This window comes from Myotis daubentonii, chromosome 3 (genome assembly GCF_963259705.1).
Source record: "Myotis daubentonii chromosome 3, mMyoDau2.1, whole genome shotgun sequence".
NCBI lineage: Eukaryota > Metazoa > Chordata > Mammalia > Chiroptera > Vespertilionidae > Myotis > Myotis daubentonii.
In genome coordinates, this window is record NC_081842.1 from 71,581,477 (window position 1) to 71,869,834 (window position 288,358).

The following is a 288,358-nucleotide window of genomic DNA, read 5'->3' on the forward strand; positions in this document are numbered from 1 at the left end:
GAAATGGTGTTAGTTTTTGTCCATTGAGTATGATGTTGGCTGTGGGCCTGTCGTATATGGCTTTTATTATGTTGAGGTATGATCCTTCTACTCCCACCTTGCTGAGAGTTTTTATCAAAAATGGGTGTTGAATTTTGTCAAATGCTTTTTCTGCATCAATTGATATGACCATGTGGTTTTTTTCTTTCAATTTGTTTATGTGATGTATCACGTTTATTGATTTGCGGATATTGTACCATCCTTGCATCCCTGGGATAAATCCTACTTGGTCATGATGTATGATCTTTCTGATGTACTGCTGGATCCGATTTGCTAAGATTTTGTTGAGGATTTTGGCATCTATGTTAATGAGGGATATTGGCCTGTAATTCTCTTTCATTGTGTTGTCTTTACCTGGTTTTGGTATTAGGGTGATGCTGGCTTCATAGAATGAGCTTGGAAGTGTTCCTTCCTCTTGAATTTTTTGTAGTAGTCTGAGGAGGATAGGTTTTAGTTCTTCCTTGAATGTTTGGTAAAACTCCCCTGTGAAGCCGTCTGGTCCTGGGCTTTTGTTTGATGGAAGCTTTTTGATGACTGCTTCAATTTCTTCCATAGTTATTGGCCTGTTGAGATTTTTAGATTCTTCCTGATTGAGTTTTGGAATGTTGTATTTTTCTAGGAATTTGTCCATTTCCTCCATGTTGTCTAGTTTGTTGGAGTAGAGCTGTCCATATTATTTTTTAACAATCATTTGTATTTCTGTGGGGTCTGTTGTTATTTCGCCTCTATCATTTCTGATTTTGTTTATTTGGGTCCTCTCTCTTTGCTTCTTGGTGAGTCTGGCTAGAGGTTTGTCAATTTTGTTTATCCTTTCAAAGAACCAGCTCTTGGTTTCATTGATTTTCTGTATTTTTTTTTTTGTCTCTATGTCATTTATTTCTGCTCTAATCTTTATTATCTCCTTCCTTCTGCTCACTCTGGGGTTTTCTTGTTGCTGTCTTTCTAATTCTTTGAGTTGTAGAGTTAGATGATTTACTACCATTTTTTCTTGTTTTTTGAGATAGGCCTGTAGAGCTATAAACTTCCCTCTCAGGACTGCTTTCATTGTGTCCCATAGGTTTTGGATTGTTGTGTTTTCATTGTCATTAGTTTCCAGGATGTTTTTAATTTCTTCTTTTATTTCATTGGTAACCCAATCAATATTTAATAGCATGCTATTCAGCTTCCAGGTGTTTGAGTATTTTGGGTTGTTTTTATTGTAGTTTATTTCTAATATTATGTCATTGTGGTCTGCGAAGATGCTTTTTATGATTTCAATATTCTTGAATTTGGGGATACTTTGCTTGTGACCCAATATGTGGTCTATTTTTGAATATGTGTTATGAGCACTTGAGTAGATGTATATTCCATGGCATTGGGGTGAAGTGTTCTGAAGATGTCTATTAAGTCCATCTGATCTAGTGAGTCATTTAGGATTGCTGTATCTTTGCTGATTGTTTGTCTAGAGGACTTATCCAGTGCTGTCAGTGGTGTATTAAAGTCCCCTACTATGATTGTATTGTTGTCAATCTCTCCTTTGATATCTTCCAGGAGTTTTTTTTATGAATTTGGGTGCTCCTGCATTGGGTGCATATATGTTTACCAGGGTTATATCTTCTTGTTGTATTGATCCCTTTAGTATTATGAAGTGGCCTTCCTTATCTCTTGTTATGGCCTTCACTTTGAGGTCTATTTTGTCCGATATAAGTATTGCTACCCCAGCTTTCTTTTCCTTTCCATTTGCCTGAAAGATATTTTTCCATCCCTTCACTTTCAGTCTGTGTGCGTCCCTTCTAATGAGGTGGGTCTCTTGTAGACAGCAGATGTATGGGTCATGTTTTTTTAACCATTCAGCCACTCGATATCTTTTGGTTGGAGCATTTAGTCCGTTTACATTTAAAGTTATTATTGAAAGGTACTTGTTTGTAGCCATTTCTTTTTTGTGTGGCTGTTTTCTTTCTGAGCTTTTTATTTCTTCTTTTTACACAAGTCCCTTTAGCATTTCTTGCATTGCTGGCTTGGTGGTGATAAACTCCCTTAGTCTTTTTTTGTCTGTGAAGCTTCTTATTTCCCCTTCAATTTTGAATGATAGCCTTGCTGGATAGAGTATTCTTGGATTCAGTCCTTTGCTTTGCATCACTTTGTAAATTTCTGTCCATTCTTTTCTGGCCTGATGTGTTTCTGTTGAGAAGTCATTTGATAATCTAATGGGAGATCCCTTGTATGTAACTTTCCGTCTCTCTCTTGCAGCTTGTAAGATTCTCTCTTTGTCCTGAACATTTTCCATGGTAATTATGATGTGTCTTGGTGTGGGTCTTTTCGGGTTCACCTTGTTTGGGACTCTCTGGGCTTGTGTGACTTTTTTCTTCCCCACCTCAGGGAAGTTTTCTGATATTATTTCTTCGAGTAGGTTTTCTAATCCTTGTTCCTCTTTCTGTTGTTCTGGCACCCCTATTATTCGTATGTTGTTTCGTTTCATGTTGTCCCAAAGCTCCCTTAGGCTCTCCTCCTGTCTTTTAATTTTTTTCTCCAATTGCAGTACAGTTTGGGTGTGTTTTGCTTCCTTGTCTTCTAATTCACTAATTCGGTCCTCCGCTTCTCCTAGTCTACTGTTGATACTTTCTTTTTTTTTAATATATTTTTTATTGATGTTTTACAGAGAGGAAGGGAGAGAGATAGAGAGCTAGAAACATCGATGAGAGAGAAACATCGATCAGCTGCCTCCTGCACATCTCCCACTGGGGATATGCCCGCAACCCAGGTACATGCCCTTGACCCGAATCGAACCTGGGACCTTTCAGTCCGCAGGCCGACGCTCTATCCACTGAGCCAAACTGGTTTCGGCAACTGTTGATACTTTCAATGGTGTTTTTTATTGCAGCTATATCACTCTTCATTTCTTCTTGGGTCTTACTTAAGTTGTTGATTTTTTCATCTGTTTCTTCTAGCTTCTTGCATATGTTATTGATTTTTTCCTCCATCCAGTTTATGAACTCTAGGACCCTTATTCTGAATTCTTTTTCAGTCATGTTGCATGCCTCTGTATCACTTAGCTGCTTTTCTGGCGAGTCCTCTTTTTCTTTCCTTTCGGGGTTTCTTTGTCTACCCATGTTTGATCTCACTGACATATCTAGATGTCGAGTCGTTCAGTGGCTGCTCCCTTAGTGGCAGTGACTCCTTGGGCTGTGGTTGCTCTTCGGGCGGTTGCGGTAGCAGCTGCTTCTCAGTTGGCAGCAGCTCCTCTGGTGGGTGCTGTTCACAGCTGTGGTAGCTCTTCTGGCTGGTAGGGGGAGGTTTCACGTACAGCTGCTGTTCCTCAGACAGAGGGTGTGGTGCTCAGGAGGCTGCTGTTGTTTGGATCTGCTGCGTTGATTTAAAGGCACAAAATCTATATCACTATTTTTAAGCTAAAATATATATCTCCATTCTATCATTCCCAATAGAGCTGCTTGTCACCTAAATCAATGCATGATAGTAATAGAGAACCCCAGCTTTCCCATTAACTTATGTTAAGAATTCTTCCTCACATACCAGCAATAAGAAGCACATTTCTTACAGGTGTTCAAACTGACCAGGGAATCAGTATCTGGGCGATATTTTGAATGACAGATTTCTAGTCTACAGAAACCATAAAATTAACCTTAAGAGAGGAAGACATTGAAGCTACCAGTGTATCATGTATTATAAATCTATATGCCGGTTACTTTTATTTATGTGTGTGCCTTCTGAATTTCAGAAAACAAAACTTTTTCACATTTGTGCAGCAGAAACACAATGTAGACCATTTGGGAAGACATTGGTTATCTAGTAAGCCATATGTATCTAGCTAAATAAATACTTTCTTACTTAAGTTAGAGGAATTGTTATTTTCCTTTTGGGCAGGTACCATATAGAAGACATGTTACCACATTATCTACAAGGGAAAGAATATGTTAGTGCTAAGACTTGGATCTAAGCCTTTAGTAATGGAATAAAGATAGAAGAGAAAGGCCCTGATTATGAGTAGAAACTCTATTCAGGCCCTACATAGATGAAAAAAAACAACAACAAGATAACAAGTCTATGACTCTACAGTGACAGTGCTTGTCTGAGCAATGAATGACTTATGATATAATGTGAGAGATTCTAAGAAAGCTTCCTTCAAATGTTCTTATTCTTCCTGCCTCAAATACCATCACCAGATTAATTTGGAGAGTGAAGGTTACCAGAAATCTCTGAGCCTTCTAATTTACACACACACACACACACACACACACACACACACACACACGAGTGGTTCCATTTTGCTTCCCATTATACAATACAGTGTTGTTTGTATAATGGGAAGCAAAATATAATCTAAGGTGGAAAATTAACTAAGCAAAGGTAAGTCAGTCATGGAACTCAACCTTGGAGGGGGGAAGTAGAAGGAAGAAGAAAAAGAGTTTGTTCTACTAGAAAGATCTACCTGGGAGAGGGCACCATAGCTGAGGAGTAAATGGTAGAAATAGTAGGATATGAGGATATGTTTGTGTAGGTGTCAGGAGAGAAAGGCTTAAAAGAAAGGGATGAGAGGTTGACGACTGCCTGAGATGGGAGTGCTTAGATAACAAAGGTTGGTTTCCTCCCACCATAGGCTGAGAGTTGGTTTTCAAGAAAAATTATTATGAGTGGGGCTTAGGGGTTTCACTAATTATGTAAAATCTTGAGAGAAGAGATTTATGTAGCCCTAATTGGCATATGGTTGGCAGGATTAGGACAGATAAGCAGCAGAATTCACAAGTGAGAGACACAATGTACCACTTAATTATATGCTTGTCTTCTGTAAGCAACTAGTACCAGAGGTTTATTATAACTAGGATAAGTACAGTTTGTGTAAATCAATCGCCACATCTAGTGGTGAGTAACTCATTAATTGTTATTGCTTGGGTAAAATTTCAGACTTCCAGAGAAAACACATATTGGTAAACTGCCTTGGGTGTGGTTTCCTCTAAATAGACTCATTACCTTTAAGAGTACGTTCGAGCCCAATAGCTGTTTTAATTATATAAAAAAGCACACATATAATTTATGAAGACACTTTAAAAATTTACTGATGTAACAGATTTCCTGAGTTATTAAAACTATTTTGCTCTCAGTAGTAGCTAGTTCCTAGTTTTCCCATCGTTTCCCCACCCATTGAATAAATGAAGTTGTTTCTTAGATTTGAGTCTGAAAACTGACTTATTTGAATCCTTGGGGAGAACATAATGTTTAAAATTAAACTTTTGTGAAAGCAAATTTAAACTAAATTCAAAAAATATTTTTTATATAGAAATCCAAAGTTTGGTCCTAGAACTTTACCAAAAGTTGATGTGCCATGTCTCTATTCTGTCACAAAAAAATACACACAGAGATATTATTCTTATAGCGTAGGACATTGTTCTTCAAATGATGTGATTGAGGCATGTGTTGTCTCCTCCTAAACACAGTTTTTATTGCTTAAGTACCTGTCTTTCTTATACTGGGAAGAACTGGAAAGTAGGTTTGGGTCTGAGGGCATCATCCCTGAGGGTTGTCACTGGGGGAAGAGAGTTGTGTGTCATTTCTGGTCTTAGATCTCCCATAGACATTGTCCCTTCTCCTCTATCTCATCATGTGCCTTCCTGGACATCAGGCCAGTGCCATCTGCCCATAGATCCCTCTCTTCTAGGCTGTTATATTAGAAGTAAACTTTAACCATCATTGGCTCATTTCCTCCAAAGACTCAAAAGTGTAGGGGTATCATTGTTTAAATATTTCATGTCACCCAATAAATCAAAACATTTTTCTGGCTGGGACACAATGACAATACAAAGTCACTTTGAATTCATGATACATTTTTTAGGAGAAACATAATCATGTTTGGAAATTTTAACATTGGCTTCCTTTTTATGGGGGGAAATTATTAGAACTTTCATAAGAAAGAATTCTCATCAATTATGTGACAGCTGACTTACTTTTTCTTCAGATTTTGTGTATACATATTAATAATTATAACTGTAAGTTGAAGATGTACAGAGGATTTGAGAAGGCCCCGATAATCTACCAGCCATTGCTGGGTCCTGTCTTCAGTTAACACACATTATTTCTGTTGTAATAAATGTCTTTTGTTATTAAATAATTCTCTTTTATTGAAATGACAGGTAGTTGGAGTTGTTATTTTACCTTTTTCCAAACCCTTAAGAAAAAAATCAAGCCACATGGTCTGTGGGGACAGGATATATGTAAATCACTAAAACCAGAACACAATCCCTTAGGATGTAGAGAGGAATTAGAAGTGGGAATTACTGTTTATGATTAGGCTTTTCTCTACTGAGTAAAGACTTCCACAGACACTCCACTTCTCTGAACAAAGATTAGTTCATGACTAGGGGTATAATTTGAGGGATTATGAGAAAATCCTTTCTTTCAATGTTCTTACGTTTCCTGGCTCAAATTCTTCCACTAGTTTAATTTGGATGGGTCTAGAAATCTCTGAGCTCTCTAATTAAAGGCACACATATACTTTGAGCCTTATCAAGCAGTGTTATATATATAATGGGAAAGGTAATGGAACTTAAGGTGAAAAAAAACATCACAAAGGTAACTTTTATTTGTGTCACTATTTATTCTGTCAACCATGGAGTCAAGCCCTAGAGGGAAGATGGGAAAGGAAAGATGTGTACAAGCATGAACTTCCTGAGAGAAGGTACTCCAAGGAGTAGACAATGAAAAATATGAGACAGAAAGGATGTGTTTGGGAGAAAAGGACTGGGTTAGTCAAGGTACAGTTAGTGCTGTGAGATCTGTTTGAGACTGGATGTGCATAATGAAAGTACCTTAGATGAAAAGAGTGGGTTTCCTCAATATACAAGCGGAAGGAAATTATCTGTGGGCAATGCTCTGATGAGTGAGGCTCACATGAGGATATATGAAGAAAAGAAAGTGATCAAAGAAGTCTGTGAAGTCCGTAAGTAGCATTTGGACAGGCGAGAAGTGGCATTCACAGTGAGGAGAGAGACTGATGGAAGCTTAGTCTATGCTCACCTCAAGTAGACATCTACTGACCAAGGTTTAAAGCGATACAAACTGGAAGGTGTGAGAAAATTCAACACTGCGGTAGTCAATATATTACTTAACTAATCATCCAAACAACATTTATGCCTGATAAACTCCCAGTGCAGGTGTAGTGACAATATAGCCTTAGAGCCAAGTGATCATCTCTCAGCTTTGAGTTTCAAAACTGGCCTCTTTGAGTCTGACTGGTTGTACAAAACACTTAGTCACAAAAACCCCCAGGATGGAGGAAGAAATAAACTGCCCTTTAAAATATGAAGTACTTGCCCTAACCGGTTTGACTCAGTAGATAGAGCATCGGCCTGCAGACTAAAGGGTCCCAGGTCGATTCCGGTTAAGGGCATGTACCTTGGTTGCGGGCACATCCCCAGTAGTTGTGCAGGAGGCAGCTGATCAATATTTCTCTCTCATTGATGTTTCTAACTCTCTATCTCTCCCTTCATCTCTGTAAAAAATTAATAAAATATATTTTTAAAAATATAAATAAAAGATGAAGTACTTAACAGGGAAATCATGGGATCCAGCTATAGAATAGCACAATTTTTCACCTATGATGTAGGTAATATGAGGGGCATGAAAGTCTGGCCAAAACACCAAGGACATTAGAATCCTCCGAAGGTGAGATGGGATCTTTTTGAAAGAATCTTGCTCTTAACTGCATGGGCACTTTGAGGTGCCTCTTGAACCCTGGACTCAAAGAGGGCTGGTTATTTGGTAGGGTAGATATTTGAGATCATTTATATTTGGAGGGTACAATTTGAAGATGACCGTGTGATGAGACAGCAGTCTGCTTTAACTTAGTAGATAAGAGCATTGGCCTGTGGACTGAAGGGTCACTATTCCATCTTTTTGTATGGCTGAGTTGTATTCCATTGTGTATATATGTACCACATCTCCTTTATGCAGTCCTCTATTGCAGGGCACTTTGGCTGTTTCCATGTCTTGGCCACCATGAATAATGCTGCAATGAACATAGGGGGCATATATCTTTGTGTATAAATGACTTCGAGTTTTTCGAGTATATACCTAGGAGTGGGGTTGTTGGGTCATATGGTAGCTCTATGCTTAATTTTTTGAGGAATCGCCAGACTGCTTTCCATAGTGGTTGTACCAGTCTACAGTCTCACCAGCAGTGAATGAGTGTTCCCTTTTCCCCACAACCTCTCCAACACTTGTTATTATCTGACTTGAGAGCCCAGAATTAACACTGATCATCCACACTGCTGAAGAAGCACCGGCCACTCTCACACAGTCCCAGGTATTTTATCTGGCGACAATCTCAGTGGTGTGATTCAGATAGGAAATTAGAGTGCTACCCACAGGAAATTCTCTGGTCATAGTTTATTATGTTTGCTTTGGGTAGTTTTCAGGGGTGGTATTTTTTTCCCCACAGGAAAAGCAATTGTGATTAGCAGGGTTGTTTTTAACACCTTATTGGTGGTTTTAGTTTTCTCTTTCCTCCTTCTTAGGGAATGTAACATCCTTTGGAGGTTTAAATGTAGGTCTACAGTGTTAGAAGAAAATTGGATTTGCTTTATAGTGTTGGTTACAGTAGAAAAAAATGTTATTTTCCTTTAGATCAAGCTGTCTTGTTAGTGACTAAAAAGGGACAGGGGATTTTAAAAGATCAATTGCCCTCCAAGGAGAAATCTATAGATTTTTTTAAAAATATATTTTATTGATTTTCTACAGAGAGGAAGAGAGAGGGATAGAGAGTTAGAAACATCGATGAGCGAGAAACATCGATCAGCTGCCTCCTGCACGCCCCCCACTGGGGATGTGCCTGCAGCCAAGGTGCATGCCCTTGATCAGAATCGAACCTGGGACCCTTGAGTTCACAGGCCGACACTCTATCCACTGAGCCAAACAGGTTAGGGCAGAAATCTATAGATTTTAATGTTGAATTTTTTAAATCACCAAATGAAGCTCAGACCAAGTTGAGCACACTCTACATCACCAGTGGCTGTTAAAGAAATGCCTCAGCATTTGGGAAGAAAGCCCATTTCCCTTAAAATTCAAGCTAAACTAATGGCACAAAACAACTTCCTAATGTTCTGATTAAAACGAACGCATAAAAATTCTGAAATTCGATAACTGGAAATGTGACTGATTTTTGATATTTTAAAAAACAACTTTCTAGGAGATGTGTGGGGGGGTTTCAAGCTGGAAAGGGTAAGAACTGTGGCAGAGCAGTCAGCATGGACACGCCCTCCTCCAAGCAAGTACTTCCTGAAGGTCGCTGGCCTGGCAATACCACGTTAGGCACCACGGAGTGAAGAACCAACAGAGTATGGCGTGATTCCTTCCTGGAAGTGCTAAACTTCTGCCTGCAGAGCTACCACCAACCCAAGCACAGTAATTAAAGTGGAGAATAAAGAGCAAATAGCAAATAAAAGCCATCATTTGGGTTCAGATCTGAGGCGACATAGATTACAGGAGATAATGATAGATTCACAAGAGGGCAAAATACCTGAGTTCTGATCTTGACTCTAATTCGTTTTCACCTTTGAAGAAGTTACTTGAACTCCCGGGGCTTCTGGTCCCCGTAGTAGAGGCATAAAATGTGGAGATAAAACATGAGCACGCCTTAGGAAAGCAAATGTAGTTGTCCTGCCAGCTGTCAGGTGACTCGGCTTCTTTTCAGATATACAGCAAGAGATCCATGGGTGGCTCTGTCTGTCTTAGAATCCCAAAGGAAAATGGACTTTCTGAGTCAAAGAACAAAGTAAATCTGTTCCTGTCTAAGAGTTTCCTGTCTTATGGAGAAGAATAATTTTGAGTGACTATAGATATTTTTCTTTGTCTGTTTTTGAAATTTTCTACAGTGATCAACTGTGATCAATCATTGACTTTACCACATGAAAGAGTGGTTGTGTTTATGAGAAATAGTTTACATAAGGTGATTGATATGAAGTCTCTCCCATAGCAGGTTCCCAATTAACAGGAGCTCTTATTATTGTCTCATCAACTGGGTAAACTTATGGGCCCAGGTGCCCAGGACTCATGTGATGATTAAAGATGGGGTTTATCCTTCTACTTTCAGTACCTTGATTTCTCTTTTAAAACAGTTTTCAAAGTATTTGTAAAAGATTTACCAATTATTGATGAAAAGATAAATGGTCCCTGTGACTCTCAAAGGAAATCAGAAATCAGAGCTTTGTGTCTTTCTGACTTTTTTTTTTCTTTTACTGTGGGGTTATAGGCAAACAAATGAGATGAAATATCATTTGCCTTAGTGACCTAGAAATAACTCTTTTCTTCTCTGTGTTTTTTTTCTTCATGTTTCTTTGCTCAGAATCACTATCAAATACTTCTCTATAGCCAATTAAACAGCAAACCCCTAAGTGTTAGGAAAAAGTGTGAAATTTGAAAGTTATTTTCCCTAGTTAATCTTAGAATTTTAATCAAGAAAGCTAAGAAACCACATGTTTCTATGTGATGTGTGAACCACATAATAGAATAAAAAGTTGACGCTAGTGATATTTAACAAAGCCAGTAAGTCATAGGTCACCACCCCTTTGCCTTGAGCTGAACTTATTTAATGATCTAAAGATAAATTAAAAAATCATCACAAGATGGCAGCATAGGTAAACACCTGAAATTGCTGCCTCACACAACCAATTCAAAACTACAACTAAAAGACAAAACAGACATCATCCAGAACCACAGGAAGGCTGGCTGAGTGGAAATTCTACAACTAGAAGGAAAGAGAAAAGCACACTGAGACACAGAGGAGGTGCGGAAATTAAGTGCAGAGGTACGGAGGCGCGTGGAAAGGGCTGGCAACTGAGGACATGATTGTATTTTTCAATGCAGAGGGAGACACAAGCTCCCGACTGCTCTGAACTCCAGTTCTGGGCGAGTCTCTGGGAACCCAGACTCATACGGGGAGAAACTGGACTGTCTGGCATCGGGTGGAAAGGGCAGCTTTCTCTCAGAGGTGTTTGCAGTGATTACCCTGGGACACTGACGGGCCTCTTAGGGCAGGGCTGAGGATCTGCCATAGCTTTTTGCTCCACCCTGTTGATTCCCTGAGACCCCGCCCCACCCAAGCTGTGTGCAGAGGCTTTGCATATGAATGGCCTGACCCCTTGCAATCTAAAATTACCTACAAACTGTAGCTGGGTCAGAGAGGCCGAGAACATCCAAAAGAAGGCCCAGGGCCCCAAAGCAGCTTGCATTGCTTCACAGCTGGGCCTCATCTGGACACCTCCAAACCCCAAACAAAAAAGAGGAGTCTGCAGATCTCTCCGTAGCTCTTGCTGGGTAGCCTCAGGCAGAGGTTAAATTAGCACCTCCTTAGAGATTCAAGAGCCAGTGTACCCAGTGGTCAGAGTGGGACCATCCAGATTATAACTCATCAGAACCATAAGGGACAGAGACTCAGTGAGCACCAAAGCCCAACTGAAGCAAGTCTTACCCCATAAGGGTGTCTCCAGCACAGAAGTTCTTCCACTGTTGACACAGCTAATACTCACAGACAATTGGCCTGGAGGTCAATTCCTCCCAGTGATACCTACAACAATCAAGGCTTAACTACAAGACTGTGCACAAAGCCCACAAAGGGGTGTACCAAGAGTGTCCACCTCAGGTAATTAGGGAGGCTGAGCCACTGGGCCCTATAGGACACCTAGCACAGAAAGCCACTCTATCAACACAGGGAAGCAGCCAAAATGCGGAGACAAAGAAACATGTCACAAATGACAGAAATGGAGGAAAGCAAACTACAGGGTATAGAGTTCAAAACCATGTTTATAAGGTTTTTCAAGAACTTTCTAGAAAATGCCAATAAATTTAGTGAGACCCTCGATAAATCTAGTGAGACCCTCAAGGATATGAGAAAGGACCAACTAGAAATTAAGCATACACTGACTGAAATAAAGAATAATATACAGAGATCCAACAGCAGACTAGAGAATCGCAAGAATCAAGTCAAAGATTTGAAATACGAAGAAGCAAAAAACACCCAACCTGAAAAGAAAAAAGAATCCAAAAATATAAAGATAGTGTAAGAAGCCTCTGGGACAACTTCAAGTGTACCAACATCCGAATTATGGGGGTGCCAGAAGAAGAGAGAGAGCAAGAGAGGGCAAGAAATATCCAAAGTGATGAATAGCAAAAACCTACAACCAAGATTACTTTACCCAGCAAAGCTATCATTCAGAATTGAAGGTCAGATAAAGGGCTTCACAGATAAGAAAATGCTAAAGGAGTTCATCACCACCAAACCAGTATTATATGAAATGCTGAAAGATATCCTTTAAGAAGAGGAAGAAGAAGAAAAAGGTAAAGATAAAAATTATGAACAACAAATACACATCTATCAACAAGTAAATCTAAAAATCAAGTGAATAAATAATCTGATGAACAGAATAAACTGGTGAATGTAATAGAATCAGGGGCATAGAAAGTGAGTGGACTGACAATTCTCTGGGAAAAGGGGTGTGGGGGGGCGCAGGAAGAGACTGGACAAAAGTTGTACACCTATGTATGAGGACAGTGAGGGGGGCGGGTAAGGGCAGAAGGTAGGGTGGTAACCAGGTGGAGGGGAGCTATGGGGGGAAAAAAGAGGAACAACTGTAATAATATGAACAATAAAGATTTAATTTAAAAAATCATCGCTGTATTCATTAAGAATTATTAAGAAGGCTTGACTCTGTCCCTTGATTATTTAAGCTTTCAAATAATTGGATTATTCCCTACCTCACTGATGCTCTTTCCCTCAATTCATTCTATACCTCCCTTTCTTTCTCCTAGCTCCTTTCTCTCTTCTCCTAACCTGCCCTACACTTGAGCTTGCTTCTATCTCTGAGATCCACATGAGCAAGGGTCAGATGAGCACTGCTATATGGGTTACTCATTCATCATTCTTCACATTTGGAGCAGACTCAGTCCTACTCTGTAGAGTCTAAAAATAGTTTATTACTATTATTATTTTTCTGGGGAAAGTTAATTTTTATTTGTCAACAAAAGAGCTAAATTGTGCTCCAAAATGCCAGGAGCTAAATTATACATCTCCCCTGGGCCCTTCCACACAGAGGTCTGAATCCACCAGTTGCCTTTTTAAAAAACCCCACTATTTGCGGGCACTGTTCTAACCTCTGGCCAGGCTTTCACTGATTTACCCACAACCCAAGGGGTAGGAACTATCATTTTTTAAAAATAATTCTTTATTGTTGGAAGTATTACATATGTTCCCTTTCTTCCCCCATTGACACCCCCTCGCGCACCCCCATCCCTTGCCTTCACCACCCTATTGTCTGTGATCATGAGTACAGCATAGGGAATATAGTCAATTATCTCTCTCTATATAAAAGGCTCATATGCTAAGTGTCTGACTGTCCAGTAATAACATCACATAGCAACATCTGGCTTCCTCTCCCTAGCGACTAGCCTCCTTGGAGTTTCTTCAGCCCAGGAACACGACTTACTTTATAGCCAGGTGCAAACATTTCATACTTTAACCAAATGTCTGTGAAGTGTTTTCCCATGCCTCATCTCATTTGATCCTCACAGGAGTCCTGGATTAGGTAAATAGGAGACTCGATGGAATCCTATTTTCTTTTCATTAGCAGGAAAACAGAGATTTAGAGAGGTTAGAAACTTGACCCAACTGAAAAAAAGTAAGAAATGGTGGACCTTGAAAATGACTTCAGGTTTTCTCACTGCGCAGAATATAATCAAACACTTCTGCAGTTACTGGTGAATATTTTACCGTTTGTTTTCCCCGTGTGATCTAAAATAATAATCTGCTTCATGTTGATATTTACTGCTGTGTTGCTGACAGATACCTGAAAGAGAAGTTGGGGTGCTTCACTGGGCTGGTAAAAGTTTAGCTACATCAGAAAGCAGGTCTAATTAAGCAAGTTTATTCTATATCTATAAAAGGCTAAGTTAACTTGCACATACGTGCTACATATAAAGATCTTACTGGTGCCAATCGCACACATGTGTTTTGATCTGTCATTGTCGATGGTGAATTTGGTTGACACTTCTATTATAGAGAAAGGGAGAATAGCAATATTAAAACATTTTTTCTAATTAATTTTCTTTTAATGTGCATGAATTCGTGCACTGGGCCACTAGTATTGTAATAACTATGTATGGTATCAGATGGGTACTAGACGTATGAGGGTGATCACTTGGTAAGTTATATGGACCTCTAAACACTATGTTGTATACCTGAAACTAATATAATATCACATGCCAACTATAATTGAAAAATTAAAAAATAAAATAAGAAGGTATTTTCTTGAGCAGTGGGAAGCCTATGAGTTATAGAGTGTGCAAATCTGTCCCCAGGTTACTGGCACTGTGATCATTTCTGAGGGTGGGATCCCAGTTTGTGGGTCTCAGAACCTTGATGTCCTCATCTAAAAATGGATCAAATAATAACCTGCCATCATCACAGAAATGTCAGGAGGCTCACATATTTGTGAAAGTGACTTACAAACGTTGAAAGTTTTATAAAAGTTATCTTTTTAAATAAGGTGGGTCTTTGTTAGGTATAACATCTTAAGAAGTTCATGGAGAAATGTTATAAGTCTCCCACAAATTTCACAAATATTTAGAAGATATATTGCTTTCAATTTTACTTTATTTGTATTTACATAACCAATTATTTCTAGGATGTTCTAAATTTAATTACAATTTTACTTCACATGAGCAGCTAAGAATATTTAACAGATTTGATTTCATCCATCAATGAGAGAGTTTTTGTGAGCTTCATTTTGTTTAACCCTTTGGGCTCTAGCGTTAGCACTGCTGATGTAGCACTCTACAGGTTCAAGGCCGGACACAGAAAGCAAGCGGCGGGTACAGCTGCTGAGAGTAGCAGTCTGGTCTCAGCAAAGCTGGCATCACGGTGACATTGTTCACTTCGCTGACCTGCAGGCGCTGCTCCTCTGTGACAACACTGTAGCATAGCAGAAGGAACGTGGCCTTCCAGTCACATTACCTGGCTTCAAGTTTTAGATGAGTCTTTTCTCTTTAGCTCTCTTATCTTTAAGATGGAGATAATCATTCCTCCAGCATATTTGAGGACTAAGTAATGTGAAGAATGTTAGGTCACAATATTGAAACTTAGAGATTTTTTTAAAGCTGCCTGTCTTCCTCCTCCACCTTTAGGTTGATGCTCAGGTGTCTCCAGGTGAGTCCCCAGTCACCTCAAACCCAAGCTGGCACCAAGCTCAATTGCTGCATGCCCCCCATTTAGAAGGATCCTGCTGCACAAGACAATTTTCTAGACATGGTGCTAATTGCTTGGCTGTATGCTATGCAGAGAAGTGAATACAAATCAGTGTCTGGATGAATGCCTGCTCATTGAATATACACCTATTTATCACACAATGGCAATGGCAATTTTTCCCGAAAGAAATGTTTCTCATTTACATATATGTGGCTGATGCATGTAGTGGGTTTTATAAATAAATCATTATGACATCACCACCAAAAAAATGCCCTCTAGCCATATTAAAAAGAGCCCATGGCAAGGGGCTTATCAAATTGAATAGAAAGGCCATAAAACCATCAGTTCATGTCACATAAAACTGATATATTATGTGATAATGCTTCAAGTAGAACCCAGGATCCCATTCATCACATAGGCTGCTCCTCTGCTAGATTCTGAGCTGTATGTTAATGAAACCTTCATGCTCCACTCACGATGCAGATTGCAGTCTCCAATCAGCACTTGGGGACTTACACAGCAGAAAATGTTCCAGTTGAACATATGTTTTGCTCACTAATGAACTTTCCTGGGAGAAGGTTCCATCAGGACAAAGATCACACAGCTTCTTGAGGATACAGTGTCCTCACTTGTAAAAAAAGGTCAGACTAAATCCATGGTTCTCAATAAGAAAAGTGCACCCGACTTATTTGATCAATATATAAAAAGCACGGGGTTGGGCCCACATCCCAGAGCAGGACCTGGGAACCCTCAGCTTTAGAAGATCCCTGGGTGATTCGGATGCTCACCTGGTTTGAGCCTTTTTACTCAAAGTGTCATCCCAGGACTAACAGCACCAGCATCTGCTAGGAGCTTATTAGAAATGCAGAATCAGGATCTGAATTTTAACAAGATCCCAGGTGATTCAATGCACATTAAGATTTGAGCAGCATTAGAACAGTGTTTCGTAGCCTTGAACCCATATTAACATCTCTTGGGAAGCTTTTAAATATCCCACTGAGCAGTGTGCCACAGACTCAAATCAAAACCTCTCGGAGTACGGTATTATTGACAATATTCTCTGTGCTGTACTTTACATCCCCATGACTGTTTTTATAATTGGCAATGTGTGCTTCTTACTACCTTCAGCTTTTCCCACCTGTCCCTGAAATTCCCTCCCTTCTGGCAGTCTCCCTTCTGGCAGCCAACAATCAAACTGTTTTGATTGTTTATTCATTTTGTTCTTTATATTCCATGTACAAGTGAAATCATATGGTATTTGTCTTCATCTGACTTATTTCACTTAGCATAATACCCTCTAGGTCAGTGATGGCGAACCTTTTGAGCTTGGCATGTCAGCATTTGGAAAACCCTAACTTAACTCTGGTGCCGTGTCACATATAGAAATTTTTTGATATTTGCAACCATAGTAAAAAAAAGATTTATATTTTTGATATTTATTTTATATATTTAAATGCTATTTAACAAAGAAAAGTCAACCAAAACAATGAGTTCGTGTGTAACCTCTGACACGCTTGTCATAGGTTCGCCATCACTGGTGTAGTCCTATGAGGTAGAAGTCCTCTATTAGTGGAAGTGCTTGAGTAGAGGACAGATAACCTGTGTCAGCTTATCAGATTCTTTACTGCAAGAATTCTATTATATATTGAGAATCTGGAAATTGGGAGGGCTTGTTAGCAGTAGATGCTTAAGACAGACTAGATAACACCTTGGAAGTGGCAGATATCATTCAAAGACTATATCAGGTAGATCATATTCCTCAGTTTAAAAGAAATTTTAAGCATGAACAACTACAAATAAAAATATTGCAGTGATTGTTGGATGGACTCTGGGTGATTTATTTTCTTCTTTGTGCCATTCTCATTATGTAGTTTTTGCCTTAATTTTTATTAAAATACTAGAGGCCTGGTGCACAAAATTTGTGCGTGGGTGGATGGGGGGGGGGTGTCCCTCATCCCAGCCTGCACCCTCTTGCAATTTGGGACTCCTTGGGGGATGTTCGACTGCCAATTTAGACCTGATCAGTCCTAAACTGGCAGTTGGACATCCCTCTTGCAATCCGGGACTGCTGGCTCCTAACTGCTCGCCTGCCTTTTTGATCACCCCTAACCACTCTGCCTGCCTGCCTGATTGCCCCTAACCCAGCCATGGGCAAACTATGGCCCGCGGGCCGGATCCGGCCCATTTGAAATGAATAAAACTAAAAAAAAAAAAAAAGACCATACCCTTTTATGTAATGATGTTTACTTTGAATTTATATTAGTTCACACAAACACACCATCCATGCTTTCGTTCCGGCCCTCCGGTCCAGTTTAAGAACCCACTGTGGCCCTTGAGTCAAAAAGTTTGCCCACCCCTGTCCTAACCACTCGCCTACCTGCCTAATCACTCCAAACCACTCTGCCTGCCTGTCTGATCTCCCCTAAGCCCTCTGCTTGCCTTCCTGATCACCCATAACCACTCACCTGCCTGCCTGATCACCCCTAACTGCTCGCCTGCTTGCCTGATCGCCCCTAATTGCCTCTGCCTCGGCCTTCGCCCACCATGGTGGCCAGCTCTGCTTCGGCCCCCACTGCTGTGGCTTCATCCAGAAGGTCATCCAGAAGGATGTCCAGAATGACATCTGGAAGGAAATTTGGCTGTCCGGTCTAATTAGCATATTATGCTTGTTTTATTATAGTCTAAAGGCCCGGTGCACGAATTCATGCAACAGTGGGGTTTCTCAGACTGGCCTGCAGGATCAGGCCGAAACCGGCTCTCTGACATCCTCCAAGGGGTCTCAGATTGCAAAAGGGTGCAGGCCAGGCTGAGGGAACCAACCGGTGTACAGTCAGGGCCAGGGAGGGACACAGGAGGTTGGCTAGCCAGGAGGGACCATAGGAGGGCTCCAGGGCGTGTCTGGCCTGTTTTGCTCAGTACCGATTGGCCAGACCCCAGCAGCAAGCTAACTTACAGTTGGAGAATCTTCCCCCTGGTGGTCACTGCACATCATAGCAACAGGTTGGCTGGTCGACTGTCTGCCTTCTGGTGATCAGTACACGTCATAGCGAGCAGTTGGGTGGCCTTAGCATATCATTAGCAAATTATGCTTTGATTGGTGGAACGGCCGACTGAACGACTGGACACTTAGCATACTAGGCTTTTATTATATAAAACTACAGGCCCGGTGCACAAAAATTTGTGCACTCGGGGGGAAGGGGGGGGTCCCTCAGCCTGGCCTGTGCCCTCTCGCAGTCTGGGACCCCTCGGGAGATAACGACCTGCTGGCTTAGGCCTGCTCCCAGGTGGCAGAGGGCAGGCCCAATCCCTAGGTGCAGCCCCTGGTCGGGCTCAGAGCAGAGCCGATTGGGGAATTGGGGCGCCTTCCCCTGTCATGCACAGAGCAGGGCGGATTGGGAGGTTGCGATGCCACCCCCAGTCACGCTCAGGGTAGGGCCGATTGGGGGGTTGGGGCACCGCCCCCTGTCACACTCAAGGCAGGGTCGATGGGGAGGTTGTGGTGCCACCCCCTGTCACGCACAGAGCAGGGCCAATCCGGGGGTTGGGGCGCTGCCCCCTGTCACGCACAGAGCAGGGCCCATCAGGGGGTTGAGGAGCTCCCCCCTGTCACTCAGAGAGTAGGGCGATAGGGGAGTTGGGGCACCGCCCCCTGTCACCCACAGAGCAGGGCTGATCAGGGGGTTGGGGTGCCGCCACTCTCACACTCAGGGCAGGGACGATGGGGAGATTATGGCTCTACCCTATCACACCAGAGCAGGGCCCCTGGGGGGGGGGGGTTGGGGCGCCACACCCTGTCACACACAGAGCCGCAGGGTGATCAGAGGTTGGGGAGCTCCCCTGTATCAGGCACAGAGCAGGGCTGATCAGGGGGTTGGGGCACCTTCCCCTGTCACGAACAGAGCAGGGCGGATAGGGAGGTTGTGGCCCCGCCCCCTGTCACACACAGAGCCACAGGGTGATCAGGGGGTTTGGGCGCTGCCCCCTGTCACGTTGATCCCGGTGCTGGGAGGCATATTACCCTTTTACTATATAGGATAGAGGCCTGGTGCATGGGTGGGGCTGGCTGGTTTGTCCTGAAGGGTGTCCTGGATCAGGGTGTGGGTCCCCACTGGGGTGCCTGGCCAGCCTGGGTGAGGGGATGATGGCTGTTTGCAGCTGGTCACACACCCTTCAGGGTGGGTATCCCCACTGGGGTGCCTGGCCAGCCTGGGTGAGGGGCTGAGGGCTGTTTGCAGCTGGTCACACACCCTTCAGGGTGGGGGTCCCCACTGGGGTGCCTGGCCAGTCTGGGTGAGGGGCTGAAGGCTGTTTTCAGGCTGTCAGGTGACGGAAGCTCCCAACCGCTCCTTTTTTTCTTTTTTCTTTTTTAATTCTGGGCCAGCTTTAGCTCTGAGGCTCCAGCTCTTAGGCCTCCGCTGCTGAAAGTAGGTAATCAAAACAATGTATAACTCCAGCTCTGAGATCCCAGCTCGCTGAAAGCTGGTTTCTGGGGTTTTGTTTACCTTCTATATTTGTTACAATGTTTTTTAAACTGCAGGCTCAGAGGCCTGCAGCGGCAGGCGGGGAACGTTGGTTTCCTCCGTCACTGAAGCAAGCAAGCCTCATGTTAGTTTCAAGCTGCCTGGTTGCCGGCCACCATCTTGGCTGACAGTTAATTTGCATATCTCCCTGATTAGCCAATGGGAAGGGTAGTGGTCGTACGCCAATTACTATGTTTCTCTTTTATTAGATTAGATGACATAATCACTGTAAAATACATACACCTTATGTATACAGTTCAAGATACATATAATATTATATAAATTCCTGACGTCTCAAGCACATCCTCAAACATGTCCTTTCCATCAGACATTAGTTTACCTTTTTTGAACTTTATTTAAAGGGAATAATATAGTATGTACTCATTTTTTGTATGTATTCCTTCAAAATTACATGATTTATCCATATTGTTGTGGGGAGAAGTAGTCCTTTCTTTTTCATTACTTTGTAGTACTCCATTGTAAGAATCTACAACTATTTACCCATTCTCTTGTTGATAAGGTTATTTCCAGTTCAGAGTTATGAATATTGTTATGAACACTCCTGTACATGTCTTTGGTATACATGTGTACACAACATATTGTGTCTATTACTAGAATAACGCTGGATTGTAAAGTCAGCCTATTCTTAGCTTTGTAAGCCTTACAAATCAGTTTTCCAGTGATTAGGTCAATTTACATTCTTACAAGCAAACTCAATTTGGTGGTTTTGTAAGATCTTGTCTACTCAGGCCTTGGCAGACACCTGCTTGTCAAGCAGTTGATGAGAAATCTGAGTAAACTGTCAAAACAGTTTTTAAAGAAAGAAGTGTTCATAAACCTTAATAAATTATACCTTGGTTTCATTTTCATTCTTCATCACAATTTTTAGTATTTCTATTTTGGTTCATGGAAACCCGGAAAAATTAAGCTAATTTGTTTTGAAAGTCTTATCAAGTTTTATCATATGGACTCTAAAACTTTATTTCTAGGGATCCAACCAAGTCCTTTTAGACCAGCAGTTCTCAACCTGTGGGTCGTGATCTCTTTGGTGGTCGAATGACCCTTTATCAGGGGTCGCCTAAGACCATCGTGCATATCAGATATTTACATTATGATTCATAACAGCAGCATTACAGTTATGAAGTAGCACCGAAAATAATTTTATGGTTGGGTCACAACATGAGGAACTGTATTTAAAGGACCAGAAGGTTGAGAACCACTGTTTTAGACCAATTTTATTATGTGCTCAGGAAAAATTAGCAGACCCAGAAAAAGGCTAACTGACTGGGAATTATTATAATAGTGGCAAGCCCAACCATTTGCACTATCAATGAGATCATTATCCAGGTATTACTGAAATTTCCACATAGAGAATAGAAAGTCATGTACAGATTATGAATAGAAAAACAACTCTCTAAGGCAGGGGTCCTCAAACTTTTTAAACAGGGGGCCAGTTCACTGTCCCTCAGACCGTTGGAGGGTCAGACTATAGTTTAAAAAAAAAACAAACTATGAATAAATTCCTATGCACACTGCACACATCTTATTTTGAATTAAAAACAAAACGGGAACAAATACAATATTTGCATGTGGCCCGCGGGCTGTAGTTTGAGGACCCCTGCTCTACAGAGCACATGTTTTTCAAGCCATTGTACTTGCTGAGAATGGCTACTCTGTCCTCTTAAGTAAATTCCATTTGGTTCACAAGGCCCATTTACTCAACAAATACAGGGGTGGGCAACAGTAGGCACCCACCTACTGTCATTATGTAAAAGATAAATGTAAGTAAGGATACAAAATCTATACTAATAAAAGGGTAATATGCTAATCAGACTGGGTCAGCTGGACATCTTCCAGTCGTCCGGTCTTCCTTACAAACAAAGCCATGGTGGTGGGGGCTGAGGCAGAGGTGGTTAGGGGCAATCAGTCTGGCAGGGGAGGGCAATTAGGGGAAATCAGGCAGGCAGGCAGAGGGGTTAGGGGTGATCAGCCAGGCAGCCAGAGTGGTTAGGGGCAATCAGGCAGGCAGGCAGGTGAGTGGTTAGGAGCCAGTGGTCCCAGATTGTGAGAGAGATCCCAGATTGGAGAGGATGCAGGCCGGGCTGAGAGACCCCTTCCCCCACCCCCACCCTCATGCATGGATTTCATGCACTGGGCCTCTAGTAATAATAAAAGATAAACAATACAAATGCATAATACAATTAATAAATAATAATACAAGAATAAACTCTGTTTCATGTACTCACAACTGTAAACCTAGTTTTGCCTATATTTATTGAATATCTACTTTGTGCCAGATAATGTTTTAGGCAATGGGTAGACAATGGTAAACAGATATACAAGGTGAATTGTAAAAAAGATAATAAATGAGTAAACAACTGATTTTCTGATAGCAAATGGTATATGTGGTGGGGAAGAGGTCTATTACATCATAGTCAGGAAGAGCTACCCCGAGGTCACATTTGAGCAGAGGACTGAAAAAAGAGAATGAAGCATGTGGTCTAAAAGAATGTTCCAAGGAAAGAGTACCTAAGGTAGGATCTTGATTGTCAGCAAGATCCAGTTCCATTCCTCCAGTTTCAGGCAGAGCTCTGATTCCTTAAGCTTGCAATGACCAAATTCTTTTAACAGCACTTGCCTGTGTAATTAATTTGGCCCTGAATGTATGTTGCATTATAATGTTAGCTGTCCACTTAAGACTGAGCTCCTTCAGGCTAGGGACCTTTGTCTATGCTACTTGATATACCCAAAGCCCCACGTAGTACTCTCCTGTAACAAGCATTCAGTAAACACAATGATCATTATGGTATAATGATTTGTGTTATTGTCATGCCTGCAAGGATCATATCAACTTTATTTTTTCTATCACCATTTATCCCCTGTATACCCTCTTCCACCTTCCCCACCAGACTGTTGTCCATCTCCATGAGTTTTTTTTTTTTTTTTTGCTCAATCTCTCCACCTGCTCCAACACCTCTAGAGCTGTCTGCCTGTTCTCTCTGAGTCTATTTCTATTTTGCTTGGTAGTTGTTTATTCATTAAATTCCACAAATGAGTGAAACGACATGTACTTGTCTTTCTCTAACTGGCTTCTTTCACTTACTGTAATGCTCTCCAGGTCCATCCATGCTCTCGCAAAGGGTAAAGATGGGCAGAGGAGTGTGAGAGGTTCTGGCTATTTTAAAAAATAGATCCAATAACTGTATGTATGTGGATTTGGAACTTATTAGATTTATTTTGTCATGAACTGATTGTTAGAGTCACCAAAGAAGGTATGCATGAGGCCAAAAGTAGTAAAGAATTACATATGTAATAGATAATCTGGAAACCAGATGGGCTGAGCCCACAAGTAGCACCAGCACCCAGAGATAGGGAGTCAGAGATTTTAAAGGACTCTAGGAAGGCTTTTTCAGCAGGGAATTCTCTGAGCTGGTCCAGATTCTGGGCAAGTCCAGAGGGGAAAGTTACTGGTCAGAGCAAATGAAATGTGGTCTAAGCAAAAGGGAATGTTGATTAGGAAATGATCTAAAAGTCAGTTTCCCAGCTGATTATTGGATCAGACCTAACACTGAAAATGTTGTAAATATGTTCAAAATTTATTAAAATAATTCACTCTTCTTAATTGAAATTACAAATAAAATACTTCACCTTTAATTCTTGAGGAATGACTTTTGCCTCAGGCCTTTAGAATTAAGTCTTACACTAAAAGAATGCAAACTTCATAGCTGCTGTTCGTAATCAGTCTTTCCTTTTGTCGTATAATAGTATTTCAAGAGAGAAGCCAAAGGGCCTTGATACCAGTTTACTACACTGCTGCTATTTTCCCAGAGCTGAGATAGCACACTGAGAGAGGTTTTAAACTGTGGAAGTGTGTTACATGATACTAATAGTGGTTGTAAAATTTCATAGTTTAAGAAAATGATGTAAACCTGAAGACATGTTCTAAATGAACACCAATATGATGTTAGTAATTAAAAAGGTGAAACACCTACACTTCTCCTTTTAAAAATATTGATCAAATAACCATCAACCTTAGAATAAGAATACTGTAATTTTGGCTTTGAATTGAATAATCTCTTCCTGTAATTAGATTACTCTAAACTTCTTTTACTTCCACATTTATCCAAAGAAACAACATGGTGATTTAAAAGTAGTCAGTTTTTTCTTTTTTTAAGCAATATGGTGCTATGGAGAGAAAACACTAATTTTGATGTTGGGAATCTCAGAATCATCGCCCTACTACTCAATAGTTGGGTGACCTTGGACAAATTACTTCCTCAGTATTCTTGTCTCTCAAATGGAGATGATATCATTCCTATACACCTTCAAAATTTTCAGTCTCCTGGATTATTGCCAGTTATTCAACTTTGCTTGGTAGTATTAAGGATTATTAAAGTTCATGTAGTTCAAATAGTTCAATCAAATGTTTTAAGAGTGTGACATTTTATGCAATAAATTTACTACTCAAGATTCTGGGACCATGTGAAACTGGAAGTAGGACGGATGGTTATGATCTCTCCCTTCATCCTACTACAGCAGTTAAAGAAAAAAACTTTTAAGAATTTTATCAGAGTAAACTCAAACAGGTCAGATGATTAATGGAAGGCTTGCTATTTTGGAAACAAAGAATAATATATTTGTTTAACAATAATAATTGTGAGGCAAGTAGCTTCTCTCATTTTACAGAAAAGGATTTGGTTGAGAAAAGTTAAGCAATTTGTTTACAACACACCACATATCAGAGATGGATTTCAAAAATTTAAACCTAGGTTTGCGTGAGAAAACCACTTTCTACTGTACCAATGATTTCAAATTTTGGCATACTTCAGAATACATAGGGTGCTAATTCCAAATGCAGATCCCCAGATAGCCTTTGGGAACATGCATATTTATAAATACACCGTGTAAATGTGGCCCAGGATGCCTATTTACAGACAAGAGCCTATTGGCTCTGAAAACTGCCTACTCAAAAAAATCAGAAATCATTAAAACAAATTAGTATTCATTTGTTACTTGTAAATGATTTGACAGAGAGAGAGAGAGAGAGAGAGAGAGAGAGAGAGAGAGAGAGAGAGAGAAAGAGAGATGTGAGAGGGAAACATTGATTGGCTGCCTCCCAGGGGACTGTGTATGTGCCCTGACTGGGAATCAAAGCCTCGACCCTTCTGTGCCCAGGATGATGCTCCAAACAACTGAGCCACACCAACCAGGGCTCATTTGTTTGCTCTGGCTATAAACCAGAACATTCCTCAGTTACTGTAGTCCTAGAATTCTTACCCAAGGGCTATGTGATAAGGCATTACAGGAACATTTTATAAATGCTGAGTATTCTTGTTAAATTTGAATCTAATAAAAAATAAGCCTACCTTTCCTGAATTAACCATCTATAATAATAAAAGTGTAATATGCTAATTAGACTGGATGTCCTTCTGTATGACCTTCCGGATGAAGCCAGGGCTGCGAGGGAAGCCCAGGTCTCGGGTGCCTAAACTGGCAGTCAGACATCCCTCTGACAATCCAGGACCACTGGCTCCTAACTGCTCACCTACCTGCCTGCCTGATTGCCCCTAACTGGCCCCGCTGCCAGCCTAATCACCCCCAACTGCCTCTGCTTGTCGACCTGATGGCCCCCAACCGCCCCCCCGCTGCCAACCTGGTCACCCCCAACAGCCCCTCTCTACCAGCCTGGTCGCCCTTCACTGGCCCCCTGCTGGCCTGGTCACTCCCAAATACCCTCCCCCCCCCGCTGGTCTGGTCGCCCCTCACAGCCTTGCTGCCCCCGCCACCCCCCTTGTTGGCCTGGTTGCCGCCAACTGCACCCTCTCTAATCTGGGACCCCTGCCAGTCTGGTCACCCCACACAGCCTGCAGTTTGGTTGTTTGGTCGTCCCTCACTAACCCTGAAAATAAGGATAGACTAGAGGACCATTAAGGACCTACAAGCTCTAACATTCAATATCCAAGACATTCTTGTCATTTTACAAGTCTAGAAGACTTAAAACTGCCTTCTTCTTAGATCTTTTCCTATCTTTTCTCATAACAGAAGAAAAAGTTTAAGCACAATTAAACAGAAATAGACTTTAAAATAGAGCTTTAAAGTAGTTTCAGTATACATTTAAACAGATTCACAAAAATAAAATGTGTTTAAGAAATATTTATTCTTTCTCACGTGAAAATGAAATTGCAATTGTAAACATAAACTAAGAAACATTTGTTTTACAAGATAATTTGCTACATTACCATGACCTTGAAATTTAGATAAGAAAATTATTAAAGGCTCTACAAGTTCTGAATTTTGCAATTCTGATACACTCTTGGCATTTTACATGTCTAGATGACTGCCTTCATTTTTGGATTTTTCCTTTGCATTTTACAGTCTGTTCTCATTACAGAAGAAAACAGCATATCATTACAGAAAGAAGTTTAAATAGAGATCTGAAGTAACTTCAAGATACACATTTACACTGAAATATTCAAAAGAACACTTGCTGAGTCAGGAACACATGTACAGTCTCTATTTCACTAATTATGGAAAAATATGAATCAAGTGATATTTGTCTTACAAAGTAACTGATTTATTCTAATTTTGTAACTGGAGACATGTAAACATACAGCATTTACACAATATGGTTTTGATTCTAAGAATACAAGCTCTCAGTGACAAGCTTTAGATATGCAACTTAACCCAGTGGGTATCAAGTTTGTCACAAGAAGCAACTATACACAAACAGTGCCCCACACCCCCTGCATCAGAAAGAGAAATTAGATACTTAAGGCAGAAAAACAATATTCCTACAAAGCATAAATGATTAAGGCATAAGACCATATTTACAACAAATGGATATAAGATCTCAATTATTCAACTGAGCAAGTGAGTTAATTCACACATTAACTCCTTTTCTTACTACTTCCTTATTTCTGATTCAGGGAATATTTATGCTGCACCTACTGGGCAAGACACTGGGAACACAAAGAAGGGTCCGACATGGTCCCAATGGTGTACTGTGTTTAACCACCAGCTCTTGAGAGGAGAAGCATGTGATTAGAGCATTTGCCAATTTCTATGGGGTAAACACTCCCACTACAGACAAATTTCAAGTTACCAACAATTTGACAATTGGCTCACAAAATTCCTGAAACTTTAACAATCATCTCTCACAAGCCATTGTAAGACAGTTCCAACACACCACTGTATGGTCCACAAGTAGCTCATAACTTCTTCATGGGTACATATGTTAGAGAATAAAAAAGAATAGGGAAGATAGAGATAAAATTTAAATAATTATATTTTTGTAAGCAGTTTCAAAAATTAAAACACTAAAATCTGTGCAAATTTCCTACTTCTCATTTTAATATTCCAGTTTTTCTCTTGCTTAAATTTATTTCAGGAAATTAAAATGAAGTATAATGAGGGAAAGTAAAGTATGAGTGGAATAAGGGAAGAAAAATGACAAGAAAAGACATCCTGAGATATATGCTAAGTAACCATGTTCATGTAGAAGAAAATACCTACTAAGATAAGATCAAATGTAAAATTCCATCGTCTTTAACCCCTTCCATTCAGTTCACAGTCCTGAAGATTTGTCCTGTCCTCTTTGGCTGCAGCTTTGATCAGATTAGTTCGCTTCTTTTGTACAAAACTGAGGAGTGTACTGCTTCACACTGTAAGCTCAAAACAAAAGGCAAAACTAAATTGTGGAGTCTAAAAACTCCCTTTGCATAGTCCCTTGTATCAGATCTTAGACAACTGCCGGCTGGAGTGACCAGGAAAGTCTTCTCGTAGCAAAACATGGAGCCTGCAGGTTGGGCATGTCCCCTGCTGCATTAACCAAGGTCTAATGCACTACGGAGCAAAAAGATTCATGTTAGTCCCTCAGATTTAGCCTAGCAGAGGCAGCTATCCTATATAATAAAAGCCCAGCAACCCAAATGGCAGAATGACCAGAGACCAGAACAACTGCAGTCCCTTGCCCAGGCTGGCCCCACCCCCCAGCAGGGACTCCCCATCCTGATTGGGGGCATGGCCGGCCTGCAAACCACCTGTGCTTCTTTGCCCTGGCTGGCCCCGCCTCCCAGTGGGGACCCCCACCCCTATTGGAGGGCATGACCAGCACGCAAAACACCTGCGGCCCTTTGCCCTAGTCAGCCCCGCCCCCCAGCGGGGACCCCCACCCGGATCGGGGCCCTCATCAGGGCAGGCCAGCTGGTCCCCACCTGAGCACCGGGCCTCTGTCCTATATAATAAAGAGCTAATATGCAAATGGTCATCAAGCCCTCATGCCAGGGCCAGGGGACCTGAGGCCGTGCCCCCCACCTTGTGGGGCTTGATGAGGGTGGAGCCGGCTGGGGCTGGGTCTCGCGTGATTTCAAGGTGCACATGGGTGGGCAGGGACTTGACTCTGGGTCCCTCAGTGCGCACCAGACTCTGACAGGAGGGAGATTTTCATATACATTTTACTAATTTTCTTTCATCTCTGACACTTCTATTATAGAGAAAGGGCAAATAGCAATATTAAAATATTTCTTCTAAATAATTCCCTTTTAATGTGCATGAATTTCGTGCTCCAGGCCACTAGTAGAAATATAAAACCCTACCCCCGCCACCACTCCAACCCAACCTACCAACGGCTCCTGAAACCACAAAATTAGACCACTGATTCAGGCTAGCAATTCAAACTGTAAAGCCTCATTCACACGTGAGGAATTCGCACCTTTCTCCTTCCCCTTGGACTCCGAGGCTCAGAGGAGGCATGCACAGTATAGAGCTCAAATGAAAGCTCAGAAAAGTCACCCTTTTGGGGTCTCGTGGCGCATCCAGGCAGACAAACTAATCACCAAAAGCCAAGCACCAGACTCTGTCCCTTCCTCATCCTGCGGCCTCAGCTCCAGACAGGCACTCCCTGTGGCAGGATATAAGGAGAGCACTTTCTCAAATCTTCACAAAGACAGGAATGCTCAGGAGGCCAAGATAATAGAAACCTAAGGACCCAAATGCTGGGGCCTGTGCCGCCAGGGCCCGCTTAGCACAAGGCCAATAGGAGCTCAGACCAAGTTCTGGTTCAATTCCTAACCTGTTCGAGACCTGCCATCCTGGGGAGTGCTGGGGTGTGTAATCACGGGGAGCACTCTGGAGGCAGAGGGCCCACCCCAACCCCTGGGCCCAAGGGGCTCACTGCCTATGCACCCTTCCCCCAGGCACTCAGCACAGCTGTGCTAGCAAAGCCCCTTTGCTGGGGGCGGGATCACAGGGGGCAAGTCGGGGGAGGGGTGGCCGGCCCTCAGCCTCCACTGCAGCTATTTGCACATATGTAATTAGCTCTAATTATTCCGGGCTTTCAGTTCGCCAACTATGGGCCTGGGAGCTGTGTCTGGAGTGAACTTGCCCAGGGAGCCACTGCTCCACTGAATGAGCCCTCTTACCAGGCTGGGAAGCTCTATCCCAGCCCACAGCACCCTGTGTCCTGTATCTGTCGCACCTTGTGTCATGTGTCTGTCTCTCCCAGTGCATCACTCTCCCTGTTCCTTGCTCTCTGATCCTGTTTACTCATTCCCCATGTCTGCCTGGGTCCATGTCTGCCTGGGTCTTATGTCTCTGTCTCTCATTGGATCTCTGCCGTGGAGAACACTCCTGCCACCCCTGTAAAGGAACACACACCAGCAGCATCTGCCTTTTCAATAAAAAACGACAAGCTGGAAACAGAGTGAATTGGAAAGCATTAACTTTAAAACAATCCATGTGTCTGCAAATGCGTTCCAAATGGCAGCACTTTGGCAGGGGTGCCAGGGGCGGGGCGGATTTGCCACATGTTCTGGAGTCTCAGACACCTTGCTATGGACCCCTCCCACTAGCCACCTGGGATGGCAGGGTCTGGGGAAGTGACTTAGTCTATACTCACCCTCTCGGACCCCCACCTGACTCCCTAGATCCTTTCCTCTGTTCTGGCATCTGCTGGTCCCTCTTACTCCCCCAGTACCTCCAAACCTTTCTATGCTGACCCCAATTCTCCTTCTGTACCAGCCCTCTCCCACCCACACAGATTTCACCCTCTCCCTCCTTCACCCCCAAGTCTGCTACCCCATACTTCTTCCTGCCCTGCCCTCCCCTGCCCCACCACCATTCTGCCCTCCTGTTCCAGACCACCCAGAAGCCCTGGCTCTAGGAGAAATGGTTAGAACAAAGCTTTCCTTGGCCAGAAGAGACTCTCCAGGGAGCTGCATGCAGAAAGGTGTTCCTAGTCCTGTACCTGCAACTACTCTTTCCTGCCAGATGCCAATCAGAAATTGTGTCTCTGGAGACAGAGGGTAGCAGAAGTAGGTTGCTGCCCTTTGAAGCCCCTCATCAGGAGGAAACTCTCCCCCTCACCCCCAAAAGATCACCCTGCTGCCTCTCTTATCACTTTCAGCAACTCTCCTTTGCCCATTTCCCTGGAAGTGGAAGGATTGAAGCACATCTCTATATATAAAAGAGTAATATACAAATTGACCGAACGGCGGAACAACCAGAATGACTGCTCGACCAGTCACTATGAGGTGCACTGACCACCTCCTGGTCCCTCCCCCAGCCTGGCAGACTCCAATTCCCCAATGGTGAATGGGGAACTGGGGAAGGGTGGTGGCAGAGGGCAGGGCCGGCTGCCAGCAGCTGGGTATGATGGCCCTGATCACAGGCCAGGCCTAGGGACTGTACCCACGCACAAATTTCATGTGCCAGGCCTATAGTCTATAATAATATAAGGGTAATATGCTAATTAGACCAGATGTCATTTCAGATGTCCTTTTGGACTAAGCTGGGGCCGGAGCGAAGCCCGGGTTCTGGGTGCCTGCCGGCGCAGCCGGAGGAAAAAAACACCTACTCTTGCAGGAATTTCGTGCATCGGGCCTCTAGTTAATCTATATATCAGGATTGTCAACCAACATGTTTGTCAGTAGGTCTTAAAGCCTTATCTGGTGGATTGCCAAGTCAACTGCTGAAATGAAGGCATCTTCTCTATGGTTTGCTGAATAATATAGCTGGTAATAAAACACCTTTCATACAATTTATTCTACTAGGATCCTTCCCCTAACCTCAAATATTCAGGACTAGAGGCCCAGTGCACAAATTTGTGCACGGGTGGGGTCTGGCCCACCCCAATTGGCGTGTGGGGGGCAGATTGGGGGCAGAGCCCACTGGGGGGTGCAGGGGCCTTGGGCGGTTGGTGGGCTGGCTCTGCCCCTGGTCAAACTCTGGTGGAACTCCGGGTTAAGGGGAAAATTTGGATATTACCCTTTTATTATATAGGATGATTAGCAGTTCTTCCTTCCTAACAAAAAGGTTGAGGAATGTAGAGGGCCCCTGGGAAGGCACATGGGCATTTCTTTAATAAATTGTCAGCTGATACCACGGTGGTAGGCAGAGTCATGTCCTGGATAAGCATTTTGCCAAAAAGGCAGAAGTGTTCTCAGCTTGACCTTCATTTCTGCCCAGGTGCCTGGGAGTGGGTTTTATTATGTAAATCCAGCCAAATACCAGGAATGAATAGGACTCAGGCCGACCCAGAACTGACATTACAAGAATGCAAATAATCTCCTTTGTCTTGACCTTTGGTGAATCTTCCTTGTACTGGGGGTATAAAATAAACACGCTCTTTCAGTGCTGGGTCTCTGTCTCTCCATCAGAAGAGGACAGCGGTCCCACCTGGTCCCAGCTTTTTTCTTCCATCTTTGTGTCTGTCTCTTTCTTTCATTTTCTCAATCCCCAGCCGCCCCTACTCAAAGAACTGGACCACTCTCTAGCCGCGCTGGACGTGGAAAAGAGAGACCCCTCCATAGAGGAAAGCTTCTATAGTTTTTTCCCTAATTTATTATAGATCGTCCTCATTTATAACCTAGAAAAACATCATAACTAAACATACAAAAGTCACCAACACCTTGTGTCAAGTGCTTATGGTGTTTTGAAGTTAAAATCCCTAGATGATGGAATACTTTTCAGATTGCTTTTTCTTTGGTGACAATGGTAGTACATTTGGCTATGAACTATCTGTTAAGTCATTTGCTTGAAAATTAATTCTGCAAACATTTTTTTTACCTGTAATCTGGATGAATTACCTACTTTCTATTCAATGGGTTATGGCAAAGAATAAAGTAAATTAAACGTTTTATGAAACATTTAATTTCTAAATGAATGTGACTTTTAAAACTTTAGATAGCAAAGTGAGGTGGCTAAGTATCTGTCTTTGAGATCTTTTAGGGTTAGCCATTCTGTGTATATCTCTTCATATCAGAGCAGATGCAAATATAATTCTATAGCATGTATCACATATCTTTGAAATGATGCTTTACAGATATGGCTTCAATGAGCTGGCTATTGTTCACTTCCCTGAAAAGTCTTTTTATACAAGATTAACTTTTCCAGTGTCAAATTACATCTCTGCAACAGAAGACTTGGGTTATAAACTGTCTATCAATAGCATTTGCACAGCAGTAACACCAGAAGTTATCGATATGAATGCCAAGAATCAACAAAAGTTATGCTTGCCTCACATTTTTCTAACATCAAAACTCAAGCTTAAGCATCTTCAAAAACAAATACCGGAGCCTGATCACACTACTAAGGTAAGTCTTATGCATTATAACAGTAGAGGCCATCATTAGTGTGGACAAAGGACACTATGTTATTTATAGCACATCAAGGTGAAGTTGCATGCTGCTAAATTGTCACGGAATTGCCATGTCAATCAACATTCTTTCCAGTTCTATTCAAGTGACTGCCTACTCTCTACCATCATGTCACCTTCTCCTGTAAAGTATATGGAGATCTGAGAAAGCACAGTGCAATCTGTAGCCGAGGAAACAGGTGTATTTCTGTGTGGTACCCAAAAGCCCAGCACTATATCCACTCAAGAAACAGCAGTGGATGCATATGATTTCAAATAAGGCAGTATAAATCTCCCTTAGTTGATTAATGGTAAACATTAAAAGGATTAGTTTACCTGAGAGTGAAATTTGTGAGCGCAAGGCAAAACTGAGAGGTTTTCTGGAGAGAGATTCTCGTGACAGATCACACAAGGCTCATCTTCCTCTCCCTCATCATCCTAGGGGAAATACACGTAAGATATATTCAGCTCAATTCTTTCTCCCAAATTAAATTTATAATCAGCAGTCTCAATCTCACCAAATTATTGGCTCCTTCCCACGTGACAGGACCTTGTGAACTGAGAGGCCTCCAGGCTGGTTTTGGGGGCTGGGCAGCATTGGACTGTGGTGGAGGATGGCTATGTGAAACACAACTACCACTTGGGGCTGATTTTCCTTGACTCTGAAAAGAAAAATATTACACCGATGTTTTTTAGACTTGTTCTAAAACAGGAAGATGAACAGAACAGCACAGAATGTGATATAGTAAGAATTAGCAAAAGGATAAAGGTCAATCAGATTCATGATAAATCTTGAAACAAAATGTTGGCAATATTACTTATATACTGAGAATTAGGTAAAACAAAAATAACTATATGTATTCTTTTAATTTAAATAAATGTTTGCAGAAAATTTGGGGGAAAATGCCTCCATTAGAATCATTCAAATTGACCTAGAATAAATTTCAAAAAGGTCAGTTTATTCTAGAATGATCTGAAAGTATTTCAAAAAGACTTCCCATGCCATTTGTCCGGCTGAAATTAAGTTTTTTATTAAGAGAGGATTTAATACAATTACAGATTATTGATTTTTCCAAATATGTTATGGTTTTAATTAAGACAGCTAACTACTGGAGATGAGGGCCTGAGGGGGCTTAAGATGGAAACTGGATGAGCACAACAAGACACAGTACTGAGAAAAATAGGAGAGATACGGTCCCATTAAGGAGACTGCAGTGTTCTGTGGTCAGGAGGGATCTTAACGGGATAGAACTCTTCTTTGAGGAGTGAGAAATTGAAGTTCCACATCAGGCACCCCAACCCTTACATGAACAGGATAGATGAGCCCCCAAACAAGCTTTGAAAACCTACAGGGAATATATCTAGGACAACTATAAAATTGCGTAGAAAAGAAATTCTGCCCTTAAAGGCTCATGCACAGACTCACTCAATCTGGAATCCAGGGAAAAACACCAGATGAAAAGGACATTGACCAGTGATTTTCAACCGTTTTCATATCATGGCACACATAAACTAATAGCTGCGGTACAGCTACACAATGGAATACTATGCCGCTATAAAAAAGAAGGAACTTTCACCATTTGCAACAGCATGGATGGAACTGGAGAGCATTATGCTAAGCGAAATAAACCAGTTGGAGAAAGATAAATATCACATGATCTCACTCATATGCGGGATATAATGATCAATATAATATGATGAACAAGAATAGATACAGAGAGTAATGGTGGGGGGGGGGTTAGAGAGCCACCATATTAGCATAACCAATGGACACAGACACTGGAGCAGTGGGGGCCTGCCTGGGGTGGGAATGGCTCGCGTGGGGGGGGGGGGGTCAATTGGGGAAAAAGGAGACATATGTAAAACTTTAGACAATAAAAAAAAAATTTGAAGCATACCAAAAATATATTTTTCTTAAAAAATCTGAGATAAAAATAGGTATACTTTTGATTCATTCATACCGAATGGCTATTGTTTCCTGATATTTTTTATTTGACAGTCTAAGGGAAAAGAGTTCAGTGCCCTGACTAAATAGGAATGCAAGTGTTAAAAATTCTTATGGCACACCAGTTGAAAATTGCTGACATAGACCATAGTTGAAAGGGACGCATTTACTATTATTGAAATGCCTGCCAAAGAAGCAGGAGGCAGCAGGGACTCTCTGTAACACTGGCGGCAGCCATTTCTGCCATCTAATTCTGCTGTGCTGATGCTAGTACTATTAGACACCATTTAAAAATTCTCCCTCTAGCCTCGTAACACCAGTGGAACACTCTGATGAAAGCCCACACACCCCTACAGCTCAGTCTTGCTACCTAGCCTGTCCCACTTATACATGCCAGTAGCAATGGTGGCCCATCACAATAGAAGGGTGCACACAGCCCAATAGGGGACACCCATGGAGCACCTGGCTCTGGTGGCCAGAGGAGATTACTCTTCTGGGCCCCACAGAACATCACCAACATAAGGCACTTCATCAATACTGGAAGATATAGATGACCTACCTAATACATAAAAACAAACACAGAGAATTAGGTAAAATGAGAAAACAGAGGAATATGTTCCAAACTAGAGAACAAGATAAAACCTAGTAAAAGAACTAAATGAAATGAAGATAAGCAAAGGTCATAAAGATGCTCACAAAACTTGAGAGAAAAATTAATGAATACCATGAGAACTTCAATAAAGAAATAGAAAATGTAAGAAGTGCCAATCAGAGCTAAAGAATACAATAAACTGCAATGAAAAATACACAGGGGAAACAAAAGAGTAGATGACATAAAAGAACAGATCAGCAATCTGGAAAATAAAGTAGTGGAAGTTACCCAAGTTTAATAAGAACAAAAATAAGAAAAAAATTTGTTTCAAATGAGAATAATGTATGGGACCTCAGGGACAACATCAAGCACACTAACATTTGTATTATAGAGGTCCAAGATGGAGATAAGAGAAAGGGGAAGAAAACTTCTTTGAAGAAATAACAGCTGAAAACTTCCCAAACCTGAGAAAGGAAACAGACATCTAGGTCAGGAAAGCACAAAGTCCCAAACTAGATGAACCCAAAGAGGTCCACAACAAGACATTATAATCACAATGTCAATAATTATAGATAAAGAGAGAATCTGAAGAGCAAGTAGCATTAAATAAGGAAATTCCTGTAAGACTATCAGCTAATTTTTAAGCAGAAACTTTGCAAGGCAGAAAGAAAAGACACAATATACTCAAAGTGCTAAACGCAAAAAAACCTACGTCCAAGAATACTCTACCTGGCAAGGATAACACTCAAAATTAAAGGAGAGATAAAGAGTTTCCTAAATAAGCAAAAGCTAATACAGTTCATCACCACTAAATCAGCCATACAAGAAATGTTGAAGAGCGACTTCCTTAAGTAGAAAGTGAAAAAGTGGTAACTAGACATAAAAAAAATATATGAATGAGAAAGATCCAAGATGGCAGCTAATTAGGGGAAGTTACACTCAGCTTCGACCAGGATCAAACTGGAATTATAATTAAATTATCCCATATAATAGAGTTAATATGCACATTGACCGTCACACCCTCACACAAGATGGCCAACAGGGGAGGGCAGTTGGGGGCGACCAGGCTGGCAGGAGAGGGCAGTTGAGGGTGACCAGGCTGGCAGGGGAGGGCAGTTGGGGGCGATTGGGCTGGGAGGGGAGTGGTTAGGGGCAATCAGACAGGTGAGCAGTTGGGAGCCAAAGGGTCCCAGATTGGAGAGAGTACAGGCTGGGCTGAGGGACAACCCCCCTAGTGCACCAATTTCATGCACTGGGCCTCTAGTAGAACAATAAATTTGAATAATCAACTGAAGACTAGTTGAACAAAAGTCTTATAACTAAGACCATACAGAAGAAGAGTGGAGATGTGAAAAAAAATGTACCTAGTGGTTGAGAATCCAAAAAAGTATCTCAGCTGCAAAGGTTCACCTTGAAGAGCAGAGGGTATCAACTCCATGGCAGGCTCCCAGGCTGGAGAACCAGAACAGGAAATAGGAGCCCATATCACATCTGGCTGTGAAAATCAGTGGGGATTCCAACTGCCAGGGACAGACAGGAGTCTGCTAGAAACCCAGGTGCCCTCTTAAAGGGCCAACACACAAAATCACATTTATGGGTACTCACCCTAGATCTAGCAGAGAGATGGCAGCTCTGAGAGAATTTGAGTCATATAAGGAGAGACTGGGTTATGTGACTTCAGGGAGAAGGCTAAAGTTGTAGCTACCATTGTCCCTGTGCTGAAACCCTCTTCCACATTGTCCACAGACAGCATTTTCATGGCTAGAGCACTCCCCTCTATATGGCATAGATTGGCCTGGGGAGACCCAGTAGCCCCACCCTCCCAATTCCCTGTGGACTCACCCTGCCAAACTGACATACTGTTGAGGAATCAGCCAGCTGCAGGCAGCCTGGGCCTGCTACAGTTTTTCTTGAAAGGCTATGAAGGAGGTCCAGAAGTTTCAGGGCATGTCAGAGATGCATGGGAGAGATGAAGTTATATGACTCTGGGGCAAAGTCATTGCCTCCCACCTCCTCCTTCACACACCCGGACTAGCAACAGTGATCCTGTGAAAAGCCTCCTGCCACAAAGCCAAATCCTGTTATTATAGCCTGATGAAATCTGTTGGCCTCACCCTTATGACTCCCTGAGATCATACTGCCCCGCAACAAAGATATGCAGGTCCCAGATGGGTGGCAACTGACCTGAACCACCTGGTGTTCGTTGTAAGACACAGCACTGACATGAAGATTGAATCTGTACCAACCTGGCGAACACCACTTACCCCTACCTAGTGATTCAGACCCTGCCTCATGCAACTCATGTACCGCCAGAGGTGCTTTCAATGGCTGAGCCAAACTGGCAGTGGAAGACGGAGCCAGATCTCAGGGTGTGTTGGGCCTTCTGTTAACCTGCCCGAGATTCAGTTCTGGTGGAAGCTGGCCTTGGCACACAAGCTGGCCCCACAATGTGTATCCAGGACCAGCAGAGGCAGCTACCAGCTGTGGTTCACCTTATAGCTCCTAACAGGTAGCGCATAAAATCAGTGACTTTTACAAAACATTCAAAGAACTAACACCTGTCCTCTCAAACTATTCCAAACAATTCAGAAGGAGGGAAGACTCCCCAGCTCATTTTATGAGGCCAGCATTATCCTAATTCCAAAAGCAAATAAAGACACTCTCAAGTAATAAAACTATTAGGCTGATATCCCTGATGAACATCAATGCAAAAATCCTCAAAATATTAGCAAACTGAATTCTGCAATATGTTAAAAAAATCATACAACATAATCAAGTGGGATTTATTCACCTAACAAACTGCAGCTGGATCAGAGAGACCCAGAACATCCAAAAGAAGACCCTAGGCCCCAAAGCAGCTTGCACTGCTTCACAGCGGGGCCTCATCTCAACACCTCCAAACCCCAAACAAAGAAGAGGAATCTGTAGATCTCTCTGTAGCTAAATTAGCACCTCCTTAGAGATCCAAAAGCCAGTGTACCCAGTGGTCAGAGTGGGACCATCCAGATTACAACGCCTCAGAACCATAAGGGACACACTCAGGGGGGCAGACTCAGTGAGCACCAAAGCCCCACTGAAGCAAGTCTTGCCCCAGAAGGGTGTCTCCAGCACAGAAGTTCTCCCACTGCAGACACAGCTGATTCTCACAGCCAATTGGCCTGGAGGTCAATTCCTCCCAGTGATACCTACAATAATCAAGGCTTAACTACAATAAGACTGTGCACAAAGCCCCCAGAGGGGGGCACCAAGAGTGTCCACCTCAGGTAATTGGGGAGGCTGAGCCACTGGGCCCTATATGACACCTAGTACAGAAAGCCACTCTATCGACACAGCAAAGCATAAAAAAATGCGGAGACAAAGAAACAGGACACAAATAACAGAAATGGAGAAAAGCAAACTACTGGATATAGAGTTCAAAACCACGGTTATAAGGTTTTTCAAGAATTTTCTAGAAACTGCTGATAAATTTAGTGAGACCCTTGATAAATCTAGTGAGACCCTCAAGGATATGAGAAAGGACCAACTAGAAATTAAGCATACACTGACTGAAATAAAGAATAATATACAGAGATTCAACAGCAGACAAGAGGATCCCAGGATTCAAGTCAAAGATTTGAAATACAAAGAAGCAAAAAACACCCAACCTGAAAAGAAAAAAGAATCCAAAAATATAAAGATAGTGTAAGGAGCCTCTGGGACAACTCAAGTGTACCAACATCCGAATTATAGGGGTGTCAGAAGAAGAGAGAGAGCAAGATATTGAAAAACCTACTTGAAGAAATAATGACAGAAAATTTCCCCTACCTGGTGAAAGAAATAGATTTACAAGTCCAGGAAGTGCAGAGAACCCCAAACAAAAGGAATCCAAAGAGGACCACACCAAGACACATCATAATTAAAATGCCAAGAGCAAGAGACAAAGAGAGAATCTTAAAAGCAGCAAGAGAAAAATAGTTAGTTACCTACAAGGGAGTACCCATATGATTTTCAGCTGATTTTTCAATAGAAATTATGCAGGCCAGAGGGTGTAACAAGAAATATTCAAAGTGATGAATAGCAAGAACCTACAACCAAGATTACTTTATCCAGCAAAGCTATCATTCAGAATTGAAGGTCAGATAAAGAACTTCAAAGATAAGAAAATGCTAAAGGAGTTCATCACCGCCAAACCAGTATTATATGAAATGCTGAAAGGTATCCTTTAAGAAGAAGAAGAAGAAAAAGGTAAAGATAAAAATTATGAACAACAAATACATATCTATCAACAAGTGAATCTAAAAATCAAGTGAATAAATAATCTGATGAAGAGAATAAACTGGTGAATATAATAGAATCAGGGGCATAGAAAGGGAGTGGACTAACAACTCTCAAGGGGAAAGGAGTGTGGGGGGTGTGGGAAGAGACTGGAAAAAAAATCGTACACCTATGGATGAGGACTGAGTGGGGGGGTAAGGGAAGAAGGTGGGGGGGGAACTATTGGGGGAAATAAGAGGAACAACTGTAATAATCTGAACAATAAAGATTTAATTTAAAAAATATGTGCAAATGAATTAATGTGATATACCATATTTACAAAATAAAGGATAAAAATATGATTATATAAAATAGATGCAGAAAAAGGATTTGATAAAATCCAGCTCTGGTTTATAATAAAATATTTGAGCAAACTGGGAACAGAGGGAACATACCTCAACATAAAGGCCATATATCACAAAGCCACAGCTAACATCATACTCAATGGCAAAAACTAAAAGCATTTCCCTTAAGATCAAGAACAAGACAGGGATGTCCACTTTGACCACTCTTATTCAACATAGTACTGTAAGTCTTAGCCACAGTAATCAGATAAGAAAAGGAAATAAAATACATCAAAAATAGAAATAGAAGTAAAACTAATTATTTGAAGATAACAGGATACTGTATATAGAGAACTCTAAAGATTCCACTAAAGAACTAGTAGAAATTATAAGTGAATTCAGTACAGTCGCAGGATACAAAATACATTTTCAGAAATTGGTTTCATTTTTATACTCCAATGATGAACTATCAGAAGATGAAATTAAGAAAACAATTCATTTATAATTGCATCAAAAATATAAAGTATCTAAGAATAAATTTAAATATGGAGGTAAAAGACATGTATATATTTGGAAAATTACAAGACACTGAAGAAAAAAATTGAAAAAAGATATAATAAATGGATGTATATATCATGTCATTGATAGGAAGAATTAACATCATTAAAATGTTCATTATACCCAAAGCAATCTATATCAATCTATATATTTAATGCAATTCCTATCAAAACACTGATGGCATTTTTTACATAGTAGAATAAATAATCACAAAATGTATGTGGACCCACAAAGACCCTGAATAACCATAGCAATCTTAAGAAAGAAGAACCACGTTTGAGGTATCACACTGCCTATTATCAAACTATACTATAATACCACAGTAATAAAAACAGCATGGTACTGGCATATAAACACATATAGATCAATGGAACAGAATAGGGAGCCCGGAAATAAACCCACATGTATATGGTCAATTAATATATAACAAAAAAGGCAAGAACATATAATGGAATAAAGATAATCCTATCTAATAAAAGAGAAAAATGGTAATTGGCGTACGAGCTACCCTTTTCATTGGCTAATCAGGGCTATATGCAAATTAACTGTCAACTAAGATTGGCAGTTAACTGCCAACAAGATGGTGGTTAATTTGCATATGTAGGCACAATGCAGGGAGGTGAAAGGGAAAGCAGGAAGAAGCCCCCTGCCACTGACAGTGATCGGAAACCCAGGGGGGAGCTAAGAGCTGGGGGGCAGGGCAAAGGCGGCCCTGGGGCCGCCTTTGCCCTGCCCCCCAGCCATGATCGGAGAATCAGGCGCCTTTTCCGCCCTGGCCAGTGATAGCAGGAAGTAGGGGTGGAGCCAGCGATGGGAGCTGGGCACGGTCGAAGCTGGCAGTCCCGGGAGCTAGGGGTCCCTTTCCTGGGCCTAAAGCGAAGCCCACGATCGCGGGGCCGCTGCAGCTGCAGGTCCCCGCTGCCCGGGCCGGACGCCTAGGCCAGAGGCGTTAGGCCTGGGCAGGGGCGGAGCCTGCAACCGCGGGGAGCTGGGGGTCCCCTGCCCAGGCCTGACACCTCTGCCGGAGGCCTCAGGCCTGGTCAAGGGGCTGATCCGGTGATTGGTGATTGGAGGGTGATGAGGGTCAACTCCTCTGGCCGAGGCATCAGGCCTGGGTGGGGGGCGGAGCCGGGGATTGGGGGGATATGATGGTCCTTGCCCAGGCCTGAAGCCTGGGTCAGAGGTGTCAGGCTTGGGCGGGGGGTGGAGCAAGCGATCAGAGGGAGATGGGGGTCCCCTGCCCAGGCATGATTCCTGGGCCAGAGGCCTCAGGCCTGGGCGGGGGCCAGAGCCAGTGATCAGGGGGAGATGGAGGTCCCCTGTCCAAGCCTGACACCTCTGGCGGAGGCGTCAGGCCTGGGCAAGGGGCCGATCAGGCGATCGGAGGGTGATGGGGGTCTACGCCTCTGGCTGAGGCATCAGGCCTGGGCTGGGGGCAGAACCAGTGATGGGGGGAAATGAGGGTTCCCTGCCCAGGCCTGACGCCGCTGTCAGAGGCGTCAGGCCTGGGCAAGGGGCCGATCCTGCGATTGGAGGGTGATGGGGGTCAACGCCTGAGGGCTCCCAGTATGTGAGAGGGGGCAGGCTGGGCTGAGGGACACTCCCCCCCACACACACACACACCCAGTGCACGAATTTCGTGCACCAGGTCCCTAGTTTATTCAATAAAAGGTGTTGGGAAAATTGGACATATGCATACAAAAAAATTTAAACTACCCCACTTTTGCATTCCATATATAAGAATAAACTCTAATGTAACACTCAAAACTATAAAACTCCTAGAAGAAAATGTAAATCAACAAACAGGTGTTGGCGAGGATGTGAAGAAAGGGAACCTTCATGTACTGTTGGTGGGAATGCAGACTGGTGTAACTACTATGAAAAACATTATTGAGTTTCTTCAAAAAATTAAAAATGGAATTGCCTTATGACCCAGTGATTCCACTTCTGGAAATTACAATAGTCAAGATATGGACAAAGCCCAAGTCCCCATAAATAGTTGAGTGTATAAAAATAACATGATATATATACACAATAGAATATTACTTGGCCATAAAAAAGAATAAAATCTTACCATTTGTGACAGCAGGGCAAACCTTAGAGGGTATTATGCTAAGTGACATAAGTTAGAGAAACACAAATACCATATGATTTCATGTACAAGTGGAATGTAAAGAGCAAAATAAATGAACAAACAAAACAGAAAAAGACTTGTAGATACCGAGATCACACTGATGGTTGCCAGTGGGAAGTGGGTAGGGAAACTGGGTGAAAAAGGTGAAGGGAATAAGAAGTATAAATTGGTAGTCACAAAATAGTCATGGGGATACAATGTACAGCACAGGGAGTAGTGTCAATAATCTTGTGTGGTGCCAAGTGGATAACTGAAATATAGGGGCATCACTTTGTAAAGTATACAATTATCTAACTGCTATATTGTACACCTGAAACTAATACAAAATAATATTGAATGTAAACTATAATTGAAAAACTTCTAAAAAGAGAAAATATATGAATGAAAAATATATCACTAGTAAAAGCAGATAAACAGTAAAGGTAGTGGATTAATCACATATAAAGTTAGTATAAAGGCCAAGAGACAAAAGTAGTAAAATAATCTATATCTACAAGAATTACTTAAGAGATAAACGAAATGAAAATACATAAACTATGACAGCAAATGCATATAATGTGGGTGCAGAGGTACAAACATGGTTCTTTTTAAATGCATTCAAACATGAGTTGCCATCAAGTTAAAATACTGCTATACATATGTATATTCTTCTTTATGAACCTCATGGTAACCCAAACCCAAAAACCTATGATACACAAAAATTAAGAAAAAGGAATCCAAACAGAACATAAAAAAAGTAATCAATCACACAGGAAGAGGCAATAATTACATACTTACCAATAATTATTTTAAATTTAAATGAAAAGTATGCTCCAACTAAAGGCATATGATGATGGATAAAAAATCAAGACCCATATATATGCCACCTGCAATAGACTTACTTCACATCTAAGTCACACAAACAATAAGTGAAGACATAAAAAAATATATTCCATGCAAATTAAAATAAAAAGAAATCTGGAGCAACAATATTTATATCAGACAAGACATACTTTAAAACAAAGATTGTGATAAGAGACAAAGAATTGAATTTATCTTAAATTATTTTAATAAAACTAAAATTATATAAAGCATCTTTTCTGACTATAAAGGTTTGAAACTAGAAATCAATTACAAGAAATATGAAAAACACAAACATGTAGAAGCCAAACAACATACTACTAAACAACCAATGGATCAATGAAGAAGTCAAAGAGAAAATTTTAAAAAACATATTGAAACAAATGAAAATAAAAACATAATGATCCAAAATGTATGGCTATAGCAAAAACAGTTCAAAGAAGGAGATTTATGGTGTAATATAGGCCTACCATAAGGAACAAGAAAAATCTCAAATAATCTAACTTTACACCTAAAGGGAACCAGAAAAAGAAGAACAATCAAAACGAAATTAGTAGTAAGGAGAAAATAATAAAAATCAGAGTGGAAATAAAATAGAGTCTAAAAAAAACAATAGAAGAGATGATGGAAACTAAGAACTAGTTATTAAACCTTTAATCAGACTCATTCAGAAAAAAGAGGTCCCAAATAAATAAAAGCAGAAATGAAAGAGAAATTACTACTGAAATACAAAGTATCATAAGCTATTACTAAAAACATTATATGCCAACAAATTGAACAACACAGAAAGAATAAATCTCTAAAAACATGCAATCTTCCAAGATTAAATCATGAGGAAATAGAAATCTAAACAGAATAGTTCCTAATAATCTACAATGATAAAAGCGTAATATGCTAATTAGACTGGACATCCTATTGGACAACCTTCTGGACGAAGCAGGGGCTGTGAGGGAAGCCTGGGTCCTCAGTGCCTACTGGTGGCTGAAGGCAAGCCTGGGTCCTGGGTGCCTGCTGGCAGCTGGAGGCAAGCCTGGGTCCTGGGTGCAAGAGGAAAGCCGGTGCTGGCAGCCAGGGGAAGAAAGGCCCACTCGTGCACGAATTTCGTGCATCGGGCCTCAAGTCTATATCATCTACTTATATAAAAACCATGGGTGATGTTCATCATGACCACAACCGCCACACACAAGCGGAAGGAAGTCAGTCCTGCAGGGGTTGTCTTGGCAATGGCTGCACCCTCCCCCGAGCTGTTTCCCAGAGCTGTTTCCTATAAGGGCGGGTCTGAGGCAGAAACCCACCCTCAAGTGTGGAGGCAGATCTTTCTAAAGTGTGCCCTGAGCCAGCACGGCCAGGGGTGAACCTGAGTGGGGGTGGCTGAAAGGCTTAGAAAAGACAGACGAAACAATGAAAGCTGGGTCTCGCTGGGAAGCTGCTTCTCTGAGAGACAGCAACCATGCCCACAGCCATGCCTTTATTTTATAGCAGATGCTACGAGGCAAAGGAAGGGAGTGACCAAAATGTTTACAACATTCTCCTGGGTTTCAATCCTACTCAACTACATGCACCTGAACTCTATCAAGCCTACATCACTCAGGCATGTGGGTCCACGTGTTCAGACCATAGATCAGGGGTGGGCAAACTTTTTGACTCGAGGGCCACAATGGGTTCTTAAACTGGACCGGAGGGCCGGAACAAAAGCATGGATGGAGTGTTTGTGTGAACTAATATAAATTCAAAGTAAACATCATTACATAAAAGGGTACGGTCTTTTTTTTTTAGTTTTATTCATTTCAAACGGGCCGATCCGGCCCACGGGCCGTAGTTTGCCCACGGCTGCCATAGATTCATGCTTACAACTACAGCTGTTGGCTATAATTGTGCTGGGAGGACCCTGGCCTCAAGGCTGGGACTTGCACGTGGCAATGAGAGGACTGTGCCCTCTCATTAGTCCAAGGCTTGAACCTGTCCAAAACAGTTTTAATTCTGTTTCTTTGTTACTGATGTTGTGGCCCCACCCCATAACAAAGAAACAATTTCTGGAGGATGAGGCCCAGGAATCGGGATTTTAAAAAGATTCCCAGGTGATTCTAATGTGCAGCCAAGGTTGAGAACCACTGCAATAGATAATATTAAAAATATATCTAAAAGTGCAATTCTTTGTCCAAAAAATGTGCATGTTCAAAAATTAAATGAAGAAAATTTGGATATACTCAAAGATTTCCACACATATTTGAGTGATGATTCCATTGATTCCACAGATGATGCTGAAAAGGAAAATTTTCCCATCGAATTTCTTAAGTTTAGTATTAATCCTTCGGGAATGCCGTGTCATGAATTAAAATTGAAAGTGGGTGCAATCATCATGCTATTGAGAAATCTCAATAGTAAATGGGGTCTTTGTAATGGTACCAGATTGATTATCAAAAGATTATGACCTATCATTATCGAAGCTGAAGTATTAACAGGATCTGCAGAGGGAGAGGCTGTTCTGATTCCAAGAATTAATTTGTCCCCATCTGACAATGGGCTCCCATTTAAATTGATTCAACGACGGTTTCCCCTGATGCCAGCATTTGTGATGACTATTAATAAATCACAAGGACAAACTCTAGACAAAGTAGGCATGTTCCTACCTGAACCCGTTTTTGCACATGGTCAGTTATATGTTGCTTTCTCTCGAGTTTGAAGAGCACGTGACGTTACAGTTAAAGTTCTAAGTACTTCATCACAAGGGAAATTAGTCAAGCACTCTTAGTGTTTTCACTCTTAATGTGGTGTACAGGGAGATATTAGAATATGTTTAATCACTTTATCAGTCATTGTTTGCATCACTGTTGTTTTTATATCATGTTTTTGTTGTTTTTATATCATGCCTCTGTTGTTATATCCTTTTGTTACTGTTTATTTATTAATAAATTTATATATGATTTTCATATATATTTTACTAATTTCCTTTCATCTCTCACATTTCTATTATAGAGAAAGGGCAAACAGCAATATTAAAATATCTCTGCTAATTAATTCCCTTTTTTAAAAAAAGTATTTTACTGGTTTTTACAGAGAGGAAGGGAGAGGGATAGAGAGTTAGAAACATCGATGAGAGAGAAACATCGATCAGCTGCATCCTGCACATTCCCCACTGGGGATGTGGCCACAACCAAGGTACATGCTCTTGACTGAAATCGAACCTGGAACACTTGAGTCTGCAGGCAGATGCTCTATCCACTGAGCCAAACCGGTTAGGGCAATTAATTCCTTTTTAATGTGCACGAATTTCGTGCACCGGGCTACTAATCTATAAAATAAAAGCCTAAGCTACCCTTACAGCAGAACAACTAGAACAACCGGTTGCTATGATGTGCACTGACCACTAGGGGGCAGATGCTCAACGCAGGAGCTGCCCCTGGTAGTCAGTATCCTCCCACAGGGGGAGCGCTGCTCAGCCAAAAACCGGCTCACAGCTGGAGAGCGCAGAGGCAGTGACAGGAACCTCTCCTGCCTGCGTGGCAACACTAAGGAGCAGCAAGCCGAGAGGTAAGGAGCAGCGAGCAGGCAGGCGGTAAGGAGCGAGGGGTCCTGGAATCCAAGAGGGATGTCCACCTGGCTGTCTTAGGCCTGCTCCCCGTGGGCCTAAGCTGACAGTCGAGAAGCGGGCCTAAGCCAACAGTTGGACATCACCCAAGGGGTCCTGGACTGTGAGAAGGCTCAGGCTGGGCTGAGGGGTCCCCCCCCCACCACAGTGCACTAATTTTGTGCACCGGGCCTCTAGTGAATAAATAATGAAAAAAACTCCCAACAAACACAAGTCCAGGATCAAACAACTTCACAGGTGAATTCTAACAAATATGTGAAGAAAAGTTAATAGCTATCCTTCTCAAACTATTCCAAAAAGTGGAAGAGAAAGAAACACTTCCAAACTCATTGTTCAAGGCTAATATTAACAAGACAATGACACTAACAAAAAAATCCATAGGCCAATATCCTTGATGAACACAGGTGCAAAAATCCGCAATAAAATATTATTAAACCTCATTCAACAATACAACAATTAAAAGGATCATACACCATGAGGATATTCCAGGGATGCAAGGATGGCTCCATATCCACAAATCCATTAATGTGATATACCACATTAACAAAATAACTAAATATTACATGATCAACTCAAGAGATGTAGCAAAAGCCTTTGATGAAATTAAACATTCATTTATGATAAACAATCTTAAAGTGTGTATAGAGTGAATATGCCTCAACATAATAAAGGCCATATATGATAAACATATAGCTAACATCATACTCAACAGTGAAAATATGAAAGTTTTTCCTCTAAAATAAGGAACAAGAAAAGTATGCCCCATCTTCCCACTTTTATTCAGCACAGAACTGGAATTCCTAACCACAGCAATCAGAAAAGAAAAATATATGAAAGGCATCCAATTTGGAAAGAAAAATTAAAATTCACTGTTTTTAGATGATATATTATATTTAGAAAATGGCTCACCACAAACTATTAGAACAGTGGTTTTCAATCTGTGGGTCGCGACCCCTTTGGGGGTCAAACAACCCTTTCACAGGGGTCGCCTAAATACATCCTGCATATCAGATATTTACATTACGATTCATAACAGTACCAAAATTACAGTTATGAAGTAGCAATGAAAATAATTTTATGGTTGGGGGTCACCACAACATGAGGAACTGTATTAAAGGGTCACGGCATTAGGAAGGTTGAGAACCACTGTATTAGAACAAATAAATTCAGTAACTTTGCAGGACACAAAATTAATATACAGAAATCTGTTGCATTCCTATACACTAAAAACAAACTATCAAAAGAAGAAATTATAAAAACAATTCCACCAAAAAGAATAAAATACCTAGAAATAAATTTAACCAAGGAGTGAAACAACTATATACTCTGAAAACAGTAAGACACTGATAAAAGAAATTGAAGATGACACAAATAAATGGAAAGATATATAATGTTCATGAATTGGAAGATTTAATATTATTACAATGTCCATACTTCCCAAAGCAATCTGCAGAGTCAATGTAATCCCTATCAAAGTACCAATGGGATTTTTCACAGAACAAAAACAAATCACAGAATTCTAGAACAAATAATCCAAAAATCTGTACAGAGCAGCAAACGACCCCAAATAGTCAAAGCAATCTTGAGAAAGAACAACAAAACTGAAAGTATCACACACTCTGATTTCAAATTATATTCCAAAGCTTCAGTAATCAAAACAGTAGGGTACTGGCAAAAATAGGAACACAGATCAATGGAAGAGAAGAAGAGAGCACCCAGAAATAAACTCATGCTTATATGACAAAGAAGGCAAGAATATACAATGGGAAAAACAGTCTTTTCAATGAATGGTGTTGAAAAAAATGGACAGATACATGCAAAAAAAATGACAGGACCACTTTCTCACACCATATACAAAAATAAACTAAAAATAGATTAAAGGCTAGCATGTAAGAACTGAAGCCATAAAACTCCTAGAGAAAAAACACAGGTAGTAAACCTTTGACAACGCTCTTAGGAATATTTTTATGGATCTGTCTCTTCAGGTAAGGGCAACAAAAGAATAAACAAATGAGATTACATCAAACTAAAAACTTTTGCAGCACAGTGAACGAAACCATCAACAAAACAAAAAGACAACCTACTGAATGGCAGAGGATATTTGCAAAGAGTGTATTTCACAAGGGGTTAATATCCAAAGTATATAAAGAGCCCATATAATACACTATCAAAAAAACAATTCAATTAAAAATAGGGAGAGGGTGCCCTAGCCAGTGTGGCTAAATGTTAAAGTGTCAGCCCATGGACAAAAGGGTCATAGGTTCAATTCCTGATCAAGAGTATGTGCCTGTATTGTGCGTTTGATCCCTGGCCCCAGTCGTGGTGGGGTGTGTCCAGGAGGCAACCAAGTGATGTGTCTCACATCGATGTTCTTCTCTCTCTCTCTCTCACTATCTTTCTCACTCCCGCCCACCATCCCTCCTCCTACCCTCTCTCCCTTCCACTCGCTCTTAAAAAAAAATTAATAGAAAAAAATATCCTTGGGTAACAATAACAGCAGCAATAACAACAACAACAACAAAATAGGCAGGGGACCTAAATAGACATTTTTCCAAAAAAGACATACAAAAGGCCAATAGACATGGAAAGATATCAATATCACTAATCATCAGGTAAATATAATCAAAACTACAATGGGCTATCACTTCACACCTGTCAAAATGGCTTATAAAAAAGACAACCAATAACAATTGTTGGCAGGGATGCGGAGAAAAGGGAACCCTTGTGAAGTGTTGGTGGAAATGTTAACTGTTGCAACCACTATAGAAAACAATATGGAGGTTCTCTAAAGAATTAAAAATAGAATAACCATCTGATCTCTGATCCAGAAATTCTACTTCTGGGTATTATTGGAAGAAAACAAAAACACTAATTTGAAAAAATTTATGCACCCCTATGTTCACTGCAAAATTATTTACAATAGCCAAGATACAGTAGCAAACTAAATGTCCACTGAATGATAAATGGATAAAGATGTGGTGTATATACATACACACATACATACACATATAATGGGATATCAGTCATAAAGAAGAATGAAATCTTGCCATTTGAGACAACATGGATGTTTTTCTAAGTGAAATACGTCTGAGAGATAAAGACAAATATTTCACTTATATATGGTATCCAAAATGTAATATAAACAAACAAACAAAACAAAACAGATTCATAGATACAAAAGAACTGATGGTTGCTGGAGAAAGTAGGGGAAATGAGCAAATAGGTGAAGGGGATTAGATTTAAGTTATGGTGATATAATATACAGCATATAAAATATAATTAATAAAATTGCAAATTTTTGTATGGTGACAGATGGTTACTAGACTTAACATGGTGATCATTTTGTAAGATATTTAAATGTACACCTATAACTAATATAATATTGTTAAGTCACCTATTATTTTAAAACAACAAAAATAAAAAGCCTTTAAGATGTAGAGCAGAAGTAAAAACAACTTTGAATTCAAGACTCCCAACCTTCATGTTTTTAACTACATATTAAAGTTACCTTAAACTACATGACAGTAAAGTACCTCCCCAAAAAATGACCTTGATGATATTCAAAGAGACTTATTACATAGAAATATGCTTTTTCTAATAAACACTGGGAGGGGCAGCAGAGATGCACTATAAAGGGGCATGAGGAAATTATTGTGGATGATAGGTATACTCATTATCTTGATTAAGGAGATGATTTTATGGTAATATGTCAAAATTTATCACACTGTACACTTTAAATATATGCAGTTAGTAAAGTTCCAATTATGCCTCAATAACAATATAAATTTATATATATTTAAAAAACCAGCTAACTACTATAGTAAAGGGCAGAGAGATATGGGGCATTTATATATATATATATATATATATATATATATATATATATATATATATATATTTTTTTTTTTTTGTTTGTTTGTTTGTTTGTTTGTTTGTTTGTTTGTTTGTTTGTTTCTTTTCTTTTCTTTTCTTTTTTTTTTTTTTACCTGAGATCTCTTGGGCTCAATAAATTGAGAAATCTTGTAAACAATGTCATCAAATGTCAGACCAGGTAAGGAGTTCCCATGAGCATCTTTCACTTTTCGTAAGAAATCTGTAAGCTCCTTTCTGGAATAAAGGAAAGAGCAATGGTGATTTCCTTACTGTGCTGAGGATGTGCTCCCCAAACAAAATATAAAATCCTAGTGTATGATCTTTGATCTAAAAAGTGATCACAAGTACATCTACATTTATCTTAAACCATAATGAAAAGCCCTAATGTTTTATTAAGATACTAAATGTGTTAAGACACTAAAAATATATTTTAACTGTTTTTGAAAGGTCACTGTGTGAAATTTGTTATCTACTTATTTATGTACTGAACTCTTTATATCACATCTCTCAAATATCTCTTGCTGGGACTAAATATTCTTTTTTTTAACCATGTAACCATTGGTCTTTCTCTCCTTTATCACTCTGAACAGTTTCACTTTTGTAAAACTCAGACACAGTAAATAAATATTAAATGGAATAGGAAAGCAAAGATTAAAACACTAATTTTTTTAAAACCCTAGGAATATTTTAATTGATAAGTTCTTTTTCAATTCTTATAGTCTACTGACCCAAAGTCTGCACATAAATTTTTGGTACAATAATAACAATTATATTACAATTCTATTATCTATTCATGGTAGTATTTATAAAAACATAATCTACCCTGAAGCATAACAGTATGTACATAAAATAAAAGTAAAAATACTGGTGAAACTAGAATTATTTCCTTGGATATGACAGTAAAGAGAAAAGAAACTTCATTTCTTGAGAGGTGGAATTAATTATCTTTCTACTAAAGTCAGAATTGTGAAAAGAACAGTAAAGTTATGATTTCTTGCATTTAACTCTGTTGCCTAATAAAGAAACTGTAAGGACCCTCAATGAAATTAAGAAAATAGGAAAGCAAAATCTGATCAAGTTTGGGTTTAAATGGCATACTATCAACTTAAAATTCACATTGGAAATAGGTTTTAAGATAATTATTGAAGCCGGTGGCATTAAAATTGGATAAGTTTACAACTAGTTGCACTTTCAGTAAATGAGCAAAGCTAAATTTAAAAATGCATTCTCTCATGACTTATCACTAATAACTTCAGTGAAGAGGTTTAGCATTTATACCGAACACAATTCCTTCCTGATACATTTCATTTTCCTTACCAAGCCCCTGGTAAGGAAATATCTGTAATGTGTGTATGTGTATGTGATATGTTTCTCTGAAATACTTCATTGCTGTAATTATGACTACAGACTGTAAAGTATGATCTGTACTCACTAGGAAATATAAACTAAGGTACCTGCTCTGTTGTGGAAAGGCAGTTTTCAATCTATCTATAATCCTCTCCCAATTCATCATGGGAGGATCACTTCCCAGACCTGCACTAGGAGACACAGCCTCTCCCACAGGCGCCGGCACAGTCCAGGCTAGGCCAGACATCTGTAAGGAACACAGAGTTATAAACTATCAGCTTCAATTATTAGGAAGTAATTCCATGCCAACATATTTCAATACTTCAGAAAATGGATATAATAAAGAAGAGGAATACTGATATGCTTGTACCCTTTTTAGTTTTTTCTTAACAATATTTCTAATTGTTTATATTACCCTTATTTTAAAAATGGGACATAATAGTCTCAGTAATTACAAACATGTACAGAAATACATATAGGGTGTTTATTTCTATAGGTACAGAAAAAGGTCTGTAAGTTAAAAAGCAATCTGTAAATAGTGATTATTTCCTAGGATTCAATTGCAGGGCAATTTTACTTTCTGCTTTGTGTATTTCTTCATCATATACCAGAGGCTCGATGCACAGAATTCGTGCAAGGGGCTCAGCCCTCACAGTCGCGGTGGCTTGCCTTGGCCCTTGCAACCATGGCCGGCAGCTTGCCTCGGCTTCGTCGTCTGGAAAGTCATTTGGCTGTCTGGTCTAATTAGCATATTATGCTCTTATTATTATAGATTTTGTATATATTTGTGTATTTCTATATTATTTGCTGTTTTATGATTAGCATTTACTACTTTTATAATTAGAAAAATAATAAAATTGAATTTTCAAACAACTAAGTAAAGATGAGAATACTACTAGAAATGTCTACCCAATGTCTCATGAATGTTACAAAGGTGGTATGAAAATTGTAGTGACATCCCTTGAGCCATGAAAACATAGAACAAAATTTTTCCCATATTTTATGGTAGTTCCTTATTAGAACCATTAAGATTCTAATTAATATCAAGTGAATATTTTTGGAGTACTACTCTGATTGCTATGATAATAATAAACATGGCATCTTTTACCTAAAGTCCTACAGGTTATTACTCACAAAAACTAACAACTATTAAGAGCCATTAGTATAACTCATACAAAGCCTAGTGAGATGAGAGAAGGAGCAGGATACTAATCAGAAATTGGAGTTTGCCTCAGTATCAAGCTTTTTCCCGACAATAAGAACGTAATTTTATTAGAAGGTTGAGGTAATTTAATGTTTTTTCAATAAAATTTTACCATAGTTCCTTATAGAATGGTGCAGGAACAAACCACATGAGTAACACTGTGAAATCATGGTGATAAAAAGATGTGGTACTTAATTAACATATTTGTTTAGAGAGAGGCAGCCTAAACAAAAATAAGCAGAGTCCCTTGGACTATATATTTCAAAGGGAGACTGTTAGCCACATGTAGGTACAAAAAAGCTGACTAGAATATACTTATGGGAAAGTCTAAATTAGAAAATTTTTCATTAATTATATTTAACACTAGAGGCCCGATGCACGAAATTCATGCAAGACTAGGCCTTCCTTCCCCCAGCTGCCAGCACCAACTTCCCTCTGGCACCCGGGACCTGGGCTTCCCTCACAGTCCCAGCTTTGTCCAGAAGGTCATCTGGAAGGACGTCCAGAAGGATGTCCGGTCTAATTAGCATTTTATGCTTTTCTATACTAATAAAAGTCTATGTCATCGTCACACCCTCATGCCGTCATGCCATAACAATCCATCACCAGGAGGCTGCATGTGTAGCGGGTATTGTGTGGGTGAGCGGGGACATGACGTTGCATGTGCAACGCTGAGGTGGGTCCCGTGGTGATGCCAGGGGTACTGTAGCTCATGTGGCAATGCCAGGGGCGGAAGCCCTGGCTCTGGCCTACCTATTTGGGGCAATCCATCGAGGAGCCCCAGATGGGTGGGTGGTGTCTACCACTTTGGGGAGATCGATCGCGGGGCTCTCACACTGTGAGAGGGCACAGGCAAGCCTGGGGAACCCCCCCTGAGTACATGAATTTTGTGCACCGGGCCTCTAGTATTATCATCTTCTAGGAAAACATTTTTCTTTTAATAAAAATGTTTACCTTAACCAATATTATAACTAATAACTCTATTCACTTTAAATTTTTCTATTGTGTCTTTACATTAGAATAAGGCTTATCTAGCCATTAATAGCTAGAAAAGATTTATAACTTTACAGAATAATACGTTCCAAGGTGATGCTATTTATATTGTCTGTCTGGAGATAAACAGTGTCCTACTGAATATATACATGTGTGTGTTTAAATTTTTTCTTTAGCTTTATAGCATAATTTAGTTTGTTGTAACTTGGCTTCTTTGCTTTTCAACCTACACATCAATCATGCTAAATATAAATTATCTATTAAAATATCAATCTACATGACATTGGTGCCTGCTATTGAAGCAAAGAGTAACTGTAAAAATTCTCTACTATGAAAATATACTTATCTTTGTATCCATAAACAAAGCTAATATCAGTTAATGAAATAAATATGCAATGTCCTTAGCAGTGATCATATTTATTCAATTATCATTCAGTTATCGCCACCACCAGCAGCATCATCATCACCATTTATCACATAAATGAAAAAAGAGAAGATGGACATTCATTCTGGAAGTCCACTGTCATGATAAAGAACTAGTTAATATCTATTCCACCAAGAAAAGCTTTGTACCAGGGGGCGTCTAGGTTGGCCAGGTGCAGAGATGGCTCCATGACAAATGGCAGGCATTTGAGGAACAGTGAATACGGGTCTAAAGAAAGATTCTTTCACAAGGGGTCTTCCCAAGAACTGCTGCATCTAAAATAGAAACAGTAAAAAATAAAAACATCTATTCATATGAGCAATGATCAACATTCAGAGAGCAATGTTTGGGGAAAGGACTGATTTAAAATCTAGTTACAAAGCACAAGAGAAATAATGGTATCATAAAATTATTTAAACATATGAATAGGCTATAGCAGAGGGTAGTGAAATATACTAAAGAACATTGAGAGAGAGAGAGAGAAGAAAACAGAGTTCTATTCCCACTTCTCTCCATCTAGCTGCATAATTTTGAATGCCAAGTTACTAATTCCTATCTAATAAAGAGGTAACATGCAAACTGACCATCACTCCAACACACAAGATGGCCACCCCCATGTGGTCAAAGATGGCCAGCAGGGGAGGGCAGTTGGGGGCGACCAGGCCTGCAGGGGAGGGTAGTTGGGGGCGACCAGGTCTGCAGGGGAAGGCAGTTGGGGGGGGGGCCCAGGCCAGCAGGGGAGGGCAGTTAGGGGCAATCAGGCTGGCAGGGGAGGGCAGTTGGAGGCGACCAGGCCAACAGGGGAGGCAGTTGGGGGCAATCGAGCCAGCAAGGGAGCAGTTAGGCATTGATCAGGCTGGCAGGGGAGTGGTTAGGGGGCGATCAGGCTGGCAGGCAGAAACAGTTAGGGGCAATTAGGCAGGCAGGCAGGCGAGTGGTTGAGAGCCAGTAGGTCCTGGATTGTGAGAGGGACGTCCGACTGCCCATTTAGGCCCAGTAGGATCGGGCCTAAGCGGGCAGTTGGACATCCCTCGAGGGGTCCCAGACTGGAGAGGGTGCAGGCTGGGCTGAGGGACACACCCTCCCGCCGTGCACTAATTTCGTGCATCAGGCCTCTAGTCTATAAAATAAGAGAGTTGGATTAGGTGATCTTTGAGGTCCTCTCCCAAAAGGAATATTATAGAACTATTCAAAGGAGCTCCTCCATGAGTACTGTCCTTGTTGATGAGCAATACTGACACTCAAATTCCATGAAAGAATCAAAGTTGTCTATAGATAATATTACTTTTGCTATTCTGTATTGGAGAGACCTTGTAACACCTGATGGAATGCTGACTTTATGTTTAGCTCTATCCAAGAACAGTAGCAAGTTAAACTGGGGTGTGCCTGGAGGATAATAACTTGAAGACATGCTTATGTGTGTCTGCAATGACTTGAAGACATGCTTATGAGTGTTACTGCACTTCCCACAGAGTTGTGGAAAGCAAGCTATTCTTCGTATCTACCAAAAAGATGAATAGATTATTGGCTGGACCACAGAAAAGGACAGATTTACTGAGCATCTATATGTTCCAAGTCTAATACAGGCATAAAGTAGGAGTTCAACTATTTGTTGAATTAAAAAATTGAGTATCAGTATAGCTCTTAAGTAATTATCCTAAAACCAATAGGTAAAAGGTTAATGAGGAACTTATTGGATTGCTTTTTAAAAATAAGGGTTGTAAAAGTAAGGGTAATTATAACTAAACTGGAAATATTGTCAAGCGAGGTAAGAAAAATAAATTTTGAGACAACTGGGGTAATACAAAATTCAACTGGATATTATCCTATCTAATAAAAGAGAAAAATGGTAATTGGCGTACGACGATACCCTTTTCATTGGCTAATCAGGGCTATATGCAAATTAACTGCCAACTAAGATTGGCAGTTAACTGCCAACAAGATGGCGGTTAATTTGCATATGTAGGCACAATGCAGGGAGGCGAAAGGGAAAGCAGGAAGAAGCCCCCTGCCACTGACAGTGATCGGAAACCCAGGGGGGAGCTAAGAGCTGGGGGGCAGGGCAAAGGCGGCCCTGGGGCCGCCTTTGCCCTGCCCCCCAGCCATGATCGGAGAATCAGGCGCCTTTGCCGCCCTGGCCAGTGATAGCAGGAAGTAGGGGTGGAGCCAGCGATGGGAGCTGGACATGGTCGAAGCTGGCAGTCCCAGGAGCTAGGGGTCCCTTGCCTGGGCCTAAAGCGGAGCCCACGATCGCGGGGCCGCTGCAGCTGTGGGTCCCCGCTGCCCAGGCCGGACACCTCTGCCGGAGGCCTCAGGCCTGGTCAAGGGGCCGATCCGGTGATTGGTGATCGGAGGGTGATGAGGGTCAACTCCTCTGGCCGAGGCATCAGGCCTGGGTGGGGGGTGGAGCCGGGGATTGGGGGGATATGATGGTCCCCTTGCCCAGGCCTGAAGCCTGGGTCAGAGGCGTCAGGCTTGGGCGGGGGGTGGAGCAAGCAATCAGAGGGAGATGGGGGTCCCCTGCCCAGGCATGATTCCTGGGCCAGAGGCCTCAGGCCTGGGCGGGGGCCAGAGCCAGTGATCAGGGGGAGATGGGGGTCCCCTGTCCAAGCCTGACACCTCTGTCAGAGGCGTCAGGCCTGGGCAAGGGGCCGATCAGGCGATCGGAGGGTGATGGGGGTCAATGCCTGAGGGCTCCCAGTATGTGAGAGGGGGCAGGCTGGGCTGAGGGACACTCCCCCACACACACACCCAGTGCACGAATTTCGTGCACCGGGCCCCTAGTCTATAATAATAAAAGCATAATATGCTAATTAGACTGGACATCCTTCCAGACGACCTTCCAGATGAAGCCAGGGCTGTGAGGGAAGCCCGGGTCCTGGGTGCCTGCCGGCAGCCAGAGGCAAGCCCAGGTCCCGGGTGCTTACTGGTGGCTGGAGGGAAGCCCAGATCCCTGGTGCTGGCGGCTGGGGAAGGATGGCCTACTCTTGCACAAATTTCGTGCATTGGGCCTCTAGTTAAAAATAATTTACAATTCTTAAACAGAAAATGGTGTTATGATAATACCCAATAATATGAGTCCTCAATCTTTTAGGAATACATACTAAATTATATATGGATGATGTTACATGATATTTAAAGGTTTACTTTAAAATATTCCAGTGGGGAGGAAGAAAGAGATGACATGAAACAAGAATAACAAAATGTTGATAATGTTGAAGTTGGTTCTTGGGTTCACAGAGGCTCATTATATTATTCTATTTTCATACATATTTTATATTTTCATAATATAAAGTTTTTAAATAATGAACAAATGGTGGGTACTAAGTTTAACAGTCCTGCTCTCTTTGAGGACAACTATTACATAACACTACTTTGAGGATTAGATAGCTGAGATACAAACATAAAAATATAATGAAACACATTAAAAAAATAATGGGCTAAATTGGAACAGTGCCCAATATGTGTTACTTCCTGTAGAATTACAGTGAATCTTTGGGGTTTCTCTTTCATTTATGTAACACATTCCTTATCAGGGTAGTTGGGTATGATGGTGCTCTAAGCCAAAGATAATAATGTCCATAATATAGTACATCTATAAAAAGCAGATTGACCAAAATATAAAAGGCAATACTATCATTATAAACAAAATCCAGAGTGTGTGTCATATATACTTTTAGCTTTGGATTTATTTTTGAAACACAGTGAAAATCCAAATAATTTATGTAATTTTTAAATTCTTTAATTTATTCAACTATTTATTGAAATAACATTTCAAAGCTTTCCTACAAGCAGAAGTGCTGACATCAAAAGTGATATGCCCCTAAATTCTCATACCTTTTTTCTTTTCCTATCCCCAGATCTGTTATGATAATAAAAATTATCACCTAATGATTCTGTTCTAAAAGGTATTTTGGAAAGCTGTATGTGTTTCTTGGGTTATGGCACTATGTTTCCCCAAAGGATAACATACATAGTATAGTATAGATATTAGTATATCTGATTAAGACTCACTGATTCTACAACAAGCAGGGAAGGGGCATAAAATGGAAGGTGTCCTTCCTATTAAAGGTAGAATAGAAGATAAAATTTAAGGAAAAGAAAGTCCAAAGTAGAAGTAGAGGGGTGAAATAAGCCTGCTAGGGTATTAGGCTGAAGTGTTTCAGTCATCTAGGGTTAACTGGAAAGCAATGGAAATTCTGAGCACTCATCAGTTTTCTCCCATGATGTAGAGGAGTGACAAGATGCAAGATGAGTGAAAATATACTACCTCTTTAGATATCAAATGCATCACCAAAATCCAGTGATACAATATAGGTATGTGACCTCAGGTGAGCCAGGCAACTAGTTTTATCATCTTACGATGATATAGCAGAAATAGACATAATTTACAAATGATATGCACATTATGTGCCTCTCCATTTTGAATACACAATAAACAAACTGCATAGTCAGTGTTTTATAGCCCTTACCATTTTATCACGATGAAGATGGGAATTTTTCAAAACGTAGTATTTCTTACCAGTATCTCAGGACTGGGTGGTGGGGGAGGAAGCTGGATTGGAGGCAAGGTACTCAAGGCAAATCCTTGCTTCACCTGGTTAATTTGTTCATTGTATTGTGTCTAGTAGAAAAAGAGAAACACTATTTTAAAGCAAAGTCAACTTCAAAAAAATAGCATATAAAAATACTTAATGCCCTAACCGGTTTGGCTCAGTGGATAGAGCGTCACCCTGCGGACTCAAGGGTCCCAGGTTCGATTCCGGTCAAGGGCATATACCTTGGTTGCGGGCACATCCCAGTGGGGGGCGTGCAGGAGGCAGCTGATTGATGTTTCTCTCTCATCGATGTTTCTAACTCTCTATCCCTCTCCTTTCCTCTCTGTAAAAAATCAATAAAATATATTTTAAAAAAAATACTTAATGCGTTTTGAATAATACAGCAAAAAAGAGTGATTCTCAATCTATTGTCAAAAATATATAAAAACAATTTCTGACATAAAAACAGTTCTATAGAACATCATCCCTGAATATAAATAGTTGTTTTTAGAAGTTGTTGATTGACAAGATACAAAGACACATAATTCATAGATTCCTGAGATAACTCTTCCATGTTTCCATAATTTTGAGCCCCAAACTTGGAACCACTTATCTATCTAATAAAAGAGAAACATGGTAATTAGTGTCACTCCACTACCCTTCCCATTGGCTAATCAGGGCAATATGCAAATTAACTGCCAGCTAAGATGGTGGTTAACCGCCAACAAAGATGGTGGCTAATTTGCATACTGCAGGCAGGATGGGGCACCGCCATTCTGCCTGCCCCGCCGCCATCTGGGCCTGCTATCTGTGACCTGGATGGCAGGCGACCCCTGTGCGACCCGACCCAGGGCTGGCAGGCGTGACCCTGGCGGTCTGCCAGCTGTCACGCCCCCAACCGGCCCTCCCACCGGGAGATCCGGGCTGGTGGGGCGACTGCTGCCCATCAGCCATCAGTCACGCCTCCCAACGGGATATCCGGACTGGCGGGGAGACTGCTGGCGGCCACGGGAGATCCGGCCCTGCTGGGGCGACCGCTGCCTGTCAGTCACCAGTCACGCCCCCAACCAGCCCTTAATGTGGTATACAGGGAGATATTAGAATAAGTTTAATCACTTTATCAGTCATTATTTGCATCAGTGTTGTTTTTACATCATGAGTTTTTTGTTATATCATTTTATTATTGTTTATTTATTAATAAAATTATGTATTATTTTCATATACATTGTACTCATTTCCTTTTATCTCTCACACTTTTATTATAGAGAAAGGGCAAATAGCAACATTAAAATATTTCCTCTAATTAATTCCCTTTCAATGTGCACGAATTTCGTGCACCGGGCCACTAGTATAAAATGAATAGAGTCTAAAGATTGGAGAACTTATGAATAATACACTGGCTGATAAATATGGGAGGAAAGTATCTGCAACCAAGACCTGGATTACTTGCAAATATTCATTTTAAAACCTAGAGGAAAAATTTTAGAGAATATTTATCAAATATTCATATTTGTTTATCTCAAGTTATACTTCTAGCTTTCTCCAGTTCCACAACACCCTTGTTTTATTCTCCTGGATTTGCCAAAAGACTAATCTCTAAAGCTTAACATGCTTTTAACATTTTGTTGGCATTGTCTCTGTTTTGCTTTACATTTTATTTTGCAAACAACCCAAGAGCTGGAAAAGAAAGTCTTTTAGAAATCTCCACACAGAAAATACTGGTGTGTGCTTGAAAGAAAACAAGGATACAGAACAAGGAGTACCTCTTTTGAACTAGAACTCTGAATAAACCCAACAGAGATATTTAGCATAGTAAAGACTGGTACTAAAGAGTCCAGGAAAAAAACAGTCAAGACCACCAACGAAAAAACTAGGTAAATAAGTAATGCTTTGAGGCAGCTTTTCACAATTGAATGTCATAGTTTGTGTTGTGAAGTCACAAAACAATCAACATTATATATAAACTTTTAGAAATACAAAAATACCCAAAACCAAATTAATATTCCGTTGATTGTTTCTTTTACATTACCTTTATCATAGTCCTAATAGTATTAAACCAATAATTAAGAATTCATTATTTTGCAATTGGAATCCTATATAATAAAAGGCTAATATGCAAATTGACCGAAGGGCAGAATGACTGGTCACTATGACACGCACTGACCACCACGAGGCAGGCAGACAACGCAGGAGCTGCCTCCTGGTGGTCAGTGTGCTCCTACACAGGAGAGCTCCACTCAGCCAGAAACCGGCTTCATGGGTGGTGAGTGCAGCGCCAGTGGTGGGAGCCTCTCCCGCCTCCACAGCAACTCTAAGGATGTCTGACTGACTGACATCTCCAAGGGCTCCTAGACTGTTAGAGGGCGCAGGCTGGGCTGAGGGCTTCCACCCCCAGTGCATGAATTTCGTGCTCTGGGCCTCTACTAGTTACATAAAAAGTTAACATCAACACTAATAAAAGAGAAAAATGGTAATTGGCGTACGACGATACCCTTTTCATTGGCTAATCAGGGCTATATGCAAATTAACTGCCAACTAAGATTGGCAGTTAACTGTCAACAAGATGGCGGTTAATTTGCATATGTAGGCACAATGCAGGGAGGCGAAAGGGAAAGCAGGAAGAAGCCCCCTGCCACTGACAGTGATCGGAAACCCAGGGGGGAGCTAAGAGCTGGGGGGCAGGGCAAAGGCGGCCCTGGGGCCGCCTTTGCCCTGCCCCCCAGCCATGATCGGAGAATCAGGTGCCTTTTCTGCCCTGGCCAGTGATAGCAGGAAGTAGGGGTGGAGCCAGCGTGGGAGCTGGGCACGGTCGAAGCTGGCAGTCCCAGGAGCTAGGGGCCCCTTGCCTGGGCCTAAAGCGAAGCCCACGATCGCAGGGCCGCTGCAGCTGTGGGTCCCCGCTGCCCGGGCCGGACGCCTCAGCCAGAGGCTTCCTGCAGGGGCAGGGGCGGAGCCCGCGTGATCGCGGCGCCCCCCACTGCCACTGCAGGTCCCCGCTGCCCGGGCTGGACGCCTAGGCCAGAGGCGTCAGGCCTGGGCAAGGGGCCGATCCTGTGATTGGAGGGTGATGGGGGTCAACACCTGAGGGCTCCCAGTATGTGAGAGGGGGCAGGCTGGGCTGAGGGACACTCCCCCCCACACACACCCAGTGCACGAATTTCGTGCACCGGGCCCCTAGTTGAAAAATAATAGGGGCCTACTTATCTTCCTTTTTTTAAAAAAGAAAATATTCTTTATTGGTTTTTATTAGAGGAAGGGAGGGGGAAGGGGAGAGAGATAGAAACATCAATGATAAGAATCATTGATCAGCTGCCTCCTGCACACCCCCCATTGTGGATTGAGCCCGAAACCCGGGCATGTGCCCCCAACCGATATCGAACCCGGAACCCTTCAGTCCGCAGGCCAACGCTCTATCCACTGAGCCAAACCAGCCAGTGCATTGATCTTCCTTTTAATTCTGTAAACACACAATTACTAAAACCAAGTTAGGCATTTATTTCTTATTGGAGCAGAGTTAGCTTTGAAATTCTAGAAAAGTTAGGTGTGAGGCAGACTGAGTTTATCATTTACTATACTAAGTTGGTTGCTAGCTACAACCAACTATGTGGAACTAATAGATCTCACACCTCAAAAAGGCATAAACTTTAGTAACTGAAATGAAATCTATGTTCTTCCTTAACTTTCTCTAGCAATTGTTTTTAATGTTAAATGTTTTCTTTAAGTATATACCACCTACAACATTCAGTCAATTTACTCTAAATATACTTTACAACTTACCCTAAGGAATGCAATCTTGTTTCTGACATCTGTCACAATGGCATTCCAACTGTCTACTGCAGCCTTTAACTGAAGTGATTCTGGGTTGCTGTTGTAGAAAGGAGACACAAGAGTAAGTTCTTTCTTTTTATATAAGAATTATGTTTCCAAAAATTCCTTTATGTTCTCTAGCAAATATGTAAATAATGTAAAACAACAAAGTTATCTCTATCACCAACACTTACCTCAAATGGGCACAAAGTTGTATTAAAAATAAAAACATGGACTAGAGACATAGGTATTTTTTTCTCCCAAGAGAAAATATAACTTCTTCAGCACAGCCAGGTGTGTTTTTTGTTTGTTTGTTTGTTTGTTTTCTAGAGTGGCAATATTATTTAGGACATATTATAAAACCTTTGCACAGGAATTCCTCTGCAAAGTGGGAAGGCAGTAAAAGCCAAAGAAGGAAATTGCCCTAACCATCTGATGTTGAGAATTCTCTCATCTTGAAAGCAGGTTTTGGACTGTCTCCACGTGAACCCTAACATCACAAGGCCATAGTAGGCTTACCAGGCTCTTTTGCAAATTAGAAAAAAATACTCCATATGGGAGGGCAAATGAGAAAGAAGTATCTCTTATGCAAGGATAAATTACATTGTTGCTTCTATGCAGTGTATAATTGCCCAAACACAGCAGCTCTACCAAACATACCCACCAAATGACTTAAGTTGGAATAGCATTGTGGTGTTTAGGGTCTGCCATCTACAGAAGAGAGATTTCAAGAGGCTGTTCAAATATCCCCAGCCTAGTATCACCCAGTACAACGATTTTAAAAGAAGAGAACAAGCTGCTATTGGGATCATCTCACACACAGAGGCTTGATAATATCATTTACAGAGCATTTTTCTCCCTCTACCAAGCAGGGACTGATTACTTAAAGCAGTGCTTTCCTGACCTGACTGCACATCAGTATATCCTGGAAATCTTGTTAAGTCTCAGAGATTCTGATTCTTGGAAATAAAGAGTGATGACCCTTAGAATATTTCTTTAGGGAGAAACCAAGATGGCGGCATAGGTAAACACCGGAGTTTCCTGCCTTGAAAAGCCACTTCAAAAATACAACTAAAAGACGGAACAGACATCATCCAGAACCACAGGAAGGCTGGCTGAGTGGAAATTCTACAACTAGAAGGAAAGAGAAAAGCATACCGAGACTCAGAGGAGGCGCAGTATGGAAGTAAAATACAAAGGTGTGGAGGTGCATGCGGAGCGGGCTGGCGGCTGAGGGTGCGGTTGTCGCTTTCAATCGGGAGGGAGTCTCAGGCTCTGAGCTCCAGTTCCGGGCGAGTCTCTAGGGACGCAGACTCATACGAGAGAAGCGGGACTGTCTAGCATCGGTCGGAACTCAAGGGCAGCTTTCTCTCAGAAGGGCTTGCAGCGATTACCAGGACACTGAGAAGCAGAGCCTCTGAGGGCAAGACTGAGAGCAGCCATAACTGCTAGCTCCGCCCTGTTGATCCCGTGGGACCCTCCCCGCCCAAGCCCTGCAGGGAGGCTTTTGCTGGATAGCCTAAGGCAGAGGCTAGATTAGCACCTCCCTAGAGATCCAGGAGCCAGGAAGCCCAGAGGTCAGAGTGGGACCATCCAGTTTGCAGCTCCGTGGAACCATAAAGGACACACTCAGGGGGCAGACTCAGTGAGCACCAAAGCCCCACTGAAGCAAGTCTTGCCCCACTTGCAGCACAGAAGTTCTCCCACTGCAGACACAGCTGATTCTCACAGCCAATTGGCCTGGAGGTCAATTCCTCCCAGTGATAACTACAACAATCAAGGCTTAACTACAATAAGACTGTGCACAAAGCCCACAAGGGGGTGCACCAAGAGTGTCTTCCTCAGGTAATTGGGGAGGCTGAACCACTGGGCCCTAGAAGACACTCAGCACAGAAAACCACTGTATCAACACAGGGAAGCATAAAAAATGTGGAGACAAAGAAAAAGGACACAAAAGACAGAAATGGAGGAAAGCAAACTACTGGATATAGAGTTCAAAACCACACTTTTAATGTTTTTCAAGAATTTTCTAGAAACTGCTGATAAACTTAATGAGACCCTCAAGAAATCTAATGAGACCCTCGAGGTTGTGATAAAGGACCAACTAGAAATTAAGCATACACTGACTGAAATAAAGAATATTATACAGACCCCCAACAGCAGACTAGAGGATTGCAAGAATCAAGTCAAAGATTTGAAATACGAAGAAGCAAAAAATACCCAACCAGAAAAGCAAAATGAAAAAAGAATCCAAAAATACGAAGATAGTGTAAGGAGCCTCTGGGACAGCTTCAAGCGTACCAACATCCGAATTACAGGGGTGCCAGAAGAAGAGAGAGAGCAAGATACTGAAAACCTATTTGAAGAAATAATGACAGAAAACTTCCCCTACCTGGTGAAAGAAATAGACTTACAAGTCCAGGAAGCACAGAGAATCCCAAACAAAAGGAATCCAAAGAGGACCACACCAAGACAATTAATTAAAATGCCAAGAGCAAAAGACAAAGAGAGAATCTTAAAAGCAGCAAGAGAAAGAAACTCAGTTACCTACAAGGGAGTACCCATACAACTGTCAGCTGATTTCTCAACAGAAACTATGCAGGCCAGAAGGGAGTGGCAAGAAATATTCAAAGTGATGAATGCCAAGAACCTACAACCAAGATTACTTTATCCAGCAAAGCTATCATTCAGAATTGAAGGTCAGATAAAGAGCTTCACAGATAAGAAAAAGCTAAAGGAGTTCATCACCACTAAACCAGTATTATATGAAATGCTGAAAGGTATCCTTTAAGAAGAGGAAGAGAAGAAAAAGGTAAAGATACAAATTATCAACAACAAATACACATCTATCAACAAGTGAATCTGAAAATCAAGTGAATAATCTGATGAACATTATGAACTGGTGATTATAATAGAATCAGGGGCATAGAAAGGGAATGGACTGGCTATTCTTGGGGGGGAAAGGGGTGAGGGGGGTGTGGGAAGAGACTGGACAAAAATCGTGCACCTATGGATGAGGACAGTGGATGGGGAGTGAGGGCGGAGGGTGGGGTGGGAACTGGGAGGAGGGGAGTTATGAGGGGGGGAAAAGAGGAACAAATGTAATAATCTGAACAATAAAGATTTAATTAATAATTAAAAAATAATAATTCTTTAGAAAAATGATGATGTGCCCCGGCTGGATGGTTCAGTTGCTTGGAGCATCATCCCATGCACCAAAAATGTTGTGGGATTGATCCCTGATCAGGGCACATAAGGCTATCAATCGATGTTTCGGTTGATAGCCTTATGTTTCCTCTCTAAAATCAATAAACATTTCCTTGGGTGAGGATTAAAAATAATAATAATGATGCTTTGGTTCCAGAGATTCTAATTCTCTTAAGTTTGAATTTATACCTCATAAAATTATAAATTTAAGGAGAATCTCATACAATCTGCCCAATATTTGAAAATCACTCATATAAAGCACAGCAGGAAATTGCCTTTAACGTGTGATTTTAGATATGTTAATACGGATTCCCCCTCCCCCAAAGTACTCTGAAGGTATTTAAAAATCAAATTGGTATTGAAAAGAAAACAATTAGAAAAATTTTCCACTTAGAATCCACCTTGGTTTGTAAATATCTGATCTTCATTGTTGTCTGACTGATATTTTTGATCTATTTGACAGCAGAGGAAGGGAAAAAAATCTGTCAGAAGCTATTATTGCATTCAGTAGACTTCTCAGTACTGCAGCAGAAGCAACAAAGTAAAAACATCCAAGTGACTAGGTGACCTTTGAGGTTTAAAAACCCAAGAGCTTCTTCACTCCAAAGACTCTAATGTCATTTATTTAAAACGAGAGGCCCGCTGCTCTAATTCGTGCACCAGTGGGGTCCCTTGGCCTGGCATGCAGGATTGGGCTGAAACCGACTCTCCGACATCCTCAGAGAGGGCACAGGCCAGGCCGAGGGACACCACAGGTGCATGAATGGGGCCAGGGAGGGATGAGGGAGGTTGGCCAGCTGGGGAGGGACCATGGAAGGGCTCCAGGACATGTCCAGCCAGTCTCGCTCAGTCCCGATTGGCTGGACGCCAGCAGCAAGCTAACCTACCAGTTGGAGTGTCTGTGAATTAAGGAAGAGGGAAAAGTTACCTTGCTGCCATCTGAGTCACCCTGGCAAGATGACTGAGGCATTCCTTTTCAGTCTGCTCTAGATGAAGCAAACCAAAATCTCTACGACACTGTAAGAAATACACCTGCAGATTTTTGAGAGAAAGAAAAAGAAGTTAAAAGTGTCCTTATAAATGAACACATTCTTTTCTCAATCATTTCATATAAATTTTAAGCTATTTTTCAATCTCTTCCAATAGCACCAAATTTCTTGACCCTTGATGCTACATTATAAAAGCTTTTTGGTCAATTCTGCAATTCTAATTTTTTATTCATTGGTTACTGGGTTTGTAACATTCTAGAAGATTAGTTTCCAAACCTGCACATACACTGGAACCATCTCAAAAGTTTTTAAACCAACTTTAAAAAATGATGGCAGTCCCAGAGATTCTAATTTAATTTATACTAGATGTAGCCTGGGTATTGAGTTAAGAAAACCCCAAATAATCCATGCTGTTTGTTTTCTAACAGATGAAGGGGTAAGAAAATAAACAGACTCTATAGGACCATGCAGTGCAATGGGCCTTGGAGGTAATCTAGTCCAAACCCACAGCAAGAATCCCTTCTGTACCATTATTGAAAATAGCTTATTATTCTCTTGGACAGCATTAAGTGTTTCTAAAATTAATGGAATTAGAAACTTCCTCACTTAAAACAGTGAAAAACAAATGCAAACTTGAGCACTTAAGCTATTCTGAGTTTTTTGTTTTTCATTAAAGCTAGCACTCCAACACTTTAACTCTTCAGATATCACTCCTCAATTGTTGACCTCTGAATTTCTAAGAATTCTGCTAAAGAATAGAGCTTGGGAGATCTGTAATGATTTTAATGTCAGTGAGCTTTCTAAAACTTGAATCTTATTGTATATCAAGTTTGGTTATCTATAAACAAAAACTATACACATACAATGTTTTTTTTTGTGTTTTTTTTTTTGAGAGAAGCTAGCTGTGAAGTTCTAAGCCAGTGGTTCTCAACCTTGGCTGCACATTAGAATCACCTGGGAATCTTTTTAAAATCCTGATTTCTAGGCCTCATCCTCCGGAAATTGTTTCTTTGTTATGGGGTGAAGCCACAACATTAGTAACAAAGAAACAGACTATCTAAATCAGTGGTTCTCAACCTTGGCTGCACATTAGAATCACCTAGGAATCTTTTTAAATTCACCCCATAACAAAGAAACAGAATTTCCAGAGGATGAGGCCCAGAAATCAGGATTTTAAAAAGATTCCCAGGTGATTCTAATGTGCAGCCAAGGTTGAGAACCACTGTTCTAAGCTAACCTAGAAGAAACTGGGTAACTTTCTGGGTCCAGAATATAAGCTGTTTTTTTACATTGGAGTGTATGATGTATATGTGCTTTTGACAAATTTATGTAAGAAGCAAAGAAGGGAGATTATGGCAGCAGTGAAATATTATTCTTCAAAATTTAGCTTGGTGACCTGGCTTCATGAAAATGTTTCCATGATGTCTGCATTTGCTATATATATTGAAGCAAACACATTTCTTGGAGTCATGTGAGAAAAACAACATAAGATCGTAACACTGTAGTAATCACATACAAAATGCCAATGAGTCAAAAAAACCCACAAAGGTTGGAGCTGATTTTTTTCAAGCTGATCCTAAAATGCCTTATTTCTCTTTATTTACAAAACAGTTTTTAAAAAAACCACCACATTCTTTACTACATTAGTACACAAGTAAACTTGCTTCCCTGACCCTCCCTCCCTCTCTCTCTCACCTCAGCTGTTAAAGCTCTACTAGTTTCTGCATTCAGTTTGCTTAAATATGTTTTAATTGTGGTTTCCATATTAAGCTTCTCCATTTCCCACTGAGATCTGAAATACGTGATCATTAAAGAGTCAGTAACATTGCAGCAAGAACAGACTTTTCTTATTCAAGAGGAAGAAAGGTAACAAGCTACTCAATGAATAGATAATGATTTCTGAAAAGTATACAGCATATAAAAGCAGGAGAAGACAATACTTAAGCCTTATTATTATCCTTTACTAGAAGTCTTAAAGTTGTCAATATAGAGGTAATGATTTAAAACTTGGCTCTCGAGTTAAGTTGTCTTAGGATGAATCTCAGTTCCAGTTTATTAAATGTGAAACCCTGGGCAAGTTACTGACCTTCCTTGTACCTCAGTTTTCTCACATGTAAAAGTGAAGGAAACTGTATTACTTACCTCAAAGAGCTATAGTGAAAGTTACTTCAGATAATATACATAAAGCACTTTGTGTTTGGCACATAGTAAATAATGAATGTCAGGTATTATCATAATTAATAAATTTTACCTAAAGTTTCTTTATACAAGCCTTTTAATCCAAGTAATAGTAACTGCGGACGTTTTTATTATCCGTGTCATTAAAGCTAGGTCACTGCAACGAAAGTATTTTATTTTAAAAAATATATATATTTTATTGATTTTTTACAGAAAGGAAGGGAGGGGGATAGAGAGTTAGATACATCGAAACATCGATCAGCTGCCTCCTGCACACTCCCTATTGGGGATGTGCTGCAACCAAGGTACATGCCCTTGACTGGAATCGAACCTGGGACCCCTGAGTCCGCAGGCTGACGCTCTATCCACTGAGCCAAACCAGTTAGGGCACTGAATGAAAGTATTTTAATGTTATTACATTCAACGCCTCAGAATGAAAACAAATCCTACAGCTTAAGAGGAAGGGAGATGATGATAAGACATTATTTATCAAGGACATTATGGAAAATGGCTACCTGTAAGGTTTCTCTTTTTCTTATCTCATTTCACCTTGAGCTCCAGAACTCCAGAGCAATACAAACCACTGTCTTAAATGGAAACAATTAATTGGAAATATAACATGGTAAAAGGGAACTTTCACCAAAGCTATCCTCAATGTTTTATTATTATAAACATCTGGATACTTGAGTATCTGACAAACACTGAAGAGAAGCTTGATAAATAAATATATTATTAATACCATTAAGGTGAGAGTTTTTTGTGGGGGGCGGTGAGTGGGGGGGGGATCATAAAATGTCCAAGAGAATTATTATACCATTGAATATTATAGAAAATTTGCCTACAAGAATAAGACAAAAAATAGATAAATTGGACTTCATCAAATTAAAAACTTTTGTACTTTAAAGGCCATCATCAAGAAAGTGAAAAGAGCCCTAGCCAATTTGGCTCAGTGGATAGAGCATTGGACTGCAGACTGAAGGGTCTCGGGTTCAATTCTTATCAAGGGTATGTACCTTGGTTGCAGGTTCGATCCCCAGGCCCAGTCAGGGTGCATGCAGGAGGCAACAATCAATGTGCCTCTCTCACATGAGGTTTCTCTCTCTCTGTCTCTCTCCCTCCTTTCCACTCTGAAAATCAGTGGAAAAATATTCTTGGGTGAGGATTAACAAAAACAAAAACAACAACAAAAGTGAAAAGACAACCAACAGAATGGAGGAAAATATTTGCAAATATCTGATAAGGGTTTTGTATGGAGAACATACAAAGAAAAATTAAAACTCTACAGTAAAAACACAAATAATTGAATTTTAAAAATGGTCAAAGGATATAAATAGACATTTCTCTAATTAGACAAACAAATGGCCAATAAGCACATAAAAAGATACTCTACAAAATTAACCATTAGGAAAATGCAAATGAAAGGAACAATGGTATACCACTTCACATCCATTGCAATTGGTAAAATAAAGACCGATAATCCAATAAGTATTGGTGAGGATATAGAGAAATCAGAACTATCATCCATTGTGGTGAGATTGTAAAATGGTGAACTGATCTAGAAAATAGTTTGGCAGGTCCTCAAAAAGTTAAAAAGAGTTAACCACATGTCTTAGCAATTGCATTCTTACATATACTAGTACATCACCAAAAGAGAATTTAAAACATGCCCACATAAAAACTTGTACACAAATGTTCTAACGGAATTATTTATTATAGCCCAAAATGAAAACAAATGAAATTGCCATTACCTGATGAAAAGAAAAACAATTTGGTATATCCATACAATGGAATATTATTTTTCCACAAAAAGAATGAGTACAGATACATGCTCTAACACGAATGAACCTTGAAAAAAATTATGTTAAGTGAAAGAAGTTAATCACAAGAGACCACACATTAAATGGTTCCATTTATATGAAATGTCCAGAATAGGCAAATCCAGGGGCAAAAAATAGACTACTGGTTGCCAGAAGCTTGGGGAAGAGAGAATGAGGAGTGACTTCTAATGAATCCAGGGTTTCTTTTCAGGGTGATAAAAATGTTCTGGAATTAGATAGTGGTGATGGTTGTACATTTCTGTGAATATATTAAAAACCAATGAATTATATATTTTAACAGTGTAAATTTTATGCGGTATAAATTAGATCTCAAAAAAGCTGTTATAAAAAAATTACCTGCAGGCAAATCTATGAATGAGAACAAAAGTTAAGTCAGTTTCATAAAGCAGTCACACCCAGTTGTATTGATTAGGGTAAAGAGATAAGAACTCAATAAGCTCTAGTCCCTGACAATAGCGTGATGTGAGACAATAATTTTGCTGATTTATTCTCTCAGCTAAAGTGAACATAACCTCCGAATTTGTCTAGGACACTTCTAGTTTATACCTGTTGCCTCAGTTATTATGAATACTGCTCAATTTCAGGCTCATAGTGCCCCAGGCTGGATGATAAATTATATGGCTGTCCTAGCCAGAACATGCTGAGTGAAATACAAAGTTTCAGAGAGGGTGCACTCAACCAAAGCAACGGCTGTTTGTACCTTTTCATGGAAAGTTGCTCTTTAAGGTTCTTGATCTCATTATCTTTAGCATGGTTTTGACGCTGCAATCTAAGCGAAGAAAAAAGTCATAAAATGTTAGAAATTATCTGTCATTATAGATGAGGAAGGATTAAGTATGTCCATTTTGGGCCAAATTGTTGAGTCTGAAAATAACTAAACTCTGATACCAAGACCTTCTGAAATATATCTTATTTCTGATGTCTAATTTACTGACTTCACAAAGAAAGAACTAAGTTTAACTCTTTAGTTTTAACTAAGCTATAAATTAGAAAGCCAGCGACAAGAGTTATTTTATCTTGTATTCCCAGCTCAGTGATTCGGAAAAATGTCTTTAGTTCTTTGTACTTCAGTTTACCCACTAGAAAACAGAGATGGTAACTTCTGATGTCCTAGGCCAGTGGTCGGCAAACTGCGGCTCGAGAGCCACATGCGGCTCTTTGTCCCCTTGAGTGTGGCTCTTCCACAAAATACCGACTTCTGCACATGGGCCACGAAGTTTCAATCGCACTGTACATGCGCGCCCGCATGTGATATTTTGTGGAAGAGCCACACTCAAGGGGCCAAAGAGCCGCATGTTGCTCGCAAGCCGCAGTTTGCCGACCACTGGCCTAGGCCTGTAGTGGGATTGAGAATTTAAAGTTCCTTAAAGAGATTATATCAAGTCATGCAAACTATTAAAGACTTATAGTCTGAAAGAAACCAGACCTTAAATATGGAAGTAATAAAGCTATGTTCAAGTAAGAATTTTAATAAGGACTATGAATTAAAACTAGGAATCACTCATATAAACTAATCATGGGAAATCTGGATAAAATTTTTTTATAAATCAGAAAACATAATCTGTCATAGCTTAAAATTCATATGCAAGAAGCTATTAAGAAAAATGCAAAGTAATACCTTTTGGTTAACATATATTCACATCCTATTTTTTATGTTCCTCCCTTGTGCTGCTGCTGTATTCTCTTCACAACCAAGCTTTTATATTGCCGTTAATCTGCTTCAGTATGAAGAGATTTATAGCAAAAACATATTTCTTTTTTAAGTTTCTAATATGCGAGACATTTGAGATACATAGGAGTATTGGTTAATATAAATTACTGTAATAGTAAAGCCTTAAAACAATGACTTTAAATGTTGGCTAGAATGCTCACTACTTGATTTCAGAGACTATCCACTCAACTTTATTCAAAGCTTCTTAGAAGGTGTATAGAACTTACAATCAATGTTCTATTGGACTGAAAATGTAATGAAAGAAACCAGATCTCTTTTTATACAAGAGGTCATGTTCTGAAGTAAATAATAAGAAATACAAGCTTTGGCCCTGACCGGTTTGGCTCAGTGGATAGAGCGTCGGCCTGCGGACTGAAGGGTCCCGGGTTCGATTCTGATCAAGGGCATGTACCTTGGTTGCGGGCACATCCCCTGTAGGGGGTGTGCAGGAGGCAGCTGATCGATGTTTCTCTCTCATCAATGTTCCTAACTCTCTATTCCTCTCCCTTTCTCTCTGTAAAAAATCAATAAAATATATATTTAAAAAAGAAAGAAAGAAATACAAGCTTTGTTATTGTAATATATAGGAGAATAGAGAGAGAGTTGAAAAGGAGTAAGATTTCTAAAACTGGCATCTTCCTTTCCTTTGATACATCCATATTTTACCCAGTTCCAGTTTACAGTGGGTGATAAGAGTTGACAGAGCTGCTAGGGAATACAGAAGACCTGGATTTGTAAGTAATAGAGGGTAAGGTATGCATAGTTCTTATCAGAAAGCTTGGATATGAACCAGCTATATATGTTCAGGCAGTCATAACTTCAGTCCTATTTTTCTCATGAATTACATGATAGTGTAGAATTAGATTTTCTTTTCTAAAAGATCTAAAGTTCTCAAGCTTATTCTGGCTGGCTATTAAGTTTATTATATGGACTTTATTGACAGCAGTTTCTTAACATTTATTAAGTGCTTATTGTAATTTGTACAAAATGTCACTTTTCTGTAAAACTGTTAAAATTGCAATCATCATCAATAAATATTTATCAAACATTTACTGTAGTATTGGCATTGATTTAGGACAAAGAAAAAAAGTTTATTTTTTTGCTTCCTACTAAACACCACATCCTAAGATGAAAGAAATCAACTCTACAATTAAAGATTATTTATATTTTTATCACATACTCTTGAGATATGATCAAAGTTAAAAATAGGCTCAAAAGCTTATATGAGAACACACAGTGCTCATATTTTTTTTTTTTTTTTTTTTGCCTAGATGCACTCTGTCTTTTCTCCCATCTCATCTTACCTAGCCTAGGTTCAATATTATGCCTTCAATGAAGTTCTTTCTTATCGCAACAAAATCCCTATAAAATATTGCTCCATTTGACAGTTATGTGCTTTTTAAAAATTTAAACTCTTTGAGATAATCGTAGATCCACTTTCAGGTGTAAAAAATGATACAGTCAGAACCCAGGTACTCTTTACCCATCTTCCCTGCAATGATATCCTACAAAATGACAGTACAATAACCAGGATGCTGACAGTGATCCAGTTCAAGATACTGAGTTTTATCACCACAAGGATTGCTCATTTTGCTTTTAGAGCCATATCCACTTCCTTTCCACTCTCATCTCCTCCTTAAAATCTTTAAACCACTTATCTCTTTTCCATTTTTATCATTTTTGAAATTTTGTCACTTAAAAAATGTAATAATAAAAATGGAATCATATAGTATATAAGCTTTGGGGTTTGGGATTTTTCGCTCAGCAGAGTTCTCTGATGTCTATAGTATATGTAGAGATATCACTACTTCGTTCCTGATGGTGGTGTTTGTGTCTTCCCTTTTGGTCAGTTTGTTAGAGGTTTGCCAATTTTACTGATTTTTTCAAAGGAACAGCTTTGTTTCACAGATTTTTCTCTAGTTTTTTGTTTGTTTGTTTCTAATCTGTATTATTTCCCACTGCTTATTTTGGTTACATTTCTTTTTTTGTGTGTGTGTTCTTGAGGTAGGAGCTTATATTATTCATTTGAGACTTCTTCTCAGAACTGCTTTAGCTGTATCCCACAGATTTTGACATATTGTATTTTCATGTTAGATCAGTTCAATGTATTTTATTTCCCTTGGAGTAATTAGGTATGTTTAATATAAAGCATAAATAATTATGTAGTTTCCAAGTGTTTGGAAATTTTCCTGTTATCTTAGCATTATTGTTTTCTAGTTTGAGTCCATGTGATCTGAGTGTATGCTTTGCATAATTTCAATTATTTTAAATTTACTGGGGTTTGTTTTATGGTACAGGTTATCATCTATTTTGGTGTACTTCTTGTGGATACTGGAAAGCATAAGGATTCTGCTGTTATCTGGTGAATTGTTCTATAAACATTGATCAGATCCTGCTGGTTGATGGTATTGTAGAGGTGGTCTATATCCTTGTTGATTCTGTCTAGTAGTTCTATAAATTGCTGAGTAGGGTGTTGAAGTCACCAACTGAAATTGTACATTTTTCTATTTCTTTCAGTTCTATCAGGCTTTACTCCATATATTTAAGGCACTGTTTTTGGTACATACAACTTCGTTTTGGTGCCTTCCTGGTGGATTGATCCTTTTATCACCAGTAATGTCCCTCTTTGTCTCCAGTAGTTTGCTCTGATGCTCATTTTATCATATTAATATATCTTAATACAGACACTTCTGTTTTTTTATTGTTTACATAATGTATCTTTTACCATCTTTATACTTTCAACCTACCTATGTTGAAACTGAAGTTTCTTGTAAATAGTGATTATTTTATCACATTTTTGTTATATCTTTGAAATCCACTCTGCCAGTATCTATCTTTAAATTGGTGTATTTAGACCATTTACTGGTATATTTAAGGTAATTATTGATATGTTAGTGATTAGGTCTGCCATTTTGTTATTGTTTTTCTGTTTGTTTCCTCTGTTTCTCTTTTCTTACCTTCTTTTGGGTTATGTGAACATTTTTTAGGATTCCATCTCTGTGTAGCTTTCTTAGTTGTTGTACTAGGTATTATAATATGGACACATGGCCTACTGCTATTGATCTTTTCCTATTTCTAGCAAAGTGTAGAAGGGCCGATTCACACTGCTTTGATAGAGAGAGGCAAGAGCTCTGGCACCAACTAGGGAGACGAGGGTAAAGGAGTGGAGGAGACTAACACGAGTGGTGGAGACTCAGCTTCCCATAGGGAAAGTAGGGATAAAACCTACCATTGACTAGTCCCACCTCAAATCAGTTTGTTAAGTCCACAGATGCTGGGTAGAGGTAGAGGCTTAGCTCATAGACGGACCACATTGATGCTATCCTGCGAGAGGAAATGAGCACTATCTGCTCCCTCCTGGTGGAGAATGCAAGATCAACCACCATGCTCAGTACTGCCACCCCAGCAGGGGAATCTGATTCCTGCCATGTGCTTTTGTCAAAGCATACTACCTTCTTCCAAGGAGTGGTGTGGGGCTGCTGGTGTTTGGCTGGAGTAGGTGGGTAGTGCCAAGAAGGTTTTTAGTTGTTACATTTTCCTTTACCTGTTCCTTTGGCTAGAGGGAACAGGTTTTCCTTGGAGTTTTCACCCTATGCCTATTGGCAGTCGGCAGTCTCTGCAGCACCTTGTCTAGGATATATGGGAGGCAATAAGGACAATCACTGCTGTATCATTCCCCAAGTCCAAGGTCTCCAGACGGTCTTTCTTCTACCACCTCTCAGAGTCTTCCTCTTTATTTGTTCTTTTAGGACCAGGGTGTTTTAACTGTAAGATGGAGGACTTATAAGTAATGGAGCAACTACATCTTGGTGAAACTGAAAGTCCCTCTGTTATACGTAATTTTAATCCCCTATGTAACCTATACTCTCTACTAGCTAACAGTTAATGTCTAACACGTCTTGGTATCCTCTACATATGTCTTACATAATTCTTCTCACAGTTAGTACTTAAATGTTTGGTGAATGTTTAACACTGAATGCTTATTGAGTGAACATATATATATCCCCTAAAGTGATCTGTCTGTAGTCTCAAGCAGACTCTAAGGGTGCCTAGGTCAGCTATCAGAGTTGAGAAGGGATATCCTCAAATTATGAAGGAGAGAGGAAATTCATCTGCATGCATGACATTACATTACTGATCTCTGGTATTATGTAACACATTTCTGGATTGGTCATTATCTTCCAGGCTAAAAGACAAAGTTTTGAATCCTTCTTAAGTGACTGCAGTGCTTAGTTTGCCCATGCTATCTTAGTTTACTCACCTACTTGTGAACTTGAAGGATCTCTCTAAGTCCAGCAGGGACAGGCCTGAAAGTATTTTCTTTTTTTTTTCAGGGCATAGTTTATTTCTTTTTTTAAAAAAAAATAATTTTTATTTCTTGAAGTATTACAAAGAGTATTACATATGTCTCCGTTTTTCCCCCGGCCCCCACCCCCCAGTGTCGTGTGTCCACCGGTTATTCCTATATGCATGCATATAAGTCCTTCAGTTGATCTCTTAACCCCCCCCCCCCCCCCCCGCCCACCAAACTCTCCCCAGGCTTCCAAATGTAGTTTGACAGTCTGTTCAATGCTGCTCTGCCTCTGCATCTACCCCTGTTAATCAGTCTATACTGGTCCCCATTATCTGTCCCAACCTCACCGGGGCTGTCTCGGCCTCACCGGGGCTGTCTCAACCTCACTGGGGCTATCCTGACCTCACCGGGGCCATCCCGGCCTCACCGGGGCTGTCCAGACCTCACCGGGGCCATCCCGGCCTCACCGGGGCTGTCCAGACCTCACCGGGGAAACACGAAGTTTGGCACTCTGTCCCCTGCCGGGCGGCTCCCCACCAGACAAAAACTCCAGGTGTTCCTGGTGGCTGAACATCCAGCACGCCTGCTCGGACTTCGCCCTCCACCAAGTGCACAGACTGCCCGTCTGCCGTCCCCCAGCGTCCCACGCGAGACTGGAACTGGTGGGTGTATTTGTGCGCCTGCTGGTACAGGGGTTCCACATCGCCCAGACAGGGCCCGCCCCGGCCTGCCCTGAACCCGACTCCGCCCCCCCCCAGTACATCCCTTCCAGATGCGAGGAGCCGAAATCTGCAGCCTGCTGGGTTGGGCTCTGTCCTTGGTGCCTCTGCACATCCTACTCAGTCTCAATGCTCTTCTTTCTTTCCTTCTAGTTGTAGAGCTTCCACTGGGCCAGCTTTCCCATGGTTCCGTATGATAGCTGTTTGTCCCACAGTTGGTAGCCTCGATGTTGTTGTGGGAGGCAGCACGCACCGGTCTGTACCTTACGTTGCCATCTTGGTTCTCCTGGGTCTGCTTCTTGAGTGTGTCTCCCATGGTGCGAGGAGTTGAAGTCTGCAATTTGTTGGGTTAGGCTGCAAAAGCGCAGGTGGGTCTTTTTGTGCCCCTGGCACAGCTTGGATGGGGATGTAAATTGATTAGGGCTGGGTCTCAGGGAGTCGCCAGGGCGGAGCAAATAGCAATGGCATCTCCGCGGCTCCTCGCCTCCCTGGGGCTCTGGGACTTCGCGTCCCCCAGTGCTGGCGAGCAGCCGCACTACAAAGCCTCCATCGCTTTCTGACAGCTGCAAGGCCATGCCGCCTCTCCCCGTGGGGCCTGGGGCCTCATGATCCCGCCCAAACCAGCTCAGTGAATTCGAGAGTTTGTAAAAGCGCAGGCGTTTCCTCTTGTGCCTCTGGCACAGCTTGATGGGGATGTAAATTGAGTAGGGTGGTGTCTCAGGGAGTCGCCATGGCAGAGCAAATAGCAATGGCGGTGTCTCCGCGGCTCCTCGCCTCCTCGGGACACCGGGACTTCGCGTCCACCAGTGCCAGCGAGCAGCTGCGCGCCAGAGCCTCGCTCGCTTTCCGACCACTGCAAGGCTGTGCTGCCTCTCCTCATGGGGTCTAGGGCCTCAGAGACCCACCCCAAGCAATCCGATTGAAAAAAAACCATGCATCCAGTTGCAGCCCGCCTGGCGTGCGACTGTGTACCTCTGTCTTTGGCGCCTCTGTAGCTCCTACTCAGTTTCACTGCGCTTCATTCTCTCCTTCCAGTTGTAGAACTTCCACTGGGCCAACTTCCCCATGGTTCTGAATGGTGGTTGTTTGTCTTATAGTTGGTAGTTTCAATGATGTTGTGGGAGGCAGCCCGCACAGGTCTACTCCCTAAGCCGCAATCTTCGATCTCCTCAAAGTATTTTCAACTGATATTAAGTTGCCAGAGCTATGGCAATCAGTTCTTAAAAACATCTTCAGGATGGATGAGATGATATATAGGGAAAAATTTAAGACCTAAATTTCTGCCAAGTATTTCTCTAATTTTAAAATTAGTATTTTGGACTCCTCACTTTAAGATTATTTCCTAGAAATTACCTATTCTCCTTATTAGCAATCTAGGAACTGTGAAAGATTTCAAATTAGATTTCCTAGACTGGCCAGCATGACTCAGTGGTTGAGCAGTGACCTATGAACCAGGAGGTCACAGTTCAATTCCCGGTCAGGGCACATGCCCAGGTTTTGGGCTTGATCCCGGTGTGGGGCATGCAGAAAGCAGCCACTCCATTATTCTCTCTCATCAATGGTATTTCTCTCTCTCTCCCTCTCCCTTCTCCTCTGAAATCAATAAGAATGTATTTAAAAATAAATTAGACTTCCTAGATGACTGGTATCTTGTGGTACTACTGCTCATTAAAATAATTAAATTATATTATTCTTTAAACTAATACTCATCTGAGGCAGTGATTATTAGAATAAAATAAAGACACTTGTTTTTTCCTATTAAGTCAAAATTTTTAGTCTTAGGCATTTAATCCTTAAAGTTATAAGAGAAATGAAATTGGTGCAGTTGTGAAGAGTCTCCAGGTATTTAATCTATTTTAACTCTCATGGTCTTGGAACACAAACACTCTGAGGGACCAACATAAAAAAACATACAACTGATTCCATGATGTCTTTGAGGAATATATTTATCATATGTTATAAAGAAAAGGCCAAGCATTGATCACATTTTTATAAACTAAAATCATGATTTGAAAGTTAATTATCTTCCTCATGAAATTCTATTATCTTCACACTTGTTCATCTAATACATGAAAAGCTTGATATATAGAGTGAGCAGTTGCTTATTTCTCCATTTAGTTGTCAAGGCAAAAATAGAAATGGTTTTTAAGCAAGTGCAGTCTGTGGTTGGCAGTTCCTGATATGCAGTCACAATGCCACCTAGTGGGCACCTATGATTATCTTTTAAAGACTGTTCACTATGGAGCAAACCCAAAATTTTGTTTTAAAAGGATTTATACTTACTTGGAAACTTTATTGATTCCAAAAGCCACTTGTTGATTAAGAGATGCGATGATTTTATCTCTCTTTTTAATATGTAGATGGTTTTCTTGCAACCGAAATATCACTTTTTTCAACTGCTTCTCAAAGCCCTGCTCAAAGAAAAATACAATTTCAGTTAATTCTGCTCAAGTCACCAGACATTGAAAGAAAAAAAATTGTGTTCTTTAGAAAAAAAGATATCATTTAGGTGAACATTTGAATTACCTCCGACTTGCCTCAGATCTAATGGCAAAAGTACTTACTTCACACTGAGAGCGCAATTTATAAAGCTGCTGTTGTCGAGCAAGCTTTTCCTTCACAGTTTCTCCATATTCTGCAGATATCTTACTGGTTGAGCCCTATTGAACAAATGGAATATGCATGCTTTATTTTCCTATTTTAAAAAAGCATTAATATTTTAGTTATTTAAAGGGGATTTAAAGTTTTCATCTATCACCTATTCATGCTGTATAGGTATCAATGCAAACATCCCTTCTGATCAGTTTAGATAAACACAATCTCTCCCTCATTACAGCATTCACTAAATAATACCAGTTACTTGTCTACTGATGCTACAATTTGATAAAATTTCCTGGCATGCTTACCACTTTTTAGGCTTTTTTTTTTGGGGGGGGGGAGGGGTTGCAGTTAATGTTTTTACTGTCCAAAAAACAAGAACACTTTATGAGGTAGGCAATGGATACTTCCATTTTGTAGATGATAAAATAGAGTAACTTGCCCAAGGTCACACAGACAGGCAGTGGAGGCACCTTAATTACCCAAGCACTTAATATTATTACATGACAAACCTTAGTTTAATGTTCAAATTTTCCACTATATTACAAACACTCTAATCATAGGCCCATGTCATAGTATAACTCTTGAGACAAAGCAGATGCTAAGTGATTTTTGAGTAAAAGCATGAATTTATTTTCAAAAGGTGCATGACATTTTATTCTATTTGCAAGTTCTCATAAGTTTGCATGGCTATTAAATGAAAACCAAAGGTCCCACATTTAAATTATAGTGTCACATACAAAGCTTAGAATATTTCATTTCACTGAAAATATACACATCATATAATATTATAATTGGAAAGAAGAAAAAAGGTGTGACAATTATATGAACACTAGAGGCCCCATGCACAAAATTCTTGCACTCTGGGGGGTGGGGGGGGTGTCCCTCAGCCCAACCTGCGCCCACTTAGAGTCCGGGACCCCTCGGAGGATGTCCACCTGCCAGGGATTGGGCCTAAGCCGGCAGTCAGACATCCCTCTTGCAGTCAGAGGCTCTCGCAGTCCAGGAACCTTCACTCCTTACCACCTATCTGCAGCAGAAGCGGGAGAGGCTCCCGCCACTGCTGCTGCGCTCATAAGCCGTGACCCTGGCTTCTGGCTGAGTGGAGCTCCCCCGGTGGGAGCACAGTGACCACCAGGGGGCAGCTCCTGCGATGAGCGTCTGCCCCCTGGTGGTCAGTGTACATCATAGCAACTGGTCGTTCCACCGTTTGGTCAATTTGCATATTAGGGTTTTTATTACATAGGACTGTACTATCAGCCAGGAAATCATTTGTGATAACTGTACCCTTAAACCCATGGTTGGCAAACTGCGGCTCGCGAGCCACATGTGGCTCTTTGGCCCCTTGAGCATGGCTCTTCCATAAACTACCACGTGCGGGCGCGCACATACAGTGCAATTGAAACTTCGTGGCCCATGCATAGTAGCTGGTATTTTGTGGAAGAGCCACACACAAGGGGCCAAAGAGCCGCATGTGGCTCGCGAGCCACGGTTTGCCAAGCCGCAGTTTGCCGACCATTGCCTTAGACAATCAATATGGTCAACATAATACATATCATTATATTTAAACCATGGATCAGGTTATCATAAAATTATCTCAGTATAGAATTCTCATGGGTATGTAAATCAAGGCATTTCTTCAAAAAAAAAAAACACACCTTTCATATGTTTTGTCAGATTAAGTGCTGTGTAAAGTACTTAAGTCATATTCATATGCATTTTCACATATAGGTATCTCATCCCCAGCAATGAGATTACTACCAGGAAAGGAACCAAAGAAAAGATTGTTATACACTGACATTTCATGGTAACAACAAGGTTTAACTAAAAAAACAATGAAAGTAGCTTTGTTTTGCAAAACTATTTTTCTCATGAAATGTAATCTAATGGGATTATGCCAGTTTCGCCCCTTCTTCTGAGGTAGCTGAAACCCCTTTGCAAGAAATACAGTTGTAATCAACTCTGACAATAATTAAAACCAAGAAATGGCTTGAGGGGTAAAATGAAAGTTTCTAGTTCCTAAACTTTTTTCCTTTCTCATCCCTCTGCCCCACCCTTCCTGTTCACCACTAGGCTAACATGCTGTTCAAAGAGTCATGGGGCGAACAAAGTTTACAATTATTTCTGGAAGAAGGAAGGCAGAGCGCTCCTCTCTCCAAACAGGCTTACCTGCTCTATCATGTCCAGAATATGCAATTCATCCAGGCTATAGAACTTTCCTTCAGTTGTGGAATCTTCTTGAATACCACTTGTATCTACTGGGTGTAGATTTGCTTGCTCTTTCTTCAAATGCTCTTCTTTTCCTACCATATTTGGGCTACAATAGTGATAAAATCAATGTGATCTTTTAGAATTGTATGGAGTTTTTCATCTAAACCATTGTTTTCTAAATTAATATTGCACTGGTCTCATGAGATGTTCAGCATCAGAAGGGTTTATGGTCTAAATTTTAGACAGTGCTCAGACTGCGTTTTCTTGGAAAATCACAATAAATTTTAGCTTATTTGAAGTAGCACTCATCCCAGTGTTTTCAAGAACTACAAGATCATGAAGTTCGTTTCCTAAATTGTAACTATTAACATCAATTACTTTGGAAAATATTGACAAGCATTTCCACATCTACTATAATATTTTATCACAAAATTCTTGACAGGTAGGTTGGTTTAATCAACTTCAGCACTTAGGTTCAGTATACATTTAAATAGAAGGCTGCAAAAAGCAACATAAAGTAGATTTTTAAATGCATGTTTCTTTTATGACAGGACCTTAAAAAACTGTAGTAATACATGGATTTCAGTACTAGGAACCACTGCGAAAAACATAAAAATATTACATGTACAATGGCAATTAAACCATTATTATACCTACTAGAGGCACGGTGCATGAATTCATACACCAGTGGGGTCCCCTGGCCTGGCCTGTGGGATTGGGCCGAAACTGGCTCTCCAACATCCCCAGAGGGGTCCCGGATTGCGAGAGGGCGCGGGCCAGGCTGAAGGACCCCACCAGTGCACAATCTGGGCTGGGGAGGAACGTGGGAGGTTGGCCAGCCAGAGAGGGACCATAGGAGGGCTCCAGGGAATGTCCGACCCATTTCACTCAGTCCTGGACCCCAGTAGCAAGCTAACCTACCAGTCAGAGCGTCTGCCCCCTCGTAGTCAGTGCACATCATAGCGAGTGGTTGAGCGGCCTTAGCATATCATTAACATATTACGCTTTGATTGGTTGAACAGAAGACCAGACACTTAGCATATGAGGCTTTTATTATATAGGATGTCTAAAGGGTCAATGCATATTACTATCCTTTCAGTTGGCTACTATTTAGTAGCTATAAATTTCCTTCCTAATCTCATTGAATGGTAACAAAAAAATAATACTTAAAAAATAGTACCTTTACCATGATATAAATGACTTGATTTTCTCAGTGAATAGGAAAAAGAAAGGTAACTCTCAGATGCATTATTATTTCTTTTAGGCCACTGAGATCTAAGAAAATTGAAACCTAATGCATGTAGAATAACTTGTAAGACACTAGAAAACACTCATTAGGTATCACTTAAGTATTCCAGAATGATTCAAACATTTTGGAAAGTTCAATGAAATCAACTGTGTGTATACCAATGGATCCCAAACAAAACTGATTTTCTAAATTACCTGAAAAATTTTTTTGAATTTACATTGTTCCAGGTACCCCAAAACTGTAAAAATATATACACATTTTATTTTTGAAAAGTCCAGAAGATTATTCCTAAATTTTTAAAGTATGATTAACAACATTGTGAAAATATAGGAAAATGTTCATAGTACTAAGAGATGCAAACTGAAACATGCAGAGGTAAAATTACATAAACTTAGGGATTGAAAACCCTTCAACAAAGAACAAAATGTTAAGGAAAGAATGAAACAAATGTGGAAAATAGTAGTAACTGTTAAATTGAGAAGATAGGTAGATGTACTAATGTAGACATATTATTTTCTTTACTTTTCTGTGTATTTGAACATTTTTATTAAAAAGCTCCCTGGGTGATTTGATGATCATACAGGTTTAGGTCTACACTGAAGGCAAAATAAGCAAAATGACTGATGATATTATTATATTCTTTAGTAAGTTATTTTCATGACATTTACACACAGACTGAAAATTAAAGAAAAAAAACCTATTATTCTATGGCAGTAATTTCAGCCTTTTTCATCTCATGGCACACATAAAAATTACTAAAATCTGCAGCACACCAAAAATATATTTTTTGCCAATCTGACAAAAAAACTTGGTATAATATTTACTCATTCACACTAATGGTTACTGTTGTGTTGGTTGTTGTTATTTTTTTAATATGACAGTCCAAGGGAAAGGAGGTCAGTGCTCTTGACTAAATAGTCAAATATTGCATATTTTTAAAAATTCTTGCAGCACACCAGCTGAAAATCATTGCTGTAAGGGCTTTCTCTATTGTTGATAGAGAAAGTGAAAATCCACCTTGGATGATGAGCTATTTATTTAGTTATTAAGTGGATCATATCAATTAACAATGAGAAAATATCAACTACAAGTGATGGCTTGAAATTGACAAAATATGTATGTACTTGTTAGCATTTTAAAGATAACATGTTCTCACAATGAGTTCTGCAAAGGTCCCAATTTCAGTGAAGAAACTTTTTGGAGAGTATAATGATCTCTTCATTGGATTGTCTCCCCCACTTCCTTCCTCTGCTACACTGTCATCAGTCTAATGGCTGTACAATATAGCTCACAGTAATCTTTAGATACGAAAAGGTTTCTAGTAAAGATTCAAAATTCACTGTTAATAATCAAGATTTAAAAAACACACACCAAACCTCAGGTTAATTAAACAAACTAAATTAAAACAAATAAAAAGAAACTCATGCTAAAATAATCAGTGGGACAAACAATATTCTGTCCTTTAGAGTTAAGTTTTATTTACTAAATAAGTCTTATTTAGTAAAGTCTTGGGTTGTGGTTAGCAAATCTAGGCTATATTTTAGAAGATTTTATGCTGGCCCTAGCAGGTTTGGCTCAGCGGATAGAGCGTTGGCCTGCAGACTGAAAGGTCCCAGGTTTGATTCCGGTCAAGGACATGTACCTTGGTTGCGGGCACATCTCCAGTAGGGGGTGTGCAGGAGGCAGCTGGTCGATGTTTCTCTCTCATTGATGTTTCTAACTTTCTATCCCTCCCACTTCCTCTCTGTAAAAAAATCAATAAAATATATTTAATAATAAAAAAAAGATTTTATGCTGGACCCAAATTAGTTCTCAAGTCAAGCTGTTAGCAATGGATGACTCCTGATTAGCCTCATAGAAAAATGACAAGGGATTCTATTCTACCAAAGTAAATGATGTTGATTTTTTTCGCTTTCTGTAAATGGTGACAACTTATTAAGGAACTGTCCTTTCTTCTCTTACTGAGAACATTTCCCAAGGCAAGCTGTGTCATACTGGCAAAGCACATTTTGAAATTACTAAGAAACATTTAAAAATTAAATAAACTAATACTTACACTTGTTCTTCTTTTGATTCCTTATTCTGAAAAACAGCATCAAGAATTAGTAATTTATATCAACTATTCAATACAGAAGAGTGATCTGGCTACATTTAAGTCAGTATTTCTCAAACTTTTTTGACCACAACCATTCTAAAAAATATATTTTACCTAATGATGTAAATGCACTTATTTAAGTGTCTTTACACATAATTAAAAAACAAATATAAGTTCCATGAAGTAAACCTCATCCATATTATGTGTGTTATGAACTGCATATTTGTATTCCCTCCCCAAATTCATACATTGAAACGCTAACCCCTGATGAGACTGTAACTGGAGGTAGGCCCATTGGGAGGTAATTAGGTTAAAATGATGTTGTGGAGTCCTCATAATGGAATTAGTACACTTATGAAAAGAGATCAGAGAGCTACTCTCTTTTTCTCTCTGCCACGTGTTCACAGAACAAGAAGATAGCTGTCTGCAAACTAAGAAGAGGGCCCTCACCAGACACCAAATCTGCTGGCACCTTGGTCTTGGACGCCAGCACTGTGAGAAACAAATTTTTAATCCACCCAGTCTATCAAAGCTTATTATAGCAGTCCAACCTGACTAAAACAACAGATGATGAACTCTGGAAACTTTTTTATTCCTACTTATTCTATTTCCTTTTTAAAAATGGTAGTTGTGACCCACTAAATTGATTTTGTAATCTACTACTAAGTAATGAAACACACATGAAAATCATTGATTCAGATACTGGAAGTTAAGTATTGGGTTTGAGTTTATATCTTGGGAAAGGGTAAACTGAATTCTCATTTAGAAAATTTTATACTAAATACAAGAAGTCTTGAAAATCAACATGTAAAACAAGCAGATTTATATATTAAAAAATCTTGAAAAAAGAATATTAGGGAAATCACAATTGGGAGGACATGTAAAGAAGCCCTCAATCTTATGTTCATTAAAATAGAACTATGAAAGCAACATACTAAATAAGTATTGATGATACTTAACACATGTTAAATTAAGTATAATTACTCATGTATTACCTTTAAGAGTATTAATTACTCTTACATAAGTTACAGTACTGATTTCTACAACCTCTTGTTTACAAGAAACTTCAGTCTCTTTACCTAGAGATTCCATAATGTACTTACAAATCTGTTTGGTTTTTCTGTCTGTATACCAAGAGGGTTTTTGCATTTCAATGTCTGATCAATGTCCAGTGGCAGTTTGATTCTACAATTAAGAATTATGGGCCCTGGCCGGCGTGGCTCAGTGATTAGAACATCAGCCTGCAAACCCAAAGGTCACGGGATCGATTCTGGTCAAGGGCATGTACCTGTATGGGAGGTTCTCTGTCCCCGTTGGGGCACATGTGGGAGGCAATAAATTGATGTGGCTCTTTCATATCAATGTTTCTCTCTCTCCTCTCCCCCTTTCACTCTCCTTTCCACTCTCTCTAAAATCAATGGAAAAAATATCCTCGGTTGAGGATTAACAAAAAAAACAAAACAACAAAAAAAGAATTATGAACACCTTTGGTTCCAGTGTACCTGAATAATTGAGTTGAAAAGACTTTTGGTTGTTCATAATGAACATACCTAGTTATAGTGTATTAGCTCTATATAGTATATTAACTTTATTCTAATGCATGTATCAGTCTGTCTTCTTCCCTTCTTTAGATAGGACATTCAATTTGAAAGCCTCAGTTTACTGTATTTCCTGCCATGTTTCTTTTATCTCGAAACTTCATCACAAAGCCTTCTATTCTTCTGCCATCTTCTTTACCTTTCTTTTCTATTCCTAACCCTCAACTCCTTTGGTGGGGGGTGGGAGTAAGAGCAAGAATAAGAGTAATTAATACTCTTCATGGAAGGATAATATATAAGTAAATAACACTCAAATTAAGCCCAAAAAGATATTTACAATTTGAACATATTAAAAACTAAATACTAAATTTCTAACTGAAGAAAAGGAGTATAAAAAGTAGCTACAACATCTTTGTACATACTAGTTAGAAGTTATCTATACTGTACCCTCCATTTGCTTCACTTATTTTACTTTGTTATCACATTATTTTTAGGACTTGAACTATCACTAGGTAGAAATGTTGCAAAACAAATAATTAACAAAAGACACAATTTCATGCATGGGGGCTTTGTCATCACTCTGTTAACACAAGCAAATTTCTATATGCTAGAATTTTTCATGAGGAAAACTCATGATTAGAGAATTGGACTGACTTAATTTTTATGAGTGTTTGCTTATATTATAAGTAGACAATTCTTTGCACTTAAAATAAAAGCAATTGAGTATATAAATAGGACTTTTATATATCAAATGATGATATGCCAAAATTTCAGCATTTTTAAGTCCTATAAAATTTAGATAAAAGATTTAAGATCTCTCTTCTAATGTCCAAAATGTATCTTAATAAAATTATCTTATGTTCAAAGAATCTCAACTTCTTTTAAAAAATATATATATTTATTTTTATCGAGAGAGAAAGGGAGAGGGAGAGAGCAAGAGAAGCATACATCTGAGAGTTGAATATCAATTGGCTGCCTCTTGCACACCCCCTACTTGAATAGAGCCTAAAACCTGGGTATGTGCCCTGACCTGGAATGGAACCAGCAACCTTTTGGTGCCCAGGATGACACCCAACCAATTGAGCCACACCAGCCAGGGCTCAACTTCTTTGGAAAAAAACTTAGGATGTTAAAAAAAAAACAAAAAAAACCCCACAGGAATTCCTAGATAGATGCTGACATATATAAAAACATTTAAAATATTACTACAGTATAAATTTTTAAATGGTGTTTACATTTATTTCCAGGTGTATTTATTCCCTATTTAATTTTAATTTGAAAATAAAGTATGAATTTTTTTTAAAAATCCCCCCAAAATGACTCTTGGCTTTCCCTTGTAATTTTACAAGCAATTAAAAAAACTTCTTGCTAAAACTGTGCGATAGTAACCTGTTCGTTTTTCAATTGGCTAAAACAAAGAAAAGGCATGAAAGAAGTTTTATTACATCTGTACCATTTTAGCACATTACTGCATTGTTGGCAGATTACTAAACACAAAAAGAAATCAAGATTTTCTAAGGTTTTAAAAAATGCTTCTGAACATATCAGTAGAAATACGATGAAAAGCCATTTTTAAAACACTGAGCAGACATTTTAAAAATGAGAGTGATATGCAGAAATTAAAGGAATTTCTCATTCCTTTAATTTATATTTAAATGTATATTTAAATGTATAAATTATGATTTAGGGAAGTAAAATAGGCACACTGTAAGTTTAAGTCATTCAGGATCTAACACAGATAGACTTTCTTATAATCATATATTCAATAAACTACTGACAATTTAAGTCATTTGTACTATATGTCTACTTAGAATAATTATATAAGTTCTAACAGTGAGTCCATATATTACACAAGTTGTTTATAATTTGACATCCCTCTATTATAATGCTAATATAGTCTCTTACCTTTTTACTTTTAGTCTTTTTCTTTTTCATTGGTTTACTCTTAACCTGATAGGTAAGAAATAAATCATTTATTTAATATGAAATCAAACTGCACAATGAGTTTTTTTAAAAAATAAATTTCCTCTAAATGCTGAAATCTTTTATCTTCTAACATTATAGGTCATATTTTCTTTCTAGATTCTATGGAAATTTTTCATTTTCACCACAGTTTTCTGCTCTTAAAATAAAAGCACTAATGCATAATCGAACAACAAACAACGTCAGTGAGTAGGCCACTGAATAAAGCTCACAAGTCCTCACTTGCACACATGCATGCATGAGTAATGAAGGAGGAAGGCACTTTTAAGAAGTCAAAAAATTCAGGTCCATAAGATGAAAAATTAAGCCTAAGAAGAATTTAGTGACTATATAAAAACTGTTGCCACTTATCTTTAAAGAAATACAGAATTCCAACCTGGATGATTTTAAATCTACCTCTGTGCAAATGGTGTTGAAATATCCGTTTTTCCTCCATTCTCTCTCCTTCTATTCCCCATGATGCTTTCCTCTACTCTCTATTAACCTCTCACATCCACTCCCACCAATCAGAATAAAGAAACATGTTCACAAGTCTAGCATAATGCCTGCCACATAATAAATGTCCAATAAATGTTGGTGAAATGAATGGTTAAGGCACGAAATATTATGGAATAAAGTACTAGAGAAAATAGCATTACATTTTAAGTTTTGTGCGAACACTATTAAATATAAACTAAGAGTGTCTTGGACTCTTCAAATATAGCACATGCAACAAACTAAAGGCTCTGATTATAAAGTTCTTCTTATTCAAATATTAATAAGAGCTTATACTTCCTGGAGATCTTTAATAGATTCTGTTGAAGATTCACTAGGTATTGATGCACCATCTTTATTCATTTCTGCTAACTGTATCTCAGGGTTTGATTTCACATTTATGTTATACTCCATGAGAAGTGGACTTAGTTCTTCTTCCTCATTTTGTAATTCTTCTATGTCAATATCTAAATATTAAAGACAAAACACTCAATATTTGAATGCATACAATTTTAGCTTCTATCATTATTATAAATATATACCTCCAAAACACCACTCCAGAAGTAGAAATAGAAGACATCTTACTTTGTTGAATTACTAGATGAAAATAAAATGCCTATTTATCAATGACCACATAATAGGTACATATACTAGCCTGAACCCAAATGCGAAGATACTTTATATTAAAAAAAAAAGCATGAAAAAATGAAAATTTAAAAATTAACAACTCACTATTCAGCAAAAAAGATAAAAAGCTACATAAGCTGAAAGTAGCATGTATGAATAAGTAGAGCAAGCAGTTATGCATGTTTGCCTGTTGAAGTGTCCTGTGTATCAAAAAGTTAAAATACTATGCTTGGGTAAACCTTGCGGCACTAGCACTAAGACCAAAGCAGAGTAAAAAGGCTCAAACTAGATTCAGCTGACCAGTAGTAATTTGAATACATGATTTTCCAAGGCTATAACAATGTCAGTTGGTCATATAGTTTATCTGACCAAGTAAGACCCTTACGATGATCCCTTAACTTTCCCAAATTGAAAAGTCACTTAAGCATTTTGTTTATAACACACTTACGTTGACTGCCGGTTATTGACTGTAGAGCAAGTCCTATGATAAAGAAAACATTTAGATGTATAATTGTAAATGCAACCAAAAAAATATATGACTGGGACTAAGAAAAACCAGATTTTTATACTGCACCATGTTATTTTATAACTAACTGTAAAAATAATCAGCTTCACTCATGAATCTAGTTTAAAATAAGGCATGACCTTTAGATTATAACATAAAGGTTATAAACCCATGATTAGGAAAAGAAGTAAACAAAATTTTTGACAGTTCTTGATACATAATGCCTAGATTATAAGCACTTTAAACCAAGCAGCAAATTGTTATAATATATAAAGTCTAAGGTCATGAAGTCAAACTTCCATGGAAAGTTTGAGCCTTTTTAGCAATATTAATTATCCTGACCAGCACTCTACTCTCCTTGCATATCCTATATAATAAAACCCTAATATGCAAACCGACCGAAAGGTAGAACGACCAGTCGCTATGACATGCACTGACCACCAAGGGGCAGACACTCAACACAGGAGCTGTCCCCTAATGGTCAGTGCGTTCCCACAGGGGGAGCGCCGCTCAGCCATAAGTCAGGCTCATGGCTGGAGAGTGTAGCAGTGGTGGCAGGAGCCTCTCCCGCCTCCGCTGCAGGCAGGCAGTAAGGAGTGAGAGGTCCCGGACTGCGAGAGGGATCCCGGACTGTGAGAGGGCACAGGCTGGGCTGAGAGACGCCCCCACCCAGCCCCAGTGCACAAAATTTCATGCACCAAGCCTCTAGTTAATATTATATCAGGCTCTAGATATTGAATAGTACATTAAAAAAAAAAGACACCTTCACAGAAGTTTAGTGTGGGCAAAGGATATTAATCAAATAATCAGATACACAAATGAAAATTGCAACTGTTACTGTAACAACTACTAGGAAAGAGTCATATAAGATGCTAGGAAAGTCTCTATTAAAGGGACTTGACCAATAAGTTCTTCAGACTACCTGAGAATTCTTGAAATGCCTTGAATTTATTTAGTGCTCAGAGTACTTTCTCAGATATTGCCTTTATTCTCATGAGTTTTTGTTGTTTAAAATCTTAACAGAGTAAATGTATATTTTAAAAGCTGTAATTTTTAAGTCAAGAGTCCTTGCCTAACTTTCTTAAAAAAACCTTGGCATTCTCTTCTTTTATGCTCAAAGCAAGCTCTTAAGGTTAAGTAGAAAACACAAGGGTGTCCCAGAGCCTTAAAGGAATGGGATAGGGACCTAGCAATCTTCTCTGAAACAAATCTGGATCTATTTAACAATTATTAGAAACTTTGGAAGTTGTACATTTAAATAGCATCAGTGTAGTTATCAATTAGTTGCTCACTAGGTAGTATGACTAATAACTTGGGCTCAGGAGAAGTAATGTAGAACAGAACAAGGGTTTCAGTGATGCTGACATGCCTTGAACTCCGCTTGTTGAAACTGAGAGGCTATCTTGATGTGTGAGAGAGGTCTGAAGTCTTTTCCATATCAACACAGTGCCTGGGAATGGCCCTACTTACCATTGATACTTGCATAAATGTTACCTTTTTTTAATTACCCATGGCCACTAGGTAGGTGCCAACTACATAAACATCAAGAATTTGATGAAAAGAAGGAGAAACACACACTCATGACGTCTAAAAGGGTAACTTTGAAACACACAGTACCAGTATTTCATGGTTTTAGACATCCTTAATTTTGTAGAATAAAACTCTTCTACTTAAAAATCTTCAGCAATTCCTTCCTGATAATACAAACCCCTCAACATGGCAAGAGAAATCCTCTTGAATGTATTCTCTCTACGAATGCTCCCCTACTTTAAGACCAAACTTTTAGTTCCCTGCATGTTTCTATACCTTTGTTCTTGATTCCTTCTGAAACATTCTTCTCCATCTTCTTCACTTGGCTAACATTTACATGTGATGTGGAAATTCCTTAAATATTCTATTCTCCAGAAAGTTCTTTTGGACTCTCTTAAGCAAGATTTTCCAAAGTATTCTGGATCATCTCTAGCACTATAATTTCTAATAGCTTCTTGAAGAGTCTATTCTCTCAAGAGTGTGAGTTCACTGAATCTCCTGCCCTTAGCATTGTGTCTGACACATAGCAGACACTAAATGAAGGTTTACTGGCTGAAGTAAGTAATTATTTTGTACCTTGTTGATAGCAGGATAACATCCTCTGGATGATATCTGGTACTGGTATACCTAGGTAGATGGACAGCTGATGGTAATCAAGGGAGATATTCTCAATGGGATTCTCCTTCACTTTGTCAATATCCTCTTGCTTCATTCCAAGGCGCAGAAGAGTATCAGAAACTTTCTTCCAAATTGAATTGAATTGTGACTCAGTGAGACCATTCATCAAAATCTCACTAAGGAGGAGATCCCTGTATTTGCACAGCCTCAGGATGTCTGCAGACTTAGAGCGATCAGAAGATGGTGGTTCCATATTCCAGCCATTTTTAGGTGCAGGGAATACATGCAAATGTTTTATGAGAGCTAATAGGAGGTATAAGTCAAATTGTTTGGACTGTGGTAGCTTCTTCTTTGGGGGATAAAGCAGATGCCATGCTCCACCCAAAGGGTGATTAGTCCAAAGATGTTTGTAGTAGGGTTCCAGCAGTTTCTTGTGAATAAGGAGCTCTTTTTTCAAAAGAGGGGGTGGCAGAGCCTCATCAAATATTTTCCGGACAATGTCAGTACCAGAAATAATAATTATATGAAGCAGATGATAGAAATAATTATAATCAAGTTTGAAGATAGGCATTTCATCTGAAAATGAATTTTGAGAAGTCAAAACATTCCACATTAATGCTATTTTCCTATGTGGTCTTCTGTATTACATCCTATTAGCTCCTTCCTATAGGACAGAGACTAGCACAAAAGAATGAAGTAAAGTACAGTGCTTTGCCATAGCCAGTACTCAATATGCATGCTGCTATCTGTCTAACTGTCAGAAATTCAAAGAAAAATATTATATCCTCAAGCAAAAGAAATCACAAAAAATGATCACCACAGAAGCCTTTCAACAACTCGGGGTTTTGTTCAAGCAAATAAACTTTGGCAACCAAATAGCATAAAAATATTCTGAATATTGTCAAGAATGATGACTGCCAGTGTTTAATTATACTTTACTCGGGCAATTATATTTTATCTTAATCAGCACTGCCCAAGAGAACTTATGAAAATGTTTTAGATTTTCACTGTCCACTAGCCACTGAACACTGAAAATGCTGCTTGTCTGACAAAGAAACTGATTTTAAAATTTTATCTAATTTTAATTAACTTAAATCCAAATAGCCACATATGGCTACTGGCTCCACAACACAGAACTATATCAAAAGATTTAAAGTGATATAATGCCTTGTTACACGAAGTGTAGACCATGGACCAGCAGCATGAACATCCACACGGGAGCCTGTTAGTAAAGGAAACTCTTAGGCCGCGCCCCAGAGCAACTGAACTGGCTACCTAACATTTTAACAAAATCACCAGATGATGTAAATAGCTATTAAAGTCTGAGACACTTATGTAATAAATCTCATGTTCTTATGCTCTAAAAAAAGAGTAATGATTAAGTGGGTATTTCATCAATGAAATGGAGTAAGGCATGAGACTGAACTGTTCAGTATTTTTCTGGTTTGGTAGCACTTCCAGTGAAGAAAATTAAACTGAGATGAATTAGAAAGTAGTAAGAATGTTGTAAATGATGGTATATTTGTTGTATTAATGTAAAATTATATTTATCATAAAATGCAGCTTTATTATTTTATCCTGTGTTTCAGAGAATTTTAAATGAATATTCTTGCTTGATATACTTGACAGACACTGTGAAGGCAAGCAAGGTTACAAAGCAAATGACCCAGGGAGATTTCTGTGGTTTGCCAAGTAAGGCTGGGATCAGAGACAACCATTCCCCCTAGCAAGAAGGAATGCCACCAGACTATTCTTCTATGGGACCAGGACCCTAAGGTTTCCATGTGCTGAGTAGCTGGCATTCCCAAGCACATATTCCTAAACAGCTAGGAACTGAGTTTAGACTACTTGGTCTTGAATCCAAAATGTTCATTCCTTCCACCTGCTCTGTTAAGAGGGGATGCAACAAGGGAGGCCGGCAGAGAATCTGCTGAAGGCCAGTGTCATTGTGAAGTCACAGCTACGCACTAGACTAGCAAGGCCCTCTACAGAACACCAAGGCGCTGCGAGGCCCATACGACTGCTGATCCTTCTGTCCGTAAATTCTAACCGATACCAAGTAATGCTTGCTAGTGTAAATGCTTGCCAATGAATGACAAACACATGGCTGTTAATGGCATGATACACATGGTTGTTAAGGGCATGATACTCTGTACAGAGTAAGTAAAAAATTTTAACACACTTTTCAATACAAGGCATATAAAAATAATACCTTTTGTGCTAAATTTTAAATTGATCTTCGGTCTTATATCAGTATCAGTTCTTTTCAGAGACATCAACTTTTTATAACTGCAAGTGGAAAAAAATTGTTACAGTCAGTATCAAAGTAAGACAAGATTTCTGGTACCAGCATGGCTAAGTATTTTCTTCTCTTTCTCCTGGAAATAATTTAAAGGAAAAATGAATGAACAAACAAAACCACCAACAATGAAAACTCAATATTGTCATTTTCATTGGAATTAAGAGGCAAATAGAATTTCTAGATTTCATATCCAAAAAATTAACACAACTAGCTTATTTGCAAAAATGCTGTATAGTAGTGGGAAAAAAGAAATCTTTGCATTGTAAAAAAACAAGCAAAACTAAAACTCCTCCCAGGTCTTCCCAAACCACAGAATCATCTTACCAATAATTATTCTAAGAAAATTCAATTCATTTACTGACAAGTGATTTAAAAAAGAGAGAAAGAAACTGGCATAACAGCAACACAGATAATTAGAAAAAAATTAAGGGAAAAGTAGCAAGATTTGTTAAACAGACTAAACACTAAGCAAATGTTGCCATAACAGAGATAGCAAATCCAGACAAAGATGGTACAAAAAGAAAACTGTGGATCAATTTCTCTTAGGAACATAGAGCAGAAATCCATTAAACATATTAGAAAACTGAATCCAGTGATAAGATTCTCTCCTTAACTAAACTCTAGTAAGTCTCCTCTGAGCTCTTTTCCAGGTAGGCCCCATGCTTGTCCATGTCCTCAAGAGCTCAAATTTAACAAGAATCACCTAAGCCAGCAACCTCAACTAATAGCAGAGGACAGTCAACAGCTTACCTGAACACAAAGCTCAGCCTCCAGCCTTGCCAAACTTTAGGGCACAGCTTGCAGTCCTACCTGATCTCAGAGCACAGCCTAACAATCCATCTGATCATGAAGCCTGGCCTATAGCCCCACCTGAATGTGAAGTCCAGATGGTGGTACCATCTGGTCAGGGAGCACAGCCTGAGGCCCCACCCAACGAGAAGCAATACAGAGCACAGCCTACAGCAGTGATGGCGAACATTTTGAGCTCGGCATGTCAGCATTTTGAAAAACCCTAACTTAACTCTGGTGCATTGCCGGGAGCCGGTCCATGCTTGCTGTTTCAAGGGACCTGGCATATATGGCATACTGTTCTTAATATGTTTGCTCACCTTCTTGGCACTATGTGTTTTAACCAAAGTCTCTGAGAAAGGTTGTTTCCCCAGGTAGGGATTTTCCCCTGAAGTTAGGGAGGGAATAAAACCTCTTAACTAAGTGCCAGGCGGGTAATTAATCACTTTAACTACGAACAATCATGCTTAAACTACATAATCTTTACTCCCTGGAATGGAGATAAGAAACGCCCTAACCTTTGTAATAGAGATTGATAGGATTGAATCAACTGGTATAAATACAGATGTAACAAGACAGAACTTAGAACACAGAACTTAGAACACAGAACTTAGAACACAGAACTTAGAAGAGAACCAAGAAGACAGAACCTACACAGAACCTACAGACAGAAGAACTTCGCTGGAGAGAACATGGCAAAAGATCCTGGACTGAACCTGACTACAGAAATTGGCAAGAGAACCTGACTAGAACCTGGTGACCGAACCTGGCTAGAGATCTCAGACAGAACCTGGCTGGAGAACCTAGCGAGGGAACATGGCTACTGAACCTGGCTAGAGAACCTGGACAGAACCTGGCTGGAGATCCCAAGCAGAACCTCTCTGGAGATCCAGACCAGAACTTGGCTGGAGATCCTGGCTGGAGATCCTGGCTAGGCTGCTGATCAACTGAACACTGTCTCCGTGTCCTTCCTTCTTCGCCGACTCCGTCCACACCTTTGGGGACCCCTGGACCTGCTGGGGTTGGACCCCGGCAGTGCATGTCACATATAGAAATTTTTTGATATTTGCAACCATAGTAAAACAAAGATTTATATTTTTGATATTTATTTTACATATTTAAATGTCATTTAACAAAGAAAAATCAACCCAAAATATGAGTTCATGTGTCACCTCTGACACGCGTGTCATAGGTTCGCCATCACTGGCCTACAGCCTGATCCAATCCCACTGGTGGCAATGCTCTGCCAAGGGTCAAAGCCTGTGAACCTGCCTGACCAGAGGTGATTACAGAGCATAGCTAGTGGCCTTACCTAACTGTAGAAAATAGCCACTGGCCCCACCTGACCAGGGAGCCCACCCAGCAGTCCCACTTGAACATGGAGCGCAGCTACAAGCCCACCCAACCATGAAGCCAAGCCAGCAGCACCCCACTCCCAACCTCGAAGCTGCTGTGGCTTCACATAACTAGAGAACACAATAGGAATCTCACTTTCCTTTAGACACTACCAGGTGACTCATTCAGTACCCCACTAAGTTGAGCTGACTCGTGAAGGTCTTTCCCTGCCAAAACAAAGTCTGCAAGAGGAAACCACATACTCAAATGTGAGGATACCTGCACATGGACGCAAAGATCATGAAGAATCAGATAATATGACATCGCCAAAAGTAATAAACCTCTAATAAGTGACTGTAAAAAATGGAGATTTGAACTATCTGACAAAGAATTCAGAATAATCCTCTCAAAGAAGTTCAGTGAACTACAAAAGCATACAGAAAACTAAACAAAATTAGGAAAACAATGCACAAACAAAATTAGAAGTTCAGCAGAGAAACAGAAACCATTAAAAAACAACAAAACACCCAGAAATCCTAGAGCTGAAGAATCACTGAATGAAATGAAGAACTTAATAGAAAGCTTCAACAACAGACTCAACAAAGAGAAGAACCAGTGAACTCAAAGGCAGATCATTTGAAATTACCTAGTCAGAGAAAAAAGAACAGAGAATGAAAAAGAGTGAAAATAACTTATAGAACTTATGGAACAAAAGATCCAATGTATATGGAAATCCCAAAAGAAGAGAAAGAGACAGGAACAGAAAGTCTTTTTTTTCTTTTTAACTAGGTACTTTCGTATATTTTTTTAAAAAAATTATGTATGTATATATTTATTGCTTATGTACAGTTTATTTTTTCAAAATTATCTTTATAGTTGAAAGTATTACAGATGTCCCCTTTTCCCCCCATTGACCCATTCACCCCTCTGCCCCCTCCCCCAGGCTTTCAATGCTATGTCCATGGGTTATACTGCTGGGGTCCAACCCCAGCGGGTCCAGGGGTCCCCAAAGGTGTGGACGGAGTCGGCGAAGAAGGAATGACACGGAGACAGCGTTCAGTTGATCAGCAGCCTAGCCAGGATCTCTAGCCAGGATCTCCAGCCAAGTTCTGGTCTGGATCTCCAGAGAAGTTCTGGTTCGGATCTCCAGCCAGGTTCTGTGGCCATGTTCCCTCGCTAGGTTCTCCAGCCAGGTTCTGTCCAGGTTCTCCAGCCAGGTTCAGTCACCAGGTTCTAGTCAGGTTCTCTTGTCAATTTCTGTAGTCAGGTTCAGTCTAGGATCTTTTGATATGTTCTCTCGCTAGGTTCTGTCTCTAGGTTCTGAGGCCAGTTTCTGTCCAGGATCTTTTGCCATGTTCTCTCCAGCGAAGTTCTTCTGTCTCTAGAGAACGTTCTTTGTAGGTTCTGTGTTCTGAGTTCTGTGTTCTAAGTTCTGTCTCTTGCTGTCTTGTTACATCTGTATTTATACCAGTTGATTCAATCCTATCAATCTCTATTACAAAGGTTAGGGCGTTTCTTATCTCCATTCCAGGGAGTAAAGATTATGTAGCTTAAGCATGAATGTTCGTAGTTAAAGTGATTAATTACCCGCCTGGCACTTAGTTGAGAGGTTTTATTCCCTCACTAACTTCAGGGGAAAATCCCTACCTGGGGAAACAACCTTTCTCGGAGGGGTGACCTTGGTTAAAACACATAGTGCCAAGAAGGTGAGCAAACATATTAAGAACCATATGCCATATATGCCAGGTCCCTTGAAACAGCAAGCATGAACCGGCTCCCGGCAAATTCCCCCTTTTTTATTTTTTAAAAGCAGGCAGTAAAAAGAAAAACCTGAAATGCTCTCTTGTATCCATTTTAAGAGTAGGATTGGCGCTTTCCGCTATTACCTGAGTCCTGATCTATCACCCCAGGGAGAGCTTGCCAATCCTGCACTTTCCTGGGGTGGAAAGGCTGCAGTGGGGTTAAGGATAAGGCTCCTTGGGCCTACCTCCTCCCATGCCTTTACATTTACCTTTCCTTCCTCAGAAAAGCATGGACATACTTCTTGTATAAAACGTTCTGTCTGACTGGGAGTAACCTTAATTCCTCTGCTAACAAGCATATGTGTTAAAAGATCAATACAGAGTCTTCTTTCTTTGGACTCAGTATGGCACATCTTCTCAATCTAAAAATCAATACAGAGTCTTCTTTCTTTGGACTCAGTATGGCACATCTTCTCAATCTAAGTTCTGTACTATCCACCTTCTTACCCTACTTATCCTCTATAGGGGGGTCTGCAGTACCCTGGTGGAGTCCTATCCGTCCCGAGTGTGGGGTTCTCAATGGAGGGAGGGGGCTTACCTAGGGGAATCCTGTTGCAGGGGTTCCCACAGGTGTGGACTGAGTCGACGAAGACTATCCACCCTCTTCCTACGGTGGAGTCCTATCCGTCCCGAGTGCGGGGCGCTTACCTAGGGGTCCCTGTTCGGGCGCCAGATGCCGGGGTCCAACCCCAGCAGGTCCAGGGGTCCCCAAAGGTGTGGACGGAGTTGGCGAAGAAGGAATGACACGGAGACAGCGTTCAGTTGATCAGCAGCCTAGCCAGGATCTCTAGCCCAGATCTCCAGCCAAGTTCTGGTCTGGATCTCCAGAGAGGTTCTGCTGTTTATGGTCTTGTTACATCCGTATTTGTACCAGTTGATTTTAATCCTGTCAATTTCTATTACAAAGGTTAGGGCGTTTCTTATCTCCATTCCAGGGAGTAAAGATTATGTAGCTTAAGCATGATTGTTTGTAGTTAAATTGATTAACTACCCGCCTGGCACTTAGTTAAGGAGTTTCATCCCCTCCCTAACTTCAGGGGAAAATCCCTACCTGGGGAAACAACCTTTCTAGGAGAGGTGACCTTGGTTAAAACACACAGTGCTAAGGGGAGCAAACATATTAAGAACAGTATGCTATATATGCCAGGTCCCTTGAAACATATTCTGTGCAGATGTTTCTATCCTGCAGCAACTGTGTCAAGCAGCAAGGATGGACCGGCTTCCGGCATTATACAAATATGACATAAGTTCTATGGTTAATCTCTCCCTTCACCCTCTTTTCTCCTTCCCCTATTTCCTCTGAGATTGTCCCTTTACCAAACTTGGGGTAAGAAATAAATATTCAGATTTATGAGGCTCAAGAGCTTCAAATAGGTTGCAGTCAAAAAGTACTACACTGAGACACATTATAATTAAATTTACAAACATCGGAGATAAAAATAGAACTTTGAAAGAGCAAAAGAAAAGGAACATTGCCTTGACATTGGACTGGCAACAATTTTTTGGATTTGACACCAAAAGCACAAGCAACAAAAGGAAAAAAAAAAAGTGGGAACTACATCAAATTTAAAAGCTTCTGTACAGCAAAAGAAACAGTCAACAAAATTAAATGGCAACCTACTTACTGAATGGGAGAAAATACTTGCAAATCCTTTATCTGATTAGGGGTTAATATCCAAAATATGTAAAGAACCCATACAGCTCAATAGCAAAAGAACAAATATTGTAATTTTAAAAATCAGTATAGGGCTTGAATAAACGTTTTTCCAAATAAGATATAAAATAGCCAGTAAGTCCATGAAAAAGGTGCTTAATATAACCAATCATCAAGAAAATGGAAATCAAACTACAATGATATATTACCTCAAACCTATTAAGAAAAAAGATAATTAGTGCTGGCCAGGACATTGAGAAAAAGGAACCCTGTGCACTGTTGGTGAGAATGAAAAATGGCAGAGCCACTGGATGAAAGAGTATGGAAATTCCTCAAGAAATTAAAACAAAACTGATCCAGCAATGCCACTTCTGGGTATATATTATATAGGCAAAGAAAACAAAATCTCATTTTGAATGAAAACTACATCCCCATGTTCACTACCATATTATTTACAGTAACCAAAACATGGAAGCAGCCCAAGTATTTATCAATGGACTAATAGATAAAAAAAATGTTGGACACACATGCACCCATGCACGCACGCATGCATGCATTTACATATACACTGGAATACTATCTACACTAATAAAAGAGAAAAATGGAAATTAGCATGCGGCGCTACCCTTTTCATTGGCTAATCAGGGCTATATGCAAATTAACTGCCAACTAAGATTGGCAGTTAACTGCCAACAAGATGGTGGCTAATTTGCATATGTAGGCACAATGCAGGGAGGCGAAAGGGAAAGCAGGAAGAAGCCCCCTGCCACTGACAGTGATCAGAAACCCAGGGGGGAGCTAAGAGCTGGGGGGCAGGGCAAAGGCGGCCCTGGGGTCGCCTTTGCCCTGCCCCCCAGCCATGATCAGAAAATCAGGTGCCTTTTCTGCCCTGGCCAGTGATAGCAGGAAGTAGGGGTAGAGCCAGCGATGGGAGCTGGGTACGGTCGAAGCTGGCAGTCCCAGGAGCTAGGGGTCCCTTGCCTGGGCCTAAAGTGAAACCCACGATCGTGGGGCCGCTGCAGCTGCGGGTCCCCGCTGCCTGGGCCGGACGCCTAGGCCAGAGGCGTTAGGCCTGGGCAGGGGCAGAGCCTGCAACCGCGGGGAGCTGGGGATCCCCTGCCCAGGCCTGACACCTCTGCCGGAGGCCTCAGGTCTGGTCAAGGGGCCGATCTGGTGATTGGTGATCAGAGGGTGATGAGGGTCAACTCCTCTGGCCGAGGCATCAGGGCTGGGCGGGGGGCTGAGCCGGGGATTGGGGGGATATGATGGTGCCTTTGCCCAGGCCTGAAGCCTGGGTCAGAGGCGTCAGGCTTCGGCGGGGGGGTGGAGCAAGCGATTAGAGGGAGATGGGGGTCCCCTGCCCAGGCATGATTCCTGGGCCAGAGGCCTCAGGCCTGGGCGGGGGCCAGAGCCAGTGATCGGGGGGAGATGGGGGTCGCCTGTCCAAGCCTGACACCTCTGGCGGAGGCGTCATGCCTGGGCTAGGGGCTGATCAGGCGATTGGAGGGTGATGGTGGTCTACGCCTCTGGCCGAGGCATGAGGCCTGGGATGGGGGCAGAACCAGTGATGGGGGGAAATGAGGGTCCCCTGCCCAGGACTGATGCCTCTGTCAGAGGCGTCAGGCCTGGGCAAGGGGCCGATCCAGTGATTGGAGGGTGATGGGGGTCAACGCCTAAGGGCTCCCAGTATGTGAGAGGGGGCAGGCTGGGCTGAGGAACACTCCCCCACCCACACACACCCAGTGCACGAATTTCGTGCACCGGGCCCCTAGTCTATACTAATAAAAGAGAAAAATGGTAATTGGCGTATGACGATACCCTTTTCATTGGCTAATCAGGGCTATATGCAAATTAACCGCCAACTAAGATTGGCAGTTAACTGCCAACAAGATGGCGGTTAATTTGCATATGTAGGCACAATGCAGGGAGGCGAAAGGGAAAGCAGGAAGACACCCCCTGCCACTGACAGTGATTGGAAACCCAGGGGGGAGCTAAGAGCTGGGGGGCAGGGCAAAGGCGGCCCTGGGGTCGCCTTTGCCCTGCCCCCTAGCCATGATCGGAGAATCAGGTGCCTTTTCCTCCCTGGCCAGTGATAGCAGGAAGTAGGGGTAGAGCCAGCGATGGGAGCTGGGTACGGTCGAAGCTGGCAGTCCCAGGAGCTAGGGGTCCCTTGCCTGGGCCTAAAGTGAAACCCACGATCGTGGGGCCGCTGCAGCTGCGGGTCCCCGCTGCCTGGGCCGGACGCCTAGGCCAGAGGCGTTAGGCCTGGGCAGGGGCAGAGCCTGCAACCGCGGGGAGCTGGGGATCCCCTGCCCAGGCCTGACACCTCTGCCGGAGGCCTCAGGTCTGGTCAAGGGGCCGATCTGGTGATTGGTGATCAGAGGGTGATGAGGGTCAACTCCTCTGGCCGAGGCATCAGGGCTGGGCGGGGGGCTGAGCCGGGGATTGGGGGGATATGATGGTGCCTTTGCCCAGGCCTGAAGCCTGGGTCAGAGGCGTCAGGCTTCGGCGGGGGGGTGGAGCAAGCGATTAGAGGGAGATGGGGGTCCCCTGCCCAGGCATGATTCCTGGGCCAGAGGCCTCAGGCCTGGGCGGGGGACAGAGCCAGTGATCGGGGGGAGATGGGGGTCGCCTGTCCAAGCCTGACACCTCTGGCGGAGGCGTCATGCCTGGGCTAGGGGCTGATCAGGCGATTGGAGGGTGATGGTGGTCTACGCCTCTGGCCGAGGCATGAGGCCTGGGATGGGGGCAGAACCAGTGATGGGGGGAAATGAGGGTCCCCTGCCCAGGACTGATGCCTCTGTCAGAGGCGTCAGGCCTGGGCAAGGGGCCGATCCAGTGATTGGAGGGTGATGGGGGTCAACGCCTAAGGGCTCCCAGTATGTGAGAGGGGGCAGGCTGGGCTGAGGAACACTCCCCCACCCACACACACCCAGTGCACGAATTTCGTGCACCGGGCCCCTAGTCTATACTAATAAAAGAGAAAAATGGTAATTGGCGTATGACGATACCCTTTTCATTGGCTAATCAGGGCTATATGCAAATTAACCGCCAACTAAGATTGGCAGTTAACTGCCAACAAGATGGCGGTTAATTTGCATATGTAGGCACAATGCAGGGAGGCGAAAGGGAAAGCAGGAAGACACCCCCTGCCACTGACAGTGATTGGAAACCCAGGGGGGAGCTAAGAGCTGGGGGGCAGGGCAAAGGCGGCCCTGGGGTCGCCTTTGCCCTGCCCCCTAGCCATGATCGGAGAATCAGGTGCCTTTTCCGCCCTGGCCAGTGATAGCAGGAAGTAGGGGTGGAGCCAGCGATGGGAGCTGAGCACGGTCGAAGCTGGCAGTCCCAGGAGCTAGGGGTCCCTTGCCTGGGCCTAAAGCGAAGCCCATGATCGCGGGGCCACTGCAGCTGTGGGTCCCCGCTGCCCGGGCCGGACGCCTCAGCCAGAGGCTTCCTGCAGGGGCAGGGGCGGAGCCCGCGCGATCGCGGCACCCCCCGCTGCCACTGCAGGTCCCCGCTGCCCTGGCCGGACGACTAGGCCAGAGGCGTCAGGCCTGGGCAAGGGGCTAATCCTGCGATTGGAGGGTGATGGGGGTCAACGCCTGAGGGCTTCCCAGTATGTGAGAGGGGGCAGGCTGGGCTGAGGGACACTCCCCCCCCCCACCCAGTGCACGAATTTCGTGCACCGGGCCCCTAGTTCATCCATAAGAAAGAGGGAAATCCTGCTTTTTGCAACAACATGGATTAACCCAGAGGGCATTGTGCTAAGTGAAATAAGCTAGATAGATAAATACTGTATGATTTCACTTACATGAGGGTGCTAAAAAAAAAAAAAAGTTCACAGAAACATAGAGGAGACTGGTGATTGGTAGAGCAGTGGAGGGCAAAGAGATAAAGGGGTCAAAGGATATAAACTGGGGGTCCAATGTACAGCAAGGTGAACATAATTACAATAATGTATTGAATACTTGACAGTGGCTAAGAAAGTAAATATTAAAAGTTCTCACCACAAAAAATGTTAATTTTGTAAGATAATGGAAGTGATAACCAACTTTATTGTGGTAATTGTTTCATAGTAAGTACATATAGCAGAACATCATGTTGTACACCTTAATCTTACACAATGTCATATGTCAGCTATAGCTTAGTAAAGCTAGAAAAAGAAAACAGCAGCAATATGAAGAAAGTAAACAGATCATGACCAACTGTTATGTATCCAGGAATATAAGATTAATTCAACATTTAAAAATAACATAATTCAGCACAGTAACAAATTGAAGAAGAAAAACATATAATCACAGCAATGCATACAGAAAAGCATTAATTCAATTCCATTAATAAGAATTTCTTTGGAAAAAACAGGAAGAGAAAAGAATTTCTTCAATTTGAAAAAGGGCATCTATAAAACAATCTACAGCTAACAACATACTAAGTGGTGAAAAACTGAAGGGTTCTTCCGAAGATCTGGAAAAGACAAACATGTCTGCTCTTACCACTCATATTTAACACTATACCAGGGGACACAGCTAGGGCAATAAAAAAATAATAAGTACGTATAGATTAGAAAAAAGAAGTTATCTTTATGCACAGATGACATGAACATCTATATAAAACCTAAAACAATCTACATAACGTTACTGGAACTATTAACTCTCAACTCACAGGATACAAGAAGTTTAATATACACAAATAAATTCCTTATAATACAAAAATAGACATCGAAATTTTAAAAATCATTTGCAAAAGCATAGAAAATCCAATCTACACTAATAAAAGAGAAACATGCAAATTGGTGTCACTATGCTATGCCTACCAGCCAATAAGATGAGTATGCAAATTAACCCAACAAAGATGGTGGTTAATTTGCATATGCAGGCACAGAGCAAAGACTGAAGGCTCCGGCCAGACTGAAGACTGAAGACTGAAGGTTCCAGCCGGAGTGAAGATTGAAGACTGAAGACTGAAGAGGCTTGGCTTCTCCGCTGCGGCTGCAGTGGAGAAGCCAAGCCTCGCTGGGGCCACAGTGGAGAAGCCAAGCCTTGCTCCGGCCAGAACAAAGGCCTGGGTCCCGGGTGCCGGAGGAAAATTGGTTCCGGCAGCCAGGGGAAGGAAGACCTATTGCACGAATCTCTTCATGCGACAGGCCTCTAGTATATATATGTAATCTAACAAAATATTACAAGAATATACACAGAAAACTAAATATAAGAATATACACACCCATTACTTGGTATTGAGCCCATAACCCAAGTATGTGCCCTGACTAGGAATTGAGCTATGACCTCCTGGTTCATAGCTTAATGCTCAACCACTGAACCATACAGGCCAGGCTAAATGTTTATTATTAAACAGGGAATTTCACTGTATATAAATTATAGCTTGAAAAACCTGATCTATAAAAAACTTCAGCGTTTAAAAATGCATTTATGCCCTAACCAGTTTAGCTCAGTGGATAGAGCATCGACCTGAGGGCTGAGGGGTCCCGGGTTTGATTCTGGTCAAGGGCATGTACCTTGGTTGCGGGCACATCCCCAGTGGGAGGTGTGCAAGAAGCAGCTGATTGATGTTTCTCTCTTATTGATGTTTCTAACTCCTTATCCCTCTCTCTTCCTCTCTATAAAAAATCAATAAAATATATTTTTTTAAAATGCATTTATAAGGAAATATTCATACTATTCTTTATAAATGTACTAATTATAAATGCATTTTTAAACACTGAAGTTTTTTATAGGTCGGGTTTTTTTTTAAGCTATCCTATACTATTTAATAAAAGGATAATAAGCAAATAGACCAAACGGTGGAACAACTGAATAACAGGGTGCTACGACGTGCACTGACCACCAGGGGGCACGTGCAGAACATGGCGGGTGTCAGCATCAGGCGGCAGAGCGCGGAACAGGGCGGGCATCACCTGCGGTGGGATGGTGGAGCAGGTGAGCGGGGGCGTGGGACCACGGTGGGGCGACAGTCGCTGCCATGGGGGTGAGCCTCTGGTGGTTACTGAAAATTCTTTGCTCCTGTGGACTGTAGTCCTACTAATGGTACCCGGCACTGGCCCTGATCACTCGGCACTGTCAGTGGGTGCGAGCGGCAGCTGCCAGCCCCAATCACCCCTCAGGGCTTCTTCACCTCTCCCTGCACCTGAGGGGCGATTGGGGCCAGTAGCCACCTCTCACACCTGCTGCCAGTGACGGCCCCACTCGCACCCGCTGCTGGCACCGGAGCTGCCACTCATACCCACTGCCACTGCCGGCCCCACTTGCACCCACAGCTGGTATGTGGCGCTGGTCCTGATTGCTTGGCACTGTCAGCAGGTGCATGCAGAAGCTGCCGGCCCTGATAGCCCCTGAGGGCTTCTCCACCTCCCCCAGGCAATCAGGGCAGCAGCACCACTTGCACCCACTGTCGGCACCAGTAACACTCGCACCCACTGCTGGCACTGGCCCCAATAGCTCCACGCCATCAGAGGGTACAAGCTGGGCTGGCACTGTCAGTGTGTGGGAATGGCGGCCATGGGAGCAGGGCTGCCGGCAGACAGGGGACCAGGGCCCCGGCGGGAGAGACCAGGTGGGGGCGCAGAGGATGGGCCAAGACCTGCCCCTGTGCCCACCACAGCCTCGTGGCCCTCAGTTCCTTTTGAAGTGCACAAATTCATGCACTGGGCCCCTAGTGGCTTAAATAAACAAAAGGTGAGGGTAACAGTTACCTAGGGAAAAGAGAAGGTGGGGGAGAATGGTAGGTTGAGTGCTTCTGGAGTGCTGGCAAAATTCTATTTGTTGCCTTGGATGGGGCCATATGCCACAAAAGTGCTTGCTTTGTAATTATTTATTAAATTGTGCTTTTATATTTTGTGAGGTTTTCTTTATATTTTAATAACAATAAAGCATTTTAAAGCATAAAAAATGACCAAACATTTTGTCATTCATTCATAAAACCCTATGTAATAGCTTTTACACTATCCTATCTAATAAAAGAGAAACATGGTAATTAGCGTACATCCGCTACCCTTCCCATTGGCTAATCAGGGCGATAGGCAAATTAACTGCCAGCCAATATGGCGGCTGGCAGCCAGGCAGCTTGAAGCTAACATGAGGCTTGCTTGCTTCAGTGACGGAAGAAACCAACGTTCCCTGCCTGCCTTGCCGGCCTCTGAGCTTGCAGTTTGAAACACTGTTACAAATATAGAAGCTAAACAAAGCCCCAGAAACCTGCTTTTAGCCAGCCCGGATCTCAGAGCTGGAGTTGATACAGTGTTTTGATTATAGAACCCAAGCAAACCAGATACCTGCTTTCAGCAGCAGAGGCCTCAGAGCTGGAGCCAGAGCTAAAGCTGGCCCAGAATTAAAAAAAAGAAAAGAAAAAAAGGAGCGGTTGGGAGCTTCAGTCACCTGCCAGCCTGAAAACAGCCCTCAGCCCCTCACCCAGACTGGCCAGGCACCCCAGTGGGGACCCCCACCCTGAAGGGTGTGTGACCAGCTGCAAACAGCCATCATTCCCTCATCCAGGCTGGCCAGGCACCCCAGTGGGGACCCCCACCCTGATCCAGGACACCCTTCAGGGCAAACCAGCCGGCCCCCACCCATGCACCAGGCCTCTATCCTATATAGTAAAAGGGTAATATGCCTCCCAGCAGCAGGATCAGCGTAGCCGAGAGGCCTCCCGGCACCGGGATCAGCATGACAGGGGGCAGCGCCCAAACCCCCTGATGGCCCTGCGGCTCTGTGTGTGACAGGGGGCGGGGCCACAACCTCCCTATCCGCCCTGCTCTGTTCGTGACAGGGGAAGGCGCCCTAACCCCCTGATCAGCCCTGCTCTGTGCCTGATAGGGGGGAGCTCCCCAACCCCCTGATCGCCCTGCAGCTCTGTGTGTGACAGAGTGTGGCGCCCCAACCCCCTGATCGGCCCTGCTCTGTGTGTGACAGGGTGCGGCGCCCCAACCACCCCCCGCGGGCCCTGCTCTGTGTGTGACGGGGTAGAGCCATAACCTCCCCATCGGCCCTGCCCTGAGTGTGACAGTGGCGGCGCCCCAACCCCCTGATCGGCCCTGCTCTGTGGGTGATAGAGGGTGGCGACCCAACCCCCTGATCCGCCCTGCTCTGTGTGTGACAGGGGGCGGTGCCCCAACTCCCCTATCGGCCCTACTCTGTGAGTGACAGGGGGGAGCTCTTCAACCCCCTGATCAGCCCTGCTCTTTGCGTGACAGGGTATGGAGCCCCAACCCGCCTGATGAGCCCTGCTCTGTGCATAACAGGGGGTGGCGCTGCAACCTCCCCATCAACCCTGCCTTGAGTGTGACAGGGGGCGGTGCCCCAATCCCCCAGTTGGCCCTACCCTGAGCGTGACTGAGGGTGGCATCGCAACCTCCTTATCTGCCCTGCTCTGTGCATGACAGGGGGCGGCACCCCAACTCCCCAATCAGTCCTGCTCTGAGCCCAACCAGGGGCTGCACCTAGGGATTGGGCCTGCCCTCTGCCACCCGGGAGCAGGCCTAAGCCAGCAGGTTGTTATCTCCCAAGGGGTCCCAGACTACGAGAGGGCACAGGACAGGCTGAGGGACCCCCGCTCCCCACCGAGTGCACAAATTTTTGTGCACCGGGCCTCTAGTCTATCTAATAAGAAGGGAATATGCTAATTGACCATCACACCCTTGCAAGATGGCAGCGCCTACAGCCAATAAAGAGGGAATATGTTAATTGACTATCACACCCTCAAAGACGGTGGCACCCACAGCCACAAAATGACAGCACCCAATCCCCTCAGCCCCACTGGGGCAGCAGGCGGGCACCTGTCTCTGGAGTTCCTCAGTCCCCTCAGGCTCCCAGCCGCCAGGACCAGCCCGAAGCACAGTCAAGCCTGGAATGGCAGCTGCCCAGCCAATGCCTGAGGCGCAGGTAAGCCTTGAATGGCCACCCGAGGCTCAGGTAACCAAGGCCAGTCAAGGCTTTCGCTGCTTGCAGTGGCAGAAGCAGAGGTGTGATGGGGGCATCACCTTCCCCTGATCGCCAGGTCACCTCCCACCTTGGAGGGCTCCGGTACTATGAGAGGGGGCAGGCTGGGCTGAGAAATCACCCCTTCCAGTGCATGAGGATTTTTTTTTAATAAATCTTTATTGTTCAGATTATTACAGTTGTTCCTCTTTTACCCCCATAGGTCCCCTCCACCTGTTTCCCACCCCACCCTCCGCTCTCACCCCACCCCTACTGTCCTCATCCAGTTGCACAATTTTTGTTCAGTCTCTTCTTGCATCCCCCACACTCCTTTCTCCCCCAAGAATAGTCAGTCCACTACCTTTCTATGCCCCTTGATTCTATTATAATCACCAGTTTATTCTGTTCATCAGATTATTTATTCACTTGATTTTTAGATTTACTTGTTGATAGATATGTATTTGTTGTTCATAGTTTGTATCTTTACCATTTTCTTCTTCTTCCTCTTCTTAAAGGATACCTTTCAGCATTTCATATAATACTGGTTTAGTGGTGATGAACTCCTTTAGCTTTTTCTTATCTGTGAAGCTCTCTATCTGACCTTCAATTAGGAGTGATTGCTTTTCTGGATAAAGTACTCTTGATTGTAGATTCTTGCTATTCACCACTTTGAATATTTCTTGCCACTCCCTTCTGGCCTGCAAAGTTTCTGTTAAGAAATCAGCTGACAGTCGTATGGGTACTCCCTTGTAGGTAACTGACTGTCTTTCTCTTGCAGCTTTTAAGATTCTCTCTTTGTCTTTTGCTCTTGGCATTTTAATTATGATGTGTCTTGGTGTGGTCCTTTTTGGATTCCTTTTGTTTGGGGTTCTCTGTGCATCCTGGACTTGTAAGTCTATTTCTTTCACCAGATAGGGGAAGTTTTCTGTCATTATTTCTTCAAATAGGTTTTCAATATCTTGCTCTCTCTCTTCTTCTGGCACCCCTGTAATTCGGATGTTGGTACGCTTGAAGCTGTCCCAGAGGCTCCTTACACTATCTTCGTATTTTTGGATTCTTTTTTCATTTTGCTTTTCCAGTTGGGTGCTTTTTACTTCTTCGTATTTCAAATCCTTGACTTGATTCTTGCGATCCTCTAGTCTGCTGTTGGGGGTCTGTATAATATTCTTTATTTCAGTCAGTGTATGTTTAATTTCTAGTTGGTCCTTTATCACAACCTCGAGGGTCTCATTAGATTTCTTGAAGGTTTAAGTTTATCGGCGGTTTCTAGAAAATTCTTGAAAAACCTTAAAAGTGTGGTATTGAACTCTATATCCAGTAATTTGCTTTCCTCCATTTTTGTCATTTGTGTCCTGTTTCTTTGTCTCCACATTTTTTTTATGCTTCGCTGTGTCGATAGAGTGGCTTTCTGTACTAGGTGTCATATAGGGCCCAGTGGCTCAGCCTCCCCAATTACCTGAGGTAAATGCTCTTGGTGCACCCCCTTGTGGGCTTTGTGCACAGTCTTGTTTTAGTTAAGCCTTGATTGTTGTAGGTAACACTGGGAGGGATTAACCTCCAGGCTAATTGGCCATGAGAATCAGCTGTGTCTGCAGTGGGAGAAATTCTGTGCTGGAGACACCCCTCCGGGGCAAGACTTGCTTCAATGGGGCTTTGGTGCTCACTGAGTCTGCCCCCTGAGGAGTGTCTCCTTATATATCCAAGGAGCTGCAATCTGGATGGTCCCACTCTGACCACTGGGCACACTGGCTCCTGAATCTCTAAGGAGGTGCTAATCTAGCCTCTGCCTGAGTCTATCCAGCAAAAGCCAGCTGTGACGCAATGCAAGTTGCCCTGGGGCCTTGGGCCAGCTGCAGTTTGTTAGGTAATTATCAGATTGCAAAGGGCCTGGCCTTTCATATGCAAAAGCCTGTGGCTTGGGCGGGGCGGGGCGGGGTCCCAGGGGATCAAACAGGGCGGAGCGAGCAGTCATGGCTGCTCTCAGTCCTGCCCTCAGAGGCCCTGCTTCTCAATGTCCCGGCAATCGCTGCAAGCATCCCTGAGAGAAAGCTGCCCTAGAGTTCCGACCAATGCCAGACAGTCGTTTCTCCCGTATGAGTCTGGGTCCCCAGAGACTCACCCGGAACTGGAGCTCAGAGCCTGAGACTCCCTCCAGATTGAAAAAGACAACTGTGTCCTAAGCCGCCAACCCTCTCCGCATGCACCTCTGTACCTCTGTATTTTACTTCCGCACTGCACCTCCTCTGAGACTCGGTATGCTTTTCTGTTTACTTCTAGTTGTAGAATTTCCACTCAGCCAGCTTTCCTGTGCTTCTGGATGATGTCCATGCCGTCTTTAGTTCTATTTTTGAAGTGGTTGTGCGAGGCAGCAGTCTCCGGTGTTTACCTATGCCGCCATCTTGGTTTTCCCCGATTTGCTAGCCAGTGCATGAGTTTTCATGCACTGGGCATCTAGTTAGTAATACAATCCAGTTATCAGAGGATTCTCCACAGAATACAATTATAAAACCCAGGTAAATTACAAAAAGCAAGGCAGAGTGTGGAAGGAACAGATCAACTCTCAGGGTGGAGTACACACTCAAAGGAAAGGACTACTAGTTTGTAAAAGAAGTTTTAAGTTCATCAATATTAGAACTTTTATTCTGGGGCTAAGTAAAACCTGGTGGAAAACAAAGTTCTCCTTGGTCAACGGAACCAGAAATCTTCAGCCACAGAACCATGGCTGCTGAAGAGAGTGGGGAAAAATTTTCCAAAGGGAAAGAGTCAGAGAAGAGATCCCAAATTCTTTCTAGCCACATTTCTGACTGATAATCTCCATCCACATCCTATACTAACAAGAGACAAACATGCAAATTGACCATACTTTCACTATGCCTCAAGCCATGCCCAAGCCAATCAGAGCAACTATATGCAAATTAACATGACAAGATGGCGGCCAGCAGCCACAGAGTTGGAGCAAGCAGGAGGCTTGCTTGCTCCAGTGATGGAGGAAGCCAAGGTTCCCTGCCTGCCGCAGCCTGGCTCTGAGTTCCACTGAAAACAACAAAGTTTCAATTATAGAAGGTAAATAAACCCCAGATACCTGCTTTCAACCAGCCACGGCCACAGAGCTAGAGCGAGCAGGAGCCGGCTCTGAGCTCCACTGAAAGCAACAAGTTTCAATTATAGAAGGTAAACAAACCCTAGATGCCTGCTTTCAGCCAGCCGTGGCCACGGAGCTGGAGCGAGCAGGAGTGGGTTGACCCTGGCGATGGAGGCAGCCAAGCTTTCGCAGGCCTCCGCTAAAGGCAACAAAGTTTCAATTATAGAAGGTAAATAAATCCCAGAATAAAAGAAAAAAAGGAGAGGCTGGGAGCTTACGTCACCAGGGTGCTTGGCCAGCCTGAAAACAGCCCTCAGCCCCTCACCCAGACTGGCCAGGCACCCAAGTGGGGACCCCCCACCCTGAAGGGGGTGTGGCCAGCCTATAAACAGCCATCAGCCCCTGACCCAGGCTGACCAAACCTCTATGGGGTAAGGGTTCCCACTGGGGTGGACATCCTCCGAGAGTTCCCACACTGCAAGAGGGCATAGTCCGGGCTGAGGGACCCCCGAAGGCACAAATTTTTGTGCACCGGGCCTCTAGTGTATAGAATAAACTCAAAGCAGCTCAGCTAAAGTCAAAGATCTGAACTGAGAGTGAATCAGCACCCAAGAAAAAGAGTTCACAATTCATATCCAAACAAGTAAACTGCCTGTTAAAACAAAAATAACATAGCCATTGCAAAATAATAGAATTCAGAATCTCTATATCTGGATATGCTATGTGTACCAGACATTATGCTATGTTTTGGGAATACAGCAGAAAGATAAAGTCCTTGCCTTTGTGGTTACAGTTAAATGAAGAAGACAGGCAAGAAAGTATAATGAAATTAATAAATTTTTTTTTAAAATATATTTTATTAATTTTTTACAGAGAGGGAGAGAGATAGTCAGAATCATCGATGAGGCCCTAGCCGGCTTGGCTCAGTGGATAGAGCATCAGCCTGTGGACTGAAGGGTTCAGGTTAGATTCTGGTCAAGGGCACATGCCTGGGTTGCGGGCTCGATCCCCAGTGGAGGGTGTGCAGGAGGCAGCCGATCAATGATTCTCTCTCATCATTGATGTTTCTATCTCTTTCTCCTTCTCCCTTCCTCTCTGAAATCAATAAAGAAATATATATATATGAAACATGGATGAGAGAGAAACATCGATCAGCTACCTCCTGCACACCTCCCACTGGGGATGTGCCCACAACCAAGGTACATGCCCTTGACTGGAATTGGACCTGGGACCCTTCAGTTCACAGGCCGATGCTCTATCCACTGAGACAAACTGGTTAGGGCTTAATAAACATTTTAATAGCAATACCACATGGAATACAGGATAGGGACACCTCAATCTAATGTACATAAGGCTTTCCAGAAGCTTTCAGCTAAAGGAGTATTCCAGGCAAGGCTTGGAGATAAAATGGATGGCACAATCAAGAACTAAAAGAAGCCCAGTATAGTTGGTGTATATATGGTAAGAAAAGAATGAAAAGAGATGACACTAATGAGGTCAGCAGGGACCAAAGTGATTGAAGAGCCAAGATACAGAGTCTGAACATAATTAAGAGCATTTAGAAGCCTCTGAAAGATTTTCAAGCAGGAAAGTGATATATTTCACTTTTCATTTTAGAAAAGTACTCTTGTGGCTCTGTAAATAGACTGAAGAAAGGAAAGAAATACAAGTTTAGAAGATGTTTTCAGAATTCCAAGTGAGAAATAATACTTCATCTGGTTTAGAACAGAGGCAGAAGTAAGGAGGCATTTACAATATATTTAAAAAGTTGAATTGACTGGACTTAAAAAATGTTGCAGAGCACTGTTGGGAAGAAAGATTATAAATCCAGTTGTAGTGATGCTGAACTAAAGATCTTTTTGAAACATAAAAGTAGTTATTTTCTTTTTTTTTTTAATACATTTTATTGATTTTTTTACAGAGAGGAAGGGAGAGAGATAGAGAGTTAGAAACATCGATGAGAGAGAAACATGGATCAGCTGCCTCCTGTACATCTCCCACTGGGGATGTGACCGCAACCCAGGTACATGCCCTTGGCTGGAATCGAACCTGGGACCTCTCAGTCCGCAGGCTGACGCTCTATCAACTGAGCCAAACCGGTTTCGGCAAAAGTAGTTATTTTCAGTGTGCAGGTAGATAAACCTACATTTTATGAGTGAGATCTATGCTGGAGATAAAGATTTGGGTTTCATTAGCTCATAAACGCTATCAATGCAATGTCCTTGGTAGACTGGAAAATGGAAGACATTAACACTTTACACAGAAAAGAGAAACAATGGGTTAAAAGAATTTTTTATATTGGAATTTCTAATTTCAATGGCAACATTATATAAATTCCCAGCTTACACTAGATAGGCCTCTGTAATATAGTTTTCTCATCTAAGCAACAGGATAATTCTAATTGTCACATCCTCCTGTCTGCCGCCCCAGCCCTGATGGGCCCCAATCAGGGGCAGGGCTGGCAGGCCAACCTCCTGCAGCTCATCCCCACCCCCGGCTCCGCCAGGCTGAGGGACTCCACCTTGCATGAATTCGTGTACCAGGCCTCTAGTTGCCACATAAGCTTAGAGGCCTGAATGAGTTTTGAAAGTTAGGAGAAGGTTTTTATAAAACCAAGTAAATAACTGTAAGAAAAATATGTTGGTTTCAGTAAAAGATTATTTTCATATTTAAGGAAAAAGTGACAGAGACACAGAAGAAAGAAGCAACTAAAAAATATATACATGCTCAGAAGAAAACATAAAATATTTTATTTCAAGCTTACCTTGCTCCTAAATTTTCAATGGTTACATATTCATCCTTTCTCACAACTTCAAACTGCAAGTGATGGGAAAAAATAGCCCTAAATAGTTAAATTTTCAAAATTCTTTAATATTACTAGTTAGCCTTAACACTTGAAAAAAGACAATGAGAATGAAGCTATAGCAAATATAAAACAAAACAGAAGTGACAAGATAAGCTATAAACAACTTTAATAAACAATAAACTAGAGTTGATTTTTTAAAAAATTCTACTTTACATCACTACAGGATTTAAATATCAATATGAAATACAAAAAGAGTGTTACTAAAGATAAAGAAATAATATCTATTTTTATTTGCAATTCTGGTCTATTTGTAAACTGAAAATTCAAGCATTTCATTTATTTAAGAATAAAATGAGTATCATTTGAGAACATTTTACGTAACACGTGCTATATGTGATTTCTATAGATATTTTCGTAGAAAGATATGAAAGAGGGTCAAAAAGTATTTTTAAACTTAGATGGCACAGATCAGATTATCATCACTGGTTCATGACAGACTTCTCATTGGTACAGGCATAGCCTGCTTTATATGTGTCTGTTTGTGTGTATCTTTACTTTTTAAATTTTCTTATTCTTAAGGATCACTTAAATACTACTTTGGAGAAATCAAAGCAATAGAAAGGTCAGAAATTAAGTCACCATTAAAGAGAAAATGGCAAAAATACTATTGCTATGAATCCCAAATGTTTTGAAATCCGAATGCCATTCCAATGAAAGAAAAATAAGAAAAAGATACTTACCAAAATTTTAACAATTCCAGGTTCATCACATTGTAGCATCCTTACCATGTCACCTGTACATCCTTCCTTCAAACATTTTTTCCCACTAAAACTCTAAAGTTATCAATAGAAAAAAATAAATTATCAAAACAATAAACATTACAATCAATAAAAAAATACTGATGCGCAAATCTAATTATTTTTTTAAAAAGTTAGCAGATGTTTCTAGATGATAAAACAAAAGATGTGAAAAAACAGAGTTAGCTGTTCAAAAATAGTCTATCTCATGTATCAGTGGATGTAAAATGCATAATTGCACTTTTCTCTAATAATTTCTACTTCAAAATCTTTAAGTAGCTATATTACAGCCTAAGAAGTAGTACCTAAGCACAGGGAAAGCAACTTCAAGTGACATGTACTAATTAGGTAAATGTATAAAGAAACAATGAATTTCTATTAGATATATAAGGATTACAGGGAAAAATGAAAGAATTAAAATGTTGAGTATTTCCTCTGATTCTGACCTTAATTTCCTCTTGTTAAGTCACTTAAGTTTTCTTTTAGTTCTTTTTCTAAAGTTGAGCAATATTGATTGCCCTAACAATCAAAGATTATAAAAAACACATGCTAATTAAACAAATGAATAATGCTAATGCAAGTACATGTTTTATCTGTTAATCTTCACAAGAACCTTATGAAGATATTACTATCCTCACTTTATGGTTTAGAAAAATGAATTTCAGAGCAGTTAAATTAACAGCCTAATGTAAAACAAAACAAAACAAAACAAAAAACAAAGAAAACACCATAATGGTTCAATCTAGACTAGAACCCAGATCTCCCAAGTCCATATACAATGCTCTTTCTATGCCATGATTTTTTAAAATTGTTTTATTGCTTAAAGTATTACAAAGGGTATTACATATGTCTCCTTTTTTTCCCCGTCCTTGACAATCCCCTGGCCTCCCCTACCCCCCAGTGTCTTATGTCCATTGGTTATGCTTATATGCATGCATACAAGTCCTTCGGTTGATCTCTTACCCCTCCAGCCCCCTCCTGCCCCCCAACCCTTCCTGGCCTTCCCACTGTAGTTTGACAGTCTGTTCAAGGCTGCTCTGCCTCTGTGTCTATTTTTGTTCATAAGTTTATAATGGACTTTATTATCCATAAATGAGTGAGATCATGTGGTATTTTTCCTTCATTGACTGGCTTATTTCACTTAGCATAATGTTCTCCAGTTCCATCCATGTCGTTGCAAATTATGCCACGATTTTTTTATTGGGGTTTTCTGTGTACACAATGTAAAACTCTGACCAAATACCATAAGCCCAACTTATGGTAATCAACTCACCAAAGAATAATTAATATAGAATTGGGCTTTATACTTTTACTTTAATTTTAGTGGCAAAGAATTCAATTTAGTTATATGACTTTAGGTAAAAATACATAATCTCAAATAGATTTTTGAAGACTATAAAATTTATCATTGTTCTCTATCCTTAAAATAGAAGCTATCCTTAAAATTGTATAACTGTCCTTTCTGTTAGTTTATTAGGCAATTCTATTCTTTGATTCTATGACTTTTATGTAAATACTAGAGGCCCGGTGCACAAAAATTTGTGCACTCGGGGGGGGGGGGAGGGGGGGTCCCTCAGCCTGGCCTGTGCCCTCTAGCAGTCTGGGACCCCTAGGGAGATAACGACCTGCTGGCTTAGGCCTGCTCCCGGGTGGCAGAGGGCAGGCCCAATCCCTAGGTGCAGCCCCTGGTCGGGCTCAGAGCAGGGCTGATTGGGGAGTTGGGGCGCCGCCCCCTGTCACACTCAAGGCAGGGTCGATGGGGAGGTTGTGGAGCAACCCCCTGTCACACACAGAGCAGGGCCCATCAGGGGGGTTGGGGCTCTGTACCCTGTCACGCACAGAGCAGGGCTGATCAGGGGGGTTGGGGCTCTGTACCCTGTCACGCACAGAGCAGGGCCCATCAGGGGGTTGGGGTGCTACCCTCTATCACCCACAGAGCAGGGCGGATCAGGGGGTTGGGGCGCCGCCACTCTCACACTCAGGGCAGGGCCGATGGGGAGTTTATGGCTCTACCCCGTCACACACAGAGCAGGGCCCGTGGGGGAGGGGGGAGCTCCCCCCTATCAGGCACAGAGCAGGGTGGATAGGGAGGTTGTGGCCCCGCCCCCTGTCACACACAGAGCCGCAGGGCGATCAGGGGGTTTGGGCGCTGCCCCCTGTCACGCTGATCCCGGTGCCAGGAGGCCTCGTGGCTCCGCTGATCCCGGTGCTGGGAGGCATATTTCCCTTTTACTATATAGGGTAGAGGCCTGGTGCACGGGTGGGGGCCGGCTGGTTTGCCCTGAAGGGTGTCCTGGATCAGGGTGGGGGTCCCCACTGGGGTGCCTGGCCAGTCTGGGTGAGGGGCTGAGGGCTGTTTTCAGGCTGGGGGTGACTGAACTCCCAAACGCTCCTTTTTTCCTTTTTTTTTTTTTTTTTTTTTTTTTTATTCTGGGCCAGCTTTAGCTTGAGGCTTGGCTCCAGCTCTTAGGCCTCCGGCTGAAAGTAGGTTTCTGGCCTTTGCTTACAATGTTGCGATTCTGCTGGCTGAAGTTGGGCGTATTTGTTACAGAGTTTCTTAAACTGCCAGCTCAGAGGCAGCGGCAGGCGGGGAACGTTGGTTTCCTCCGTCACTGAGGCAACCAAGCCTCATGTTAGTTTCAAGCTGCCTGGCTGCCGGCCGCCATCTTGGCTGACAGTTAATTTGCATATCTCGCTGATTAGCCAATGAAAAGGGTATCGGTCGTATGCCAATTACCATGTTTCTCTTTTATTAGATAGGATATGCGACAATATTTCTATTCTTAAGAGTATAAACTTCGATAGGGAAAGAAATAGATAGGAATCACTAAGCAAAGCAACAAGCAGAGTATCCCCTATGAAGATCTGTTTAATAAATGGTGATAATGAACAAAGAATAGTAAGGAGAAAAGCATCAGAAAAAATAAGGAAAAAAACCCAGAGGTAAAATTGAGGAGGAAGGATATTAACAGGAAGAAATGAAAAAAAAAAAAAAAAGAAAAAAAGAGGAAAGGGTAGAGGAAGAAATGTTGTAGTAAAGTTTTTAAGGAAAAATGAAATACCTGATCATTTTCACCTGGATATTTTAAATTCTTGAACTTCTTCCAACAAATTTTATGAAAATAAACACAGCAACTTTTACTGCACATAAATTGAAAAAATCCCTGGAAAAGAATGAAAATAAGTTGTTGATCTGGAAATAGAATATCATATATAAATAGAACTATCACTTTAAGTCACTTTTAACTTCACAAGTTTTTTGTCCTTCCCAGTGTGTCCTCCCTGGAACTACAGTTATGCTTCCTTTAAAGAGGTAGATTGCTTGGATGACAAAAATCTAAATTTTGTGGCCAGGACTTCCTGCTGCTACATGCTATGTATGTGATTGGAATGCCATTACCTCCCTGGGAAACCATAACCATATTACCATGTCACCTACACGAAGACTGAACTTGCCCCTCATAAGCACTGTACTTTACCAGGTCTACCTCCCTAATTCCTAACTTACCCTAATGAATAGATCTTGGCTTTCTCCTCCTCCCTATTTACCCCATTTGCTATACACATCATGCCATTCTTTTTTTCCCCCATTATAATAGCCATCTTTATTTTAAAAAAACATAAAATGTATTCTTTTGGTCTTTCTGAGTTTTCCTTTTTACAAAAACAAAAACACACATTAAAAGCATTCTCAACTGTCATTCTCACAAAAAGATGTTTTTTAAGCAGCCCTCCCTGCTACATGCTTCATTCTGGATGCCCATGCCTTTTAACTGAGATTTTCATTATTTTATAGAAGTGGTGTTATATTTGCACTGATAATCACATCGCATTTTATCTTGTGATTTTCCAGTCTTATTCTGCCATATCTCCTGGGAACCAGATTTGAAGTACTTTGATTGTTGAATTTCTTCAAATTAAGGCTGGTTATGATTTTTTCTCCCTCAAGGCCCCGAGCAAAAATAATGATCACTTACTTAGTAACATAAATCTTGAGGAGTGACAATCTTTCTCCTTAGTAAAATAAATTTTAGAAAAATGAAAATAAAATAACAATTCTAACTATAAAGAATATTTTAGATAATTTCTACTGTATGATAGCAGAAATATTAATTATAACTTCAGAGACATGTGACTATTACAAAACCCTTAGCAAAACCAATTCATTCTTTTATTGACTCACAGGGTATAAATTAATTCCAGGTCATTAAAATTCTAAATTCTTAGAGATACTCAAACAATTTCTCAACTGCACTATCACTGTTATTAAAATAAGTACTCTTTTGAAATACTATTTTGATGCATAATACAATAATTTTTATCTAAGTTTATTTTTTAAATATTCAGTTAACTGATAATTATAGTACCTTATAATTGGTGTTCCTTAAAATGTCAGCTTCACAAGATCGTTCACAATCTAGATAACTACAAATGGTCTGCTTCATTATATTACTTTCAGTTGTCTTGATAAAATTATTGAGACGATCCTAGATTTTAAAAATAAAAATAATCTCATCAATTAGTAATGACTACATCATATCCAATATTTTACCATACATAATTTTAAGTAATTTAAGTTATATAGTTTTTTGAATGTGTTTGTATGTATTTTTTTTAAGTAATAGAATGTATTTTCCTCATTCAAAGTAAACAATAGATAGGAAGGTGCTAAAATAGAAATACTGAATTTCTTACTGAATATAAACATGGAGAAAGGAAAAAAGTGTACATAAAATTCACTAAAAATGTTAGGATAATAAAGGGAAATATTTTAAAGGGAAGAGGGAAAAAAAAATAACCAAGACCAAGTAGGGATTCTTTAGATAAGTACAGAAGTTAATTTTTTTTAATGTATAAAATTATTACTTTATTAGGTGAGATTTAAAAGTCATATAGTTATCCTGACAAATGCAAAAAATTGTCTGCTTATTCTATTGATTACTAAGACAGGTATCTATACTAATAATAGAGGAATATGCAAATTGTCCATGACTCCATCACAGTGATGGCCGAACAGCAGGCTGCATGTGGCGACCAGGTTGGCAGGGGGGTTAGTGAGGGAAAACCAAACAACTGAACAGCAGGCTGCGTGGGGCGACCAGACTTGCAGGGGGGTTACTGAGGGATGACCAAACAACTGAACAGCAGGCTGTGTGGGGTGACCAGGCCAGCGAGGGGGTGGCCAATTAGGGGAGACCAGGCCGGCAATGGGAGTGGCAGTTGGAGGTGACCAGGCTAGTTGGGGGTGACCAGGCCAGCAGGAGGGGCGATCAGGCAGACAGGCAGGTGAGCAGCTAGGAGCCAGTGGTCCCAGATTGTGAGAGGGATGTCCGACTGATCACTGGGATCGGGCCTAAACCGGCAGTCGGACATCCCCCGAGGTGTCCTGGATTGGAGAGGGTGCAGGCTGGGCTGAGGGGGCCCCATGCATGAATTTTGTGCAGCGGGCCTCTAGTATTAAAATAATCTGTGACTGGGAGTTTTTATTTCTCTTTTCAATTCCATCAGTTTTTGTCCCGTCTATTTTGAGGCTATATTACAAATTTTCAGTTGCTATAGCTTCCTGAAAACTTGAATTGTGTGTTTTAATGATACGTCTCTTTTTATTTCAAGGAATGCATTTGGACTTTAAGTCAGGTAAAATATAAGGATCCAAAGAGGTTTAAAGTAAAAGTCTGGAAAGAAGTATGTCATTCAAACACTAACCAAGTGAAACTTGTTGTTAATGTTCTTATTAAACAAATAAAAAGTGATCAATGTGACTTATCAAATAGGTAAAAATTATCCAAAAAATAAAGACTACCCAGAGGATGTGGAAATATAGAAACTCTCATACTGTGTCTTAAGACTATAACCTGGTATAAACTTTCCGAGAGAAAATATAGAGATATATCTCAGCAACTTTACAAGTGTGTGGACACTTGCTTCACAGTTCCACTTTTAGAAATTTATCCTAAGAAAATGATGTAAAAAATACACAAAGATCACTTTACATATAGTGAAAAAGTAAAATGTTTAGGATAAATTAAATAATAAACAGCAGGATGAGTGTCTGGAAAGATATAAATGAAAATGCTAACAGTGGTTTCTCCATTTAAGGAAATATGAACAAATTTTAGTTTTACCTTCAGGCATTTTCACATTTTTCAGTTTCCTGAGGCATTTAGTACTTTCAAAATTAGAATCAACAATAAAATGGTTAAGTACAATTTGAAAAAAAAAGTTAACTATTGCACTTAGTTCTAGCCCTGTGAAGAAATAGATTATTAGAGCTTTTAATCTTGTTATTTGAAAATGCTAATACAGCCTCTTCACTTCTCTCTACTTGTTGAATCATACATTCCGCACTATGTAATGAAATCAAGGTTATTTCTCATATAAAAAACTAATTTCCAATTAAAGAATGTGCTTCTTATAGAATATGACATAGTTAACATAAACTGCACTTTATCAAAGATGATTCTGATTAGTCAGAAATGAAATGTTATTCTTAAATAATTGCTTACTTTAAAAGTTGTAGGTAAATCTTCATCTTCCGTAGGATCTATGTCAAACCAATGATCATTTGTATCACCTATTTCTTGTAAACTTTTATAAAATTCTAGCAGTCCTCCATTATATCTGCAAGGCATTTTAAATAAGGTTAGTTTGAATGTGACACTGTAACTAAATAGTTTAAAATAAAACGAATAACCCTTTTTTGTGTGTGATAAGTAGGGTAGTGATAACCTCTGGCATGCTATAGAAATACAAATACTAGGACTCTCACCTGTGGTAGATTGGGATGAAAAACAGGTGGAAGGGGAGACAATTGATTATGTAGTAGCTCACTTGAACAGTATAGGGACCATGGTAATTAAAGGGATTGTAGAGTTGATTGGCTTTTGTTTACTGTCTTGGAAGCCTTGAAGAAAGAGAATGACAGGCACAGGTCAGCCAACTATTGACTCAAGACACACTGTGAAAGACAGAGGCCTCTATGGTGGCATTTAAAGAGACCCTAATCTGTAGATATATTGGGTAAATACAATCTATGTTAAAAAAAAATCAGTCCCAGATTTAATCACAAGGTGCAGCAAACCATAAAAGAGATGAAATGCATAACCTTGATGGGACTACTATTATCAACTCAGGGTAAAAGGCCTCCATGGTAATACATAAAGAATCCTTACCAACCCTAATTATAAGGACAAACTATGCTGAAAATGAGGCTCAGTATTTAATCACAAGGGTAGAACAACAGCAAAGACCAAAAGCACAACCTCATGCCCTAACCGGTTTGGCTCAGTGGATAGAGCATTGGCCTGTGGGCTCAAGGGTCCCAGGTTCGATTCCGGCCAAGGGCACCAAAAACAAAGAAACAAACAAAAAAACAAACAAAAAAGCACAGCCTCAACAGTACCATTATGTGAAAATGAGGGCTCTGACAGGAAGCAAGTAGACTCTGAGATCTGGAATGGGGACATTTAGGTGAATATACTTAGAAACAATGAATTCCTAAATTCTCATGACCCCTCTGACTGGCAAAGACCTACTCCTTGCTAGGAGGGGCAGATTCCCTTTATTTAAGGGCCATACAAAAATATCATTTGGAGTACATGTCTCAAAAGATAATGCCTTCCTTCTCAAGATCCTCCCTCTCCACTCATTGCCTACAGACTAATATATCTAGGATCACATAAAAGCAAAGTCCAAATGGGAACACAGAGTCCCTGCCCAGGAAAAAAAACAACAAACTTAATTCATCATGAGAATTGCAGAACTTGACTAGTATGTACTAGAACATGTGTAGCAATAAACCTTAAGAGTGCTGAACCAGTGGACAAATATACAGCTGGATAGGGAAATGTGTATTGACATGGGACAACTTCCATAACTTAAGATTTAATTTCCTAGTAAGGATACCTTAAGCCAGTCCTAACATGCTGCTTAAGAAGGTTATTTGAAGCTTGGACATAACAATGGCCTATAGAAACTGAGGTGGAAATGCTGGAAACTTCGTGGTAGAGTATTAAAAGAAAGTTCAGGGAGGGGAGGATATTAGAAAGGACTTAGTACATAAGACCACAGAGTCCATCCCTAGACAATGTCCCCTGGAATAGTGGTCATCAACCTTTCGGACCTCATGGACCACCAGTAGTCCACGGACCACCAGTTGGCAACTGTTGCCCTGGAAAGACCAAGGTGACACTCCATCCATTAATGCAATAAGAAATATAGAGTCAGAAAGGCAGCTCAGTGGTGGTGGTTCTCTGTAGGTCAGGGATGAAAGTAAATGATATCATATAATGGACTTTCTAGTGTCAACCATCTGGAAAATGGATTCTCTCCAATGCCCATAAGTAAAGAGAATAAAGAGTAGTGTACATATTTAAGGGAAGTACAGCAATATACATTCATTACTTGTCTCAGAGCTATGTTAATTCTCTCCACAATATAGACTAAAGGGATTTTTATTATTCTAACATTCTGCAAAACATCACACTGTTCATTGGTATTGATGACATCATAATACTAGTGAATACAAAGTGGGGAATATTCTGGATACCTTAGTAAAAAGCAAGCATGCCAAAGGATAGACGATAAACCAAAGAATCAGGGAACTAACAGGTAGTGATGCTTTTATGGATCACTAGAGGCCTGGTGCAGGAATTCATGCATGGGTGGAGTCCCTCGGGGTGGCCTGCGGGGATCAAGCTGACACCCACAGTCCAATGCCACCTTCAGCTCCTACCTGCTGTTCCCGCTCATCTCAGCCCCACTACGCCTACCACAGGCTCGCGCCCAATCAGTCCTGATTGGGAGAGGCTCAAGCCACCACAGCGGCTCTCACCAGCTGTGAGCCCTGCGTCTGGTGCCTTCCCGAGGGGAGTGGCCTGTGGGATCAGGCTGAAACCGGCTCTCCGACACCCCCGAGGGACCCCACCAGTGCAAGCTTGAGGCCGGGAAGGGACAGCAAGAGGGCTCCAGGGCATGTCTGGCCCATCTTGCTCAGTCCCGATCAGCCAGACCCCAGCAGCAAGCTAACCTACCAGTTGAGAGTCTGTCCCCTGGTAGTCAGTGCACATCATAGCAACTGGTCAACCAGCCGACTGTCTGCCCGCTGGTGGTCAGTGCACATCATAGCGAGCGGTTGAGCAGCCTTATCATATCATTAGCATATTATACTTTGATTGGTTGAACAGTCGACAGGTCACCGGAGTACCGGACACTTAGCATATTAGGCTTTTATTATATAGGACTAGAGGCCCGGTGCACAAAAATTTGTGCACTCAGGGGGGAGGGGGGTCCCTCAGCCCGGGCTGCGCCCTCTCGCAATCTGGAACCCCTCGAGAGATAACGACCTGCTGGCTTAGGCCTGCTCCTGGGTGGCAGAGGGCAGGCCCAATCCCTAGGTGCAGCCCCTGGTCAGGCTCAGAGCAGGGCCAATTGGGGAGTTGGGGCGCCGCCCCCTGTCATGCACAGAGCAGGGCGATCCGGAGGTTGTGATGCCACCTTCAGTCACGCTCAGGGTAGGGCCGATTGGGGGGTGGGGCACCGTCTCCTGTCACACTCAAGGCAGGGTCGATGGGGAGGTTGCGGCGCCATCCCCTGTCATGCACAAAGCAGGGCCAATCAGGGGGTTGGGGCACTGCCCCCTGTCACTCACAGAGCAGGGCTCATCAGGGGGGTTGGGGCTCTGTACCCTGTCACGCACAGAGCAGGGCCCATCAGGAGGTTGGGGCGCCGCCACTCTCACACTCAGGGCAGGGCCGATGGGGAGGTTATGGCTCTACCCCGTCACACACAGAGCAGGGCCCATGGGGGGGGGTGGTTGGGGCACCGCACCCTGTCACACACAGAGCAGGGCCCATCAGGGGGTTGGGGCGCTGCACCCTGTCACACACAGAGCCACAGGGCAATCAGGGGGTTGCGGAGCTCCCCCCTATCAGGCACAGAGCAGGGCTGATCAGGGGGTTGGGGCGCCATCCCCTGTCACGAACAGAGCAGGGTGGATAGGGGGGTTGTGGCCCCGCCCCCTGTCACACACAGAGCCGCAGGGCGATCAGGGGGTTTGGGCGCTGCCCCCTGTCACGTTGATCCAGGTGCCGGGAGGCATATTACCCTTTTACTATATAGGGTAGAGGCCTGGTGCATGGGTGGGTGCCAGCTGGTTTGCCCTGAAGGGCGTCCTGAATCAGGGTGGGGGTCCCCACTGGGGTGCCTGGCCAGCCTGGGTGAGGGGATGATGGCTGTTTGCAGCTGGTCACACACCCTTCAGGGTGGGGGTCCCCACTGGGGTGCCTGGCCAGTCTGGGTGAGGGGCTGAGGGCTGTTTTCAGGCTGGGGGTGACTGACGCTCCCAACTGCTCCTTTTTCTCTCTGGCTCTTTTTTTTTTTTTTTATTCTGGGCCAGCTTTAGCTTTGAGGCTTGGCTCCAGCTCTTAGGCCTCCACTGCTAAAAGTAGGTTTCTGGTCTTTGCTTACAATGTTGCGATCCTGCTGGCTGAAGCTGGCGGACTAAAGCAGGTTTCTGGGGTTTTGTTTAGCTTCTGTATTTGTTACATAGTTGCTTAGAGTTGCAGCTCAGAGGCCTGCAGCGGCAGGCAGGGAACGTTGGAGTCCTCCGTCACTGAAGCAAGCCTCATGTTAGTTTTAAGCTGCCTGGCTGCTGGCCGCCATCTTGGCTGGCAGTTAATTTGCATATTGCCCTGATTAGCCAATGGGAAGGGTAGCGGTTGTACGCCAATTACCATGTTTCTCTTTTATTAGATAGGATGGCTGGACCAAGCAGTAATCCTTCATATGGATTTGCACAAGTAAACTTTGTGTAATTCATTCTTCAGATCTCAGCTAAACATTATTTCCTCAGAAAGACTTCTGATTCCCAGAACCAGACTGGGACTCTAGAAGTCTTTTATTATTCACTGTATATTCCATCATAGCTTTTTTTATAACATTTTATAAAAATTTTGCACAACTTATTATTTGATTAGTATCTATAATATTATCAGTTACATGGGAATAGGAACTGTCTATTTTGTAAATAATTGTATCCCCAAATCTAGCACAGTCTCTAGAATATGATAAATGCTTAGCAAATAAAATGAATGATGTTACAAATGGCTAAGGATCTCCAAATAGGAAGTGAACAGACTGTTAGTCCATATAGATTACCCTATACAATTTCACTAAATATATAATACCCAACACTTCCAAAACTCAGCATTTGGACTCTTTCGATGCTTTATTAGTTCTATTATACCTTAAACACCTATTCCAAGTGGTGATAATATTAAAAACTACAACCATCATTTATTTATTAAGATAGCATTTCTGTGTCCTGGGCACTGTGTTAATTACCTGCAGCATCTTATGAGGTGGGCACTACTTTTAGTTCCATTTGACAAATAAGAAAAAAGATAAGGCTTAGCCAACATTAAGTTTCCTTAAATCAAAGATTAGGTAGGTGGTAGCAAATGTATTTGAACCCAGGTCTGTCAGACTCCAAAGACTATATCCCAATGTTTATGTTATACTGCCTCTTACTGTCACGACCTGTTAAGTTTGACACTTAATATTCTCAAGTACATTAAAGAAATTATTATCTGTAAAAAATAGGCGAAGAAGAAAAAAAATCCACCCAGCATGATTATACCTGGTATACTGTGCAAACTTTTATCCCCATCCCCATTTCGCAATGCAGAAAGCTGACAGGGAAGATCTACCCATTAGTTAAAATCCTTACCTCTTCTGAGCACATCGAAGTAAACCACGTCCAAAATAAACTAAAGACATAAATTTTTCACAAATTTCATTTTCTTGGATCACCATCTTCATCACTAGAAACTTATTCTCAGCTTCCGTATAATCCTGTAGGAACATAAAACTCGGTTTGGCTAATGTAAAGACTTTTTTTTTCTTTTACAATAAACAAATATTCCCCAAACTTGAGAAGTTAGGGAAACTTTAATATTGGTCCAGTCTTTTGGTCATTTATTCACATCTCTAATCCTAGCACTGCTGTATGTGGTCACATGTGCTTAAAATATGTACAACAACCTAAGGTATTTTTTGACCAACATTTAAAAGTGAACACTAAAATAACAATAGCCCTGGTCTGGTGGTTCAATTGGTTGGAGCATCATCCCATATTCTAAAAGGTTGTTCGATTCCCAGTTAGGGCACATACTTAGGTTGTGGGTTCGATCTCTGGAACGAGAGGCAACCAATAAATGTTTCTCTCTCATATTAAAGTTTCTCTTTCTCTCTCACTCCCCCTTCTTGTCTCTCTAAAAATCATGCCCTGGCGGTTTGGCTCAGTGGATAGAGCGTCAGCCTGTGGACTGAAGGGTCCCAGGTTCAATTCTGGTTGGGGCACATGCCCAGGTTATGGGCTCATGCGGGAGGCAGCCGATCAGTGATTCTCTCTCATTATTGATGTTTCTATCTCTCCCTTTCTCTCTGAAATCAATAAAAATATATTTTAAAAATCAATCAATAAATAAAAATCAATAAAAACAAATCCTCGGGTGAGGATTAAGAAAAACAACAACAAACAATAAGAAAGCCCACTGCGTGGGAAAACATATTTGCCAATGTTATATCTGACAAGGGCCTAATCTCCAAAATCTATAGGGAACTCATACAACTTAACAAAAGGAAGATAAACAATCCAATCAAAAAATAGGCAAAGGACCTAAATAGACACCTTTCAAAAGAGGACATTCAGAAAGCCAAGAGACATATGAAAACATGCTCAAAGTCACTAATCATCCGAGAGATGCAAATCAAAACAAAAATGAGGTACCATCTCACACCTGTCAGACTGGCTCAACAAATCAACAAACGACAAGTGCTGGAGAGGATGTGGAGAAAAAGGAACACTTGTGCACTGATGGTGGGAATGCAGACTGGTGCAGCCACTATGGAAGACAGTATGGCGCTTCCTCAAAAAACTAAAAATGGAACTCCCATTTGACCCTGTGATCCCACTTCTAGGAATATATCCCAAGAAAACAGAAACACCAATCAGAAAGGATATATGCACCCCTATGTTCATAGCAGCACAATTCACCATAGCTAAAATCTGGAAACAGCCTAAGTGCCCATTAGTAGATGAATGGATTAGAAAACCGTGGTACATCTACATGATGGAATACTATGCTGCTGTAAAAAAGAAGGAACTCTTACCATTTGCAACAGCATGGATGGATATGGAGAGCATTATGCTTAGTGAAATAAGCCAGTCAATGAAGGAAAAATACCACATGATCTCACTCATTCATGGATAATAAAGACCATTATAAACTTATGAACAAAAATAGATACAGAGGCAGAGCTGCCTCGAACAGACTGTCAAACTACAGCGGGAAGGACGGGGAGGGTGCGGGGGGAAGGAGAGGGAGGTAAGAGATCAATCGAAGGACTTGTATGCATGCATATAAGCATAACCAATGGACATAAGACACTGGGGGGTAGGGGAGGCCAGGGGATTGTCAAGGGCGGGGGAAAAAAGGAGACATATGTAATACCCTTTGTAATACTTTAAGCAATAAAACAATTTAAAAAAAAAGAACAACAACAATTTTTGTTTGTAAAACTGGAAAATATTATTAGCTAATACTTTATAATTCTTACTAATTTTCTTTCTAATTGGAGCACAAATCTCCTTAATTTTTCAAATAACAAGTAAAAAGTACAGATTTCTAGAGACAAAAAGTAAAGGAAATATCAAGGTTGCAAAGATAATATGAGAAATCATTAAAAAACATAAAAAGATAATGTTAAATTCAAAGAACTCTTAGGAATCACCTAGTTAACTCCCAGATTTTTACTTTTTGCACTTCACCTTACTCAACCAAAAATTTAAAGTATAACTTTTATTTTACAAGGGGTAAGATTAGGACCAGCCAGATCAAGCTATACTAGAAAATGTATTAAAATATATTGTATAAGTGAAAGATGCTAAGCAATTTTGTTTTACACAAATGGTAAGCACTTAAAGGATAAATAAAATAACTAAAGTTGTAAGCTAAAATTATGTTTCCCCTATCAACTTTTATTTCACAAAACAGTTTCTAGAATAACTATACTATATTAAAAATATATAAAAGAAAAGTCACTGAGTGGTTTCAATTTTTAGAGAATTTCAAAAATCAACATTTTAATTTGTTAAAATGAGGTCAGTATATGTAAAAAGATTTATAATAGGCAAATATCAAATGCTACATACCTCTTTCTTTCCTCTTTCAGTGAGTGCTAATCCATACAAGAACAGTAATGTCAAATAATAATCAATATTAATCTGATGTGCCTAAAATGATAAAATATATTTTAATTGATTATTTAGACTAAGCTACTTTAAAATTTAGCAAGATCAATTAAATATCTTAGGTTGGTCTAATAATTATTAAAATAGTGAAATTTTCATTATATTATCAATTATCTGATAAGAGAATTCATTTTAGATGTATTTGATAATTTGACCCAGAATAAGAAGATAGTCAATATCCTGAAATAAAATATGAGAGTTTGATTAAAGAAAATGGAAGTAAATGCCATCAAGATTTGTTATACTAAACCTTTTGCAAAATTCTTTCATTTATATTTCAGGTATCAAAATACTTTAGGTAATAATACAATGAACACTCATGTATCTACCATCCAGCTTAAAAAATACAATGATCTCTTAAATCAAAGTATTTTATTGTCCATGTACGCATTTTGTTCTAACAGTATAAACATAAAGCTTGTCAATTCCTCGGTGAAAAATTAAAACATGAGAATATTTCCTTCATTTAAAATGGTCTATGCCAAATTATAGAGATGGAGAAAAGATTAGTAATTAGGGAGAGCAAGGAGGGCAAGAGGTGCCTATGACTAACTATAATGGGGTAGAATAAAAGAGATTTTTGTAGTGATGTGAGTTCTTTCATCTTGACTGCAGTAGCGGTTACATTAGCACTGGTAATAAAATGGCAAAGAACTATACACACCACACGTAAAAGTCAGCAGAGCTGACTGCTTTCCATAGAAAGGCCTGCTTGCAAGACTGACTCTTTATGGGTGTCTAGGAACCTGGATTTCAGGAGCGTTCCCACTGTTCTCTGATAAGGGTGACTCACTGTGCCTAAATTGTTTGTGCAAATAAAGTGATTTATGCTGAAAACCTGGGAGTTTCTTCTGAGAGTCGGGAATTTTTATATAGCCTATGCAGAGGGTGACTACATGACCAACCCCCAATAAAAACCTTGGGCACCAAGTATCTACTAGGCTTTCCTGGAGAGAAAAATCAAATTCATACACGTTATTGCATTTTTGTTGCACCTCTTTTAAATCCAAGTAGGATTCCTTTAGGGTGGTGTCCACCACCTCCTAGAACCCTATTATTCCTGAGGGTCCTAAATAAGAATGATTTTTCTGCGAGTTCATAAGTTATTATGATAATAGAGGCCCAATGCACAAAATTCGTGCAAGGGTCTTGCCCCTCGCAGCCACAGCGGCTTGCCTCAGCTCTTGTAGTCCCAGCTTCTTCCAGAAGGTCGTCTGGTCTAATTAGCATATTAGGTTTTTATTATTATAGACTAGTGAGCCGGTGCATGAAATTTGTGCACATTGAAAGGGAATTAGAGGATGTGAGCATGAGGCAGTCCGCGTTTCTGAAATTCAATGACATGAATTTTAGCTATTACTTTGCCAAATAAATGGAATTTACAGATATCATTTAAAAGAGCATTCAGCTTAAAATTAAAAACTCTGGCTACCAAGTCAGGTCTGTTTTCAACTTTTTGCCAGCGTTGTAAATTGTCTGCAATATCTGCCCATTTGGGGTTGCATGTCATGGTTATAAATAAATCGGGCTTGCCATGCTTCGTTACAATTGCCATAGCATCCTGATATCACTGCTGCATATTTCCGGGACTACTCTCAAAAGATGATGTTAGTATTATCATTTTACCAATTGGCACATTGTCATTTTCAGATCAGATTTGAGATAATCCATCAAACCACAATATTTTTCAACTCTCAATTTAGATTGCTTTGATGAAATTTATTCGATTGGCCTCCATTTTTTAATATGAATCCAGGATAAACTGTTGAGTTAATTTTCTTGCATTTTTAAACCTGTCATGCACAGAGAGATGAAATCCATAATACTGTATTTGTGTGACTCATGTCCTTACAGTTTGTCTAGTATTATTGTCGATTACACCGTTGTGTCTGAGTCTTAATGCAATACATGTTCCCCAGCCTTTTTCACCATGTGGAAAAAGAATAGGATATGTCATTGCATCTAATGTAGGAAAATGGATATTGATTTGTTTCATTTTAGTGGCATTTGGATTATTGGGATCTGGTTTACAATGAATGAGCAAGTCCCTTTCAAAAGGAGGTTCTCCATCTTTGTTTCTGAATATGACAGCACCCTCGGTTACACAGGGAGAATTATATCTACCTGGGTCACTGTTACGACTGTATTTAATTACCATTGTTACTTCAGTGGGAGCAATACCTTTTGCTGCTGCTTCAGATTGGGCTTCCTTTTCTACCACATGTAGCATCTTGTACGATTTTGTTAATTCATTTATTTTATGCATGAGGTTGTTGATGTTGAGAGCCTTTCTGAGCAGCCCAGGTTTTCTGGCATTGCTAATTTTTTACTTGTAGCTTCGGCTGTACCCAAAATATAGAGGTGAGCAAACTTCTGAGAAACACCATCCGAAGGATGTAAAGTTCCAGCACGGTGATAAACTTGTCCGTGTATTCTAAAGAGTATGGTCCATATCCTGACGGCGATGCAATATTTGCATCCATGGAAGAAAAAGCAAAAGAACTATTTATGGAACGAATATTTTCCATGAAATTTTTACTGTCATAATCTTTGTCTGTCATTAATCTTTATAAATATGCTGGGTAATCTGGAAAATGTATATCATTTGGACAGACTTTCCCTTTACTACAACATCGAGTAAATATCTCATCGGGTGGTTTTTCATCAGAGAAATTTAGTGATAGGCAAAATTCATATCGAACAGTCATTCTACCACAACTATGTTCGAGAATTGCATCCTCATGTAGTACATTTTTGCTGAGAAGGCAGTTCCTACCAGAATTGCTAGTACTTGTTGATGACTGTTCTCTAGACATATTCTGTCGTTCCCCAACCCCTTCGTTCAATTTCAAAGGCACGTTGGTCTTTAGACATTTTCTGTTGATGACGCTGGTGTTTTTCGGCATCAGAGTGACAGTTTTCCAATAGCTGGTCTTCAGATACATTCTGTCGCAGGCACCGCCTTCTTTCAAGATCAGATGCATGTTGCTCTTCAGACATTTTCTGTCAATAACGCCGGCATCTTTCGGCTGCAGAGCTACACTGTATAAACAGTTGTTCTTTAGACATAGTCCCACCTCTCTACTGTCATGGTCTGAGATGCAGGTGAATGAGAGTCCTGGCTGTCAGGCCGCTGAGAGCTGTCTGATCAACGGCTGATTCTGGCTGATTCTGTGGGGGTGGGACTTCCTCCTCCCTGTCAGTTTCCACAGCTGTGGTGAGAAAGCTGGGGTGACAGAGGGAGTCACGCCCTCCAAGCTGCCCTCTCTCTCGCTCTGCACTATGTCCAGTGGCCTCCTGCTCTGCCAAGTCTTCCAAACCTCCTGCTCTCCACCTGCTCTCCTGCTCTGCTCTCTGCTGGTGAAGGTCCTGGGAGCCCGCGGGCGTGCCTGGGTGCTGCCGGCATCACCTCCTGGGGCCGGTGATGGTCCCGGGAGCCCATGGCCACCATTGCTTCCCGGGGCAATTGACACCTGCGTATGCAAAAAACCCTCCATCTTTGTCAGGTTAATTTGCATACTCACTCCTGATTGGCTGATGGGCATGGCTTTTGGGCATCGCAGAGGGATGGTCAATTTGCATTTCATCTTTTATTAGTATAGACTAGAGGCCTGGTGCATGAAATCTGTGCAGAGGAGGGGTCCCCTCAGCCCAGCCTGCACCCGCTCCAATCTAGGACCCCAGCAGGGTCTAAACTGGCAGCCAGACATCCCTCTTACAATCCAGGACCACTGGTTCCTAACTGCTCACCAGCCTGCCTACCTGATCACCCCTAACTGCCCCCCTGCCAGTCTGATCACCCCCTAACCACCTCTGCTTGCTGGCCTGATCGCCCCTAACTTACCCCCCTTCCGGCCTGGTCACCCCTAACTGCCCTCTCCCACCCCCCCGCCAGCCTGGTTGCACCTGCCACCCCTGCCGTCCTGGTCGCCCTTCACTGGCCCTCTGCTAGCCTGGTCACCCCTGACTTCCCCCCCTCTGGTCTTGTTGCCCTTTACTGCCCCACCGTGCCAGCCTGGTTGCCCACAACTACCCCCCACTCCACCAGCCTGGTTGCCACAACTACCCCGCCTGTTGGCCTGGTCATCCCTAACTACCTCCCCTGCTGGCCTGGTCACCCCCAACTGCCCCCCTCTGCCAGAATGGTCACCCTTCACTGCCCCCCCTGCCATCCTGGTAACCTCCAATTGCCCCCCCCACTGGCCTGGTTGCCCCCAACTGCCCCCCCCCCACCAGCTTGGTTGCCCCTCACTGCGCCCCTGCTGTCTGGTCGCCCTATGCAGCCTGCTTGTTCACTCATTTGGTCGTTCCTCACTGCCCCCCCCCCCCATGCCGGCCTCATCACCCCATGCAGCCTGCTGTTCAGTTGTTTGATCGTCCCTCATTGAGCCCACCCCCCCACGCTGGCCTGGTCACCCCACGCAGCCTGCTGTTCGGTAAACTAGTTGTTTTGGTCATCATGGTCACTGCCTTTTATATATATAGATGGAATTTGGTATCTTATGCTATCTTGAATGTTTCTGGGTTGTCCTATCTTTAGGATAACTCCAATCCATCATCTGCATGGGTGCAAAACTTAAGTTTACTGATCCAAATTATTCTAAAGAACTAATTTTTCCTTTTACCATCTTGCACTATTGACTCTAATTTTTAATGCAAGTTTATTTTTATATTTTCCTATTTATTTCTAAAGTATCATTTGAACTTGAACATGTAATTATATCTTATCAATTTTATTTCACATGATTACTCAGTAACTGATAATAGCAGTACCAATTTTTATAAATATAGAAATATCAGAAGAAAAAGGAGATTATTTATAGAGAGACAGAAAGTAGTAGATTTTGTAATGACTCTCCATTTCTAGTTGGGAAAGCCCATTTTTACTAGTTCAAGTTTCTCTTTATTTAACCCTTTGTACACCTTAAGCATCTATAAATGCAAGCGGTGGACCTTCCACACACTCCACACACGTCTATAGCTGCAAAACTCGCATATCAACTCTGGTTGCCCAATTTTAAAATCAGACTTGTTTGTGACATCTCTGGGTTTGTAAAGAAAATTATAGTAACTTAAATTTGTAAATATTCCAGTGCATAAGGAAGAAATTCCAGTATCGATATATAGGGATGCCACTCAGAAGCGTGAGAGATAAACACTGCAACACTTGAGATTTTTTTGTTCATTGTGACACGAGATTTGTGTTATCATGAATTTCACGCTTAAAATGGTAAACATGGTGTGCATTCCTTTTCTTTTACAAATTTCTTCATTGGAGTATCAACAAAATTTAGTGTTTTCAAGGCTTTTCATGTCGATGGTTTATTTTTATTTCATGCTCGCTTTTGTTGATATTTCCATAGAATTGAAAATTATCATTTTATTATTGAATTTATCGTTGTAATGTATTATATTGTGCAAATAAAATTCAATCCCCATAAATGGCATCAGATGAAAAAATAATCAAACCAAGCAAATCGCAAGAAGAAAATGATGACATCCTTTATTCAACTCCAGAGTCAGATGATTTTTTTAATTAAATTCAAAATATTGTGGTGTGTGGGGATGGTTTCTGTTTTGGACACATGGCAGTTAACTGGTTAAGATGAACAATTTTGTAGCAAGGAAGGGGACTGGAATAAGCTTATTAAAGAGATGCAGTCATGAAGTACAAGACAAAGGAAGGAAATCAATATACGGTATGTGTACCTTTCTCTAGATTAGTGGTTCCCAATGTGGGGCAACTTGATTTTTAAGTTATTAACAGTGAATTTTTTGCATATCTTATGGTTCTAGGGGCCTCATATACAGTAATATAAATACATAATGTGATATATTTATGCATTTCAGTTCTCTATTATATGTTTTGAAACTTTATTTGCTACTTTTCATATTACTTCATATTATTGTTATTTTAACAATTTCTTAGTGATTTCTTCCTCAGTAATTCAACTATTCTTTCGTTCTTTTTTTTTCTCTCTTTCATGGATGCCATGTTCTTTGTAAGCTTGTTTAGACCAAGTTAATGGCCTTTTAAGCTTCCTCCACGTGAATAGGAGTTCACTTTTTGAATAATAAAAATTATATGTCACGGGGCGGGGGGAGGGGGGGTCATCAGGATTTTAGAGATGCTTAGGTAGGGCATAGACAAAAAAAGGTTGGAAACCACTGCTCTAGATAGAGGTAAAAGAGGAAAATAGAAATTGGCCTACACCTTAAAGTTAGCATGCATTAGCCATACTCTCATTGAAAAATGTTGTGAGTCCATTATTTCAAACTTTCAAAAACAAAACACTTACAGTATAATTAGTAGCTTGAATGTTCCTAAGTGATGCTTCCAGCTGTGTTATCAAGAAACGTATAGTCAAAGCAGGAACTATTTCCTCCCCATTCTGGCTGTTAGCTGCAACTTCTCTCTATGCAAAATTATTCAGTTGAAAATGTCCTTAAGTTAGAATAAATATCTACATATTTTTATAAATAATACATTTTCATTGTAAAAAATTTGGAATACAGATATAAAGATTTCTTCTTTAAATCCACACAACCTAGATACAACTGTTTTCATACCTGTTTTTTTTTTTAAGAACTCTGTCAAATCTTTGTAACTATTTCCTCAAAACACTAAAAAGCATTACTATGTCTGCCAAGGGGTTGGCAATATCCACTCTTACTTCAGAGGAAAGTGGTAATCCCAATTCATTCTCATATCTTCTGTGCCCTAGCATAACTAAAATCTTCCTTCCAACTCTGAGCCTGTGGTAAGCAGGAATGCTGGCTTTAATATCAACACCAAGAAAAGTCATCTGATACTACACTCTGATTGGAACCAAGCTAATATATGATTTATTATGTATGTTAGTTTTGTATTTACCTGGATGAAATGAATGACTATGTATTATGTTTGTGGTCATTCCCCAATGCCTTATGACCACAACTGAGTGGCTTAAATTACATTATCTGTTTAATGATGCACAGACAGTCCTCGGGTTACAGGTTACGGGTTACGTCGGACTCGACATATGTCATTTCGTGGTTACATCGCCATTTTCCATTTATTTATAAATAAAAAAACTTCCGTCATTTCAACATATGTACATATGTGCTTTATGTTTTTTATTATTTATTTACCACAAGGTCAGGAATTGTTATCTTTCTTTTAAATTTTTTTTACTGTTTCACTTCATTACTGCTGTGTATGTGCTCCATGTGAGTGACGAAGGTGGGTCCCGACTTTGGCGAAAATCACGTTACGTCGTGCTGTATGAACAGATCTCTGACGTAACCCGTAACCCAAGGACCTATTGTATTATCTGTTTGCAAAGTTTAATCTACATTTTCTTAACTTGGTGTCTAATAAACAATACTTTACTGATTTTCTCCTAGCTAACTAGATGCTTACTTTCAGTCTCCCTAGCACTCAAGTTAATGAACCTCTTCTCCATTGACACACATTCCCTGGATAAATTAATCCACCCATGTTTTTAAACAGTGCATATGCACCAAGATTTTCCAAATTTATATTTCCAGCTCAGAACTATCACCTGAATTCCAGATTCATATATCCAACCAGTTACTCAACAATATATCTTAATTTTGAAAAGGCATATAAAACATAACACTGAAGTTCCACCTCTGCCAAGCAGTGTAGATAGTTTCAGATCAATCCTCTCAATGACAACTAAAAAACTGAACAAAATATAAAAACTACTTATTTGAAAGCAATGGAAAACTATCAATGGCCAAAATGCAAGACAGGTGGAAGGACCAGAAATGTGAGACTGTTGGAGTCACTTTTATCTTTAAGGCAACTGTTGTATTTGGTTGTGGCTGAGAGGCTGAAATGCTAGGCACACTTCTTAGCAAACTTGCAAAAGTAGGGGGGAAATTGAGAGTACATGATCTATCAAGAGCAGGCCTAATAAACAACTCATTCTTTTGTTTGGGAACCTGAAGAAATATACCGTAAGAGCATCTGTTTTGATTCCACTTGGAAAAAGACCCTACCATTAGGATTTAAATGCACATAGTTTATTTGGGATATGCCAAGAACAAGGGTAGGGGAGTGGAGAAAAGATACAGGAAAGCGAAAGCAGGCCTTAAATTAATGGGATGTGTTATTAACCCAGTTACCCACAGTGGATAACTCTAGTTAACATAAAAGGGAAACTGAGAAACAGTAAAAATACAAACCTCAGTATTACTCAATGCAAAAGGGAACTGAGGTATTTATATAACAATCCCAAAGTGTTTTCTAGGGTAACGGGGAGTATTAACTCCTTGAGACTTCAGAACTGCTGAGTACAGCCTTCTGCAGTTGCAGAAGGGAAAAAAAAAAAAAAAAGGTCTGAGGCATAGAGATACAGATACTGAAAACTGCAAGTTGTCCAGAGCATTGGTCACCAAGCTTTCAGACCTCACGGACCACCAATGGTCTGTAGACCACCAGTTGGCGACCACTGGTCCAAAGCATACTGAAAAGACAGAAGTCAAGGGATACGGGCAGGGCACTGGCAGTATCTACTGCAAATGGTAAACCATAAATAGACTCTTCCTCAGGGAACAGAAGCTTGAAATGATCTCAGTCCTTAGTTGAATTAAATGACCTGTCAGAAAAGCACAAATAAGCATTACTAAGAAATATTTTGTCCAATTTTTCAAGTTCTTCTGAAAGGAATTGCTCTAAACCAATCTAGGCAGCCACTGCAAGTTGCAGAATTCTCTATGATCTTTTAGATCAATATGGAATCTGTATTAATGTCTTCAAATTCACATTAATGATTTGGTTATTTTCTTGTCTTCATTCTTTTTCTTTGAACATTCTTACTAGGAATTTATCAATATTATTGGTCTTGCCCTGACCGGTTTGGCTCGGTGGATAGAGTGTTGGCCTACGGACTCAAGGGTCCCGGGTTCAGTTCCGGTCAAGGGCATGTACCTTGGTTGCGGGCACATCCCCAGTGGGGGTTGTACAGAAGGCAGCTGATCGATGTTTCTCTCTCATCGATGTTTCTAACTATCCTTCTCCCTTCCTCTCTGTGAAAAATCAGTAAAATAGATATTAAAAAAATATTAGTGGTCTTTTCAAAAGAACAAGTTTTGGCTTTGCTGACCTTCTTTATTATGTGCTTTATTCTATTTTATTAGATTTAGCTATTTTTAATATTTCCTTCTTTAGAATTAGTTTTTAATTGCTGTCCTTCCATTAACCTCTTGAACTTTTTTAGATTATTGGTATTCAACCTTGCTTTTTATTCTAACACTAGGGGCACGGTGCACAAAAATTTGCTGGGGCTGGGGTCCCTCAGCCCGGCCTGTGCCCATTTGCAGTCCAGGACCCCTTGGGGGTGTCCACCTGTTGACTTAGGCCCACTCCCCGGGGGATCAGGCTTAAGCTTGCAGTCAGACATCCTTCTACCAGCCAGGGAGCCCTCGGGGGATGCCCGACTAAAGGCTTAGGCCCCCAAGGGATCGGACCTAAACTGTTAGTTGGACATTCTTATTGCTGCCACGGAGGTGGGAGAGGGTCCTGCCTGAGTGGCACTCCCCATATGGAAGTGCACTGACCACCAGGGGCCAGGTCCTGCATTGAGCATCTGTCCGCTGGTGGCCACTGCGCATCATAGCAACCAGCCATTCTGCCAGTCAATTTGGATATTAGCCTTTTATTATTATTACCAGAGGCCTGGTGCACAAAAATTTGTGCACTCAGGGGGCAAAGGGGGTCCCTCAGCCCGGCCTGTGCCCTCTCGCAGTCTGGGACCCCTCGGGAGATGACGACCTGCTGGCTTAGGCCTGCTCCCGGGTGGCAGAGGGCAGGCACAATCCCTAGGTGCAGCCCCAGGACGGGCTCAGAGCAGGGCCGATTGGGGAGTCGGGGCGCCGCCCCTGTCATGCACAGAGCAGGGCAGATCAGGAGGTTGCGATGCCACACTCAGTAACGCTCAGGGTAGGGCTGATTGGGGGGTTGGGACACCGCCCCGACACACTCAAGGCAGGGTCGATGGGGAGGTTGCGGCGCCACCCCGTCACACACAGAGCAGGGCCCATCAGGGGGGTTGGGGCTCCGTACCCTGTCACGCACAGAGCAGGGTCGATCAGGGGGTTGGGGTGCTTCCCCCTGTCATGCACAGAGCAGGGCCCATCAGGGGATTGGGGAGCTCCCCCCCGTCACTCACAGAGTAGGGCCCATAGGGGAGTTGGGGCACCGCTGCCTGTCACACACAGAGCAAGGCGGAGCAGGAGGTTGGGGTGCCGCACCTTGTCACACTCAGGGCAGGGCCGATGGGGAGGATATGGCTCTACACGGTCACACAAAAAGCAGGGCCCGTGGGGGGCGGTTGGGGCGTCGCCCTCTATCACCCACAGAACAGGGCCGATCAGGGGGTTGGGGCGCCACCACTGTCACACTCTGGGCAGGGCCGATGGGGAGGTTATGGGTCTACCCCTTCACACACAGACCAGGGCCCGTGGGAGGTGGGAGGGGGGTTAGGGTGCCGCACCCTGTCACACACAGAGCAGGGCCGATCAGGGGGTTGGGGCGCCGCACCCTGTCACACACAGAGAAGGGCTGAACAGGGAGTTGGGCAACGCAGCCTGTCACACACAGAGCTGCAGGGCGATCAGGGGTTTGGGGAGCTCCCCACTATCGCGAACAGAGCAGGATGGATAGGGAGATTGTGGCCCCGCCCCCTGTCACACACAGAGCCGCAGGGCCATCAGGGGGTTTGGGTGCTGCCCCCTGTCACGCTGATCCCGGTGCCGGGAGGCCTCGCGGTTCCGCTGATCCCGGTGCTAAGAGGCATATTACCCTTTTACTATATAGGATAGAGGCCTCGTGCACGGGTGGGGGCCGGCTGATTTGCCCTGAAGGGTGTCCTGGATCAGGGTGGGGGTCCCCACTAGGGTGCCTGGCCAGCCTGGGTGAGGGGATGATGGCTGTTTGCAGCTGGTCACACACCCTTCAGGGTGGGGGTCCCCACTGGGGTGCCTGGCCAGTCTGTGTGAGGGGCTGAGGGCTGTTTTCAGGCTGGCGGGTGACTGAAGCTCCAAACTGCTCCTTTTTTTCTTTTTTTCTTTTTTTATTCTGGGCCAGCTTTCGCTCTGAGGCTCCAGCTCTTAGGCCTCCGCTGCAGAAAGCAGGTTTCTGGCCTTTGTTTACCTTCTGTATTTGAAACAATGTTGCGATCCTGCTGGCTGAAGCCCGGCAACTAAAGCAGGTTTCTGGGGATTTGTTTAGCTTCTATATTTGTAACATAGTTGCTTAGAGTTGCAGCTCAGAGGCCTGCAGCAGCAGGCGGGGAACGTTGGAGTCCTCCGTCACTGAAGCAAGCAAGACTCATGTTTGCTTCCAGCTGCCTGACTGCCGGCCGCCATCATGGCTGGCAGTTAATTTGCATATCGCCCTGATTAGCCAATGGGAAAGGTAGCGGTCGTACGCTAATTACCATGTTTCATTTTTATTAGAGAGAACTAGAGGCCCAGTGCACAAAAATTTGTGCACTCAGGGGGTGGGGGTGTCCCTCAGCCTGGCCTGTGCCCTCTCACAGTCTGGGACCCCTTGGGAGATAATGACCTGCTGGCTTAGGCCTGCTCCCGGGTGGCAGAGGGCAGGCAGAATCCCTAGGTGCAGCCCCTGGTCGGGCTCAGAGGAGGGCCGATAGGGGAGTTGGCGCGCCACCCCTGTCATGCACAGAGCAGGCGGATCGGGAGGTTGCGGCACCACCCCGTCACACACAGAACAGGGCCAATCTGGGGGTTTGGCCGCTGCCCCCTGTCACTCACAGAGCAGGGCCCATCAGGTGGGTTGGGGCTCCATACCCTGTTACGCACAGAACAGGGTCGATCAGGGGGTTGGGGAGCTCCCCCCTGTCACGCACAGAGCAGGGCCCATCATGGGGTTGGGGAGCTCGCCCCTGTCATGCACAGAGCAGGGCGGATATGGAGGTTGCGATGCCACACTCAGTCATGCTCAGGGTAGGGCCAATGGGGAGGTTGCGGCGCCACCCCGTCACACACAGAGCATGGCCAATCAGGGGGTTGGGCCGCTGCCCCCTGTCACTCACAGAGCAGGGCCCATCACTCCATACCCTGTCATGCACAGAGCAGGGCCGATAGGGGGTTGAGGAGCTCCTCCCTGTCACTCACAGAGTAGGGCTGATAGGGGAGTTGGGGCATCGCCCCCTGTCACACACAGAGCAGGGTGGATCAGGGGGTTGGGGCACCGCACCCTGTCACACTGAGGGCAGGGCCGATGGGGAGGTTATGGCTCTTCCCCGTCACACACAGAGCAGGGCCCGTCAGGGGCGGGGGGTTCGGGCGCCACACCCTGTCACACACAGAGCCGCAGGGCGATCAGGGGGTTGGGGAGTTCTCCCCTATCAGGCACAGAGCAGGGCTGATCAGGGGGTTGGGGCGCCTTCCAGTCACGAACAGAGCAGGGCGGATAGGGAGGTTGTGTCCCCGCCCCCTATCACACACAGAGCCGCAATGCAATCAGGGGGTTTGGGCGCTGCCCCGTCACGCTGATCCTGGTGCCGGGAGGCCTTGCGGCTCCGCTGATATCAGTGCTGGTAGGCGTATTACCCTTTTACTATATAGGATAGAGGCCTGGTGCATGGGTGGGGGCCGGCTGGTTTGCCCTGAAGGGTGTCCTGGATCAGGGTAGGGGTCCCCACTGGGGTGCCTGGCCAGTCTGGGTGAGGGGCTGAGGGTTGTTTTCAGGCTGGTGGGTGACTGAAGCTCCCAACTGCTCCTTTTTTCTTTTTCTTTTTTTATTCTGGGCCAGCTTTAGCTCTGAGGCTTGGCTCCAGCTTGTAGGCCTCGGCTCCTGAAAGCAGGTATCTGGTTTGGGTTCTATAATCGAAACACTGTTTCAACTCCAGCTCTGAGATCCCGGCTGGCTGAAAACAGGTTTCTTGGGTTTTGTTTAGCTTCTATGTTTGTAACAATGTTTCAAACTGCAAGCTCAGAGACCGGCAAGGCAGTTAGGGAACATTGGAATCGTCCGTCACTGAAGCAAGCAAGCCTCATGCTCGCTTCAAGCTGCCTGGCTGCTGGCCACCATCTTGGCTGGCAGTTAATTTGTATATCACCCTGATTAGCCAATGGGAAGGGTAGCAGAGGTACGGCTAATTACCATGTTTCTCTTTTATTAGATAGGATATAGGATGTCCCTATTTCTCCCCTTTTGCCCCCTCTACCCAGCGCTTGCCCCCCACTTCCCTCTGGCTAACATCATACTGTTTCTGTGTCCATGGGTTGTACATATATTTTCTTTGGCTAATCCTTTCTTTAAATTCACTTATTTAAATTTTTATTTTCAGATAAGTGCTTATAACTGCACTATTATATATTTTCTATTATATCAATTAGAATTAAGATATTTTTTTAATTGAACCTTTGTAAATTTTAGAACAATTTAAGAAATTATGCTAGAAGCAATTAGGAGATTTTTCATGTAATGCAGATACATTTCAATTAATATTTTATTAATTTTTAATTTTTTAATATTTTAATTTGAAATAATCTCATACATGTAAAAAAACTATAAAATACTACAGCATATTATATGTACCCTTCACCCAATTTCTTAGGTGTTAATAATTTAAACATAACCATTATACAACTAACAAAATTTGGAATATATTTTTCTTATAATCTCTATAATGTTACTTAATCCATTTACTTTGTTTTTGTTAATCTTCACCCAAGGATATTTTTCCATTGAATTTTAGAGAGAGTGAAGGGAAAGGGAGAGACACATTGGTTGCCTCCTGCACATGCTCTGATAGGGACTGGGGATCAAGCCAGCAACTGAGATACATGCCCTTGAGTGGAATCTAACCTGGTACCCTTCAGTCCAAGAGCTAATGCTCTATCCACTGAACAAAAAAGGTTGCAGCTTAATTCATTTACTTTTAATCTATATGTGTCTTTATATTTAAAGTGGGTTTTGTTTTTGATTCACCCTCATAATCCATCTTTTAATTGGTATATTTATGCCACTGACTTTCAGAGTGCTTATTGATAGAGTTACTGCCATATCTGGCGGTTCTGGGGCAGTAGGCAGGCGGCTCCTGGGGCTTACGGGGCCGGCGTGCCTACCGCCTGGGACCGGATCGGGTCCCAGGCGGCAGGCAGGCAGCTCCTGGTGTTTGCGGGGCCTGCGGCTTCTGGGGTCACCCATGGGGGCCTGGACGGCGGCTCACGCTGTCCCGCCCTGCCTGCAATATGCAAATTAGTCACCATCTTTTCTGGCATTTAATTTGCATATCTCGCTGATTTGCCAATGGGAGGTGTAGCGAAGGTACAGTCAATTACCATGTTTGGCTATTATTAGATAGGATATGAATTTCAAGTTATAAATATTCCTGGAAGCACACCTTTTACTTAATAACACAGTTTATATATATATTTTTTATTCAGTTTAAAAATTTATAAAATTTTCATTATGAATTCTTCTTTGACCCCTAGGTTACCTAGGTTAGACCTATCTACATATATTTGAGGCCCAATGCATGAAATTCATGCAAGGGGCTTGGCCCTCACAGCCCTGGCTGCCTTGGCCACGCGGCTTTGTCTGGAAGGTCGTCTGGACAGTTGTTCCACTGTTCAGCTCTTAGGTTGATTTGCATATTATGCTTTTATTATCCTATATAATAAAGAGGTAATATGCAAATTGACTGTCATGCCCTCACACAGGATGGCCGCCCCCATGTGGTCACAAGATAGCCACCACAAAATGGCTGGCAGGGGAGGGCAGTTGTTGGCATTTAGGACAGCAGGGGAGGGCAGTTAGGGGGTACCAGGCCAGCAGGGGAGGGCAGTTGGGGGTGGACCAAGCTTGCAGGGGAGGGCAGTTGGGGGGACCAGGCCTGCAGGGGAGGGCAGTTGGCAGCAATCAGGCTGGCAGAGGAGGGCAGTTGGGGGCAATTGGGCCAGCACATGAGCAGTTAGGCATTGGTCAGGCTAGTACGGGAGTGGTTAGGGGGTGATTAGGCTGGCAGGCAGAAGTGGTTAGGGGCAATCAGGCAGGCAGGCAGGCAGACGAGTGGTTGGGAGCCAGCAGTCCCAGATTGGGAGAGGGATGTCCAACTGCCCATTTAGGCCCGATCCCTGTGGGCAGTCATACATTCCCCGAAGGGTCCCTGATTGGAGAGGTTGCAGGCTGGGCTGAGGGACACACCCCCTCCCCATGCACAAATTTTGTGCACCGGGCCTCTAGTTATAGATAAAAGCCCAGTGACCAGAATGGCGGAACAACCAGAAGAACCAGTGGTTATGACGCGCACTGCGGAAGCCAACCAGCCTGATCCGGGCACTGATCAGCTCTCCTCCCCGCCACAATCAGGGGCGGGGCCATCTGGCCAACAGCCTGCAGTCTTTTCCCCCAGACAGCCCCACCCCCAATTGGCCCCCAACCCCCCAAATCAGGTTTGGGGCTGGCTGGCCAAACCCCCATGGACCCTCCCCATGGCTGCCCCGCCTTATTGGCCACCAACACCCCGATCAGGGGCAGAGCTGGCTGGTCCAGCCTGATAGGCCCCTATCGGGGTGGGCCAGCCGGACCCTACCCATGCATGAATTCATTCACCAGGCCTCTAGTATATTTTAACTTAAGAATATGACTTTCTAGTTTATCTTTGTTATTGATTCTAAAATAACTGTACAATAGTTAGAAAACATGCTCTGTATGTTTTAATTCTTTGGATTTGATTAGACTTGCTTTGTGACTTAGCACATGGTCAATTTTTGTAAATGTTCTGTGTGCACTTAAAAAGAACATGTATTCTGCCACTGTTAGGTGCAGTGTTTACTACTATATGTAGTGTGTATGTCTGTATATATTACATACACACACACATATATAAACACATATGACAGTTAAATCAAGTTTGCTTGAGCTCTACTAATTTTGTGTCCATGTTCTATCGGTTATTCAGAGAATTATGTTAAATCACACTAGGACTGTTGATTTATCTATTTCCCCTTTAGCATTATCAATTTTTGTCACCTTATCATACATAAAAGTTCTATATGTATTTGGGTCTATGTTTGAAATTTATCTTCTATTTTCCAGATTTGTCTGTAGAGTCAAGAGCAAGTAACACAATATTTTAGTTACTAGAGCTACATAATAAGTTTTAACATCTAAGTGGGCAAATTCCAAGCCCTTTTCGACTACACTTTTCTTTCATAATTTTCTTGGCTATTCCTCCTTTTATTTCCCATTGAACTTTAGAATTAGCTTTTAGTAATAACAAAACATCCTTTTATCATTTTTATTGACTTATATGATATTTAAACATTTTAATTTCAGGAAAATTGACAGCTTTATCTATATTATTTTCTGAAATGTACTGCTTTCCATTCAGGTCTTCTTTTTTTTACTTTTAATGGAGTTTTAGAGATTTTAATTTATTGTTTTAATGGAGTATTGATTTCTAAACTTAAAGTGAAGAAAATCAGTGTGTGGGGTTACCCTTGCTTGCTAAAATGGACATTTCCAAACCTACCCCCAGAGATTTAGATCCTTTAAGTCTAGTATGGTGTTCAGAAAGCCTCAGGTAGGTGGCTTAGGAAAATCTTGGAGAAATTCTAATTTATAATCTTATATAGCCCAGGTGTTTTCCTACGTATTTTACCTTTTTTGTTGCCATTATAAATAAGTACTTTTCTTTCATTTTTAACTTTAATTGGCTATTGTTTTCATATATAAAGGCTATTGGGTTCTATTTCTCATTATTATTTCTGGGTGATTTCCAAAAGATAAGAGGAATACAGTGGCATTATTCCATCAATTTCAAACCAGAATGTATACTGTGGAAATTACTTAAGGTTATAATTGTAGATAGTCTTTGGATATTTTCAGAGTTTGTTTGATTTTTTAATCATAATAGTATAAATTTGTCTTGTGGAATAATGAATGATACATTTTTTTTCACAGAAAAGGCAAATGTGACCTTTTCAAGACACCTATGGTGTTTTGCTCCTTTCCTGCCAATTAACTGCTACAAAAAGTAGATGATTTTCTTTAACTTTGGAAAACTCCATTAATTTAAAAACTGATACCCATCTTGTGCTGAAAATTTCACGTCTTATTATCTAGAAAAATGATTTGCAAGATAGAAATCTACAATATATTCTCTAGAGTATTTATTTTACTCATGTATCTAAAAGTTTTGGACATTATTTTTATTTTACATTTTTGAAAAAATTGTCAACATTTTAAAAATTAGGAAAACCTAATGCACTCCTCTGTCCCAGAGTGGCATATTATGGTTATTAATAAAATTAAAATAAATACTAGACCTTATAAACCAATAGCTTACAAACTACTTAACCAACATTCCTACCATTATTCTTGAAAGGCTACCACCAAACTAACTCTATTTAATTAATAAAAGTCTACAGTCAAGGTTGACATTAAGCCCTTCACAAGCAATAAGATGAACACTTCAAGACTTTACCTATACTGTTGTGATAAAAAAAAAGAGTTATTATTAAAAGATAAGGCACATATATTGCTCTCTGCCCCAAGTTCCTGCTTATATTTGGTCTTTGAAAGCAGCTAAAATCCTTGGAATTTCTTAAGTGACAGAAGTGTCTTTTTTTTTCTAATGACATGACTTTTGGTAGGCCCCCAGACAGGGGTTACTCACCAGAAAAAAACAAGCCAAGATTAAAAGCTTGGAACTTTCAGCCCCATCGGGAGAGGAACTGAAATTAGAATTAATAATTGATCATGCCTACATAATGAAGCATCCATAAAAATCCTAAAAAGTAAGGCGTTTGGAGAGCCTCCAGTTTGGTGAACATGACCACGTGCCAGGACAAGGGTACACCCAGACTCTACTGGAACAGAAGGTCCTGCACTCAGGACCCTTTCAGACCCTGACCTGGATGTACATCTGTATCCTTTATCATGAACTAAACTGTGTAATAAAATAGTGAACATAAGTATTCCTGTGGACTGTTCTAGCAAGTCATTCCAACCAAGAGGTGTTAGTACCCCAATTTATAGCCAGTTGGTCAGAAGTACTGAGGACAACCTAGGACTGGCGAATGGCATCTGAAGTGGGGGCAACATTGTGGTACTGGGACCTTAACCTGTGGGATCTGATACTAACTCCAGGCAGATGGTATCAGAATTGAAATGACTTGTAAGACACCCAGCTAGCCTTAGAGAATTGATCAGTGTGGGAATAAACCCTCACATCTAGTGTCAGAAGTGCTGTGAGTATGGAGGCATTATGAGAGTAAAGAAACATGTTTTCCTAGATAGTTACATACAGAGGGCTATACTTCTGCCCCAATGAACCAATTATCTTACCTGCACAGTTTGGAAAGAAAAGTTTTCTTCTACAAACTTCTTAATGTAAGGGACCACACCTTTTGGTAGATTATTAATTGTACACAATAACTTCTTCACCTCTAATAGTAGGTTAACAGGCATAAGATTAGAAGGTATGTCCTTTTCCTGTTTATCCTAGAAGACATTATTAAAAATTTACACAATTATATTTGCCTAATATCAAAACCAGACAATGTATTTTAAAAATGAGCAAATCACTATGATAGACTACAGAAAACCCAAATAAGATTAAGACATTCTTCTGCCCTCAAGGAACTTACAACATTATAGGAAGTTTAAAACCAAAACTCAAGAAGCTTTCATATGAGGAATGTCAATATAAATTCATTTGAAAGTTATAAACAAAATACAAATTCAAAGAGAAGAATGACACCTTTTTTAAAATTGGGTGATGATATAGGAAACATGAAGAATTTTAGACGTAAGTATGAGTTAGTACTTAAAAAATAGTTGCTCTTGAGAAATACAAAACATGCACTGAATTGGTAATATCAAGCATAAAAAATGCTGAGTTTAAAGTATTACATAGATTATTCTACATAATAATATGAAAACTATTTCTAAGAATGGTTTTAACATTAGTTGTGAGGAATGGGTGGGCAATAGAAATGGATAAAGGGCCTGGAACAGATGGATGATGGCCTTCCTTCAAACCTTAACAAGATATAATAGCTTTTATACCCTGCTGAAGCTTTGGGAAAATGAGTATGTTGCTACTGATCTCTGAATATCAGAACAGCTTCTTACTGCAGAGGACACACATGGCCGAGTCCCTGAAAATGCCCTGGCATGGAGTTACTCTGATTGTAAATAGGAACCAATAAAGTCCATTCAGAACTATCTGCCTACTCTCCACTTCTGGGTTTGAGTCTTTTTTTTTTTTTTTTTAATTGATTTCAGAGAGGAAGGGAAAGGGAGAGATAGAGAGATTCACATCAATGATGAGAGACAATCATTGATTAGCTGCCTCCTGTACGTCCCACACTGGAGATTGAGCACACAATCAGGCATGTGCCCTGACCAGGAACCGAACCGTGACCTCCTGGTTCATAGGTTGATGCTCAACAAATGAGTCATGCCAGCTGGGCTGGGGTTGAGTCGTAAATTAAGATTCCTCCATCTCCAACAATACCCAACAAATACACCTTAACTTTTATAGTACTTCATTACATAAAAATTATATCCAAAAATAGAGGAAAACATCATAAACTTTCTAAAGGGTATATAAGCGTATGTTGTGCTATTCTTACTATTTTTGCAACTTTTCTGTTGGTTTAAAATCTCTCAAAAGGTAAAAAAAAAAGAACTTCCATAAAATAGATATGTGATTATAAAGAATGACCACTAGAGGAAACCAAGATGGCGGCATAGGTAAACACCGGAGATTGCTGCCTGGTACAACCACTTCAAAAATACAATAAAAGACGGAACGGACATCATCCAGAACCACAGGAAGGCTGGCTGAGTGGAAATTCTACAACTAGAAGGAAAGAGAAAAGCATACCGCAACTCAGAGGAGGTGCAGTGCGGAAGTAAAATACAGAGGTTCAGAGGCGCATGCGGAGAGGGTTAGCGAATGAGGAAACGGTTGTCTTTTTCAATCGGGAGGGAGTCTCAAGCTCTGAGCTCCAGTTCCGGGTGAGTCTCTGGGGACCCAGACTCATACGGGAGAAACAACTGTCTGGCATTGGTCAGAACTCTAGGGCAGCTTTATCTCGGGGGTGCTTGCAGCGATTGCCAGGACACTGAGAAGCAGGGCCTCTGAGGGCAGGACTGAGAGGAGCCATGACTGCTCACTCCGCCCTGTTGATCCCCTGGGACCCCGCCCTACCCCGCCCAAGCCACAGGCTTTTGCATGTGAAAGGCCTGGCCCTTTGCAATCTGATAATTACCTAACAAACTGCAGCTGGCCCAAGGCCCCAGGGCAATTTGCATTGCATCACAGCTGGCTTTTGCTGGATAGCCTCAGGCAAAGGCTAGATTAGCACCTCCTTAGAGATTCAGGAGCCAGTGTGCCCAGTGGTCAGAGTGGGACCATCCAGATTGCAGCTCCTCGGATTCATAAAGGACACTCTCAGGGGGCAGACTCAGTGAGCACCAAAGCCCCATTGAAGCAAGTCTTGCCCCAGAGGGGTGTCTCCAGCACAGAATTTCTCCCACTGCAGACACAGCTGATTCTCATAGCCAATTGGCCTGGAGGTCAATCCCTCCCAGTGTTACCTACAACAATCAAGGCTTAACTAAAACAAGACTGTGCACAAAGCCCACAAGGGGGTGCGCCAAGAGCATCTAACTCAGGTAATTGGGGAGGCTGAGCCACTGGGCCCTATATGACACCTAGTACAGAAAGCCACTCTATCGACACAGTGAAGCATAAAAAAAATGCGGAGACAAAGAAAAAGGACACAAATAACAGAAATGGAGGAAAGCAAATTACTGGATATAGAGTTCAAAATCACACTTTTAAGGTTTTTCAAGAATTTTCTAGAAACCGCTGATAAACTTAATGAGACCCTCAAGAAATCTAATGAGACCCTCGAGGTTGTGATAAAGGACCAACTAGAAATTAAGCATACACTGACTGAAATAAAAAATATTATACAGACTCCCAACAGCAGACTAGAGGATTGCAAGATTCAAGTCAAAGATTTAAAATATGAAGAAGCAAAAAACACCCAACCGGAAAAGAAAAATGAAAAGAGAATCCAAAAATATGAAGATAGTGTAAGGAGCCTCTGAGACAGCTTCAAGCTTACCCACATCCAAATTATAGGGGTGCCAGAAGCAGAGAGAGAGAACAAGATATTGAAAACCTATTTGAAGAAATAATGACAGAAAACTTCCCCTATCTGGTGAAAGAAATAGACTTACAAGTCCAGGAAGCACAGAGAATCCCAAACAAAAGGAATCCAAAGAGGACCACACCAAAACACATCATAATTAAAATGCCAAGAGCAAAAGTCAAAGAGAGAATCTTAAAAGCAGCAAGAGATAAAAAGTCAGTTACCTACAAGGGAGTACTCATACGACTGTCAGCTGATTTCTCAACAGAAACTTTGCAGGCCAGAAGGGAATGGCACGAAATATTCTAAGTAATGAATGCCAAGAACCTACAACCAAGATTACTTTATCCAGCAAAGCTATCATTCAGAATTGAAGGTCAGATAAAGAGCTTCACAGGTAAGAAAAAGCTAAAGGAGTTCATCACCACTAAACCAGTATTATATGAAATGCTGAAAGGTATCCTTTAAGATGAGGAAGAAGAAAAAAATGGTAAAGATACAAATTATGAACAACAAATACACATCTATCAACAAGTAAATCTAAAAATCAAGTGAATAAATAATCTGATGAACAGAATGAACTGGTGATTATAATAGAATCAGGGGCATAGAAAGGGAGTGGACTGACTGTTCTTGGGGGGAAAGGGGTGTGGGGGATGCAGGAAGAGACTGAACAAAAATCATGCACCTATGGATGAGAACAGTGCGGGGGGGGGGGGGGGGGCGGCGGAGGGGGGGGAACGGGAGGAGGGGAGATATGGGGAGAAAAAGAGGAACAACTTTAATAATCTGAACAATAAAGATTTAATTAAAAAAAAAAAGAACCACTAGTCCTAGCCAGTTTGGCTCGGTGGATGGTACGTTGGCCTGTGGACTGGGGTGGGTCTCAGGTTCGATACCAGTCAAGGGCATGTACCTTGGTTGCGGGTACATCTGGTGTGCAGGAATCAGTTGATCAATTTTCTCTCTTATCAATATTTCTAATTCTCGATCCCTCTCCCTTCTTCTCTGTAAAAACTCAATTTAGAAATATATATATTAAAAAAAAAATTACACTATCACCCTGGCCAGTGTTGCTCAATGGTTGATGTCTGCCCACGTATTGAAGGGCCTTGGATTCGATTCCTGGTCAAGGACACATACCTGGGTTACAGGTTCCATCCCTGGCCCATGGTAGGGACACATACGGGAGGCAGCCAATCACTATGTCTCTCTCACATTAATGTTTCTGTCTCTCTCCCTCTTCTATCCTCTCTCTCTTCCTCCATCCCTCCCTTCCACTCTCTCCTAAAATCAATGGGAAAAATATCTGTAAGTGAGGATAAACAACCACAAAAAAAGATCACTATCAGTAGTGTATATATTTCAAACTAAAGGTCAATTCTGCCATCAAAAGTCACCACAGAATCATCTAACACTAATTACCAAATTAATACACATAAATTCTTTTTGACAGAAAATAGTATAACCGTCACACTTGTTAAATATATCTTATAATAAATACAAATTTAAGTTATTTTTCAAAATATTTGATGTTTAATCCATTTTTGAAAAGTTGATTTGGCATCTAAATCAAATTCAAGTCAGTTTCCACCTCCCTTTCCTCTATATCCCACACCTGGACCTTGAAATGTCTTCTGAATCTAGTTTCCATGGTTCAAATGTGCATCCCTATGTACATTTGCCTAAGTTGTGTTTACTGTGCAAAATTTGTTATGTTAATAACTTCATACAAGTAAATACTATAATTATTTTATGTTTATATATATTCTTTCATAAGTTACTGAATAACCTTTATAAACTTTTGCTGTTGTTGTCAGTCCTTGCCCGAGGATATTTTTCCATTGATTTTTAGAGAGAGAGGGAAAGACAGAGAAACGTCGATGTGAGAGAAATACATACATTGGTTGCTTTCTGCACAAGCCTCAACCAGTGCTTGGGCCAGGGAGGAACCTGCAACCAAGGTACATACCCTTGACCGTAATGGAACCCAGGACCCTTTAGTCCACAAGCTGACGCTCTATCTGTGGGGAGCCAATATAGGGTTAAGCCTCGGACTGACCTGTTGGCAAAGTCACAAAGAAGTCCCAGCTTAGAGGGCACAGTCCTCTTAGCATAATTAGGTTTGACCTACAACACTCCCTAGATCTTATCTGGGAAGCTAATGGGCTGAGGGAAGTGCAGGAAGTGTAACTATGGTCAAAACAAGTGAAACTCACAAGAACAGTGTAACTATGGTAACGACTACCTTGTTTACCTCTGACTATAAAATGGTTTGGTGCGGTCTGAGTGTGGAAGTCCTTCCTCCTGAGTTGGACTTACCCTCCTGGCCCCCCAATATTCCCTAATTATCTCTTGTCTTTTCTCTTTCATTTGTGTGCGGCTCCTCTTCCAGATCCTGAACCCTGAACCACGCGGGATGTGGAGGGAAACATTTACAACATCTATCCACTAAGCCAAACCAGCTAAGGCAGTGGTCCGTAAACTCATTAGTCAACAGAGCCAAATATCACCAGCACAATGATTGAAATTTCTTTTGAGAGCCAAACTTTTTAAACTTAAACTATATAGGTAGGTACATTGTTATTAACTTAATTAGGGTACTCCTAGACTGGCCTTTGCTAAAAACGTCCTCAATCTGATTGAGGTACGTTCGCTGAGGTCCACCCCTTCCAACTCTCCCATCCACACTCGTCTTGTATACTTGTTTCAGATAGACGAGTGTGGATGGGAGATTTGGAAGGGGTGGACCTCAGCGAACGTACCTCAAAACAATGTACCTCCCCCGTGCTGCAGATCCAGCGGCCCGCCTGCACTGCGTATCCCATCGCCCGACAGACTGACCAACACCCTCCCACTTCTTCTAACTCCACTTCTTCAAAATAGACTCGCCCAGGCCGAAAACTGACTTCTGCGCATGGGCCACGAAGTTCCAATGCACTGTACGTGGGTGCCCGCACATGGTATTTTGTGGAAGAGCCATACTCAAGGGGCCAAAGAGCCGCATGTGGCTCATGAGCCGCTGTTTGCCGACCACTGAGCTAGGGCCTATACAAACTTTTTAAGTGGATACCAATAGTTATATAAAACCTGTTCATCCAAACTTCATTGAATATAAACATGTGATATTCATATTTTATCAACCATAAAGTATATTATCATTAACAATAAAAGCCTTATATTAATGTATAATTTATTTTAATTCATTGAGTACTAGACTTTCTAACAGTAAAGATGATAAAAAACAGCCCAGCTGGTAATGTTCAATGGTTAAGGATCAACCTATGAAACAGGATGTCACAGTTCCAGGTCAGGGCACATGCCCAGGCTTCAGGCTTGATCCCCAGTAGGGCCCCGTGCAGGAGGCAGCCAATCAATAAGTCTCTCTCATCATTGATGTTTCTCTCTCTCTCGCCCTCTCTCCCTTCTTCTCTGAAATCTATCTATCTATCTATCTATCTATCTATCTATCTATCTATCTATCATCCATCTATCCTATCTAATAAAGAGGTAATATGCAACACATTTCAACACATAAGATGGCCACCCCCATGTGGTCAAAGATGGCCGACCCCATGTGGACACAAGATGGCCAGAAGGGGAGGGCAGTTGTGGGCGATCAGGTTAGTAGGGGAGGGCAGTTGGGAGGGACCAGGACTGAAAGGGAGGGCAGTTGGGGGTGATCAGGCCTGCGGGGAAGGGCACTTAGGGGTGACCGGGCCAGCAGAGAAGAGCAGTTGTGGGGGACCAGCCCTGTAGGGGAGGGCAGTTGGGGGGAACCAGGCCTACAGGAGAGGGCAATTGGGGGCAACCAGGCCAGCAGGGGAGGGCAGTTAGGAGTGACCACACCGGCAGGGGAGGGCAGTTAGGGGCAATCGGGACAGCAGGGGACCAGTTAGGCGTCGATCAGGCTGGCAGAAGAGTGGTTAGGGGGTTATCAGGCTGGCAGGCAGAAGCGGTTAGGGGCAATCAGGCAGGCCAGCAAGTGAGCGGTTGGGAACCAGCAGTCCTGGATTGTGAGAGGGATCCCAGATCGGAGAGGGTGCAGGCTGGGCTGAGGGACACACACACCCGTGCGCGAATTTCGTGCACCGGGCCTCTAGTATGTATATATAAAAACAGGGAAGAGAATTAAGTTCAGAAACAACTCAGTGAATTTCTTACTAAATAAAATTTGGTGTGTGTGTGTGATTTCTTTTTATGTATATTGTTTTCATTTTGCTTGAATTTTGTTTTTAAAAGACAAATAAGAGATTTCTTAAAACCAACTATTAGAATGTTTCTGGGCAAGTCAAATCAATTATCTATTAATTTTAACTTACAGTGAAGATTGGTGCATAGAATAACTTTGAGACACAGGTTATTATCAATTATCAAAACAACATTTAATTATGTGCATAATCTTACTTATTAAAATACAAAAGTGAACTTACCCTGAATTTTTAAAATAATTAAATTAATTAGATTTAACATTACACTACCTACTTTAGTCAATACTAATTAATTAACAGTTAATGAAATTTAAATATTCTCTTACCAGTTGATCAGTTAACTTTTCTACCTTATTCTTAGTTTCTTCCTTAGTCTCCTCCTCCATAGAAAGATCCCTATTTTAAATAAAAAAGAAAGGTGTATTCAGGGTATCTCCTTATAAAGAACATAATTATATTTAGTAAAAACTCTAACAAGTGAATTTTTGTCTGAAAGTTTCACAAGTGTAAAATTGTGTTATCAAAGACTGATAAACGGAGGTAGGTGCCCTCTTTAGGGACTCAAAAAAATTATGCCATGTCCTCCTAACTGTATGTGGTAGAGAGAATAGAAAACTGATGTAAAGGAAACTCCATCTTCAGACACATAGTAGACCAAAATAATGAGGGGAAAATGAGCTTATACCACTATTTCAATGTAAAGAAAAAAGGTTCTTGAAAAAGTTGATGTTTTGTTTTATGTAAATACATATGTATGTCTTTATGAAGATAATAAAGGTTTAGGAAGGCTCTATTAGATAGATCATTTTATTTTTTATTTCAGGTTCCTAGCCTTACAATTGTCCAGTTTTCCAAAATGATTTTTTAAATTCAGGCAGAATGTAATATTTAGAAAATTGTCAACTATTTTTGTAAAAAGTAATAATTTGACAAGTTTTGCTTTTGACATTGGCCTGAAATGTGAACATATGCAGTATTATATACTAAAATGAAAATTTTATTTATGAAATATCTTTGTCTACAATGATGACACAGGACTCAAAATATAAAAACAATAACACAGGGTCATATATGATTTATATGATCTTAATTTATATACTTGCAGAGCTAAAACTGAGGTGAGAAACTTCTATCAACTGATTTACTTAGAATTGTGTTTCATAAATACTACCCCATTTTACTTCACATTTATGTGCTCATTTAACAGAAAATCCTTTATCATCTACATTGTGCAAACTGATTTTTTATTTTTTTAGGAGAATGTGAGACAGATGAAAATACAGCATTATTCACACAATGAAAGTTTCAACAAAATATGATTCTTACAGAGAAACAATAATTCTCAGTGCTCTTTAAAATGTCATGAAAAAGAAAAACCTGCCCTAGCTGGTTTGGCTCAGTGGATAGAGCGTCAGTCTGTGGACTGAAGGGTCCTGGGTTCAATTCCAGTCAAGGGCACATGCCTGTGTCGTGGGCTCAATCCCCGGTAGGGGACATACAGGAGGCAGCTGATTAATGATTGTCTCTCATCATTAATGTTTCTTTCTCTCTTCCTCTCCCTTCCTCTCTGAAATCAATAAAAATATATTTTTTTAAAAAGAAAAACCTATTTACTAATATTTCCAACTATCTACTGTATAGCTTCCATAAGAATATCTTAGCAGCATGTTAAGCTCACTCATTATCTGCCCCATCTTTGCTTCACACACACACACACACACACACACACACGTAAAACCTGTCGCTTTTTGAGATCCCCATATTAATTAGTGGTATAATTTCCTCCTGGTCATTAGGGACCTTTGAGCCATCTCTACTTCTTTTACCCCTTTTCTCATATTTAAGCAGTCAAAGAATTCTGTTTATTCTAGTTTTATAAATCCCTCCTTTCTTACTATTTCCTATTCCTAGTTTTATAAGCCTCCATCAGTTTCTTCCCAAGCTACTGAAGGTGTTGTATCTTGAAACTCCATTTCTTTCCACTATCAATAGAGGTAGTCTTTCCAAAATATAGCATAAACTTTCATTTATCTTCTTAAAATGTCAATGGCTCTGCACAAAATAAAGCTAAACTCCTTAACAGGAGAGTCAAAATGCTCCCCAAGAATTTGTCTTAAGTACTTTTTCTTAGCCAAATTACATCCCATCTGCTCTGCTTCTACATCCATCAAAATGCTTCCTAGTCGTTAAAGTTCACTTCAAACAGTACCTTGTGAAAACCCACTCCACCACAGACAGTAAATATTTTTCCTTCCTATATATAGCCTCAGCATCTCTAATATAACATTTATGTATGCATTTTGCCTAAGTATAACTTTTTATATACCTTCCGACATTATAATTCTAAGTACACAAATTTTGTTTAGTCTTTATTCTCTAAGTATCAAGAAGGTCAGTAAAATACTTCTAAAATAAACAGATCACTTTGCTTATTATATAAGACTGGAGGCCCGGTGCACAAAAATTTGTGCACTTGGGGGGGGGGTGTCCCTCAGCCCAGCCTGTGCCCTCTCGCAGTCTGGGACCCCTTGGGGAATGACCACCTGCTGGCTTAGGCCCACTCCCCGGGGGATTGGGCCTAAGCTGGCAATTAGACATCCCTCTGGCAGCCTGGGAGCCCTTGGGGGATGTCCACTTGCCAGCGGGGAGCAGGCCTAAGCTGCAGTTGGACATCCTTAGTGCTGCTGAGGAGGCGGGAGAGGCTCCCATCACCACCACTATACTGGCACCCATCAGCCTGGCTTGTGGCTGAGCAGATCTCCACCAGTGGGAGCACACTGAACACCAGGGAACAGCTCCTGCATTGAGCGTTTGGCCCCTAGTGGCCAGTGTGTGTCATAGTGACCAGTCATTCCCAGCTGTTCTGCTGTTAGGGTCAATTCCCATATTACCCTTTTATCATATGGGATAGAGGCCTGGTGCACAGGTGGGGGCCAGCTGGTTTGCCCTGAAGGGTGTCCCGGATCAGGGTGGAGGTCCTGCTGGGGTGCCTGTCCATCCTGGGTGAGGGGCTGATGGCCGTTTGCAGCTGGTCACACCCCCTTCAGGGTGGGGGTCCCCACTGGGGTGCCTGGCCAGCCTGGGTGAGGGGCTGATGGATGCTTGCAGGCTGGTCAAGCCCCCAGTAGTGGGGACCCTCACCCCATGGAGGTTTGGCCATCCTGGGTGAGGGGCTGAGGGCCATTTTCAGGCTGGCCAAGCTCCCCCGCAATGGAAGCTCTCAGCCTCTCCTTCTTTTTTCTTTTTTTTATTCTGCGATTTATTTACCTTGTATAATTGAAACTTTGTAGCCTTGAGAGGAGCTCAAGCCGGATAAGGCAGGTGGGAAGGAAGGTTGGCTTCCTCCATCATTGGGTCAACCAAGCCTCCTGCTTGCTCCAGCTCCATGGCTGCCGGCCGCCATCTTGGTTGGGTTAATTTGCATATAGTCGCTCTGATTGGCAAGTGGGCATGGCTTAAGGCACAGTGAAGGTATGGTCAATTTGCATGTTTGCCGTTTATTAGTGTAGATAACCAAAGGTAGGAAGGAGATCTCCAATACTAACCTACTGTTTAGTATTATAAGGGAGAGGTATAGGTAGGCTAACCTAGTCCCTGATTGGAGGGACTTTTGGCCTGGCTCCAATTGGCCTGGACTTATATGGATTTATGGCCTGAACCCAACTGAACCATTCAGTAGTCTTCTGTGTTATGCTTAAGTTACCTTCTATAAAATGAGAATAATACAGCGTCCACTTCATAGAGTTGTTATAAGGTTTATATGTTAGCACTAGTACCCTGGTCTGTGCCCTGTCACAGTGCGGGAGCACCTCAATCCATTGCCCCAAGAGGTAGGCCCTGCTCACCCATCCAGGGCTCCTCGATGGATAGCCCCAAAGAGGTAGGCCAGAGCCAGAGAAGGCCTACAGACCCCAGGGCTGGGCAGCAGTGGAGCCACAGTAGAGGCCTGCAGACCCCGGCACAGTTGCGTGGAGAGGCCTCCACTGTACCCTGCACCCGTCCCCGACGCGGCAAGTCCCTGTACACCTGCGCCTGCTGCGCACGTAGCCTGCTGATTGGTCGTTACATATGAGGGTGTCCCAATGAATTTGCATATTACCCTATTATTAGTATAGACAAGAGGCCCAGCGTGTGATTGTAATCACGTGAGGAGGCACTCCGCCTTCTAACATGTGAGAAGGCACCTCGCAGGCCGCCACAGGAGTCAGGTCTGATCAACGCTGCAGGCGGCCGGAACTTGCACCTGACTTCTGCCCCAGGCCACCACTGCCCCCCTACCTGTGTCCATTCTGGGGCTGCCCAAGCCAGCACCGCAGCTCAGCCAGCCCCAGGCCTCCCTGTACCCCGTGCCTGTGTCCACGCCAGACTGTTGAATCCGCCGCACAGGCTAAGGCAGGCCGCACTGTCTGTCTCCGTCTCTGCACCGTGCCCTACCTGTGCCCGCAACCTCCTCCTGTCTGGTCGTGACCCGTTACGGCATCCTGGACAAATTTTCATATTACCTCTTTTCATATATATATATATATATATATATATATATATATATATATATATATATATATATTTGCAAAAGCGTTTAAAAAAATGTCTGGCAAAGAGTAAGTCAATGTAAGTGCTTGTTACATGATATAATACTAGAGGCCCGATGCACAAAAATTTGTGCACTCGGGGACAGGGGTTCCCTCAGCCCAGCCTGTGCCCTCTCGCAGTCTGGGACCCCTCGGGGGGTGACCATCTGGTGACTTAGGCCTGCTCCCCATGGGATTGGGCCTAAGCTGGCAATCAGACATCCCTCTGGCAGCCCGGGAGCCCTCGGGGAATGTCCACTTGCCAGCAGGGAGCAGACCTAAGCTGCAGTTGGACATCCTTAGCGCTGCTGAGGAGGCAGGAGAGGCTCCCACCACCACCACTGTACTGGCAGCCATCAGCCTGGCTTATGGCTGAGCAGAGCTTCCCCCATGTGGGAGTGCACTGACCACCAGGGGGCAGCTCCTTCATTGAGCGTCTGCCCCCTGGTGGTCAGTGTATGTCATATTGACCAGTCATTCCCAGTCTTTCTGCTGTTAGGGTCAGTTTGCATATTACCCTTTTACTATATAGGATAGAGGCCTGGTGCACGGTGGGGGCCAGCTGGTTTGCCCTGAAGGGTGTCCCGGATCAGATGGGGGTCCCGCTGGGGTGCCTGTCCATCCTGGGTGAGGGGCTAATGGCTGTTTGCAGCTGGTCACACACCCTTCAGGGTGGGGGTCCCCACTGGGGTGCCTGGCCAGCCTGGATGAGGGGCTGATGGCTGTTTTCAGGCTGGCCTGGGACTGAATCTCCCAGCCTTTCCTTTTTTTCTTTTTTTTTTTTAATTCTGGGATTTATTTACCTTCTATAATTGAAACTCTGTTGCCTTCACTGGCACTCCCAGCTCTGAGGCTGCGGCTGGCTGAAAGCTGGTATCTGGGGTTTGTTTGGCGTCTATTATTGAAACTTTGTTTTCGTCCTGCTCGCTCCAGCTCTGGGTCTTGGATGGCTGAAAGCAGGTATCTGGGATTTGTTTAGCTTCTATAATTGAAACTTTGTTGCTTTTGGAGATGTTGCTTTCAGAGCTTAGAGCAGGCTGTGGCAGGCGGGGAACCTTGGCTTCCTCCATCACTGGAGCAAGCAAGCCTCCTGCTTGCTTCAGCTGTGTGGCTGCTGGCAGCCATCTTTGTTGACAGTTAATTTGCATATCTCGCTGATTAGCCAATGGGAAGCATAGCGGAGGTACAGTTAATTACCCTTTTTGTCTTTTATTAGATAGGATTACTTTATTGAAAATGCCCAAATATGACAAGCTATGGTACATCTTTCAATTCTTGGCTCTTCAGCCAGGGTGTGGTCCTTAAATAAATTTTCTAAAATTAGATTTTACCCATTTTACTAGTACATCCTCCACGACTCAAAGTTGCTAAACTCTCCTGAAAAACAAAGGTATCTCATTCACTCTAGCTTTCCAAGATTACAGACAAGTGTTGTGTCTTTGGAATATAACAAATGCACTTGGCCTTTGTCAATCTACACCTTACCTCACAAAAAGTTCTTCTGGAAGAGAATCCATGATGTACAATGTTCTTCTGCAAAAGTCTTATTCCAATGCTTGCAGTCTGACTTCTACTACTGCTGTTTAAAGCTGTAAGAAAAGTAGTATTTTTAGTGGAAATGTAGGAGGATTACATTCTTTCTCCCTACTATATAAGTAGTACATAATCATTAAAGAAAATTTTGAAAGTTTTATGAGAACACAAAGGTCACAGTTTCATCATCCAAATGTAAATCACTGTTTAAATTTTAAAATACTTAATTGCTTTTCAAGCATAGGTATATTTAACCAATTTGTAGTCATATTTAATAGACAATACTCTCCACCACCTTTTTCACCACTAAACACTATGTCAAAAGCATTTTTGTTATTTTGTACCTCTGGTAATTATTCTCAATGGTTACACAATTGATTGATTAGGGTTTCTTTGACCATTTCCTTATAGTTGAACATTTAGATTGTTTCTCATTGTTTTATTATAAGTAGTATTTTGATAAACTCCACTGTCCATATGCCTTCTCTGTATTTATGGTTATTTCCTTATCGTTTGCAACAGTATGGGTGGACCTGGAAAGCGTTATGCTAAGCAAAATAAGCCAGTTGGAGAAAGTTAAATATCACATGATCTCACTCATTTGTGGAATACAATGAACAATATAAACTGATGAAAAAAATAGATCGAGACATAGAAGCAAGGAACAGACCATCAAACCTCAGAGAGAAGGCAGGGGAGGGTGGGGAGATGAGGTAAGAGATCAACCAAAGGACTTGTAGCCATGCATATGAGCATAACCAATGGACACAGGCAATAAGGGGGTGGGGGCATGTGCTGAGGGGCGGGAGTGGGTGGGAAGAGGTCAATGGGAGAAAAAGGAGATATATGTAAAACTTTCAACAATAAAGAATTATCAAAAAAATAAAGTGTTAATTCCACTTTCAAAAAAAATCTCATTAGTAGAATTCTTAGGTGAAAAAAACAAGTATTTTAAGCCTCTGTATACTGTTAAATGGCTTCTGAAAAGGTTTGTACTTATTTCCCACAAGTATACAAGTTCATGTTTAACACAATCATGATAGCACTAATTGTTTTTTCTTTTAGTCTAAAAACAACAAGTAGCCCCTTTATCCTAAAGTCTTATGATAGTACTGGTGGCCCCATGCATGGTTTCGTGCACATTGAAAGGAAAATAATTAGAAGAAATATTGTAATATTGCTATTTGCCCTTTCTCCCTCAGCACCTGGGAAGCGGGCGGCAGCCCTGCGCCCCACCACCAATGCTGGTTGTGGTCACTGTCTGTGGGGTGATCCGCTTGCACCCACCTTGGCCTGGCACCGCCCGCTCACCTGCTCTACCACTGGGGCTGGCAGTGCCTCCACTGCTGCCCGTGTTGCATCGCCGAAGCCTGCCATGTTCCTCACTGCCCCCTGGTGCTCAGCACACGTCATAGTGACTGGTCAAACTCCCAGTCTCCTGGTAGAACTCCCGGTCAACCGTCCGCCTGCCCACCCAAGGGGACAATTTGTGTATTAGGCTTTTACTATATAGGATACCTCCATAAGATAAGAAAGGTGATATAAAGAACTCTTGCATACTCTCTGGTTCAAATATCAATGCAAGTTGTAGATGGTTCTTGAAAGAAAGAAAAAAACTCTGAGGCAACACAAATGAAAACAAAAAGTAGGATAATATAGAATAGTATCGTTAGCATATATTTTTATTCATATAGCTCTCTATTTAACTATCCCAAGACCAATGCTTCTCTTTTACTGGAAGTTCAAGCCACCAGACTTCATTGTCTTCTGCTAGGCTGACTTGCCTTTCTGACCCCACTGTACATAAGCCCAGGAACTGTTAGAGCAAATATATATAAAACTATTTCTCAGTGCTTTGGGCAAAGTAAAAAATAACGAGGAAAAAAAGAATATGGCAGCAGGAGCATAAAGGAAACAGACCTAGAATGCCTTGGGCTTGCTACCAAGCACAATACTGGGTAAAGTTTCTTATCTGTTACCTCTGGACTGCTTATTTATCTCAGTAATTAGGTGGCTAGTTTCTCTAAAAGTATATTTAATATGCACCCATAAATTAGATCAGTAGAGCTTTTGGAGATCCATTATTAAAAAGCAATTCAGCACAGGTAATTCCCAAATCAAGAAAACATACTCCACAAAATGATTTGTAAGTCACCTATTAAGAATTCAGATTGTATTTACTCAAAGAAATATATTTTACCTGAGGTCCAGTCTCTCCAAAAGCCAGAAAAAGACAACACAAAGGCAAGAAGGAATTGCAGGACCTGAACCATCCTAAACCTTGAGATCTGAGTATCCTGTCCCTCATGAGCTTAAAAGGGAGAGGACAACTCAAATTCTTGGTCTAAAGCAGCAGTCGCCAACCTTTTGGACCTCACAGACCACCAGTAGTCTGCAGACCACTGGTTGGCAACCGCTGCTCCACAGGTTTCCTTAAACCAGTGGTCACCAACCTTTCGGACCTCACAGACCACCGGTTCGTGACCAGTGGTCTAAAGGCTAAAAGAAGTTCTGAAGGGATCATCTGCAAAGTAAGTATCCCTAATTATAATACTACCTATATTCTGTATTTGACTCACACCAACTCTAAGTTACATAGAAAAGTCTTAAGACAAAGGTAATTTAATGTTAGCTGATACTTTTTTTTTTTTCAGGTTTCTTTTTTTTTTATTATTATTAGTTAAGGTATTACAAATGTGTCCTCATCCCCCCCATTAACCCCCAACCTCCCCCCCACACACAAACTCATGCTCCCATCCCCCCGTTGTCCATGTCCATTGGTTTGGCTCATATACATGTATACAAGTCCTTCTGTTGATCTCTTCCCCTTACCCCCGCCCTCCCCTACTTTCCTTCTGGGGATTGATAGCCTGATCGCTGTTTCTCAGTCTTTGGGTCTGTCCCTTTTCATCAGTCTATGTTGTTCTCTATAATCCACAAATGAGTGAGATCATTTGGTATTTATCTTTCTCTGACTGGCTTATTTCACTTAGCATAATGCTCTCCAGTTCCATCCATGCTGTTGCAAAAGGCAAGAGTTCCTTTTTTTTTTACCACAGCATAGTATTCCATTGTGTATATGTACCACAGTTTTCTAATCCACTCATCTGCTGATGGGCACTTAGGCTGTTTCCAAATCTTTAGCTGATACTTCTTAATCAAAACACAAATGCAAAGATTCATACACATGCTGACTTCTATCTAAATGTCCTCACTTAAAACAGCTTTCTAACACCTCTTAGTTTCTTGCCCATCCCTAACAAAACACTTCTTGATGTCAGTATTATAACTTACCTATTCAGAATCTAGTCCTCCCATGTCTTCTTATTTTAAAACCTGAGTAAGCAAAGTCATATGCTTATTTAAATTTGCATTATGTTCAAATACCAGTGAAAGATACAACCTAAAGCTAATGATGAAGCAGAGAGGTTGGATAAAACTTATTCACACTAAATCAGATCTGCTTCATCTCTTCAATACAGCTGTATAGAAAAGGACATGACTTTGAGAATTTTAGGACTGTACTCAAACTTGTCTTTCTTTTACGGCTTCTATAACCTCCTTCGATATTCTAATTAAAAGTAACAGGCATTATTTCATACCTGTTATAGAAAACAGCATACAAAATAAGCCTTTTCTAGACAAACAATCCCCTCATTTCCAGAATTTAAATGCTCAGACATGAGCATCTCCCCCCTCTGATAAGCTTCCCTTCAGTCAGTTGCTATTTATACAGACAACAGGAAGACTAAAAAGAAAAGACGCAAATCCTCTGGCAACAAGGTAGAGATGATGGAAGTTTTCTCCTAAACTATTCGGTATTTAGCTTGAAAAATAAAAGGGTGTAAAATTAATCAATCAGAAGATATTTGGATACTGAATTAAGTTTTTAAAAAGGCTAATGGCTTTCTTTCAGCCTGCTTAAAAATACAACCTGAGATGACTATGATGAAAGGTTTTCCAGGAGAGACCGACCATCAATCTCATCCTTTGCCTGGAGGTGAGGGGAAATGTGTGGCAAACCCTACCAGCAACAGCAGCATTTTATTGCCTCTGTTGGGAAGGAAAGCCTAAGTGCCTAGCAACAGAAAGGAAGTAGCCAGCCTAAAAACATTACCACTGTTTCTAAAATAATTCAAAGGTTTCTAACAGTCTAGATGCTGAAGGAAACCTTTAACTCAGGGTTAACATGGGTGGAAGGGTAAATCTGTTTTCCCCTGGTATATTAATTTCAATAGACTTTTCCTATCAGTAGGAAACTAAAAACGAAGTCTGCCTTCCTGGAACTGAGGAACTGCTCTTCTGCTGGAACCATTCAGATTTTGGCTGGTGGACCAGAGGGCAAGCTGAAGCTCATTGTCAATTTACAGCATATCTTTATCCACCAACCAAAATTATTTTATTTACAGGCTGTTTGAAAAATAAGGCATTACCATCCATATCTTGAAAATAGTAAAATACCTTTTTTACTGCTCTGAGTTTCCAGCTTCCACTTTTCCTCATATCTACTAAAATTATAATAAACTTGTTTTTTATTGTAAAGGGTTATTTTTTTCTCCACTTTTAAAGCGGTATTATTCATATCAAAGTAGGCATAGGACTTGTTTATAACTTTTAATCATTCATCTAAACATGTACCTTGAGGACTCCTATAACCTCCCTAAATTGTATATAAGCACATTGTTTTTAAATCCCCCTGACCAATTTACAGGTTCTGATTGGCCAACAAGTTTATATTTTAATGTGTGGAAGATGTCCCATGAATTTGTTACCCTTGACTGCTCTGGCACTTACAGATTATACAGTGTCAAGTAAAAGAGTTGATTTTAATGTAAAAAGAAACAAAAATGGGGAAAAACAACAATTTGCTTTTCTCAATGCTATTAGCTTGAAAACAAAATAAGACACTTGCTATTTTGCAGGACAGGAGTTTAGTTATTGAGAACTTTTCTTACGCTCAATAAAATCAGTTTTTCTCTTTCTTGGCACTACTGACATTTTGGGCTGGATAAATCTTTGTTATGGGAAGTTGTCCTATACGTATGCATGTATGTATGTATGTAAAATCCTCACTCAATGGTATTTTTCCATTGATTTTTAGAGAAAGTAGAAAAGAGAGGGAAAGACAGAGAGAAATATTGATGTGAGAGAAACACATCGATTGGTTACCTCCTGCATGAGCCCTGACCAGGGCCTGGCCCAGGAAGGAGCCTGCAAAGAAGGTGAAGTGCCCTTAACGCGAATGGAACTTCGGATGCAGGCCGACACTCTATCCGCTGGCTAGGGCATTTTTATTTATTTTCCAATTGACTTTAGAGAGAGGAAGGGGATGAGGGGAGAAGGGAGAGCAGGAGGGAGAGGGAGAGAGAGAAGAAAAAAGAGAGAGAGAGAGATTGGCTGTCTCCAGAACTCACCCCAACCGGGATCACTCCCACCACCAGGGCAAGTGCCAGGAATCAAACCCACCACCTTTTGGTGTATGGGACTTACCTCCAACCAGCTGAGCCATGCTGGCAAGGGCTGTCCTACACAGTTTTAGAATGTTGAGCAGCATCCCTGGCCTCTACCCAGTAGATGCCAGTAGCAACTACCCCACTTCTCAGTCCCATTGTGGCAACCAAAAATGTCTCTAAACATTGCCAAATGTGCCCTGGGGGATAAAATTGCCCCCAGTTGAGAACTACCTAACTAAATGAGTTAAAATGAAAAGGCTAATTAAATGAATATATATATATCACATTGTTCTAAGGAAGAAAAATGAGACCATCCTTATATTACATAGCATGTTCAAACAATAAATCACCTGTCTACAAGAAAGATAAATGACATAAAATATCTCATTTACATTCCCATCAATGCCAAAAATAAATTGAGAGGTTGTATAACTTTGGTAGTTACAAGCACAGAAACATTGGAATCAGTCTGAAAGGGTATATAAGTCTGCTTTAACACACAATAGCTGTGCAACCTTATATAAATTAACCTCTGTGCCTCAGTTTCCTCATCTGAAACATGGGTATTAACATACTTGTTTCATAGCATTGTCATGAACAGTAGGTGTTTAAAACATGTAAGAGTACAGTTTCTAGCACACAGAAAGCACAACATGTGTTCCTATCCTCACCATCATCATCATTTAACTTTATAAAGTTTTCAGCAAAATTAGTTCACTTTTCTTCCAATTATCTACATTGGATAAACAGTATTATACAGAAAGGAATGGTAATAATGATACTTAAGAATTAAGACAAAAACAGTTTTTCAAATATATCCCACATGGCACTAATGGCAGCTTAGTTTGCAAGTTTGGCACTTTGTATTCTTCATATCAGCACATATACATAAGCCATATTCTTTAAAATGCATGATATGCCATTGTAAAATAAATCATATTTTTTACCACTACTGATAAATACTTAAATTGTCTCCATTTGTGTCTTGTTTTGTTGTGGATTTTGTTTTTGTTTGGCTATTACAAACAATGCAGCAATTAACAACCTTGAACCTACAACTTGCTAAAATTTTGATAGCTATTTTTAAAAGGTGGATTTATTAGGTCAGCATTGAATTAAATATACTCAAGAAGTTCATGGATCTGTTAATAACACAAAATTGGACACCATTAGTGATAGATACTTATGAAAAGAATTCAAAAATCTCCTTAAAGTTGATGTGATGTTTTGATGACATATGAGTAGTAACAACTTCAAGGCTTAAAAAAAACAAAACAAACAAAAAACAAAACAAAACACAAATAAGACACTTTCTAGGAATAAGGCAAGGCATTTTGTGATAAGAGTCCCTTAAAACAAATATTTTAACTATTACTGATCAGATTATGTCTTCTAGAAAAGCAGCAACAGCCATCCATTATGGGTAGCTTTTAAAGTGCTAAAGCAGGTGTTCTGTGACTCTAGTACTCTGAAAGTAGTTATTTCTCATATGTTAGGTTCAGATAAACAAAAATGGCTATCAGATTAGACTCAAAGAATAACAAGCTGTACCATTATTTTGATATTAGCTGTGTTAAGAATGAACGAAATATATTGATCATTTGATTTTCTAATTTTTAGTTTCTTCCATTTTTGTATTTGTTTAACTTCTTGGCAAGGCTACAAAATGAATGTACCTAGACGAGTGACCAAAACATTATTTTACCCTAAATAAAAAAATATTTAGTTTAATCAAGCAAACTCCAGAATGGGTGAATGATGACCAGAAAATCTTTGCAAAATTATCAGAAACTAAATATATTTTCAAGCCCAAAAGATTAGGATATTCATTGTCCATCTCAGCTCTTGCCATTTAGCAAATATCACTGTTAGCACTACCTGGCAGCTTATTCCAGGAAACAAAAACCTTGCAATGTATACCCACTGCCCCCTCCTTATAAATTTGCCAAAATAGGAAACATCCTTGCCAAAATTAGCATCTTGGCAGAAGCAGAGTTTTAATTCTTTTCATATCTATCCAGTCAATTCTTTTTGCAAGTACAAAGGCAAATCCAAAGGGTATATATTAATTTGTTTTGATTATTTGGAATGTACCTACAATTATGATGCATGGGTTAGGATTTACCTGAAAAAAAAATCCAGATATCAAACTGTCCATCAGTTTCAGGTTATGTACAGCTAGCACTGCCAAAACAACACTGTTCAAAAATGTAGCTAGGAACTGTTGAAAGGAGCATCTGTTACCCCTAAGCAAATTCTCCAAAAGTGAAATATTTTCAGCAACTTAAAAATATTATGTTGTCATTACAGCTGTTAGACAAAAGGAAATAAGACAGGATGCTGAGACATGATACATGTAGGGATGATAATCAGACAGAGAATGGAGGATACCATATGTACTTAACTCCACCACCACCAATAACAAAGCACACTCTACCCAAATCCAACTTGATCCACCCATGTGAGAAAAGTACTGCCCCTTATTATCACAGAAAGATGTATATTTGTATGAAGAGTTTAGGTGAAAAGGTAGATCAAGTTTTTAGTTATAAAGAGTTTACATTCATATAAAATTAATGGGGGGGGTGGTAGCCCTGGCCAGTATTGCTAAGTGGTTAGAGCATCAGCCCAGAAACAGAAGAGTTATGGGTTCAAGTCCCGGTCAAGGACATGTACCCAGACCAGGTCAGGGCGCATGTGGGAGGCAACCAATTGAAGTGTCTCTTTCACATCAATGATTGTTTATTTCTCTCTCTTTTTCTCTCTCTCCCTCCCTCCCTTCCACTTTCTCTTAAAAATTAATGGAAAAAATATCCTCAGCTGATGATTAACCAAAAAAATTAACAGGGTTCATTAACTTGATTTTACTGAAAATAAGATTAATTTTCAGTAGCTCCTATTTGCTGGGCTCTGGGCTAAGTTTCTGTGTACATTGAATACACATCTTATCTTCACACAACTCTGAAAGATTAACATTACTGTACTAGAGGACCAATGCACGAAATTCATGCACTCGGGGGTCCCTCAGCCCAGACTGCACCCTCGCAGTTCAGGATCCCTCCGGGGATGTCCCTCAGCCTGGCCTGCACCCTCTGGCAGCCTCGCCAGCAGGGTAGCCTGGGCCTCCCTCTGCAAGGCGATTGATCATGGTCGGTGATGGGGGGAAGCCTCAACCAACCGCGTAGCACCCGCCTTGGCTGGCCTGGCCCCAGTGCATGTCATAGCATGGTTGTCCAGACAGTCATTCAGCTGTTCAGCAGTTCGGTCGATTTGCATATTAAGCTTTTATTATTATAGTTTCCATTTTAAAAATTAAGAAACTAAAGCTTAGAAAGTTCAGATAGCTAATAAATCAATAAGACCAAAAATTCATGCCCAAGTTTCACCAACCACAAATTCCATATTCTTTCTACTATGCACCATTAAGTGAAATATTTTACTTTATATACGTTAGTGTACAATTCAGTATTGAACTAGGTAATAATCACTCAGAAATAACATTATTTACATGACTGCACTGGTCAGTAAATGATACTGTAAAGATAATCATGATGCCCAACCGGTATGGATCAGTGGTTGAGCGTTGAGCTAGGTATGAACCAGGAGGTCAGGTTTCAATTCCAGGTCAGGGCCCAGGTTGCAGGCTTCATCCCCAGTGTCGGGTGTGCAGGAGGCAGCCTGAGCAATGATTCTCTCTCATCACTGATGTTTCTATCTCCCTCTCCCTTCCTCTCTAAAACCAATAAAAAAAAAATAGTTTTAAAAAGATAATCATGCATCTTAATATTTCATAGTATACTATTCACATTAGTTTTTGCTAAGAGAATTTGTTCAACAATTCAGAAAATGCCAGATATTATATTTGGTACTGAAATGAATAATACCTGTCTAAATACTCTGTCAAAGCTGGAGATTTGGAGGAAGTCTCCAATTATTTTGATCACATTATCTTTAAAGCAATAAACCTGATAATACACTAAAATATATGGACAGCAATTCACCTATCAATTATATGCAAGTACAACTATAATATTATAAAGAATGAAATTAAAGTAAGTAAAAATAAAAATTCTAATATTTGTTCCACACCCCCAATAGATATTTTCACATATTTCGAGATGTGCACTCTACTTTGGGTACCACTGTCTTAGAAAACAGCTTCACATTTCAATTCAGGAAACAGATATCTACCCATTTCATGAAATTGATAATATCTATTTTCTAAAAGACCAGAAATGTAAAATTGAGACATATAAAGGACCTCTCTCTGCACAAAGTAGACCTTCAATATATATTAGTTAAAATTAAAAATGATTACTGTACCTTAACATAAAAGTATGTCACCTTCACATTTACTACTTACAAAATTGGACTCAGAAACAATGGATAGTACTTGTGTTTAAACAAAATGACAACCTTCTGAAATTACATGTAAAAATGGCAGGGAAGCCCTAGCCGGTTTGGCTCAGTGGATAGTGTTGGCCTGTGGACTGAAGAGTCTTGGGTTCGATTCCGGTCAGGGGCACATGCCAGGTTGCAGTTACGGGCTTGATCCCCAGTAGGGGGCATGCAGGAGGCAGCCCATCAATGATTCTCTCTCATTATTGATGTTCCTATCTCTCTTTCCCTCTTCTCTGAAATTAATAAAAATATTTTTAAAAAAATAAAATAAAAATGGTAGGGAAAACATTTACCAAAAATATCCAACTCTTAACCTCGAGTTGATTTCTGTAAAATATATAGGAAAAAAATCAGAAAATTGTTTGAAAGTTAGAAAGATTATTTTATGGTTTGGCAAATCTTTTAGAGATTACCTGACTTTTAATACTTAACAGTTGGGAAAGGAAACAGGAAGAATAATTGTAAAGGAAGAATACGTTTGGTTTATATAGGTTTTCTGGCTTTGTGATGAAGATAAACATTTCTGAAAAATGAGAAGTGGCATTAATTGTACAGACTCTGTTTTCTGGATCAGCATAAAGGATAAAATTAATTTAATATCAGTATTTGATTTGTTTTAGCCATAGTGGGGACATGGTATCCAAATGACCCCACACTTAGACCTCTTGCCAATTATACCACCGACTTTCTTAGCCTTTAATCTTTAAAACCTGGGCCAATGAGACTTTTGTTCTACCTATTTATGCCTACTGAATAATCTAGTTTTATATTTAGTCTCATGTCCCTGCTAGAATACAAGCCCTACAAAGTCAGGAAAAAACTTTTTTTAATCCCTGTTTTATCCCTAGTGCCTAGAACATCTGGCACAGTTAAACACTCAATATTGATTTAAAGAATGAAGCCTCATATCCTTCTGCACACCACAAGGCCTCTGAAAGCAGAAGTAAGGGATGAGCTTGTATGTAGATTACTGCTTTCTCTGCCAAGCTCAAGTCCTCCTTTAGAAGTCAGGAGCAGCCCAGATACTACAAGACTGATCCCTGCAGACAACCATTGGGTCAAGATAGGGTCTCTGTTTTTCTCTATGTATATGAATGGAATTACTAAAAAGTAAAATTTGTGGTTTTGAAAATAAAACAAACCAAGAATAAAGTCAAAGGTGATTATTGAAATACTGAATAAAATAGACTAATGGTTGTAAAGTCCTACTAAGAAAAGAGAGAAATAACATTAGGATGAAAAGGAAACTTAAAACTACAACTAGGTACTGAGAATTATTGGAATACTGATACAAGTTTATATCAATAACTTTTTAATCTAGATAAAGGAGTTGGTATGCTAAAAATTTCCAATTTCCAAAATCAACTCAAGAAAAAATAGAAAAATATTATGAAATCAATAACCCTATTACAAATACAAATATTTTTCAAAGATCGACCACTAAATAAGCTCTCAAGCTTAATTTTATAGGTCAGTTGTGTACAACTCACAAAGATCAGATGATTCCTATGTGATTCTCATTATTCTACAGCACAGGAAAAAAAATGATCGAAAACTTCCAATTCATTTTTCAAAAATAACATATAACCCGAATTCCAAGAGAGAATAAAGAAAAAATTATTTTTAATTCGCATCAACAGAGACATAAAATCTTGAATAAAATATTTACAGCACAGCAAACAGGTTTATTACTGTGCGATGAAAAATTATGACACCTTTCTCTTAAGTTTCTTCATCTGTTCTATTTTTTCCACTTCAATTTCCTTACTGTGTTTATTATACTATATTTATTGTTTTTCATTTCCCTACCAGATTGTAATGCTTGGATTTCATTTACAGGATTTTTATTTTATTCACCGCATCTACTGCCTGGCATATATGCAGGCTCTATTTATTGAATGAACAGTCTTATGAAACAGGTATTCCTGTTAGCAAGATTTTACCTTATGAAGAGGCTGGAGCCATGAGAATCTGCCTATGGTCCCTCAGCACAAGGGAGAGCTAGGATTTGTAAGCAGCGGATGTGACCCTACGCCGCGTAACCACCGCAACTGCAAGGTGCCTCTCATTTATGTGGTGAATCACACAGGTACCATTTAGGCCAGGGGTTCTCAACCTGTGGGAAGCGACCCGCACGACCCTTTCACAGGGGTCGCCTAAGACCATACAACATGAGGAACTGTATTTAAAGGGCCAGAAGGTTGAGAACCACTGATTTAGGCTGTTTCCCACGTTGGACAGTTCCTTCCCAGCAGGGGGTACTTCATTACCTTTGTCCCCTGACTGGCAATGTCTAGCTCTAGCCCATGTTACACACGCAATAATTATTGGCAAAATAAGTGAACGCATACATACATTGATTACCCAGTCATTTTTACATGTATGCCTCAATTGGCTAGATTATTTAAGCTTTCAGAATTTTAAAATTGATTTTTAATATAAAGTTCCTGTCTTTAAAATGTAGTGATGCAAAAAAAAAAAATACTTTATTTGAATTGAGAAAAACATGGCTAAGTAGTTTAATTAAAGGATATGTATCCTATGCTACTATTTCCTCCGAAGTGGTTTTTAAAGCTTTATTCAGCGATAGCATCTATTAAGCAAAAAACTCCAGAAACAGCTATTCGGCTCATTTCATGATATACACATGCATAATATTAATGATCTTTGATCACAAACCGCAAACGACTGTGGCATTTCCACAGACACCGACACTTAGAAAACAATCAATCATGCCAGGTAAAACAGACAGCTGCACTTACAAAAACTGACGCTAAGAACACCCCCGGAGCAATGCCTGGCCCAGGAGCCACTCGCAGGAAGCTTTCCCGAGTAAGTTTGACGACGATCGTAAAGACACGAGTAACTCGCCACAAAATCCCAACGGCCGTAGGTTTACAGTGAGGAACAAACATTCCTGGGCGGAAGGGGTGGGCATGTGAGAGATTTTAAAACGACACCCCTCCCAGGCCGCCTCGAAACCTAGAGCCCGAGTTTCTCGTCCTCAGAACTCCTCACCGTTTCTATTCTAGGGGGACGCGACCATTTCTCGGGCTGAGGCTAGTGCACAAAGGAAAAACTGGTCATCCAGCGCGAAGGCCGAGGAAGCGAACGAAACTACGGCGCGCTGACCGACAAGGACCCCTGGCGTCCAACCGCCCCTTCACAGAGAGCCGCAATCGTACTTCTCGCGAGATTTCCAGTCTTAATGGGATCGCGAAGATGAAACCTCGCGGCTTTTCAGATAAAGTGTCCGACGGGATAGCGCCTAACCCACTTCACGGAATCTTCGAGAGCCTTGACCTAGCAGCCCCTATTTCCTGTACCTTCCATCCTCTTCTCTCCCACCCCCTCCCACCTTTCAGTCCTAGGGACTTCCGGAGCTAGACCGGAACCGGAAGTTTCTGGACGCGAGGGGGTGGGGCCGAAAAAAATCAAAAAAAGCGCGGTGAAAACTGGAAACCCAAACTGGCCGGGTGGTGGTGACTCCCTGGCGGTCCCGTGGCGGCTCCTGATGGACTCCACCGCCTGCTTGAAGTCCCTGCTCCTGACCATCAGTCAGTATAAAGCCGTTAAGTCGGAGGCGAACGCGACCCAGCTTTTGCGGCACTTGGAGGTGAGGGGCTCCAGTGCGAGGGCGAGATGGGCTTCCCCGTAGTAACATTTAGTGCGCGGTGTAGCCAGGGTGTAGCTGCCCCAGTTTAGGAAGGAAAGGGCTGCCTCTCCCGTCCGCAGCTGTCCTGTGTTGGTAAAGAAGGCGAGGGAGCGTCAGTCTCGAGTCCCACCCTCCGCTGCCCCGCCCCCAGGCCTCCAGGTTCCTTCAGTTGCCTCGGCAGGGAGTAGTGGCTGCTGAAAGCCCCAGGACCAAAGGTTGGGGAAATTAGGCTGTGTTGGGGGTTGGTGGAGGAGAGAGCTCAAGCCTTTTCCCTTTTTAAAAAAACAAATAAATGTTTATTGTTGAACGTATTCCATATGTCCCCCTTTTTCTTTTGGTTTTTCCATCGTAACAGCCCTGACAATATCCAGTAATTCTCGGCAGTGAAGGTGATGGGGAGGGATGACTAAAACTTGTTTTATCCCTTGTCCCTTAAGCGGTTTACAATCTAAACCTATTCCTTACTGCTTTTATTTTAACTCATGTTGAACTCGAACTTGAAAAACATTATTTCAACTTTTCTCTGGATTAAGAAGCAATTTCACTTACTAATAATCTTAATCTTTTTTTCTTTCCCAAAACAGATAGCTCACAATTTTTCAATCCTAAAATACTGAATTGCTTTCATTTTTGTCTATTAGTTACCACTGATTTGTGTCTAGAGTACTTATTCTATATTATAACTTTTTTTTGCTCTTAATCTGCTGTCATTTATTATGCATTAATGGGATTCCAACTAACATTGACCTTAGTTTTAGTAAAAAATAGTTAAGCTCAATCAAATCTTATTTTAATTCTCTCTGTCACTGCTTCTGTTAACATAGAATTGAACATAATTTTAAAATAGATTCTATTTGTTATATTAACCCTGTGATAAAAGCTTAAATTACCAAAGATTAGCGAACTGACAAAGAGAAGACTATTGTTAATGGTACAGTAACGTCCGTTTTTGGTGCAACGGGAGTGCATTAAATGTGTCTTCATTCCCAAGTTTCATTGGTGCTCTCCTTACTACTTCAGGTGCCCATCTCCTAAGTACATTATTTTTTTCATTCAGTACATCAACAAATTTCTGCAAACATAATAGTGATGAGGGTGTTAGCTGTTAAATGCTAATACTTTACTTCTCAATTAGGATAGAACAGTGTGCTAAGTAGATCCACAAAGCCACAAAATAAGCAGGGTTGTTAATTTTAAGATAAAGGAATTAACTATTTTAAATATCCATTTGAAACATTACCTGTCTTTGAGAATAAACAGGTATGCTGTGAATCTAAGCACCATGTTATGGTGAATTGGAGGAGACTTTAAAGAAATATGAGGCTTAAGGACTTGACACTAGACTTTCAAGGGATTATTGAAAGTCTTGTACCGTTTAGAGAACTAACATATGTTTAGTGTATAATGTGCAATAATCTTAACTAAAGAAATAGCTTCATAATTTTTTTAATGTTTTTATTGATTTCAGAGAGGGATGGAGAGGGAGAGAGTTAGAAACATCAGCGATGAGAAAAAATCATTTATTGGCCACCTCCCATACTCCCCCCACCTGGGAACAAGCCCACAACCCAGGCAAATGCCCTGACCACAAATTGAACCTCAACCTCCTGGTTCATGGGTCTATACTCAACCATTGAGCCACATTGGCCGAGCCAGAGTTTTGTGTGTTTTTTTAATATATGTGTATGCTCAAGTAGCTACCATCTGTATCATAATATCGAATATTTCTAATGTGTTTTTTCAATTGTCCCCTCTCATAAAATTCAGATAACTGAATTTATACAATATATACTTTTGTACCTAACTTCTTTCACTCAGTATAATCTGAAATTCATTAATGTTGCACACTTTACTCTTTTTGATTACTTTGTAGAATTCCATTTTGTAAATTCACCAGTTTATTTATATTCTGTTGATGGGCATTTGGGTTGTTCCCAGTTCTGGGTAGAATTTGAAAAGTGTGTTATAAGTACTTTCATATTTTTTTTGTTGATATGTGCATTCATATCTTTTATATACCTAGAAGTGGAATTGTTAGGTTTCACAGCTATGTTCCATTTCAGGTGAAATTGCCAAGCAATTTTTCACAGTGTTATGCCATTTTACCCTCGCACCAGCAATATGTGAAAATTGCCATCCTTCATCCAGAGCAATTCTTGGTGTTTTCAGATTTTTAAATTTTGACCATTTTCGTGATATTAAGGGTTTCTATCTTTGTGCAGATCTCATGAAAGCAGCACCTGAAGATACAAAGAGAGATTGTTATTCTGTGAAAGGAGATTGACTATTCATTCTGCTATTCTGCTGCACTTCTGCTAATTTTTCTTTATAGTCCAGGCAGAACCTGAGATTTGAATTATTTTTTGATTGGGAGAGCTGAACTGGAACCAATCTTTGTGGTTTTTCATAGCACTAATCTTTTTTTTTTTTTTTTTAATATATTTTATTGATTTTTTACAGAGAGGAAGGGAGAGAGATAGAGAGTTAGAAACATCGATGAGAGAGAAACATCGATCAGCTGCCTCCTGCACATCTCCTACTGGGGATATGCCCGCAACCCAGGTACATGCCCTTGACCGGAATCGAACCTGGGACCTTTCAGTCCGCAGGCCGAGGCTCTATCCACTGAGCCAAACCGGTTTCGGCCATAGCACTAATCTTATGTAATGATTATGAGCATTGATTCAGGAACAATGAATCCCAATTAAGCTACTGTAGATTGTGCTTCAGTTTACTCATCTGTAATAATTAGCTGTAAATTGCAGATTATTATGAATATGAAAAGAATTAACATACACAATGTACCTAGGCCAGAGCAATTGCTAAAGTATTAGTTATTAAAGTAAATTGTATTTACATAAAATATCCTATGTGTATAAATAAAGAAAATTTATAAAGCATTTTTAAAATTTACCTTGCAATGAATAATTATTACATGTTAGAATACATGTGTTATTTTAACCCAGGTCCAGTCCTGAGGGAAACTATATTTAAAGCAGAAAATGTCTTCATCTTCTAAAGAGCTAGCTTTATAATAGGCAAAAGGACAGTGCTCAGAAGGTTCCTTATCACAAAATATCTTCTATCAGTATCTCACTTCACCTTTGGACCATTTTTCAGTCTTACAGACTTTTACTTTAATGTTAAAACATATAACCCACAGGAAAAGATATTCTGAAGCTCCCTTATCAGCAAAGCTTTAGAAGAAAGCTTTGACATCTTGGTGAGGGAATAAAGGGACACGGAAAGATTAGGGGGATGCTAAAACAACCTTCTGAGACTTGATCTTTTATTTATTTTTTTAAATTTAAATCCAAAGTATTACTTATGTCACCTTTTTCCCCCATTGACCTCTCCCTGGCTGCTCCCACCCGCCAGCACATGCCCCCACCCCCCTATTGTCTGTGTCCATTGGTTATGCTTATATGCATGCATACAAGCCCTTTGGTTGATCTCTTACCTCCCACCCTCCCACCATCCCCTACCTTCCCTCTGAGGTTTGAGGGTCTGTTTGATGCTTCTACCTTTCTGGATCTATTTTTGTTCATCAGTTTATGTTAATTTTATTCCACAAATGAGTGAGATTATATGATATTTATCTTTCTCTGACTGGCTTATTTCACTTAACATGATGCTCTCCGGGTGATACTTGATCTTTTAAAAATAAAAACATTTAGAACAAATTTACTCTAATTCTAAAGTAACTAATTGTTTTTCCATTTACATAGAAAAGATATGTTTATTAGTGAAAAACATTCAAAAAGCATTTTGAAAATACATGTTGTTTGACAACTATTTTGAGCCTTCAATCCCAGCTTTACCTTTTCGAGGGTGTAGGGTGAGATGGTAAGAAAGGAGTAAAAAGTAGACTATCCAAGATAAAATTTGTCTATGCCTGACCTGGCTACTTAAAAAATTGTTTTTTAAATTCCTCTTTGGTAATGAAGGCATCATGGAGTATTCAGTGTAGTAGGGAGGATAAATATTGCTAGGTCATTAAAAGTTTGCAAGTTTATGAAATAAAAGTATAATGTACTGTAGAATAGAGTAATAGGCAAACCTAATGTAGCTGATAGAAGAGGGTTAGAAAAAGTACCTGGAGGAAATGAAGCTGAAACCCAAATGATTACATTAGCCAGTGAGAGAAGGGATAGGTAATTCATCTGCTCAGCAGAGGTATCAGCATGTATGAATTTTCAAAATTGGGGGAGTGGCAGTGGCATTTTGGAAGAACTGAGTTTTTATTTGAAATAGGAAAGAGATGAAAACTGCCAGTTATTAAAATATATATTTATTGATTTTTAGAGAGAGAGAGAGAGGGAGAGGGAGAGAAACATCTATCAGGTGCCTTCTGCACAACCCCTAACCGATTGAGCCCGAAATCTGGGCATGTGCCCTGACTAGGAATATAACCTACAACCTTTCGGTGCACAGAACAACGTCCAACCAACAGAGCCACACCTGCGAGGGTGCCAATTTTTAACTAACACATTTTAATTACTATTTTATAGGTAATTTCTGGACAGAAGCTCACACGATTATTTACGTCAAATCAAATATTACCAAGTGAATGCTTGAGTTGCCTTGTAGAGCTACTTGAAGACCCAAACATAAATGCACCACTGATCTTCAGTATCATCAGTTTGTTATCTCAATTAGGTAATTTAATTTCTCTTTTTAAGTTTTTAGAAGATTTTTGAATGTAATAGCTTTTAAAGGGCAGATTTAGTTATAGGTTAGGAGAATGATTCACATTCCAAAAATTTCTTCATTGCAGGACCTTACAGAACTATTTGCTTTGTGGATCTCTTGAAAGGGGACTATTGTATGCATCCTTTCTTAAAATTATTGGAATGAAAAATCTCAAACATATTAGGTTCAGTGGTCTACAGATAAGAACACACTTTCCTAAATGCTGACCTACCTACTTTTGAATTAAAAAAAAAACAACCTACATTTACGTAATGCCAGTATTAAATACACAAGTCAGAATAGTTATAGCTAATGATTAAATAAATCATCCTTTTTTTATAGACTACACTGAACTTGGAACGAAGGGTAAAAAAATGTAGGTGTCGCTTTTTCTATTTTTAAGCTTTAGTTTTTAAATGTTCACTTATTAGTTACCTTTTTTATTGATTTGTGTTTGGAGGTATAGTGGAGATATTTTTTGTGTGACTATAAAATTAATACATACTATTAAAAAAAAAATAACAGTGAACCAGAAGGATCAGCCCGGCCAGCTGGCGTGGCTGAGTGGTTGATCGTCGACCTATGAAACAGGAGATCACAGTTCAATTCCCAGCCAATATTTGCTCAAATATGCCCAGGTTGCAGCCTCAGTCTCCAGTGTGGGGTGTGCAGGAGATAGCTGATCAATGATTCTCATGATTGATGTTTCTGTCTCTCCCTTCCTCTCTGAAATCAATTAAAAAAGAAAAATAGAACTTTCTTGGTGAAAATATTCTCTATCTGTTGTCCAGTATTGTAACTGTAAGCCACATAGGACTATTGAGCATTTGAAGTGTGAGTACTAGACTAAGGAACCTAATCTTTTAATTAATGTATATTTAAATAGCCATGTGTGGCTAGTCCCTACCAAATTAGATAGCATAGATTAGTGGTTCTCAATCTTCCTAATGCCGCGACCTTTAATACAGTTCCTCATGTTGTGGTGACCCCAACCATAAAATTATTTTCGTTGCTACTTCATAACTGTAATTTTGCTACTGTTATGAATCGTAATGTAAATATCTGATATACAGGATGTATTTTCACTGTTACAAATTGAACATAATTAAAGCATAGTGATTAATCACAAAAACAATATGTAATTATGTATGTGTTTTCCGATGGTCTTAGGCGACCACTGTGAAAGGGTCATTCGACCCCAAAGGGGTCGCGACCCACAGGTTGAGAGCCGCTGGCATAGATATAGAGAGTAAAACAAAATTAGTCTTTATTCTTCACCACCACCTTCCTCATCATTTCCACTTTGGAGAAGATATTGAGGATCTTTCTTAATGGTTTGATATGTGTTTTTCCAGATCTTATTCTATATTATAACAAATGATTATAGATTAAAATATTAACAAATAATTTTATTTATTTTTAACAAAAATGGTGTTGCAGAGTAATGCTCGTTTTCTTTTGTACTTGCTATATTTTAGATGTCCTTCCATAATGCTTTCTTTTTAATAGCTACCTTGTACCACATTGTAGAGTACTATAATTTATTCAACCACTCCACTAAGGATGTGTACTCATGTATGTTCTTTTTTGTGTTTTTTTGCTGTTAGAATCAATACATTTTTCTGTATTTTTGCTCAAATTTTACTGAGTATTTGTTGAATAAATTCTCAGTAGAATATTCAGACATTGTTCAATTTAACAGTTTTTATTACATTGCTTTCCAAAAAGGCTATGCTAATTCCAACATCCACCAACCATTTATATGAGACTGGCAGTCACTTTCAATGTTTAAATATGTTAAAGAGATGATCTTAATATTTGCTTTTTAAATTTTTATTTATTTTTTAGTTAATAGACTTCATTTTTAGAGCAGTTTTAGATTATAGAACCATTGAAATAATTTTAACAGCAAAATTTCTACAAGCAGGTGTTTTCCTTGAGATTAATTTAGCTTATATTGAGAAATCATTTGTTTATTGGCAAAAACGGAAAAGCTAATACTCCCTTCTCATTTCCAGCTCATAAAACTTCTGTGACTAAACTTCTGCATTGGAAAGTATTTGTATGTAAAATAGTCATATCATATTTAATGTTTTTATATAATGGTAAATTTGATATAGAAATTAAAATTTTAACTTTCATCTATGAAGACCATATGTAAAATTGATAATGTTTTGTGCACTTTAATTTACAGCTGCAGACAATGAAACCAGAGACTATCTTCAGAATACATATAACCTGAATAATGTGTTGGCAGGAGTGGTATGTCGCAGCAGCACTTGCCACAGTGATTCAGTGTTTTTGCAGGTATATGCACCCACACAGTACTTTTCACTTCGTACTTATTTTTCCTTATTTTCAGATCAAAATTAATAGTATCTGTTAGTAACTGCTAGCTTATAGAGTATATGCTGGAATGATTAGGCACATTCTTGCCATTAATAAATTTAAGAACTAGTTGATCACACATGTACTACTATTTAAAAGTTGTGAAGGGAAGCTTATTCACATTAGCACTATTACTAAAAAAAATTACATTATAACTTATTTGACAGACTTTAAACACAGGTGTCAGCATTTAGACCGTTATTTACATTAAAATTATAATTTGAGTTGGCATCTAGTGTCATTGTTGAGGAAACATTCTACAAAAATTGAAGCTATAGATTTGGTCTTATTTTGCATAGACTCAGAGCTCTTATACCCATAATATTTTATTGAACCTAAAATGCAATTGTAAAAAAGAAAAGTGTTGCCAATTAAACGTACATGAAATTTTAAAGATGGTAAATGTGAAAAAAATATATATCTTAGAATTGATGGAATATGTATGTTTTAACCTACATATACTTTTAAGATGATAAAGTAAACCAAGTTGATGAAACGATGCTTTGTTTAAAATAGGGTGTATAGGAATGTGTGAATCAGAGATGAATCCTAAGGTTCTTGGTAGTCTTATTACTTAGTGTTAAAAAAAAAAGAGAGAGAGAACCATTTTAAGAAATGGAAACATTTTTGCTCTAAATTCTGCCTCCTAAAATGGTGACATGTTCAGAATATGCACAGAACCCTAGCTTGTGAGCATGCAATATGTTTTGTGTGTTTATATTCATTACTGTTTTTTAATTCTCAGTGCATTCAACTTCTGCAGAAGTTAACATATAACGTCAAAATTTTCCATTCTGGTGCAAATATAGATGACTTAATTATATTCCTGATAGATCATATGTGAGTATGCAACCAAACATGTAACCAAATAATCTACTGGTTTATTTTTAAACTAAAACCATGTATTAGTTCAATTTTTCTTAGATAAATTTTTCAATCTTCTTTAAACTGAGACTGATTTCATATCTACTCCTCTTACATAATTTTAAGAATCAAATGATATAAAGCAGCTTTAATATTTATAACAAAAACTTATGAAATGACTTTATTTGAACAGAAAGAAATTATTGATCCTGAAAGTTGTGTTTATATGTAATCTTCTTGATAGGAAAATATACTGATGAGATAGCATATGGTCACTCTGACAATTGTTTTTATATTTCTTTTTTTTATTGTGTTACTGTTGTTGTTGATTTCCTCCCATCCACCCACCCTTTCCCGCCTTCCCACTGAGATTCCGCACTCTGTTCCATGCTTCCATGTCTCTGGATCCACTCCATTCATCAGTTTATTTTGTTAATGAGATTCCACACATGAGTGAGATCATGTGATACTTGTCTTTCTCTGATTGACTTATTTCACTTTGCATGTTTTCATATTTCTATGCTGCAATTGAATAGGATAGTTTTGTTTCAAAACATGAAATAAGTGGGCAATACTATTCAAAGCTTGATGGTCTTCACATGTTCAGATTTTTCTTTTTGCATACAAAGAGGAATTTATATGTATAAATTTTGAATAATTTAAAATGAATTTAATAATTTTATTTTTTATTTTTCTTAAATAACAGTCAGTCTTCTGAAGATGAGTTAACAATGCCTTGTTTGGGATTATTGGCAAATCTTTGTCGGCACAATCTTTCTGTTCAAACACACATAAAGACTTTGGTAAGAATTTTATAAGATGTTTCTTTCTTGTTTTGTGGTTGGTTCTATGTTTCAAGAAAATTTCATTCATTTTCTCTTGTCCAGCTGATCCATCAGAGTTAATGAAGAATCAAATTGACATATAAATAATTTGAATTATTCCAGCTTTCATATGTGTTGTATTTAAGATATTAAGGGTTAATACAAGTGTTGAATACTAAAAGATTTCCTTCTGGTAGCATTGTTTGTTATATTGACTAACACAAGAAAAACTAAATTATTTTGGCTGATAGAAGGAAGGCACATCATGGGCAATCCCTTTTATCCCAGTCTTTTTATTTCCACAAAATCAGTGTCAATTCCATCAGAAAGATTAATCAGTAAATGCCTCGCATCAACTACCACTACTTGTGATAAGTGAAGGCACACTAATGCATTTAACTGACCCACCATTAGAAATGTATTAAATCTAGGAAGTTTGTTGATTCTTTAAGGTGCTTTGTGAACAGTTTCCCTGCTGTGCAATCTATTACCTGTTTAGTTTTAAATTAAGTAATATCTCATTTCTTCATGTGTTGGATTATTCTGACCTGATCTTATTTTGAGGTGGGGTTATTAAACTTTTACTCTTAATCCCATATCTAAACAGTGCTCTTCACCAAGATTATGCCTATTGATACTGCTGTACACAATATATAAAATATCCTCTCCTTGAAATGATCTCTTAAGTTGATAAGGATGTTTAATAATAAAAGTTTACCTACCTTGTGGAAGATAAACTTTTTGAACTCAAATATAAAACATAATTTTTATTCTAATTTAATTTTTAAATTTTTTTCTTCCTCAGAATAATGTGAAATCTTTTTATCGAACACTTATAAGCTTCTTGGCCCATAGTAGTTTAACTGTAGTTGTGTTTGCACTTTCAATATTATCCAGTTTGACATTAAACGAAGAGGTTGGGGAAAAGGTAAATATGATTTCTTCATATTATTTTTTAAGATAATTATGAAGTTTTATTCTCTGATACTTTAAAAATCATTGAGCCTCTTTATTAAGTTTTAGGATGATTTCAACTTAACTTTTCTTTTTTTATAATATGCTTTCCCTAATTTGTTTTTAAGTTGTTCCATGCTCGAAACATTCATCAGACTTTTCAACTAATATTTAATATTCTCATTAATGGTGATGGCACACTAACCAGAAAGTATTCAGTTGACCTACTGATGGATCTCCTTAAGAATCCTAAAATTGCTGATTATCTTACCAGGTATGGCTCTCTGACAAATTTTAAGACTTAAAAAAAAAACAACAGTAAAATAAATACCAAAACTGCCTTTTTAGATTTAGTAAACTTGAATTCTACCGATTCACAATAGACTAAATAAGGATATTTTGATGTTCTTTATTCCCATTCTTTTTGCTTTCCTGACCTGAAATGTAAAAGTATAACAGGGCGTGTGTGTGTTTCAGTCTTTGCTTTAGATGAATAAAGTTGTATTAGACTCCAAAATGTACACACTATGATTAATCTGTTTCAAAACCAGTTTTAAATCTTAAACTTGATGATTTTTTTAAATACTATTTTTATTATATTCTTTCAGTATGTTTTTTTGTGGGTTTTTTGTTTGTTTGTTTGTTTTTAAATAAAAATGGATGTTTCCTTCAGTGGGTGCCTCTAGTGTGTTATAAGGTAAAAATGAGAACACGTTTATATGTCTATTCTATTTCAATGGCATTTCGTGTGATTATTTATGTTTTGAGTTTGATTAGTAATTGTTTTCCAGAGAGCTCACAGTTTTTGTATCTTGAGTTAAGTTTTCCTAGTGTGATCCTAAGTTAGAACATTGTTGAAATTGTTTCAAAAAGTTAAATTAATGAACTATTCAGAAACAAGAAAATGTTTATTGAGCTTTACTATGGTCAAGTATGGAGGAGGAGAAGCAGGGATATGAAGACATAGTTCTTAAACCTTAAGGAATATAGAATCTAGAAGTTAAAAAAGAACAAAAGCTAAGCACTAGGGCAAGGTTGACCACTACTCATATGGTTAATGATACTTTGTAATACCAAACAGCATTCACATTGGCATTTTATATTTTCTTAAGCATCAGTGGATAAGAAAACTGTCTTCCAGAGTGCCCTCCCTTTATCTGCCTTCTCTTATCTGTTCTAAGAATCTTCCCAATATATTCTCATGTAATACCCATTCTGACCACTAAATGGTGCTTATTTAACAGCTTTGGAGTAAGCAGAAAAATTATTTTGAGTATACCTCTCTAGGACAGAAAGATAATCTGATTTAACATTACTAAGTGGTTGCTTAATCACTTCTGGGTATCTCTCAGTTGCATTATCTATTTTCTTTTCTGTCTAACCTAGAACCCTAGAGTCCCCTCTGGAAAGAAAATTATATTGACCCTATGTATTTGCTGTACCATTTAACAAAACATCCCTGTTTCAAAGTCTAACTTAATTCCTAGATTCCTGATCGAAGCTTGAGAAAAATCATACCGTATAAATTTTTATGCAGCATGCTTATGATCTCTAACTTTATCCGGTTAACACCTCTTACATTTATTCCCAGTCAGCTTTCTTTCACATTTTCTACAGTAGCTCCTTTAAATATTTACTACTATATAATTGCAGTTACCTCAAATATGTTATGGGCAAAGTTACCCGTGTTTATTCCAATTCTTACTGAGTGTCCTGTTTTGTTCATAAACATATCCTATTATCCTGTGCATTGTCTTATTCTGTCCTATCTTCAGTTTCTCCTATCTCTCTAGTCACTCGTGCCTACCATTCACTTGACTTCCTTGATTTATACATATGCCCAACTTTCATCTTTTTCTTCAACCATATGTTCCTTTAATATCTGTGATCTGCCATTGTATTCAGGTGAATATTCAAATTCTCAGTATAGCCCTCCAAAATGTGGTGACTGGCAATCTATCAGCCGTATTTCTTCACATTTTCTTTCGTATGTACTTTTGAATAATCACTTCAGACAATAAATAGAACTACCAACTTGTTAGATACGCCGTTTGATGTATCCATGTAGCATTTCCTCTGGAGTGCTTCATCTGGATGGCTGAAATACTCCTTCCACTGTATATGTCTGATGCCTTTTTAAAAAAAATATATTTTATTGATCTTTTACAGAGAGGAAGGGAGAGGGATAGAGTTAGAAACATCAATGAGAGAGAAACATCCATCAGCTGCTTCCTGCACAACCACTACTGGGGATGTGCCCACAACCAAGGTACATGCCCTTGACTGGGATCGAACCTGGGACCCTTCAGTCCGCAAGCCAATGCTCTATTCTCTGAGCCAAACCGGTCAGGGCGCCTTTTTGTTCTTTAAGACTCAAGTCCGCAAAGCTTCACCTGATCAGGGCTGTTTCTACTAAATCTGGGTTTGATATCCATCCTATTTCATAGCATTTTATACATTTTCATTATAGCATATTTTACATTCCATTATATTATTTTGTCTTTTTGCCTTCATCCTTAGACTGTGAGTTCTCTGACAGGGCACTCTTCTCCCAAATCTAGGATGTACCTGTCACATAGAACGTAATGTGAATGGTACCACTAGTACCTCTTAGAGTTAACACAGGGTCCTGTTCCTTAACATCGGGTCCTGCTCCTATATCTGCAGAGCCTAATTTAATGTCTGGAAATTGTAGATGCTTTATAAATAAGTATCTGTCTAATTTATTAGTATATTAGTGTTCCTTGAATTTTACAATCTTAAAAAAAAGCTATGGAGATACAGAAAGTTTCAGTGATTTATTTATTACCACATGTCATTTTTTTCATTTTATAAATGATAGCCAATTTATGTATATCATAGTGGTAGAATGTATTTTAAGTTTTGAGTAAAAACTTTGTAAAGACTTTTATATTAGAAGCCAAAATAAATACATGAAAGAAAAGACAATTAAATTTTATATTTGTGTTGTGCATAAGTTATTTTTGATGTATCAGTTTTATAATCTTATTGGATATATTTTTTTAAATTTTGTATTAGTTTCAGGTGTGCAGCATAGTGGTTAGACAACAATATACAAAGTGTTTCTCCCTGATATTTCCAGTACCCACCTAGCATCCTAAATAGTTATTACAATGTTATTCATTTAATGTATATTTTTATTTTAAACCTAGGTATGAGCACTTTTCTTCATGTCTTAATCAAGTATTAGGTCTTCTTAATGGAAAGGATCCTGATTCTTCTTCAAAGGTAGGTAAAAACATGACTCTTTGTTTTAAACTTTTAAAAAACTATAATATGAGGAAAAATCTAAGTGCACATTCTCTCAATTTTTACAAACTAAACATAGACATATAACCAGTATATAGATCAGGAAACACAACATTACCAATACTCTAGAACCCTCCTAGAATCTTTATACACTGGCATATGAGTCCCTTTGGAAAACTGTTTCATGGTGCCTACTGAGCATATGTATACCATATGACACAACAATTCCACTCCTAGCTACATAGGCAAGAGAGACATGTCCAAAATACATACAGAAAATGTTAAACAAATAGAAAATGAAATATTTAAATGATACCACTTACTAATTTTTTAAAATATCAACTGCTTAGGGGATAAGGCCAACAAAACATTACAAAACCTCTACTCTGAAATTATGAAACATTGAGAGAAATAAAAAACTTAAATGACTATGTTCATAACAAGTTCATATAGATAGTAAGAGTTTACAATGTTAGGTTATTCGAAATTATAGCAGGTTTTACAGTGTTTATTGTTGTTGTTGTTTTTATTGATTTCAAAGAGGAAGGGAGAGGGAGAGAGAGATAGAAACATCAATGATGAGAATTTTTGATTGGCTGCTTCCTACATGCCCCACAATGGGGACCAAGCTACTGCAACCCATTTGGAATCAAACCATGACCTTCTGGTTCATAGGTTGACACTCAACCACTGAGCCAAGCCGGTCAGGCTGTTTTTGTATTTTTCTCATTTTGGGTGTGTGGAAATTGGGAAGCAGATTATAAAATTTGTATGGTTATGCAAAGGTCCAAAAATAACTGCGGCTATCCTGAAAAAAAAAAAAAAATGAACCAAGTTGGAGGGCTTATACTACTACCAGATAATAAGATTTAATATGAAGCTGCAGTAATTAAAACAGTGAAGTATTGTTATAAGTATAGTTAGCTGGCCCAGTGGAATAGAGTACAGTCCAAAACCAAACCCCTAGTTTATGGATCTTATTGATAACAGTGCAGTATTAAAAGTATGGTCATTTCAATAAATGCCACTGGGTCGACTGAACATTCCATATGGGAAAAAACTGAATTTTGACCACTACCTCACACCAAATGAGAAAATCAGTTCCAGAAAAACTGTAGATCCAAATGTGCTAGGTAAAACAGTGAACTGTGATCTTTCAGAAGAAACACCTAGCAGAATATTTTTACAGCCTTGGAATAGGTGAAGATTTTCTTAGACAAGAAACAAAAACACCAGTTATACAGGAAAAAAGTTGATAAGTAGGATTGCATTAAAATTAAGAGTTTCTGTTCATGAAGAGTCCACCAATAAGAGTGAAAAGACAATTCACAGTGTGGGAAAAGTTCTTTATCATACATATATTTAAAAAAGGACACATCTAAAATATATTATTTAAAAACTTATACATATATGTCAGAAAAAATATGATCTCCAATAGCAACCTAAAAAAGAAAACTTGAATTGGTCAATAAATATGAAACAGTTATTCAACTTTATTAATATTAAGGGAATGCAAATTTAAATGGTAATGTGATACCACTGCATATCCACCAGATGATTAAATTTAAAAATAGGGATAAGATCAAGCATAAATGAGAGTGTAAAAAATTCCTAAGTGTCCCAGTATGCATGGGCTCAAAATTGGTACAACTGCTTATGAAAATTAGTATTTACAGTCAAACCTTTGTTGTGGAACAAAACTTTGGTTCTCAGCTCCACAACCCTTTCATACTGATACTGTACTAACATTGGACACATGCATATATCAGGACCCAACCATTTAACACTTAAGTATTTACCCCAAAGAATTGAAAACATGTTCACCAGAAGATATATACAGAATATAGCAGTACTGCTCATAATAGCGAAGAATTAGAAACAATTCAAATACCATTAACAGTAGAATGGGCAAATAAACTGTAGTATATACACATTGGAATACAGTCAAGCACTGTTTAACAATGGGGATACATTCTGGGAAATGAATCTTTTGTCTGAACATCATAAATGTACTTATATAAACTTAGGTGGTATAGCTTACTATACACCTAGGCCAGTGGTTGGCAAACTGCGACTCGTGAGCCACATGCGGCTCTTTGGCCCCTTGAGTGTGGCTCTTCCACAAAATACCATCTGCGGGCGCACACGTACAATGCGATTGAACCTTCATGGCCCATGCGCAGAAGTCGGTATTTTGTGAAAGAGCCACACTCAAGGGACCTAAGAGCCGCATATGGCTGGCGAGCCGCAGTTGGCTGACCACTGACCTAGGCTATAAGGCAGGGGTCCTCAAACTTTTTAAACAGGGGGCCAGTTCACTGTCCCTCAGACCGTTGGAGGGCTGGACTATAGTTTTAAAAAAACCTATGAACAAATTCCTATGCACACTGCACATATCTTATTTTGAAGTAAAAAAACAAAAGGGGGACAAATACAATATTTGTATTTGCATGTGGCCCTCGGGGCGTAGTTTGAGGACGCCTGCTATAAGGTGTAGCCTATTGCTCTTAGCCTACAAATTTGTACAGCATGTTACTGTACTGAATACTGTAGACAGTTGTAACACAACGGTATTTATGCAGCTAAACAGAAAAGGTACACTAAAAATACAGTATAAAAGATTAAAAAAGGGTACTTGCTCTGGGTGAGTGATTGAGTGGTGAGTGTGAAGGCCGAGGACTTTACTGTACCCTGCTGTAGACTTTCTAAACACTGCATGCCTACAGTAAATTGATAAAATGAGATTAAATCAAGCACAAGAGACGATGCAATCAAGAGATACTATAAACACAAGAACTTTGAAGGTGCTACTGGTGTAACAGCATACTGTTTTACAGCAAACTTTATAAGTAGAAAGTACATTCTAAAACAGGGGTCCTCAAACTACGGCCCGCAGGCCACATGCAAATACAAATATTGTATTTGTTCCCATTTTGTTTTTTTATTTCAAAATAAGATATGTGCAGTGTGCATAGGAATTTGTTCATAGTTTTTTTTTTTAAACTATAATCCGGCCCTCCAACGGTCTGAGGGACAGTGAACTGGCCCCCTGTTTAAAAAGTTTGAGAGCCCCTGTTCTAAAATAATGATTAAAAAGATTAGTATAGGCCTAGCTGGTTTGGCTCAGTGGATAGAGCATTGGCCCTCATATTGAAGGGTCTTAGGTTCAAATTCAGTCAAGGGCAAATACCTCAGTTGCAGACTCCATCCCCAGCTCTAGTCAGTGTATGTGAGGGAGCCAACCAATTGGTATATCTCTCTCACATTGGTGTTTAGCTCTCTCTGACTCTCCCCCTCCCTTCCACTCTCTCTAAAAATCAATGGGAAAATATCCTCAGGTGAGGATTAACAACAAAAAAGTATAGTATAGTAAATATATAAAGCCATAACATAGTCACTTATTATCATTATCAAGTATTATGCACTGAAAATAATTATGTGGCTATACTTTTATACAACTAGCAGCACAGTAAGTTTGTTTACACCAGCCTTACAAACACTTGAGTAGTTGTGCTCTGACATTAAGATGACACTAAGCAATAGGAATTTTTCAGCTCCATTACATCCTTACAGGACCACCATTGTATATGTGGTCTGTCATTGACTGAAGTGTCATGATATGGAGCATGACTGTATTATACAGCAGTGAACATGTGTGAAATGCAGCTGCATGCAATAATATGGATGAATCTCACTGATCCAATGCAAAGCTAAGGAAGCCAGACAGAACATATGTACTGTAAGATTCTGCTTATATATAGTGTGGGGCAAAAGTAGATTTACAGTTGTCAGTATGCTAAGCAGAGTTTATTCTTGTATTATTATTTATTGTATTATTTTCCATACGAACAACTATAAACCTACTTTTGCCCAACCCTGTATAACGTTCCATATGATTGTTTAATATAAACTGGTAGGTTGATAAAAAAAATTTACATAGAAATACAAAAATCCAAGAATAGCTAAGATAAAATAATCTATATATCAGAAATCTGTTGTGGAGAAGTGGTTCCACATGGCCTTAGGAGGGGACACAAGTGGGTTCTGGAGTTCTGATAGAATTTTCTTTCTTGATCAGATGGCTAGTTACACAGGTGTGTTCACTTTGGGAAAACCATCTAGCTGTGCACTTGTGATTGATTTATTTACTTCTCTGTATGTTATACTTACAGAGTACTTGTACTTGAGAAAGTATTTTCTTGTAAGATAAACAAGAAACTGGTAACATGGCTTGCCCCCAGGGAATGTAGTTACAAGTCAGGCTGGTATGTGCTTTTGATTTTGGAATCAAGAAAATGTACCTTTTCGAAAACAAGTACTACAATTTATATTTAAAAGAGAATAAATCAGATTTATTTGTTTCATAGTAAATGCTATTGGACTGAATTATGTTAAAATTTAGATACTATCAAGTTAATTAAAACACAAATCCCAATTATATGTCAAGAAATAGACAAAGGTAGGAAGTAAGTGACAGGCAAAGAGACACAAAAAATTTTTTTATTTTTTTATTTATTTATTTTTTTACAAAAAATTTTTTAAAGCTAGGTTGGTAGTATATGAAATGTAGAATCTAACTTAACAGCTAATAAACAAGTTGATGTGGGATGTAATAGGAAAAGGCTCAATTAGCAAAGAAATGCAGAATTTGGGGAGCTAAGGGACATAATGCTGACATTATGCAAATATAGTATAGAAATAGCCATTCTTAATGTTTTAAGGCTTGTTGGAACACCACTTTTAAATATCGTAAAGTATGCTTTATGGCAATTCTTGAATCTTAGTATGATAGCAAATGTTAATTATTTTATTTTTAATTTTTTTTTCATTTTAAAAACAAAACTTAAAAAACTTAAGTACTGTAGAAGGAATATAAATATTAGTTGAAGTTGCCCTTCCTTCTTTGGCCCTCATAGTCATGTTAATCATAAGTAAAGTAACCACTACTAATTACTTTGTAATCATGTGGAAACTTTTAACTCATTTTGAAAAATAATACTGAAAGGAAAATTGGAAACTACTCCTAATATTTGTTGTAAAGTATTGCCGGGGATCTTTCCCTGCATCTAGAAAGGGTCAGGAATCTGGAGAAGGGTTGCGAATAAATTAATAAAGAGAATAGACATGAAATATAAATTTGGAAGGCATTTTGGGGGAGCCAGGAAAGCTTAGCTTTAGTTACTAAGTTCTCCGAATCTCCGCAACCAGGGCTTTTTATTTCCACACTAGAGGCCTGGCGCATGAAATACATGCATGGGTATGATCCCTAGGCCTGGCGTGATATCAAGGCCATCTTCCCTGGCTGCCGGCAGTCGGTCCCGCCCACCACTGCCACCCACCCCTGGCTCCCCATTCGCCATCAGGCAATCAGAGCCTGCAGGCTGTGGGGAAGGTTGGCTGGCAGGCCCTGATCAGGCAATCGGGGCATGTGGGCTGGGGGCAGCTCCTACATTGTGCATGTGCTCCCTGGTGGTCAGTGCACATCATAATGACCAGTCATTCTGCCGTTCGGTCCATTTGCATATTACCCTTTCATTATATAGGATTTTGCCCTATAGCAAAACAGATACCCATTAAAATACCAACGACATATTTCACAGACCTAGAACGAACTCTCCAAAAATTCATCTGGAATAAAAAAAGACCCCGAATAGCTGCAGCGATCCTGAAAAAGAACAATGTAGGTGGGATCTCAGTAACAAATATCAAGCTGTATTACAAAGCCACTGTTCTCAAAACTGCCTAGTATTGGCACAAGAACAGACATATAGATCAATGGAATAGAATAGAGAGCCCAGAAATCAACCCGAACCAATATGCTCAATTAATATTTGACAAAGGAGGCAAGAACGTACAATGGAGTCAAGACAGTCTCTTCAATAAATGGTGCTGGGAAAATTGGACAGATACATGCAAAAAAATGAAACTAGACCACCAACTTACACCATACACAAAAATAAACTCAAAATGGATAAAGGACTTAAATGTAAGACAGGAAACCATAAAAATATTAGAGGAATCCAAAGGCAACACAATATCAGACATATGCCGAAGCAATATCTTCACTGATACATCTCCTAGGGCATTGGAAACTAAAGAGAAAATAAATAAGTGGGACTACATCAAAATAAAAAGCTTCTGCACAGCAAAACAACAAGAAAGCCCACTGTATGGGAGAACATATTTGCCAATGATATCACCAATAAGGGTTTAATCGCCAACATTTATAGGGAACTCATACAACTTAACAAAAGGAAGATAAACAGTCCAATCAAAAAATGGGCAAAGGACCTAAATAGACCCTTCTCAAAAGAGGACATTCAGAAAGCCAAGAGACATATGAAAACATGCTCCAAGTCACTAATCATCCGAGAGATGCAAATCAAAACAACAATGAGGTACCATCTCACACCAGTCAGAATGGCTATCATCAACAAATCAAAAAACGACAAGTGCTGGAGAGGATGCGGAGAAAAAGGAACACTCATGCACTGCTGGTGGGAATGCAGACTGGTGCAGCCACTATGGAAGACAGTATGGAGTTCCCTCAAAAAGTTAAAAATGGAACTCTCATTTGACCCATTGATCCCACTGCTAGGAATATATCCCAAGAAACCAGAAACACCAATCAGAAAGGATATATACATCCCTATGTTCATAGCAGCACAATTTACCATAGCTAAGATTTGGAAACAACCTAAGTGCCCATCAATGGATGAATGGATTAGGAAACTGTGGTACATCTACACAATGCAATACTATGCTGCTGTAAAAAAGAAGGAACTCTTGCCTTTTGCAACAGCATGGATGGAACTGGAGAGCATTATGCTAAGTGAAATAAGCCAGTCAGTGAAAGATAAATACCACATGATCTCATTTATGGATAATAAAGACCATTATAAACTGATGAACAAAAATAGATACAGAGGCAGAGCAGCATTAAACAGATTGTCAAACTTCAGCAGGAAGGCTGGGGAGAGTGTGTGTGTGTCGGGGGGGGGGGGGGGGGCGGTAAGAGATCAACCGAAGGTCTTGTATGCATGCATATAAGCATAACCAATGGACACAAGACACTGGGGCGTAGGGGAGGCTGGGGGAAGGTCTAGGGGGAAAAAATGGGAGACAAATGTACTACTCTTTGTAATATTTTAAGTAATAAAAAAAGTTAAAATAATAAAGCATATATACAATTTTGACTGCAAAAAACACACAACAGATATACATATCAAAGGTAAAGTTTGATCAAGTTGGGGGAACTGCCTTCTACTGTTCAGCTGTTTGGCTAGCAGCAGGTAATAACAAGTAGATTTTCAGGTTTGGGGAAATGCCCTCAGCTGTCTGGCAGCAGGCAATAATATGTATCTTCAGCCCTGCTGAAGCCTCAAGGTTCACCAACATTTTGATGAACTTCTTGCATTTATGACCTGCTGGAATTAGCTCCCAGCAAAGTATTTTCTTTAAAAATGTCTGTCAGGTTCAGTTTTTATAATTGGATTGCTTTGTGCACTAAAGTCTAAGGAATTGACATTTAATGAAGACTTTATATTGCACAGGTTTTAGAATTACTTCTTGCCTTCTGTTCAGTGACTCAGCTGCGCCATGTGCTCACTCAGATGATATTTGAACAATCTTCATCTGGCAACACTGTTCTGGGAAGCCGTTCTAAATGTGCAGAACCTACTGTAGCTCTACTTCGTTGGTCAAGCCAACCCTTGGATGGATCAGAAAACTGTTCTATTTTAGCATTGGAGCTGTTTAAGGAAATATTTGAGGTAATATTTGACTTCCATTTTTATGATTCTCAGTGAACAGTTGTTTTAAAAAATGTTCATAATAAATTTAAAGTTGTTCATATATTTTAGGAAAACTTTTCCATTACTAGGCTCCCTAACATTCAGCTACTGAATTTCTTTTCTCTGGCAAAATCACAAATATTAGTGTTTTCTCTTTTATATATATACTGAATAGCTTATATATACTCCTTTCAGTATAATAAGTAAAGGTTTATGGTTTGTATGTTTGACTATTTTTTGAAATATTCACATTCTGTCTGTCTCAGTAGATACTGTCTGCTCTCTTTATTAGCCTTTTGAGTTGATAAACAGAGGAACATTGGATTGAGTCAGTGAAGTAGCATGGAGCATGCCAGGCATGTCTAGACACTTAGGATACAGACAAAAGTCCTTCTATAGAGTCCATTATATTCTAGCAGATTCTACTACCAGGGTTATTTTGTATTCTTCCCTATTCTCCCTGTTTGTACCCATTCTGCCTACCCTCATTCTCTTCCTAGAATGTTTCTCCTTCCCTTACTAGATCCTATGCACAAACAAATACGTATGAATGATTAGGAATTATGCACAAGTTGTTTTTTCTGTTTTATATTGGTCTTGCCTGTTAATCAGTTTTAGTATTTAAAGAGCCCTTTGAGATTCTTGATGGGAATTATTTGTGGTTGTAAAGCATTAAAACTAGTGTCTATTTAATTATTGTAATTACATTTAGCAAGTTCAGGATATTTGTTTTTAGTACACTTTATAATAATTTTAAATCACAAGTATAATCTATTTAGAAATTGTTTACAGTTGATAAACCCAAAACCTTTTTGTTCCATTTGAAGAAAAGATCATCATAGTCTCGATACTGGATAAAGGGTAGATTTTAAATAGACACAGGTCAATGAACTATTAAGTAAAAAATTTAGAGAGAATATTGTAGCTCTGTGATGACTATTTCTGCATTCTGTATTCCATCTTTTGTTTTGTTTTTAATCGGTGGTGGTGGTTATATTCCAGGATGTCATAGATAGTGCTAACAGTTCCTTAGCTGACCGTTTTGTGACCCTTCTGCTGCCTACAGTCCTTGATCAGCTTCAGTTCACAGATCAAAATCTAGATGAGGCCTTAATAAGAAAAAAATGTGAAAGGATGATCAAAGCCACTGAAGTTTTATTAAATATCCTTTACTATTATAAATATGGAAACTAAATAACCACTCACTTTTTCTCCCAGCATTGTATTTACTGCATTTTTGTCTTTGGTTATAATTTTGTGACTTCTCATGCTTGTATCTATTCACAATTATTGAACTGAAGTTTAAATATAGAACTAATTCTCAATGAATAATTTCTACAAAAAGTTATTCAGACATTTTTTCCTTATTTTTGTGCAAAACTTTTAATCTAAAGAACATTTTCAAAAATGATATTTTTATCATAATTTAAGATTAGGATTTATATTCTAAAATAACTGCCCTTTCACTTCTGATGCTAATAGTTGCCTCTGGATGACTTATGGTGCCATCTTTCGTGGAATGTATCAGAAGAAATAAATGTTGATAAAGGTGTCATTGTTTTAGCTCAGTAAATTTTAGCTGTGTTTTAAAAATTAAAGCATAAATGTTTTTAATAAAGGTGACATCACACTTGATTATAAAACAGACAAATGTTATCAAGACAAATTAATTCATTAAAAAAAAAAAAAAAGACCTTGAGTAAAATTAGTATCACTGCTTAACTTCTATATACTGGTTTTCTTAGGTCTTTCTTTGTTAGCTTTTGTTTTTTTTAGATCAGCTGATTCTAACCCTCCAAAAAAGTCCAAATCTCAATTTTTAAAAAATTTAATAATGCTTTTAAAAAAATTATCAGCGAGAAACCACTATATTTGAACCAAATCTCTTGCATTTGCCTAGTTAGGTTTTTTTTTTGTATCTCAAAGCAAGAAGAATTTGCTCAACTTTGTCCTGCCCTAGAACAAACACCACATCTCTTTCCACTCCTCTCTGAGCTGCTGCTGCTTAATTCCCTTCTTCCTTTATAGCAGTGTCTCTCAATGTGGGCTGTTTATTAGAATCAGTAGGAGGACATTTTAAAAATACTGACACCGGAATCTTATTTTCAGAGATTCTAATTTAACGAGTGATGTGAAACCCTAGTGGGGAGGAGTGTTTATGATTATTTGTTTAAACTACTTAGGTGATTCTGACATACAGCCAGAATTGAAAACCATTGCTATAGAGATAAATGATTACTTTGCTTGACCTTACAGATATCCATAATATATTCAGTCCTTCTCTTATTGATTGGTACCTATTTATTTATTTATTTGTTTGTTTATTTATGAGAGAGAGAGAAACATCAATTTGTTGTTCCACTTATTTATGCATTCATTGGTTGATTCTTGTATGTGCCCTGATCAGGGTTCAAACCCACAACCTTCGCATATCAGGACAGTGCTCTAACCCACTGAGCTACCAGGTCAGAGGAAAACTTGACTCTTTTCAATGATAAATCCTATATAATAAAAGCCTAATATGCTAAGTGTCCAACCGTTTGTTCGACCAGTTGCTCTGATGTGCACTGACCACCAGGGTGCAGACGCTCCGACCAGTAGATAAGCTTGCTGCCGGGGTCCAGCCAATCGGACCTGGGCAAGACGGGCCAGACATGCCCTGGAGCCCTCCTGCACTCCCCCGGCCCTGATCGTGCACCCGTGGGGTCCCTCGGGCTGACCTCTGCCCTCTTGCAATTCGGGACCCCTCTGGTACGTTGGAGAGCCAGTTTTGGCCCAATCCCCGCAGGCCAGGCCGAGGGGCCCCATGCACCGGGCCTCTAGTATTCAAAATAACTTAAAATATACGAGTATGAGAAAATAACTTCCTTTAGTTCAGTAAGTGTTTATTGAACCATTGTGATGCCTGCTGGCAAAAGACTCCCATCTACTAGAGGAACATTCTTTCGGTTTCACCTTTGAGTCTGAAACTTTTGGTGTCAGTCTCATCACTAACCTGTCACTTAAATGCTCTGAGCTCTAGTTTTCTCATCTGTCATTGAGCTAATGTAACAGTACACCAGATTTCGGTGAGATAATTTGCATGAAATCATCCTCAGTGCTGTAAAGTGCTATACAAATATAAGGCTTTTTGAGAAATTTTTTGTGTGCCTTAACAAAACTTACCTCTATGTGGAGATGACACTCTAAAAGTGAATGTTGCAAAAATTCTGACTACTGTCAAATGTACCACTCTGATAGAACAACAGTTTACATATGGCAAGATTGATCTGGGGTTTGGAACAAAGGTCGCTGATTCTGAATTGGGGTAAGTATATGAAATTCAAATTGTGAAATGGTACAGCCATACTTAATAAAAATAAAAAGATGTAGTGATTCTCATCCCTTTTGGAAGCATATCCTTGGGGTATGTTCTATTTACTCAAGATGTAGTGGAGAATTAAAAATTTTCATAATGATTTTTTAGAAAATCTGTTTAATCCATAGATCACCTGCTTCTGAAGAAGGATATTAACATTTGGTTTATTTTTCATTGTTTTGGTTTGTTTCGTCATGTTTTAATTTATTGTGATTATCTAAGGGTCTTTTATACTGCTGAACACTTCTGGAGGTCTTTTTAACATTGCCTTAGTAACTGTTTTTATGTCCATGTAGTTCTATATATTTAAATGCAAAAGCATGACAAAACAGGTGTAGCTTTTATCATGAGCAAATTAGTCACTGCTGTAAGTTTTCTAATAACAAAGACAACTCTTCTACCTTAGCATGTTAAGATTTCTGGTTAAAAGTGGCATAGTAATGGGATTACTTTATCCCCCTCCTCCCACATGAATTAAGTCCATCTCACAAGCATTTATTGAGGACCAGCTAAGTGTTAGACACTATGATTTGTTCCAATTTTCATAAATATAATTGTCAGAATTACATTCTTCAATAACAAGGATTATCTTTTTACTTTTTTTGTACTCCCGTTTGGGCACAGTTTAGTATAATTCATTCAGTAAATTTAGGTATTACACCGTTGCCCTCTGTTGTTGACATTCCAGTGGCAAAGCTAAGAATTAAATGGGTCATGTTACCAATGCTGCTAGTAATTTGAAGCAGAAAGTTGAGGCATGGTGGTATTTGAGAATAGAAAAAAAAAATTCCGTCAGAACTATTAATGCTGATTTATTCTCTTTGGGTCTTGAGTTTAAAGGATGTTGGTGTCTATGATATTTTTACTTTTCAGTAATATTTTACTTCTCAAAAGAAACAATACTGTATCTTTTGAGATTTAAAAACAAAGGTGTTGGTTTTCATTTTCTTTAAAATTATGTACAGAAATAAACTCTAAGGAAATTTTTAGTTAACTAATTTAAATATACCTTTTTTTTTTTTAAGCAAACTTGCTGCTGATGTAATTTTGAAAACTCTTGATTTAATGAACAGACTTAAACATTTAGTTCCTGGTATGGAAGTAAGCTTCTACAAAATCCTTCAGGTGAGTTTATATTCTTCAAATAATTGTAGTTATTCATATGTAAATGCTTCCTAATATATGTTTTTGTTTTAAAATTCTTAATATTTTAGATTATTTTCTTAGAATTGACATCAGAATAAAGCTTAAAGTTGTTAATTGTTTTAAGTAGCTATAATATTCTTACTACACAGTTATGTTACATTTTTGCAGAAACTGAATGTAAGTGCTCCTGGTTCTAATGTACAGAATATTCATGATAGTGACAGTTTTTAAGCCTTTTTCTTTTTTGTGTCCTACTTCAGTTTTCTTCATTTATTTTGTTGACGTTATGGTGATGAGGGGAGTGGTATTTGTTTGAGGGTTTATTTTTAGTTTGAGTTGATGAGATAGGATATTAAGGAGGTAGGGAGACATTTGGAAGAAAAGGGCTTAATTATGAATGATAAGATTAGAGAGGCTGTGCAGAAAATAGCTAACTCACAAATGTAAATGATAGTAGCTGAATAAGAGCTCTAGATGTTTACCTTGGTATCCACAAAACCTGCTTTATAATAGATATTTAACAACAATGTGAGCATTAAGTTACTATAATAAGTTAACAAAGATGGTTCTCATGTCTCTATAGACAGGGCAGAAGCCAAAACTGAAACCTTAGGCTGGGGCCACTTGTACACTGTAAGAGCATAATGCTTAAGAGACAGGGTACTTGTATACTTTAAGAGCATAATGCCTAAGAGACAGGGTTTAGTTATTGACTCCACTAATTATTAGTCACTGCAGACTTGAGCCAGTTATTTTGCCTCTCTGGGCTCCAGGTTCCTGACTACAAAATGCAAATAATGATCCCCCTCCATGAGAGCAATTATGGTAGGTTACCATGGGGATTACAAAGATAAAGTCCAGCTCTTATCATGGTTCTGTGGCATTAGATTATATTTGAATACCTATAAGACACTCAACATTGTACTAGTAAAATGTTGATCGTTATAAAGGATTCATGTTCTAATGTTTTTCTCAAACTGATTTTATGTCAGTTCTTAGGAGATTTTTTTCATAATAGATGATTTGGGGCTTACAGTATTAATATAAAATATTTACTGACATGAAGGACTTATACTTTAACTATAATTGTTTTAGTGACTAAGTTAAAAAATTGTATTGAGTTCATTTGAATTTTACTTTAACTTTTAAATTTAATTTGCAAATGATTAGCCAGTTTTTCTTTTAAATGGTAGCTAGAAAAAGAAAATAATTTAAAATATTAGTCAGTTGTAGTCAGATGTTAAATTCCTCAAAATATTTAAGACATGATTTTCATAGGCACAGTCAAAAACACTCAAAATCTTTGCCAGATTTTTAAAGCTAATGTTAGTATTGATTGCTAAGACAATTATAACAAGGTAAAAACTAATAAATATATTCAAACATTAGACAGAAACACTTTTGACTTCGCCTAATACTATTTTATGATTTACTCTGTTTATTCACCTTACTCTAAAAGACCTGACATTATTTATTCTTTTTGCCTCTTGTTTTCTGGTTTCTGATTTGCTTAGGATCCACGCCTGATAACTCCCTTGGCTTTTGCTTTAACATCAGATAATAGAGAACAAGTCCAGTCTGGATTGGGAATATTATTGGAAGCTGCTCCACTGCCAGATTTTCCTGCTTTAGTGTGAGTTGTCATCATTTGCAGTATATCTCTTGTAGTGCTGGAATATCCTGCTGTGTTTCTTTAATAGGCCTCAATACAGCCAGGTTAGAAAATTAGTGAACTGAAGACTTCATTGTAACAGTAATGTTTCAAGTAATTAAAATTTGATTCCAACTGAAAAGACCAGGTATATGTATACTCAGGGAAAACCTAGATCCAGATGGTTAAATATGTTATGCAGCTCCTGTCTCTCACCACTTCTTTTTAATGTAGTAGCCTCGGACTAAGCTTACATCCTACCAGTTTAGTTCCTCCCTTCAAAAAGCTTTTCCTTCTCAACTGTTTAAGTAAGTCTAAGCATCACTGTCATTGACCAAATCCGGGTCATTTGCCAAGGAGGGCACCTTGGCAAATGCCAAGGATTTAGATATGAGAACTACATGAACTGGAGGTTGGGAGTTAGGGAATGTGGGAGGTTGGAGGTAGGGGGTGAGAGGATTCCCAAAGAAAAGTTCTGTGCTTTTATCAGAAAGTGGAATCGATAATGGCCAGGCAGAATTATCCACTATACTCATTAATTTCAAACATTAAGAGAATATTTACAATTAGGTTTGAAAAACAAACAAAATGTCTAGTAGGGTTATACTTCAAAAAGTTGAGGTGCTTTGTATAAATGTATTTGCAAAAGAAGTTTGAATAAACTGAAGCAGTGGTAAGTAGGTAAGACATTTATACATGCGAGATGTCGGCAAACTAACCAGCAGACAGGAGCCTGTTTTTGTAAATAAAGTGTTACTGGAATAGGACCATATCCACTCATTTTCATACTGTCTGTATTGTCTGTCTATAATATATTCATGATATGACATCAGGATTGGGAAGTTCTAACAAAGACTATATAGACCAGGAGCGAGGAACCTTTTTTCTCCCAAGGGCCATTTGATTTTTATAACATCATTCGAGGGACATACAAAATTATCAACATAAAATTAGCCTACTACACTTAATTAGCTCACCCCTAATGCCTTAGGGGACCTTATATGGCCTGTAGGCCAGATGTTTCCCACTCCTGGATAGACCCTCAAGCCTAAAATACACTGCCTTGTCCTTTAAGAAAAAATTTGCTAACCTCTGCTATTTCTATTAACTGACTTAGCAAACTCATTTTTCAGAAGTAATTTAAATAGTCATATATTCAGAGAGGAAGAACTACAGAAAACAAGACCTAGAGATTACTTACTCAAAATTCCCTTATTTTTTTAATCCTCGCCCAAAGAATGAAGATATTTTTTCCATTGATTTTTAGAAAGAGTGGAAGGGATGGGGAAGGAGGAGGAGGGGGAGGAGGAGAAGGAGGGGGGGGGGAGAGAGAGAGAGAGAGAGAGAGAGAGAGAGAGAAACATTGATATATTAGAGATACATCTGTTGGTTACTTTCTGCTCTTGCCCTGACCAGGGCCAGGTATTGAACCTGCAATCCTTCGGTCCATGAGCCAACACTCTAACCATTCAGTAACTGGCCATGGCAGAAGTCCCTTAACTTTAAAAAATATATGTGTGTGTGTGTGTGTGTGTGTAATTTTTTTTTTTTTAATTGATTTCAGGGAGAGGGAGAGAGAGATACATCAATGATGAGAGAGTTATCAATCTGCTGCCTCCTGCATGCCCCCTAGTGGGAATAGAGTTCGCAACTCGGGCTTCTGACCTGACCCCTAGTTCATGGGTCGACCCTCAACCTTTAAACTACACTGGCCAAGCTCCCTTCATTTTATAATAAATATTTTTTAAGAAACAAATGGACAAATAGGGAGCTTCTCAAGTCACAAGATAGAAATGGTGGTAGCCTGCTTGCTTCAGCTGTGGTAATCTGATATGAAGCAAAACCCCCACACTTCAGAATGGAAAGTTTCAGCATCACTGCAAGTGGGAGTTCATCTTCTGTATCTGTATATGTCGCCTTCCCACCATTTCACTGTCTTGGCTGTCCTTGTCTTACTTGTGTTGTATCATTTTCTCTTTGGAGACTTTCAGGTGTCCATTTATATTTATTTATACCTTTGTTTACATTGCCTTAGACCAGTGATGGCGAACCTTTTGAGCTCGGCGTGTCAGCATTTTGAAAAACCCTAACTTAACTCTGGTACCGTGTCACATATAGAAATTTTTTGATATTTGCAACCATAGTAAAACAAAGACTTATATTTTTGATATTTATTTTATATATTTAAATGCCATTTAACAAAGAAAAATCAACCAAAAAAATGAGTTCACGTGTCAGGTTCACCATCACTGCCTTAGACAGTTTAATAAGGTGAAATTATATGATGGATGGATGGGTGGGTGGGTGTGTAGGTAGGTTTTTTTGGTGTGTGTAAATTTTATTTAAATATTTAACAGACATCTGGTAAGGGCCAGCTATGTGGCAGGTTCTCTCCTAGGCATTTTGGACATTGCAGTGAATTAGACAGAGGGCCTTCTGTCATGATGTTTACATGCTAGTTGGGAGACAAGTAAGTTTTATAATGTGCAGATCATTATGAGTAGAGGGACCTCTATGAGGAAGAGAATTTAAAATGAGACCTGATGATAAGGAGGAACCAACACTATGCAGATCTGGTGGGACAAGTGTTCTACATAAAGCAGCAGCTTATAAAGGCTCTGAGACAGGAATAAGACAGGATAAATAGAAGGGGTGGAATGTAAGTCAAGTTTGTGAGAACATATACTGAGGGAGAAAGGGAAAGGGTGAAGACCATAGGTAAAGGCCAGGTGATGTTACCATACCAATGGTAATGATGTTCTCACCACTATCAATAATGTTGTACTTAATTTTTACAAATAAATTCACACTCACCAACTAGTTCTAGTGCCTCCAAACCAGACGTAGAGTAGTTTTATGAAGGGTTGTAAGTAGGAAAGAGTTTCCTCTAACAAATTTAGATATTTCCCAAAATCCCACTTCATCATAGATTCCAAGATTATTTCAAAAATATTTGAAGACATATTCCCAAAAAGACCTATTCTAAAAGATTCCCCAATTCTGTACTAACTCTGTCTTTTGCTCTATTTTTATGTAATTATTTCTTACTCTTTTTGGTTCTCATTCAGACTTGGAGAAAGTATAGCAGCAAACAATGCCTATAGACAACAGGAAACAGAACATATGCCCAGAAGAATGCCTTTGCAATCATTAAATCACAGTTTTCCAACATCAGTAAAATGTTCAACTCCTCCAGTTTTGAAAGATAAAATTCCTGGATTGAACATTGAGGACTTAATAGAGAAACTTCAGTCTGGAGTGGTGGTGAGTGATAAACAGCATTATAAATGGGATTCTGCTTGCTACATATCAATGAATATCAGCCCCGATTATAACAACTTTAGATGCAGATTTGATTGATGAAACTGTTTAATATAAAAAGTATCAATATTCTGGAAATTTTGGAAATAAGAAAAAATCAGCCATAAGAATCCTATATTTTAACACAGCTGTCATATATCCCTACTGTTTCCCAGCCAGCCCACCCTTCCCACATCCTCAGATTAAGAAATATGTTTTAAATTCCCACAAGCATTCTAAATTTTACCCAGATATTCTTAGGCAATAGCCAGGTTAGTGAAATGTTTAGTGAATTGCCTGATATAACATTCTTTTTTTTTTACTTGTTACTTATTAAGTTTTAATGATTCCGTTTTTTAGTAGGCTTTTTTTTTTTTATTTTGTCAGATGTTAAAATTTTCTGATTTTTGATTCAATTGTATTAAAATTTAGGTAAAGGATCAGATTAATGACGTGAGACTATCTGACATAATAGATGTATATGAGATGAAACTGTCTACATTAGCTGTGAGTACAATCTTATTTTAACTACGTGTAACAATTAAGCTTTAATGGATGTATTCCAGTAAATGATGAAGATCAATGCAATTTTTTTTTATAGTCCAAAGACAGCAGGCTACAAGATCTCTTGGAAGCAAAAGCTCTAGCCCTTGCACAGGCTGATAGACTGATTGCTCAATATCGCTGTCAAAGAACTCAAGCTGAGACAGAGGTGTGTATAATATAAAGACTCATCAGATGAGTAGAAAAGTAAATGAAGTAAAACATGTACAAAATATTAGTTATATCTTTGTTGCTCTGATTGAAATAAATTGTCCTTAGCATTTCACATAACTATTCTGTCTTGAAACCCTTTTACCTTTAATTTTGATTACACCAGTATCTTCTGATTTTCTTTCTAATTAATGGATGTATTTTTAAAAAATCCTCACCCAAGGTTATTTTACCATTGCTCTTTAGAGAGAATGGGAGAGAGGGACAGGGAGAGAGAGAGGAAATGCGAGAGAGAGAGAAAGAAAACATCAATGTGTGAGAGACATCTTGATTGGTTGCCTCCTGCACATGTGGCCAACCGGGGGCCAGGATCAAACCTGCAACTCAGGTACATAACCTCAACTGGGAATAGAACCTGCAACCCTTCAGTGTGAGGACCAACACTCTAACCACTGAGCCATATTATAGGCCTAGGCTGGATATTTCTTTTTTTATTATTACTTTTTAATTACAGTTGACATACAATATTATATTAGTTTCAAACGTACAACATAGTAATTAGACATTTATATACCCTACAAGATGGGTAACCTGATGAGTCTAGTACCCATCTAATACCATACATAGTTATGATATTATTAACTACTAGAGGCCCGGTGCATGAAATTTGTGAACTCAGGGGTTCCTCAGCCCAGCCTGCACCCTCTCGCAGTCCAGGAGCCCTCAGGGGATGTCTGACTGTCATGGAGGTGGGAAAGGTTCCTGCCACCACCACTCCGCTCACCAGCCATGAGCCCAGCTTCTGGCACACTGACTGACTACCAGGGGGCAGCTCCTGCACTGAGCAAGTGCCCCCTGGTGGTCAGTGTGCATTATAGCGACCCGTCATTTTGTATATTAGCCTTTTATTATATAGGACTAGAGGCCTGTGCCCTCTCGCAGTCTGGGACCCCTCGGGAGATAACGACCTGCTGGCTTAGGCCTGCTCCCGGGTGGCAGAGGGCAGGCCCAATCCCTAGGTGCAGCCCCTGGTCGGGCTCAGAGCAGGACCGATTGGGGAGTTGGGGCGCCGCCCCCTGTCATGCACAGAGCAGGGGGGATCGGGAGGTTGTGATGCCACCCTCAGTCACGCTCAGGGTAGGGCTGATTGGGGGATTGGGGCACCGCCCCCTGTCACACTCAAGGCAGGGTCGATGGGGAGGTTGCGGCGCAACCCCTGTCACGCACAGAGCAGGGCCCATCAGGGGGTTGGGGAGCTCCCCCCTGTCACACACAGAGCAGGGCCCATCAGGGGGTTGGGGAGCTCCCCCCGTCACGCACAGAGTAGGGCCGATAGGGGAGTTGTGGCACCGTCCCCCGTCACACTCAGGGCAGGGCGGATCAGCGGGTTGGGGCACTGCCCTCTATCACCCACAGAGCAGGGCCAATCGGGGTTGGGGCGCCGCCACTGTCACACTCAGGGCAGGGCTGATGGGGAGATTATGGCTCTACCCCGTCACACACAGAGCAGGGCCCGTGGGGGGGGGGGGTGTTGGGGCACCGCCCTCTATCACCCACAGAGCAGGGCCGATCAGGGGGTTGGGGCGCCGCCACTCTCACACTCAGGGCAGGGCCAATGGGGAGGTTATGGCTCTAACCTGTCACGCACAGAGCACGGCCCGTGGGGGGGGGGGGGGGCGGGGGGTTCGGGTGCCGCACCCTGTCACACAGAGCAGGGCCGATCAGGGTGTTTGGGCGCTGCCCCCTGTCACGCTGATCCCAGTGCCGGGAGGCCTCGCAGCTCCGCTGATCCCGGTGCCGGGAGGCTTCGCGGCTCCACTGATCCCAGTGCCGGGAGGCCTCGCGGCTCCGCTGATCCCGGTGCTGGGAGGCATATTACCCTTTTACTATATAGAATAGAGGCCTGGTGCATGGGTGGGGCTGGCTGGTTTGCCCTGAAGGGTGTCCTGGATCAGGGTAGGGGTCCCCACTGGGGTGCCTGGCCAGCCTGGGTGAGGGGCTGAGGTCTGTTTTCAGGCTGTCGGGTGACTGAAGCTCCCAACCGCTCCTTTTTTTCTTTTTTATTCTGGGCCAGCTTTAGCTCTGGCTCCAGCTCTGCGGCCTCTGCTGCTGGGAAAGTGGAAACCCTCAGGCCCAGACTTGTTTGTGTTCTACAATCGAAACTCTGTATCAACTCCAGCTCTGAGATTCCGGCTCGCTGAAAGCAGGTTTCTGGAGGTTTTTTTTAGCTTCTATATGTTACTATGTTTCAAACTGCCCGCTCAGCGGCCTGCAGCAGCAGACGGGGAACGTTGGAGTCCGCCGTCACTGAGGCAAGCAAGCCTCATGTTCTGTTTAAGCTGCCTGGCTGCCGGTCGCCATCTTGGCTGTCAGTTAATTTGCATATCTTGCTGATTAGCCAATGGGTAGGGTAGCAGTCGTACGCCAATTACCATGTTTCTCTTTTATTAGTGTAGATATTACCTATTCTGTACTTTATACACCTGTGACTATTTTTATAGCCGCCAATTTCTACTTAATTCCTTCAACTCCCCTCCCATATGGCAACCATCAGTTCTCTGTATTTTTGAATTTGCTTCTGTTTTGTTTATTTTGATTTTTCTATATCCTTTATGAGACCTAAATGTTGAGTTTTCTAAGCCCTTTGCCCTCCTTTTTTAATTTAGGTATAGTTGGCATACAATGTTATTTTAGTTTCAGGTATACAATACAGTGATTGAATATTTATAAACCTTATGATGTGATCACTACACTAAGTCTAGTAACCATCTGTCACCATGCAAAGTAACACAAATCAAAACCAGAATGAGATACATCAAAAAGTCAACAAATGACAAGTGTTATCAAGAACGTGGAAGAAAGGGAACACTCATGTACTGTTTGCGGGAGTGTAAATTGGTGCAGCCATTATTCAAAAACAGTTTGGAGCTCTGGCCGGTGTGGCTCATTTGGTTAGAGTATCATCCATACACCTAAAGGTTCTGGGTTTGATTGCCGGTCAGGGCACATACCTACGTTGCAGGTTCAATCCCTGATTGGGACACTGAATCAATGTCTCTCTCTCTCTTCTTTTCTCTCTCTCTAAAATCAATAAAAAACATATCTTCGGGTGAGGATAAACAAATATACAATATGGAAATTCTTCAAAAACCTGAAAATAGAACAACCATATGACCCAGCAATTCTATTGTTTGATATTTTCCTTTTCCCCTTTTTAGGTGTTCCATGGTTTCAACCTATACCAGAATGCCTATGCCCCCAAATGTATATGTAGTGTCCTTTTTCTTTTCTTTTTCTTTTTTAATATTTTATTGATTTTTTTACAGAGAGGAAAGGAAAGGATAGAGAGTTAGAAGCATCGATGAGAGAGAAACCTCAATCAGCTGCCTCCTGCACACCCCCTACTGGGGATGTGCCCACAACCAAGATACATGCCTTTGACCGGAATCGAACATGGGACCCTTCAGTCCGCAGGCTGACGCTCTATCCACTGAGCCAAACCTGTCAGGGCTAGTGTCCTTTTTCTTATGTACTAAATGTCTCCTTGTATTAGCCCCATTTAAATATGTATCAAATACTGCAAAGTCAGCATAACCAATACTCAAGTCATCACTCTCCCTTTTTAAAATGTGTTCTTTTGTTCTGACCAGGAGGCTCAGTCAGTTAAAGCATTGTCCTGTATACCAAAAATTTGTAGGTTTGATTCCCAGTTAGGGCACATTCCTGGTCAACGTGCTATGAGAGGTAATTGGTCGATGTTTCTCTCTGACATAGATATTTCTCTCTCTCTAAAAATGAATTTCTTATATATTCATTCCTCCAGTATTCTTACAGTTTTGCAAACAAGAAAAATGGAAATCACAATTTACCTTCTGGAATTATTCATTTACCACTTCCAGTTGATATTGCTTAAATATTACTTTTTTCTGTCTTTTGTCTGTGTTCTTCCCACTATTTGCCACGAACCTTTTCATTTTTCAAAGGAATCACAACAGAGTGTCTAATTAGGCTTCTTACCTTCAGTCTACTGCCCTCTTTTCAGCCATCTACTACTTATAGCAGAATTTATCTTCCTTTTATATTTGATTCTACCATCCATTCTTCCCCCACAGTGATCCCTGAGGGTATAATCTGATTCCATCACTCCTATGCTGAACATACTATAGTGCAAGCATGTCAAACTCAAAGGCTAACACAGGACAAATAAACAAGGTTTAAGTTTATGTGGTCCGCAAAACAAAAAGCTTCAATTTTCATAGAAACGTAGGTTTATTTCAATAGAGACATGCTGAATACAAAGGGCTAAAATAAATGAGTAATCGTTAACATAAAATAAGAGAACATTTTAATAAAAATTACATTTTTCTTGAACATTAACGTACTAGACACTGAATAACTGTACAAATTAGTAAGTGTAACGCAAATAAGCCTGTTTTTCTTGTTCTCTGAAAGCAAAGTATTTCCTGTTGCACACACCAAACAAGTCAGTATAATATTAATGACATGGCAATCAGCTGCTGAAATATTTGCAGCTAGTATTAGTGGAGAAAAATGGTGCACCTGCACATAAAGCACATAAGGGAAATGAATGCAACACTATTATAGTAATCAGTCTTTAGCGAATGTTGTTGTTCATTATTAATAATTATGTATAACAGGATAGTGTAAAAATCAAGTTATGAAATTTTTATTAAGATGTTTCTTTTTTTTTTTTTTATATTTTATTGAGTTTTTACAGAGAGGAAAGGAGAGAGATAGAGAGTTAGAAACATCGATGAGAGAGAAACATCGACCAGCCGCCTCCTGCACACTCCCCACTGGGGATGTGCCCGCAACCAAGGTACATGCCCTTGACCGGAATCGAACCTGGGACCTTTCAGTCCTCAGGCCGACGCTCTATCCACTGAGCCAAACCGGTTTCGGCAAGATGTTTCTTATGTACTATTATATTGGCTGGGCTGCAAAAATATTCCTTGTGGGCCGCGAGTTTGACATGCTTGCTTTAGTGGATTACCTTTGGCTCAGAGAGCATTTAAATCCCTTAGTTTGTCATGTTAGGATTCTAACCACTTCTCACTGCACACCTTGCATTTCTGTGCATTCTCTGCAGTCAGCCATATTAGATTACTTTGCTGTTTCTGGAGCTTGACAGTCTTAGGTTTCCCTGACCTTGCACTTGCTCTTCCATGTCTAGAACACCATTTCCTCTCTAACTCTTAGTAATCCTTTAGATTTTAGTTTAAATATCTCCATTTCCCAGGAAGCTATTCTGGTCTTCTTCCCACACATGTTTAGTGATCCTTCCTCTATACATCTCACACTATGTGAAAATTATATGACCTCATCACTACCCTTGATGTCAGAGACTTTTTCTGTATCAAATGGGCCTTAGCACAGTACTTGGCACTTAGTAGGTACTGAGGAAGTTTGGCATTGTGTTGTATATGTACATTGGCCAGATTTTTATGACCGGCCAGATTATTATGACCACCCCATCAATACAATGAAGTGAATTAATTATGCAAATAATAATAATAATAAAACCTTGAGAGTATTTGCTTAGGAAGTTTTCAATATTCATTATTTTTGGAAGTGTCAATGAAGTACTGATGGGGTGGTCATAATAATCTGGCCAGTCATAATAATCTGGCCACTCAGTGTATATGTAAACAATGAATACATTATGGGTGAGAACTTAGTGCAGTAATATGAAAATCTTAGTAGATAGAAATGGAATTTAGATAATCTAATATCACTTGTAATGAATTATAATAAAGTCTTTGATTTTTGAAAGAGGCATTAAAATCAGTGTCAAGTACCACACCTTTTAAATCTTTTTCAAGTAAAGGTATTCTAAAAAATATAAATAAATATAACCATATTTTTTATTACTTATCATGGATTTATTTTTCTTGACTGATGATGGTATATTGAGTTTTTTATAAATTCCAATAAAGAAAATTAGTGATATTAAAATCATTTTTTCTCTCTCTTCTCATAGCACATTCTTATATCCTGTCTGTTGCACGTGACTTGAATTTATTGGAAAATTTAGTGTTTTTCTTATTTTACTGAAAAGGTTTTTTGTAAAAATAACACTAAGTAATTGAGTATTACTGCTTTACAGACTCTGTCCTGAAAGACGAGAATGGCTTAGGTTTTTATTTGTCACTTCAAAATAAGTAGTATTTTTTTGGACCAAAGAAGGGGGAAAGTATATTTATTATTTTAGTTACTTTTCTGCTTCTTTGATGTTCTTTTTTCTTTAATTTTTTTTTGTCACAATTACCTTCACAATGAATCTATGTTGTGCCACTAATTATGCTAACTTAATTTTTAAATGTTTGCTTAAGCATCTGTAACATGGTTAAGATCATTTTCTCAATTCTTGCCCGAATTGCAAAAACTGAGCTGTGCAAACTTTGTGATTTAGTGTTGTCAACTAGCCCAGGAACTATATCCTTTTCATTGAGTACTATATATAGAGCTGCCTTCATCCTATATAAAAAAAGGGTAATATGCAAATTGATCGAACAGCAGAACAACCGGTCACTATGATGTGCACTGACTACCAGGGGGCAGACACTCACGGCAGGAGCTGCCCCCTGGTGGTCAGTGTGCTCCCACAGGGGGAGCGTCGCTCAGCCACAAGCCAGGCTGATGGCTGGCGAGCGCAGCGGCCCACCTCCGTGGCAGCGCTAAGGATGTCTGACTGCTGCTTAGGCTCACTCCCCGCAGGTAGTGGGTCTAAGCCACAGTCGTACACCCCTGAAGGCTCCCAGACTGTGAAAGGGCACAGGCCAGGCTGAGGGCTTCCTTGTCTGTCCCACATGACTTGAATTTATTGTGCCCCCCCCCCCCCCGAGTGCACAAATGTCTTGTACCAGGCCTCTAGTGTAATTATAATTGTGTTCATTTTCATGAATCTGGTCATACTGAGATTATTTTGTCAGAATTATCTATTAAATAAAAAACTATGGTTGTGTCAGATTTGTTAGAAGTAATTAAATAAAAAGTATATATGACTAATCTGTATATAATCCAATAGATGCTAGCCTATTAGATATTTGGTAAATATTTTAAATTGTAAAAACAGCATGTTTAAATAATGATAGTGGAAAAGTCTCTATTCCATTTTCTTGAAGGCACGGACACTTGCTGGTATGTTGAGAGAAGTTGAAAGAAAAAATGAAGAGCTTGGTGCATTGCTGAAGTCACAGCAGGCTGAATCAGAAAGAGCCCAGAGTGACATAGAGCATCTCTTTCAACATAATAGGAAGTTACAATCTGTGGCTGAAGAACATGAAATACTGACAAAATCCTACATGGAACTTCTTCAGAGGTAAATTTATAAATGTTTCTGTTTAAGATTAGAATCTATAATGAACACATAGCACTTCTTTCCTGTGGTCCTAAAATCTGATTATAAACATTTATATCCTATATAATAAAAGCCTAATATGCTAAGTGTCCGGTCGTCTGGTGACCGGTCAACTGTTCAACCAATCAAAGCATAATATGCTAATGATATGCTAAGGCCACTCAACCACTCATTATGATGTGCATTGACCACCAGGGGGCAGACAGTCGGCCAGTTGCTATGATGTGCACTGACCAACTGGGAGCAGATGCTCCAACCGGTAGGTTAGCTTGCTGCTGGAGTCCCGCCGATCGGGACCGAGCGATATGGGCCGGACATGCCCTGGAGCTCTCCTGTGGTCCCTCGCTGGCTCTGATTGTGCACCAGTGGGGTCCCTCGGCCTGGCCTGTGCCCTCTCACAATCCGGGACCCCTTGTGGGATGTCAGAGAGCCGGTTTCGGCCCGACCCTGCAAGCCACTTCCCTCAGGAGGGCGCCAAACGCAGGGCTTACTGGTGGAGAGTGCTGCTGTGACAGCTTGAGCCTCTCCCGATTGGGACTGATTGGGCGTGAGCCCAGGGCAGGTGCAGTGGGGCCGGGATGAGCAGGAGCGGCAGGTAGGAGCTGCAGGCAACGTTGGGCTGCGGGTTTTGGCCTGATCCTCACAGGCCATCCTAAGGGACCCCACCCATGCACGAATTCATGCACCAGGTCTTTAGTATTTTAATAATACCATGAGGTAAGTAGTTAGCAAGAAACTTAGTGAAATGAAATATTGCTTAATCATACTCGGTATTAAAGTTGGAAACAATACGGGTCTCTTTATTTCTTTCCAGTTGACTCTACTCCTTTTCATTTGTTCATCAGTCATTTGGGATGTTAGCACTGCAAGGACAAGTTTTGTCTATTTTGTTCTCTGAGAGATCCCTAGGGCCTAGAATAGAGCTTGGTACATAGTTAGACACTCTAAGTAATTGTTGAATGACCTAAGTTGTCACTATTTATATTATTTTTAACCATATAAATTGGTCATTTGTACAGTGCAAAAGTGGTTGAATATTAACACTTTTGTGTCATTCAGCCTAATAGAATGGAAATCTGGGTGTTCATGTTTAACTTATCTGTAAATTCTTATTCAGTATTTATCCTTGATGCCATTGAATACAATTCACTTATATGTTACTATATCTGTATAATACATTCTTAAAGGTGAGTTGCTGGGTTAAAGGGTATGTGTTTTTAAATTTTTGATATATTACCAAGTGTCCCTCCAAGAAGGCTATACCAATTTATACACCCACTAACAAACTATAAGATTAATTGTTTTTCCCTCCCTCCCTTGTAAAGCTTTTTTGTCTATTAGGCCAGTCTTAAATCTTTTGAATTATAAGGAAGACCAAGAGCACTATGTATTTTCTACTAAACAATACAAATAAAAACACTGATTAACTTGTTCCTTGTTTTACTATATATTTCAAGATTGGTTAAAATTTGAAAATTTTCTAGTGTTCTGTGCTGCTAATCTATACTAATAAAAGGGTAATATGCTAATTAGATTGGGAGACCTTCCGGACAAAGCCATGGTGGCGGGGCCGAGGCAGATGTGATCAGGTCAGGAGGGGAGGGCAGTTGGGGGTGAACAGGCCAGCGGGGGTCCAAGTTGGGGGCGAGCAGGCTGGCAGGGGGAGCAGTTGGGGGCAATCAGGCTGGCAGGCAGAGTGGTTAGGGGCAATCAGGCAGGCAGGCAGGTGAGTGATTAGAAGCCAGCGGTCCCGGATTGCAAGGGATCCCAGATTGGAGAGGGTACAGGCCGGGCTGAGGGACACCGCCCTCCCCCCCCCCCCCACCACCACCAATGCATGAATTTCATGCACCGGGCCACTAGTCTATAATAAAAGCATAATATGCTAATTAGATTGGACGTCCTTCTGGATGACCTTCCAGACGTAGCCGGTGCTGGTGAGGGAAGCCTGGGTTCCGGGTGCCTGCCGGCAGCCAGAGGAAAGCCCGGGTGCCTGCCAGCAGCCTGGGGAAGGAAGGCCTACTCTTGCACGAATTTCTTGCATCGGGCCTCTAGTAAAGAGATAAAGAAAATGGTTAACTTTGGTAAGGTCTATCAATAAAAATGAAGGGTGGGAATGTGTAACATCTGGAAAATGTGTGATGACATGGTGACTTCTAAACAAAATATTTTCCCCCAATGACAGCTTTTTCCAAAGTCTGATTTAGGCACTGATAAACTGAACTATTAGTGTTAAGTCAGGTATAAGAGAAAGTAAGCAATTGATCCATGAGAAATAGTGATTTCTAGGACTTGCTGATATTCCAAATAGTGATTGAGGAGCCAAGAGGTAAAACACCTGCCTTCAGGGTCCAGGTGAGTAATAAGTAAATAAATCTGGCTGAGGAAAACTCATATGTAATATTAGGGAATTAAAATTTAGATTTTTATAAATTATTTGTAGGACAGATAAAACACTTCTGCTGGCCAAATTTGGTGAGTGTGTCAGTCAGTTTGTTTATCTTAGTACTTAATAAAGTGAAAAGGACATTTTATGTTTAAGTTAGCCTGAAAGAAAAGACCAGTATTTATTTGAGATCACTGATTCAGACAGAAACCCAAATAGTGTTCGAATTAGGGAGTGAAGGAAAGGGGACTTTACAAGAAAGAGAAGGAAAATAATTACATAAATAGAAGGAAGGAATTTCTATAGGTGCAAATAAGCTAAATTATTGTTTAGCTATACATGGTGGTGCTAATTCTAAAGAATATCTTTAATTTATAGTTTGGTAGTCAGAATGTCTCCTTTCTTGTTAGCTTTGCAAACAGTTATTTGAAATACAGTGCTCGTTTGACCCAATCCTAACATTATTTTTCCCAGTTCAAATATTTCAAAGGTTTGAGGATCAAGACATGCCAGGCAATTCCTCTGGAATGGCTGCCCTAGCTCTATTAAAAATGGCTCCACTTATGTCAGCTTTTCACACTTAAGATAGTTAAGGTGTCAAAGTATCACTTCTCTCTGTGTTTACCTTGCAGGTAAAATAAGCAGGACTATTAGATGCAGAGCTTTATTTATTTTTAAACATCTCTGAATTTCTTTTTTTTAATATATTTTATTGATTTTCTACAGAGAGGAAGGGAGAGGGACAGAGAGTTAGAAACATCAATGAGAGAGAAACATTGATCAGCTGCCTCCTATACACCTCCCATTGGGGATGTGCCCGTAACCAAGGTACATGCCCTTGACCAGAATCGAACCTGGGACCTTTCAGTCTGCAGGCCGACGCTGTATTCACTGAGCCAAACCGGTTAGGGCAGTGATGCCAAACCTATGACACGCGTGTTAGAGGTGACACGCGAACTCATTTTTTTGGTTGATTTTTCTTTGTTAAATGGCATTTAAATATATAAAATAACTATCAAAGTATAAGTCTTTGTTTTACTATGGTTGCAAATATCAAAAAATTTCTGTATGTGACACAGCACCAGAGTTAAGTTAGGGTTTTTCAAAATGCTGACACGCCAAGCTCAAAAGGTTCGCCATCACTGGGTTAGGGCATAGATGCAGAGCTTTAGAGAGACAAGAGAAATTTAGAATCTTCAACTACTTTATTCATTAATTTGACATTTTTAATTAAACATGTAATATGCCCAACAGGCTAACAGTGATAGACTTTTACAGAAGTTGCTTCACTTTCTGGATATAAATATAAAGATAGCTGTATGTATCTTATAGGAAATTATGTAATGTAGTAACATCTATAAAATAAAGCTCTATATTTATAAATATGAGGTTAATGCCCCACACACTTCCATTTCACAGTAATTTTTACCACCTCGGTCAGCCAAAGCACATCTTTACTGTCTTTTACTAGAGTTAATCCAACTCTGTTTATGTCCTGCTTATTCATAAATGCCTCCTCTCACCTGTAGTGTATAGAATTTGGTTAGAAGAAAAAATAAACAACTGAGTTTCTTTTCTTTATTACATGTTTTCATCCATAAAAATATCACTCATCTCATTTTCTTTTCAGGAATGAAACTACTGAAAAGAAGAATAAAGAGTTGCAGATCACATGTGATTCTCTGAAGAAACAAATTGAGACAGTGAAAAAGCTGAATGAGTCACTCAAGCAACAAAATGAAAAGTAAAAATCTTTAGTTCTTCTAATTATTTTGTAATTTTCAAAAACATACACAACATTGTTTTTTGTAGATAAATTAATAGAATCTTAACTTGTTTTAGATATAAAACATGTATGGCAGAATTTAAGGGTAATTGCTATTAGGAATTTTAAACTACTTGAGAAAAGGAAATGATAGTGGTTCATTGATGATTTCTTCTATTTTTTTTTTATAACTTCAGAACTGTTGCCCAATTAATAGAAATAGAAGAACAGAGAAAAGAAGTACAGAACCAACTAGTAGACAGAGAATGTAAACTAGCAAGTAAGTAGCTTTTTATGTAACAAATTATATGTATGTTAACATTTTTTGATGGAAGATAAAACATGAGGGGTTTTTATTTTGGTTTTTCATTAGTTTCTACATCCCTCATTTTTCAAAATCTTAAATCACATCCGAAACAGCTCTCCTTTTATTTCCATAATATTTCTTGCAATTTAGTTAAATTGATTTTTAAAACTGGAAATTATAGGAAATAACAGCAGGTGGCAGTGCTTGGTAACTTTTAGTTACTAGTTTCTTAATGATATCTCTGAAGTGATCCACAAAAACAGTTTTATACTAACTCACTTGTCTTAGAGCACAAACATCATCTACCTATATAATTTTTCATAGTTTTCTCTCTCCTTTTCTCTTCTAACCCTTAAGCTCTGAGGATTGTCCTTCCCTCATTACTATATTATATTATCTTTAGAACAGAGGAAGAGGTAAAGACATGAAGATTTGGTATTTTTCTGTATAATACTGATACAGAGGAAGAGTTACTTGGTATTTTCTATTTGTCAAATACTGTAAAACTTTATTTCCAGCAAGGTATTTCCTTGTCTTTCTAGTTGCCTTTTTTTGTTGTTCTTATGACATAATAGCTATGAAAGCTTTTCAAGGTAAGTCAGTATAGCTGACTCTTTGTTTGTTTTAAGACTTGCAACAAAAGACAAAAGTACAAGAAGAAAAAATTAAAGTCTTACAAAAAGAAAGGGAAGATAAGGAAGAAACCATTGATATCCTTAGAAAAGAAGTAAGCAGATCAGAACATATAAGAAAAGAATTGAGCATTAAGGTAAGAATCTGTTAAGTTTTCCTTTGCACTAAAATGAAAAAGTCTTAATTTGTGAAAAGTGAATTTAGATAAATTAATATTCTTTTTCTTGAGTATAGTTTTGTTTTGAAGATAGTAGGATCTTAAAATGGCTTGACAATTGTTTATTATGAGAACTCTCTCACAATGTGAAAACGTGTATTTCCTAAAATAATCACACATTTGTTAAATATATACTGTTTGCCAGCACTTACTGCTGTTAAGCAGGCAAGGAATACAGAAAAGGGTTCCCAGTCCTTTACATCACATACGGTAGCTGTGTATAGGAACATAGCCACCTCTTTCTGCTTATAGAGATGGTAATAATAACAGTAGTTCACATTTGTTTAGAACATTATAATTTGCAAAGGACTCTGAAACATTTGTCTTAATCCTCCTCACTTTCACAAACATTAATATATGTTAATAATTACTTTCAACCTACGAATGAAACTGAGTCTTGGATTAAGTTATAGACTCAAGGACAGTCACATAGCTAATAGTAAACATATATTCTGAATTTAAGTCCATTGTGTTTCTCCATTATGATTGCTTAGTGTGGTAGCTATGAACAGTGCTTTCTGGTCCATCTATGACTAGGAAGATGAGAACAAACCAGCATTAAAAGACTGTTTGAACAACTAAGAGCATAAGTGACATAAGAGACATAAGCATAAGATCCCATGCTACATTTACAGATTTCCTGATTCTGCTTTAATGTGGTTATTTTAATAGTAATTCTAAATAGTAATATGTACTATTTTCTGCAAACTTTCAGTTGCTAGCATTGACTTAAAAAGACAAATTGAATGTGTCTTCCCAACTTATTTTGTATTGTTTAATGATTACTTACCTTAAAATAACCATATAATTTAGTTGACTAAAATATGTATGTGTATATATATATATATATATATATATATATATATATATATATATATATAATGTGTCAATTGAAATGGTTGTTTTAAAAATGAAAAATAAGAATATCTTAAAATATCTGTGAAGAGAAAAATGCAAAATTGTTTTTCTTTCTCTCCCTCCCACCTCCCAATTTCTTAGGCTTCCTCACTAGAGGTTCAGAAGTCCCAATTAGAAGGTCGTTTGGAAGAGAAAGAGTCACAAGTAAAACTTCAGCAAGAGGAGTTGAACAAACACTCTCATATGATAGCAATGATCCACAGTTTAAGTGGTGGAAAAATAAATCCAGAAACTGTGAATCTCAGTTTATAGACATTATGTATTTATCTCCTGGTGGACATGGGGTGGAGGAGATAATTTCTGACTCCACCAAAAAAATAGCACATTATTAGCTAATTATTAATTTAGTAAAGAAACTGAACTGATACATGGTTTTATTTGGTCTTAAAGTTTTACTTCCTGTTTTTTACTTTTATTGCGTAGTTTTCTTTGATTCCTAAATTAGAATATTATTCTTAACCTCCATTATTGTCTTTTCTAAGATTTTTCTCCTTTTGTTGCTTCCCACTCTCTTCTCCTTGTTTGATTTAGTCTTATTTGTGATTATGTAGATTTTAAAAATCAAACTTGCTTGATATAACAATCCTAAAGATTAATAAATTGAAAATGTGTTTAGTAAAAAGAGAAAAGGCATGATGCAGCCAGAGAACTCTTTCTCTAAAGTAACACAAGAGAAAATATCAGTGAATTTAATATAATTTTATTACTACATTTAAAGTGCACAGATAGCCTTAGCTGGTTTGGTTCAGTGGATGGAGCATCAGCATGCAGGTTCGATTTCAGTCAAGAGTACATGTTTGAGTTGTGGGCTTGATCCCCAGTAGAGGGCATGCAGGGGGCAGCCGATCAATGATTCTCATCATTGATGTTTCTATCTCTCCCTCTTCTTTACTACCTGAAATCAATAAAACATATATCTTTAAAAATTAAAAAATAAAGTGCACTAAGATATATGGTATAAGTTCTAAATTTAAAAAAAAATTCAATGAATATAAAAGGAATAATGTATAAAAATTAGAAAGTAGCTGATGTATAAAAATGACTGTCATTTGTCACATATAAAACTAATACTTTGCAGAATTATTTATGAAATAGCTTTAGTCTTACTCTTTAAAATGTTGTATGTTGGCCCACCCATCTCATTTCAATCCATTATGAATTTAAGATTTATGTTGTATAACTTGGATTCTATTCTTGCTACATATTCAGAAATTTATTTGTTGTTAGTTCTGATGTGAATTTTAAAGCGTAAGTTAAATATTCTTCATGTTTCTCTTTAACACAAGGGAATTTTTCAGTACTCTTCATTTGAATCAAATGTTATAAATAGTGTTTAAGAAGAGACTTTATATCAATATTTTGGTTGAATTTATTGCTACATTCATAGCTATTAATTTTACTTGCTTTTTTCACTATGTCTATTTAACTTAGGTAAACTTAATTTACTTTTCTATTTTTTTATTTTTCAATTATAGTATATCTGAATTTATGTTTAGAAATTAAACATTTTTGTAATTTGTTAATTATATTAAACCAGTATCCCGGTGATGGATTCGTGCACATTGAAAAAGGAAATTAATTAGAAGAAATATTTTAATATCACTATTCGTGTCTTGCTAATGAAAAGAAAATAGGATTCTACCGAGTCTCCTATCTACCTACTCCAGGACTTCTGTGAGGATCAAATGAGATGAGGCATGGGAAAACACTTCACAAACATTTGGTTAAACTGTAAAATGTTTGCACCTGGCTATAAAGCAAGTTAGGTTCCTGGGCTGAAAAAACTCCAAGGATGCTAGTTGCTAGGGTGAGGAAGCCAGGCGTTGCTATGTCACGTCATTACCTAGCACCCACAGCCACCATTTCTGGGCTAGGGTGGGCTATGGGCTGCATTTTGCGCCATGGGGTCTTGGCAGTGTTGGCTGCAATTTGGTGGGGTCTCACTCAGGGTGGTGGCGGGGCCTGTGTCCCACTTGGGGGAAGCCAAGTGTTGGTTTGGCTGCATCAGGTCTGTGGTGCTGTTTATTTTTAAATGGCCTGTCGCTAGGAAGAAGAAGGCAGGCGTTGCTACGTGACGTCATTACCCAGTGCCCACAGTGACCGTTTCCAGGATGGGCTAGTCTGTGGGCTGCATTTTGCACCATGGGGTCTTGGCAGCATTGGTTGCAATTTGTTGGGGTGTCACTCCAGGGTGGTGGCAGTGCCTGGGTTCCACCTAGGGGAAGCCAAGTGTTACTTGTTGGTGCCAGGTTCACAGTGCCATTTATTTGTAAATGGCCAGTGCGCGTCACAGCAGCTCCTGCATTGAGTGTCTGCCCCCTGGTGGACAGTGCATGTCATAGCTACTGGTCGGATGGATACTTAGCCTTTTATATCTATACTAGAGGCCTGTTGCACGAAAAGATTTGTGCAATAGGCCTTCCCTTCCCCTGGCTGCCGGCACTGGTTTTCCTCCGGCACCCGGGACCAAGGCCTTCGCTCCAGCCAGAGCCGCCTTCAAGCCTTTGCTGCCCCGCCCAGCCACCCCGGGTCGGGTTGCACACGGGACATCCGAGCCCCGGGTCGCAGATAGCAGGCCCAGATGGCGGCAGGGAAGGCGGGATGGCGCTGTCCTGCCCTGCCTGCAGTATGCAAATTAGCCGCCATATTTGTTGGCGGTTAATTTGCATATCACGCTGCTTAGCCAGTGGGAGGTGTAGCATAGGTACGGTCAATTACCATATTTGTCTATTATTAGATAGGACTAGAAGCCTGGCGCACAAAAATTTGTGCACTCGGGGGGGTGGGGGTTATCCCTCAGCCCGGCCTGTGCCCTCTCGCAGTCTGGGACCCCTCAGGGAATGACCACCTGCTGGCTTAGGCCCACTCCCCGGGGGATTGGGCCTAAGCTGGCAATCAGACATCCCTCTGGCAGTCCAGGAGCCCTCAGGGGATGTCCACTTGCCAGCAGGGAGCAGGCCTAAGCTGCAGTTGGACATCACTAGTGCTGCTGAGGAGGCAGGAGAGGCTCCCACCACCACTGCTGTACTGGTAGCCGTCAGCCTGGCTTGTGGCTGAGCAGAGCTCCCCCTGTGGGAGCGCACTGACCACCAGGGGGCAGCTCCTGCATTGACTGTCTGCCCCTGGTGGTCAGTGTGTATCATAGTAACCAGTCATTCCCAGTCTTTCTGCTGTTAGGGTCAGTTTGCATATTACCCTTTTATTATATAGGATAGAGGCCTGGTGCATGGCTGGAGGCCGGCTCGTTTGCCCTGAAGGGTGTCCTGGATCAGAGTGGGGGTCCCGCTGGGGTGCCTGGCCAGCCTGGGTGAGGGGCTGATGGCTGTTTGCAGGCTGGTCAACCCCTCCGCAGTGGGGACCCTCACCCCATGGAGGTTTGGCCAACCTGGATGAGGGGCTGATGGCTGTTTTCAGGCTGGCCACACCCCCTTTAGGGTGGGGGGGTCCCAGTTGGGTTGCCTGGCCAGTCTGGGTGAGGAACTGAGGGCCATTTTTAGGCTGGCCAAGCCCCCTGGCGACGGAAGCTGCCAGCCTCTCCTTTTATTCTTTTCTTTTTTTATTCTGGGATTTATTTACCTTCTACGATTGAAATTTTGTTGCCTTCAGTGGAGCTCAGAGCCGGCTGCGGCAGGCGGGAAGCTTGGCTTCCTCCATCACTGGAGTAACCAAGCCTGCTTGCTCCAGCTCTGTGACTGCCAGCCGCCATCTTGGTTGGGTTAATTTGCATATAGCCACTCTGATTGGCTGGTGGGTGTGGCTTAAGGTGTAGTGAAGGTACAGTCAATTTGCATGTTTGTATTTTTTTAGATTAGATCTATCTATATCTATATATCTATACATATACATATATATACATACATATATATATATATATATATATATATATATCCACACACACACATACATATACATACATAGACACACTAGAGGCCCAGTGCACGAAATTTGTGCACGGGGGGCGGGGTGTCCCTCAGTGTGGCCTGTGCCCTCTCACAGTCTGGGAGCCCTGGGGGGATGTCCAACTAACAGCTTAGTGGGCCTAAGCCGTCAGTCGGACATCCCTAGCATTGCCATGGAGGCGGGAGAGGCTCCCACCACTGCTGCTGTGCTTGCCAGCTGTGAGCCTGGCTTCTGGCTGAGCGGCTCTCCCCCTGTGGGAGCACACTAACCAGCAGAGGGCAGCTCCTGCCTTTAGGTGTCTGCCCCCTGGTGGTCAGTGCATAGCATAATGACCGGTCATTCCAGTCATTTACATATTAGCCTTTTATTATATAGGATACACTGTAGATGAGGCCCCTTCGAACCATAAGAAATGCAAAAAATTCACTGTTAACTCATTCTGGAATTGTCCCCACTTAAAATCAAATTGCCCCCCTCCCCCCCACCCCCCCCCCCCCCCGTGGGGCATGTGCTGCACCTTGGGAACCACTGTGCTTGACACTTTTCCTCTCTGAGCTTCATTTCTGCATACGCATATACCATGGGAATTGTAATCTCCGCCTACCTCACTGGGTTGTCATGCGGAGGTTCTCAGCTAATAAACCTGGAAATGTTTCATCAAGTAAGTGATGTCTAAACGGGAAGGGATTGTTATTTTTAAGCCCACAGGTACCCTCGCAGGTAGCAGGTGCTGATTAGGGGAGGAGGGCATGATTGTTTCCTGGACTGTAGCTATGGAAGCTTTGCAGAGGGTCTACAGGCCTCGGAGGGGCGGGCTCTGGCCAGCAGCCCTGTAGCGGTGGTCGTCCCTGGAGGCGCTGGCTTGGGGTAGGGGGGAGTGCTAGGGGGACGCTAGGGGTGTGGCAAGTCTGAAGGGGGAGTAACTCAAACCTCCCCACTTCGCACCATTCTTTAAATTGTACATGGCCTTTTCGCAGCTGTATGTGGTCAGGGCGGGGCTCCAATCTGGAGCAGGGCAGGGGCTGGGCCAGGGTGGGGCCAGGCGGGCTAGGAGGGTGGGTTTAGCCGAACCCCGGCAAGGTTCAGTGCACTTCTGCTGCGAAGACAGTGCCTCCAGGGACGACTGCTGTCGGGGAGGGGGTGTTGGGGGGATGAGTCTGACCCCGAGGGGCCGCTCAGGCCTGCCTTCACCCGGGTCTGGAGTTGTAGGGAGGAGAGGCGTGCCTGGCCCCAGCAGAGGGGGCCCAGCAGCGGCAGGCAATGGGCTTCGGGTGCCTCGGGGCGCTGATGGGTTGTCGCAGGCGTGCTATTGTTGTGGGTGCCCCTGGTGGGGGTCACAAGGGAAGAGATTGGGAGTCAGAGATACGGGCTGCAGCTACCCCTGAGGCTGGGTCTTCTCCTGTCTGGTCAGCCTCCCCGTCCCCCTGGGGGTGCAGGGGCTGGGGTAGGTTGTCCATGCAGGGGGATTGGAAGAGCTCCCCGTGGCCGCTTCCTCTTCCTTCTTTGCAGTCTGGGCTCCTGTCAGGCACTCTCCTCAGACCCCCGGGAACTTGGCTCCGGCCACCCTGCCCCTCCATGGCTCCCTGCAGCCCCTGCCCCACTCTGCTCTCCCCGCCGCCTGCCTGTCAGGAGGCTGCCAGGATGCCCTGCTGTGGGGCCACCAGGGAGTATGCGCTAAGCCTTAGCTAAGCCCCTGGCTCGCCGAGGGCCCCGGGGGAGCGCCGGCAGGCCCCCCTCTTTGCTCTTCGCTTGCCACACCGGCCTTCGCTCGCTGCTCCTTCCAGGGGCCAGCCGGCTTCACTCCGTTGCTTGGCGCCTACATATGCAAATTAACCGCCATCTTTGTTGGCAGTTAATTTGCATATCACCCTGATTAGCCAATGGGAAGCGTAGCAAAGGTATGGTCAATTACCCTTTTTGTCTTTTATTAGACAGGATATGGCTAATAAGCTAAGTGTCTGTCCGACTGGTAGATATGGGCGCTGGGTAATGATGTCACGTAGCAATGCCTAGCTTCCTCTCCCTAGAGACTAGCCTCCTTGGAGTTTCTTCAGCCCAGGAACACAGCTTGCTTTATAGCCAGGTGCAAACATTTTACACTTTAACCAAATGTCTGTGAAGCATTTTCCCATGCTTCATCTCATTTGATCCTCACCGAAGTCCTGGAGTAGGTAGATAGGAGACTCGGTGGAATCCTATTTTCTTTTCATTCACTGGGAAACGGAGATTTAGAAGGAAAATGAAGATTTAGAAAGCTTAGAAACTGGACCCAACTAAAGAGAAGTAAGAAATGGTGGACCTTGAAAATGACTTCAGGTTTTCTCACTGTGCAAAATATAAGTCAAACACTGCTGCAGTTAAATATTTTACCCTCTGTTCTCCCTGAGTGATCTACAATAACAATCTGCTTCATTTTGATATTTACTGCTGTGTTGCTGACAATTACCTGAAATAGGAGTTGGGGTGCTTCACTGGGCTGGAAAAAGTTTAGCTAAATCAGAAAGCAGGTCTAATTAAGCAAGTATATTCTATATATCTATGACTTACACCTGCACAATACATATAAAGCTCTCGCTGGTGCCAGTCGCACATAGGTGTTTCGAACTACTATTGTTGATCGTGAATTTGGTTGACACTTCTTTATAGAGAAAGGGTGAATAGCGATATTAAAAATATTTCTTCTGATTAATTTCCTTTCAATGTGCATGAATCCATGCACTGGGCCACTAGTATATAGATAATATCAAACTATAATGGTTTTTTAATATAGTTGTACGCATTTGTTCAGTTATGCAAATTTTTAAAAAGAGCATTGTGCAAAGTAGCAATTTAAAATTGCTACTTGTTTAGGAGTACATTCTATTTGTGCAACTGCATGCATTTTCAATTTAATATGAAAAATATCTAAATGGATACATATGACTGAAGAACAAAAGGCTCTGTAAAATAAAAAACAAAAAGTTTTATAAAATAGCCGTAACCGGTTTGGCTCAGTGGATAGAGCATCGGCCTGCAGACTGAAGGGTCCCAGGTTCGATTCTGGTGAAGGGCATGTACCTTGGTTAGGGGCACATCCCACTAGGGGGCGTGCAGGAGGCAGCCGATTGATGTTTCTAACTATCCCTTTCCCTTCCTCTCTGTAAAAAAAATCAATAAAATATATTTTAACAAAAAAGTTTTATAAAATAAATAAACAAAGAAAAAGCTCTAAGGAAAACCAAACTAGCTTTATAATTTAGACACTGAGCCTCGCCCAGTGCTGCCCAGCAGAACTCTTTGTGATGATGGGAATGTTCTACTACACTACTTAGAACAGTGATGGTGAACCTATGGCACGCGTGTCAGAGGTGACACACAAACTCATTTTTTTTTGGTTGATTTTTCTTTGTTAAATGGCATTTAAATATATAAAATAAATATCAAAAATATAAATCTTTGTTTTACTATGGTTGCAAATATCAAAAAATTTCTATATGTTACATGGCACCAGAGTTAAGTTAGGGTTTTTCAAAATGCTGACACGCCGAGCTCAAAAGGTTCGCCATCACTGACTTAGAATCATAGCCTTTAGACACATGTGACTATTTAGCACTTAAAATGTTGCTAATGTCACCTAAGAATTGAATTTTTGATATTAATGAATTTTCTTTAATTTTTATTGCCATCCTACTAGACAGTGCAAATCTAGTCCATCCATGCAAGTATGCATTTATTTAAACCACTCAATTTGCCTGTTCTTGAAGACCTACATAAATAGAGCCTCCCATATATTTTTAGCAGGCTTTTATTAATACAACAATTTTAAGCTGTTATTCCTAATCTCGTCTGTCGGAAGAGGAAAAGTGTACTTCAGTTTTAAAGGTGAGTACTTATCATCATCCTTGTTCACTTTTCCTGTTTTTCCTCGTCTTTCTGTCTCTTGTTGCATCTTTTACATTGTTCCTATTTTTTTTCTTAACTTTAGTAAGTTGGCTACTTTTTTTATTTTTGTCTTTTGGTTCTGTATTTCCCAGATTTAAAACACAAAACACCCAAAGTGTATGCATGTATTTTTTTCTTTAAATTTTTTTTCATTTTAAGCAAGTTTGAGCCACTATCACGGAGGTTGGCAAATGATTTATCTGTGTGTGTGTGTGTGTGTGTGTGTGTGTGTGTGTACCCATTTCCTAATGGAGAAAACAAAACTAAGTAAATGCACCATTATTAGAATTGTTCAAAGCTCTGAAATTTTGCTGTGAAGAATTTTTATTCAAGTGTACATTAACACGGTTCCTTTTACGATTTATATTTGCTGCTTGAAAAAATGTAAAATATAGACTTGTCAGGTTTGTAACTTAATTCCTTTTTAGGAATCTGAAAACATTTTCTGTATAGGGCCAGGTAGTAAATATTTTAGGCTTTGTGAAACACACTATTGCACCAACTGCTCAGCACTCCCACTTGTAGCATGAAAGCAGTTATAGACACTACCTACAAAAATGGGCATGGCTGCCTTGGCTTGTGTGGCTCAATTGGTTGAGTGTCGTCTTGTGCACCAAAAAGTCAAAAGTTCAGTTCTCAGGGCACATGCCCAGGTTGCAGGCTTGATCCAAGGCAGCCTATCGATGTCTCTCTTTCTCTCTCTCCTCCCTCTCCCTCAACCTTCCTGTCTCTAAAATCAATGAAAATATATTTTAAAATAAATAAATGGACATGGCTGTCCAGTATCATAGCCTTCTAAAAAAAACTTTCTTTTTACAAAAATAGTTGGAGCTTTGCTTTTGGATGTTATATCTCACTGATTGATTGACCCTTTTGTCATTAACAAGTTTGTCTATTTACCTTTGGTATCTTTGGCTTGAGGTCTATTTTATTTGATATTAATATAGCCACTCTGGCCTTTTAATATTTTCTCTTGGCCTGGGATTTCTTTTTCTAGCAATTTACTTTAAACCTGTCTTTTTTGTTTTTAATTTTTTAAATTGATTTTTAGGGAGATGGAGAGAGAGAGAAACATCAGTGATGTGAGAGAATCATTGATTGGCTGCCTCCTTCATGTCCCCTACTGGGGATCGAGCCACAACCCTGGTGCTCTTGACTGGAATCGAACCCGGGACCCTTCAGTCCTCAGGCTGATGCTCTATCCCAGCGGTTCTCAATCTGTGGGTCGGGACCCCTGAAAATACATCCTGCATATCAGATATTTACATTATGATTCATAACAGTAGCAAAATTACAGTTATGAAGTAGCAATGAAAATAATTTTATGGTTGGGGATCACCACAACATGAGGAACTGTATTAAAGGGTCGCGGCAATCAGCTAGGGCTAACCTGTGTCTTTATGTATAAATTCCATGAATTTGTAGACAAGTTAGGTCTTGCTTTTACATCTGTTTTGACAACGATCATTAACTTTCATAGTCCACTTGGTGTTAATATTGTACTACTTAATATGAAATGTAGATACCTTGCAATTATGTCAATCCATTTATCCTCTCTTCATCTTTTATCCTATAATTGACTCATATATCTGTATACATTACTCACCCCCAAACCAATGTTATAATTTTTGCTTTAAACAAGTATATGGAAACACATTGGTTTGCAACATCATAATGTAGTTATCTGTTTACCTGCAATAATACATGCAAAGTAGTATCTTCAGTGTAACATTACTATTTTTCCCCTTGGAAATAATAAGTAACTTGGGAGATATTGCAAATAACTTGTTTGTTTCAACTTTCACCTAATTTTAGCATCCGTTGATAATTCTTGCTTGAATCAATTATTACTCTAAAGTTGCCAAATGATTATTTTGTTTTACTTTTTAATGGGAGAAAATTGAATATTTTAGTAATATTATGATATACTTTGAATAGCCATCTAAATTGCATCATTTAGTATGTCATTGATAAAATTAAAATATAGTACTTACAGTTTTATGATTATAATAGAGTATGCACATTTTATATGTACATATTCCTAAGCCAAAATTTTGAGATTTGCTTTCTGTAGCTTAAGAAAATAAATAGGTATGTTAAGCATATTGAATATTTCTTCATACCACAGGCCTCTTTAGATATTGTTTTCCTTTTCAAACTTTCTAATTGGAGAATTGTTTATTTAGATCATAAATTCTATTTGTTTTGGTCACTTCCCTTGGTTCTCTCAATGATCACCAATAAATATTAAATGCCTATTGCCCATAATGATGTCTTTTTAAGCAAGAAATTAATTGTATATTTTTAGCATTCACTGAGCTTACATTCAAGATATGTTTTAAAATATTTTAAACAAAATGAATAAATAAAAAATATAGCCTTTACCTTTAAAAGGGAAGTTATTTATTTAATTTTTATAATGTGAGTAATGAGCCTGATGAGTATTTGAAATTGTCTGCCTCTGTAATCCATAGATTGAAAGGAAACATAAATATTTTTTTAAATCATGGGTTCTTTTGAATCTGCAAATCACCTGGAACCCTTTCACAATATTACTTTGTTCAGCCTGTTTTTTTAATAAATGCTTGTGTTCATCTAACATTTCAAAAATACCCTAGAGAAAACTTAGCACATAAATGAGATGCCATACTTCTACTGAACCCAGTTTTTTGTTTGTTTTTTTGCACATTGACCTACAGTATAGCCCTTCATAGTGGTCATTAATGTGAGAAGTATCTTAATTCCCAACTAAATGTACTTGTTTAGTTATCTAATACCCTAAGGACCCAGTGTTTATATGCTCTTTGTATCTCAAAAAAAGGTAGATAATCCTAGGATACACAGCAAAGGGCTTTTTATGTAAGATCCAGCCAGTGCTACAGGGGGAGTGACATTTTCAAAGTCAGTAAAGTAGGTTGGATTACAGTTTCATCATGTTATTAAAAACTAATTTTCCACTAAGTAGCTGAGCATTTGGCAGCGATATAATAGTGAACATGATTCTGTCTCTCCACTACATTATAGGCACTGTTATTCCAATAGTTATATTTCATTTCACTTATCTCAAAGAGCCAAAAGGTACAATGTATTAGAGTAGCCTTATTGTTTTTTAGCTTCAAATAAAAAGGCTTACGATTACTAGGAAAAGACAATACTGTTCATGTTCAATTAGGCAGTGTTTTTATTTATCCACAAATAAAGATTGGTATCGATTACTACCAATTGATCTGTATAAAACCCACAATTAATTAGAGCATGTTAAAACTGAAAGGATCCTTAAAGAGCAGTGACCCAGGCCCCCCTTATGTTTCAAAAAGATATTTAAACTTTATATTACATTTTCAGGAAAAGAGGCCACATGATTTCACAAAGACTGGTATGTGATTTAAAAAAATATATGCTTTATAGGCAATTTCACTTCTAGGGATTTATCTTAAGAAAATACAGATTACCCTGGCTAGTTACTTCAGTGATTCGAGCATCAGCCTGTGGATCTAAGGGTGGCAGGTTTGATTCCTGATCAAGGGCATTTACCTCTGTTGTAGGTCTGGCCCTGGTCAGGGCATGTGCGGGAGACATCCAGTCAATGTGTCTTTCTCGCATCATTGTTTCTCTCCTCCCCTCCTTCCTCCCTTTCACTCTCTAAAAAAAAAAATCAATGGAAGAAATATCCTCGGGTGAGGATTAAAAGAAAAAAAATACAAATATGTAGTAAGAAATAGTAACAGTAATACTCATTACAACACTTTACTGTGGCACAAATTTAGAAACAATTTATATATACGTTGAGAAGATTGGTTAATTAGGGTAAAGTACAGTCATTTAATAGAATAACATACAGCCTTTTTGAAAAGATATTGAACTATCTAAGTACATAAGAAAATTCCTGGTGTGTTAAGTGGAAAAGGCAGGAAACCAAACTATTTGTAAGCAATGATTCATATATCTGCTTTTTAAAAAATAGGTATGTATAAATATGTATGTACACACAATAAATGGTAAACAGTATTTTAACAAAAGAAACATCCAAACCTATAGAGAATTTTTATATGAATTTATTTCAGCCAAACTGAGAATTGCTGGGAAGCTAGATCTCAAATGCTCCAGAGAATGGCAGTGTTGCAGTTTTTTTCATGCATGTGAAATTAAGTAAGAAATGTAAGGAAGATTATAGGAAGGTGGGAGAAAGCAAGGCAGGGATTGGATTATAGGATAGGTGAGGTTATGTGCTCTCTTGAGGATTGTTATTCTTCTGACAGGTCGGAAAAAGAGGCATTTCAAAAGTGTATTAACCTAGATGCACAAAAAGAACAGACAGGGCTTGCCTAAGGCAAAGATACACTTTTACTACAGTTTTATGCCTGGGACATGACTACCTACCATGTTAGGAATTTATGATTAGATTGCCCTCTGAGGTTACTTTCTGTAGAACCCCAATTTTGTCCATGCCTCTGAACAATGAAATTATGTTTGATTTTGTTGTTTACTTGCATTCTAAATTTTTAAAATAAAAGTTATTTTAAGTTTTTAAAACCATGTTTTAAAACATAAGTTTCTTAACCATGTCTAGCTTTAGTAATTTCTGGCTCTAACTCAATTGTCTGCAAAATGAAGATAATACATATTGTTATATATTTTTAAAATACAAATAAAGCTCTTGTTTTTAGCAGTTTCTCAGTTTCTCTTTTACAAGAGGAACGGAATTTATTCCTTTGTCCCTGCGGCCAGTTGTGGAAAGTAAATTGACATAAAGATTCTGCATTTTCAAGAGTAGTGTGAGGTGGTGAGGTTAGTACTAGAGGTTATCTTCAGTTCTAATCTTCAACATGTTCCTGTCTAGATACCTAGGGTAACAGCTTTTTTGACCAGCTAGTCTAGGTTGCACTTTTACTTAATTTATTTCTGCTAAGTAGCTGTTCTAAGAGTGTTAAGTAAACATTTTTTTTTCTCTTTCAAAGAAGCATCTTTCATACTTTAAATCTGTCTGTTCTTGGATGGCATAGCCTTTTCCAAATGATGAATGTGCCTACAAAATTTATTATAAAGTGTTATTTCTTTTAATTTTCTGGAAGAGATTATGAGGAAAAAATCACAGTTGAGAAAAGTTTGCTAAATTTTAAAGCAAAAATATATGTCTAAGACTAAAGAGGGAATAGCAAGGAGGATAGATAAATTGGTGGAGCCTAGGTGATTTTTAGGGCGCTGAAACTACTTTGTATGATATTGTAATGGTAGATACATGACATTCATTTTTTCAAAATCCTGGAGCTCAAAGAATGAATATATCCTATTATATTTCTAACACTTTGGACAGATATATGGACACTAACAGCAAACAAGCTTTAAAGAACACATGGCTGCTTAAGCCACAAATTTGTAAGAAACCCTTTAAGAGAATAAGCAAGGTCACCCGGAACCTGAGTTGCATTTCATGCACATACCCTTGAGATTAGAGCCAGCTGTGGGCAAACTACGGCCCGCGGGCCGGATCCAGCCCGTTTGAAATGAATAAAACTAAAAAAAAAAAGACCGTACCCTTTTATGTAATGATGTTTACTTTGAATTTATATTAGTTCACACAAACACTCCATCCATGCTTTTGTTCCGGCCCTCAGGTCCAGTTTAAGAACCCATTGTGGCCCTCGAGTCAAAAAGTTTGCCCACCCCTGGATTAGACTAGTTGAATCCATGACTCAAATTGCTGCTACCTTTGAGCTACTAATCTGAATAAGAGACTCGGTATTGATGTGGATTGATCCAAGTAGTAAAATGTCTCATTTACTGTGGTGTTTGTGTGGGAATTGGACTTCTGGTTATTTGGCTAATATTTCCCGGGGCTTTGTTTCTTTGTACAGTTAATTCAGTGACAATTACATATTAATTAAATGTATTTACATCTCTTGGATCTGTTCCATTCTGTGGGCAATCATATTACCTTAATTTTAACAAGGTAATATTATGAGTGAGATTCTTTATTTGGGGAAAGGAACGAGGGTAAGGTATAGATTATATATAAACTGATGCAAAATCCAAAATTTAAGAAAAGCATGGACTTCCACTTTTCACTCCAACATGAGCTTGGAGTTGCTTCTCCCACCCTCACAAAAAAAAGGCTAACAAAACCAAAAATTCAGTGACGTCTCTTAGCTCCATCAGAGAATTGAATTCACAGGACTAACCACCGCCTTGAAAACTGTAGAGACAGATGATTCAGAGAATATAGATCGACTTACCTCAAGCACAAGCATGCTGGGAACACTTCAATAAATGGTAACTTTGATGAATTGCTAGAGGCTCTTTTATTGTGTGAATTAGTTGGAGAATTTAGACTCCTGGAGGTCCTCATATTTTCACACTTTCCTGAGTTGTTCTGGATTTCCTATCTGGTTCTGATTGAAGATCAGAGAAACCCCTCGTGTTTGGCCTGGGATAGAGAGAGAGAAACCCTTTTGAAATAAGCCCAGGGAATTCTCCATAACACAGGAAAAAACTCTGGAGACCATTATCTCATGAACCTAGCTACCAAATTCTTCAATAAAAATTAGCAAATTGAATCCAACAATGCGTAAAAATTATAAATCACAACCATGTGTGATGTAAACTGTCACATCCATACAATGGGATATTGTTTAGCAATGAAAGTAAATGAGCTATCAAGTCATGAAAAGAAATGGAAGAAACTTAAATGCATGTTGCTAACGGAAAGAAGCAAGTCTGGAAAACTTGCATACTGAATGATTTTATTTATATGACATTCTTGAAAAGTCAAAACAGAAGCAACTGGTTGCCTTTGGTGGGGAGGGAATAGCAAGGAGGACAGATAAATCAGTGGAGCCTAGGTGACTTTTAGGGCCGTGAAACACTTTTATGATATTATAATGGTTGGGTACATGACATTCATTTGTCAAAAATCCATGGAACTCAAAAGAATGAACCTTGATGTAAATCGTGAACTCTGGTTACTATATCAGCATTGGTACGTTAATTGTAATAAATATACCACACAAATGAAGGTGTGAATGATAGAGGTTAGGGTGGATATATGGAACTCTATCTACTTATTTTCTAAATCTAAAACTATGGTAAAAAAAAGTGTATTAAATTTTTAAATATGAAAAATAGTACATGGTGATAATTATTCCCTTTTACCCCTCTCTCTTAGCCATCTAGTTTCCCTCCACAGAATCATCGATGTGTTACTGGTTTATGTAGCCTTAAAGAGATGTGCATTACACACAGATGTATGTGCATGTGTGTTCTTGGTGTGTTGCTACAGAAGTAAAATCATTCTATACATATTGTTCTAAATCTTTCCTCTCCCACCAGACAATATCTAGGAACATATTCCAGGATAGTAGTATACATAGAACTTCTGGAACACTTTGGGCTATTTCCTATTTCACTGATAGATACACCATTGTTTATTCAACTCATTAATGACATTTTCATCTTTTGCTGTAATGAAGACTGCAGTTGTCCTTATGCAGATGTCATTGGAGTAGAATTACTTTGTCCAAATACATGCATTTTAAAATATCCCACCAGCAATGTTTGTTTCCGCATATCCTCATCATCTAATCTAATAAAAGAGAAACATGAAATTGACCGCACCTCCGCAACACCCCAAGCCATGCCCACCAGCCAATCAGAGTGACTATAGGCAAATTAACCCAACCAAGATGGTGGCCGGCGGCCGGCATCAACGTAGCTGGAGCAAGCAGGAGGCTTGGTTGCCCCGGCGATGGAGGAAGCCAAGCTTCCCGCCTGCCCTGGCTGGCTGTGGCCTCTGCTCAAAGCAACAAAGTTTCAATTATAGAAGCTAAATAAATCCCAGATACCTACTTCCAGCCAGCCCCCACTGGGAGTTTGGGTAGCTGAGGGCCGTGGCCCGCCTACAAACAGCCATCAGCCCCTCACCCAGGATGGCCACACCCTCATGGGTTGAGGGTCCCCACTGGGGGGCTTGGCCAGCCTACAAACAGCCATCAGCCCCTCACCCAGACTGGCCAGGCACCCCAGCAGGACCCCCCACCCTGAAGGGGGTGTGGCCAGCCTGAAAACAGCCATCAGCCCCTCACCCAGGCTGGCCAGGCACCCCAGCGGGACCCCCACCCTGATCTGGGAAACCCTTCAGGGCAAACCAGCCGGCCCCCACCCATGCACCAGGCCTCTACCCTATATAATAAAAGAGTAATATGCAAATTGACCCTGACAGCAGAAAGACTGGGAATGACTGGTCACTATGATACACACTGTCCACCAGGGGGCAGACGTTCAATGCAGGAGCTGCCCCTTGTGGTCAGTGCACTCCCACAGGGGGAGCTCTGCTCAGCCACACGCCAGGCTGATGGCTGCCAGTACAGCGATGGTGGTGCGTGGCTCTCCTGCCTCCTCAGCAGCACTAAGGATGTCCAACTGCAGCTTAGGCCTGCTCCCTGCTGGCAAGTGTACATTCCCCAAGGGCTCCTGGGATACCAGAGGGATGTCTTACTGCCAGCTGAGGCCCAATCCACCGGGGAGCGGGCCTAAGCCAGCAGGTGGTCATCTCCCGAGGGGTCCCAGACTGCGAGAGGGCACAGGCCGGGCTGAGGGACCCCGCTGAGTGCACAAATTTTTGTGCACTGGGCCTCTATACTAATGAAAAGGTAATATGCTAATTAGACCGGACATTTTCTGGACGACCTGGACAAAGCCATGGTGGCAGGGCTGAGGCAGAGGCAGTCAGGGGGTATCAGGCCAGCAGTGAGAGCAGTTAGGGAGATCAGGCTGGCAGGGGAGAGCAGTTAGAAGGATCAGGCCAGCAGGCAGGTGAGTGGTTAGGAGCCAGCAGTCCCGAATTGTGAGAGGGTTGTCTGACTGCTGGTTTAGGCCCAATCCCTACAGTCCTGGCAGTCAGACATCCCCCGAGAGGTCCCAGATTGGAAAGGGTGCAGGCCAGGCTGAGGGACCCCCCACCCATGCATGAATGTTGTGCACTGGGCCTCTAGTTTTATTGTAATCAAACAACCATTATGATGTTAAACTTTTCATGGCTACCATACCTGTAGAAATTAAATTTTTTTGTTTCCTTTTCTGTGAACTGTTTAATCCCTTTCCAATTTTTTCTTGAGTTGTTCATGTTATTGCATTGCAGGCAGTTTTTAGTAAGAAATACTCTAGTTACCTGTGATAAAAGTTGCATACATTTTTCCCACTTAGTTGACTGACTTTTGACTTTGTGGAGTATTTTTCTTTGCAAAAAGTTTTGGTTTTAATTTACTTTTCTTAATTTTATTGTAGGTTGATGTTTTGATATTTTATAGAACTAATCTCACTTTTTTGAGAATTTTCCTGACTATACTTGTTTATTTATTTTTTCCATAGTTTTTATAGATAATCTTGTCTTTTTTTAAAAAAAAAGGTTGTCATTTTTACTTGTATAATGTTAGATTTATAGATTACTTTAGAAATAATTGATATCTCTGTAATGTTAAATCCTTTTTTCAAAATCATGATGTGCTTTTCTGTGGGTTAATGGTTTTGTTTTTTTTACCCATTATATTTTCTGATTAAATGGAAGCTGTTGATTTCTATAAGCAGTTTTATATTTTGTACCCACAGTGTACTGAATTTACCTGGAAGAATCCAAGAGAAGCACCTAAAAATTACTAGAAATAGTAACAAACCATTTATGTAATCTGTAAGCAAGAAAAAAATTTACATCTTCACTTTCTAGTTTTAAGTAATATAGTTATTTCTCTGATTCAGGTCAATTTTTTAAAAATATGTTAATAAAGGACTTCTTTGTTCATTCTTGGCTCTAATGGAAATACTGCTTATATTTTCCTGTTAAGCATTATACTAACTTTTGAGTTAAGATATATATGTTTTAATGTGTTAAATATTTTTATTCAGAATTTTTATCAAGATTAAAATGAGTTTATTGTATAAAATGTATATAAATTTTTATCTTTGGTATCTATGAAAGATAACATGATTTTTCTTATTTATTAATGTACTAGTGGCCTGGTGCATGGATTCGTGCACATTGAAAGGGAATTAATTAGAAGAAATATTTTAATATCGCTATTTACCCTTTCTCTATAATAGAAGTGTCAACCAAATTCATGATCGACAATGGCATATTGAAACACATGCATGCAATTGGTGCCAGTGAGAGCTTTATATGAATCGCGCGTGCGCAAGTCATTGTTTATTTTTAAATTGCCAGTGCACATTGTATGTACCAGCCGGTCAGTCAGATGGTTGGATGGACATACAGTTGATCACTTAGCCTTTTATATATAGAGATATCAGTCAGTGAATGAAATTTATGCTGGAGTAATCAATAACCTCAAATTCTTCACTTAAAACAACATGGTTTACTTCTTGCTCATGCTGCCTGTCATAGAGGCTCTGTTTTTCTCACAGGCTCAGACTCACAGAGCAGCCATCTGGAGCACTGAAAGTTGCTATAGTGAAGGCAAATGGAGCATGACAAGTCAGCCACTGACTTTTAAACCTTCCACCTGCAAGTGGCACACTTCTCTGGCTCTCACTTTATTGACCAGTGCAAATCACATGGCCATATGGAACTATAAGAATAGAGGAAAGAAATCATACCAGGTACCCTGGAAAAGAGCTGAAGAAGTTTGGTTAGCCCAGCCCACGTGGCTTAGTGGTTGAGCATCAACCTATGAACCAGGAGGTCACGGTTCAATTCCTCGTTAGGGCACATGCCAGAGATGCAGGCTCAATCCCCAGCAGGAGGTGTGCAGGAGGCAGCTGATCAGTGATTCTCTTTCATCATTGATGTTTCTATCTCTCCCTTCTTCTCTGAAATCAATAAAAATATATATATTTTAAAAGTTCAGTTAATGTTTGATAGAATATATTAATGCATTCCTTAATTTTAATGATCCTTAAGTTTTTCAAAAAAATAGGACTTAGTCATGGGAAATTTAAATGTGTTAATGGATTCTGTCCGATAACATTTTATTTAGAATTTTTGCAGTGAAACATAAATGAGAGGTTTTAGTTTGTGTGTGCTCATATGTGCATTCTTTGTCAAGTTTTGGTATCCTAGTTTAATAAAAGAAGTAAGGATGTTTTACTTTCTTATGCTCATATATAATTTTTAAAAGGAATAGGAATTTTATGTTTCTCAAAGGATAATAAGCCCAACCAGCATACCTCAGGGGTTGAGCATTGACCTATGAACCAGGAAGTCACTATTTGATTCCCAATCAGGAAACATACTTGGGTTGCGGGCTTGATCCCCAGTGTGGGGAGTGCAGGAGGCAGCCAATCAATGATTCTTTCTCATCATTGATGTTTCTATCTTCCTCTCCCTTCCTCTCTGAAATCAATAAAAATATATTTTCAGAAAAATAAAATTGACCATCTAGGTATGGTGTACTTTTTTGGAGGGTAAGTGTATTATTTTGGAGAGGAAGTTATTTTTGTATTATTTCTATGTTAATTTGTTCAGATTTATTTCTCTCTGAGTTTTTTTTTAATAATTTATCTTTAAAAAATAGAAACATTTGTTTTAATTCTAGGTCTTAAGTTGTTTTGCATGTATTTAAACAAAGAAATATCCTGGTATGCTTTTAATTTTCTTCATATCTGTAATTATCTTTTCTGATATTGTGCACTTCATCTTTTTGCTTTTTCTTCGCTTTAGATCAACCAGAAGTTTATTAACTAGAGGCCCGGTGCACAAAATTCGTGCACTTCAGGGGGGTGTCCCTCAGTCCAGCCTGTGCCCTCTCGCAGTCCGTGAGCCCTCGGAGGGTGTCTGACTGACAGCTTAGGCCCACTCCTCTTGGGGAGAGGGACTAAGCTGTCAGTTGGACATTCTTAGTGCTGCCGCGGAAGTGGGAGAGGTTCCCACTGTGAGCCCGGCTCAGGGCTTCTGGCTGAGCGGTGCCTCCACTGTGGGAACATACTGACCACCAGAGGGCAGCTCCTGCGTTGAGTATCTGACCCCTGGTGGTCAGTGTGCATCATAGCGACCGGTCATTCTGCCATTCGGTTGATTTGCATATTAGCCTTTTATTATATAGGATGTATTTCACAGAATCGGCTGTTGGATGCATTTATTATTTTTATCATTTTTCTATTTATTAGTATATAATTTATCACTTGATTTTTTAAAATGTTTAATTGTGAAGATATACATATAGAAAAATGCACAAAGTGATGTTATTCCATGATATATATAACAAAGCAAAACACTAGCAAACCCATAACAAAATTGCAAGTTCACATCATGCTCCATCTCATAATTTCTATTCTTCCCTCTTCATCAAAAGTAAGTACTGTAATGTTAATGACTGCAGTTTACTTTTACCTAGTTTTAAACTTTATATAAGTAGAGTCACCAAATATGCATTCATTTGTATCTTTATTCTTTCACTCAATCAAATTTTTTAAATTATATTTTCTAAATTTATACCTATTAAAATGTAATTGATTTTTTATGTTAACTTTGCATTCATCCAACTTGCTAAACTCATAATTTATTCATCTATTCTTTTGAATTTTTATATATATTCACTAAAAAGACAGTTTTCTTTCTTTCCAATCCTTATACTTATCATTCATTTTTCACTTTATTGTACCTTGTGTCTTTATTTCTAAGATTTCCAATAAAATGCTGCATTGAATTGACATTTTTATTTCCTTACCAGCCTTGAAGGATATGATGTTAGCATTCAGGCTGAGTAATGTAGGGTTTTTTAGAAATACTCTGAGATTAAATAAGTTTCTATTTTTATTTTAAAAGAATTTAAATTTTTATATTAAGTGTTTTCTCTGCAAGGGATATACATGATGGGTTCCTTTATTGGATTTATCCAGCACAATTTGAGCTTCCTGTTTCTGCAAACTTAGGCTCTGCTAGATTTGAGTTTCTGGTTCCCAGAGTAAAATTCTTTCACCAAAGGCTACAACAAATGTTCTAATAAGCTAGAAATTGAGGCTGGCACCTGGCTAATCTGAGTTTTGAATGCCAGTGGACCATAAGGAGGAGTTACTGTACTGACAGACGAATGATCCTGTACAGTATACATGGAAGGGGGCAGGAGAATGTCTAGAATATAGCAGAGCCTTGGGGTTGCCTCATAGTATGCCTGTGATGCCTGCGATAAGTGTTACTAGAAAACTAACTGCTAATGACCCAGGCCTTTAAGGAATGACAGTTTATAACACCCCACCAGGCAGCAAACTGACCACTGAAGTGTTTATTAAGGGCAAAGGGATATGGAATGGATAGTGCTAGAAGGAAATCGAAATACTAGCAATAACCACATACCCAGTTACCAAAGTAGTAATAGTAATACTCATAACAGTAATGAGTATTTCATCTCAAATTTGAATTGAATCTATGTATTCATTCAATTCCAGTTCTTTTTCTTTGTTTTTCTCCCATCTTCCATTCCTTTGTTATCGAACATAAGATGTGTTAACACTAGTTAATCTTATATCCTAATATTTAGGTTATAGGATATCAGCGGTGGAGTATAATTCAGCCAAAGAGGAATGGACATCATCTGTGACTGAGGTGACATGGAACTGTGCATCCTCTGGAACGAGGGTGAGCATGTTTGGTTGTACAGGGATAGATGAATCATTTTAGATGGAAGCATGAATTTGCTATTGTCTTTATTTGGAAGTTGAGTATGGCTGAAACTATATTTGCCAGGACCCCTTTTTAAGGTTTAGGATTACAGTTAGTCAAAAGAGAAACTGTGTAAGACTTGGAAGCAGAGACAAAGCAGCTGTCGTTACTTTCTGAGGGTTTCCATGGTTGGTGTGGTGAGAGAACGATGCAGAGATCAGGGGGGTTCTAGGTTATCTCCACTCTCCTGCTCGGGGTGCAGCTCTTCCCACTTGCCAGCACCCCAGCTTGCCTGGAGGCAGGAGCTTTCTACAGAACCACCCTCTGGCAGCTGCCCATGTTCTCTCTCAAGCTCCCAGCTTGCTTCAGTGCTTCACCAGATTGGCCAGCAGCTTGTCTCTGAACCTCTAGCTTCCCCTTTGGGGAGGACCACCTCACACTGTTTCACTCATTCCTACAACAAATCCCTTATTCCGTGATACTCGGTTCTGATTTCCTGATGGAGCCCTGACTATTCCACTCATACACCTTCCTACTCCAAGAATTATGTCTGATTTCTCTCACATTTTTATTCTATTAGATATTGTTCATTTATTCCTCAGAGGTTATAGGTTGCAGGTTGCAGACAAAGGATTCCCTGTGGTTTTACTCTTCGTTAAAGGTTTGGAGGAGTTGCCATACACCCTCTTTTTTCTCTGGGTTATGTTCGATTAAGAACAAATAAAAACACCCAGCCGGAATCAAAGTACGGATTTAGCTTAATGGAAGAGCTTGATTAAATTGGGAAGCCTGCCTTCCTCCTATTCCAATTTAAATTCTCTCAATTAGTCATCGGGGAGAAAATAGCAAGTTCCCCACTGAGGAGGGCTGTGCACTGTTTACCACAAGGGAGAAGGAGCTGAGGAGGGGAAAGAATATGCTTCACTCGAGGGCAACAGGTCCAAGAGAGAGAGGTGGGCCTGCATTGTGTGCTTCTCAAAGTAACCTGCCTCCAGGATGACATTGTCATGGTGTCAGGCTCCCCAGGTTTCACCAGGCAGATAAGTCCCCCTCTCAGGGAGGGCAACTGATGACTGCTGAGGTGCCCCAAGGGTGCATTCTAATAAGGTCCCTTCTTCGGGTATAGAGGAAGGACTTCATTGGGAACTTGGGGACATGGGACTCAGGATCCCACCTTGACACACTTCACTTGCCCTTTTGTCACTGCAGCAGAAAGACCCTTATAAATGCTTGAGTTACGGCTACCTAAACTGATGTCTCCTATTTATTACTATAGACTGACCCATCACCCATGTCAACCCCTCCTTGCCTGTATGAGTGCTGCCTCAAACTATAGTGTGGGAAAATAAAATTCTATACTTGCTTCCCTTGATGCGAGGGGTTGTCCTGAGCCATGGTTCTGACCAGTGAACCATAGAAATAAGATAAGTGAGTTCTGTTTCTTGAAAAGCTTGTTTTTCTTATAGAAGGGGAGAGACACAGCTGTCACCAACCCTTTTCCTCCTCCCCCTGTCTTAGACAAGCAAGTGTCTTCTAATTTATTTGTTGGGGCAACAGGAACAACAAAGGGAATGTCATTGTACATATAAAAAAACCCTTACCACCTGGCCAGCTTGACTCACTCACTGGTTAGAGTGTTGACCTGAGGACCAAGGGCATGTACCTCAGTTGCAGGTTCCCCAGCCCTGGTAGGGGTGCATGTGTAGGAGGTAACTGATCTATGTGTCTCTCTCACATCAATGTTTTCTTTCTCTCCCCTCTTCCCTCATCTACTCTGGAGCAATCAATGGAAAAAATATCCTCAGGTGAGGATTAAAAAATAAACAGAACACCCTTACCAACTATTTTGAATTGGGAGGGGGAAGGTCTTGGGTAGTGGATACTTATGTTAGATTTAGATGCTTTCTGCCTATCTGTCTTATTAATTATAAGACTATCCTATATAATAAAAGCCTAATATGCAAATTGTCCCCTCGACTAGGAGTTCGACCAGGGGGCGGGGCTGGCTGGCCAACTGAGGGAAGGGAGGTCCCAGCCGGCAGCTGGCAGCCACTAGAAACCCTAGAGATGCACGAATTTTGTGCACTGGGCCTCTACTCTACACTAATAAAAGAGAAACATTCAAATCGGTGTCACTCCGCTATGCCCACCAGCCAATCAGAGCGACTATGCAAGTTAACCCAACAAAGATGGTGGTTAATTTGCATATGCAGGCATGAGTGAGGACTGAAGGCTCCGGCCTGAAGGCTCCAGCTGGAGTGAAGACTGAAGACTGAAGACTGAAGAGGCTTGGCTTCTCCGCTGCAGCCGGACCAAAGGCCTGGGTCCCAGGTGCCAGAGGAAAACTGGTGTAGGCAGCTAGGGGAAGGAAGGCCTATTGTGTGAACCTTCGTGCCACAGGCTTCTAGTGTTATAATAAGCCTGAATTGTTATTATTTGTTCTCAATACACTTACCTTAGTTACCAAGAAAATTAGCCCCTTTTTACTAGGCTCTCACATTGTTAGAACCTTTGGTGGTTCTCAAATTTGAGTATACATAAAAAATCACCTGGAAGGCTTGTTAAACAGCTTGCTGGGGCCTATCCTCAATTTCTGATCCACTAGATCTTCGGTGGGTCTATGATTTGCATTTCTACTTATTCCCACAAAATGCTAATGTCAAGCACTCACTGGGCACCATGCTTTGAAATGTGCTATTTTACAATAGCAATGCTGTGTTGTCTTCTTCCTCACCTATTTTGAGAAAAGAGACCCCAGCTGATGTAGGATGTGGTGAGGAGCCATATTATGTTAACTGTTCATAACTTAGGAATGCCTAAGTTACTCAAATGCTAGAAGCACATTGTGAAAAGTCACCTCAAAAATAAAGTGTGAAGTTTTCCTCTCACCTCAGTCAGTGGTTTCTTCTATCCATTGCTTTAAACGTTAGGAACAGTTTGTAAAGAGGACAAGTTATAATATTTCTTACCACATGACTTTTTGACAAAAATAAGGAAGGAAATTAAGCCAGTTTCCTGTTCAATAGTAATTGCATTCTTCACTTTTTTTGCACATCTGGAAAGCCAACTGATTTTAGCTTTGGATGTCATTGGTTTGATAGAGCTTGTATCAGGCACCCCTTTAAGGATAAACCTCCTGGAAGATAATGTATTCTCAAATAGACTAGTCTGATCTCCTTTTTGCAAGTTAAGTGAATTAATTTGGCTGACATGTTTTATTATGTGCAGTTGGATTTTCTGATGTGCACTTTGATGATCACTATCACTCCGCTTTCTTAAAGGACCCAGGCATCTCATTAGTATTCTGTTACTGGCAGTGCAAGCAATTGTACAACGGCTGGAGAACAATCATATATTTCACAGGACTCCTTGGATTAATGACAAGAAATGCTCTGGTAGTGACCCATGAATAGAAAGCAGGAATCTTTCAAAAAGCTCTTCAAATGTATGAGCCTATTCTTTTCAGAGTAAGTTTTTTTTTTTTTTTATGCTTATAGTAAAAATGTACTTGGATCTCTACCTGGTATCCCTCTTTACCACCAAATCTAGGAGCGCATGGTCTAGGTTTGACATGGGGAGCACACTGCCCTATGGAAGGTCCGACAGCAAGCAGGCAAAACTTCAGGCAGATGTACAGTCATTCATTCCCACCCAACAATCGTAGTCAGTCCTACCTTTGATCAGGCATCTTTTTAAAAAACCCTGCGGGGGGGAAACAGGACGGCGGTTTTACCTTGTAGAACTTGCTAATGATCCAACTCTAATCAGATGTCCAAATCCCACTACCTAAGCTTTTGCCCTTTAATTAAATCCTACCCTACTACCAAGTCCTAATAAGTGAAATCTTAAACGTGCCACATGTGTTCTGGTTTTCTCTACAGAACCCCAATTCCTCCATGATTATGATCTTGCCTAGTTTCCAGGTCTTCCAAGAAATACAACCTGACTCTCCCATAGTCTTACTCCCCACCCTGTGCTGTGAGGATTTCAGTACATCTGCCACTTGGATGGTCATCATAATCAATACCTGTGTAGGAACTTACCTTTGACCAACCACCCTCTCATCTTTTATACATTTTCTTCCCTATTCATCAGGTGAGCATATTTGGAGAATCTCAGAAGGCTTAGCTAACAAATAATCAACAATAATGTGATTGTGATCAGGTCCTCAACGTAAACTCAGTACTGTTCTCGTTTACCCTTCCCACGTGCTGAATGCATTGAAGTTGGAGCAGTTCCATCTGCCTGAACTCCATCCTGCTTGTTGCCGGACCTTCTCTGGGGCAGTGTGCTCTCCAGGTCAAACTTGGTCTCACCCATTTGACCTATTCTCCTGCTCAGAACTTATGAGAAGGAAGATAATAAAAGCTCTTCAAGATATTTTATTGTTTCACTATATCTGAATTGAAATAAAGTACAATCACAGAATATATAATTTGAGACTACTATAATAATCCACCTTATTAACCAGTACACCTAGTAGGAAGAACAATTCACCCAAAACAAATTGATCTCCTAAATAAGGTTCCCTTCTTTTCCACTGCTCCACTGAAATTGCTCATTCTAAGGTGAGAGAGGAACTCCCTATGGAGTCTCAGTTATTCTTCAGCTTTCATCTTCTTGCCTCTATGGCATCCTGAATTCCTCCTCCGTGATCAGTCCCTTTGTTTCCTTGGCCCTGTCTCAAGTTCACACCCTTGGGGAAAGAGTGGAAGAATGGGAAGAAGGGGGTGGGGACTGGGAAACAAAGTGTCTAAGTACAAAGCTTGTTATTTTGGGTAATTATTTAACTTTTCTGGACAGGTGGGGACGGCCAAGGGTACTAGGCCTGGAGAGCAGCCTGACTCACACTGGAGCAGATCAGGCCCTGGGACATGTCCCAACATCACACCTTCTTTTCAATAAAATGGAGATAATTGCTCCCCTAATATTCTCTCTAAGTGAGACTTAACTTTTTTTTGTAAATAAAATGCTCTACAATTGAGAGCATTCATATTATTACTTTGATTTTACAATATCTCACATAGTCCAGGTATTTTGTGCCTGTTATTTTATACTTAGAAATGTGATACTAAGAGAACTTAAGTAATGATCCCAAGGGTGCAAAATTAGAGTAGAAACTGGAACCAAAGTGCCTATATTCCTATCCTCAGTCTTTCCACTACACACATTTATCACACCTTGGCCTTGAATTATAATCACCCCGCACGCAGCCTGGCTCCACCCACTTCCTCCTTTATTCTATAAGCACCAGCTAGAGACCACTTCCACAAAAATACTTGCTTTGGTCCTCTATTCTTTTTACTGTGTCTAACTGTGCCTGGTGCTTCGAGTAGGGGAAGTATCTTGCACTAAATAGGTGCTCAAATGGGTCAGAAGTGGAAAATAAATTGGAGAAGAAAGCAAGGCTGGTTGCCTGATGCTCATTGGCTCTATGCTGAATACAATAGCCACGTGTGGCTACTGAGCACTGAAATGCCACTAGTCCAAACTGAGTTGTGTGATCAGGGTAAAATGCACACCAGAGTAATGTGTGTGTCTTTGCATGAAAGAAATATATAAAATTTCTCAATAATTTTGGATCATATATTTTAGATATATTGGTTTAAATTACATGTCATCTGTTTATTTAATTAATAAAATTTATTTTACCTGTTTCTCTTTACGTTTTGTAATGTGGCTCCTAGAAAATTTAAAATTACACATGTGGCTTGCATTCTATTTCTGTTGGGCAGCTCTGCTCTTAGGCATTGACTCATCATGTTCCATTTCTGAGTGGGTTGTTTCCTTCTTGGTGTCTTTGCTCATGTAATTTCTTCTACTTAAATCCAAGTCTCTTTCTTCGTAACTTGGCTTGTCACAAAGTTTGACCCCACTCAATTAATCAACTTATACTTAAAACTAAGCACCATTCCAATACTAACTTTCACACAAAATATGAAATATTCTGTTTCTTATTTCTAAAAAGATGCCCACTCTTCATGAAATTTCAAAGACAATGCCTTCTGATACATTATTCTAAATCACCCAATAGAAGTATAAGGATCTTTTTCTTTTAAATTTACATTTTGTTACTAAAAGTATAACACTAGGTGCTGTTGGTAACAAAATGTAAATTTAAAAGGGAAAAAAAATGCTCTTACTTGTTTCCACTGCTATTCTTTTGAGCCAAAATCTCACTTTCCTGTTGTTTTATTAGTTACCTCCTGCCTGAAATCTTTGTTTCTAGTCTTCCCATCAATTCATTCTAAATCCCTTACCCACTCGTCTTTCTAAAATACCACTATTTTCATGTCAAATTTTGCTGAAAAGTCTTCACTGGCTCCAATAGCCTAGAGTAATAATTCTCAAACTGCTTCACTGAGCCACATGCTTTTGCTCATCTTCAGGTTAACATTCCTTGAACCAGAGCAGCTATTCCATGCTCTCCATTATGTTCAATCTTTTTTTCTGGTTTCTTGAACATAAGGAATACAGTTATAATAGTTCTATTTTCCATGTCATTTCTAGGTCAGTTTGATTGATTTTTTTTCTTGTCATCTTAAGCTATATTTTCTCTCTTCTTTGAATGCCTGCTGATTTTTTAATTGTGAATTTTAGCTTGTTGGGTGCTGGACATATATGTATTCCTATAAGTAATGTTGAGCTTTATTCTGGAATGGTTTTCCACAATCTGCCCTCAGTCTTAATTTCAAATATATTTCCCTGTTGTAGGCAGAATGGCTAAATAACAGTTTGCTTATTTCCATCTGTTCATTTACAGGTTTCCCATGTTGTCAACATAACATTGTCTTCCTGGCCACTTTCCTTTTATCTGATCCTCTATTTTGGTCATTCTGATTTTATATAATCATTTTAATTGTGTTTATCTCATCTTACCAACCAGATCATCTGTTCTTTTAGGATGGTAACTATGTCTGATATTTTTATATTTTTCCCAAAAGCATAGTGCAAAGACTGGGTGGTGAGTGGGCATACAGAATGTGTTTGTAATTTGTCTAATGGAATGCTGAATGCCCTGACAGTAGGAGCCTAGAGTTTTATTCCTGCTAGTCTTAATCAGCAGCGTACAAATTACTACATGACAGAATAAAAATAGGCTATGATATAGTTTCTGAGAAACATGATATGACATTATAAATGAAGTCAGCTTACTTTTTAAAAATCCAGACAGTTGCTGAAACATTCCATGTGATTTATTCTGTGTGCTCTGTATCTAACCCAACCTCTCACTCCCTTTTCTTAGACACCTAGTGTCATAGTGCTAAAATTTTTCATTTTCCCAGGTGTCTCCTCTGTACCTGGTGGGATAGAACATGCCATGTCACTTTCTCTATTTTTAATGACACCAACCTCCATGATTCCGTTATTTACTACGAGTAGTTGTCTATGGGACCAACCCAGAGGCAAGAGCCAGAAAGGTTAAGAGCAGTGTCTGGGGTGACAGATTGCCTGACTTTGAGTGCTGGTTCTGCCAGATCTTAGCACTGTGACCTTATACAGTCATTTCTCCTCCCCAAGCCTCAATTCCTCACCTGTAAACAAGAGACACAAACTGTACCTAGCACCCAGACTTCTGTAGGAATTTATATCTTCTTACCACATTCAGTAGGACTTTAACACTTTTGATTTGACTGAGATATACCTCTTACTCCTAAATTTGTTCATTGTTTTTTAAGAACATAATTCCTTACCATAATGCTTGAAACCAATGGCAGTGAGTAAGTGCAGAGGACATAGCCATTATCCTCAATTTCCAGGTATCTGTGAATTCAACATGTTTCACCAAGAATACTATTACAAGAAGTCTAATATTCAAACAAATTTATTATACTTTATGCCTGCCTATTAGTCTTGACAGAAGATAGCTATTCTTAATTAGAAACTAAATAAATTCTATTCATATGTGCCTCAATATAATTACAGTTCTTTTATTATAATAACTAGGGGCCCAGTGCACCTCTTCAATCTGGGAGCCCTCAGGGGTTGTCCTACTGACGGCTTAGGCCTGCTCCCCATGGTTCTCTGCTCTCAGCAGACCTGCCTGCTTGATGCCACCGCAGGCCCTGGTGTCTGCTCTCTGTGAGGACTTGCTTGCCCTTCGCTGCTGGGGCCAGGAGAAAGCAAGGCCCTGCTGTCTGCTCTCTGGCTCACTGCTGAAGGGGCAAGCAGGGCCCTGGTGTCTGCTCTCTGTGGGGCCCTGCGGGGAACTGCTTGCCCCTCTCAGCCACAGCCAGGGGCTAGCAGGGCCCTGCTGTCTGCTCCCTTGCTGTGGGGGACTGCTTGCCCCTTGCCACCACAGTGAGGGGCAAACAGCCCCCCCGCAGTCTGCTGTCTGCTCGCTCGCTGCTGGGACGAACCTGGCCCTAGTTGCTTGCGCGCGTGCAGGCTCAGAGCATCTGGGTCCCAGGGATGTTCCCGCCCTCCCCCTGGCCACTCCGCACCTGCGCACGTAGGCCTGGAGTGGCCGGGGGTGTTCCAGGACTCCAGCCGCTCTGGGCCTACGCACAGGCCTACAGGCTCAGAGCAGCCTGGGTCCCGAGGACGCCCATCTCCAAGACCCAGGTTGCTTGGCACCAGCACGCATGCAAGCAGCTGCCTGACCCCGACAGCTCAGTGCCTGCACATGCAAATTAACCTGCCATCTTTGTTGGGTTAATTTGCATACTCACTCCCTATTGGCTGGTGGGCATTGGGAAGTGATAGTCAATTTGCATCTTCCTCTTTTATTAGTGTAGATTATTTTATTTAGAATGAAAACCTTATAATAGAAGCATAATATGGATGAGAAAACTGAGGCACAGAAAGAAGAAAGAGCTTCCTCAGTGCCACCTGGCTAGATAAGAGCAGAGTGGGAATTCACGCTCAGACAGACTTCAGAGCCCACCGCTTAACTCTGCGCTCCTCTGATAAGCCAAGATAAAATTTTATCTGGGGTGACATATTTGTGTGACTCCACATAGGCCTGACTAGTGTAGATACTGGGAAGTTCTGAGGCATCCTCAACACAAAACAGGAGTCATGGAAATGCATTCCAGATAGTACTTGAAGGTGGGATGGGTGACAATTTAGGTGGGATGAGGCTCCTTTTTTAGGGATGGCTGGGTGGGCAAGTCTAAAAGGGTATACAGCCCCTAGTGGCGGAACAGAATTCCCCCACTTGCTTATTACTGTAAGAAATTCATTTAGTCTAGCACAGTGAGATCCCCATTCCAGCAACATCAATATCAACTGGGAACTGGTTACAAATGCCAACGTTCAGGCCCCACCCCAGACTGCTGAATGAAGAATTTGGGGTGACACACAGCAATGTGTTTTAAGAAACCCTTTAGATCAGTCTGATAGACACTACATTTTAAGAACCTGCTAGCAGGGAACTTTTTAAATTCCACAATTAGAAATGAGAGTATTAAAATGTGAGAGCATAGCTGAGAGCTCTTTAAGATGAATTAGTTACTGATAAATGTAAGCGAATTTTGACCCACTGCACGTGATCTGTTTTCAAGTTCTTTTGACTGAAATAAGATAAATCCAGTTGTTACCTCTTTCCTCTGCCACATACATGACTAATGTTCCTAAAATTAAGGTTTATGTCTTGTGGCATGGACCAGATGGGCTGTAGTTTATGGCCAGGTGTCAGCTAGGCCCTTTCACTGGAGAAAACATGTGAATGCAAATATATGTGTTAATGTATGGATATTTTAAAATCTGTTCTAATTTTAAAAAGCTGTTAGAATATGCTAGAGGGTGGAGGGAGGAAAAGAGAGTCTTAAACAAATATCACTGGGAAACATTAACATTACTGTTTTATAATTACTGTTCTGTTTCAAATGATTGGCAATGGGTCTCAACACAGGGCTGAGTTCTTCTCTAGTGTGTGAGCTCCCAGAGGGCAAGGACCTGCCTTATTCACCCCATTGCTTGGTGCCCCGGTGCCCTACTGCCCAACAAACATACCCTGAGCTGAAGTGACTGGAAATGAATAAAAAGTCCACCTCACATGTAAGAGAACAGAGATAGGAAAAGGGAGCAGAACAGGGAAAACATATTTCAGACTTGACAATTTTACTGTCTTCAGTTTAGTGAGGACAAATCAAAGTTCAACATAGAAGTCTGTGCGTCACAGCTCTGCAAAATCAGGTAGTTCTGATTTGCACGATTTATCCTTTTAACATACCTGGTGGTGACATGAATTGATTAATAAGGTGCTGCTGGAGAGTTTGTATATCAAAGCATCACTGCATAAGAGTCTAGCTTCACTGGCCCATTTCATGCATTGAGATCAGGGTCAATCCTGAGGGAAGAAGCCATCCTGCTGAATGACAGACCCAGGTGTTTTCAGAAGCAGTGGATTGTAAATGAGCAGCTCAGCACCGGATATTTCTTTCTTCTTCCTCCTTTTTATTAATATTAGACATGACCAAAGAATAAAATGAAAAGACACATGTCTGCATATTATGTAGCCCTCATCCTAACTTCTGACCATTTCTTTAATAATGCAGATATTTTCTTTTAAAACTAGAGACCAGATTTGCTCAGAAAGTCTGCTTTATTCATAACATACAGCAAGCATTGGTGAAATGTATTTTGAAATTCATCTCTTAGGTTCAAAAGGCAGCCAGATAACAAACACACATTATAAACCATGGCATGTGCTTTGCATCTATCTTTACTTCTTGAAGATAAATTTTATTACATTCATTTGCAATGTGTAATCTTATTAAAAACGAGGGGCCCGGTGCATGAAATTCGTGCACGGGGTGGGGGTGGGGGGAGGGGGGTGCCTCAGCCTGATTTGAAACCCCAACCCAGTTTGGTTTGGTGCTCACAGAATAATAGAGGTCTTCTTTTTTTTTTCTTTGCTCCATTGGTAAGATTTCCTAGAAATTGCAGGATATCTTCCTTTTAATTTTTCCTCAACACTCTGACTACTTATGTCTCTCATCTTTGCTTTCCCTCAATCCCCGCACCCACAACAGTAACTTGCACCAGGCTCGCTTTACTCTAGTGTCTAGGATAGTGATGGCGAACCTTTTGAGCTTGGCATGTCAGCATTTTGAAAAACCCTAACTTAACTCTAGTGCCGTGTCACATATAGAAATTTTTTGATATTTGCAACCATAGTAAAACAAAGACTTATATTTTTGATATTTATTTTATATATTTAAATGCCATTTAACAAAGAAAAATCAACCGAAAAAATGAGTTCGCGTGTCACCTCTGACACGCGTGTCATAGGTTCACCATCACTGGTCTAGGAGATCCCACAACGCGTCTGCCACCAGAACTATGGTTCCCAGCATTCCTGGTGCTCCCTGCTGCTCTGGGCTTCCACTTCCTATCCAGGGGCTAAAGAAACCAAAATGACTGGGAACTCCAGCCGCCCCCAGGCCTGGCTGACAGGACCAGACATGCCAATGGCATCCCCAGGACCCTGGCCACTCAGTGCTGGCTCATATGCTCGTGCTGACCACAGTCTCGGAGCAGGCGGGGTCCTGGGGATGCCCGCCATGTTTCCCCAGCTACACGGAGGGTGGGCAGGTGTCCCACCCCATTCCTGGCTGCTCGGCACCTGCACGTGTGCGCGCTGCCCACAGGCCCACCATCTTTGTTGGGTTAATTTGCATACTCACTCCTGATTGGCTGTGGAATTGCAGAGGGATGGTCAATTTACATATTTGTCTATTATTAGTATAGACTAGGGACCCGGTGCACGAAATTCGTGCACAGGGGTGGGTGAGTCCCTCAGTCCAACCTGCACCCTCTCCAATTTGGGAGCCCTCAGGGGATGTCCTACTGACAGTTTAGGCCTCCTCCCCATGTTCTCTGGTCTTAGTGGACCTGCCTGCTTGATGCCACTGCAGGCCCTGGTGTCTGCTCTCTGTGGGGACCCTGCGGAGGACTGCTTGCCCCTCGCTGCCATGGCCAGGGGCAAGCAGGGCCCTGCTGTCTGCTGTCTGCTCGCTCGCTGTGGGGGACATTCCCACCCCACCCCCAGCCACTTGCATGCGCTCCAGCTTGAAGCACCTGGGTCTCAGGGATGTTCCCACCTCACCCCCGGCTGCTCAGTGCTTGCACATGTAGGCCCAGAGTCGCAGAGGGCATTCCGGGAACCCATGCACTCTGGGCCTACATGTGGGCCTACAGGCTCAGAGTGGCCATGCTCCCAAGATCACCTGTCCCCAGGACACAGGCTGCTTGGTGCCAGCGTGCATGCAAGCGGCTGCCCCACCCCCGGCCACTCAGAGCCTGCATATGCAAATTAACCTGCCATCTTTGTTGGGTTAATTTGCATACTCACTCCTGATTGGCTGTGGGGTGTCGCAAAGGTATGGCCAATTTGCATCTTTCTTTTATTAGTGTAGATGGGCTAGATGGGAGAGCATTATTCTAAACAGTGGTTACTTCTTTGAATCTAGCCACTCATTAAAAACCATACCAGCATTAACCCTCTAACTGAAAAATGTTTTTTTCCCCAGTAAATTCTTTTTTATCCTTTTGCTAGGCTCAAGAAGGAAGTTTCCAGATTGTTGAGAGCATCAGGCAAATGGCATAAGCAATTAATGAACCTGAGCCATGGATTGGAAAGATAGCCTCTTCTTTATATAGTGGTATTGGGTCACTTCCGGTTGATAGTAATTTTCCAAATTAGTGGGCATCATCTGCTAAAATATCTGTGCCCACCTGGCTGGAGAAGAAAATGATGGTCAGGGAATGATCATTTTGGAAGAGCAAGATTGGGGATAGTAAATGAGTTCTGGAAAAATATTAGAAGTGAACTCATTAGTTCATTTATTCATTCCTCATTTATTTCTATACCTGTTTACTTAGAGTAATATAAAATTCATAAAAGGTTTATTTTCCCGCCAAAATCACTAGACTCAGTATCTTAGCAAATTCTTGTTTTGAAACTCTTGTGGTGAGCTTTTACCCATCTTCCAATGTATTGGAATCCCCAATTTTTAGCCAAGCACAAGGCCACCTAGAAGATGAAAGTTTTATGGTTTCTCTTTACTAATTGCCAGGGGACTACAAACATCTTTTGCAACTAAGTGTCATTATGTTCTTGTTAATACGATGGTAGTGTGGTATAAATGGAAATTGGACAATTTCTGGGGAAAATCTCTAGAATGCATGGCCCTTCTTTTTTCCTTCCTCTTTCTTTTCAACTTGAAATGGACAAATGGCTGGATTTGTAACAGAATTTTGAATCATGGGTTCACCTGGGGAATGGTCATCAAGAAAGAAGAAACCAATCCCTAACATTTGGGTACACATACAAGCCCTGGATTAACTCCTAGACTTCAAGACGGAAATACATTTCTATCTTATTTAAATCATTGTTATTTTAGAGTTTTTTTCCTAACTTATTCATTTGCAAAGGGCAATTTTGTTATTGCTGTTCCCCTTGGCAACCAATATGGGGACTACCGAGAAATACTGACTAAATATGTAATCCTTCAAAGCTAGACAAAAATTAGTTACAAAAAGGAAACTATAGATATATTTATCTATATCAAAATATAAGAAAAATATTACTGTAAACAAATCTAGGGGAAAATTGATATGGAAAATTTAACAATAAAGATGATACAAATCCCAATCAAAATTATTTTTACTAATTTAGTTGGATATTTAATTTTGTTTAGATAATAAAGAAGTCTAAATATACTTAATAAATTCAAGCAATATACCGCTTGACCAAGAAATTGGAGTTTTAAAATGTTTACTAGTATATAGGATAGACCAGGGGAGTATGAGTATGTTTATGTATTACCAAAAGACTTGGATATTGCTGGAGTCATGTATTACCAGAAATTACATGCCTGAATATCTGGTTACAGTACTTGGTTTAGTGAATATCAGTGTATTAGAACTTTGACAAATAGAGGGATGTTTAAATCATACTGGCTATAATTTGACTTCTTGGATTGAGAATGCAGCTTGATATCATCCAGTGCTTCAGTGTTGTCATTATGAGCAATTACTATCCTAATATATAAAAACCCAGAGTCTGTAACATCCAAAACGACTGAAGGCTCGACTGACTGGAAGTCAGTCCTGCAGTCAGTGCTGGGTTGCTGTGGCGACCCAGCACTGACTGCCACCAGGGTGGGCACAGCTATCCAGCACTGACTGCTGAGGGGGCTGCGGATCAGGCCCTGAGAGAGGCCTGAAGAGAGAAGCAGGGCCTGATCCGTAGCCTCCGTGGCAGCTGTCCATCAGCCCTTGCCTCTCTCTCTCTGGGCCTGGTCAGCAGCTGCACCTCTCTCTCTGGGCCTCCATGGGGGCTGCTGATCAGCCCCACCTCTCTGATCAGGCCCGGATATAGGCCCAGAGATGCTGACTGGCATAGAAACTGATCAATCAGAACCAAATCTGGGTGAACTGTGAGGAGCCAATGGCTGCCTAGGAGGCAGAGCTTTTGACGCTGACTGGCATGGAAACCAACCAATCAAAACCAAATCTGGGTGAACTATGAAGGCAGAACCTAAGGTGGGGGCTGAGGAGGGGTTTTAAGGGCAACAGCTGTTTGGTGTAAGGTGTAAGAAAGTGGTTCAATTTTTTAATGACCGGTTTGGCAGTATAGTGCATATGGGTGGCTATCAGTCCAGATATAGGGATTACATATTTTTGTCTGCCAAGAGCATCTCCTCCTACTAAAAAAGGCTTCCCCTCCCACCCCCATTTAAGCAATCCTATCCTATATAATTTATCTATACTAATAAACGGGTAATATGCTAATTAGACCAGGTCGACTGGCCATCTTCTGAACGTCCAACTTCCTTCCAGAAAAAGCCATGGTGGTGGGGGCTGAGGCACAGGCAGTTAGGGGTGATCAGGCCGGCAGGGGAGGGCAGTTGGGGGCAACCAGGCCGGCAGGGGAGGACCATCGGGGGTAAGATTAGGCCAGCAGGGGAGGACAGTTGGGGGCAAGATCAGACTGGCAGGGGAGGGCAGTTAGGGGCGATCAGGCAGGCAGGCAGAGGAAGTCAGGGGTGATCAGGCAGGCAGGCAGAGGGGTTAGGGGCAATCAGGCAGGAAGGCAGAGGCAGTTAGGGGCAATCAGGCAGGCAGGCAGGTGAGGTTAGGAGCCAGTGGTCCCAGATTGCTAGAGGGATGTCAGCACTCAGACATTCCCCAAGGGGTCCCCAATTGGAAAGGGTGCAGGCTGGGCTGAGGGAACACTCTCCCATGCATGAATTTCATACACCAGGCCACTAGTTTTATATATATATATATATATATATAAAACTAGTGGCCCGGTGCACAAAAATTTGTGCACTCGGGGGGGAGAGGGGGTCCCTCAGCCCCGCCTGTGCCCTCTCACAGTCTGGGACCCCTCGGGAGATAATGACCTGCTGGCTTAGGCCTGCTCCTGGGTGGCAGAGGGCAGGCCCAATCCCTAGGTGCAGCCCCTGGTCAGGCTCAGAGCAGGGCCGATTGGGGAGTTGGGGCGCCGCCCCCTGTCATGCACAGAGCAGGGTGGATCAGGAGGTTGCAATGCCACCCTCAGTCACGCTCAGGGTAGGGCCGATTGGGGGGTGGGGGCACCGCCCCCTGTCACAATCAAGGCAGCATCGATGGGGAGGTTGCGGCGCCACCCCCTGTCATGCACAGAGCAGGGCCAATCAGGGGGTTGGGGCACCGCCCCCTGTCACACACAGAGCAGGGTCCATCGGGGGGTTGGGGCGCCACACCCTGTCACACTCAGGGCAGGGCCGATGGGGAGGTTATGGCTCTATCCCGTCACACACAGAGCAGGGCCCGTTGGGGGGGGTGGTTGGGGTGCTTCACCCTGTCACACACAGAGCCGCAGGGCGATCAGGGGGTTGGGGAGCTCCCCCCTATCAGGCACAGAGCAGGGCCGATCGGGGGGTTGATGTGCCTTCCCCTGTCATGAACAGAGCAGGGCATATAGGGAGGTTGTGGCCCCGCCCCCTGTCACACACAGAGCCGCAGGGCGATCAGGGGGTTTGGGTGCTGCCCCCTGTCACGCTGATCCCGGTGCTGGGAGGCCTCACGGCTCCGCTGATCGCGGTGCTGGGAGGCATATTACCCTTTTACTATATAGGATAGAGGCCTGGTGCATGGGTGGGGCTGGCTGGTTTGCCCTGAAGGGTGTCCTGGACCAGAGTGGGGGTCCCCACTGGGGTGCCTGGCCAGCCTGGGTGAGGGGATGATGGCTGTTTGCAGCTGGTCACACACCCTTCAGGGTCGGGGTCCCCACTGGGGTGCCTGGCCAGTCTGGGTGAGGGGCTGAGGGCTGTTTTCAGGCTGGCGGGTGACTGAAGCTCCCAACTGCTCCTTTTTTTATTTTCTTTTTTATTCTGGGCCAGCTTTAGCTCTGAGGCTTGGCTCCAGCTCTGAGGCCTCGGCTGCTGAAAGCAGGTATCTGGTTTGTTTGGGTTCTATAATCGAAACACTGTTTCAACTCCAGCTCTGAGATCCCGGCTGGCTGAAAGCAGGTTACTGGGATTTTGTTTAGCTTCTATATTTGTAACAATGTTTCAAAATGCAAGCTCAGAGGCCGGCAAGGCAGGCGGGGAACATTGGCTTCCTCTGTCACTGAAGCAAACAAGCCTCCTGTTTGCTTCAAGCTGCCTGGCTGCCGGCTGCCATCTTGGCTGGCAGTTAATTTGCATATCGCCCTGATTAAGCCAATGGGAAGGGTAGCGGAGGTATAGCTAAATACCATGTTTCTCTTTTATTATATAGGATATATATACATATATGGCACTTTAGACATAGTAGTGCTGTCTGGCATTCTCTGGATGTTGCTTTTCTAAAAAATGAATCCCTCATGTCAGCTTAAAAAATCAAAATTGCAAAATGGAAAAAAAAAGCAAATACTCCATAAAGGAGGCAAAGTAAGCAGCAGAACAAAAACTCCCTAAAGAATTAATTTAAATTGCTTATGCATTTGAAAGATACTCAAAGTTTTTAATAGGAAAATCAAAGTTACAATGAGATATTATTTATACTTATTAGATTTTTAAAAATTAAAAAGAATGAGAATGCCAATTACTTTTAGTAATGCAGGAAAAAGAAAACTTTTAATACATGGCTGGCTGTAGTCACTTCAGCAGCACATATACTAAAATACACATGGCTGGTGAAATTGTTAAGTGCTACTGCCTTTTTGGAAAGCACTCTGGCAATATCTATTAAAATTTCAAATGCATTTTCTCTAACTTAACATTCCCACTCCTGGGACACTTTGCCAAAGAAAAAAAACTATGAGTAATGACACATGTAGAAAGACGACAATGACCTTTTTCATAATGGTAAAAAAAACAAAACAAAACAAAAAAAGCTAGAAACTTCAGTAGGGGAATTGCTGAATAAATTATGGCACATCTACACTTTGGAATATCATACAGACATTACAATAATAATTAGAGTTCTAGCAGTTGGTTTGGCAGGTGTTCAATTGTTTGAGAAAGGCAAGACATGGAGACCTATGTATATTGATCCACTTTTGTTAACCAAGAACAGCCCAGCCAGGGTGGCTCAGCAGTTGAGTGTCAACCCATGACCAAAGAGATCCCCAGTTCAATTTCAAGTCAGGGCACATGCCAGGGTTGCAAGCTGGATCCTCAATGGGGGGCGTGCAGGAGGCAGCCATTTCATGTTTCTCTCTCATTGATGTTTCTATCTCTCCCCCTCTCTAAAATCAGTAAAAACATGTGTTTTAAAAAACAACCAATAACAACGTGAGATGTATTTCCATGTCTACATGAGAATATAAGCATGGAGAAAAATATAAAAGGATGAATTCTAAATTGTTAACCCCATCATGTGCAAGGTGGGTGAAAGCAAGACAGGTGATGTGAGTGGAAGGATAAGAAGATGCAAGATCTGATATGGGTTACACAAGAGGACAAAAGCAAGCCAAAAAAGTTTTATAACATGTTTGAGTTCTTTATATGTTAAATTAATTACAAATATGTGCATATCCTATATAATAAAAGGTTAATATGCAAATCGACTGAACAGCTGAACAATCAGTCGCTATGATGTGCACTGACCACCAGAGAGCAGACGCTCAATGCAGGAGCTGCCCCCTGGTGGTCAGTGCACTTCCACAGGGGGACTGCCGCTCAGCCAGAAGCTGGGTTCAGGGTTGGGGAGCACTGCAACAGTGGCCAGAGCCTCTCCCGCCTCTGAGGCAGTTGGACATCCCCCAAGGGCTCCTGAACTGTGAGAAGGCACAGGCTGGGCTGAGAGACCCCCACCCAAGTGCATGAATTTCGTGCATTGGGCCTCTAGTATATGTATAGGTATGTAATATACAGGTATAGATACATTTATATTTCATATACCAAATTCTAATCCTTACACCCAGAAATACTGGGCATCTTATTTTAAGAATTTTTATTACACAAAAATGCCTGTTTATTATAGGAAAATTAGAAAATACAGTGATCAAAATACTTTTAAAGAACCCATAATTCCACTACCCAGAGATAACCATTTTGGGGCTATTTTTAACTACATATATTTTTAAATATACTGTTTTACAATTCATTCTTACTTAAATACTACAATAAACTTCTTTAATAATTCTTTTTCTCATAAGTTTATGATCTTATTTTTAAAATATATTATTATTATTGATTTCAGAGAGGAGATGGAGAGAGAGATAGGAACATCAATGATGAGAGAGAATCATTGATCAGCTGTCTCCTGCACTTCCCTACTGGGAATCCAGCTGTAACCCGGCTGACTGAAATCGAACTATGGCATCCTGATTCAGAGGTTGACACTCAACCACTGAGCCATGCTGGCTGGGCTATGATCTTATTTTCTAACATAAAACCATCACTTTATATCCACACATCAAGTCCTGTCACAAATGTGCTCATCCTTAAATTACACAGTTAGTCTTGAGAAAGGAAGAAGATGGATATCCTGGAAATGAGAGAATTTGGAAGTTTTTTCTTTGTAAGTATGAAAGACCCTGTCTTTTCCTCCCTCCATCCTCTAATACATCCTAACATCTTTTATGACATTGACCCTTCTATCCAGGTTAGAACAGAAAAGAATAACTTCTTATAAATTGTTTCAATGCAACATTTTGTGAATTAGTTGGCTCTCAAATAGATTATTAACAACAGCGTAGTCAATGTCGCAAACCATTTCATCTTCAGCAATTAATATTGTAAGACTTTGGGCTCTGTGTATTAAAGTACTTGACCAACTACATTTTAATTAGATGATTTATGGCCCTAAAAACATAGCATATCTTCAAAGTAGTTTCTACGTTGGAAATGATTAATTTTATTGTCAGTTATCCATGGGATTTGATCATTTGAATTTGGCAACTGTTGAGAGAGGTTAGCTCTTACTTTATTTTTGTTAGGACACCACTTACTTTACATTAAGGCCCATTTTTATAGCCCCTTTCTCTTTTGAGCTGGGAAAACAAGTACCCCTGCCTCACGCTCAGCAAGTCCTCAGATCATGTCCTTTCATTCCAATGCCATTTTGTTATAATGTTGATGAGATGTTGTCATAGGAACTTAATTCTTGTTTAAATTGGTTTTGTTGAAAGTCTATCAATAATGTTAAGTGAGGACTCATTGTACTGGGTTTATGTAAGACATCGTGAGCCAAATTTGAATCTCTAGGGCTGCCTATCTACCCTGTAGATTTGTCAACAGCCACGTCAGCAACTCTCTAATCCTGCTCTTTCTTTGGGGTTTTTTAAAAAATAGAGCCACAACACCCACCTCTCCCCACCACATAAACTTCCTCTTTCTCCCCACCACCTGCCCTCAGAGTTTGCTCATACATGCTCTCCTCCTGACCATTCAAAATGGAAAGAGGTTTATTACTTCTAACAGCTGTCTCTTATTCATTCCAAATTAGACCCCTCTGAAAACCCAATCTGGTTAGTTTTCTCTGTATTTTGGACACTTCAAATCCTCAGAGCTCCTTGAAATGCAAATTAAACCGTTTTGTCAGCTTTATCTGATTGATTCTTTTTTCAAAGTTCCAATACAGCAACACACTCCTTTGCTCAAGCGCTAAGCACACATGAAAAATGTCCTCCAGTCTCCCAAAGGCCAAATGGACAGCTTTAATGTCCATTTCCTACAAACTGAAAGCCAGCCAGGGTGAGATTTCTCTTGCTTCATCTCATGTTGCCTGGGATTCTGTGAGGTTACTGCTGACTGTCAGTTTACCCATTCTAATTAAATTGCATTCCTGTATGAAGCAACAAGGATCATCTCAATTAGGCTGCCATATTGGCTCATTTTAGCATAACTGATTAGGTATAATTATGCAGCACTTGCTTCAGCATTCATTACTAGCCTATTTCTGCTCACAACATTACTTTAACAGGCTGCAGTATAGGTGGTTCTCTACTCTCCTCTTTTTCCCTCCTTGGGAAATGGTGGATTAATTGGGAGAAGAGTTATGTAGAACTGGCCCATCGGTACAGAAAACTGATCGTGTGAGCTGTTTCCTACAACCCAAAAGAGTTCCACTTTTTTATATCATTTCCCAAGTTACTTTAAACATAGTTTGAAGACTCCTTTGCTCCAGGGAAACATTTTCAGGTTTTGCTAATGCTTTCAAGTCCTGGAAAAATGACTCAAAGCCAAAGGCTTGGACTGGATGTTTCCCCCTTTATAGTAATTGGTTAGCTATTTGCTTCACCTAGACTGCAGGGGAAGAAAATTTCCTAGCTGTTGGAAGAAGCAAATAGCAATAAGTTTCCTTAGATAGAAAGAACTCTTTTTAAAGTTATACTTTTGGAGGAAGAAATTAAAGAATATTATCAGAATTATGAGCTAATAATTGTTTATTGTAATGGTTACAAGATTCGATTTTGAGACCTGACAATCTAGGGTCAAATCTCGCCTCCAAAAAATTCTAGCTTATCATCTCTGCCTCCGTTTCCTCATTTGTAAAATGGGAATAATAAAAGTCCTATTTTATAGGGTTGCTATGAGGCTCAAATGAATTCAACTATGCAAAGTGCTTAGAACAGTGCTTGGAACATAGTAAAACCTTTAATATGTGTTGTTTTTTAGTATTCCTAGAGTGGTCTAAGTAAATAGTAGACAATTATTATTAACTATTTTCTTGGCAATGTTGAAAATATAACCCTTAGCTTAATTGTTCAAAGTCATTGGGAGAGAGCAATAGAGCCCAAAACCCCAACATTGATGCCACGAGATGTGTGTTACTGCTTCTCTTATTAATATTGTCTAATCGTATTATGCAGCAAGCATTTAGAGAATGAGTTAAATTAGTCTTTGGATTTGGGTTATAGAAATGGAATCGTTTTCTGGCAAATCACACCCTTACCTCAGAGACATTTTAGGTGCGAAACCTAGATCCATGAATTCAGTTTCTTAAAAAACAGTAAACAAATTTAAGAACAATGGCAATGTTGACTGAGGCTGTCATTGACCTTGACAGAAGTATATAAAGTCTTGATTCAGCACTGGTCTGCTCATTTTGTTTGCTCTTTCCAAGGTAAGTGTTTTTTTCTCTTTCCCTTTTCCACCAATATGTGGAATGATGAGTATGAAAGACAATTTGGTTTTTTTTTTAAATTACTTTTTCCCTTGGAGGTTATCCGTTATATAAAATAAAATATTTTAAGAAAAAAAATACAGTGTATTTGTAGAATGGAATCGTTCTGAGTTAAGAATTTTAATAATTTATTTTATTTTATAACTAGAGGCTTGATGCATGAAATTCGTGCAAGAGTAGGCTTTCCTTCCCCTGGCTGCTGGCACCAGCTTCCCTCTGGCACCCAGGACTTGGGCTTCCCTTGCAGAGGGAGGCCCTGCCCAACCACTGCAGCCCCCTGGTCAGTGGCCTGGGCCTCTCTCTTTGGGGCAATCGTGGAGCCCCACAATTGATAGCCTCACTGGCTGGTGGCCTGGACCTCCCTCTGTGGGGTGATCATGGGGTGAGGGTCGGACCCCCGACCGATTGCATTGCACCCACCTTGGCTGGCCTGGCACCATAACATGGTCATCCAAAAGGTCATCTGGAAGGTCGTTTGGTCTAATTAGCATATTATGCTTTTATTATTATAGATGTCTTAGAGAATGTATGTCAATTATTGCACTTACTTTACTGAAAAGGATTTGTTGACAAGTCTTGTCTTCTACTAGTCTCAAATCTTGAGAGTAGAAGTCATGTGCTGTAAATAAATTTAGTGATTCTAAAAGGTAATGTATAATATAAAACCAAGGCAGTATTTGTATTATTCTTATTGTTTGTATTTTTCTGATTAACATGATCTTAACCCAGGATAATTATGAGTTTTAATTATAATTATGAATTTTAATCTTAATTTTCTTCAGTTACTCTTCTGAGATCTATCATGAGTATTTTTTTCTATACTGCTCAAAACTGTCCATACTTTCATCCTGACTCCACTGTCATTGTCTGGTGAACTTGGGCTAATCATTTGTTTTTCTGGTCCTTTTCATGCTCGCCTATAAATTATGGCGCACTGAGATAGCTGTTATTAAAGAACTTTTAGTTCTTAAATTCCACAGATTCAAAAATCTTGGGATAATACAATTTATATTTCTTAACCAATACTTTTATTTAAAAAATAATCTGCTTATTTAAATTTTCCCTCCAAGATCAGTTCTCTTAGTATAATTAACCAGTTGATTTTTATCATCATCATTCTCCTTTTGAACCATACACCTAGATTTTCATTTCTCATCCAACTTAGAAAATGAAGTGATGCTTTCTTAACCAAGGATATATTATCTGTAAGGACACATCGCATCTTGGTTAGAACCTTTTCTAACCAAGAACATGATATTCCACCCCCGACACCCGCCCCCGAGCTGGAGCTCAGCATGAACACAGGAGGCAGCCTGATGGGTCTTATATGTTGATTCATTCTCTACCCTGTGCAAAGGACCGGAGTCTGCTTTGAATGTAGCAGACCTAGTCCCTGCCCTAAGATTGCTTTTGTTTATGCTTAGTAGGAAGACAGACAATTAAACAAATAATAATAAAGACATAGAATGAAGATTACCATGATGCAAGTAGTAAAGGGATCTAAGAATGCATGTAAGAGAGACACAACTTAGAGAACACCTTCCCATAGAAATGTCACTGAATGTAGACCGGAAGCATGATTGGTAATTAGCCAGGGGGCAGGACTGGGCTGAATGTCCAGGCAGAGGTCAATCATGTGTGAACACCCAGAGGTTAGAGAGTGCTCCTGGTGCCCACTAGCAGCACACTAGCCAGGTCATGCCTAGGGATGGAGAGTAAGAGAGATGGGATGGGGACTTCAGGCAGGCCAGAGAGTGAAGCGTTCTCTAGGCCCTGTTAACATGCTGGACTTTGCCTTAAGTAAAATGTGGGAAGGTTTTCAATAAAATGGTAATATGATTCTCCCTCTATATTGTGCCTCATTCTGGACTGTCTGCTGTTGAGAAACTAATTGAGAGAGTAAAGCAATAAGCCAGGAGAGAAATGGTGATGGCCTTGATTGGGGTGCTGGCAGAGGATTGGAAAGGACTGGATGAGTCTGCGTGATATTTAGAGAAAAAAAGTCAACAGAGCTTGGCATGCGACTGACTATGAAGATGAAGGGAGAAGTAGGAATGAAAACGACTTTCACATATTTGGAATCCAAATGAGATACCATTTCCTACCTCTCCAAGTCTCAGTGTCTTTGTGCGATGTGGGTTATTATATGTATCCCTCATAAGCTGCTGTGGGGTTAAAAGAGTTATTATATGTAAAGGACTGGTGTACAATAACCCCTCAGAAATGGCAACTATTATTTGCTCTTATAAAATAGTGTTGGTACTGACTCTAAAGGTGTCATTTCAGGAACCTTTGAGATTCCATTCTTTGGGTTACAAAAATAATATTTAAAAAATATAATTATAGTTGAGCAGGTCATGCCTCCATAACCTGTATCCTCCTGCCCATGGCTCTCTCTCAGCATTTCTCATTATCCATTGTAGGAGCTGACACATATCCCGCAGCCCAGCCTGCACTAGAGCAGGGACTTCTTGAGGTCTTATTGCTCTTTTCACCCACAGAGCCCAAGAGGGCATACCCTAAAGTGAACACATGATAGAATTTATTCGAGCGTTTTTCTCTGGGTAATAGCTAGTAGCCAAGTGCAGAGCTGGAATTTTAATCAGAGACTAGGACAGAATAGAACAGGTAATCCTGGACAGGATAGAAGGCCCATGGGAAACTGAGAGAGGGGAACCAGTGGAAGGAGAAAGTTGAGGAGGTGTGGGGGACAGAATCCAGGAGTGTGAACTGGATTGCCTCTAGACCTGTAGTTGTCATCATAATCACCCTTTGAAGTGAGTGCTTCAATAATCAATAATTTGTGCAACACATTGATTTGCAATTCAATTCAATTAGACATTTTAACATTTCTTTTTAAGGAGATAAACCTGCTTAAAGCCCCTGCCTTTATAGAAAGCTAAAGTGCATGTAAACAAGTAAAATGCAGACTTGTAGCTGGTGAAGGGGTGGTAGATTTATGCACAAAGACTAAGCTCTTAGCAATTTTCTATTGAGTAACCCTTGCTGAGTTGAGACATGTAACAGATTATCCGAGCAGCATGAATATTAGGAGAATCCAGCATCATTTGTCTACCCACTAGTGCCCCTAATTAAGAGCACCTTGCAGCATTTCCCCAGATCTGTGGCATTCAGTGGGCCTCATAACTAGATGTATTTCACTTACTGCCTTGAGACACATGTTCCAGCATGTGGGAGTCATTTACTGTCTGATAATGCTCCCCTTCCTCTGTTGACATCTGGTAAATCCATTCTCATTTTCAAATTCTTTGTCTCCAATTCTAATAACAGAAGAGGCTTTGTCTAGAGATTCTTAGTGTTTGTTTACTCAGGGGAATATTAATATTTCCTCTTATTACTTGCATCATGGTTTCCCAGCAATGAAAACCTTTGAAAGTAAACATGCATAATAACCCAACTTGATGAAGAACTCAAGTGAATCTAATCAATTATGATGAAACCAACTAGAAAAATTTGGGGTTGCTAACGTGAAATAATATAACTCTTTTAACAATTTACTTAGTAGGCCTTGGTTGAGTTTCTGCTTATAGTCAAGGCACTAAAATACCAAGGTGGTATGGATGTCAAAGAAGGCCATCTCTGTGTCCTCTCCCTCCAGAAATTTGTCTGGCCCTCATTGAAGGAGATAAGATTGCCTAAGAAAGGCTCACTGTGGCTAGCATTGAGAGGACCAGAGTCAGTGTGACCTTCAGGATAGACACTGCCTAGGTACATGATGCTGTTGTCACACCTCCATCTACCCATCTACAGCTGTCACTTTGAAAATTTCCCTCCATGCTTCCCAAAGGTACTGTCCTCCCTTGTGGTTTTGCACATCTCAACCACTAAGCAATTTATAATGCAAAGCTACCTTCCTGCACTCAAAGGCTGAACACATGCTTGTTGAATATCAATAGAGTAGTTAACATTGATTGAAATTTTACTATGCACCAGACACTGTACTGACTTCATTTACATAAAATCTTCACATTGTTCAGGAGAGAAATTAAGAACCTGTATTAGGACAAAGACTGAGACATAATTTCTTCATTAAGGATATTTTGTAGGCAAAAACAGAAACTCACTTAATGTAATTTAAATTTTAGGTGTCAATAGGAATTAATGGGAGGTTATTGAAAGATCTTATGGAAACCAAAGGCAGGAGTTGAAAACTTTTGAGAACATAAGCAAGCAATCTCTCATTCCCTATTGCTGCTTTTCCTCATTCTTGTGATTCCCTCTCTGTTGATGCTTCTACTGATTACCAGGCTTTGGCACCATGTCACAATGCCAGTCTCAACCCCCAAGTTTGCATCACTTCATCCAAGCTAAATTCCCAGACTGAGAATGGCACGGAAGTCCCAAATCTGTATTCCAGGGAAAGATGGCCTGATTGTCCCTGATTGGATCAGGTACTCACATCTGGTGTAATCAGGTGGGCCAAGTCACCAGTGTCACCTTAGAGACATGACAGCTTGAGGTTTGTGACTGTAGGTGATGGCAAGCACTGCTCAGAGAAGTGTGTGGGCTCAGCAGTCCCTCCAGACCAAGTCTGCTAAAAGTGAATAAGAATCTGATCATTACAGAATCAACAGAACTTGGTAGCCAATTGGATGTGGGCATGAGAGACACAGAGAAATTGGAGATGACTCCTAGGGTTCTATGTTGGGGGACAAAGACAGCCATTGAACTGGTAAGCAGAAGAGAATGAGGGAGCCTATGAAAAAACAATGTGATGAAAAGGTCTTTCACGTCAAGAAAAACATAACAAGGTCTAAGGTTTTAGCTGAGTGGTGAGCTGCAGCCCGACCGCCGCAGTTTCCCCTAAACTCCCCCATTGTGATCTTTGCCACATGACTACCTAATTTTCTCTACAAACTTGCCTAATGTGTAGTCATATTTTAAGACAGAAGGAACTCACTCTCCCCACCACACCCAACCCAATCCCAATCTACCACTAAAAGGGCAAGAAGTGTGTTTATATTATACATCATTATACACACACACACACACACACACACACACACACACACACACACACACACACCCAGCCCCTGTTGGCAGTTATAGATGGGCAGTAAGTATGTATATATTTAATGGGAGAATAGATGGACATTTTTAAAAAGCTATTTACAAAAATGCCTAAATATTTTGTAGAGAGAAGCACAAAATGCAATCAGCATAAAAACAGCTAACTTTTGTTGTTGATAATCTTCACTCAAGGATATTTTTCCATTGATTTTTAGAGAGAGTGGAGGGAGGCGAAGAGACACAGAGAGAAATATCGATGTAAGAGAGACACATAGATTGGTTGCCTTCTGCACGCACCCTGACCAGGACCAGGGATCGAGCCTGCCACCAAGTTACATGCCCTTGACTAGAATTAAACCCGGGACCCTTTAATCCACAGGCCAATGCTCTATCAAATGAACCAAACCTGCTAGGGCAAAAACAGCTAATTTTTAAACTAGAGATTTTATTCTTAAAATGACTCAACGCTCTAGTTTTTATATATATACTAGAGGCCCGGTGCACAAAAATTTGTGCACTCGGGGGGGAGAGGGGGTCCCTCAGCCTGGCCTGTGCCCTCTCGCAGTCTGGGACCCCTCGGGAGATAATGACCTGCTGGCTTAGGCCTGCTCCCAGGTGGCAGAGGGCAAGCCCAATTCCTAGATGCAGCCACTGGTCGGGCTCAGAGCAGGGCTGATTGGGGAGTTGGGGCGCCGCCCCCTGTCATGCACAGAGCAGGGTGGATTGGGAGGTTGCGATGCCACCCTCAGTCACGCTCAGGGTAGGGCCGATTGGAGGGTTGGGATGCCTCCCCCAGTCACACTCAAGGCAGGGTCGATGGGGAGGTTGTGGCGCCACCCCCTGTCACACACAGAGCAGGGCCAATCAGGGGGTTGGGGCGCTGCCCCCTGTCACGCACAGAGCAGGGCTGATCAGGGGGTTGGGGAGCTCCCCCCTGTCATGCACAGAGCAGGGCCGATCAGGGTGTTGAGGAGCTCCCCCATGTCACTCACAGAGTAGGGCTGATAGGGGAGTTGGGGCACCGCCCCCTATCACATACAGAGCAGGGCCGATCAGGGGGTTGGGGCGCCGCCACTGTCACACTCAGGGCAGGGCCTATGGGGAGGTTATGGCTCTATCCCCTCACACACAGAGCAGGGCCCGTGGGGGGTGGGATTGGGGCGCCGCACCCTGTTACACACAGAGCTGCATGGCGATCAGGGAGTTGGGGCACTCCCCCCTATCAGGCACAGAGCAGGGCTGATCAGGGGGCTGGGGCGACGCCCCCTGTCACAAACAGAGCAGGGCGGATAGGGAGGTTGTGGCCCCGCCCCCTGTCACACACAGAGCCGCAGGGTGATCAGGGGGTTTGGGCGCTGCCCCCTGTCACGCTGATCCTGGTTCCAGGAGGCCTCGTGGCTCTGCTGATCCTGGTGCTGGGAGGCATATTACCCTTTTACTATATAGGATAGAGGCCTGGTGCATGGGTGGGGGCCAGCTGGTTTGCCCTGAAAGGTGTCCTGGACCAGGGTGAGGGTCCCCACTGGGGTGCCTGGCCAGCCTGGGTGAGGGGCTGAGGGCTGTTTTCAGGCTGGCGGGTGACTGAAGCTCCCAACCGCTCCTTTTTTTCTTTTTTTATTCTGGGCCAGCTTTAGCTTTGAGGCTTGGCTCCAGCTCTTAGTCCTCCGCTGCTGAAAGCAGGTTTCTGGCCTTTGTTTACCTTCTGTATTTGAAACAATGTTGCGATCCTGCTGGCTGAAGCCCGGTGACTAAAGCAGGTTTCTGGGGTTTTGTTTAGCTTCTATATTTGTAACATAGTTGCTTAGAGTTGCAGCTCAGAGGCTGGCAGTGGCAGGCGGGGAACGTTGGCGTCCTCCGTCACTGATGCAAGCAAGCCTCATGTTCACTTCCAGCTGCCTGGCTGCCGGCCGCCATCTTGGCTGGCAGTTAATTTGCATATCGCCCTGATTAGCCAATGGGAAGGGTAGCGGTCGTACGCCAATTACCATGTTTCTCTTTTATTAGATAGGATTTATTGATTTCAGAGAGGAATGGAGAGGGAGAGAGAGATAGAAACATCAATGATGAGAGAGAATCATTGATCAGCTGCCTCCTGCATGCCCCCCACTGGGTATCAAGCCTGCAACCTGGGCATATGCTCTTGACTGGAATCAAACCCAGGACCCTTCAGTCTGCAGGCTGACACTCTATCCACTGAGCCAAACCATGTAGGGCACTCAATGCTCTAGTCTGCAAAGTGAGATCAACTTGTCCCAGCTTACCTGGGACTTACCTGGCTTGAGCATTGGAAGTCCCAAGTCCTGGGAAATGCTTCAGATCCCAGCTACCAGGATGGCCCATCACCCAGGATAATGTCACCTCTCACATGGCAGGTGTTCTTTATTTCCTATCAAGGGCAGCTAGATTTGGACCAACACAATCATTTCTAGGTCAAGGTCAAAAGCTCACATTTTAACTGTCCCTTCCACACAAGGCCTTCCCACTCCTCATCTTTACCTTGTTAGCTAGGTAACTTAGATACATTTAATTCTGGAAATTGCGTTATGTCAGTGCAAATGGAAGAGTGGTAGTTTATACAGAACTTGGTCTCTGAAAAAGTAAATGCTGAAACAGAACAGGAGGAGTTTGGCTGTACTATAAACAGAATGACAATACACATCAGTATCTAAAGCCTCTCTGAGTTCAACTTCCCGATAGTAGTGTTGTCTAAGTAACCCCTGAATAATTGAGACAAGTAATCTGAACTTTGTAGTTACCAAAATGGTGTACCTTTGTTGCTGATTTATAAATTGCCATTCCAAGTCATCAGTTCTCTCAGGTGTGAAATGTCCATATGTCTCTATTTGCATGGGGTGGTATCAGATTATGTCTGTTTTTAATTATTTAATTACTACTAGTACCCACATTTAATTATTACTAGTACCCCCCTTTCACTCTCAAAAGTGCCCCAGTATAAAAAAAAGTATGTCTATGTTTGGATAATGAATAATATGGTCACCACACTTACTGGCATAGCTATCTGACTCTCAGAGCCTAATCATCCCAGTACGACAAATCAAGCTCCTCAATGTTCCAAGGGCCCCCTGGCCCAGATGTGAGGAAGTCACAGCAGTATGTAGACAGCCCGGTGCCTTATCCCTTCCTCTCCTCTGCTAGCTCTCCAGCACCACTCCCTTCTCTATTCTGCCTCTTTGATATATTTACTGCCAGATAAAAGTTTACAATAGATCTCAGAATCACTTGACAAAAATGTGCCCAAATACCAGTCTCAAATTTAATTTCCTGTCCATATTTAGATTAATTTATCATTCTGAAAGAACTACATTTCTGCATTCATCTATGTTTCTCTATCATGATTAAAATATACCTCCTGCTTATTTTGCTGGCAAGGTTAATTTTGTTTACTTTTTGGAGAGTTTGGGCTCTTTCATTTTCTATTTTAAGGTGTTGATATGACTGTGCTGTGACAAGTGTGTTATTCCATAAAGTTCTAAAGCCACGTGTGCAGCATGAAACTAAAGGGACCCAGAAGAAGGTAGGGGCATTGGGCTAATGGATGCAGGGGGAGGCCAGGGAGGAAGGAAGATTCTGGTCCTTCCTTTGCTCAGGTGGGTCATTCTGTTAGCCTCAGTTACCTACCTGTGAACAGTTGTCAGTTTCCTCCTATCTAGCAGTAGTGCTGCTTCCTGCACATACTGTTTCCTGTACACCTTTAAATATGCTAAGTGGTCCAGACTAGCGAAGAGATTTACACAGCTGTGTGCTCTGCGTTTTGATGTGATTGCTTTATCCTTGACTATTATAGGAACCACTTTTAAAAATCTGTTAAAGTACATACACATGCCACAACTCGAAACAGACCGGAATGGTATGAAGTGAAAGGTAACTGTCTCCTTCTCTGACCCATATCCTGTTCCCACTCCCTAGATACCCATTTCTTAGTATTCTTCCAGGAAATCTGTACACATATGCACACCCACAGACACGCACACACATATTATGAGTATGTCCTGTATCCTAATCTACGCCCTGAGCCCTTCTGTCTCCTGAGTGCAAGACACCAGGAAGCCAGGCGTAGTGGGAGGAGGAGGATGCAGTTCAGCTCTCCCACAAATATGGACTTGCAATGTGTCTCCCTGACTACGGCTTCTCCCTGCTTCAATGATCTCAAATATGTTGCCAGAGCCATTTTCCTAAAATCCTGCTGTCCTCGGGTCCCTGCCCAGAGTGTATGATGTTTCCTGCAGTCTAGTTTCAATTTCTCTGCCTAACTTTCAGAGCTTTCCTTTATCTTGCTCCATTCTATCTAGTCAAGTCTTTATTCTTCTTCTGAATGCTCACCTGCATTCAGAAAGGCCAATTTTATCTTTTTCTCCTGGGAAATGCTACCTTCAGTGCCATGTCTGGATGTGCTTCTCTTGAGTACCTTTTCACCTGCCGACCTCAGGAAATGTCCCCATAGATTAGGACTAGTCCTTGCATTGTGTAGGTGAGGAAACAGAGCCTCAAAAGGGTGGTTTCCTACAAGCTACATGCCTATTTTCTGGTAGAAATGAGTTTAGCTCTTAAATTGGACTGATAGTCTTATTATGGGTCTTTGCTTTAAACCACACTGCTTACATCCCATTGATCAGTGGTTCTCAACCTTGGCTGCACATTAGAATCACCTGGGAATCTTTTTAAAATCCTGATTTCTGCCGAAACCGGTTTGGCTCAGTGGATAGAGCGCCGGCCTGCGGACTGAAGGGTCCCAGGTTCGATTCCGGTCAAGGGCATGTACCTGGGTTGCGGGCACATCCCCAATAGGAGATGTGCGGGAGGCAGCTGATCGATGTTTCTCTCTCATCAATGTTTCTAACTCTCTATCCCTCTCCCTTCCTCTCTGTAAAAAATCAATAAAATATATTTAAAAAAAATAAAATAAAATCCTGATTTCTGGGCCTCATCCTCTGGAAATTTTGTTTCTTTGTTATGGGGTGGGACCACAACATTAGTAACAAAGAAACAGAATTTCCGGAGGATGAGGCCTAGAAATCAGGATTTTTAAAAAGATTCCCAGGTGATTCTAATGTGCAGCCAAGGTTGAGAACCACTGCCATAGATGGCATCACTGCACACACTGAGTCACCACAAGAAAGGAGTAGATTAAGTGGAGTGAGACACATTGCTTTATTATCGCCCCCGTGTGAGATAGAAAGTGACTGCAGTTCATTTGGAGGGGAAGACCAGGGTGCTGATCAGTCCTTGAATGGGGCACTGGAGCTAAGCAACTGTGGCAAGTCCTTCTCTAGCTCCTCACCCGTAAAATGGAGCTAGTGATATTCGCCATGCAAGCTTGAGCAGAGGGGGCAAAACCCAAGACATTTTTTGTCAATTAAAGAGAATAACCTCTCATTTTGGATCATGGTAGCTCAGACGCCACTTCTGCTCCATGATGTTATCAAATGTGAAGTAAAGTGTTTGGTATAGAGTGCTTGACTTTTGCCCTAATGCTTTGCCCAGCAACCTAGTCTCTCCAACACTGGAAATGTTTGAGCCCCAGAACTCCTTTAGTCACACCAGCTCATCCTTCCACCACACAACCTGCTTCCCACCTCCAGCACGTGCTTCCCACTGCTGGCGTCGGCCAGCTTCCTAAATGTCTGCCTGCCAGTGGTTCTTTATCCTGTCCACCCCTAGACACTTGCCTCTGTTGGGACACCTTTTCATTCCTTTACTCTCTAATGCGGAACATCTGTGAAATAACTTCTCCCTTCTGTCACCATCATGGGGTTACAGTGCTCCATCTACCTGGATGCACCTACAAACCTGAAAGCCCTTCTCCCACTCCTATCAAGAGACCTTGAGTTCAATTTTATCATCAACTTGAGGCATGACAGAGAGAGAGGAGTAGAGGTAGTTAAAAAGGAAACCTAGCCTTTTTGGTCTATCTTTAGTGCCTGATGCCTCATTTTCACTTTTTTTTGCTCAGACCTGTCTGCTGCAGAGTGAACCCTTTCAGCTCACTTTTAGGGCTCAGCATTGGGGTGGACCCCTTTAAGAAGGATGGATCTGTCAGAGCTTAGAGAGGCTGCGAACTTCCTCAGAACAAGCGAGGCTGAGCTGCTTCTGCTACAGGCCACGGACTTTGATGCTAAGACTCATCGTGGTAGCTGCTGGCTTCACTTTATTTTACTACTGCCAGGTGGCAACTGAGATATTTGATTGGTTGAGAACCATCATCTGGAGATCAACTTGAGGCTGTAACCCACCTCTATGAACCTCTGAGCAGTTGAGGAGCCCAGAGCATCCAGGGTAGGGATGGAGGTTTGCAGAGAAGAGGAGTCATGCTGGGAGGCACCCAGGTGCAGGCCCTGCTTACTTGGCCATAAAACATGTTTTCTTTTCCAGGAAGCACTGTTATAGTACAGACTAGAGGCCCGTTGCATGAAGAGATTCATGCAATAGGCCTTTCCTTCCCCTGGCTGCCAGCACTGGTTTTCCTCCGGCACCCAGGACCCAGGCCTTTGCTTCGCTGCTCTGGCCGGAGCCGCCTTCAGTCTTCGCTCCACCACTGCTGCCTACGTATGCAAATTAACCACCATCTTTGTTGGGTTAATTTGCATACTCTCCTGGTTGGCTGGTGAGTGTAGCAGAGGGATGGTCAATTTACATGTTTGTCTATGATTAGGTAAGATATCCGCAGGAGTGACCCCAGGTAAAGCCTTTCTCAGAAACCTCCTAGTTGTCAGTGGATAATAGAGGGAGGGGACTGAGGCTTAGATTGTAGGTTGGGCTTGTTTACTGTAAAGAAGACAGGAAAGGACTGGGAAGGCAGGAAAAACAGACACTGTCTCTGGCCTCTTGGGAATTTACTATTATTGGAGTTTGCCCTCTGGCTCTCTTCTAGGTCAACAGGGTCACTCAGCCAACATTAAACAAAAGATAATTGGGAGATTTGCTCACCCTGATTAATAATTTATTGGTAGTGACAGGCAAAAACAAAGGTTAATGAGGATTTAGCCTCAAGATAAAGGCTAAGTGCTACATGAAAATCTCTAAATAAATGATGTGTTTTCCCCTCGCCCTTTTCACATCTGGGCTGCATGGCCATCTTCTGAACTCCAATTTAATTGGAGATTTGGAGTCAGATTCACTGTGTAATCTAGCATCAAGCCACCTACATATCTTAATTCCAAAGTGATTCAGTAGTGTAACATAAATACTGACTGAGCGTTGTTCTAGTACTCAAAATTAGTCAACATCAGGCTTTAATATGACCAATTAGAATTCAAGCCAGTTATGTAGGACATTATATTTCCATCATAGACCAGTTCTGGATCACTTCCCAGTCTCCAGTCATTGAATTTCATTACTGTGATTGCATTTTAGAGAAGCTAATTATAATCCATCAAATCAAATACAACAACAGAACCATCCCTGAGGTCAGAGCTGGTCATGCAGAAGCTTATCACAGGTAGTGAGATAACAGAGGACCAGACCACAGGGGTTCCAGGGAGAAAATAAAAATCGAGCCCAGGCTCTAGAGATAATTGGATGATACATTTAGTAGGCTTAGTCGGCACTCTAAATAATTACTTAAAATATAACAATCACATAATTTTTAATTATTTTTTTTTTGCCTAATTATCCTTCCTCATGGAAATGCACTGGCAGCAAAAAGATGAGAGTCAGCAAAAGTTTTTCGCCCCTGGGCTAGCAGACAATACATTATGCTTTTTGGAACTCAGGCCAAGTGAAAGCAATGTGATAAAAGTATTTTGCAAGTAGTCTTGGGATCAAATTCCCTGTCCTTGATGTTCTCTAGCTGTGTAATTAGAGCAAATCACTTCTTACTGAACTTCTGTTTCCTCATCTGTCAAACTATATAATACTTACTCTGCCTGCCTTCATCCATGAGGGTCAAATGAGACAGTAAATGGGGAAAACAAACACAATGCAATAGGATGACACCTGGGACAGGAAACTAGAATTGCTGGGTGTCAGGAAATGTGCTTTTACAGATAAAGAAAAAACACCATCCCAAAGCCAAAAGTAAATGACTTTTATATAAGGACAGGTAAATAATCTACTTAAAATCACTACAAAACTGAATATAGGAGTACTCCAATTTTGATCAGTACTCTAGAAAAGACTTGAAAGAAATGCTTCACACAGTTAATGGTTTTCTAAGTTCCATCATAGGTGGTATTTTAAAATTTTTTCATACTTTTAAAGTTTTCTTCAATAAACAAGTGTTACCATTATATTTGAAAATATATTTAATCATCTAAAATTATGAAATCAAATAGGCAAAACTTTTGAATTCACAGATGAGAAAATGAAGGCCCAAAGAAGTAAGAAATGAGACCATTCTTTATATTTTATTACTAGGAAAGCCAGGTGTCCTCATTCTAATCCATTGCTGTCTCCTTTCCATCTCTGTAATTATTTGAATGCAAAGGATTAAAAGTTGACTGAGTTAATTTATTTAATATTCAAAAACATTCCTGTCAAGGCCTGGGACTCAGATAACAGTTTCAAAAAATTCTGTTCTCTCACGATTTCTAAGAATGATTAAAAAAAATTGTTAATTTAGTTGCAGGGGATGAACCTGATGATTGAGAGAAACAATGGAGGAAAAAGAATTTAGCATATGAGATAGAGGAAGCATGTTGCATTGGAAACATTATGATTTAGGAGGTAGGTGATCTAATATCTGGACATTAGTCTAATGACTGCCACTAATTAGCTATGTGACTATGGACACCTCTCTCTCTCTCTCTCTCTCTCTCTCTCTCTCTCTCTCTCTCTCTCTCTCTCTCTCTGTTAATCCTCATTCCAGGATACCTTTCCATTGATTTTCAGAGAGAGAGAGTGGAAGGAGAAGAAGAGACAGAGAGACACATGATTTGAGAGAGACACATCAACTGGTTGCCTCCCACACATGCCCCAACAAGCCTAGGGACTGAGCCTGTAACTGAGGATCAGAATCAAACCTGGGACCCTTCTGTCTGCAGCTGGCACTCTATCCACTGAGCCAAACCAGCCAGAGCGGGGCAACTTTCTTAATCTCTTTTCTTTGGTTCTTTTTCTTTATAAAAAACAAAAAGGGGGAAAATCTGTGCCAGGTGATAGCCATGTTTTTTTTCCCAAGTGATAACATTTGGTTTAAAATACAGTGTATTTACCTTAAATATACAATATGTATGCAAAATGAGTGCTTTTCATAAACAAGCCTGTTTTCATAGAAATAACACAAAGCAAAATCCGTTTTTGCAAAAAGAGTCCAAAAGAATAGATACAATGCAAGCCCAGTATTTAAAATGCAAATAACAAGTAGAAGCAAATACAAAATCAGTCAAATAGGAATAAAAAAAAAATCCTCTGGCCCAGCAGTTTTAGTGATGAATTGGTTGCAATCAGGGAACCGGAGAAGGGAGCACAGTGTAGATGGTAAGGGTAAGAAAGTAGTGAGCAAAAGAGTGTTGCCCAACTTGACCTCCTTCTCACATATTCTGTCCCAGAGTCCCTCTCCCCACCTCTTGGGAGAGCATCTGGTGAGGGTCCTGCCCTGAAGCCTTCGGCCTCGTAATATTGTAATTCATGTGTCAGCAGAGGTGGTGGTGACAAAGTCGGTGTTACCGCCATGGTTGCAGCCAGGCTTCACCTGTGCCACAGGGTCAGATTTCCCCCTTCCAGCCAAAGGCTATCTACTTGAGAGGCTGTATCAGGGGATTTCTGTGAGCTTCTGGTAAGACTCACTTTGCTTTAAAAGTGTTTCTCATTCATCTTCCCTGGTTATCTGTCTCAGGTGGCAAAGAACTTGAGAAGCTGCCTCAGGTGTGTATGAATTCTGCCTCCTTGTACCAGAAACCTCTTATTGGTTAATTGTTCTTGTGGAGGGCTGCTTTGCTTGGATGCGTCTTGGGATCATGAGGAGATTGAGAAGAGAAAAATAATACATGGGAAAAATGATCAGAACCAGTTATGCTGCATGACATATAACCCCGTCTTCTCTCTACTCAACCTTCCCCCTCCAAATCTAGCATGTAATTCCCTTGGCAGGCTTTCATTCCAAAATTAAAACTAAGGGCTAGCCCTAGCCTCTTTGGCTCAGTGGATAGAGCATCAGCCTGTGGACTGAAGAGTCCAGGTTCCATTCCGGTCAAGGGCAAGTACCTCGGTTGCAGGCTCCTCCCCGGCTTGGGCCCTGGTTGGAGTCAGTGCAGGGAGCAACCAATCAATGTGATTCTCTCACATCGAATTTTCTCTCTGTCTTTCCCTTTCTCTTCCCATCTCTAAAAGTCAATGGAAAAATCTCTTCAGGTGAGAATTTAAAAAACAACGAAAATAACAACCAAGGGCTAAAGAAATCCCAAAGGACAGACATGACCGCTAACCCAGATTTTCACTGAGTTGTAACCAGACCTTTCTGAGTGAAGTTTTTTGAAGGGGAGTTGGGAAGGGCCAAAGCACCTGGACAAATGCCCAGGATCTGGGGTTGTGAGTAGGAAGTAAGTGCTGGGGTTGGGAGGAGTGGGTAAGATTTGGACAGGGAAATTTCTGGTAGCAAAATGGTATATGATGCTCCCAACCTCTGCTTGCTGAAATGTTTCTTGTTCCTACACAGTCATTGTGTAGATGTTTTTTCAGGATAACCTTTCATAATTTTATTGAACTTTGCAATTACGTATTTGGTGATTCTGAGTCAACAAGCAGAATTAGCAGATACAAAGTCATACCTATCAGCATGAAAATGTCCAACATTTTTTTCTGTACAGAGAAGAAGAAATGCTGGATTCATGATAGCAAGAACACTTAGGTTGAGGCTGAGGTTAAGGGGAGTGGAGATGATGGCAAAATAATTGTTGAGACAACAGATGGAAAGGTAAAGCAATCATTATTTTATCTCAGGAATGACTAGTTTCTCAATTTAACCAAATAATATTTTCTTTAATAGTATAATTAAGGACCTGTGGTAGGAGATACCACTGATAACCTTGGGAAACCTCATTTATCTTTAAGAAGCTTGTCCACTTACTATCAAAGATTTTATAACAGCCCTGGCTGGTGTTCTCAGTGGTTAGAGCTTTGGCCTATGCATGGAAGTAATGTGGATTCAATTCCCGGCCCCAGTTGGGGTGCCTAAAAAATCAATGAAAAAAATACCCTTGGGGGAGTATTAACAACAACAACAAAAGATTTAATGACAAACATTGAGTAAGTCAGAGTGAACCCATAGCTGGTGGTCAAGATCATTGACTCTGGAACTCACAACTTCTTTCACTTCTTTCATCAATGTTTCAAGTATTTTTTTTTTTCAGTTTACTATGCATCTTTTTCTAGATGATTTAAAAAAAATTTAAGGTGCCTCCTAGAGTGAATAGTGACCTAAGGCACTATGACGCAAATTATGTTTAAGGGATCAAGAAAAAGGGGTAATTTGAATGAGAATAGCACAGTGTCAGAGAAGCCTAGAGATGTAGGAATGGTCAGTAATGTTGAATGCTAGGGGACTTAGGATTTGGAGAGAAAGCCTTGCATTTCAGAATTAGGAGGTCACTTATGACCTCTGATAGAGAAGGTTGGGGCAAGTGTTAGGGCATAATCTAGACTGGAAGGGGTCATACTGGGCATATGTAGTAAGGCTTGTTAACAGTCCCATCTCCTCTCCTTGCCAATAAAGCATTCAGAGCAGCAGGGTGATACTAAGATGGCCCACTCAGAACCTTTGCCTACATCACTGACCTCAGGTTGTCTTCCAGCCCCATGGCAGTGAGTGAGCCCTATTTCTGTCCTGACTTGGATGAATACCTCCTTGTAGATTTTACAGATGATTCCCTGCCCATGGTTCACTTCTCCAATGTCCTTCCACTTCTGCTCCAACTGCATAACAAAAAGGTGTATTATCCTATCCTATCCTTTAACAAACAGGTATAATCATCAGAAAGTTTGACTTTCACAGCCTTATCTTTGTACTTGGACAATTTATGATCAACAGCATTGCCATTTAAATTGTAAATGTCTGCCCTAGCTGGTTTGGCTCAGTGGATAGAGAATCAGCCTGTAGACTGAAGGGTCTTGGATTCAATTCCAATCAAGGGCACATGCCTGGGTTGCAGGCTTGATCCCCAGTAGGGGGCAGGCAGGAGGCAGCCATTAAATAATTCTCTCTCATCATTGATGTTTCTATCTCTCTCTCCCTCTCCCTTCCTCTCTGAAATCAATAAAAATATATATTAAAAGAGGAATATTGTTAGTTTGTTAATAAAATTCTGTACTCATAGATGGCAAACTGAACTCTTTAAAAAATAAAAAAATTGTAAATGTCTGGAGTCCACTCAAATTATTACTAATGGTGTCTTGATATGCCTTCCTAACAGTACGTGGACATAAAAAAATTCCAAATTAGGTAGATTTTTGTATAACTCACTAATGGAATTAGGGGAGGAATTTGACCCTTATCAACAGGAATATAAATAGGTAGGCAAAGGAAAATTCAGAATGTCCTGCATAAGGAAACAGAAAGACTCAATTAAGACCACTTAGCCTTGAGACAATCTCTTATTAAAAGAAAAATAATATAGATTTGAATGTCTCTTTTCCATCATTGCTCATACCAACTTTTTAAAAACAACTTATCGAGATATTTATATACTATATACTGTAGTTCACCTCTTTAAAGTGTATAATCCCAAAGTTTCTAGTATATTTAAGGAATTGTGCAAACATCACCATAATCTAATTTTAGAATATTTTCATCATATCCCAAAGAAATCTTATACCCATTAGCAGTCAGTCTCCTGTCTCCCCTCAATTTCCCCAGGCACCCACTGATCTACTTTCTTTCTCTATAGATTTGCCTATTTTAGCATTTAAGAGAAATAGGATCATACAATATAGCTTTTTTCACTTAGTATAATGGTTTTGAGGTTCATTCATGTTGTAGCATGTATCGGTGTTTCATTCCTTTTCATAGCTGAATAAAATTCCATAGTAGGAATATACCACATTTTGTGTATTCATTCATCAGTTAATGGAAATTTGGGTTTGTTTTGGCTATTATACTGCCATGAACATGCATATGCAAGTTTTTGTACTGTAATTTCTCTTTGGTGTATATCTGGGAGTGGAATTGCTTGGTCATGTGGTAACTTCTATGTTTAGCTTTATGAGGAACTGCCAAACTGTTTTCCAAAGCAGCTGCATCACTTTACCGTACATTCCCACCAGCAACATATAAAGGTTCTAATTTCCCTACATCTTCACTAACACGTGTTATTATTATAGCCATTCTAGTGGGTGTGAAGTAGTATTTTAATGTGATTTTTATTTGTATTTTCTTAGTGAATAATGTTGCATCTTTTCACATCCTGATAGGCCATTTGTATAACTTCTTTACAGAAATGTCTATTCAAGCCCTTAACCCATTTTAATTAGTTTATTGCGTTTTTGTTATTGAGTTGGAATAATTCTTTATATATTGTGGACACAAGTCCCTTATCAGATATATGATTTGCAAGAATTTTCTCCTAATCTGTATGTTGTGTTTTCACTACCCTGTGGTGTCTAACTCAATTATATTAGGCCTCCAGATGAGAGGGTTGCCTGTTCTGAACACATTCTCCAGAACTACTGTCTTCAATAGTATTTAAGGTGATTTGTAAATGTAATGGGTTACAACTACGATTTTGAAAAGAAATCCTAAGAAGAAGAGCAAGAAAGCGAGAAGTTGATGATGTAGAAAGAGGAGTCTACAGGTGGTTTGTTTTGTCCTGTTTGTTTTTCCACCATATAATGGAGGTCCCATTTCCCCAGCCCCTCTCTGTATTTCTCTCTGCATCTCTCTGGCTCCAGGTTTCCTCCTCCTGATGTTCAAAGTGATTCCACTTCCCATCGCTGTTGGTCTTTATAGTACTAACAAAGGCAATAAAGCCAGTGGGAGTAGAGTAATACTTGTGGAAAAACATTGATTATGTCCTACAGTAGAGAAAGAGTCTTTGAAATAGGAAAATTGAAGGGACTAAAATAAAAAGGGATTACTGTTGGAATAATGGCAAAGAAGACTGTGGGTAGAAATTGGATCAAGGATACAGGAAGTGTGAGAGCCTTGGAAAGAGAAGTTATCATCAACTTGAAGTCAGCTGATACCAATATTTATTCATCAAGAAAAAGGGCTGTAAGAAATAGTGTTAGGAAACTTTTGAGGGCAACTCTATACAACTATCTGATAGTAGCAATGCACCCATATTAATGAAGTGATTAATACTTATTGAACACCTACTATGTCCCTAGCATTGTGATAGGCTTTAATAACTATAGAAGAAGACATCAAAATGCCTTCTTCAGGTGCTTATAATCTATCTGGGAAATAGTCTAATACAGTCAGTAATTAAAATATATACAAGTTAATAATGTCAAATAGTACAGGTTGTATATATTGTAAAAGACTTTACAAAAATAAACTGGGATGTGTGTGTTGGGGAAAGTGTGGGAAAGAGGATACATTTTGAACTAAGTCTGAAAGGGTGAGCCTTCCTCCTTGGTTCCTCTAAACCTCCAGGGTACTAATACGTTGGGACATTTTGAGGGGCCAAATCTTGCATACTATGATGTGTGTACTCTCAGAGGCAATCCGAGTCAGTGAGGAGCTATCGGATTAGGGCAGTGCAATTTAGAACATTTTGATTCAACAACAATACTTTCTTAAACTTCTCCTTTGGGCAAGAAATAAAGCATGGGCTAGAGGAACACCTGTTTCTTCCATGAAGGTTGGTTTAACTTCTTCTGGCCCCATCTTTTTCTTGACTTGAAAATTCTTTGCTATACATGGCAAAATAAATAAGCATAGAAAAAATAGGGAAATACCTTAAATTTTTCTCTCTGCAGAGACTGAATGTCGAGGAGGAGTAAGTTCAGCAGATGAATCCTCCACAGTTCAACATGGTTGAAGACATGGACATGCTGACTCGCCTCAGTGAAGCCGCTGTGCTACGTGCCTTGAAGAGGCGCCATGGCCACTGAGCGATCTACGTTCCTATCTATCAGTGGTTCTCAAGCTTGGCTGCACATTAGAATCACCTGGGAATTTTTTTAAAATCCTGATTTCTGGGCCTCATCCTCTGGAAATTCTGTTTCTTTGTTATGGGGCGGGGCCACAACATTAGTAACAAAGAAACAGAATTTCCGGAGGATGAGGCCCAGAAATCAGGATTTTAAAAAGATTCCCAGGTGATTCTAATGTGCAGCCAAGATTGAGAACCACTGATATATATGCTTTATTGCTGAAATATGGATTATGTTGCCATTCATATTGTCAATGTCCCAGCCCTCTCTTTGGTGAAAATGATGTCATCAAATTTAAGCATAGTCACATGGAGATAATCCTTGAGGAATGTCCACAGGAAGGGTCCTTGTCTTAGCATTTCCCACTTTTATTTTGTCGGTATTCATACCCCTTCCCAGAAGTTGTTGAGCTAAAGTAAAAGCATGAGGCTTAGAGCTGAGAGACCAGTGTCCAAATGCCAGCTCTGTCACTTACTGGTTAAGTTTCTCATCTTCTTGAAGTCACTGTTACAGTAAAGTGGGATAATAATGCCTGTCTCTCCAGGGTAGCTGAGAGAATTCAGTGAAAGAATGTAGTTCAGTGCCTATTACCTAGTAAGTGCTCAATAAATGGAATGTTGTGGGGTGTTTTTTTCCCCCCGTCATTAAACTGATGATGGTTGGTTGCTGAGATTTTTTTATTTACTCAACACCTACTCAGCAGAAGCAGTGCAGGGCAGATTAGGTTACAGTGATAGCATTTGGGATCCATTACTATAGAAGCCTTGACATGCAGCCAGCTTGCTCCTTGGCTGGTTGACTTACTGTGTAACTGTATTAGTTTCCCTGGGATGCTGTAACAAAATTACCACAAACTGAGAGGCTCAAAACAACAGAAATTTATTCTGTCACAGTTCTAGAGGCCAGAGTCCAAAATCAAATCAGCAGAGTCACCACCCCCAGAGCCTTTACCTGAGAATCACTCCTTGCCTTTTTCCATTTCTGGTGGCTATTGGCATTCCTTGTGGTCGTATCACTCCAATCTCTGCCTCCATCTTCACGTCAGCCACTGAATTTAAGGCCCACCCAGATATCATCTTGAGATCCTTAGCTTCATTACATATGCTAAGATCTTTTTTCCAAATAAGATCATAGTCGTAGGTCCTGGGACTAGGACATGGACATATCTTTTGTGGCCACAAACCATTACAGTGATTGAGTGACTCCCGAGAGCTATTTCCCTTCAATGCCTTAAACATCAGGTTCCTAAACTTGCTGAGGCCCAGATTCCTTCTGGCTTCAAATGCCTGCAAAATCTGCAGGCCAGCTGTTTGTTAGCATCTTCTCTCTCTGAAAGGTGTTTTGTGTCAGGCATGTTGGCAGTTTTAGGCTGTCCTTGGGGAAGAGGTGATCCCAGGGCCTGCTGTCACTCTAACCTGGCTCTGCCTCCTCCTGTTAGGACTCCCTTCTCTGCAAGAATCCACAAGCTCTCTCCTTTCAGTACTTTCACAGGTAAATACTCAAGCAAATGTTACCTGACAGTGAAAAAGCTGATAAGCCTGGAGGTATTCCTAACCTGTTTTCTGAACTCTCGTCTGAACCTCCCTCAGACTTATTGGGGTCTCTTCTGTGTGAGCATAAACCCCACAAGCGGCTTCCAGGGCATCAGAAAGAAGTGGCGGCTGCCGACAAAAGGGCTGAGGTGATCAGAGGGGCCCTCCCACCTTCCGTGCTGCCGAGAGCGCCTTTCCGGATATGCTTCGCAGTAAGTGGCTGCCCTACAAAACGAAACGTAAAAATATCTGATCCACTTTTCGGTGTCACGGAGAGACATGCAGGCATTGTGAGCAGAGCGTGGCCTTTACAGCTACCTAATCACTTGAAGCCTCCTTTTCCCTCTGGATGAAACGTGGGCAAAATAAAGCCTACCTCCTAGGGTTGTGAGGGTGATTAGCTCACACATCAAATTAAGTGAGATAAAGCATTGAAAATGCTCGGCCGGTGGCTGGCCCAGAGTGAGCCCCCTGTAGATGGCCTGCCAGAGTTTCTGGCGTAAAGCAGTTTTTCTGCAGCTATTATTACACCATGCTTCTTAAAAGGCTTAACGTGTCAAAAATGTCACCCATTAGTCAGTTGCCGTTTGTATTTGGAGCAAGAAAATAGGCCTAGAACTTATATGTTCTTATGACTGCCATACATAAGGGCAGGAAAAAAATACGTTTTACTCTGTACTATTTAAATGGCCCTTTCCCCCCCCTAACCATATACAGAGCAAATCCCTTTCCTTGTATCTGACTTCAAATTGCAACCAAGGAATGATTTTTACTAACTTTATGCCAATACATAGAAGCTCTGGCAAAAGGATGTTCTGACATTTTCTCCTGTTTTTGAGATTGAGGATTAGTCTGGAGTCTTCATGTAAGTGTTTGCCTTGCCTTTTCCTTTTGGCCAGGAGCGAGAGTTCCCCTGGAAACAGACACCTCCATTTCACTGGGAATAAAACACACATTAGCTGTCTATGAACTGTTTGCTCTTTAGATACGAGTATATTCTGGGAAGGAATACGTACTCAGGAAATGACTCCACATGTGGTGCCAGCCAAGCTGCCTCGATCACTTAGGAGATCCCTGGGAGCCCACAGTGTACACACTGGCTTTAATCATCTTCCTGTTAGAGACAGCTCCTATCCAATTAATCATTTTCACAAAGGTCTGGACGGCTAATGAGGCAGAGAGACTATAAAATTCCAATGTGATGACCGAGGAACAGATAACCGGCTCCTATGGCAGCCTGATTGTGGCCGGCCAAGGTATATTAAGTAGTAGGAGCCCAAAGATGGTGAGGCTTGGAGGGAAGAGGAAGGAAGGAAAGCATTCACTGATACCATATTGTATGTTAGTTTTGATGGGAAGAGCATGCACTGGCCAGGTGAACTGTTCCTGGTGGCCGAGGGGACAGGCTGAGACTCAGGGGGCAGTGAAGTGCTGGAGTCCCTCATCTTCCTATGCAATAGTGATGCGCCCCACGTGTTGAAGTCTCCATTGGCTTCAGCTCTTGCCAAGAAAAGTAATAGCATCCCAGACTCTTAGAGCTGAAAGGGAAGGTAGAGTTCGGCCCTTTGCAGAGGGGATAGACTATGTTCTTAAATTTCCTTCGGGGAAAGGCAGACCTTGATCCTGTGCCACTCTCGGTGATGAGGCTGTAAATTTATTTATCGTGGTGTTCTCCCCGCGTTGCAAAGTTAGCTGGTTACCAAGGGTAAAAGGGAAGTCTGCAGCTGCCTGGTGAAGTGACTGGTAGGTCCTCTTCTGAAGGAGATGGTTGGGCCTGGCCAACTGGTAGCCTCACTATATGAAAATCTCTGAGACAGTTGGTAATGCGAAGACCTCGCTCTAAATAGTTAGAGGCACTCGAGCTTTTTGTTAACAGAACCACGAGGAATAGGCTTCTTGTCTTGATAAATGTCTTTGATCTTTCCAGATTTTTGCTAATGATGTTTTTCCAGCTTGAGATGTCCTTCCCGTTCTCCCAACAAATTAAATGTCTAGATCTCCTTCAAGTCCCCTCTTACATTCCACTTTTCCATAAAACTTTCCCTTCTTGCCTGAGCCTGTGTGGTTGAAATTATTTAACTTTCATTAAGTTTTTGATCTGAACCAGTTAACTGTGTCATTGAATTTCCCATAGTAGAGGAGAATCTGGTGCTGGAAAGACTGTGAACACAAAACATATTATCCAGTATTTTGCCACCATAGCAACCATGAGTGAATCTAAGGAAAAGCTGGTAAGTATTCACATACCTTGGCGGTGAAGTGGCCCTACCCACTGATCACAGAAGCTGTACCATGACTACTTACAGGGAAAAAGAAGCGGGAAAGAACCAATGATCAATTAGACAATTATGGAAAAGTCATTTTGTCTTTGCCTCTTGAGAGAATCATTAACGGCTCCAGACCAATAACCCCAAAACATAAAATTACATAATTTGCTTCAAAGGGCAACTCTTTGTTGATTGGACCCTCTGAAAATTAGGCACTTAACGTCCAACCACATTCTATAAATGCTAGGGTCATCAGTGCCTTGAATGGCCACTTTTGATATTTCTGAATTCCTTTAGCTCTAGTGGGCAATCAGACTCCCAGAAATATGTGCCAACAGAAGCCTGCTTCCTTTGCCACTAACATCTGGATTAACTCTAACATCCGGTGGATATCCCCTCAACCTAATCACATTCTGGGTTCTGAAAAACTTTACCTCCTCTCTCTATTTAATTATCTGTATCCTTGGTGATTTTTCATTTTGCTAACTTTGTTTAGCTTCATTAACAGGTTGATGGGCTTTATAATAATTTGAGGATAACTAGATCACAAGAGCTGGTATGCAAAACAAAATTAGGTAATACTGAGTGGAATTCAAAATCAATGAGTTATTGAGCTGTTAGAGCCTCACATCTTTCTGTCTGACATTGTTATTTTGCTTTCTAAATTCAACCCTGATTGTTTTCTGCTGTTTATACAAAGTAAGAAGTATATCAAAATAGCAAATCTGGTCCAGTTTTCAAACCATGAAAAGTTTCCTTTCAATCAGTGAATTCCTGAATTTGATTGATTTCTTTAGGTGTCATTGGACTCAATTAGATATAACTTCTTTTTTGCATTCATTTTAGGTTGTTTGGCATGCATTTGTTTGTTTGGTATAGCCATTGCACCTTATGATAATATATAACACAATACATAGTACACAACATTTTTATAAAAATCTTCACTCATAAAGC

The 288,358-nt window shown here is 40.7% G+C and overlaps 2 protein-coding genes across 9 annotated transcripts; one reads left to right on the plus strand and one right to left on the minus strand.

Moving 5' to 3' along the window:
• Positions 1-25,920: 25,920 nt before the first annotated feature.
• DZIP3 (DAZ interacting zinc finger protein 3) lies at positions 25,921-175,702 on the minus strand. 8 transcript variants are annotated; one of them, XM_059687892.1, is made up of 33 exons: positions 175,350-175,661; positions 175,094-175,248; positions 162,430-162,533; positions 156,703-156,772; positions 149,341-149,496; positions 137,306-137,422; positions 130,908-130,988; positions 128,421-128,545; positions 123,199-123,313; positions 121,060-121,179; positions 119,755-119,856; positions 116,636-116,728; positions 115,854-115,906; positions 95,411-95,487; positions 93,157-93,774; positions 90,994-91,026; positions 90,216-90,385; positions 89,367-89,411; positions 85,885-85,910; positions 82,538-82,685; positions 80,335-80,430; positions 80,054-80,181; positions 71,747-71,815; positions 68,726-68,822; positions 66,970-67,073; positions 62,805-62,892; positions 59,012-59,113; positions 54,639-54,764; positions 51,976-52,115; positions 50,635-50,755; positions 32,932-33,075; positions 32,750-32,851; positions 25,921-27,624 (listed from the first exon to the last, which is right to left on the minus strand). In XM_059687892.1, the coding sequence occupies exons 3-33, from the start codon at positions 162,459-162,461 to the stop codon at positions 27,514-27,516; spliced, it is 3,609 nt and encodes a 1,202-aa protein (XP_059543875.1). In that variant the 5' UTR covers positions 162,462-162,533; positions 175,094-175,248; positions 175,350-175,661; the 3' UTR covers positions 25,921-27,513. The 8 variants fall into 8 exon arrangements, with proteins under 8 accessions (XP_059543875.1, XP_059543876.1, XP_059543874.1 ...); XM_059687893.1 differs by lacking the exon at positions 175,094-175,248 and having other exon boundaries at positions 175,609-175,702; XM_059687891.1 differs by lacking the exon at positions 175,094-175,248.
• A 12-nt stretch (positions 175,703-175,714) lies between these two features.
• On the plus strand, positions 175,715-222,980 carry CIP2A (cellular inhibitor of PP2A). Its single transcript, XM_059687900.1, has 21 exons — positions 175,715-175,947; positions 180,498-180,645; positions 182,873-182,985; positions 183,812-183,906; positions 184,637-184,733; positions 185,560-185,682; positions 185,837-185,982; positions 188,882-188,957; positions 196,532-196,750; positions 197,774-197,933; positions 199,937-200,078; positions 201,155-201,254; positions 202,790-202,908; positions 205,995-206,190; positions 206,659-206,733; positions 206,828-206,938; positions 214,086-214,282; positions 218,338-218,451; positions 218,670-218,752; positions 219,409-219,548; positions 220,629-222,980. The coding sequence occupies exons 1-21, from the start codon at positions 175,846-175,848 to the stop codon at positions 220,797-220,799; spliced, it is 2,727 nt and encodes a 908-aa protein (XP_059543883.1). The 5' UTR covers positions 175,715-175,845; the 3' UTR covers positions 220,800-222,980.
• Positions 222,981-288,358: the final 65,378 nt, after the last annotated feature.

What these genes read in the sequence shown, in the direction of transcription:
- DZIP3 (XM_059687893.1), bottom strand. Translation starts at nt 162,461, where the DNA reads ATGGATTCTCTTCCAGAAGAACTTTTTGTGAG. An exon ending in GAATCAAAAGAAGAACAAGT is followed by an intron (nt 82,686 to 85,884) that starts GTAAGTATTAGT and finishes TCACTATTGTAG; the next exon opens with CCCAAATATGGTAGGAAAAG. An exon ending in ACAAGATTGCATTCCTTAGG is followed by an intron (nt 59,114 to 62,804) that starts GTAAGTTGTAAA and finishes TTTTTCTACTAG; the next exon opens with ACACAATACAATGAACAAAT.
- CIP2A (XM_059687900.1), top strand. Translation starts at nt 175,846, where the DNA reads ATGGACTCCACCGCCTGCTTGAAGTCCCTGCTCCTGACCATCAGTCAG. An exon ending in TGTTTAAGGAAATATTTGAG is followed by an intron (nt 196,751 to 197,773) that starts GTAATATTTGAC and finishes GTTATATTCCAG; the next exon opens with GATGTCATAGATAGTGCTAA. An exon ending in TACATGGAACTTCTTCAGAG is followed by an intron (nt 214,283 to 218,337) that starts GTAAATTTATAA and finishes TTTTCTTTTCAG; the next exon opens with GAATGAAACTACTGAAAAGA.